This window comes from Hordeum vulgare, chromosome 1H, assembly GCF_904849725.1.
Source record: "Hordeum vulgare subsp. vulgare chromosome 1H, MorexV3_pseudomolecules_assembly, whole genome shotgun sequence".
In the NCBI taxonomy this organism is placed as follows: domain Eukaryota; kingdom Viridiplantae; phylum Streptophyta; class Magnoliopsida; order Poales; family Poaceae; genus Hordeum; species Hordeum vulgare.
The window spans coordinates 439,930,849-440,219,206 of NC_058518.1; the positions used below are offsets into that span (position 1 = coordinate 439,930,849).

The 288,358-nt window shown below is 44.1% G+C and overlaps 1 protein-coding gene across 1 annotated transcript; it reads right to left on the bottom strand.

The window, feature by feature from the left end:
* Nucleotides 1–105,279: 105,279 nt before the first annotated feature.
* On the bottom strand, nt 105,280–107,406 carry LOC123400173. Its single transcript, XM_045094593.1, has 8 exons — nt 107,074–107,406; nt 106,898–106,939; nt 106,756–106,802; nt 106,613–106,669; nt 106,459–106,491; nt 106,265–106,360; nt 105,606–105,727; nt 105,280–105,498 (listed from the first exon to the last, which is right to left on the bottom strand). Exons 1-6 carry the CDS (start codon nt 107,404–107,406, stop codon nt 106,306–106,308), a joined length of 567 nt encoding a protein of 188 aa, XP_044950528.1. The 3' UTR covers nt 105,280–105,498; nt 105,606–105,727; nt 106,265–106,305.
* Between the last annotated feature and the right edge of the window lie 180,952 nt (nt 107,407–288,358).

Consider the following 288,358-nt stretch of genomic DNA (forward strand, 5'->3'; position numbering starts at 1 on the left):
CCAATGGAGTCAAATATTTGCTACCTCGGTGTGTTGGACCTCTACGGAAGCGTATAATATCCACCAAGGCCATAACCTTCATGTGTGGCAGTCAACCCAACAGTGCATTCTTGATAGGTTTCTTCATGTCCAGTGGGTCGTGGTACGTAGGTGAGGATATTGAAGCATAAGGGTCTCGTACTCTTAATTTGGGCGTAACTAGGACAAGAAATGCAGTATGTAAGAAATCTTGTGCATTGAACACGACATTTGGTGAGAGTATCCAAATCACACCGGATCATGTGTGTTCTCTACCTAGTGTACTGTTATTTATATCTTCCATTTTATGCCTAGTTTATTTTGTATAGACGCCGCTGCATGAGAATAGAAAACATATCGAAGCACACTCCTCAACTTCAATTGAGTATTTAAGTCCATGTGTTAACGTGTCTCACCGATTCATTTGCTTGCATTCAGATCGATAAGTGCAATAATCTCCTCAGCATCTTGTGTATGATTGCATCAATTGTTGTAGTGTCGGTGGCTACATATAATGCTCCTATGGAATGAAAAAATCGTAGGCTAAGAGAAGATGAACAATGTAAAAAGGTGAACCAAAATGCTGAGAGAAAAAGTAGTGCAAAGTATAGGCATAGGTGTGAGTGGAGTCGGTAAAATTTTGGTCAAGCATGCCAAATGGCCCATTTGAGTACTAGATGGCATAGGCAGAATCGAGCCTTTGGTACTACGTATGATTCTAATTCGACCCCCGCAAAACACGTTCTCACATGAGCTCAAGTTTACCTATATTCTCAAGAAATTTGGTCTCTCTTGATGTCAACCCTGTCGGGAAACGTTGCATGAAAAAAAAATCCTATGCTCATCAATATCAATGTACGAGATGCACATCTATGAGAGGAGTGATTGTATCTACATACCCTTGTAGATCTCTCAGCGAAAGCGTTAAGAAATGTGGCTGATGTAGTTGAACGTCTTCGCAATCCTATCACGATCCGTCCCGCAAACTCCCGATCAAGTGTCAAACGTACGACACCTTCGCGTTCAGCACACGTACAACCCGATGACGTACCCGCCTCCTTGATCCAACAAGCAAGTGAAAACTGGTAGATGAGTTCCCCGACAGCGTGATGGCGTGATGGTGGAGCTATCCCGACACGGCTTCGCCAAGCACTATTGAAACAACCTAAAGGAGAAACCGATCTAGAGGGAGAGGGAGAGGCTGTGTCGTGGCTTGTGGTGCTGCAACCCTCCCTCCCTCCCCTCACATATATATAGGAAGAGAGTAGGGGCCGGTCGGCCTAGGGTTCCCCCCTAGGGGGACGGCGGCCCTAGAGGGTGACTTGCCACCCAAGGCATGGGTGGCCGGCCCCTTGTGGGCTTAGCCCTCCACCTCCTACCGCATGGGCCTAGGCAGGAGGGGCAGCCAACCCACCAGAGGCTAGTGCGCCCACTCTCACAGCCCATGGGATCCTCTGGGGCAGGTGCACCCTCCCGGTGGAGCCCTGAAACACTTCGGACACTCTCGTCCCAAAACGGTATGTTCTAGAACATTTTCGGACCTCGAATACCAACTTCCCATATATCATACCTTTGGACCATTCCGGAGCTCCTCTGATGTCCAGGATCTCATCCGGGACTCCGAACAATTTTCGGTTACCATCACACTTAACTCATTAATACCAAATCGTCACCGAACCTTAAGTGTGCAGACCTTGCGGGTTCGAGAACAATGCAGACATGACCGAGACACTCTTCGGTCAATAACCTATATCGCAACCTTGATGCCCATAGTGGCTCCTACATATTCTACGAAGATCATTATCAGTCGAACCACGATGCCAAGGATTCAATCAATACCGTATACAGTTTCCTTCGTTCATCGCTATGTTACTTGCCCGGGATTCGCTCGTCGGTATCTCCATACCTAGTTCAATTTTGTTACCGGCAAATCTCTTTACTTGTTCCGTAATACAAGATCCCGTGGTTAACTCTTTAGTCAGATTGCTTGCAAGCTCATTGTGATGTTGTATTACCAAGTGGGCCCAGAGATACCTCTCCGTCATACGAAGTAACAAATCCCAGTCTTGATCCATGCCAACTCAACAGACACCCTCGGAGACACCCGTAGAACATCTTTATAGTCACTCAGTTACGTTGCGACGTTTGATACACACAAGGTACACCTCCCGTACAGTGAGTTGCATGATCTCATGGTCATAGGAACAGATACTTGATATGCGGAAAACAATAGCAATAAACTGACACGATCACGTGCTACGTTCATAGTTTGGGTCTTGTCCATCACATCATTCTCCTAATGATGTGATCCCGTTATCAAATGACAACTCTTGTCTATGGCCAGGAAACCTTAACCATCTTTGATCAACGAGCTAGCCCATTAGAGGCTCACTAGGGACATAGTATTGTCTATGTATCCACACATGTATTTGAGTTTTCAGTAAATACAATTCTAGCATGGATACAGACGATTTTCATGAACAAAGAAATATAATAATCACCAATTTATTATTGCCTCTAGGGCATATTTTCAACAAATCCATCTCATTCCTATCTAATGAAATTCCTAAATCTCATTGTCTTGAAGTCTTTTTTTTTACCATGGTAACATATAAATCATTCAAATGGGGTACTCCCTCGTTAGACATGGATTTTTAGGTCTTTAATTTGACAAGTCGAACATCTGTTATATATCAAAAACGTCATATCTTTACATTCATCATTGAATGAAGTTTCTACACATCTATTTTTTTTATCGCATATTACACATGCTTCGCTAATCAAGATGAAGAACAAAACCCATATCCGGTATTCCGGTGTGTATTCTCATTAGGACAGGGTATGTGTTATTTTTGGGGCTGCAGCGTAAAAGCCCATAAGATTAATTAATCAACTGATAATTTGCTAAATTACCCATTTACCCTGGCCCACAAATCGTAGCAATATTGCGTAGGATTATAATATGTTGCCGTTGTGCTAAAGCAGATGGATGAGTAGCATGCAGGGACGGACATGTTACACTTGTAGAAAGATTTTACAGACAAGTGTTACGGACATGGAGATGGGCTCGTGCAGTTGGGTAACATCAACAGAACCTTCAAAATACACCAGTCCATAGCACCCGTCCGTAGGAATTCGGACGTAGACGTAACACTGTTGCGGTTCTTAACCCCCAATGATTGTGTTGATGAATTCAGCGCTGATTACGTTTAACCCATGTACAGTCCAATCCTATTTCAAACAAAGCACAAAATCCGCCCCTAAAAAAAAACAGAATCAAGGAAAGAAAAATGTCAGCCCATCGCTGAAGTTGGACTACGCACGGACGTGGTCACGCACATATCACTAACCTCATGGACTAAAAAAACATATTGCTAACCTCTTCTGTGATCTAAACTGGCGCCCTGTTGATCCCAATTAGCTGACCGGATCTCTCCCTCTTGCCACCAGCGAGAAAGGCAGAAGAGAACGGGACGCCATGAGCCCATGACAGGCAGCCAGGGCGCCGATCCATGGACAAGTTTGGCCTTGCCGGTAGACTGAACGTGCGGATGATCGGGAACAACACCAGGAGAAAAGGTAGTTTATTTTCACATTACTCCAGGAGTAGATTGGTTTGTGCCTATAAATTTAAAAGAAGCATATTTATACAGACTATCTCTATCATTAAAGAGAAATCTGCCGTCGTGATGGTTCAACCCCTTCTTTGCACGTACGATGGTTCGACCTCCCTCTCCCCTAGAACGATTACTCTATCGAAGAGAAAAAAAAGGCCAAGACCAACACCCCCGTCTTCTCCCAAACACCTCGCTTCCTCACCCTCGTGACCCCACCCACGATCTCTCCTCTCCTCTCCCAACCCACCCGATCGCAGGGGCCAGCGAAGCAGTTCCTCGTCCGCCCCGTAGCCCACCGCCCCTCCATTCTCGTTCCCCTTCATCCTCATATCCTCTCGCGCTTCCCACATGGTGCTCATGGTCGCCGCCTCTAACCACGGCCATTATTACACGTCCAAATCTTTGGCCCCATCTCCTGCGTCCCCCTCCAACGACGGCTCCTCCTTTGCTCCAAGAATGGTGCCCCGTCGTTCGTGTCAGCTCCTCCTCATCTCAGCAGTCAGCACCCATACACCCCGTCGCCGTAGAAGGAGAAGGTCCGTTTGGCCGTGGCGGCCCCGGAGGCGCGCACCGCTACGTTGCCAGTACAACTCCTCTGGTGATGCGATCGTATGGTGCTGGGCAGGTGCTCCAATTGCCTACTCCTCCTTCACGTGAATTTACCCACAAGTGTCATTCGTTTACCACACGTTCACATAATTACTGTTGCTTTGCAGATTTCTTGTTTCTTGTTGCATGGAGCTAAGGAACTCACGACATGGCGGTGGGAGGGGGAAGTCCTCGCCGAGATCCAAGTTGCTTCACCACCTCAAATTCCACTGAGCAGCGGGAACGTCGTCGGCGGCGGCTTAAAGCCCTAGGTTATACACCAGCCATATTCGATCCCTGATCTGCTCATAACATGTCTTGATGGGAAGTAGAGACAAAGACAGTGAGGTGACGACTGGCATAGGATTGGTGGGAATGCAAGCCGTGCGTTGAACAATCATGAATTACAGTGCATGTTTATCTGATGGCATTGATAACAATGGTGCCAATCCAATGTTTATCTAGGCATGTTCGTTTGGTCTATGAATGTCCCCTTGTCAAGTAAATGTATGCTTATATTATTCCCACTTATATTAATTTCATTAGCATCCAACTTAGCACGTTTCTATGTCTTTTTGACAAAGCCTTCTTCTAATTGTGTAGCTGATGATGGAGTAAAAGTATCAGGTTGTAAGTTGTAACCTTATGCAGCTATGCGTCTTGTTGTGGATCTTCTTGAATAAAACTATCAATTTGCTGAATTACCGCTTACTCATTTTGGTAACGTTATGCACTGAGTTTTTAGTTCATAGACCAATATTCTGTTTCTGCAAGAAATCGAAGATATTCTAGTAGAACATTTATACATCTCATTGGAATATCCCATAAATTCTGGACTGCCATTTTTTAATTCATGGAGATGCATGTGATTAATTTGTTTCATCTGTTCCAAGGTATATGTCTTCTGAAAAAATTGTCTGCAGTCTGTGTTTTCTCAAACGGAGCGTAATAAATGCCCAAATGTTATTATTTTTTCTTTATATAACGAAATTAAAGATGGTAACACTTCGGATTGCAAATAGGCAGTGACCAGACAATTATTTCTTGCTTGCTTTTGTAATGTAAATTTAGGGAAATGTTTTGCAACTAATCTTGATATCTTACCTATCAGTTAGCTAATCCGAGGCTAACATTGTACTTTCAGGATACGTAAATTAGACTGTCATTTGATTTCATACATGTTGAGAAATGAAAACTTTTGCCTTGCTTTAAACTAGCTGTAATATTTCTGGGGCACGCAAGATTTGCTTCGGTGAACCCATGGGAATGCTGATGGTATGATGTTGGTTCCTTTATTCTTTGATACTGTAATCTAGAACTTTGTTTCCTTGCATAAGTGTTAGAGCATGTCTAGTAGAGCCCTCAAATCCTCAAATAAACAGAAATAATCGTTTTTTTACGGGTTGGGCGGAAAAAAAACGCGTAGACTAGAACCCCTAAACCCTTAAAAAAATTATGGATTGGATCTCGGATTGCCCTCCCAATCTGTAAAAGTAAGGATTGGAGAGGGAACCCCAGCTCCAACCCGCAGTCGACAGTTCGTTGCGCGGGAGGGAAAGTTCCTGCCGCCCGCCCCGCCCTCGCAGCTCCCGTCGCCGCCGCCGGAGCCATGGAGCCGCCGCCGGCCACCTTCAACGCCCCGGCCGCCCTGCCCGCGTCCTCCCTCCCTTCGCCCGTCGCCCCGCCCCCGCAGCTCCGGCCGCCGGCCTCGTCCGTCACCCCGGCCGCCCCACCCGCGTCGGCCGTCGTCCGGGCTGCCCCGGCCGTCGGCGTGAAGAGGCAGCGTGCTGGCCAGCACATCGTCCTCCCCAGCCCGCCCTGGCCGTCGCCCCGGTCGTCGCCTCTGTCGCCCCGGTCGCAGCGGCGCCGAAGGTGAGGAAGAAGCCCTCACTTGGGTTGAAGGGGGCAGCGGCGCCGAAGGTGAAGAAGACAACCTCCAGGAAGAAGCCGACGCCCGCCCGAGCCGCCCCGGCCGCCCCATCTCCCGCACCTCCGCCCGTCGTGCACGAGGTGCTCGACGGAATGCCTGCCCCGTCAACGTCGTTCATGGGGCTTCTTGAAGAAGCGGAGGTGGACATGGGGGTCCTCCTCTCGAACCCTTTGGGTTTGGTGATGATTTGCAGGAAGAGGATGAGGAGGAGGTGACCGAGATAGAGCGAGGAGGCATTCGCCGCCGTTGGAAAACCCACCATGCGGTTGACAAACTATAGCGAGGCCGAAGATATTCTCTTGGTTCGTGCTTGGGCACATGTGGGGTTGGATGCAAGCACCGGTACCGATCAAACCGGTAAACGCTATTGGCAACGCATAGAGGACGTCTATTGCAAGATCAAGCCGAAGACCGGTGGATACACCCCTCGTAGTTACCGGTCGCTTCAAGGCCGGTGGGAGTTGATGAAGCCCCATTGTGCTCGTTGGAGTGAGGCAATGGACCAAGTGAAGGATGCACCGCCTAGTGGAACCGTGGAGAGTGACTATGTGAGTACATATATGTTTTTCACATTGATTTTGTATGCTATTGTTATGTGAGTACATATATGTTTACTATGCTATTGGTGGGTTTGTAGGAGGCAATTTGCCGACTTGAGGTACAAGGAGATGGCCGCTTTGAAGGGCAAAGCATTCCCATTTAAACATGTTTGGAAAATTCTTCAAACTTATGACAAGTGGAAGTTGAGGGATCAAGAGACCGCACCCAAGAAGTCGGCAATGCTTAGGATGGATGATAGTGAAGAGGAGGGAAGGAATGAGCACAAGCCCGCTGGAAACAAGAAAGATAAGCTAAGGAAGAAGATGGAAGGAGATGCGTCAAGCATAAAGGTGAAGATAGAACATATGATGAAGTCAAAGGAGGCATTGACAATGAAGACATTGAAGACAAAGCTTCTTATCAACGAGAAGAAGAAAGAGGTGAAGCTTGCACAAGTTGAAGCAAGGCGTGAAGATGCCATGTGCAAGGCCGACTTGGAGGAGAGGATGATCAAGGTCAAAGAAGCAAAGGCATGGAAAAAACTCATGGTGAAAGAGAAGGAGCACATGATGATGTCCAAGAAGGACATGGATGAAGACCAATTGATGTGGTGGAAGGAGTACAAGGAGGACATCGCGGAGAGGAAGAGGATATTTCGTGATGCGTCCTCTACTCTTCGAGGTGACACTCTGATGAGTGGTGGTGGCGATTGCGGTGTGGAAGACTCCACCACTGGCGACAATGGAGGTGCTTGATGGACGTGGAAGTGGTTTAGGAAATGGCGCCAAGTGCAACTTTTTGGTGATGGTGCCGATGAGAGGGGGAAAATGATGATTGTGTGATGTAAAAACTATTAAACCATGCATCAATGATCTTTATTTCTGTGTTTGTTTGAAGGTTTATTGTGTTTTGCTAGTGAAAATTGTGATATGACAAATGACAGTTTTAAGGGTTGGGGTTGGGGCAAAGACTAGAACCTTCAAACCCAACCCTTATAACGGAATATTCTGTTATAAGGGTTGGGTTTGAGGGTTCTAGTCTTTGCCTCTGTTTTTTAACCCTTAAAAGTGTCAAAAATGACCAATTCTCAACCCTTAAAACTGATTTTAGATTTAAGGGTTTGAGGGCACTACTAGACATGCTCTTATGCATGTAACAAGTCTTGAGTTAGTCGCCCAGTTCTTATAGTGGGACTAATTCATGAATATGAATAAGACAACTTTTGAGTTACTAAAAGAAATCTGTTTAGGATAGCTCCTACTTCATATTTTTTGTACCATCTAAATCTTGACGGGTCATAACGAGAAACAAGCCTATAAAAATCTTGGACGTTAAGAAGCTAATGTCTCCTTTTTTCCATCTATTTTTCTCCCTTGCACAAATATCACAATGGGTCTGTAATTTTCCTATGTAATCTTCTATTGAACTGCATGACTCATACAACAATTTTGGAGGACTTTATCAGGTTAAATTGTTAAATATGTTGAATGGTTGATATAACATTACCACAGATTTTTTCACCTACGAGAAGTGTGTTGGCAGAAGTGGGTGTGGAAGTTGGTGTTGCATGTATTCTTTTATGGCCTTTGTTGCATGTCCTTCTAAATTATTCATATTTATGAGAGGGGTTTAAAGTGCCAGTATTCAGAAGCAACTAAAACTACGATTTTAATCCAATTAAAAAATGGAGAATGTGGCAATTCTCACGAGAAAGAAAATTTAGACCATAACAAAGCAAAGTGACAATGCACTGGCTATGAAGCGGAATGTGAAAATATATTGCATTCAGAGTGTGTGTTATTTTCTCTTCTGTTGCAACGCACGAGCTCTTTTGCTAGCTATGCAGCCAAATTGTCGGCAAGGCAACCATTCCCTCCGTCGAAGTTTGGTGTGCCACTGGTTGGCAGGGTGACCACGACCACAATTCAAATGTACCTTAGATCTTCCAATATTCAGTACAGCATGTGACTATTTATCTAGCTTATGATTTTGATGTTTCTAGTTCTTCCCCCACCCCCTATCACTATTTTCTGGCTCCGTCCTAGCATGGTTGCTCCTTCCATAATTGCCAAACACGTATGCTTTATGCATCACTCCCTAATTACTCCATTAATTCTCTATTCTTAAATAGCTATAATTCACTAGCTAATTTTTCTCTTCATGCAACAATGCAACATCATCAAGTCATGCATGGAGTCATAAGTTACTTTTTTCGTTAATTTCTTCATGCAAAACATATCACCTCATGCATTATTTTATCCAGAGAATTAAGGAATGTAAGAAAGTTTTATGTTTGTTTTTGCATTAATTTTGGTTTTGTAACATTTATCCACATATATTTTAACATGGTTCCTGCCGCAACGCGTGAGGCATCGTCTAGTTCCATTAATAACTATGAAATAATTGAGTACAATAAGGACATGGAGTATATGAGCTCGAGCTCATATACTCCTGGATGAACAGTAAAAATAAAAAAAATAGTTAAAAAGCTCGAAAAAATCTGAAATTTTGGGACATGAAACATTGATGTTTTTTCTGCATGCGTGCAAAATTTCATGGTGGAATCACATTTGTGGAGGAGTGGGCAAAAAAAAATCAATGCTAAGAATTAGTGTTTTTTGAAGCATTTTGGAGCATCAAATTTGTTTTTTTTGTCTACACCTCTAGAAATGTGATTCCGTTATGAATTTTTGCATGCATGTAGGAAAAAGATCAATGTTTCTCACCACAAAAGTTTAGAATTTTTTGAAATGTTTTATTATTTTTTCGAATTTTACTGTTCATCCGAAAGCATATGAGCTCGAGCTGAGAATAGCACTTTGCGTACAATAAATCATATTTACTTTTAATTCAAACTCTCATATTCTTAATCCAAGTGTTCATGTCTATAAAATAAAAAAAACCTCGTTTAAATTTATTGCAACCAATTCTCTTAGCAAGCAACGCGTGAAGTATCATCTACTTCATTTCATATTTATGGATCAGTAGGAAGCATCGACACTGCATTACGATCAGACCCTGGGATATCTTTGCACGGATCATGCACTTCACGTGTGTCCCCATTTCCATTGATGTCGAAGATTCGCAGCAGGTTGTCGTCACACAGCCCCATCCAATAGATGCAGTTGGGTTTCAGCCCGGAGACGGTTTCGGTGCACCACCCACCGAAATACTGAGGGCAGATGAGTAAGGCTCGGTCGCCAATGTTTCTGACCTTGCGCCACCTCTTTCGGGCAAGGTCCATCTTGTACACGCCGCAGCCGCGAACGCATGAGGCGTCACCGACGTTGTAATGCAAGAAGGCGGAGACCAGATAGAGCTTGGCGCCAAGCTGGACGAACAACAGTGCCATCGTGTTGGTCCTCGGGGGACGCTCGATGGCGGGGACCGGCACGGAACTGAAGACTGGTCCAGGGAGAAGTCCAGCACACCGAGCTCGTCATGCGACTTGAAGAAGTGGAATTTCCCTCCGAACACTCAAGACTGGTCCAGGGAGAACATGCATGTCTCCGTGGCTGTTCTTTCTTAACGGTTATTACTTCCGTCGAAAAACTCACGGCGACATTTTTATAAGAAAGCCTCCGTAATTTTTGTTATTCAACCCACGCTTCATCATTTATCTACAACGCAAAAGAAAAAAAACGATTCGCTGCAAAAATTATACTCGTACGCATCGCCTCCTCCCGTCGACCCTGGGCCACCCTGGCCTGTGTCCAGGCCGCCGCGACACCGCTCGCCGTCGCGGCCGACGTCAACCGCCACCGCTGCCGATCTCAACCCACCCTCCTCCGCGGTCGTACCTTTCCCCGCTCACTGCCCCCGTTGCGGCGCTCGAGCGCATCGCGTCGACCCTGGTCCACCCTGGCTTGTGCCCAGGCCGCTGCCACACGACTCGCCGCCGCGGCCAAACTCAACCACCACTGTTGTCGATCTCAACCCACCCGCCTCCGTGGCCGTACCTCTGCCCGCTTGCTGCCCCCGTTTCGGCGCTCGAGCACAGCTTCTGGATCAAATCAACGCGACAGCTACAGTGACTGGGGATGATGCGTCTGCTCGATGGAGAACAACGGCGACCCGGCGGAGCGAAGTACTTGCAGGTGGAGGCAGGCCTCCATGGCTCACACGGGGAACTCCGAGGTTATGGCGCGGCAACGACGACTCCTTATGACCAGATAGAGGCGTCTAACCCTTTCTCCCCTCATCGTATCCCCTTCTCCGGCAGGAACTCATCATCTGGAAGATCCCCTCCCCATGCCTCCAACCGTGTGCCAAGCACCGGCAATAAATTTTGTTTTGTGAGAATTTGTTTGCTGATGAATGAATGTATTGAATGTAAGATTGTATTGTTGTAGAGACAGAGAATGAAACACCACCTTCAGTTTGTCATCTGATCCCACATTCTCTACCCCATGAGTGACATAAGATAACAGTCCATTGATCAATTCACGTAGCCTCTTTGTTTTGTTTTGTTTGTCCCGCTCAATTTCTCATAATGGTGGAATTAACAATGGACGGATTGATTTAATCAAAAAAATAGGATATAACTGACTACATTAGTTAGTTAACTTATTATTTTAATAAATCAAAATAATTATAAAAAGATTAAAAGCGTGTTTTTTCTTCCGTTGCAAGACACATGCCCTTTTGCTAGTAATTACAAAGGCCAGAACATGCATGTCTAACGAGATTAACTAGTTAACTTAAGAGTCACGTCTGGTTCTGGCGAAAGCGTTTGTCTCAAGTTTGTCAACCCCACAACACGTACAAGATATTTTCCAAAGCACAGTCCACATCGAGTAGCAGGAAACAACAAAAGATCTGTACGTTTTTTTCTCTCTATTTTGCAGGGAAAAAATCTGCACGTTGACTACTAGTATAAGATTGCTAAAGTAGTGCAGAAACTCAGCAAGTCAACGGGGCCAATTAACGAAAGCTAGGCCGTGGTGCTCCCGGAGATCCCCACAGCTCCTTGATCCTGACTGCCACTTACGGAAAGAGATTTGACCTGATCATCCACGATCTTCCTTTTAGCCCAAGCTCTGGTTGCATGAATGTGGAAGTGGCTTGACCTCCTCGTGAGATAGTTTTTTTTATAAAAGGAGGATTCCCTTCAGCCTCTACATCAATATGATGCATGCAATCACTTTATTAAAAAAATAATTAAGTCCGCGGTTTCGAACAAGTTCTAAATAAGCAGCAAAATAATTTAAAATAAATCAAAAGATGCCAAAGCCGGCTAACATAGGCCTAGATGTCTAATCATCTATCCTATTACTAACCGTCATCAAAACCGGTTATATATATATTCCGAGTTACCATCTCTCACAGGATAGACCCAGTAACCAGAGGATCTCTAGTTTCCGCCGGAGTGAGTAACAATCATGTACGGATCAACGTCGATGCCCTCTAAAGTACCTGCAAAAAATTTGTATGTGTTTGTTTGTTAAAAGTCATGTCATTCCTAAAGTTTCATATAGTCGAAAGCAATGCACAAACTCCTATATGAATATCTCTAGCAAAAATTATGTCCACTCCATTTAGCCACGTCCCAAACAATGTTTCAATGCTATCCGGATGTATGATATTAAAGGCTATACGAATTGTTTGCCATAAAAAAATTGCTAGCGGACATTGGAGAAAAAGATGTTTGATAGTTTCGTCATGATCACAAAAGCTACATCGTTTACTTTCCTCCCAACTGTGTTGTGCCGACATATCCTTAGTGAGAATCACCTCTTTGTGAACAAACCACATGAAGACTTTGATTCGTAAAGGTAATTTGACCTTTCAGATATGAATCAACCTGGAGATTAGTGTTGTCTCCATAAGGTTCAAATACATCAATTTCTTTGTAAAGATGCCATTAGTTGTTAGCTTCCAATGAAGCCTAGCAGATTCGTCCGATAACTGGACATTCATGAGTCTTCTGACTAAGTGTAACCAAGCCTTCCGTCAATGATCTATTAAAGCTCGTCGGAATTGAATATTTAGAGGATTAGACTGTAATATTGTGGTGACGTACGCCTCCTTACGTTGGACAATATTATAGAGATATGGATATTGTATGGCTAGAGGCGTCTCCCCCAACCACGTATCCTCCCAGAATCTCGTGGACTCTTCATTTCCAATGATAAATTTAGCTCTATAGAAAAAGGCCGCTTTCATTTTCATCAAGCCTTTTCGGAATGAGGAATCATTGGGTCTGACAGTGACTTGGGTCAAGGTTTTAGATTGTAAGTATTTATTACACAAAATTTGTACACACATACACTCTGTCTTTAGAGATAGTCTGAACAATCATTTACTAAGGAGACACTTGTTCTTTACCTCTAAATTGTCAATCCCCAGACCTCCCTGGTCCTTGGTCTACATATAATATCCCACCTAGTAAGTCCGTATTTCCTCTTAACTTCATCACTCTACCAGTAAAAGAGGGATCGATAAAAGTCCAACCTTTTGTGTACCCCTACCGGTACCTCAAAGAAGGACAGAAGGAACATAAGCATACTCGTAAGGTCCGAGTTAATCAATATTTGTCGGCCTCCGTAAGACAAACGCTTACCCCTCGAGAAGCTTAGATTTTTCTCAAAACAATCCTCAATACACTTCCACTCTTTGTTTGATAGCTTACGGTGGCGAATTGGCATTCCTAGATAGCTGAACGGTAGGCTTCACAATTCACATCCGATCAGTTGTTTATATATATCTTGTTCATCTTTAGCTCTCCCGAAACAAAACAATTCACTCTTGTGAAAATTAATTTTCAAGCCCGAGAATTGTTCGAATAAGCAAAGTATAAGTTTCATGTTTCTGGCTTTTGCAGTATCGTGTTCCATAAACAAGATAGTGTCATCAGTGTACTGTAGTATGTACACACCACCATCCACTAGATGTAGTACTAGTCCACCTACCCGGCCTTCCTCTTTAGCCCTTCCTATTATAAGTGCCAACATGTCCGCAACTACAATGAATAGGATGGGGGACATTGGGTCTCCCTGCCGGGGACCTTTGTGCGTTTGAAGGTAATGACCAATATCATCATTAACTTTAATTCCATTGCTTCCTTTTTTACAAAGGATTCAACATGTTCCCTCCATATATCGTCAAATCCCTTCATATGTATAGCTTGTTGTAGGAATGGCCATTTAACCTTATCATAATCTTTCTGAAAATCCACCTTGAAGATAACCCCATTTAGTTTCTTCCAGTGAATTTCATGCAATGTTTCATGAAGGACAACCACACCCTCTAGTATGTTTCTGCCGGTATGAACACCATGTGACTAAGCTGCACCACAACATGTGCAATCTGCGTCAATCTATTCGTCCCAACCTTTGTAAATATTTTAAAGCTCACATTAAGCAGGCAAATAGGCCGGAATTGTTGAATGCGCACCACCCCCTCCTTCTTTGGCAATAACGTAATTGTCTCAAAGTTTAGGTGGAAAAGCTGCAAGTGGCCATTAAACAAGTCTTGAAACATCAGAAGTAAGTCACCTTTAATAATGTGCCAACATCTCTTATAATACTCAGCCGGAAACCCATCCAGACCTGGTGCCTTATTGTTCTTCGTTTGTGATATGGACTCAAACACCTCTTTCTCCATAAAAGGTGCGGTTAATATCCCATTCTCGTCTGTTCCGAGCTGAGGAATATCACCGACCATCTGCTCATCCATCGACACAAAATTGTCACCAGGAGCCCTGAATAGTTGATTATAATATCCACAGATATACAACTTCAGGTTTCCGTGCCCTACAATTGTACCTTCATCTTCCTCAAGTTGGAATATTTTTTCTTTCTGTGTTTTCCATTCACAATCAAATGGAAATACTGCATCGTGTCATCACCTTGAACTACATATCGTACTTTCACTCTAAGAGCCCATTTCAACTCCTCTTCTTTGTGCAGTTGTTTGGGATTTTGTTCTGCCTCCGCTCTAGGTGCCCTCTCATTGTCATCTAACAACACATATTCAGCTTTTATGTCTAGCTCATTTATAAGATTGGGAATTCTTTCTTTCTCCTTCTTATATCTACCACTCTCATGTTTTGCCCAGTCCTGTAGGAACTGCCTGCGGTGTCTAATTTTATTTTGCCATCTATCGACATTCGATCTCCCCCCCTGTGGCCCTAGCCCATTCTATAGCTATAAGGTCCACGAAGCCTTCTCTCTCAAACCATGCTAACTCGAAAGAGAGAGTGTTCTTGTTACCCGCATGTGTTGCTTCCCCCGAGTCAATAAGCAATGTGACTATGATCAGAAATCGCTCTTGGCATTGCTCGCACTCCCATGAGAGGGAATTTAAGCTCCCAATCCACACTAGTAAGAATCTGATCCAACTTCTCAAAGGTTGGATTGGACAAAGCGTTCACCCAAGTAAATTTGCTACCTAATAGCTCAATCTCTCACAGATCTAGGCTTTTGATTATTGTATTAAATATGAATGACCATCTTTCATCAAAGTTGTCATTATTTTTTTCATCTCTTCGCCGCCGCTTGCCCCCCACAAATCCGGACGAGGTCAGCCAAGAAGTCCATCTTTAGCTACGGTTGGGCGGCACCGTACACTACCACAAGCACCAATTGGAACCCATCCTCCTTCGAGCGCACCCTAAATTTTACGGCGAAGCCCCTGAACAGTACGTTTTGGACTTCGAGCGTCTCGGACCTTCCTGTTGGCGGTAGACAGTGCCAATCAAAATCAATACCACGAGAGAGAGTACTAAGAAATTGTGACGTAAAATTATCTCTACCGATTTTCATTAGTGCAATAAAATCAAGTTTGTGTTCAAGTCTTGCTTCCGCTAGAAATCTTCTTTTAGCCAAGTTTGCTAGACATGTGCTATTCCAAAAGGTACATTTCATCTTTCATCATAAACTTTTTTTGCTGTGCTTACGGCTGCCTATCATGTGTGCCTCCTACTCCATGCCAAACATATGCACTAGTTTTATTTTTACGCTCATCAAACTGAGTTTAAACCAAGTTACTTCATAAAAACTGAGATATCATCTACGGTATTGTTATTTGTGACTAATAAATGCATAGGATTCCAAATGTCCTATATTTATTTTGATTTCACATAAAATAGGCTAAATATTAACTAAATCAAGCCAATACATGGAAACACTACAGGAATCAGGCATTTTGCCGTCAGGACGCTACATACGGTATAAAAGAACTACAGACGGTAATTTTTTTGCCGTTAGCCCATGACGGCAAAGAATGTCGCCATCCACCATGCCGGCAAAGAGGTATTTTGTCGTCATTCTTTGTTCAGGCAGATGGCAAAGATTTTGCCATCAGTGAATATGTTTTGCCATCAGCTCGGCCCTACAAACGACAAAAAAGGTAACGAAGGAACGACCGACCAAATGAACGGTGTTAGCTACTTTTGCTGTCAGCTCGGTTATCCTACAGACGGAAAACTGTGTTCTTTGCCATCATCGAGGCTGAAGTACAGACGGCAAAATGTGTTCTTTACCGTCATCCAGGCTAAAGTACAGACGATAAAGATTGTTTTCTTTTATTTTTCTAAAAACAGTGACACCGCAGAGGATATCCTTAGTCAAACAAGACATGTTCAGCATAAGGAGGTTTTGGATTCGCTACCTTTCATTCATCGTAGGTGAAATTACACATAAGTTACACACTTGTCCTGAACATTTACATAATGGACCCTAAAAAATAAAACTAAAAAGCAATCAAGTCCTTTTCCACCGCATCAACATGGGCTTCGCCGCCGACTGTCCTTCTTGCCAGGGACAAACCACATGGAATCCGTGTCGCCTCCTTGCTCTACTCCTGGGTCGACGGAGGAAGGGGTCGGCCGCGTGGGGCTCGACGGAGGACGGGCCAACCGCGCCAAGGTCGACGAAGGAAGGGGTCGGCCGCGCCAAGGTCGACGAAGGAAGGGGCCGGCTGCATCGAGGTCGATGGAGGAAGGAGCCGGCCACACGAGGGTTGGCGGAGGAAGCGGCCGGCTGCGCCTGGGACAACGGAGGCGTCGACGCAGAGGGCCTCCCGATGCGCATATGCAATGATGTTGTACCCGACCGGCTGCAGCAAAGGTGGCCGGCGACGTCTAGTAGCACGGTCAGACGCAAGCGCCGCCGTCGGACGTCGCGGGGCAGAGGCGGGGGGAGGCGGGCTTCGGTGGGCGCGAGCGGAGGTGGGTGCGCGCGGCGACGTCTGGTGGAGTCGGTGGATGGGATGCGAGAGAGAAGAGGGCTAGGCAGAGGATAAGGTCCGGTGGAGTGGGTGGTGGGCCAGACGTGTGGAGTGGATCGTGGGTGTGAAGGGCCGCCACATCAGCGATCTGTGGGATCGATCCGCGTGGTATGGTTTCTCTTTGCCGTATGCCTGTAAATATCGCAAACGGCAAAGACATGTTTTGCCATCTGCCGCTTTTTTATAGACGGCAAAGTATGTTTTTGGCGTCTACCACTTTTTTATAGAAGGCAAAGTATGTCTTTCTCGTCTGCAATTTTTTTGGTAGACGGCAAAGTATGTTTTTGCCGTCTGCAATTCTTTTGGTAGACAGCAAAGTATGTTTTTGCCATCTGCCACTTTTTTACACACGGCAAAGTATGTCTTTGCCCACAGTTGTGTTTTCCATCAACCAATGATGGCAAATTATGTCTTTGCCGTCTTGCCCGAGTAAAAGCTGACGGCAAATAGTAGTGTTGACGGCAAATTTCCTGTTTCTTTGTAGTGAAAGAAATAAAGAGGAGATAGAGGAGATCAAGTGGGAGGTGCACCTAAAGGAACAGAGCACAATACTACATTACATACTATCGCGCGCTCGTATGGGAGGTCATATGGCCTACTGAAAACGTATGTTGATCCAACCAAACACACTCTATAAAGGGCCCACGCCAGAGGAGCTATAGAACATCACCGAGATATCTATCTTCATCACCCACAACAACCCTACGCACTGCCATTTCCCATCTCCATCTCTATAGTCACTACCATCTCCATCACCATAGCACTCATCCAACTATCCATCCTTTTTTATCATGCAAACATCCGTCAACTATTGTAAGACATATTATCAATCAACCAATCTTCAAGATGTGTTCTTTAATGGTTTCTCCTTATGATCGAGTCTTCAAGTGTAAGTAGTTCGGTAAGGCCAGGGGTTGACGCATGGCCCTACAACCCAATGTATTTGTTGGACGGATCGATAAAAATACTTTGGATTAACGTCCGGTATCTCTAACATAAAATTGCTTCGTAGTTGTCTCTTGTCTTGTCAGTGTTGTTTGTCCCTGGAGGTACCTAGGATCATGGAGAGCGGTCCATAGAGAGGCTAAGGGAATGGAGACCGCTAAGTGTTATTCTGAACACCAGTTATATAAAGGTTTGGTATGGTAACAAGAGGTATGGTCATTACACGTCCAATGCCTTTATCTAATTTTATCTTCATTACCGAGGCAACCCCGCGCGATGGATAGGGACCTTTGGCAAAAGCCTCTTGATGGAGGGCGCACTCCGGTCAAGATGTAATTTGCACACATACGTACCCACTTTGACATGTCGCAACCACATCTCGATCGATGACTTGCATAAATTAATATCAGAATGATCATGTTCACAAATATATCGTTGTAAGACTATGTCCTCATACCCATGCCTATTTTTATTATATATTTTTTAGTTTCAACTTGATTCATATCTGCTCAAAAGATGGAATTAATACTTTTGCAAAAGGTTGGTAGAAACCTTGACTTTATGTATGCCTTCCTCTGATTGGTTTGAGAACACAGGGTCACCTCTCGAGGAAAATGCGAGAATCCTTTATACTCCTTAACCGGATCAATATAAAGAGAGTAATCACACACACAAGTTGTTTCTCACAATACCAGAGAGAAAGAGAGTGTGTGTGTGTGTGTGAGAGAGAGAGGGAGGGAGGGAGGGAGAGAGAGAGAGAAGAGAGAGAGAAGAAAGGGTTAATCGTACTCAACATGCCCGTGTGGCATTTCTTTTTATGCTAGATAGTGAACCACCCTTGTTACGAGTTCATTTCATCCCAAAGGATCACTAGAAAAAACACCCTAAGTGGTAGTCATCGGTCAAAGAAAATGATGTGGTAGTATTTCAAAAGCCTAACCCCAATTGTGATGGTTTTTGGCTATTTACTCAGGAAGTAAGCGAGCCACCACTTCTCGGTTACTCTAACATTTGTTTAATTTTGGTATTTCTCTAGTAATGCAAATTGTTTCCCTTGAAAAATACACAGTCCATGCTTGTTTTTGTAGTTATGCTGAGTAGACTTTTGTTTTACTTTCGAGAGAAAAATAAACTGATTTGTATATTCAAACATGTATCGTGATAGATCCATTTATAGCTTAACCAAAGTTGACATATAACACAAAATGTCTTCTTTCTTGCCAATTCTTCCACGGAAACATAGTATCCGGTCATACAGTATCCACCATAGATAGATGGGAAGAATTTTTTCATACTAACAAGAATTTCACAAGAACCATTTACATTAGTGGCATGTCAACGATCTTGTCGAGTACCATAACTATACCATAACAAAGCAAGAATCTTCGTGTGTTATCCAATATTAAGAGAGATGGGCACACTTGGACTACTGCCGGAGAAAATCATAGTAATTCTTTCATTCTGAGAGAATCCCCCATATATATGTAGCCTATGAGAGGTATCAACATGTGCCTTTCAATGATACAATATAGATGAAGTATATTTGATCTGTTAAAAAACCAAGACAAAAAGAATACATAAGAAGAGTGGGAGCGAAAGGCCTTGCGAGTACCTTTTCCTCCTATGTAAGCACCAAACAACCGTTGAGCAAAGACGCGACGCAAAATGAGGGTGCAACCTAAGGGCTTGTTTGGATGATAACCCAAGGGTGCCCTACCAATTTATTTGCTTTGACCCATAAACTTTGCTCGTGTTGGCAGCTTCCAAATTTTCATATATCGACCAATATTTTGGACATCCCTATAGTGGGTGACTCCCGTGCCGGAAAAATCATTCGGCAATAATATGGCGCGCCCTTGTTTTTACAGGGCGAGTACAAGCTCAATTCAAACAACCCCTAAATAACAACTTGTATGATTTGGAGATTCATGCCCATTCGACTCAAAGACTACTAATTCCACGATGATGGTAGAGATGCCATCACTCGAAGGCTTTGGTGTTGAGAAACATTTATTTTTCTTCCATCATTGAATACGCTGATATGAGGATGCCACGTTAAAAAGGAAGAAAACTACAACCAAAACTACATCACTAGACATGCGGACCCAGAGTCTCTCGGCAATAGCTCGTTATAGATCAGAGCGACAAGAAATCTATCGTCACCACATAAGACTTTGTGTGACACAGTATACTTTGATTGGATCATTACTTAATTATAGGATTACATGCATCACATTGATGCAGAGGCCGAAAGTATTCCTCCTTTTTGGAAAAAAATCTATCGTCTAAAGCAAACTCGGCTCAAAGAACTCCAAAACAACCTTGTGGTGGGTCGTGTGTTTTGCTATACATTTCATTTGAGAACAAATCTATATATCCGAACAAGAAAACATTTATATTTCTCAAAAAAAAAACATTTATATGTTTGTTACTTTTGCGACAAACTAACATGCAATGCGGGTGTGCACGGTTTCGAGCCTTGGGCTCAGCTGGTTCTTAGGATGCTTCTTCAATAAAAAATATGCCGCCAAAGGCTGGTGGTTGGTCTTCCTTTTCTTAACATGTAAGAATAGGAAATAATTTCCTATAGCTAAAAACATTGAACAATGTTCATATGTTCAGAGGAACATCTAAGCATATCTGCGTGCTAGAGAGATCCATGCGATACGAACAGCGGCGACGGGCCGGCCGCTCGTACCAGATTTCTCCTGCCTTCCGTCAGCGTTGTTGCGGATCTATCTCGTATTTTATGATGTTAGGATCTTGGATACGTGGTGGACCCGGGTCTTTATAGATGAAAGGGCTTCGTTTTCTAACTTTTTTAAATTTTGTTAGGATTTGTGTGCTATTCACACATGCAAGGCGGAGACATCCCCTATAGATGGAATAAGGTACTCTCCTCCTAGCCCCCATTCGATAGTGTTCCTAGCATCGTTGAAGGATGTGTGGAGGTTTGTCTCCGGCAGATCTCATGGAATTCGTTCGGCGGTTGTCTTCGATGAATCCATGTGGATCCGGTCTTCGTTCTTGTGTGTTCATGTCTATAGTTTTGAATAGTTTCAATCTACTCTTCTCTTCATCGGCGATGGTTGCTGTTCTGGTTGCTGATCCAATGGGGCTTTAGCACGACGACTTCTTTACTGTCAACTACAACAAGGCTTGCCCGGCTTTGATGACGAAGGGCCGATGACAGCGGCGCGCCTTCGGCTCGATTCAGTGCTTGTAGTCGTTGCTAGGTGGGCTATGGACCAAGATGTATTTTTTACTTCTGGTCTTCTTTGTACTATCTTGACAGTTGATGAATAGATTGAAAGTTTTCCTTACAGAAAAAAATATCTGCGTGCTAAAAAAACAAGTACACATCTTTCCTAGGGCAAAAGCCAAATTTATTCATCAAAAGTCAGACTGAATACGTACACATCTCGAGCAGAGCAGCCACCGGTCATCAGTAAGACACTGAGTGCTCGTGTTGGGGATACAGGGAAGGGAGCTCCTACATGCCTCTGTCTACGAACAATGTTGAATTCGTGATTTTTTTAAACGAACACTTTTTGAATTTGTGGATATTTCTATGAAAACTTGAACAATTTTGGAAAGTGTGAGCTGATTTTTATTTTTGAAAAAAACAAGAACATATTTTAAAAAACTAAATATTTTTTAAAAATCAAGAATATTTTTTCAAATTCATGAAATTATCAAATTGTGAACATTTTTTGAATTTTGAACAAATTTTGAAACCGTAAACAATTTTTTGAATTCTGAACAAATTTTGAAGACATGAACAAATTTCAAACTCGTAAAGAAAATTATAAAATTGTGAACATTTTTCGAATAAGCGAACAAATTTTGAAACAATGAACATTTTTTTTCATTTTTCTTATGAAAATGAACAAATGTTGAATTTCCCAATCATTTTTTGAAAATATGAACATTTTTTAAAATGGAGAAAAACTTGAAAGTGCAAACAAATTTTTAAAGCACGAACATTTTTTTAATCTTGAGAACAAATTTTGAAAGCAAAAACAATTTTGAAAAAATCGTGACCAAGTTTCGAAGTGCGTTTGATTAAGCACGAAATTTTTTTGAATCTTGAGAACAAAATTTTCAAACGGAGAATAATTTTGATAAACCCCAAACAAATTTCGAAGCGTGAACAGTTTTGAACATCTTTTAAAACTGAGAACAAATTTGAAAACACACACAAAATTTTTGAATCTTGATAACAAATTTTGAAATCGAGAACAATGTTGGAAAATAGTGAACAAATTTGGAAGCACGGACAATGTTTTAAACATTTATAAAAATCAATTTTGAAGAACAAGGTTAGAAAATCCAAAAGTTTTTTTAAAATCCCGAGCATTTTTTGAAAATCCAAAAATATTTTTGGAAATACGGAAACAAATATTAGAAAAAACATTTGTCGATTTAGAATATTTTTTTAAAATATTGAACATTTTTCGAAATTCTAGAATGTTTTTCGAAAAACCAGAACACTTTTCCATAAGCTAGAACAATTTTTGAAACTCCAGAACATTTCTTTAAAAGGCAAAAATATTTTTCATATATGAAAAACATTTTTTGAAAATACAAAACATTTTTTGAAAATCTAGAACATTTTTTAAAAATCAAAAACGTTTTTTGAAAATCCAGTCTATTTTTTGAAAAATGTTCAGGATTTTCAATTTTTGTATTTTCCGAAAATGTTCTAGGTTTTGCAAAAATAAAATGGAAAAACATTTGAAAATCGTTCTCTATTTGGAAGTTTGTTCTCGATTTAAAAATGAATAATTTTTTTTGACAAATTTTGCTGGCTTCCTAATGTGTTCATGAATTTCCAAAACTGTTATCTGTTTCAAAATTTGTTTGCACTTTCAAATTTGTTCTTCATTTTTAAAATTTCCAAATTTGTGTGGGGGTTTTCAAAACATTTCCCCTCTTAAAATTTTTGTTCTCAAGAGTCAAAAAATGTTCGTGCTTCCAAATTTGTTCAGGATTTTTCGAAAAAATGGGTTTAAAAATTCTTTTTCAAGATTCAAAAAACTTTCGTGCTTACAAAAATTGTTCATTCTTCGAAATTTTCTCAAGATTTTTGAAGGTTGTAAAAAGTTATTCGCGCTTTGAAAATTGTTCTCTCTTTTAAATAATGTTCATGTTTTCAAAAAATGATTGGGAAATTCAACATTTGTTCGTTCTCACAAAAAACTAAAAAATGTTCGCGGTTTCATAACTTGTTTGCAGATTCGAAAAAATTCCACAATTTATAGTTTTTTTTTGCGTATTTGAAATGTATTCAAGTTTTAAAATTTTGTTCACAATTCAAAAAATGTTTGCGGTTTCAAAATTTGGTCACAATTCCAAAATGTTGACAATTTTATAATTTTGTTCACGGATTTGAAAAGAATATTCTGGATTTTGAAAAGTGTTTTGTTTTTAAAAAATGTTCATATTTTATGAAAAAATCAGTTGACACTTTCAAAAAGTGTTCAAGTTTTCATAAAAAATGTTCACAAATTCAAAAAATTGTTCACTTTTTAAAATTTGTTCACGAATTCAACATTGCTTGCAATTTTCAAGAAATATTTTCCAAACTCCACGGAAATGTGTGTTCTTATAGCGTTTTGAACTAACATGGTCAATAGGTTTTGTGTGGCGGAGTGGCGAGTGACTCGTGGTTTAATCATGAAGTCGCAAGTTCGATATGACAACAAAATCATATCCTTGACAACTAATTGATGAATAAGTCCACTCTTGTCATTTGGATATATTATGTTCTTCCTTGCATGACTAGCCAATATAGGTGAAAAGTGAATCAAAACGAGAAGATAGCTCCCAACTCAAGACGATCTTTATCAACATTGAGCATTCACAACAAGGTCACCTACATGCCACGTCATCAACATCATTCGAAGGTATGTACTCATATCCTTGATAAAGCTCTACACCAAGTCATGAGGTAAAGCAACTCAAGTGATATGAAGACATTAAAATGCTTAATAAAAAAATATCAACCACATTTTGCGCTTAACGATGAGTATGACCTATGATCAAGCACTCTTGCTTGACTCCTCAAGTCGATATAGTCTAATATAGGTGACCTAGACACTGCCCAACATTTAGATGAAGATTCATGTATGGTTCATATTTTAGATGCATGCTTTCTTTGAACCATTCAATTCTCAACTATATATATACATGTATATATTTCAAAAAAACTATTTTATATTTTCCTTTTCAAAACTTTATGTATACTTCCTTGTTCAAAGCTTTTGGATATTTTCTTTCTATTTACGTTAAGCAGTTGATATTTCATTGCAACTCGGTCTTTCCGATATGGGCAAATCGGTCCTACCGATTTTCCAAGAGCCTAAAATTTCATTCTCGGTTCTACCGAACCATATTGCCTTGGAGACTCTGAATATTATTATTGCCTATGATCTTTGGGATTCTCTTTGTATTTCTGGATTAAGACCAAAGGTGGATGTTTTCTTGTGATCCCACATTGATGCCATAATTATCAAGGGGGAGGAAACTGTCCTTGGATTAGGAAAATTATCCATGATTTGAAAAGTCGTAATCAGTTTTACAAATATTCGTGAATTTAAAATTATCTCGTTTATGAATCTTTAAAATTAAAAAGGACGAAGAAAATACACATAGAAGTTTTACAAATTAGGAAAGAAAAATGCAAAGAGAAAAACACAATCCGCGTCTTCCAAAGGCCAATTTAAAACACATACATGAAAGGCGTAAACAGTCGGCCCATGTGGCGAGCTGGGTGGCGCATTTCCCATGTATTCCCCATGTTACACGTGGAATATGATTGACCGTCTTCATCACAAGTTGAAAGTGGAAAGACAATAAAGTGTGACCTAATAGCAGACCGCCGCACTCGTCTATACATACCCAAACACCAAAGTACATATGAAAGCACATATGCTTCCTTGGTGGTTTTGATAATTCATGACAAGATACATTATCTCTTTGACTAACACTTTTACCCAGTATATTTAAGGTATAGTCCACAGAGATGCATGTACTAAGGATTGTGTGGAAAAGCCCCAAGATAGAAAAGAAATAGGATTGTCCAAGCTTCAAGCTACAAGACTCTACATTTTATATTTGTGAGAAATCACATTTGAGTCCATAAGGAAGACAATACTATTAAAAGGGGGTGATGTATCTATGATGAATTGATTGATCAAGTGCTTAGAGATAGCCACCAAAAATACTCAGTCATTCTCCCACAATATTCTTTATCAAAAGCCTCAACATCAAAATCAGTGCCACCAATATTTTCCACTTAGCCCTACCAAATTTTCCAGTGACAAAATCTATGCCAAACCCTAGAATCACGGAACCACCAACTTTCATTTCGGTGCCACCGAAACTAGTGACCAACTTTGTGGTCTGTCGATTTCAAGAATCTGAATTTTTGAGTTTTTAAATCGGTCCCACCGAGATTTGGAAACTTCCCTAGGTCACCATATTTGTACCACCGAGATTCCTATATCGGTCCCATCGAGAATTCAATAATTGTGACATTTTGTGCAAATCGGTACCACCGAGATTCATTTCGGTTACACCGATTTCGGCAATAATGTTGTAACAGTTGGATTTTGGGAGATGCCTATATATACCCATCCACCACCTCTCATTCACGGAGGAAGCACTCAGAACACACACACTTGCCATATCCATTTTTCTCACAGAGAGCCACCTACTCATGTGTTGAGATCAAGATATCCCAATCCATCAATTTGAAACTTGATCTCTAGCATCCCCAAGTTGTTTTCCACCAAATCATCTCTTCCATCCATGCCAAATCAGTGAGAGATTTATTAAGTGTTGAGGAGACTATATTTTTGAAGCACAAGAGCAAGGAGTTCATCGTTCTACTGCATCTATTACCTTTTGAAGGGTGGTGCCTACTAGATTGGTTAGATGTTTCTTGGGAGCCTCCTACTTCGTGTTGTGGAGTTGAACCAATAAGTTTGTACATGCAAGGAGATCGTCTACTTCATGAAGATCTACCCCAAGTTAGGCTAGTGCTTCGTTGATGTAAGCCATGGTGGAATAGACACGACCGCTTCTTCGTGGATCCCTTATGCGTGGAGGCCTCCGTGGACTCACGCAGCCGTTACCCTTCGTGGGTTGAAGTCTCCACTAGCGTGGACGTATGATAACACCACCTATCGGAACCATGCCAAAAATCACCGTGTCCATCTTTGCGTTTGATCTCCCTAAACTCTACTCCTTACTTACACGTGCAATGTATTTAGTTTTCGCTGCCATATATGTTGGGTAGCATGTGTAGGGTGCACTAGACTTGTTAGAATTACTATTATCGGCCAACAATTAAAATTGGGAAAAGGCTAGGTTTTAATTTATGCAAGTGGTCTATTCAGCTCCCTCTAGACATCCCTTCTAGTGATCCCACAATTGGTATTAGAGGTATGGTCTCCATAGCGTTGGTTTTATTACCATTGGAGGAAGATGGATGTGTGTAGTTTGGGGAATCTTAGTTGTAGAGTGCCTCTTCTCAATGGGGGGTATTATAGACAATGGAAAGATGAAATACTTGATATATTTGATGAATTCCATTTGAGAAAATATGTTAAATGTCCCTATGTGCCTCCCGTTGATCCCTTATATCCTTCTTATGATGATGAAGTTAATATGCTTGGTAATTTAAAAGTGTTAATCTCATCATTAGAGCTTTGACAAGAAATGTGCTTAATAAAATGAAGAACTTTGAATGTGTTCATACTTTGTGGAATGATTTGGAGAAAAGATATCCCGACTACTTCTTGAAAAATCTAGATATCATTTTCCAAAAATCTATTGCCTTTAACAAAATGAAGACAAATGATCCCAATTTTGATAAATACCTATTTGAGCTTCGTGACCTCATGCGTGCTAAAGGAGATGTCATTACCATTAATAACATCATTGTCGAAGCCATGGACATGCATAAACATGAACATTGTCATAGTCAAAATTTAACAAATCTCTTGATTCTTGTGATGAGGATATTCCATCTAGCAATGACAATATGGAGCATGGCTACTACAATGAAAATGAAGATCTTGACATCGAGTATGCGAAGACCATGAGGTGCCTAAGTCTTATGGAAAACCTTAGAGACTACATGGTCGGAGGAAATGAGTGGATACGTGACAGTGGTTGCACTAATCACATGACCGGAGATAGAGACATGTCTCATGAGATCACACCAAACCATGAACCACAAAGGTATGTGACCTTTGGAGACAACTCCAAGGGTAAGGTACTTGGTCTCGGTAAAGTGGTCATATCTCATGATAGTTCCATTCAAAATGTCATGCTTATTGAATCCCTTGGCTACAATCTTCTTTCTGTGTCTAGACGAGCAGACTTTGATTTCAATGTGCTATTTATGAAAGTTGATTGCCAATTGTTTTGTAGCGGCAATCATAACATGGTATTTACTGATTTTCGTAGAGGTGATCAAAACCCCGTACATGTCTTATTGCAAAATCTTCTAAAGGTTGGTTATGGCATAAAAGTCTAGGACATGTTGGTATACGTAATCTTGACATGCTTATCAAAGGTGATCATATTCTTGGTGTTAAATATGTTATATTTGACAAAGATAGACTTTGTAGTGCTTGTCAAGGAGGAAAGCAAGTCGGTGGAATTCATCCCGTGAAGAACATCATGACTAACAGAAGGCCACTCAAGCTGCTTCACATGGATATCTTTGGTCCCAACGCTTACAAGAGCGTCAATAGAAATTCCTTTGGTCTAGTTATTGTTGATGAGTTTTATAGATTTACGTGGGTATTCTTTCTCGATGACAAGTCGCGGGTACAAAAGATCTTTAAGAACTTCGCTCGGAAAGCTCAAAATTAGTTTGAAGTGAAGACCTAGAAAGTTCAGAGCGACAACGGATCGGAGTTCAAGAACACAAATGCAGATACTTTTCTTGATGAAGAGGATATCTCACATGAGTTCTCAACGACCTACACACCTCAAAGAAATGGAGTTGTGGAGAGGAAGAACAGGTCTCTCATAGAGATGACTAGAATGATGCTTGATGAATACAAGATGCCGTGAGACTTTTGGGCTGAAGCCATGGAAACATCTTGTCATGCCACAAACCGACTCTACTTACAGAAGCTTCTTGGTAAAACGGCATATGAGCTACTCACCGATAGCAAACCCCAAGTTGGATATTTTTGGGTATTCAACTCTAAGTGCTACATTATTGATAAGCATCGTCATTCTATATTTGCTCCTAAATCTCATGAAGGTTTTCTACTTGGTTACTGATCAAATTCTCACACTTACCATGTCTACAACAACTTCACTCAAAAAGTTGAAGAGACGGTAGATGTGAAGTTTGATAAATTTAATGGTTCGCAAGTAGAAAAATTGCCAAATGATGTAGGAGATAAGCAACCTTTGGAAGCCATCCAAGATATTCCTATCGGCAGGATTCATCCCATGGAGGTGAAGGAAAATACTTCATCAACACAAGTGGAAGCTCCTACTTTGCGTCAAGGCAAACCACAAAATGACATGGAGGCATCCACAAGTGGTACACGACATGAGGAAGAGGAGGAAGAAGTACATCGTGATGATACACCTCAACCTTCTTAACCACCACCTCAAGGGGATGACACCTTCAACAACAATAAATAAGGTGATGATGAGGAAGCTCCACTAGCCAACAAGAAAAAGCTATCACGAGTTCGAGCACACGTGGACAAGAACCATCCGCTGACTCAAATCTTTGATGACATACAAACCGGGAGAATCACTCGCTCTAAAACTCGTTTAGCTAACTTTTGTGAGCATTACTCATTTATATCTAGCATTGAGCCTATGAAGATAGAAGAAGCACTCCAACCCGGATTTGGTGAATTCCATGCACGAAGAGCTACACAACTTCGAGAGGAATGAAGTTTGGACACTCGTGGAAAAGCCGAAGGACGAGCACAAAATCATTGGTACAAAATGTGTGTTTCAGAACAAGTAAGATGAAGATGGTCAAGTTGTACTAAACAAGGCACGTCTCATAGCTCAAGGTATGGACTACAGTGTGGCCCCCATTGCCATGCTTGAAGCCATTTGGGTTCTTCTCGGTTATGCCAATCACCATGATATTACTCTTTACATAATGGATATCAAAAATGATTTTCTATACAGTGAAATTGAGGAGTGAGTTTATGTCAAACAACGTGCTGGCTTTGTGAACCCTAAGAAACCTAATCATGTTTACAAACTTCGTAAATATTTACATGGTCTTAAACAAGCCCCTCGAGCTTGGTACAAATGCCTAACGAAGTTTCTCATTGTAAAGGGTTTTGAGATTGGTAAAATTGACGCAAACTTATTCACTAAAATAGTTAATGGGGAACTATTTGTAAGCCAAATATATGTGGATCATATTATTTTTGGTTCTACTATCCCACATTTTAGTGAGAAGTTTGGAAGGTTGGTGTCCGAGAAGTATGAGATGTCTATGATGTGTGAGCTGAAATTCTTCCTCGGCTTGCAAAACAAAAAAAGGAGAGAAGGTACGTTTATCTCTCAAACCAAGTACACCAAGGACTTAATCAAGAAGTTCAACATGCAAGAGTGCAAAGGTATGAAAATTCCTATGCCTACTAGTGGACATGTTGATCTAACCAAGGAGGACAAACCGGTTGATCGAAAGGTTTATCCATCAATGATCGGTTCATTGCTATATCCATGTGTCTTCCGTCTCGATATCATGTTGAGTGTTTGCATGTGTGCCTGAAATCAAGCAAAACCTAAGGAGTGTCATCTAAAAGATGTGAAAAGAACTATGAGATACTTGATACATACACCAAACTTTAGCATATGGTATCCCAAGGGAGATAAGGTTGAAAGAAAATCCACCTCGGATACGTGTCAATTTCTTGGGAGATCTCTTGTGTCTTGGTCATCCAAGAAACAATACTTGGTATCTTTATGTACCTTTGAAGTGGAATACATTGCCGCCGGATCATGTTGTGCTTAATTACTATGGATGACGAAAAATCTTAAGGATTATGAAATTCATGTGAAACATGTTCCATTGTTGTATGACAATGAAAGTGATATTAAAATTGCCCATAATCCGCTGCAAAATTCTCGAACTAACCATATTCAAGCGCGACATCATTTCATTCGTGATCATGTTGGAAAAGGAGATATTAATCTCAAGCATGTTCGTATCAACAAACAATTGGTTGATATCTTTACCAAGCCACTTGACGAGAAAGTGTTTTTTCATTTAAGGAGTGAGTTGAACATCATTGATGTTTCAAACTTGAGCTAGACTCACTCGTATGCATGCAAGGACAAGAGCTTATTTGACTATTCCATGATGCTATTGATATGTGTCGGTGATGCGAGGTCGACACCTATGAGAATCAATGTGAAACCCTTGTGATCGTAGGGCGGGGAGAGGTGATGTGAAGAGCAGAACTAACAATCAGCACCCCACAAGCCTTTTTACCCAGGTTCGGGCCGCTTACGCGTAAAACCCTATGTCCTGCTTGTCTGGTTGTATTAAGCATTTTGTTGTTGATAGTTATAGTGACTGTTGATAACCGTCTTAGGGGACAATGTCCAAAGATTCTAACCCCAGTGAAATGAGCTAAGGGCCTCCTTTTATAGGCAAAGGGTTCATCTACAGTGCTCGGTGGTAGGTTCACGAAGAGTTAGAGTGAACCTAGGGCGGTGCTTATCCATCTACCGCTGTCAGGTGCATTTAATGCACGTCTTGTCCTTGTCAGCGATGTGTTGGTAAAGACACGTATCCAGGTGTTTCGACACCTAGACATTGCGCTGGCTCATGAGAAATGCGCTGACACTTGGGGCGGTGGCACTGTGGCAAGGTCGGTTGCCCTCCAGTGACCAGGCCTATCATCCCGGCAAGGAGCTTGCCAGGGCCTTGAGTCCTCGTCCTTGCCAAGCTTCAGTCTTCGTCCCGGCAAGGGAGCTTGCCAAGGTCTTGTACTGGGCGAGTTCATCACGCCCACCAAATGGGCGCGGCCTTGGTCATCTTCCCGGCAAGGCAGGCTTGCCGAGGCCTTGATAATCTTGGTGGTTCCATATTGACTGGGTCCTGCCATGCCCTGCCGTCAGGGTTTCTTTGCGCCCGTGCATAAGTCTAGGGCACTAGCGACCCCAGTCTTTAGTGCACCGACAGGAGCCCCCGGTCCTGGGCCACACACGCATGCAAAGCGTTGTTGGTCCAGGCCCAAAGAGGTGAACGAGCTTTCGTGGCTGGATCCGCCGGCGGTTGCTTTTTCCCACGTTGCGCATTGAACGCGTGGAGTGGGGAGTCGTGCGCGCAGTGGCCTAGGCGACCACGAGCGTGGGGAACCGTTGGTTGAGTAGGCAAAGGGTCGGCCCGCGTCTCCATAAGAGGGGGAAACACGAGCTCTCCCAGCCCACTGTTCTCGGTCCTTTTCCAATCTCAAACGCCGCCGTCGTTCACCCTGGGCGTTTGGGTACTCGAACCCGAACCGAACCGAATTACCCAAATTGTCGGGTAATTCGGGTATCGGGTAAGGGTTCGGTTCTCATTTCATGACTATTCGGTTTTCGGGTTAGGGTTCGGGTTCTAGTGTGGAAAACCCAAAATACCCATACTACCCAAATTATTCATACTGTCCAAAATTTTCATGTTATTACAACACTAACTTGTTACCCATACTAACTAAAATACTCATATTACCAAAAATACTCATACTATCCGAGTTATTCATATCAAAAGTTGATGTATGCTTAGAACATTTTAGGTATTTTGGGTACCCGAATTATCCGAACCGAAATTTTGGGTAATTTGGGTTCCAGTATTTTTTTGACAGAAATAATTCTGGTTCCCATTTTCGAATACCCGAATTACCCATAAACCGAACTACCCGAACTGAAATAACCAAAATACCCGAATGCCAAAGGCTGAGCCGCCGTCGCCTCCCTTGGCTAGAGCCCCCCCACGTCCCCTTCCTCCCCGAGGTTCCGCTCAGGCGGCAGCGTCCATCCTCCGCCGTCACCATGCTGCTGAAGGCTTCCATAGGAAAGGCCGCCGCCACGGAAAAGGAGTTGGCGAGGCTATGGAAGAAGCACGCCTACTTCCCCAAGGGTTTGGATATGGCCACTCTGAAGAGCCTCTACCAGATCATGTGGGCTGTCGAGACGAAGGCGCATCCGGCCACCCACGTGCTCCCCGGGACGGGAAGGGGGGGGGGTGGCCGGACCAGTTCCCCTTGTTCGCCGACTACTTCTTTTACGGGTTTGCCCGCCATTCTGTGAGTTCTTCGTCAACCTCATGCACACCTACGGCTTCCGCCTCCTCGACTTCACGCCGAACGCGGTGACGTGCTTGTCCATCTCTGCGCACCTCTGCGAGAACTTTATCGGGATCACTCCCAACACAGCTCTCTTCCGCTACTACTTCACTCCTCGCATCCAGGGCGGGGAGGCCCTTTCGGGCTCCATTGCCTGGGTCCCAAGGCCTGGGTGCAAGGAGGCGTACCCGAATGGTACCCTCTGCGAGAAGTGGGATGAGTGGCGGGGGAAATGGTGCTGGATTCGTCAGGAGGGGTTCCTGCCCTGCTGTGAGCGCAGGACTGCCAAGATTGGGTCCCAGGGAGAGGGCTGGAGCGATCTGTCCCATGACGATGATAAGATGACCATCGCCACCACCAGGATCTTGCGTCTGAGGGCCGCGGTGTTGACAATGAACATGGTGGCCGCCTATTTCATCCGCACGCGCATCGCCCCCTTCAGTACAGGGGAGGGAGGCCGTCTTCGGCCTTTGAGAATGTAGCGGATGTCATGCGGCTGCGATCGGGGGTGGACAACAATCTGACGGCCATGGAACATGTGTAATTCTGTCAGAAGTTGTTCAGTTCTGAGGTGAGGACCCGACTGCCGCGGGGGGTCTTTCCGTTGTGCAACAGCTCGGCCCTGAGCAGTCTCACGGCGATGCTACCGGACTGTGATGCTCACGGCATGGTTGCAACCTGACTAGAGCCTGAAGTGGAGGTAGTCTCATCTTTCTTCGACGGATTGTCAGAGGTCTCCATTCGATAGGAAATCGGCCTCATCCATGAGACCACCGCCGAAGAAGAAGCGTACATCACCCGCCGGTTGGAGGAGCATACCCTCGCCCTCGAGGCGGGGGATGTGGGCTTCCACGGCGGGGAAACGACTCGTGAAGATACGCCGCTGCAAGCGGAGTTTGCCGAGGGGTTCGGCATCTCGGCTGTCGGTGGATCAGGTGGCCCCGCCGTCGGGGGGCCCAGCGACCGGCTGTCAGGGGTCGCCTAGAGGAACGGGCGCCTGTCGCCGGGGCGCGGGAGGAGGAGGAGGAGATGGAGGAGCGCTTAGTTCGCCAGAAACCCAAGCGAGTGCTCCGCCGCGTCGGCTCCAATATCCCGGTCTGCCAAGGCCCGCCTACCGTACTCGCCAAGCGTCCGAGGGCAGCGCCCCCCTCGACGAGCGCCGGGGCGGAGGTGGATTATGATATCTCGACTCTGATTTCGAAGGAGGAGGAGGAGGAGGAGGAGGAGTAAGAGTCTGATCTCCTGTCCCACCATCCTTACTTGCTTGGTGCTTTTACTGATTTGACGCCGTCGTCCACTCGCAATGACACCCACACACTGGCCCAAAGGTTGGCGAAGAGGGCCAGGGTGTCAGCCACCGGCGAGCCATCGGCGAGAGAGGACACATCGGCTGATGGGATGCCCCCCGGTAAGCCCGAGGCGGCCAGCCGATGGAGATCCCTTGGTGGATGCTGACGCGTCGGCCGGTGATGGGTTCCCGACAAGCGCTATGGAGCCAACCAGCGACAACCCCTTGGCGAACGTTCCGGAGGCATCGCCGGCGGTTCCGACCACTCCCGCGGCCAGCCCCTGGCGAAGCCCCCAACGTGCATCGCTTGAGCCTGCGGAGTTCAAGGACAAGTCCCCGGCAACGGACGTTGCCGGGGAGGGGACAAATACCATCCATCAACAGGAGGAAGGTGAGCGCCTGTTGATACGTCTCCAAAGTATCTATAATTTTTGATGGTTTCATGCTATTATCTTGTCAAACTTTGGATGTTTTGTATGCCTTTTATATCTTTTTTGGGACTAACTTATTAACTCAGTGCCAAGTGCCAGTTCCTATTTTTCCGTGTTTTTGACCCTTTTCACAGGAGGATTTTAAACGGAGTCCAAACGGAACGAAACTTCCAAAAATATTTTTTCCGAAAGAGAAGAAGATCGGGGACCTGGGAACCAGGGCAGGGGCCCACCAGGGACCCCACAAGCCCCTAGCCGCGGCCAGGGGGGCCCGCTCCTCCCAGGCTTGTGGGCCCCCTGGGCCACCTCTGCCCAATGTCTTTCGCCTATATATTCCCAAAAATTTCAGAAAAAATCAGGAGATCATCGAAAGTACTTTTCCACCGCCGCAAGCTTCTGTGTCCGCAAGATCCCATCTGGGACATGTTCTGGTGCCCTGCCAGAGGGGGATTCGGATACAGAGGGCTTCTTAGTCAACACCATGACCTCTCCAATGATACGTGAGTAGTTCACCATAGACCTACGGGTCCATAGCTAGTCGCTAGATGGCTTCTTCTCTCTCTTGGATCTTCAATACAAAGTTCTCCATGATCTTCATGGAGATCTATCCGATGTAATCGTCTTTTGCGGTGTGTTTGTCGAGATCCGATGAATTCTGGATTTATGATTAGATTATCTATGAATCTTATTTGAGTTTCTTCTGCTCTCTTATATGCATGATTTCATATCCTTGTAATTCTCTTCGAGTTGTGGGTTTTGTTTGGCCAGCTTGATCTATGATTCTTGCAATGGGAGAAGTGCTTGGTTTTGGGTTCATATCATGCGGTGACCTCACCCAGTGACATAAGGGGTAGCGAGGCACGCATCGTGTTGTTGCCATCAAGGGTAAAAAGATGGGGTTTTCATCATTGGTTTGAGTTTATCCCTCTACATCATGTCATCTTGCTTAAGGTGTTACTCTGTTCGTCATGAACTCAATACACTAGATGCATGCTGGATAGCGGTTGATGTGTGGAGTAATAGAAGTAGATGCAGAAAGTGTCGATCTACTTGTCTCGGACGTGATGCCTATATGTATGATCATTGCCTTAGATATCGTCATGACTTTGCGCGGTTCTATCAATTGCTCGACAATAATTTGTTCACCCACCGTAATATTTGCTATTTTGAGAGAAGCTTCTAGTGAACACTATGGCCCCCGGGTCTACTGCACACCATCTTTTCAGCCTTACCCTTTTACTTCGTTGCACTTTCCGCCTTCAGATCTCACTTTGGAATCAATCCTGAAGGGATTGACAACCTCTTTACAGCGTTGGGTGCAAGCTCGTCTGTGTTTGCGCAGGTACTCTGGACTTGACGAGATTCTCCTACTGGATTGATACCTTGGTTCTCAAATTGAGGGAAATACTTATTGCTCCTGTGCTGCATCACCCTTTCCTCTTCAAGGGAAAAACCAACGCAAGCAAGTCTCCGTCAACGTGTCAATTTATGGCGCTGTTGTATGAGAAGTAGCCAGGAGAATTTCTGGCGCCGTTGCCGGGGAGGAGCAAGTCAAGAACTCATCCAAGTAAGTGTCGGAAACTCATCTCTTGCATTTACTTTTTTTCCTCTCGTTTTCCTCTCCCCCACTTCTGGAAAACAAAAATTTACAAAAAGATTTGCCCTTTTCTTCGTTTGCCTTTTTCGTTTGCCCTTTTCTTTCGCTTGCTTTCTGTTTGCTTGTGTGCTATGTGCCTTCAATATGCTTGCATCTTCGCTTGCTGAAAATCTAGTGATATGGATCCTCACCCACTTGCTAATCTCTTTAAGAGATCCACTTATGTGGAACCAATTGCTAGTGAGTTGAGTGCACTTGACTTTCTCTATGGAGTTTTGCTTGAGATGCGTGAATCTGAAAATCGTGATGAAGAAATTTATGAAATGTTTCACGAGGGCTCCTTGAATGAAAAGAATGATTGCAATGATTTCATTATAAATTCTATTAATGACAATCATGCTAAAAATATGGAAAACCCTAAGCTTGGGGATGCTAGTTTTGCTATGTCCACTACTTGTTGCAATGATCGTGATTGGGGTGATAATTTTTCATATGATCTTGAAAATTTGTTTAAGTCTCATGATGAATTTGATATTTGCAATAATATTGAAAGTGGGTTTGGAGAAGTCATGACTTTAGTTGATGATAATCCCAGTATTTTTGAAGAGCGTCAACTTTGCATGCATGTGGATCATGAAAATAATATCCTTTGTGATAGCTATATTGTTGAATTTGATTATGATCCCACATGTAATAGTTATGAGAGAGGAAAATATTGTGGTAGAAACTTTCATGTTACCAAATTACCTCTCGGTATGTTGAGATTGCTATTGTCCCTTTCTTCTTCCTTGCATATGGCAACTATTGGTTGTCTTGACAATTTGTTTTCCTATAAAATGCCTATGCACAGGAAGCATGTTAGACTTAGATGTGATTTTCATATGCTTTATGATGCTCTCTTTGTGCTTCAATTCTTGTCTTTTGTGTGAGCATCATTGATTTATCAATGCCTAGCTAAGGGCGTTAAACAATAGCGCCTGTTGGGAGGCAACCCAATGAATTTATCTTTGCATTTTGCTTTCTGTTTTTTTTGTCCACACCATCATAATTCTGTTATGATTGTGTCTTTTGTGTTTCTTTTTGTGTTTGATCCAAGCAAAACCTTTATGACTAGTCTTGGTGATGGTTGTTTGATCCTGCTGGAAAAAGACAGAAACTTTTAGCTCACGAGATTATTTTTCGTTTTTATTCATAAAGATCTTTTGAGTTGACTCTTTTTGCTGCTGGTTGATATGCCTTTTTCCTAGGCTCTCGTAAGTTTTCATAATTTTTGAGGTAACATAAGTATACGAAGTATACATATTGCTACAGACTGGTCTGTTTTTGACAGATTCTGTTTTTGTTGAGTTGGTTGCTTGTTTCGATGAAACTATGGATAGTATCGGGGGGTACTAGCCATGGAAAAGTGAGAATACAGTAGCCTAACACCAATATAAATAGAAATCAAGATTGCTACAGTACCTAAAGAGGTGCTAGTTTGTTTTCTTGTGCTAATGATATCACGAGTTTCTGCTTAAGTTTTGTGTTGTGAAGTTTTCAGGTTTTGGGTCATGTTCTCATGGACAAAGGGATAAAGACTGGAAAGAGCTCAACCTTGGGGATGCCCAAGGAATCCCAAGCCAAATTCAAGGACACCAAAAAGCCTAAGCTTGGGGATGCCCCGGGAAGGCATCCCCTCTTTCGTCTTCAATCCATCGATCACATTACTTGGAGCTATATTTTTATTCACCACATGATATGTGTTTTATTTGGAGCGTCTTGTATCATAGGAGTATTTTCTTTTTGTTGTGTCACAATCATCCTTGCTGCACACCTTTTTGAGATAGAGACATGCACTCATCGTGATTTTGCTAGACTGCTTATCATGCTTCACTTATATCTTTTGAGCTAGATAATTTTGCTCTATGTGCTTCACTTAGATCTTTTAGAGCACGGCGGTGCGTGACTTGGTAGTTGGCTTATGCTATGAAAGTAGGCCCAAAGGTGATAGGTACCCAAAGAGGATACAAAGAACTTCCATCTTCATGTGCATTGAGTAGAAAGATAAGTCTTGATTCCTCTCAATTAGTTTTGAGACATGGATTTGGTAATGTTAAGAGTTATATTAGTACGGTGTTGTGAATCTAGAAATACTTGTGTCGAAGATAGTGATTCCCGTAGCATGCACGTATGGTGAACCGCTATCTTAGGAAGTCGGAGCATAATTGATCTATTGATTGTCATCCTTTGTGTTGAGGTCGGGATCGCACGATGGTTAACACCTACCAACCCTTCCCCTAGGAGTATGCGTTTAGCACTTTGTTTCGATTACTAATAAAAACTTTCGCAACAAGTATGTGAGTTCTCCATGACTAATGTGAGTCCATGGTATAGATGCACTTTCAGTTTCCACCATTGCTAGCCTCTCTAGTGCCGCGCAACTTTCGTCGGTACCCAAACCCACTATATGCCTTCCTCAAAACAGCCAGCATACCTACCTACTATGGCATTTTCATAGCCATTCCGAGATATATTGCCATGCAACTCCCACCGTTCTGTCTCATGACTTGTGCCGTCACTCTCATATTGCCTTTGCATGATCGTAAGATAGCTAGCGAGATGTTTCAACGTCATACGCCAAGCTAGATCGTTGCACATCCCGGTACACTACCGAAGGCATTTCCTATAGAGTCATCATCGTTCCAAGCTTTGAGGTGTGAGTAAATAAAAGTGTGATGATCATCATTATTGGAGCATTGTCCCATGTGAGGAAATAAAAAAAGAGGCCAAAGAGCCCAAATAAAAAAAAGAGAAAAAAAGAGGCCCAAGTGCCCAAATAAAAATAAAATAAAAAAGAGAGAAGGGACAATGCTACTATCCTTTTCCCACACTTGTGCTTCATAATAGCACCATGTTCTTCATGATTGAGAGCCTCTCGTTTTTCACCACCATATACTAGTGGGAATCTTTATTATATAACTTGGCTTGTATATTCCAATGATGTGCTTCCTCAAATTGCCCTAGGTCTTCGTGAGCAAGCAAGTTGGATGCACACCCACTAGTTCTCCTTTTGAGATTTCACATACTTATAGCTCTAGTGCATCCTTTGTATGGCAATCCCTACTCATTCACATTGATATCTATTAATGGGAATCTCCATATCCCTTTGATACGCCGAGTCAATGTGACCATCTCCTCCTTTTTTGTCTCACAACTACCACCACACTCTATTCCACCTATAGTGCTATATCCATGGCTCACGCTCATGTATTGCATGATAGTTATAAAAAGTTTGAGAAAGTAAGAGTGCGAAGAGAATTACTTGGCCAATACCGGGGTTGTGCATGATTTACATTAGTTGTGTCACGATGATGGAGCATAGCCAGACTATATGATTTTGTAGGGATAACTTTCCTTGGCCTTGTTATTTTGAAAGTTCATGATTACCTTGCTCTTTTGCTTGAAGTATTATTGTTTTCATGTCAATAACAAGCTATTGTTTTGAATCTTACGGATCTGAACATTCATTTCACACGAAAGAAGTTACAAAGGACAACTATGCTAGGTAGCATTCCACATAAAAAATTCAGTCTTTATCACTTCCCTACTCGAGGATGAGCAGGAGTTAAGCTTGGGGATGCTTGATACGTCTCCAACATATCTATAATGTTTGATGGTTTCATGCTATTATCTTGTCAAACTTTGGATGTTTTGTATGCCTTTTATATCTTTTTTGGGACTAACTTATTAACTCAGTGCCAAGTGCCAGTTCCTGTTTTTTCCGTGTTTTGACCCTTTTCAGAGGAGGTTTTTAAACGGAGTCCAAACGGAACGAAACTTCCAAAAATATTTTTTCCAAAAGAGAAGAAGATCGGGGAACCTGAGAACCAGTGCAGGGGGCCACCAGGGACCCCACAAGCCCCCAGCCACGGCCAGGGGGTCCCGCGCCTCCCAGGCTTGTGGGCTCCCTGGGCCACCTCTGCCCTAGGTCTTTCGCCTATAAATTGCCAAAAATTCAAGAAAAAATCAGGAGATCATCGAAAGTACTTTTCCGCCGCCGCAAGCTTCTGTGTCCGCAAGATCCCATCTGGGGCACGTTCTGGTGCCCTGCCGAAGGGGGATTCGGGTACGGAGGGCTTCTTCATCAACACCATAACCTCTCCGATGATGCGTGAGTAGTTCACCATAGACCTACGGGTCCATAGCTAGTAGCTAGATGGCTTCTTCTCTCTCTTAGATCTTAAATACAAAGTTCTCCATGATCTTCATGGAGATCTATCCGATGTAATCTTCTTTTGCGGTGTGTTTGTCGAGATCCGATGAATTCTGGATTTATGATCAGATTATCTATGAATCTTATTTGAGTTTCTTCTGATCTCTTATATGCATGATTTCATATCCTTGTAATTCTCTTCGAGTTGTGGGTTTTGTTTGGCCAGCTTGATCTATGATTCTTGCAATGGGAGAAGTGCTTGGTTTTGGGTTCATACCGTGCGGTGACCTCACCCAGTGACAGAAGGGGTAGCGAGGCACGCATCGTGTTGTTGCCATCAAGGGTAAAAAGATGGGGTTTTCATCATTGGTTTGAGTTTATCCCTCTACATCATGTCATCTTGCTTAAGGCGTTACTCTGTTCGTCATGAACTCAGTACACTAGATGCATGCTGGATATCGGTCGATGTGTGGAGTAATAGTAGTAGATGCAGAAAGTATCGGTCTACTTGTCTCGGACGTGATGCCTATATGTATGATCATTGCCTTATATATCGTCATGACTTTTCGCGGTTCTATCAATTGCTCGACACTAATTTGTTCAGCCACCGTAATAATTGCTATTTTGAGAGAAGCCTCTAGTGAACACTATGGCCCCCGGGTCTACTCCACACCATATTTTCATCCTTACTCTTTTACTTCGTTGCACTTTCCGCCTTCAGATCTCACTTTGCAATCAATCTTGAAGGGATTGACAACCCCTTTACAGCGTTGGGTGCAAGCTCGTTTGTGTTTGTGCAGGTACTCTGGACTTGACGAGATTCCCCTACTGGATTGATGCCTTGGTTCTCAAACTGAGGAAAATACTTATTGCTCCTGTGCTGCATCATCCTTTCCTCTTCAAGGGAAAAACCAACGCAAGCAAGTCTCCATCAACGTGTCAATTTGTGGCATTGTTGTTTGAGAAGTAGCACTTGTCCAGGAGCATCCGCAAGTTGGGCCTTGATTTCTCTTCTTGATTAATTCTTCTGATCTCGATTATTCCTCTTCTCTTCCTGTCCCACAGATCCTTCTCCCGCGGAGGAGATGGACGTTGACGCCGTGGTTACGGAGACTGCCCGTGAAGCGGCAGCTGAAGCCTCCGACGTCGTAGCGTGCGAGGCCGCCCATGAGGAGCGGGAGCAGGATATCCAGGAGCCTGTAGAGGGGTCCGTCGAGGGCCCGGAGGCGCGTCCTGACGACTCTTCGCTTGCTGGGGGCGAGGAGACTGCCAGGGGCGAAGAATCCCAGCCCGCCGGGGAGAGGCAGGTGAAAGTGCGTTATATCGACTAGAGGGGGGTGAATAGGAGATTTTTAGAATTTCATCACTGAGGAAATTCCTTTTGAGGAAATTCCTCACTGATGACTAACTTACAGTGGAAACAGTAAAGGATCAGACATGCAAACGTTCACAACAACAGTATTCCAGAGTGAAGAATGTGAAAACAGATTGCACAGTAAGCAGGCACGCAGAATACAGATGAAGATTAACTATCGTGAAGAATTTGGGGTTGAGGAAATTTAGAGAAAGTCTTCAGCAAATTCTTCAAACAGTCACAGTGAAAGTCATCAACACATAATACAAGAAAAGTAAAGAGTTGAGGATAGAACCCGTTTCTCAGTGAAGACTGTTGTTGATGACCCAGTTCCAACTGCTGTGACAGTTGTACATCTGGTTTGGAGCGGCTTGGTATTGAAACTAAAGGACACCTAGTCCCGGGACACACAGTCCCTACCGTATTCTCCTTGAGCTAAGGACACACAGTCCTCGCCCAGCACTCGTGGTAAGTCTTCAGGGCAGACTTCCAAACCCTCACAAACTTGGTCACCCGCGATCCACAATTGACTGCTGGATTGCTCTAGACCATGACGCCTAACCGTCTGGAGGATGCACAGTCCTCAAAGGTAAAAGGCTTCAGTCCCACACAGGAACAACTTCTTCAGTGATGCTCAATCACTAGGTTTGGTTTGTGGTTTCGGTGGGTGGTGTATTTCCTCACTGATGATTTACTCTCGAAGGCTCTGAGGAATTTGGGTTGCTCTTATGACATGTGTCAGTTTCTAACGGAGCAGCTAACCAGCTAGTGGTTGTGGGGGGTGGCTATTTATAGCCTGGGAGCATCCCGACATGATTTGACACTAATGCCCTTAAATAATATGACCGTTGGAGTGGATAAGACCAATGACTTGGCGTGGTTACCGAAACGGTCAGAACCCTCAACTGTGAGAGTCCTCATGTCACTCATATTCCTCACTTGAGGCTTTTGATAGGATTAGGATTGGGTTGAGCATCATGAGGAAATCCATTCCATAGTGTTACTTTGACCCCCTTTAACAGTACGGTGTTCCTATTACTCAAATGTGAAGAAAGTAAAACAGAAAGTGTAAATCTTCATGCTTCAAATTCTTCAGAATGATTTTCTTCGGGAACCACCGGACTTCTCAATATCAGTATCTTCATGAGGAATATCAATTTCATCGCAGATTCCTTGCGATTCATTTCTTCAGCTTCAGACCAATTTCTTCAACTAAAGACATATATTTGTAGGGGTCGATATTCTTCAAATATCTCAAACTCCTCAATGACTTATAGATCCTATGTATACTCACAAACACATTAGATACTTAACCTATAAGTCTTCAAACCACCAAAATCACTAAGGGGCACTAGACGCACTTACAATCTCCCCCTTTTTGGTGGTTGATGACAATTAGGTTAAGTCTTCAACAGGGAATAAAAATATGAAGTGTAAATACTCATTTGAGGAATTTGAAAACAAGATTCAGAGAGACTCCCCCTGAAGATGTGCATATCTTGAGGATTTTTCTTTTCACAGCAAATGCACATTGATGATTTGTATCATGGAGATCTCCCCCTGAGTCTTGTAAGTCATGCATACATATAACATATCATATGAAGAAAATGAAGATGCATGATGGCAAATGGTATCCGACGAATTCCAGCATGCGTACATTAAAACTTGAGGAATAAGCATGCGAAGAAAAACGTTCAAAAGCGTCAGAGTACCATCGGGCTTAAGTTACAACTCATTACATAAAAACTTCAGAAGAGCCAAGAGTTTGTAACTTAAATATAGTTTATAAACCCCAAAAATATCCCGCTTGAAGACTAACTCTCGAGTTTCTCCCCTTTGTCATCAAGTGACAAAAAGGAACAAACTGAGGACTAACGCCCGTGAAGACTTCATTTCTTGGCGGTCGAGGAAGAGCTGTGATGCTTCTTGGGAGTAGTCTTCTTCCTGGGGCCGGTTGCAGTATCGAGTTGTTCTTCATCAGATTCAGCAGTGCAGAATGAAGAAAAGGAGCTGTCTTCAAGGTCTGGCACTGGAATAAGCTTCTGGCTCTTTGAACTAGCCATCAAGGGGCCTGCTGCCTTCTTCAATCACAGATTTTCCTTTTCCTTCAATGGGCTCGAAAGTCTTCTTGTTGACCCGGATAGGAGGCATATAACCCATGTGGTTTTGGAAATCAGCGTTGAAGTTGATGCCTGTCCTTGTCCTGATGAATCTCATGATCCACGGGGCATATATCTTGTGATCAAAGGGGCACATGGCATTGTCGGCCAAAGTCCTCAATAAGAAATCATGGATATTAATAGGAATACCGTGAATGATGTTGAAGAGGATATTCTTCATGAGGCCTAAAACATCTTCTTCATCGTCATGGCCTTTGATTGGCGCGAGCACACTGCAGAGGATTCTGTAGACAGATCGGGGTGTGTACTTGAGCTCGTGGACGAGGAAGGTTGTTCTTGAAGATTTGCTTGCAGCCAAAGGCTTCATGAGGACTTCCATCATTCCATTTGGCAGCTCACGCTCACCATAAAGCTTCACTGCCCCATCTGAGGGAATTGGTAGGGGCAATTCTCTGAGGAGTTCAGAAGCAGGAGCCTTGTAGTGAGTGTTTTGGGTCATCCAATCAAACACCCAAGTGTTGATATCTTCAGGGTTGCCAGATATATGAAGAGTGGCATAGAACTAAAGAATAAGCTCGCTGTTCCAGTCTGATATATCCGAGCACATTGGGAGCAAACCTGCATCGTGGAGTACACTGAGGACTGGCTCTAGGTAAGGTATTGCTTCAAGCTCAACATGAGGAATATGCCTGTGCTGGAAAATCTTGTTGCGTCCATAGAGCACAGAGGCATAGTAGTTCATCTCGGTCCTTGTTCAAAATTCAGATGCCTCATTTGAGGCTTGTCAAAAGGGTTCTCTTCGATGAAGTACATGCGTTCCTCAAAGATATTTTCTTTCTGAAACTTTGGACACTTGGAGAATGGCTGACGCTGAACTGGCTGAAGATTTTGCTGAGGAATAGGGGAGGAGACAACCATAGCAGTCTCTGGGTTAAGCACAATGAATGCATTGTCTTGGGCGGGTGCATTTTCTTCAGAATTTTCCTCAAGGTGAGGAATTTCATCAGCTGGTACTTCATGCTGAGGAGATGGTGCTTTCTCGGACTAAGCTTCAGGCTGAGGAATTTCGGCTTCTTTCTCAGTTGGAGGAGTCTGATAAGCCTGTTCCTCATCTTGGGGATTTTTCTCAGAGTTTTGGATTTCTTCAGCTTGAGGATTTTCAGCTTGTTTTTCCTCAGCTGGTTCTATGGCAGAAGCAGTTTCATCAGCTGGTGTAGTTGATGCTTGAGCAGTTTCTGTCTGAGGAATATGAGGTTTAGGACTGTCGTCAATCTGTATTTCCTCATCAGTGTGTTCCTCAGGAGCGACATCCTTCATTTCCTCATCTGCCTTCGTAGCTGGGTCATCAATGACGAACATCTCATAGGAAGGGGCGACATTGAGAGGCACCGGGTCCAAAGGAGCAGTTTCTTCAATTTCTTTGAGGCGCTTTGCCTCTGTTTCATCTACTGCTGAGGAGGCTTTTCTCTTCTTGGCTTCCTTTTCATCAGCCCTTGTTTTCTTCACGTCTCATGCAGACGGAATTATCTTCTTCACCTTTGAAGCTTTTGGTGAAGGTGTTCTCTCTTCAGTTTCTTCAGCTGGTATTGAGGAACCAGCTGGAACAAAGTCATCAGCCTGCTTTGATGAAGCAGCTGGATCAGTAGCAGTCTCATCAGTGGCAGCAAGTTCATCAGTTGGAGTTTCCATGATGAGTTCTTCAATGGCCGGTTCATCAACACGGCGCTCTTGGTGTACTTCCTCAGCTTGAGGAGTTTCCTCCTCCTCAGGAGATTCATCTGCTGGCTCCTCAACCAAGGGCTGAGGGGTTGGTGCTGGGGGTGCAGTTCTCTTGTTGTAGTCATCAACAGCACTAGTGGCCAGCTTGATAAAATTTCTCTTGAGGCTTTTGCGATCTGACAGCTTGGTGTACTTGTCAGTCAATTTCTGCAGCTCTGCCTGTCTAGTTACCAGTGCATCAGGAGTCAGTTTGAGAAGATTCTGCCTGAGGAATTTCTCCTTTTTTATCTTTGCAACCTTTGCCTGCCTGGCCTGCTATTCTTTCCACTTGGCTTCATTTATGAAGGTGGACACCATGTGGCTGATGCCAGGAGGAAGCTTCAAATCATCAATAGGAGTGTTTGGATCCTCATACCAGATATTGATGTAGTCAAGGAGGACCTTGGGGTCCATGGCCAGAGGAATAACACTGCCTGATGCTTGTGCTACCCTTTCTTGCTTGTTTCTGATGATGGCTTGCAGGGTTTCATCATCATATTCATCACTTCCCTCTGATGCAGGTGGGACTGCAATGATTTTGTTGGGGCTCGGCAGAGGTGCACGTTCAGCAGTTGTCAAAGTCTTCGCAGGAGGTGTTGAAGACTTTGCCTCCGAGCTAGTTGCAGCTGGGAGTGAGGAGCTGGAGCTGGCGGTCGTAGGCTTCACGTCATGCTTCGGTACTGGTTTCTCTTGAGGTTTTGGGGTTGGAGCTGAGGATTTTGATACTGAGGAGATTGGTGCTGAGGGCTTTGGCGCTGATGGTTTTGGTGTTGAAGGTTTTGGTGAGGGTTTTGGTGCTGAGGGTTTTGCGACAAAAGCCTGAGCAGACTTCTCTTGAGGCTTTGGAGCCTTTGGCTTTGATGGTGCAGACTGCATTTGAGGAATTTCTGAGCCTGAGGTTTCTGCAGCTGAGGAATGAGCAGCACCGGAGGCAGGAGCTGAGGATTCATTGAATTTCCTCACTGCAGCTTCTGCTTGCCTCTTGAGCTTGGCCAGATGCTTTTCCTTTTCATCTGGATAGTCATCAATGGTCTTGAGGCTTGATGGATGTGCTACTTGATGATCCTCAAGTGGGGCCCTTCTGCCAGGAGGCTTCAAAGCGAATTTCTTCGCATATTTGGGAGTCACAATCATGTACTCCTTCCATTCCTTCGCCCATCGGCGTTCAATCTTCTGCAGCCGTATCTTTCTCTTGGCCATTGTCTCATGTTCATCAGGCGTGCAATAGTCCAAGTAAATGTCCTCGGGGATATCAGCAGCTGTGTTTTGCTCAAGTTTCTTTCCTCCCTTCTGTTTTCTGTCTTCCTCCATTTTCCTCAGTTGAGGATTTTGCTGATGATTTTGAACTCTTGAGGATTCTGATGAGCCTTGAAGAGTTTCTTCCAGAAACGCTGCAAATGAGTTAATGTGATGAGAACCGAGAGATTCATCAGCTGACATGTGTGTACGTGTGAACAGAGTATAGTTGCGAGGAATTTGGAGAGGTCATATGCGTTCTCAGATTTGAAGAAAATGAAAAAGTTTGACAGTTTGAGGAATATAACCAGTGGTTGAGGAATTTGCCTAAGCATACTGTTCTTGGGTTCAGAGTTGTACAGATCCGAAAATTCGCACAATTGAGGAATCTCGTGATAATCTTAGATGCTTAGCATAGTTCATCAATGATTGTGGTGATATGTAGTGTTTGAGGAATTAAGTGTGCATCGTATCTTGAGGAGAAACATATTTCACATAGAGGAAGTAAAATTTTAGATCTAACTTGCTGTAAAAATGGGATATATTTACCCTGGAAGGTGCGCACGAAGAACACAGAAAGTTGTGTGTGGAGAGGCTCTTCGTTCGAGTGTCCAATGCACCCTAACTTGGCGACAGAGGACGTCTACGGTGGCGGCGGACGAAGATGATCCGACTCCGGCGTGGTTCTCGCGACGAAGAAGTCGAGGCAGTGAAGCTCTTTCTCACCGGCGACGAGACTACCAGCGGTGGCGCTAGGGTTCGGTGGAGTGTGTTGTGGCAGGAGAGCGATGAGGCGAAGAAGAGGATGCCGAGGGGGGATAAGGACATATTTATAGCCCAAAAGTTACTGTTTGGCGCGAAAATGTCGGACCAAATAGCCCCTGCCTCTACGTCTCTGCAGGACACGTGTAGCTCCCGTACGATGCGGTGGAGATAGTGGAGATCGTGGTTATCCGATCGTGGGAAGTGGGGGTTCAGTTACTGTGTCTTTACATAAACAATTTTTGAAGATTTGAGGATTTTTGTTACAAAATCATCAGCTGACAAGGACGCAGTGAGGATTTTGAACAAAGTTTCAAATAGAACGCATATGAAGAATTGAATAGACTGGATAAGTATAGCATAGAGGGAAAGTAGGGTCCGATCACATTCACTTAGCAGAAACATCAACTTGAAGAAATAGCCATAAGTGAATGTTGTTGAGGACTAGAAATCACAGTCTACCTAGTCAAATGAAAGTCATCAAGTGTTTTTGAAGATTTTGTAATATATCATCACAATGAAGAACAACTGTTTTGAAGAAAAAGGCATTGTGAGGAAATTGATCATTTGAAGAAAATCAACTTGAGGAATTTCGTATTGGGTGGTGGCGTTACCCACCATATAAGAATGTTGATTACAGACGCCGCGTACAATTGTCGTAGGGCCCTGAGAATCAATTTCTTCGTTAATTTCTTTACATTCAGAGTGACATTCTTCATCAGTTGAAGAAAATCGATTCATCATGTGTTGCACATCTAAGTCATCAACTTTGCATAATTGTTAGGATGTGTGCATGTTTTTACAAAACATTTGAAGATTCTAAGATATTTAGCTCACACCGCAACTTGCAAAACCTTTTCTCATCCAAGGGCTTAGTGAAGATATCTGCCAGTTGATCATCAGTCTTCACATGGTCGATGAGGATATTGCCCTTGAGGACATGGTCCCGAAGAAAATGATGACGAATCTGGATGTGCTTGGTCTTCGAGTGTTGTACTGGGTTGTATGCAATCTTGATATCACTCTCATTGTCACAGTAGAGAGGTACATTCTTCATGTTTATGTCGTAGTCCTTGAGGGTTTGCTTCATCCATAGCAATTGAGCACAGCAAGAACCAGCAGCAATGTACTCGGCTTCGGCAGTGGAGAGTGATACGCAGTTCTGCTTCTTTGAGGACCAACAAACTAGTGATCTTCCGAGGAAATGACATGTGCCAGAAGTTGACTTGCGATCCACACGGTCACCAGGATAGTCTGAATCAGAATATCCTACCAGATGAAGATTGGAGCCCTTGGGATACCATAATCCTAGTGTTGGTGTGTGAGCTAAGTATCGAAGAATATGTTTCACAGCCTTATGGTGTGATTCCTTCGGTTTTGCTTGAAAACATGCACACATGCAAACACTAAGCATTATATCTGGCCTAGATGCACATAGATACAATAAGGAGCCAATCATAGAACGGTATACCTGCTGATCGAAATCTTTACCATTTTCATCAGTGCCGAGGTGGCCGTTGGTAGGCATTGGAGTCTTGGCACCTTTGCATTCGTGCATGTCGAATTTCCTCAGAACATCCTTGAGGTATTTCTCCTGTGATATGAAGATTCCATTGCTTTGTTGATGAATTTGAAGACCTAAGAAGAATTTCAGCTCCCCCATCATGGACATCTGATATTCTTCACTCATCATGTAGGCAAATTCATCACTGTATCTTTTGTCAGTACAGCCAAATATGATATCATCGACATATATTTGACATACAAACAACTCATTATCATAGGATTTTGTGAAAAGAGTTGGATCGAGTGAACCAGGTTTGAAGCCTTTCTTCATGAGGAATTCCTTCAATGTATCATACCATGCCCGAGGGGCTTGCTTGAGGCCATACAGAGCCTTTTTGAGTCTGAAGACTTTGTCTGGATTCTTTGGATCCTCAAAAACTGGAGGCTGAGGAACATATACTACTTCCTCAAGCTTACCATTGAGGAATGCACTTTTCACATCCATTTGATATAAGGTGATGTTATGATGATTAGCATAAGCAAGTAATATTCGAATAGCTTCAAGTCTAGCAACAGGTGCAAAAGTTTCATCGAAATCTATTCCTTCAACCTGGGTGTAGCCTTGGGCTACAAGTCGTGCCTTGTTCCTCACCACTTGACCGTCCTCATCTTGCTTGTTTCGGAAAATCCACTTGGTGCTGATGATGTTGTGCTTGCGAGGATCTGGTCGTTTTACGAGCTCCCATACGTCATTCATCTTGAATTGAAGAAGTTCGTCTTGCATAGCTTGGATCCACTCCGGTTCCAGAAAAGCCTCATCAACTTTTGAGGGTTCTGTGATGGATACAAAGGAAAAGTGCCCACAAAAGTTAACTAAGTGTGAAGCTTTTGAGCGAGTGAGAGGACCTGACACGTTGATGTCGCCGAGGATTTTGTCAAGTTCTACTTCGTTTGCAATCCTTGGATGAGCTGGTTGAGGATTTTGTTTGGGCTGAGGAAGTGGTGCTGATGCAATTTCCTCAGGAGCATCTTCTTGGTTTTTATGAGAGATGGGGATCGTTTCTTCATCAATTTCCTCAGATGGGACAATGTCTTCAGTAGGCTTGAGCTTTATTGCTTCCTCAGGAGATAGCTTATCTGGATCAGAAGGCAATTGCTCTCTTTGCGAGCCATTAGTTTCATCGAACCGCACATCTACAGTCTCAACAACTTTGTTGTGATAGTTGTTGAAGACTCTGTAAGTGTGCGAGTCCTTTCCATAACCGAGCATAAAACCTTCATGTACCTTAGGTGCAAATTTTGAGCTATGGTGAGGATCTCTAATCCAGCATTTTGCACCGAAGACTTTGAAATAACTAACATTGGGTTTCTTGTCAGTGAGGAGTTCATATTAGGTTTTCTTGAGGAATTTGTGAAGATATACCCTGTTGATGATATGGCATGCAGTGTTGATTGCTTCAGGCCAAAAGCGTCGAGGAGTCTAATATTCTTCAAGCATGGTTCTTGCCATTTCAACCAGAGTCCTGTTCTTCCTTTCGACGACACCATTCTGCTGAGGAGTATAAGGAGCACACAATTCGTGAGTAATACCAAGTTCATCAAGATAATCATCAAGACCAGTGTTTTTGAACTCGGTTCCATTATCACTCCTGATATGTTTGATCTTGATGCCAAAGTTCGTCGAGGCCCTTGAAGAAAATCGTTTGAAGATTTCCTGCACTTCAGTTTTATACACTATGATATGCACCCAAGTGTATCTGGAATAATCATCAACTATGACGAAGCCATATAGAGATGCTGCATTGGTTAGTGTGGCATAGTGAGTAGGTCCAAATAAATCCATATGAAGCAATTCGAATGGACGTGTAGTGGTCATGATGGTTTTGGAGGGATGCTTGGATCTGGTCATTTTCCGAGATTCACAAGCACCGCAGAGATGATCCTTGAGGAATTTGACTGGTTCGATGCCGATGACATGCTTCTTCTTCGCGAGCGTGTGCAAATTCCTCATGCCTGCATGACCTAGTCTTCGGTGCCACAGCCATCCTTCTGAGGTTTTTTCTAGCAAGCAAGTGGCTGGTTGAGGACCTGTAGAGAAATCAACAATGTACAAATCCCCTCTTCTTACACCTTCGAAGACTTTGGATCTGTCAGATTCCATGAGGACTACACATCTATATATACCAAAGATTACAATCATATCAAGATCACAAAGCATCGAGACTGACATAAGGTTAAAACCAAGGGATTCAACAAGCCTCACTTTGTCCATATGCCTATCCTTGGAAATAGCCACTTTGCCAAGTCCCAATACCTTGCTTTTACCTTTGTCAGCATATGTGATTTGCTTCAGAGGTGATGGAGTTAGTGGCATATTCATCAGTAAGCTTTTATCACCAGTCATGTGATGTGTGCAGCCACTATCAAGAACCCACTCAGTATTCTTGGGTTTGTCATCCTGCAGATGAATTAGTACTGCTTACCATCTCATATGCTTCAGATTTGAAGAATATGATACTAATTTCATCAGATCAGTAATTTCATCATAACAGAAATGTAAGGACGAGTGAAATATCTCTATTTTATCAATCATTAGCTTGCGTCCTATCAAGCATTTCCTCAGGTCTCCAGCAAATTCTTCAGATGATGATTTTCATGTGGAGACCTGTCCTGCAGAAGTGATTAGTTTGATTTCTTCACCAGCCACATCTGAAGGGATGGCAAAGCGTTCATCATCCTACGAGCACCATATGAGAGAGGTGGCATTGAAGCCAATGCACTTCTCTTAGTAGTAGGGGGATTAAAGTACTCATATGAATATGCAAAGAACTGGTTTGAGGATTCATGAACATAATGATTTGAGGAGTAACGTTCATATTCATATTCCTTGTAATTTCCCTGCATGTTAGACGCATAAGCACGGGTACGAGCATAGTTTTGACCAGTTGAGGATTTTGATCCTCTTGAAGACTTTGGTCCTCTTGAGGAACTTGATCTGGGGTTCAGATTCTTCAGTTGTGGTGTCATGAGGACATTCACCTGAAGATTTTCAAGACAGCTTTTGGGAACCCAGATTTTCCTCAAAGGAGGACCATTTCTGCAGTTAGTTCCAACATATCGAGCAAATACTTCACCAGATTGATTTTTGAACAGTTATAGTTGGAATCAAATGACTCATCCGAGGAATATGATAATTCACATGCAAAGCCAGTTAGATTAGATGGACCAAAAGGAGGCCCAGTAGCAGCAACCCATGAGGTTTTGGGATACTGCTCAGGTTTCCAATAAGATCCATCAGCATTTAATTTCCTCTCAAAGGCAATTCCTTCTTTCCTCGGGTTCCTGTTCAAGATCTGCTTTTTGAGCACATCACAAAGGGTTTGATGTCCCTTGAGGCTTTTGTACATGCATGCCACGTACAATTCCTTCAATCCTGCATATTCATCAGTAACATTTGTGTTTTCCTCAAGTGAGGAAATAGACACAAGAGGTGCAGTTGAAGAATTTGTAGCAATGATAGCATTTGATGATTCTGGTGAGGAATTAGCAGTTTCGCGTTCAATGCATTTAAGACATGGAGGAATAAATTCAACTTGACTAGCGCTGATCTGTTGAGCTAGTAATGAATCATTTTCCATACGAAGATCATCATGAGACATCCTCAGCTTCTCAAGATCAAGTTTCCTTTGAAGAAATTCATAGGAAAGCTTCTCATGATCAGTGAGGAGTGTATCATAACGATCCTGAAGATTATCAAATCTAGACTGAAGACTTTTCATGTCATCAGTGAGGATTTGGGTAAGGTTCATTTCATCATTCAACAGATCATCACTCTTGTCTAGCAGTTTCTGAAGCTTTTCCAGAGCAGTTTGTTGTTTAGTGGCAATGATAGCAAGTTTACTGTAACTGGGTTTCTTATAATCATTAGGTTCACAGTCACTTGAATCAGAGGAGGATCCATTATTTGATACCTTTGAACCTTTTGCCATGAAGCAATAGGTTGGAGCGATGTCATCAGCATAGTCATCAGTATGGATGATGCAATCATTTTCTTCAAGATTGAAGATTGACTTGCTGACGAAAGTGGTTGCTAGTGCAAGACTAGCCTGTCCGGATTCTGAGTCTTCATCAGAACCCTCTTCTTCATCACATTCCTCTGATTCTGCCTCGCAGTCCGTTTCCTTGCCAATAAGTGCCCGGGCCTTTCTGAAACTGATCTTCTTGTGCGATGAGGGCTTTGAAGATGAGGATTTTGAAGATTTCTTCTTCTTCTTCGAGTCATCAGAACTGTCATCCTTGTATTTCTTCTTCTTTGATTCCTTTCCCCAACGGGGACAATCAACAATGTAATGACCTGATTTCTTGCACTTGTGACAGGTTCGTTTCTTGTAGTCCTTAGATGAAGATTCTGATTTCCTCATGTCTCTTCTTGAAGATTTACCGAACTGACCACGTCGTGTAAATCTCTAGAATTTCCTCATGAGCATTGCAAGCTCCTGTCCAAATTCTTCAGGGTCACAAATGTTGTCATCTGTGTCTTCGTCTTCAGATGAGGAAATTGCTCTAGCCTTCAGTGCACGTGGTCTGGAATAGCTTGGTCCATACAGATCTCTCTTTTCTTCTAGTTGGAATTCATGAGTATTCAACCTTTCTAGTATATTAGCTGGATCAAGCATCTTGTAATCTGGTCTTTCTTGAATCATCAGAACTAAAGTATCAAATGAAGAATCCAAAGATCTCAGCAGTTTCTTCACAACTTCGTGATCAGTGATGTCTCGAGCTCCCAGTGCTTGCAGTTCATTTGATATGTCAGTGAGGCGATCAAAGGTGTCTTGGCAGCTTTCATTGCCATGTCTCTTGAAGCGATTGAAGAGATTGCGAAGAATATCAACACGAGAGTCACGCTGGGTTGATACTCCTTCATTTACCATGCACAGTCTCTCCCAGATCAGTGTTGCAGAGCCCAAAGCACTTACTCATCCAAACTGGCCTGGGCTCAGATGGCCACAGATGATGTTCTTCGCTTGAGAATCGAGTTGCTTGAATTTCTTCACATCAGCCGCACTGACACTGGCAGAGATGATGGGGACACCATTTTCCACAATATACCACAGATCATTATCAATAGCTTGTAGATTCATTTGCATTTTGTTCTTCCAGAAGGGAAAGTTCTTTCCTTCGTAGCTAGGACATGTTGCAGTCACCTTAAACATGCCTGCAGTCGACATAACTAAAACTCCAGGTGGTTAAACCAAAATCACACAGAACAAGGGAGTACCTTGCTCTGATACCAATTGAAATTGCGTTATACCCGTGAAGCGGCAACTGAAGCCTCCGACGTCGTAGCGTGCGAGGCCGCCCATGAGGAGCGGGAGCAGGATATCTAGGAGCCTGTAGAGGGGTCTGTCGAGGGCCCGGAGGCGCGTCCTGATGACTCTTCGCTTGCTGGGGGCGAGGACACTGCCAGGGGCGAAGAATCCCAGCCCGCCGGGGAGAGGCGGGTGAAAGTGCGTTATATCGACTAGAGGGGGTGAATAGGAGATTTTTAGAATTTCATCACTGAGGAAATTCCTTTTGAGGAAATTCCTCACTGATGACTAACTTACAGCGGAAACAGTAAAGGATCAGACATGCCAACGTTCACAACAACAGTATTTCAGAGTGAAGAATGTGAAAACAGATTGCACAGTAAGCAGGCACGCAGAATACAGATGAAGATTAACTATCGTGAAGAATTTGAGGTTGAGGAAATTCAGAGAAAGTCTTCAGCAAATTCTTCAAACAGTCACAGTGAAAGTCATCAACACACAATACAAGAAAAGTAAAGAGTTGAGGATAGAACCCGTTTCTCAGTGAAGACTATTGTTGATGACCCAGTTCCAACTGTTGTGACAGTTGTACATCTGGTTTGGAGCGGCTTGGTATTGAAACCAAAGGACACCCAGTCCCGGGACACACACTCCCTACCGTATTCTCCTTGAGCTAAGGACACACAGTCCTCGCCCAACACTCGTGGTAAGTCTTCAGGGCAGACTTCCAAACCCTCACAAACTTGGTCACCCCGCGATCCACAATTGACTGCTAGATTGCTCTAGACCATGACGCCTAACTGTCTGGAGGATGCACAGTCCTCAAAGGTAAAAGGCTTCAGTCCCACACAGGAACAACTTCTTCAGTGATGCTCAATCACTAGGTTTGGTTTGTGGTTTCGGTGGGTGGTGTATTTCCTCACTGATGATTTACTCTCGAAAGCTCTGAGGAATTTGGGTTGCTCTTATGACATGTGTCAATTTCTAACGGAGCAGCCAACCAGCTAGTGGTTGTGGGGGGTGGCTATTTATAGCCTGGGAGCATCCCGACATGATTTGACACTAATGCCCTTAAATAATATGACCGTTGGAGTGGATAAGACCAATGACTTGGTGTGGTTATCGAAACGGTCGGAACCCTCAACTGTGAGAGTCCTCATGTCACTCATATTCCTCACTTGAGGCTTTTGATAGGATTAGGCTTGGGTTGAGCATCATGAGGAAATCCATTCCATAGTGTTACTTTGACCCCCTTTAACAGTACGGTGTTCCTATTACTCAAATGCGAAGAAAGTAAAACAGAAAGTGTAAATCTTCATGCTTCAAATTCTTCAGAATGATTTTCTTCGGGAACCACCGGACTTCTCAATATCAGTATCTTCATGAGGAATATCAATTTCATCGCAGATTCCTTGCGATTCATTTCTTCAGCTTCAGACCAATTTCTTCAACTGAAGACATATATTTTTAGGGGTCGATATTCTTCAAATATCTCAAACTCCTCAATGACTTATAGATCTTGTGTATACTCACAAACACATTAGATACTTAACCTATAAGTCTTCAAACCACCAAAATCACTAAGGGGCACTAGATGCACTTACAGCAGGCCGCGGTCGGCTTCCCATGCCCGAGGATATCCCAGGCAGCGCGTACCTCCGCGTCGGCGAGGAGACGTTCGTCGTCCCACCGGGGGCGGAGCGATCGAGGATCTTGGTGGAGGGGGAGAGCGTCGATGCGGATCTTTCCGCCGGTGTTGGTCCTGATGCCTCGGCGGGGTTGGAAGCCGGCGGTGGAAAGCTCAGCGAGGAGCAGCTCTTCCTGTCCATGAGGGACCACGTCGGCCAGCTCCAAGCCTTGTACAACACCAGGAGGGAGAAATTGGACTCTCGGGAGGCGGTCATCAAGGCGGAGGATGAGGCGTTTGAGAAGCGTTTCGAGCAAACGCGGGCTCACTTCGACGAGGCTTACAAGGCGCTGCAGAACGAGCGCGAGAAGCTGAAGGCCGAGGACCAAGCGCTCAACCTTCGGTCAGATGATGTCCAGAAGGAGGGGGAAGAGTCTCGCCGTCGAATCTCAGCCGAGGAAGCCCGCCTCACCAACATCCGGATCGGCCTAGAAGAACATGAGAAGGATATTGCCGCTCGTGAGCGCACGCTCACCGAGTGGCTCCGCACCAAGGACGAGGAGATCAAAAAACTGGTGGCGCAGGGTACTCAGGAGCTGGTAGACCGGTTCAAGAGCGACCTCGATGCTCAGGCTTCGGAACATGTTGTCAAGCTCTAGGAGGCCATCGACCGAGCGTCTGCCGCCAAAGTAGCCAAGGATGGGCTCACCGGGATTGTGAAAGATCTCGAGGAAGATCTCGATGGCCTCCGTGATGAGGTATCGGCGCTCTCTTCTGCGAGGGAGAAAGCCCTTGCCAGTTTGAGGGATGCTCAGGTTGCTGCGGCTAACAACGCCGCCCAGCTTTGTAGCGCCAACGCCTCCCTGGTCTCCCTGCAAAAAAATTGGCCCCTATGGAGGAGGCACTTAAGGAGGGCGCGGCCCTGGAGGATGATTTCACTTGGAGGCTCCAAGTTGCGGTGGAACAGCTCAACGCCGCCTCCACCGATCATAACGGGTACGTGGAGACCGTCAAGTTGTGGACGGAGCGCCTTGTTAACGTTGTGTCCGCTATTGCCGATCAGCTGGCTGCTGCGGCAACATACAACAGCGCCAAAAATTGACACATTGATGGAGAGTGGGCTTGCGTTCTTGAAGAGGAAAGGGTGGTGCAGCACAGGAGCAGTAAGTATTTCCCTCAGTTTGAGAACCAAGGTATAATTCCAGTAGGATAATCTCGTCAAGTCCAGAGTACCCGCGCAAACACAAAAGAGCTTGCTCCCAACGCTATAAAGGGGTTGTCAATCCCTTCAAGATTGATTGAAAAGTGAATGTGAAGGCGGAAAGTGCAACGAAGTAAAAGAGTAAGGCTGAAAATATGGTGTGAAGTAGACCCGGGGGCCATAGTGTTCACTAGAGGCTTCTCTCAAAATTGCAAATATTACGGTGGGTGAACAAATTACTGTCGAGCAATTGATAGAACCGCGCAAAGTCATGACGATATCTAAGGCAATGATCATACATATAGGCATCACGTCCGAGACAAGTAGACCGATACTTTCTGCATCTACTACTATTACTCCACACATTGACCGCTATCCAGCATGCATCTAGTGTATTGAGTTCATGAAGAACAGAGTAACGCCTTAAGCAAGATGACATGATGTAGAGGGATAAACTCAAACCAATGATGAAAACCCCATCTTTTTACCCTTGATGGCAACAACATGATGCGTGCCTCGCTACCCCTTCTGTCATTGGGTGAGGTCACTGCATGGTATGAACCCAAAACCAAGCACTTCTCCCATTGCAAGAATCATAGATCAAGTTGGCCAAACAAAACCCACAACTCGAAGAGAATTACAAGGATATGAAATCATGCATATAAGAGATCAGAAGAAACTCAAATAAGATTCATAGATAATCTGATCATAAATCCACAATTCATCGGATCTCGACAAACACACCGCAAAAGAAGATTACATCGGATAGATCTCAATGAAGATCATGGAGAACTTTGTATTGAAGATCCAAGAGAGAGAAGAAGCCATCTAGCTACTAGCTATGGACCCGTAGGTCTATGGTGAACTACTCACGCATCATCGGAGAGGTCATGGTGTTGATGAAGAAGCCCTCCATATCCGAATCCCCCCTCTGACAGGGCACCAGAACGGGCTCCAGATTGGTTTTTGGTGGCTACAGAGGTTTGCGGCGGTGGCACTCCCGATCTAGGTTTCTTTCTGGGGGTATCTGAATTTATAGGAATTTATGGCGGTGGAATTACGTCGGTTGGGCCCATGAGGAGGTCACAAGCCTGGTAGGTGCGGCCTAGGGGGGTCGCACCTCACGGGCTTGTGACTCCCTCGTGGCTCTTCTGGCCTTCTTCCAAACCTTTGGGGGTCTCTTTTGGTCCAAAAAAATCATCGTAAAGTTTTATTCCATTTGGACTCCGTTTAAAATCTTCCTGTGAAAAGGGTCAAAACACGGAAAAAACAGGAACTGGCACTTGGCACTGAGTTAATAAGTTAGTCCCAAAAAATATATAAAATACATACAAAACATCCAAAGTTTGACAAGATAATAGCATGAAACCATCAAAAATTATAGATACGTTGGAGACGTATCACTGGCCACCATGGATCTCCAAGGCCCTGGCTATTCTCCTTCTCCAAGGGTTCCTCCGAGCATCAATTTGGCCTTGTTCTTCGAGAGTCTGACCGATGCCCTGAAGCGTCTCCAGACCGGCGAGGCGACACGGCTGGCGAGCAAGGCCCGACGGCTGTGCCGGAACATCCTCCTCAAGGTGCTCACCAAGCTGGCATACAGGAACCCCGATCTCAATCTCTCCATGGTACACCTGCCGAAGAACGTGGACCCCAAGCCTTTTGAGGAGAAGGTCATGTCTATCGTCGATGGGGTAGACAATGTTAAGAGAGTGCAAGGTTCACGTCGGGACTAGCCCCCGTGCCCCTTGTTACTACAATCTGTGCTTTAAACATAATTATTGTTATTTGTAGTATACTCAGTGCTTTTCTTGAGAAAGCAGGGTTTCTCTTCCTCCACAACCCCTTTCTCTCTCTTTTTTATCGTGGTCCGCCTTTGTGCATTTGCCAAGGAATCGTTGGCGCGATCGGCCTTGTCGCGAGCACCTTGGGGGGGCAATACCTTGCCGGAGTCGTCACTACCGAAAGAGTGTTTAGCTCCCTTCCGGTCTTTGCCATGGGTCGTCGAGCACGCTTTTTACTAAAGGGTGTGCCGGACAAGCCGCCTCGGTTGTTGAGCACGCTTGGAGATGACGTCTGGAAGGCTTATGATAGTGATCCCCAGCGCACAGGTTTTTCCACGTGAGAGAATCGAGGATGCTTAGAGAGGAGAGGGATGTACTTACCCAATGACTTACTCAAAGTGTTTGTAACTTATCTGCCAGCTGCGTTTACTATTTTTCGGCCTCGAGTGGATTATCTTGGCTCTTGCTACTGCTGTGGACGTCCCCACTATCTCCCCCCCAGCAAACTTGTGCGCGGGGTTGTACCTGTCTTTCAAGAGAAAGAAGAAAGGGAAAATATCTGTTGGGGCTATGGTCCCCTCGTTAGTTTATGCGTTTCACAAAATCATAGATGCATCCATGTTTTCTATCATGAGAATCTATATGATGATGCAGAACGCTATGCTTTATTTGACTGCGCTCAGGGTCTTCCCCTGGCTTTGTACAAAGGATCACATGCAACTTCAGCAAGACTTGTACAAAAGGTGGTCGCCGGTCAGCCCAACAACCTCTCCCTACGGGTTGAACTAGCAAAGATGATCAATGTTCCAGGAGTTGCTCACCGGTAAGCCATCTTCGGTCTCCAGGCGGACAGCGCCGGGCCTGGTGACTCACACTACCGGATATGGGCCTTCCCACTTTGGCGTCAACTTGTTTGTATTCTTGGCCGACTGAACGTGCCGAAGAACAAGGTCGCCTTCCTCAAGACTTCTTGCTCGTACCTTGCGGATATGATAGCGGCGCAAGGCTTGCTGATAGCGAGAGGCTCGCACAGCCGCCTGAATCCGGCTCTCCTCGAGGAGCACTATGTCGTCTGGACGCAATTACTCTTTCTCAAGCTCATCATAAGAGAGCACCCGAGGTGACCCATAAATGAGTTCCGTGGGAAGAACTGCTTCTGCCCCGTAGACCAGGGAGAAGGGTGTCTGGCCGTGGCTCAATTTGGTGTCGTACTGATCGACCAAAGAACCACCGACAGTTCATCAATCCAGTGCTTTCCAAAAGTCCTGGTCTTGAGCCCGCGCAGTACCTCGACATTTGCTCTTTCGGCTTGATCGTTGCTCCTTGGGTGAGCGATGGAAGCAAAGCACATTTTGCTGCCGAGGTCCTGGGTGTATTGCATGAAGGTGTGGCTCGTGAACTGGGTGTCGTTGTCGGTGATGACCCTCTTTGGGACGCCAAAGCGACATACTATCCCCTTGAAGAAGTTGACGGCTGATTGCGCTATCACCTTTCTCACTGGCTCCACTTCTGGCCACTTTGTGAACTTGCCGATTGCGACGTACAAGTACTCAAAGCCCCTGGCGGCGCGGGGGAAGGGCTCGAGAATATCAAGCCCCAGACCGAGAATGGCCATGAGAGAGGGATCGTTTCGAGAGCTTGTGCTGGTTGATGAAGCTTTCTTGAATGGAACTGGCACGCTTCACACTTGGTTACTAGTGCAGTTGCATCCTGGAGGGCTGTGGTCTAGAAGAATCCTTACCGGCAAGGGCCCCCGACCCTATGTGGGATCCACATATTCCTTCGTGTATTTCGGCCAATAGCTCCACTCCTTCCTCCTGGGGAATGCACTTCAGCTTCACGTCGTTCAGTCGTCTTCTGTAGAGGGTATCATCGACGAATTCGTACATGCTTGATTGGCGAGCTATTTTTTCTGCTTCTTCGGGTTTTTCGGGTAATTCCCCAGTCTGGAGGTATAGGACTATGTTTTGCGCCCATGCCGGAGCATGGGGCTCGACGGCAAGGACTAATGGCATGTCTTCTGCCGGGGTGGGACCCTCCCCGGCAGGTTTTGCTTCTGGTCCAGCAACTTCTTTCGCGGTGAGGTTCTTGCTGGGGCTCCTTGGTAGGTCGGCCGGGAAGTACTTGCCGGATTTAAGCTTCTTCCGTTTGTCTGGCTTGGTTGACGGTGCCATGGAGGGTTGAGTCAGTCGTAGCACGAAAGTTCCCGGTTCCACAGGAAGTTTAAGTGATGCACGCTTTGACAGGTCATGTGCGATGGTGTTCTCGGTACGGGGTACATGCTCCATTTGTAGACCGTCAAAGCGTTCCTCCAACTTTCTCACCTCCTGCACGTATGCTTCCATCAACGGGCTCTGATAGTCTTTGTTGACTTGCCGTATGACCAGCTGGGAGTCACCTCTAATGATGAGGTTCCGAATTCCATCTTTTGCGATCGTGAGTCCGACAAGCAGCCCTCATATTCTACGGTGTTGTTGGTTGACTTCTCCTCGGGGAAATACATCTGTATCACATACTTGAGATGCTCTCCGGTAGGCGCGACTAGCAGCACGCCAGCCCCAGCGCCCTGGAGGGAGAACGCTCCATCGAAGTACATGACCCATTCTTGATCTGATTCCCTGCCTGGGAGGGTTGATTCTGGTATTTCTTCGTCCAATGTCGGGGTCCATTCTGCAATGAACTCAGCCAAGGCCCTGCTCTGTATGGTCGAGGTGCTCTCTAACTTGAGGCCGAAGCTGGACAACTCCAATGCCCACTCCAGTATCGTGCCAGTTGCATCGGGGTTTCGCAGAACCCTTTGCAGCGGGAAGCGAGTGACGACGGTAATCTCATGTTCTTAGAAGTAGTGGTGCAACTTTAATGAGGCCATGAGGAGGCCAAAAAGGAACTTCTGCACTCCGGAATATCTCGTTTTGGCCCCTTGTAGGAGGGAGCTGGCGAAATAGACTAGGTGTTGCACCAATTTCTTATTTTGCACAGGCCCGCCGGTTGTCGAGGATTTCTCTTGGTCGCCCCCCGATTCCGTAGGGGCCCTTGTTCGCCGTCGTCTGCATCCCATTGAGCGGCGTCGCCTTTGCCGGGGCTCCATCGTCCTCCTCCCTCTGCGCCACCAAGGCAGCACTGACCACCGGTTTGGTTGCTGCTAGATACAAGAGCAGTGGCTCTTGGGGTCTAGGGGCTACCAACACGGGTGCGGAGGAGAGGTACTTCTTCAAATCTTGTAGTGCCACTTCTGCCTCGGGAGTCCATTTCATCGGCCCCGCCTTCTTCAGGATTTTGGAGAAGGGCAGGCGCGCTCAGCAGACTTGGAGATGAACCGGCTGAGGGCAGCTATGCAGCCGGCTAGGCGTCGCACATCCTTGATGCGCTTCAGTGCCTCAATCTGTTCGATGGCCTTGATCTTGCCGGGATTGGCTTCGATCCCATGCTGGGACACGAAGAACCCGAGAAGCTTGCCTGACGGAACACCGAAGACTCATTTCTCGGGGTTGAGCTTGAGGTTGATTTTGCACAGGTTGGTAAACGTTTCTTCCAGGTCTTGCACAAGGGTCGACTTGTCCTTGGTTTTGATCACTATGTTGTCCATATAGGCTTCCACATTTCTAAGGAGTTGGGGTTCAAAACTAATTTGTATCACCCTTGCGAAAGTCGAACCAGCGTTCTTTAACCCGAAAGGCATCCGCACAAAGTAGTACGTGTCACATGGGGTGATGAACGTGGTCTTTTCTTCGTCTTCCTCGGCCATGTAGATCTGGTGATAACCGGAGTAGGCGTCGAGGAAGGACAACAGGTCACAACTAGCAGTGGAGTCAACTATCTGGTCGATGCGCGACAAGGGGAAGGGATCCTTGGGGCAGGCCTTATTGACGTCGGTGAAGTCAATAGAAAGCCGCCACTTCCCGTTCGCCTTGCGCACAATGATACGCCCATTTTGCATCATGCCTTCATGTTGATATTTATTGCTTTGTGGGCTGTTATTACACTTCATGGTACAATACTTATGCCTTTTCTCTCTTATTTTATAAGGTTTACATGAAGAGGGAGAATGCCGACAACTGGAATTTTGGTCTGAAAAAGGAGGAGGTTTGAGATACCTATTATCCGCAACTCCAAAAGCCGTGAAAATCAACGAGGAATTATTTTGGAATTTATAAAAAAACTGGACGAAAGAAGTACCAGAGGGGAGCCACCATGAGGCCACAAGCCTGCTAGGCGTGGCCCACCCCCTTGGCCGCGCCTAGGTGGCTTGTGGGTCCCCTGGTGCCCCTCTGGCTCCCATCTTTTGCTATAAGGAGGGTTTCGTTCCAGAAAAAATCAAGAGGAGGCTTTCGGGAGGATTCGCCGCCGCCACGAGGCGGAACTTGAGAAGAACCAATCTAGAGCTCGAGCAGGGTCGTCCTGCCGGGGAAACTTCCCTCCCGAAGGGGGAAATCGTCGCCATCGTCATCACCAACACTCCTCTCATCGGAGGGTACTCATCACCATCAACATCTTCATCAGCACCATCTCATCTCCAAACCCTAGTTCATCTCTTGTAACCAATCTCCGTATCGCGACTCCGATTGGTACTTGTAAGGTTGCTAGTAGTGTTAATTACCCTTTGTAGTTGATGCTAGTTGGATTACTCGGTGAAAGATTATATGTTCAGACCCTTGATGCTATTCATTACCTCTCTGGTCATGAACATAATTATGCTTTTTGAGTAGTCACTTTTGTTCCTGAGGACATGGGATAAGTCTTGCTATAAGTAGTCATGTGAATTTGGTATTCGTTCGATATTTTGATGCGTTGTATGTTGTTTTTCCTCTAGTGGTGTTATGTGAACGTCGACTACATAACACTTCACCATTATTTGGGCCTAGAGGAAGGCATTGGGAAGTAATAAGTATATGATGGGTTGCTAGAGTGACAGAAGCTTAAACCCTAGTTTATGCGTTGCTTTGTAAGGGGATGATTTGGATCCACTAGTTTAATGCTATGGTTAGGCTTTGTCTTAATTCTTCTTTCGTAGTTGCGGATGCTTGCGAGAGGGGTTAATCATAAGTGGGATGTTTTTCCAAGTAAGGGCAGCACCCAAGCACCGGTCCACCCACATATCAAACTATCAAAGTAGCGAACGTGAATCATATGAACATGATGAAAACTATCTTGACAGAAATTCCCATGTGTCCTCGGGAGTGCTTTACCTCCTATAAGAGTTTGTCCAGGCTTGTCCCTTGCTACAAAAGGGATTGGGCCATCTTGCTTCACCTTTGTTACTATTGTTACTTGCTACTTGCTACGAATCATCTTACCGGACAACTATCTGTTACCGATAATTTTAGTGCTTGCAGTGAATACCTTGCTAAAAACCACTTGTCAGTTCCTTTTGTTCCTTGTTGGGTTCGACACTCTTACTTATCGAAAGGACTATGATAGATCCCCTACACTTGTGGGTCATCAAGACTCTTTTCTGGCGCCGTTTCCGGTGAGTGAAGTGCCTTTGGTAAGGAAACATTTATATAGTGTGCTGAAATTTATTGTCACTTGTCACTATGGAAACTAATCCTTTGAGGAGCTTGTTCGGGGTATCTTCACCTTGAACGGAAGCACAAGGAGTTTCTCCTCAACCTGCTGCACCTACTGAAAATATTTGTTATGAATTTCCTCCGAGTATGCTAGAGAAACTGTTGGCTAATCCTTTTACAGGAGATGGAACATCACATCCCGACTTGCATCTAATCTATGTAGATGAAGTTTGTGGTTTATTTAAGCTTGCAGGTTTGCCCGAGGATGAGGTCAAGAAGAAGGTCTTTCCCTTATCTTTGCGGGATAAAGCATTGACATGGTATAGGCTATGTGATGATACTGGGTCATGGAACTACAACCGATTGAAATTGGAATTTCATCAAAAGTTTTATCCTATGCATTTGGTACATCGTGATCGGAATTATATCTATAACTTTTGGCCTTGTGATAAATAAAGTATCGCTCAAGCTTGGGGGAGGCTTAAGTCAATTTTATATTCATGCCCCAACCATGAGCTCTTGATAGAAATTATTATTCAGAACTTCTATGCTCGGCTTTCTCATGATAATCGCACCATGCTTGACACTTCTTTTACCGGTTCTTTTATGAAGAGAGATCTTGACTTCTAATGTAATTTATTGGAAAGAATTAAACGCAACTCTGAAGATAAGGTGTTTGATGAAGGTAAGGAGTCAGGTATGAATCTTAAGTTCGATTGCGTTAAATCCTTTGTTGAAACAAATATTTTTTGTGATTTTAGCGCTAAACATGGACTTGACTCTGAGATAGTAGCTTCATTGTGTGAATCATTTTCTGCTCATATTAATCTCCCTAAAGAGAAGTGCTTTAAATATCATCCTCCCTTAGAAGTCAATGTAGATAAACCCAATCGGTTGAAGACAAAGTCATGGCTTATAATGATCCTATTGTTCCTAGTGCTTACATTGAGAAACCACCTTTCCCTGTTAGAATAAAGGATCATTCTAAAGCTTCAACTGTGATACGTAGGGGCTACATTAGAACACCTACACCCCCTGAGCAAATTAGAGTTGAACCTAGCATTGCTATTACCAAAGATCTCATGTCCGACAATGTTGATGGCCATGATATTCACTTCTCTGAAGATGTTGCTAGAATTGCTAAACCTCTTTCTAGAGACAAACATAGGTATGTTGTGGGCACGCCTGTTGTTTCTGTTAAGATAGGAGATCATTATTATCATGGTTTATGTGACGTGGGTGCTAGTGTTAGTGCAATACCTCAATCTTTATGTGATGAAATTAAAGACGAGATTGCACCTGTCGAGATGGAACCTATTGATGTCACTATTCAACTCGCCAATAGAGATACTATCTGCCCTTTGGGAATTGTTAGAGATGTTGAAGTCTTGTGTGGTAAAACTATGTATCCTGCTGATTTTCCCGTTCTTTCTACCACACAAGATAGCTTTTGTCACATCATATTTGGCAGACCTTTTCCCAATACTGTAAATGCTCATATTGACTGTGAGAAGCAAACTGTCACTGTTGGTTTTGAAGGTGTGTCACATGAGTTCAATTTCTCCAAGTTCGGTAGACAACCTCATGAAAAAGAGTTGTCTAGTAAGGATGAAATTATTGCTCTAGCTTCTATTGCTGTGCCTCCTACGGATCCTTTAGAGCAATACTTGCTTGAGCATGAAAATGATATGCATATGGATGAAAGGAATGAGATAGATAGAGTTATCGTTGAACAACATCCTATCCTTAGGAATAATTTGCCTATTGAATTGCTTGGAGATCCACCCCCACCAAAGGGTGATCTTGTGTTCGAGCTTAAACAGCTACCGGATACTCTTAAGTACGCCTATCTTGATGAAAAAGAGATATATCCTATTATTATTAGTGCTAGCCTCTCAAAGCATGAAGAAAAGAAGTTATTAAAAACTCCGAGGAAGCACCGTGCTGCTATTGGATATACTCTTGATGATCTTAAGGGCATTAGTCCCACTCTATGCTAGCACAAAATTAATACCGATCTGATTCCAAACCAGTTGTCGATCATCAGCAGAGATTAAATCCTAAGATGAAACCGGTAGTAAGAAAAGAAATACTAAAGCTCCTGGAAGCAGGTATTATCTATCCTGTTGCTCATAGTGATTGGGTAAGTCCGGTGCATTGCGTCCCTAAGAAGGGAGGTATTACCGTTGTCCCTAATGATAAAGATGAATTGATCCCACAGAGGATTATTACTGGCTATTGGATGGTGATTGATTTTAGGAAATTGAATAAAGACACCAGGAAAGATCGTTACCCCTTGCCTTTTATTGACCAAATGCTAGAAAGATTGTCCAAACACACACACTTCTGCTTTCTAGATGGTTATTCTAGTTTCTCCCAAATACCTGTTGCACAATCTGATCAGGAGAAAACCACTTTTACCTGCCCTTTCGGTACCTTTGCTTATAGACGTATGACTTTTGGCTTATGTAATGCACCTGCTACCTTTCAAAGATGTATGATGGCTATATTCTCTGACTTTTGTGAAAAGATTGTTGAGGTTTTCATGGATGACTTCTCTGTTTACTGATCTTCTTTTGATGATTGCCTCAGCAAACTTGATCGAGTTTTGCAGAGATGTAAAGACACCAACCTTGTCTTGGATTGGGAGAAGTGCCACTTTATGGTTAATGAAGGCATCATCTTAGGACATAAAATTTCTGAAAGAGGTATTGAAGTCGATAAGGCTAAGGTTGATGCGATCGAGAAAATGCCATGCCCTACAGATATCAAAGGTATAAGAAGTTTCCTTGGTCATGCTGGTTTGTATAGAAGGTTCATTAAGGACTTTTCTAAGATTTCTAGGCATCTTACCAATCTCTTGCAAAAGGATATTCCTTTTGTTTTTGACGATGATTGTGAGGAAGCCTTCGAAATACTTAAGAAGGCCTTGATAACTGCACCTATTGTTCAACCACCTGATTGGAACTTACCTTTTGAAATTATGTGCAATGCTAGTGATTATGTTGTGGATGCTGTCCTAGGACAAAGAGTTGATAAGAAGTTGAATGTTATTCACTATGCTAGCAAGACTCTAGACAGTGCCCAAAGAAACTATGCTACTACGGAGAAGGAATTTTTAGCAGTCGTGTTTGCATGTGAAAAGTTCAAATCTTACATTGTTGATTCCAAGGTTACTATTCACACTGATCATGCTGCTATTAAGTACCTCATGGAAAAGAAAGATGCTAAACCTAGACTTATCAGATGGGTTCTCTTGCTACAAGAATTTGATTTGCATGTTGTTGATAGGAAGGGTGTTGAGAACCCCGTAGCAGATAACTTGTCTGGGTTGGAGAATGTTCTTGATGACCCACAACCTATTGATGATAGCTTTCCTGATGAGCAATTGAATGTCATCAATGCTTCACGTAGTACACCGTGGTATGCTAATTATGCAAATTATATCGTTGCCAAATATATACCACCTAGTTTGACATACCAGCAAAAGAAGTAATTCTTCTTTGATTTGAGACATTACTTTTGGGATGATCCTCGGCTTTATAAGGAAGGAGTAGATGGAGTTATTAGACATTGTGTACCTGAGCATGAACAAGAACAGATGCTACAGAAGTGTCACTCCGAGGCTTATGGAGGACACCATGCGGGAGATAGAACTGCAGACAAGGTATTGCAATCAGGTTTCTATTGGCCCACTCTCTTCAAGGATGCCCGTAAGTTTGTCTTGTCTTGTGATGAATGTCAAAGAATAGGTAATATCAGTAAACGTCAGGAAATGCCTATGAATTATTCACTTGTCATTGAACCATTTGATGTTTGGGGTTTTGATTATATGGGACATTTTCCAAAGTCCAATGGGTATACTCATATCCTAGTTGCTGTTGATTACGTTACTAAGTGGGTAGAAGCTATCCCAACTAGTAGTGCTGATCACAACACCTCTATTAGGATGCTTAAAGAAGTTATTTTCCCTAGATTTGGAGTCCCTAGATATCTAATGAGTGATGGTGGTTCACATTTTATTCATGGTGCTTTCCGTAAGATGCTTGCTAAGTACGATGTCAATCATAGAATTGCATCTCCCTATCATCCTCAGTCCAGTGGTCAAGTAGAGCTAAGTAATAGAGAGATTAAGCTAATTCTGCAAAAGACTGTTAATAGGTCTAGAAATAATTGGTCTGAGAAGCTTGATGATGCACTGTGGGCTTATAGAACTGCTTATAAGAATCCCATGGGCATGTCTCCGTACTAAATGGTTTACGGCAAAGCATGTCATTTACCTCTTGAGCTAGAGCATAAGGCTTATTGGGCAATCAAAGAGCTCAACTTTGATTTCAAACTTGCTGGTGAGAAGAGGTTATTTGATATTAGCTCACTTGATGAATGGAGAGCTCAGGCATATGAAAATGCCAAGTTGTTCAAAGAAAAATTTAAGAGGTGGCATGATAAAAGGATACAAAAACGTGAGTTCAATGTAGGTGATTATGTGTTGCTATATAATTATTTTTTAAGATTTTTTGCAGGCAAGCTTCTCTCTAAATGGGAAGGTCCTTACATTGTTGAGGAAGTATATCGTTCCGGTGCCATCAAGATCAACAACACGGAAGGTAATTTTCCGAGAGTGGTAAATGGGCAAAGAATCAAGCATTATATCTCAGGTACTCCCATAAATGTTGAAAGCAATATTATCAATACCATAACTCCGGAGGAGTACCTAAGGATATTTCCAATTGAAGACAAACATGTTTCCAACATCGAGAGATAATTTACGGATCTACCGGTGGTTCTATCGGGGAAAATAATACTTGCCGAAAATTAGGTGCTAAGAACACAAAAACACTGCGAAAACAGTGTGTGTATCTATAGAGCAATGAAGGAAGAACAAAACTTGCTGGGGAGCGCGATGGGACTACCATAGTTTATTGCTACAAGGAAGGATCTAAAATACCATACTTAGACGGGCTGATGGTAAGAGGACCTAGCATTCATGGAGTTTCGGTGCTACCCTAAGAGATATGAGGGTTCAAGATCTAGCCCTAATGGAGAAAGGGAACTTACCCGAAGAGGGAAGGCGACGACGAAAGAAGGTCGCGGAAGTTTTGTGCCGAAGACCGCGCCCCCGACCAGTCTGAGAAACAGTTGGTCCGCGACAGAGGTTCGGCAATGGCGAGGTGGTCGAGACGCGAGCTCGAGGAAGACGACGCAACCGAAGAGATGGAATGGAGGTAGGTGGGGATGCCCCCACTCCCCTGTGGCTATTTAAAGGCCTAGGGTAGGGTTGAAATGGTAGGCGCGGGAATCGAGGCGACAAATTGAAAACCGAAACTAATGGCGCCTAGATTTTTGGGATAATAGGATAAAGACGAAAAGATCCGTTGGAAGTGATGTCATCAAAATCCCGGGAATAATGGAGAAGTGATGTCACCAATAAATGACTTGGCGACTCAAGCAATTTGTAAAAGTTGGCGGCTCGTCACTTATTGAAGAAAAGACGGAGATCATATGAGTCACCGAAGACAAGCGTAAAGGTTTATTGGCGTGAATGAATTCAAGTCAATGTGTTGCCTAATGTTGGGGATATTGCCTGCGGTATGACCCGCCCTATTGGGCCGGGTCAGGAAAGCGGCGAATCATACATACATGGTCAGTGTATGCCTTGGCCGAGGGCCTGAGGTGCGCTGGGAGATCTTCGATAAAGGGCCGCCAGGGCCCGTGAGCTAGATGGTGGTTCAAGATTAAGAAAGAAGATAAGTTGCCAAGGAGGTTTCCTGACTTGGGATACACGACGACTTAGAGATATGGAATGCCATGGTTTGTAACGTGGCTAGGACTTTGTAACCCCTAGGGCCTCGACCTGTATATAAAGGCGAGTCTCTAAGGCAGATAGGCTAAGTTAGAATCCATCGAGAGCTAGGTCAGGCGAGTTATGCCCTCCTTGTAATCAAATCCACCATCAATATACACAAAGCAGGACGTAGGCTTTTACCACCACGGGAGGGGTCGAACCTGGGTAAATCTGAGTCTCGCTTCCGCTCACCCTCTTTGAGTCGCCACCAAGGTGCGATGGCTCCATCACTAAGTCATTTCACGAGGACATCTGCCGTGACAAAACCACGACAGTGTGCGTCCCTTTTTTGGTGACCGAAGGTTGTTCGGAGTCCATATGAGATCCCAGATGTCACGAGGAGCTCCAGAATTGTCCGGGGGTAAAGATTTATATATGGGAAGACATATTTTGGCTACCAGAAAAGTTTTAGGTTTTTCCGGTATTGTACCAGGTTGCTTCTAGAAGGTTTCGGAAACTTCCGGAGGAGTCCAAAAGTCCACCAAGGGTTCTACCACATCCCAAGGGTTTGCATGGGCTTAGGGAAGAAATTGTGGCCTTATTGGGCCAAGCGCACAAGTCCCTCAAGGCCCATGAAGTTGGGAAAGGTGGAAAGTCCACCTTTGTATGGAAATGAAGGAAGGGGACTAGGATTCCACCTCCTCCCCCCTTGGCTGAGCCCTAGAGTTTGGAGGGGTTGTTCTCCACGCCCCTCCACCTATATATAGAGGGGAGGGACGCCCCAAGAGGACATACGAAGCCCTTGGCACCCTCTCTCTCCCTAGATCGTTTTCTCCTCCGTTCGCGGTTTTGGTAACGCTAGGCATAGCCCTGCCGGGACAGCAACACCACCACCAGTGTCATGCCGTCGCGCTGCCGGAGAACTCATCAACCTCTGTGTCCTTGCTTGTTGGATCAAGGAGGTGGAGAACATCATTGAGCTATACGTGTGCTCAACGCAGAGGTGTCGTTCGTTTTGCATTAGATTAGGACGGATCGTGATGGGATCGCGGGACTGATTGCGATTTGGATCATGAAGACGTTCGACTACATCAACCGCATTCTATACACTTCCTCTTAGCGATCTACAAGGGTATGTAGATGCACTCCCCCTCTCGTAGATCTTAGTCTCCATAGATTGATCTTGGTCTGAGTAGTATTTTTTCTGTTTCCCATGCGACGTTCCCCAACATTTATAACGTTGCTAGTTGTAGGTACACATTCTTCCATGCGATAACATGGATATCTTTGGGATATCGTAATATTATTGCTATTTATTTTAATGCACCTATACATTTGGTAGAAGGTGGAAGGCTTGGCCTTTTCCTCGGTGTTTTGTTCCACCTTCGCCACCGTAGTTTTCATTTGCCGGTGTTATGGTCCATAATGAACGCTCCTAACATGCTTGGGGTTGTTATGGGGACCCCATTGATTTTCGTTTTGGGATAAATCTCTTCCGGCGAGGCCCAACAATGGAACTATAATTTCCCAACATAATAATATTGAACACCTTTATTAACGCATAGGGAGTTAGCGCTACCCGCTGATTAATTCAATCTAATGCAGGGGCAAGTGCTGATGGTGTTTGTCCCAAATGGACAGACTACGAATGTGGCGCCCCGCCTGATTACCACTGTAGCCAGATGGTCGCCGCGCATACCATCCTAGGAAATCACTCTGGAATGCACGTTTACAACAAGTATCATGAACACATGCATTTCTATTAATGGATATAATAGTCTTACATGGTATATTACAAGGGTGGTGGCAGCAGAAAAGCTCTATCTAAGGCAGCACAGTCTCGGTGCGGCTCCAATCCACACGGATGTGACTCTGTTACGCTCCTAGCCCGCGAATGCTCCAGTTCCTCGCTGACGGACGACGGATCCTTATATGAACCTGACCATGTTAAAAGACGCTAAGAACTTTTGAATGTACCCGCAAGCAAACCAAACTAACATATACACTAAGCAAAGCAATCCATGTCATTCAAGCATCATTTGTTATTAGAGCAATGATATTCATTATGACATAGCATACTTATCTAGCAATATTATTTGTCAAGGTAAAACAGGATTACCCAACAAGATAACTTCTAAAGTAAATACGATAAAGTAAAGCATACCCAACAAGATAACTTCTAAAGTAAATACGATAAAGTAAAGCATATTAAGTAAATGATTTATACTCCAAATATTCTTATGGTCTAGTCTGAATCCGATCCAAATCCAACCCAACTCATGTGGTCATCCGACCACTCATCTCATAGCCATCCCATGGCTAACATATCATATTCCTGACATCATCGGATGTCTGCACAAGACGAGTTCTTCCATCATTATTATCACTAATACGGTTGAACACCTACTGAGGACTGGTAGGGCTGTCCAATACCGTGGACTCGGCTACTCGAATAGGTTTGACACTCTACACAGGTTGCACACTTTACCCACACTATGGAGCACTCACCTCGTGATCTCATTCGGGTGGACCAGTGTTGCTCCAACGAAACCTGTCTGACACGTGACTCTTTCATCGTACCACCGGCATTCATCCTCCCCCGGAGTCCTCCCCTGGGTGGCCCTGTGTCCTCATGACACATGCCACCGTCGTGGCCAAACTAAATTGTCCCAAACAGGGACACCATCACAATACTCAACTGGCTCACAGGGTAATCACCGCCTACCGGGCCAAGGTAGCACACGTGCATAACCCTCCCTCTTTGGAGGTACCGGTGAAAGAGCACGCAATCAGACCAAGTCAAGGTCGTCCCATATCGGCAAATGTGGTTGCACTGATGAGCCCGGACAGGTGACTCTAGATCAACCGACTAGATTCAGTTTTAGCAACATATTTATCAAGCATGGTTGTTCATCAACAATAACTTAACATGATGATAACTATGTATGAAACAACAATGGTAGAAACACCACAACCTATCTCCATATCACCGTGAGTCATTAATATGACGGGATGTAAATGGCAAGTTATTACTTTACATGTTCTAGCTGTAAATTAGATCCTCGGAACCCTTGTATAAAACCGGCAAATAAATCGGTAGCCACTAGAACGGTCTTTACAACACAGATTTGGGACATTACCAGAATAACTCAACCCCGGCTCAAGACGGCTGGAAAGCAGCTCAGAGCAGGAGACGGTGTTGACATTACCGAGATAAGAAGAATGTAGCAGTTCCCTAAGACGGCCGAGGAACAGATCAAAGCATAAGTTCACTTCCACGGAAAGAAATTCAATAGCTGCCCGCAACGGCCGAAAAGCAGCTCAGAACATGGACCAGCTGCTGACAAGAGAAATATAAAGTCGGCATCCACCCCGGACGGCCGAAAGCAGCTCAGACTCAGGCGTGGTGCCTTCATTGAAGAAAGTGCGAGCAAGGGTTCGTCAGCATGTCATACAACTCACTACTATGCATAAAAACATAAGCATTTTAATTTGAGTATGCAAGAACATCACACAGAAAAGCTTGAGGGCATATATTAGATGGTCGGCTTGCCTAGGGTTGAACAATACTCCCGGAAGAGGTGCCGAGAGTCCATGGAACGAGATGCCGGAACGGTTCTCTCTCGGAGAGGGCTGCTACTTCTCAAACAACAGCGCCAGAAATTGACACGTTGACGAAGACTTGCTTGCGTTGTTTTTTCGCTTGAAGAGGAAAGGGTGATGTACCACAGGAGCAGTAAGTATTTCCCTCATATTGAGAACCAAGGTATCAATCCAGTAGGAGAATCTCGTCAAGTCGAGAGTACCTGCTCAAACACAAAAGAGCTTGCACCCAACGCTATAAAGGGGTTGTCAATCCCTTCAAGATTGATTGCAGAGTGAGATCTGAAGGCGAAAAGTGCAACAAAGTAAAAGAGTAATGCTGAAAATATGGTGTGAAGTAGACCCGGGGGCCATAGTGTTCACTAGAGGCTTCTCTCAAAATAGCAAATATTACGGTGGGTGAACAAATTACTGTCGAGCAATTGACAGAACCGCGCAAAGTCATGACGATATCTAAGGCAATGATCATACATATAGGCATCACGTCCGACGATACTTTCTACATCTACTACTATTACTCCACACATCGATCGCTATCCAGCATGCATCTAGTGTATTGAGATCATGACGAACAGAGTAACGCCTTAAGCAAGATGACATCATGTAGAGGGATAAACTCAAACCAATGATGAAAACCCCATATTTTTACCCTTGATGGCAACAACACAATGTAGGCATCACGTCCGAGACAAGTAGATCGACACTTTCTGCATCTACTACTATTACTCCACACATCGACCGCTATCCAGCATGCATCTAGTGTATTGAGTTCATGACGAACAGAGTAACACCTTAAGCAAGATGACATTATGTAGAGGGATAAACTCAAACCAATGATGAAAACCCCATCTTTTTACCCTTGATGGCAACAACACGATGCGTGCCTCGCTACCCCTTCTGTCACTGGGTGAGGTCACCGCATGATATGAACCCAAAACCAAGCACTTCTCCCATTGCAAGAATCATAGATCAAGCTGGCCAAACAAAACCCACAACTCGAAGAGAATTACAAGGATATGAAATCATGCATATAAGAGATCAGAAGAAATTCAAATAAGATTCATAGTTAATCTGATCATAAATCCACAATTCATCGGATCTCGACAAACACACCGCAAAAGAAGATTACATCGGATAGATCTCCATGAAGATCATGGAGAACTTTGTATTGAGGAGAGAGAAGAAGCCATCTATCTACTAGCTATGGACCCGTAGGTCTATGGTGAACTACTCACGCATCATCGGAGAGGTCATGGTGTTGATGAAGAAGCCCTCCGTATCCGAATCCCCCTCCGACAGGGCACCAGAACGTGCCCCAGATGGGATCTTGCGGAGACAGAAGCTTGCGGCGGCGGAAAAGTACTTTCGATGATCTCCTGATTTTTTCTGGAATTTTTGGGAATATATAGGCGAAAGACCTAGGGCAGAGGAGGCCCAGGGAGCCCACAAGCCTGGGAGGCCCGGGCCCCCTGGCCATGGCTAGGGGGCTTGTGAGGTCCCTGGTGGCCCCCTGCCTTGGTTCTCAAGTCCCCTGATCGTCTTCTGTTTCGGAAAAAATCTTTTTGGAAGTTTCGTTCCATTTGGACCCCGTTTAAAATCCTCCTCTGAAAAGGGTCAAAAACAAGGAAAAAACAGGAACTGGCACTTGGCACTAAGTTAATAAGTTAGTCCCAAAAAAGATATAAAAGGCATACAAAACATCCAAAGTTTGACAAGATAATAGCATGAAACCATAAAAAATTATAGATACGTTGGTGACGTATCAAGCATCCCCAAGCTTAACTCCTGCTCGTCGTCGAGCAGGGAAGTGATAAAGACTAAATTTGTTGATGTGGAATGCTACCTAGAATAGTTGTCCTTTGTGACTTCTTTCTTGTGACATGAATGTTCAGATCCATAAGATTCAAAATAATAGTTTGCTATTGACATGAAAACAATAATACTTCAAGCAAACTAGCAAGGTAATCATGAACTTTCAAAATAACAAGGCCAAAGAAAGTTATCCCTACAAAATCATATAGTCTGGCTATGCTCCATCATCCTCACACAACTAATTTAAATCATGCACAACCCCGGTATTGGCCAAGTAATTGTTTTTGCACTCGTACTTTCTCAAACTTTTTATAACTATCACGCAATACATGAGCGTGAGCCATGGATATAGCACTATAGGTGGAATAGAGTGTGGTGGTGGTTGTGAGACAAAAAGGGAGGATGGTCACATTGACTCGTCGTATCAAAGGGCTATGGAGATGCCCATTAATAGATATCAATGTAAATGAGGAGGGGTTGCCATATAAAGGATGCACTAGAGCTATAAGTATGTGAAAGCTCAAAAGGTGAACTAGTGGGTGTGCATCCAACTTGCTTGCTCACGAAGACCTAGGGAAACTTGAGGAAGCCCATCATTGGAATATACAAGCCAAGTTATATAATAAAGATTCCCACTAGAATATGGTGGTGACGAAACGAGAGGCTCTCAATCATGAAGAACATGGTGCTATTATGAAGCACAAGTGTGGAAGAAGATAGTAGCATTGTCCCTTCTCTCTTTTTCTCTTTTTTTATTTGGGCTCTTGGGCATCTTTTTGATGGGGAACTTCGCATGGGAAACAAAAAATTTCCTACGCGCACGAAGACCTATCATGGTGATGTTCATCTATGAGAGGGGATTTCCGATCTATGTACCCTTGTAGATCGCACAACAAAAGCGTTAGTGAACGCGGTTGATGTAGTGGAACGTCCTCACGTCCCTCGATCCGCCCCGCGAACCGTCCCATGAACCGTCCCGCGATCCGTCCCACGATCTAGTGCCGAACGGACGGCACCTCCGCGTTCAGCACACGTACAGCTCGACGATGATCTCGGCCTTCTTGATCCAGCAAGAGAGACGGAGAGGTAGATGAGTTCTCCGGCAGCGTGACGGCGCTCCGGAGGTTGGTGATGATCTTATCTCGGCAGGGCTTCGCCCGAGCTCCGCAGAAACGTGATCTAGAGGTAAAACCGTGGAGGTATGTTGTCGGGCTGCCTTGGAAAAGTTGTCACAAATCAGCCCTAATTGCTCCATATATATAGGAGGATGGAGGGGAGGCTTGCCTTGAGGCTCAAGGAGCCCCAAGGGCTGCGCCACCAAGGGAGGAGGAGTCCTCCTCCAATCCTAGTCCAACTAGGATTGGAAAGTGGAGTCCTTCTCTCCTTTCCCACCTCCTTTTTTTTCTTTCTCTTTGATTTTCTATCCTTGGCGCATAGGGCCCTCTTTGGCTGTCCCACCAGCCCACCAAGGGCTGGTGCGCCACCCCCAAGGCCTATGGGCTTCCCCGGGGTGGGTTGCCCCCCCCCCCCGGTGAACACCCGGAACCCATTCGTCATTCTCGGTAACTCCGAAAACCTTCCGGTAATCAAATGAGGTCATCCTATATATCAATCTTCGTTTCCGGACCATTCCGGAAACCCTCGTGACGTCCGTGATCTCATCCGCGACTCCGAACAACATTCGGTAACCAACCATATAACTCAAATACGCATAAAACAACGTCGAACCTTAAGTGTGCAGACCCTGCGGGTTCGAGAACTATGTAGACATGACCCGAGTGACTCCTCGGTCAATACCCAATAGCGGGACCTGGATGCCCATATTGGATCCCACATATTCTACGAAGATCTTATCGTTTGAACCTCAGTGCCAAGGATTCATATAATCCCGTATGTCATTCCCTTTGTCCTTCAGTATGTTACTTGCCCGAGATTCGATCGTCAGTATCCGCATACCTATTTCAATCTCGTTTACCGGAAAGTCTCTTTACTCGTTCCGTAATACAAGATCCCGCAACTTACACTAAGTCACATTTCTTGCAAGGCTTGTGTGTGATGTTGTATTACCGAGTGGGCCCGGAGATACCTCTCCGTCACACGGAGTGACAAATCCCAGTCTCGATCCATACTAACTCAACGAACACCTTCGGAGGTACCTGTAGAGCATCTTTATAGTCACCCAGTTACGTTGCAACGTTTGATACACACAAAGCATTCCTCTGGTGTCAGTGAGTTATATGATCTCATGGTCATAGGAACAAATACTTGACACGCAGAAAACAGTAGCAACAACATGACACGATCAACATGCTACGTCTATTAGTTTGGGTCTAGTCCATCACGTGATTCTTCTAATGACGTGATCCAGTTATCAAGCAACAACACCTTGTACATAATCAGAAGACCCTCACTATCTTTGATCAACTGGCTAGCCAACTAGAGGCTTGCTAGGGAAAGTGTTTTGTCTATGTATCCACACATGTATATAAGTCTTCATTCAATACAATTATAGCATGGATAATAAACGATTATCTTGATACAGGAATTATAATAATAACTATATTTATTATTGCCTCTAGGGCATAATTCCAACAGTCTCCCACTTGCACTAGAGTCAATAATCTAGCCCTCACATCATCATGCGAATTACATTGTAATAAATCTAACACCCATACAGTTCTGGTGTTGATCATGCTTTGCCCGTGGAAGAGGTTTAGTCAGCGGGTCTGCCACATTCAGATCCGTGTGCACTTTGCATATATTTACGTCCTCCCCTTCGACATAGTCGTGGATGAGGTTGAAGCGTCGTTTGATGTTGATGGGGAACTTCGCATGGGAAACAAAAAAATTCCTACGCGCACGAAGACCTATCATGGTGATGTTCATCTGTGAGAGGGGATTTCCGATCTACGTACCCTTGTAGATCGCACATCAAAAGCGTTAGTGAACGCGATTGATGTAGTGGAACGTCCTCACGTCCCTCGATCCGCCCCGCGAACCGTCCCACGAACCGTCCCGCGATCCGTCCCACGATCTAGTGCCGAACGGACGGCACCTCCGCGTTCAGCACACGTATAGCTCGACGATGATCTCGGCCTTCTTGATCCAGCAAGAGAGACGGAGAGGTAGATGAGTTCTCCGGCAGCGTGACGGCGCTTCGGAGGTTGGTGATGATCTTATCTCGGCAAGGCTCCGCCCGAGCTCCGCAGAAACGCGATCTAGAGGTAAAACCGTGGAGGTATGTGGTCGGGCTGCCTTGGAAAAGTTGTCACAAATCAGCCCTAATTACTCCGTATATATAGGAGGAGGGAGGGGAGGCTTGCCTTGAGGCTCAAGGAGCCCCAAGGGCTGCACCACCAAGGGAGGAGGAGTCCTCCTCCAATCCTAGTCCAACTAGGATTGGAAAGTGGAGTCCTTCTCTCCTTTCCCACCTCCTTTTTTTTTCTTTCTCTTTGATTTTCTATCCTTGGCGCATAGGGCCCTCTTGGGCTGTCCCACCAGCCCACCAAGGGCTAGTGCACCACCCACAAGGCATATGGGCTTCCCCGGGGTGGGTTGCCCCCCCCCCCCCCGGTGAACACCCGGAACCCATTCGTCATTCCCGGTACATTCTCGGTAACTCCGAAAACCTTCCGGTAATCAAATGAGGTCATCCTATATATAAATCTTCGTTTCCGGACCATTCCGGAAACCCTCGTGACGTCCGTGATCTCATCCGGGACTCCGAACAACATTCGGTAACCAACCATATAACTCAAATACGCATAAAACAACGTCGAACCTTAAGTGTGCAGACCCTGCGGGTTCGAGAACTATGTAGACATGACCCGAGTGACTCCTCGGTCAATACCCAATAGCAGGACCTGGATGCCCATATTGGATCCCACATATTCTACAAATATCTTATCGTTTGAACCTCAGTGCCAAGGATTCATATAATCCCGTATGTCATTCCCTTTGTCCTTCGGTATGTTACTTGCCCGAGATTCGATCGTCAGTATCCGCATACCTATTTCAATCTCGTTTACCGGCAAGTCTCTTTACTCATTCCATAATACAAGATCTTGCAACTTACACTAAGTCACATTGCTTGCAAGGCTTGTGTGTGATGTTGTATTACCGAGTGGGCCCGGAGATACCTCTCCGTCACACGGAGTGACAAATCCCAGTCTCGATCCATACTAACTCAACGAACACCTTCGGAGATACCTGTAGAGCATCTTTATAGTCACCCAGTTACGTTGCGACATTTGATACACACAAAGCATTCCTCCGGTGTCAGTGAGTTATATGATCTCATGGTCATAGGAACAAATACTTGACACGCAGAAAACAGTAGCAACAAAATGACACGATCAACATGCTACGTCTATTAGTTTGGGTCTAGTCCATCACGTGATTCTTCTAATGACGTGATCCAGTTATCAAGCAACAATACCTTGTACATAATCAGAAGACCCTGACTATCTTTGATCAACTGTCTAGCTAACTAGAGGCTTGCTAGGGACAGTGTTTTGTCTATGTATCCACACATGTATATAAGTCTTCATTCAATACAATCATAGCATGGATAATAAACGATTATCTTGATACAGGAATTATAATAATAACTATATTTATTATTGCCTCTAAGGCATAATTCCAACAGCCTCCCACTTGCACTAGAGTCAATAATCTAGCCCTCACGTCATCATGCGAATTACATTGTAATAAATCTAACACCCATACAGTTCTGGTGTTAATCATGCTTTGCCCGTGGAAGAGGTTTAGTCAGCTGGTCTGCCACATTCAGATCCGTGTGCACTTTGCATATATTTACGTCCTCCCCTTCGACGTAGTCGCGGATGAGGTTGAAGCGTCGTTTGATGTGTCTGGTCTTCTTGTGAAACCGTGGTTCCTTTGCTAAGGCAATGGCGCCCGCGTTGTCACAGAACAAGGTTATTGGATTCAGTGTGCTTGGCACCACTCCGAGATCCGTCATGAACTGCTTCATCCAGACACCCTCCTTAGCCGCCTCCAGGGCAGCCATGTACTCCGCTTCACATGTAGAATCTGCTACGACGCTTTGCTTGGAGCTGCACCAGCTTACCGCACCCCCATTGAGAATAAATACGTATCCGGTTTGCGACTTAGAGTCGTCCGGATCTGTGTCAAAGCTTGCATCGACGTAACCCTTTACGGCGAGCTCTTCGTCACCTCCATACACGAGAAACATCTCCTTAGTCCTTTTCAGGTACTTCAGGATATTCTTGACCGCCGTCTAGTGATCCACTCCTGGATTACTCTGGAACCTGCCTGCCATACTTATGGCCAGGCTGACGTAAGGTCTAGTGCACAGCATTGCATACATGATAGATCCTATGGCTGAAGCATAGGGGATGGTGCTCATATGCTCTCTATCTTTATCAGTTGCTGGGCACTGAGTCTTACTCAATCTCGTACCTTGTAAAACTGGCAAGAACCCTTTCTTGGACTGTTCCATTTTGAACCTTTTCAAAACTTTATCAAGGTATGTGCTTTGTGAAAGTCCTATCAGGCGTTTCGATCTATCCCTGTAGATCTTAATGCCTAGAATGTAAGCAGCTTCTCCTAGGTCCTTCATAGAGAAACTTTTATTCAAGTAATCCTTTATGCTCTCCAAAAACTCTACATTGTTTCCAATCAACAATATGTCATCTACATATAATATTAGAAACGCCACAGAGCTCCCACTCACTTTCTTGTAAATACAAGATTCTCTGACCACTTGTATAAACCCAAATGCTTTGATCACCTCATCAAAACGTTTCTTCCAACTCCTAGATGCTTGCACCAGTCCATAAATGGATCGCTGGAGCTTGCACACCTTGTTAGCATTCTTAGGATCGACAAAACCTTCGGGTTGCATCATATACAACTCTTCCTTAAGGAAACCGTTAAGGAACGCCATTTTGACATCCATCTGCCAGATTTCATAATCAAAAAATGCAGCTATTGCTAACATGATTCTGACGGACTTAAGCATCGCTACGGGTGAGAATGTCTCATCGTAGTCAACTCCTTGAACTTGTGAAAAACCTTTTGCCACAAGTCGAGCTTTATAACCGGTCACATTGCCGTCAGCGTCCGTCTTCTTCTTAAAGATCCATTTGTTCTGAATAGCCTTGCGGACCTCAGGTAGTACTTCCAAAGTCCACACTTTGTTTTCATACATGGATCCTATCTCGGACTTCATGGCCTCCAGCCATTTGTTGGAATCTGGGCCCACCATTGCTTCTTCATAATTTGCAGGTTCATTGTTGTCTAACAACATGATTGACAAAACGGGATTACCGTACCACTCTGGAGCAGCACGTGGTCTCGTCGACCTGCGTGGTTCGATAGGAACTTGGACCGGAGTTTCATGATCATCATCATTAACTTCCTCCTCAACCGGCGTCGCAACGACAGGGGTCTCCCCTTGCCCTGCGCCACCATCCAGAGGGATGAGAGGTTCGACAACCTCATCAAGTTCTATCTTCCTCCCACTCAATTCTCTCAAGAGAAACTCCTTCTCGAGAAAAGCTCCATTTTTAGCAACAAACACTTTGCCCTCGGATTTGAGATAGAAGGTGTACCCAACTGTCTCTTTTGGGTAACCTATGAAGATGCACTTTTCCGCTTTGAGTTCCAGCTTTCAGGCTGAAGCTTTTTGACATAAGCATCACATCCCCAAACTTTAAGAAACGACAACTTTGGCCTTTTGCCATAGCACAGTTCGTATGGTGCCGTCTCAACGGATTTTGATGGTGCCCTATTTAAAGTGAATGCAGCTGTGTCTAATGCATAACCCCAAAACGATAACGGCAAATCGGTAAGAGACATCATAGATCACACCATCTCTAATAAAGTACGATTACGACGTTCGGACACACCATTACGCTGTGGTGTTCCAGGCGGTGTCAACTGTGAAACAATTCCACATTGTCTTAAGTGAGCACCAAACTCGAAACTCAGATATTCACCCCCGCGATCAGACCATAGGAACTTGATCTTCTTGGTACGATGATTTTCAACTTCACTCTGAAATTGCTTGAACTTTTCAAATGTTTCAGACTTGTGCTTCATTAAGTAGACATAACCATATCTACTCAAATCGGCAGTGAAGGTGAGAAAATAACGATATCCGCCGCGTGCCTCCACGCTCACCGGACCGCACACATCGGTATGTATGATTTCCAATAAGTCACTGGCACGCTCCATTGTTCCGGAGAACGGAGTTTTAGTCATCTTGCCCATGAGGCATGGTTCGCACGTGTCAAGTGAATCAAAGTCAAGTGACTCCAAAAGTCCATCGGTATGGAGTTTCTTCATGCGTTTTACACCAATATGACCTAAGCGGCAGTGCCACAAGAACATGGCGCTATCATTGTTAACTCTAACTCTTTTGGTCTCAATGTTATGTATATGTGTATCACTATCAAGATTCAATATAAACAATCCTCTCACATTGGGTGCATGACCATAAAAGATGTTACTCATAGAAATAGAACAACCATTATTCTCTGACTTAAAAGAGTAACCGTCTCGCAATAAACAAGATCCAGATATAATGTTCATGCTCAACGCACGCACTAAATAACAATTATTCAAGTTCATATCTAATCCCGATGGTAAATGAAGTGAAACTGTGCCGGCGGCGATTGCATCAACCTTGGAACCATTTCCTACGTGCATCATCACTTCATCTTTCGCCAGCCTTCGCCTATTCCGCAGTTCCTGTTTCGAGTTGCAAATATGAGCAACAGAACCGGTATCGAATACCCAGGCACTACTACGAGAGCCGGTTAAGTACACATCAATAACATGTATATCAAATATACCTGATTTTTCTTTGGTCGCCTTCTTATCAGCCAGATACTTGGGGCAGTTGCGCTTCGAGTGAACCATACCCTTGCAATAGTAGCACTCTGTTTCAGGCTTAGGTCCAGCTTTGGGTTTCTTCGTCGGATTGGCAACAGGCTTGCCGCTCTTCTTTGAATTGCCCTTCTTGCCTTTGCCGTTTCTCTTGAAACTAGTGGTCTTATTCACCATCAACACTTGATGCTCTTTACGGAGTTCAGACTCTGCGACTTTCAGCATCGAAAACAACTCGCCGGGTGACTTGTTCATCCCTTGCATGTTGTAGTTCAACACAAAGCCCTTATAGCTTGGCGGCAGTGATTGAAGAATTCTGTCAGTGATAGCCTCTTGCGGGAGTTCAATCCCCAGCTCAGTTAGACGGTTTGAGTACCCAGACATTTTGAGCACATGTTCACTGACACACGAATTCTCCACCATCTTGCAAGCATAGAATTTATCGGAGGTCTCATACCTCTCGATCCGGGCGTTCTTCTGAAAGATAAACTTCAACTCCTAGAACATCTCATATGCTCCATGATGCTCAAAGCGACGTTGAAGTCCCGGTTCTAAGCCATACAAGACTGCACATTGAACTACTGAGTAGTCCTCCTTACGTGTTAACCAAGCGTTCTTAGCATCCTGGTCAGCCGTAGCGGGTGGTTCATCTCCTAGCGCAGCATTAAGGACATAATCCTTCTTCCCAGCTTGTAGGATCAACTTAAGATTACGAGCCCAGTCTACAAAGTTGCTTCCATCATCTTTCAACTTAGCTTTCTCTAGGAACGTATTAAAATTCAGGGTGACTATCGCGTGAGCCATGATCTACAACACAAATATATTCAAAGTGGACTTAGACTATGTTCAAGATAATTAGACTTTAACTTAATCAAATTACTTGCTAAACTCCCACTCAAAAAGTACATCTCTCTAGTCATTTGAGTGGTTCATGACCCACTTACACTAGCTCAAGTCCGATCATCACGTGAGTTGAGTATAGTTTCAGTGGTAAGCATCCCTATGCTAATCATATCAACTATATGATTCATGATCGACCTTTCGGTCTCATGTGTTCTGAGGCCATGTCTGCACATGCTAGGCTCGTCAAGCTTAACCCGAGTGTTCCGCGTGTGCAACTGTTTTGCACCCGTTGTATGTGAACGTTGAGTCTATCACACCCGATCATCACGTGGTGTCTCGAAACGACGAACTGTAGCAGCAGTGCACGGTCGGGGAGAACACAATTTCGTCTTGAAATTTTAGTGAGAGATCACCTCATAATGCTACCGTCGTTCTAAGCAAAATAAGGTGCATAAAAGGATTAACATCACATGCAATTCATAAGTGACATGATATGGCCATCATCACGTGCTCCTTGATCTCCATCACCAAAGCACCGGCACGATCTTCTTGTCACCGGCGCCACACCATGATCTCCATCAATGTGTCACCATCGGGGTTGTCGTGCTACTCATGCTATTACTACTAAAGCTACATCCTAGCAAAATAGTAAACGCATCTGCAAGCACAAACATTAGTTTAAAGACAACCCTATGGCTCCTGCCGGTTGTCGTACCATCGACGTGCAAGTCGATATTATCTATTACAACATGATCATCTCATACATCCAATATATCACATCACATCGTTGGCCATATCACATCACAAGCATACCCTGCAAAAACAAGTTAGGCGTTCTCTAATTTTGTTGTTGCATGTTTTACGTGGTGACCATGGGTATCTAGTAGGATCGCATCTTACTTACGCAAACACCACAACGGAGATATATGAATTTCTATTTAACCTTATACAAGGACCACCTCGGTCAAATCCGATTCAACTAAAGTTGGAGAAACCGACACTTGCCAGTCATCTTTGAGCAAGGGGGTTACTCGTAGCGATGAAACCAGTCTCTCGTAAGCGTACGAGTAATGTCGGTCCAAGCCGCTTCAATCCAACAATACCGCGGAATCAAGAAAAGACTAAGGAGGGCAGCAAAACGCACATCACCGCCCACAAAAAATTTTGTCTTCCACTCGAGAAGACATCTACGCATGAACCTAGCTCATGATGCCACTGATGGGGAACTTCGCATGGGAAACAAAAATTTTCCTACGCGCATGAAGACCTATCATGGTGATGTTCATCTACGAGAGAGGATTTCCGATCTACGTACCCTTGTAGATCGCACAGCAGAAGCGTTAGTGAACGCAGTTGATGTAGTGGAACGTCCTCACGTCCCTCGATCTGCCCCGCGAACCGTCCCACGAACCGTCCCGCGATCCGTCCCACGATCTAGTGCCGAACGGACGGCACCTCCGCGTTCAGCACACGTACAGCTCGACGATGATCTCGGCCTTCTTGATCCAGCAAGAGAGATGGATAGGTAGATGAGTTCTCCGGCAGCGTGACGGCGCTCCGGAGGTTGGTGATGATCTTATCTTGGCAGGGCTCCACCCGAGCTCCGCAGAAACGCGATCTAGAGGTAAAACCGTGGAGGTATGTGGTCGGGCTGCCTTGGAAAAGTTGTCACAAATCAGCCCTAATTACTCCGTATATATAGGAGGAGGGAGGGGAGGCTTGCCTTGAGGCTCAAGGAGCCCCAAGGGCTGCACCACCAAGGGAGTAGGAGTCCTCCTCCAATCCTAGTCCAACTAGGATTGGAAAGTGGAGTCCTTCTCTCCTTTCCCACCTCCTTTTTTTTCTTTCTCTTTGATTTTCTATCCTTGGCGCATAGGGCCCTCTTGGGCTGTCCCACCAGCCCACCAAGGGCTTGTGCGCCACCCCCAAGGCCTATGGGCTTCCCCGGGGTGGGTTGCCGCCCCCCCCCCCCGGTGAACACCCGGAACCCATTCGTCATTCCCGGTAACTCCGAAAACCTTCCGGTAATCAAATGAGGTCATCCTATATATCAATCTTCGTTTCCGGACCATTTCGGAAATCCTCGTGACGTCCGTGATCTCATCCTGGACTCCGAACAACATTCGGTAACCAACCATATAACTCAAATACGCATAAAACAACGTCGAACCTTAAGTGTGCAGACCCTGCGGGTTCGAGAACTATGTAGACATGACCCGAGTGACTCCTCAGTCAATACCCAATAGCAGGACCTGGATGCCCATATTGGATCCCACATATTCTACAAATATCTTATCGTTTGAACCTCAGTGCCAAGGATTCATATAATCCCGTATGTCATTCCCTTTGTCCTTCGGTATGTTACTTGCCCGAGATTCGATCGTTAGTATCCGCATACCTATTTCAATCTCGTTTACCGGCAAGTCTCTTTACTCGTTCCATAATACAAGATCCCGCAACTTACACTAAGTCACATTGCTTGCAAGGCTTGTGTGTGATGTTGTATTACCGAGTGGGCCCCGAGATACCTCTCCGTCACACGGAGTGACAAATCCCAGTCTCGATCCATACTAACTCAACGAACACCTTCGGAGATACCTGTAGAGCATCTTTATAGTCACCCAGTTACGTTGCGACGTTTGATACACACAAAGCATTCCTCCGGTGTCAGTGAGTTATATGATCTCATGGTCATAGGAACAAATACTTGACACGCAGAAAACAGTAGCAACAAAATGACACGATCAACATGCTACGTCTATTAGTTTGGGTCTAGTCCATCACGTGATTCTTCTAATGACGTGATCGAGTTATCAAGCAACAACACCTTGTACATAATCAGAAGACCCTCACTATCTTTGATCAACTGGCTAGCCAACTAGAGGCTTGCTAGGGACAGTGTTTTGTCTATGTATCCACACATGTATATAAGTCTTCATTCAATACAATTATAGCATGGATAATAAACGATTATCTTGATACATGAATTATAATAATAACTATATTTATTATTGCCTCTAGGGCATAATTCCAACACTTTTTTCTCTTTTTTTTAATTGGGATCTTTGGCCTCTTTTTTTTATTTCCTCACATGGGACAATGCTCTAATAATGATGATCATCACACTTTTATTTACTCACAGCTCAAAGCTCAGAATGATGATGACTCTATAGAAAATGCCTCCGGCAGTGTACCGGGATGTGCAGCGATCTAGCTTGGTATATGACTCGCTAGCTATCTTACGATCATGCAATGGCAATATGAGAGTGGCGGGAAAAGTCATGAGACGGAACGATGGGAGTTACATGGCAATATATCTCGGAATGGCTATGAAAATGCCATAGTAGGTAGGTATGGTGGCTGTTTTGAGGAAGGCATATGGTGGGTTTGTGTACCGGCGAAAAATGCGCGGCACTAGAGAGGCTAGCAATGGTGGAAGGTGAAAGTGCATCTATACCATGGACTCACATTATTCATGAAGAACTCACATACTTGTTGCGAAAGTTTTTATTAGTAATCAAACAAAGTGCTAAACGCATAATCCTAGGGGAAGGGTTGGTAGGTGTTAACCATCGCGCGATCCCGACCTCAACACAAAGGATGACAATCAATAGATAAATTATGATCCGACTTCCTAACATACCGGTTCACCATACGTGCATGCTACGGGAATCACTAACTTCAACACAAGTATTTCTAGATACACAACACCCTACTAACATAACTCTTAATATTACCAAATCCACGTCTCAAAACTAATTGAGAGGAATCAAAACTTCTCTTTCTACTCAATGCACATGATGATGGAGGTTTTTGTATCCTCTTTGGGTACCTATCACCTTTGGGACTACTTTCATAGCACAATCCAACTACCAAGTCACGCACCGCCGTGCTCTAAAAGATCTAAGTGAAGCACATAGAGCAAAATTATCTAGCTCAAAAGATATAAGTGAAGCACGATGACCATTCTAGCAAAATCACGATGAGTGCATGTCTCTCTCAAAAGGTGTGCACAAAGGATGATTGTGACACAACAAAAAGAAAAGACTCCTACGATACAAGCCGCTCCAAGCAAAACACATATCATGTGGTGTATAAAAATATAGCTCCAAGTAATGTTACCGATGGATTGAAGACGAAAGAGGGGATGCCTTCCCGGGCATCCCCAAACTTAGGCTTTTTGGTGTCCTTGAATTTGGCTTGGGATGCCTTGGGCATCCCCAAGATTGAGCTATTTCCACTCTTTATCGCTTTGTCCATGAGAACATCACCGAAAACTTGAAAACTTCATAACACAAAACTTAAACAGAAACTCGTGATAACATTAGCACAAGAAAACAAACTACCACCTCTTTAGGTACTGTAGCAATCTTGATTTCTATTTAAATTGGTGTTAGATTACTGTATTCTCACTTTTCTATGGCTAGTACCCCCCCGATACTATCCATAGTTTCATCAAAACAAGCAACCAACTCAACAAAAACAGAATCTATCAAAAATAGACCAGTCTGTAGCAATCTGTATACTTCGTATACTTATGTTATCTCAAAAATTCTGACAAATTATGACTGGTGTGAAAAAGGCATATAAACCATCAGCAAAACGAATCAACTCAAAATATCTTTCTGAATAAAAATGAAAAATAATCTCGTGAGCGAAAAGTTTCTGTCTTTTTCCAGCAGGATCAAACAACCATCACCAAGACTAGTCATAAAGGTTTTGCTTGGCTCAAACACAAAAATAAATAGAAAAGACACAATCATAACAGAACTATGATGGTGTGGACGCAACAAAACACAAATAAAAATATAAATTCATTGGGTTGCCTCCCAACAAGCGCTATTGTTTAACGCCCTTGGCTAGGCATTGATAATTCAATGATGCTCACACAAAAGACAAGAATTGAAGCACAACGAGAGCATCATAAAGCATGTGAAAATGACATCTAAGTCTAACATACTTCCTATGCATAGTCATTTTATAGGAAAACAGATTGTCAAGACAACCAATCGTTACCAAATGTAAGGAAGAAGAAAGAGGCAATATCAATCTCAACATAACGAGAGGTGATTTAGTAACATGAAAGTTTCTACCACAATATTTTCCTCTCTACTAATAATTACATGTGGGATCATATTCAAATTCAACAATATAGCTATCCCATAGGATATTATTTTCATGATCCACATGCATGCAAAGTTGACGCTCTTCAAAAATAGTGGGATTATCATCAACTAAAGTCATGACTTCTCCAAACCCACTTTCAATAATATTGCAAATATCATATTCATCATGAGGTTTAAACAAATTTTCAAGGTCATAAGAAAAATCATTATCCCATTCATGATAATTGCAACAAGTAGAGGACATAGCAAAACTAGCATCCCCAAGCTTAGGGTTTTGCATATTTTTAGCATGATTGACACTAATAGGATTTATAGTGAAACCATTGCAATCATGATTTTCATTCAAGGAGCCCTTGTGAATCACTTCATAAATTTCCTCATCACGATTTTCAGATTCACGCATCTCAAGCAAAACCCCATAGAGAAAGTCAAGTGCACTCAACTTGCTAGCAATTGGATTAACATAATTGGATCTCTTAAAGAGATTAGCAAGTGGATGAGGACCCATATGATTGATTTTCAGCAAGCGAAGATGCAAGCATATTGAAGGCACATGGCAACACAAGCAAACAGAAAGCAAGCGAAATAAAGGGCGAATGAAAAAAGGCAAATATTTTTGTAAATTTTTGTTTTTCAAAAGTCGGGGAGAGGAAAACGCGAGACAAAAAGGTAAATGCAAGAGTGAGTTTGCGACACTTACTTGGATGAGTTCTTGACTTGATCCTCCCCGGCAACGGCGCCCAAAATCCTTCTACTACTTCCCAAACAACAGCGCCAGAAATTGACACATTGACGGAGACTTGCTTGCGTTGGTTTTTTCCTTGAAGAGGAAAGGGTGATGCGGCACAGGAGCAGTAATTATTTCCCTCAGTTTGAGAACCAAGGTATTAATCCACTAGGACAATCACGTCAAGTCCAGAGTACCTGCGCAAGCAAAAAAGAGCTTGCACTCAACGCTATAAAGGGGTTATCAATCCCTTCAAGATTGATTGCAAAGTGAGATGTGAAGGCGGAAAGTGCAACAAAGTAAAAGAGTAAGGCTGAAAATATGGTGTGAAGTAGACCCGGGGGCCATAGTGTTCACTAGAGGCTTCTCTCACAATAGCAAATATTACGGTGGGTGAACAAATTACTGTCGAGCAATTGATAGAACCGCGCAAAGTCATGATGATATCTAAGGCAATGATCATACATATAGGCATCACGTCCGAGACAAGTAGACCGATACTTTTTGCATCTACTACTATTACCCCACACATCGACCGCTATCCAGCATGCATCTAGTGTATTGAGTTCATGACGAACAGAGTAACGCCTTAAGCAAGATGACATGATGTAGAGAGATAAACTCAAACCAATGATGAAAACCCCATCTTTTTACCCTTGATGACAACAATACGATGTGTGCCTCGCTACCCCTTCTGTCACTGGGTGAGGTAACCGCACGGTATGAACCCAAAACCAAGCACTTCTCCCATTGCAAGAATCATAGATCAAGTTGGCCAAACAAAACCCACAACTCGAGGAGAATTACAAAGATATGAAATCATGCATATAAGAGATCAGAAGAAACTCAAATAAGATTCATAGATAATCTGATCATAAATCCACAATTCATCGTATCTCAACAAACACACCGCAAAAGAAGATTATATCGGATAGATCTCCATGAAGATCATGGAGAACTTTGTATTGAAGATCGAAGAGAGAGAAGAACCCATCTAGCTACTAGCTATGGACCCGTAGGTCTATGGTGAACTACTCACGCATCATCGGAGAGGTCATGGTGTTGATGAAGAAGCCATCCGTATCTGAATCCCCCCTCCGACAGGGCACCAGAACGTTCCCCAGATGGGATCTTGCGGAGACAGAAGCTTGCGGCGGTTGAAAAGTACTGTCGATGATCTCCTGATTTTTTCTTGAATTTTTGCAAATATATAGGTGAAATACGTAGGGCAGAGGAGGCTCAGGGAGCCCACAAGCATGGGAGGCGCGGGCCTCCCTGGCTGCGGCTAGGGGGCTTGTGGGGTCCCTGGTGGCCCCCTGCCTTGGTTCTCAAGTCCCTCGATCGTCTTCTGTTTCGGAAAAAAACTTTTTGGAAGTTTCGTTCCGTTTGGACTCCGTTTAAAATCCTCGTCTCAAAAGGGTCAAAAACACGGAAAAAATGGGAACTGGCACTTGGCACTGAGTTAATAAGTTAGTACCAAAAAATATATAAAAGGCATACATAACATCCAAAGTTTGACAAGATAACAGCATGAAACAATCAAAAATTATAGATACGTTGGAGACGTATCAAGGGCTGGTAGAAGGGCAAGGGCAATAGTGTCATTTTCAGATTGTGAACACATAATGAAAATGATACCAACATGAAGGGCTCGACGAGACGGAAGACGTGGACTTTGAAATCACATCAATCGGAAACCCGAGCAGAAAGATATCAGCGTTCGAAGAAGAAGAACCAATCTGCAACTAAAATAATTGCCATTGGGTCCCTGAGAGCACAGCCGTTGGCGCCTTTTGAGAAATACGTTTCCCAGAGTGGGAAACGCACCGGGCGCCTGGCGCCTCCACTTATCCAGCTGGACCGGCCCTTAGTCATTGACAGGCGGGTCCCACCCCTTCCTCTCTCTCCTCCCGTTCTTTTTCTTCTTTCCTTCAACACGAGCAAGGGAGGCGAGCAGGGGTGCGGACGGCGTCGGGCTCCGGCGACTCGGGTGGACTCCGGCCAGGGCAAGGCCATGGACAGGTGCGCCAGCGAGCACCACGTCCATTGGGGAGTCACACGGGCAGCAGGGGGCGATGGTGGCGTGACTACGTGCGGCGGCACAGGCTCGGCTTCGGCACAACTCCGGTGACCTAGGGGTCCTCTGGAACAACCGAATGGGTGGGAGGACTCACCAGGGGACGACGCGTTCGGGGAAATGCTCGGACGGAGCCAGGGACGGCCGGACTTAGGGATTGGAGGCGGAGGTCGGCGGCCATGGCGGTGAAGAGAGCTTGGGTGCTCGGGGAAAGCGGGGGATCGGCTGCTTGGGAGGAGGGTGCGCTCGTGGCGCCTTAAATAGCCGAGGGAAGAAGCTGCTCGATGTTGGCCGAAGCTCCGAAATCTCACCGTTGCGGTGGAGGGATCTCGGCAGCGAATCCATGGTGACGGAGGAGGCTGAGAGCAAGGGGCAAGGGGGAGAGAGCTCCAGAGGGTGCTGCACGCGCTGGGAAGCTCTCCGATGCTCCCGGACAAGCCATGACGTGCCAGGGAGGGCTCCCGAAGGCTCTAGTGCAAAGGGCGCGGTTTTGGCACGCTCTGCCCATGGTCACCACGGACAAATCGCGCTTTGGCCCGCGTCTGATTGTCACACCTTGTCCAACAGTTCCTTCATTGCTCCAATAGATAAGAACAGCGGTTGGAATCGGCCAGGTGGCTCTGGGGAAGAATAAACCTACCAAAACAGTTTCTGGTAGCAAACTGTTTGTAGTGGTTTCTAGATAAATGAATAGATGAATGGAGTTGAATCTTTTTCATAAAAGAATTGGGTAGCATGGAGTATATGGCTGAAAAAGTTGAAGTCATTTAGACCCTATTTGCATACACTTCCTTCACAAACCAAAAATTGGTCCAGAAACTAGAATTTGAAGCTGGGCTCAAATGGCTAGATGGATTTGGCTTAAATTTGGTGGAGGATGATGATTTGAGCATAGGAGGTACTCTAAAAGTTTCAGCTCGTTTGAAAATGCCAAAATGGTACTTCCTTCACACAGAGCTTCGAAAGGGACAGAAACTTAGGAAAATTGCTGGGTAGAGATTGAAATAGGGATTGAGCTGATTTTTGGTATTCATTAGTGATTTAGCAATGTAAACCACCATGAAAAGTTTCAGCTCAAGGAGATCAAGGAATAGAGCACTTCGTTTGCAAATTGCCCAACTGGACACGATTTGCAAATTGAAGTTGTGTTCAAATTTTGAACTATGGGGCTTGGGATCCCGATGGAAATGGAGAAGATATGGATAGGAGAAGCTCCACAAATTATTTGGGATTTTTACTGGCTACCAAAATGGTAGTTTCTTTAGAAAGTGCCCAAAATGCAATATTGCCATTAAATAGGAAAAGGCAATTTTCCCCCATCTAATAATGGCCAATATTTCATGGGAGCTCAATATGATCACAAAGAATATCTCCACAAGTTTTCATGAACTTTGGAGATGGATAGATATTTTCGTGGATTTAATTCCTTCAACTAACAGAAAAAGGGATTAATTATAAATCAAAAATATTGCAAATGACTTGGCAATATTTTTGCATATCCAGGATTTAAAGATAAGGGATGATCACTGGGAAAAGGTTTGGGAGGAAATAGGGCAAAGAAAATTGGGGCTCCTTTGAAACTCGAAGGATTAGGGTTTCCTTTCCGGCAATTCGGAAGGTGGGGTTTTGACGGCAAAACCCTGGGAAAGATCTTGGGTGGCAAGGTTGGACTGGAGAGAATCTCTGGTTGGACAGGGAAGGCAAGGCTAGATGACCATCTTCATATACCCAGGAGTGAAAGAAATCCGATAACACCGAGAAAAAAGACGGGAGTCAAATCCCGCAAATGAAAAAAAACAGGGAGCGAAAACCAGGGTGTTACAAACCTACCCCCCTTAAGAAAATCTCACCCTCGAGATTTCCAGGCTTACTTCTCGGGGAAGGGGGACTTACCTGTGTGCGACTTGGATCCATCAGTTGTCCTGTCTTCGTTGGTTCTGTGACCTTTTAACTGCCTCTTCGGAGGGACCAAGTGTTGTATCTGCACATAGCTTTCTTGAATCCTTCTCTTTCCCGTCAGGTGTACTCTTTATTCCGATAGTAGTGTTGCAAGGTGGGGTAGCGGGTACTACCAACACACATCTTAGTTCCAGGGCCTGGAAGTATCTGCTTCAAGATTTATTGTAATGCTTCATACCCTCACTGTCATGGGTAATACATCCTTTCCTGGTACCAGGCTCACGTGCTCGTATGTCCTCGAGTGAATGGGAGTGGCTTTCTTTTACCATGTCAGAATGCTCAATCCGGTTGTGGGTTCCGTTGTTATGTTTCCTTCCGGCTTATGCATCCTGATTTTGCCCTTGGGTGATCCATAACTCAAGGAATCAACATGACCGAGCTATCCTCAAGTGAAGTGTCAGGCATGATCACAGAATAATCATAGACAGTAATCTCGTATTGATGTCATGATGTCTCTGAACTGTTGGTGTTGGCGTGCTTTGAGACATTCTATCTGAATGCCTTGTTTCAAACTCTACCGCTCGTAGAGATGGCTCTGTTCATATATATAGCCTATGTAGTCCTTGTTGTGACCACTGAGCTGAACCTAGTATCGCTATCATTTGGTGTACCTTTCAGGGCATAACCTCTTATCTGGGTTGATGGCCCATATTACTAATGAGTGCGGTAAGATTATTCGTAGCCATAGGTAGGGCATTGCTGTGGCCGCATATGCAAGAGCATGTCAAGAGTTGGTAATACCTCTATGTCTGTGAAGTTGTATCTTGTTGACTCTCACGGAGGTTGTTTGTCCATAACTTCTTTGGTTCTCGAAGGTTACTTTGATGGACTTTTCATGTCCTACAACCACTATCCCTCTATTGTTTCCCTATTTGTTGGCTTGTTCTCACAACTTACTCTTGCCTATCTCGTAGGGGTTGTTGTGCTCATATTCTTCCTCTCAACATAGGGTCGATGTTTCTCTCACACAGTCATTCCCGTGTACGAGTGGCTCGCGTGTACTGATCCACTGGACTGCATAACATATGCAGGTGTAAGATAAATCATTTCATAACCACTTAGTTCCGAGGCAAATATGTGTATCGACTAGTTCTTGCTTCTGACAAGCTTGTTGACGGCCTGTTGAAGAAGAATAAATTCCTTATGCTCGAAGCTTTTTCTAGGGTAGCATGCTGAAGGAGGCTGGGTATCATACCTCGAAAGCTTTCCTTCATGTGCCTTACTGTTGAAGGCCGGGTTCCTTATGTCGGAAATTTTCCGCGGTAGCACGCTATGGAAGATGGGAATGCCGTCTCCCAGAAGGGTCTCTCACCGAGTGGTGTACCGAGGAGATTTGGCAGTAAGCTCTTCTTGGTAGCTTGTGGGGGAAGGGTAGGTTACTTATTCCAAAAACCTTTTGTTGTGATGTACCGTCAGATGTAGGGCTAGTTCTGGCTTCCTTTTGAAGTATCCGAAATTTTACCCATAGCAGAGCCACAACTTGATATAGGCCATACCTTGGCTGAAGATATTCCATTGGTCACGCACATCGCTTGTCATTCTGCTGGTCTGGTTATTGTTGTTGTAAAGATTGCATGACTGACGCAGACCTCATGTCGTTAATCAATTCAAAATACTCCTTGCATTCAACCTAGGTGTTGCCGATAGTAGTTGACAGATGATTCCATTTGGTTCAGCTCAGCTTCCAAGCACGTGAAGTTCTCGTAGACTCTGGCAACCGCAAATTTATCCATATTCCTTGCAATCCTTGTTCCCCGTGTCCAGAAAACTTTGTATTTGTACTGGTGAGCTTCAAAATATGCTTTGAAATTTGTATCGGAGTTTTGTTGCTGCTTTTGGATCATTCACATTCTTGAAATATGTCCTCGGTGAAGAATAAATGATTCTTGGATCCATTGAAAGAAAACTTAGGGTTTACCCTACTGACTGAAATAATCCTTGTATCGCGGACTAAATAATTTGTCCTTACTGGTGTTCCTTCTTGGTAGCTCATCTGCCTGTTCCTTAGGCGTGATTTGTTCTGAAGCAAACTCTCTCAGGTATATTCTGGCTTTGTCTGTTGCACACGATTCTGCTTCTAACCCATTCTTCATTCTTGACAGATCCGGTGGTAATGTGCTGAATATCAGGCGGTTGGCATGGCTTGACTTTTGTTGAAAAGGGGATTATTGGGTATTATCCGAGTTGTATGCTGATCTTCTTAGACAACTCTTGCAGATGGATCCAGTCGAAGCGGAAAAAAACGAAACCGACGAAAGAAACGAGAACCGCGAAAAACCAAAAAGCAAATAAAGGTCAAGTGTTCGGACCTTACACACATGGCCAAGGATCCACTAGTGTAGCTAATATAGTGCACTCGATGCATCTCTAAGGATTTATAAGTGAAACCATACAATGCTCCTGGTAGCACTAGTCTCAAGCTTCTACTACTTCCCTAGAGAGCATCACACTCAACGCAGGACCATAGCCAAAGTGGCTTAGTCAACGATTCTAGGGTTATCGGGGAAAGATGGAATTTATAAGAGTTTCCCCAAAGGAAACTAGAGTAAGGAGAGAAACGCCATGGCTAGCAAGCAGGGGTAAGGGTATCTGGTTCTCCTAGGGGTTTTAGGGCTCACGGGTCGTTGTCGGGTGCGAGTGTTTCACACCGGAGGCAAGGGCCACGAGATTTGGGGTCTGATGGAGCCGAAAACCTATGGGGTTGCCTTATGATCAATAGTAGCCGTGACAGGTGGTAAAGATGGCTGAAATCCATTTGGGCCTTCTACTGAACACGAGACAGTGGAGTCTCGCTAGGGTAACCTATAGTCAGCCTGGATGCTCTGATACCATTCGATGTGGCACCCTGCGTGATTACCACTGTAGCCAGACGGTCGCCGCGCATACCAGCCGAGGAAATCACTCTGGCATGCACGTTTACAACAAGTATCATTAACACAGGCATTTCTATTAATGGATATAATATTCTTACATGGTATATTACAAGGGTGGTGGCAGCGGAAAAGCTCAATCTAAGGCAACACGGTCTTGGTGCGGCTCCAATCCACACGGATCTGACTCGGTTACGCTCCTAGCCCGCAAACGCTCCAGTTCCTCGTTGACGTACGACGGATCCTTATATGAACCTGGCCATGTTAAAAGCCGCTGAGTACTTTTGAATGTACTCGCAAGCAAACCAAACTAACATATACACTAAGCAAAGCAATCCATGGCATTCAAGCATGCATTTGTTATTAGAGCAATATTAATCATTATGACATAGCATACTTATCTAGCAATATTATTTATCAAGGTATAACAGGATTATCCAACAAGATAACTTCTAAAATAAATACGATAAAGTAAAGCATATTAAGTAAATGATTTATACTCCGAATATTCTTATGGTCCTGTGTGAATCCGATGCAAATCCAACCCAACTCATGTGGTCATCCGACCACTCATCTCATAGCCATCCCAAGGCTAACATATCATATTCCTGACATCATCAGATGTCTGCACAAGACGAGTTCTTCCATCATTATTATCACTGATACGGTTGACCACCTATTGAGGTCTGGTCGGGCTGTCCAATACCGTGGACTTGGCTATTCGAATAGGTTTGACACTCTGCAGAGGTTGCACACTTTACCCACACCATGGAGCACTCACCTTGTGATCCCATTCGGGTGGACCAGTGTTGCTCCAACGAAACCTGTCTGACCCATGACTCTTTCATCGTACCACCGGCATTCATCCTCCCCCAGAGTCCTGCCGTGTGTGGCCCTGTGTCCTCATGACACCTGCCACCGTCGTGGCAAAACTAAAATGTCCCAAACAAGGACGCCAGCACAATACTCAACTGGCTCACAGGGTTATCACCACCTACCGGGCCAAGGTAGCACGCGTGCATAACCCTCCCTCTTTGGAGGTACTGATGAAAGAGCACACAATCAAACCAAATCAAGGCCGTCCCATATCGGCAAATGTGGTTGCATTGATGAGCCCGGACAGGTGACTCTAGATCAACCGACTAGATTTGGTTTTAGCAACATATTTATCAAGCATGGTTGTTCATCAAGAGTAACTTAACATGATGATAACTATGTATGAAACAGCAATGGTAGAAACACCACAACCTATCTCCTTATCACCATGAGTCATTAATACGACGGGGTGTAAATGGCAAGTTATTACTTTACAAGTTCTAGGTGTAAATTAGACCCTCGGAACCCTTGTATAACACTGGCAAAAAAATCGGTAGCCACCAGAACGGTCTTTACAAGAATAACTCAACCCTGGCTCAAGACGGCTGGAAAACAGCTCAGAGCAGGAGACGGTGTTGACAAGAAGAATGTAGGAGTTCCCTAAGACGACCGAGGAACAGCTCAGAGCATAGGGTCACTGCCACAGAAAGAAATTCAATAGCTGCCCGTGACGGCCGAAAGCATCTCAGAATATGGTCCAGCTGCTGACAAGAGAAATATAAAGTCGGCATCCACCCCGGAGGGCCCAAAGCAGCTCAGACTTAGGCGTGGTGCCTCATTGAAGAAAGTGCGAGCAAGGGTTCGTCAGCATCTCATACAGCTCACTACTATGCATACAGACATAAGCATTTTAGTTTGAGTATGCAAGAATTTCACAGAGCAAAGTTTGAGGGCATATATTAGATGGTCGGCTTGCGTGGGGTTGAAGAATACTCCCGGAAGAAGTGCGGAGAGTCCGCGGAACGAGATGCCGGAACGGTTCTCTCTTGGAGAGGGCTGATACAAGGGCAAGGGCAACAGGCTCATTTTCAGAATGTGAACACATAATTAAAATGATACCAACATGAAGGGCTCGACGAGACGAAGATGTGGGCTTTGGAATCACCTCAATCGGAGACCGGAGCAAAAAGATATAAACGTTCGAAGAAGAAGGACCAATCTGCAATTAAAATAATTGCCATCGGGTCCGTTGGCGCCTTCTGAGATATATGTTTCCCAGAGGGGGAAACGCACCGGGCGCCTAGCGCCTCCACTTATCCAGCTGGACCGGCCCTTAGTCGTTGACACGCGGGTTCCACCCCATCCTCTCTCTCCTCCCGTTCTCTTTCTTCTTTCCCTCGACACGAGCAGGGGAGGCGAGCAGAGGTGCGGTCGGCGTCGGGCTCCGGCGACTCGGGCGGACTCCGGCAAGGGCGAGGCCATGGACGGGTGCGCTGGCGAGCGCCGCGTCCGTTGGGGAGTCACACGGGCAGCAGGGGGCCTGTGGGCTCGGCGACGTGCAGCGGCACAGGCTCGCCTTCGACGCAACTCCGTCGACCTAGGGGTCCTCTGGAGCGGCCGAATGGGTTGGCAGACTCACCAGGGGATGGCGCGTCCGCGGAAATGCTCGGACGGAGCCAGGGACAGCCGGACTTGGGGATTGGAGGCGGAGGCCGGCGGCCATGGCGGCGAAGAGAGCTTGGGGCGCTCGGATAAAGCGGTGGATGGGGTGCTTGAGAGGAGGGTGCTCTCGGGGCGCCTTAAATAGCCGAGGGACGAAGCTGCTCGATGCTGGCCGAAGCTCCGAAAGCTCACCGTCGCCATCGCGGGATCTTGGTGGTGAATCCATGGCGGAAGAGGAGGCTGAGAGCAAGGGAACAAGGGGGAGAGAGAGCTCTAGAGGGTGCTGCACGTGCTGGGAAGCTCTCCGACGCTCCCGGACAAGCCATGTCGTGCCAGGGAGGGCTCCCGAAGGCTCTAGTGCACAGGGCGCGGTTTTGGCACGCTCTGCCATGGTCACCATGGACAAATCGCGCTCTGGCCCGCGTCTGATTTTCACACCTTGTCCAACAGGCCCTTCACTCCTCCAACAGATAAGAATGGCGGTTGGAACCGTCCAGATGGCTCTGGGGAAGAAGAAACCTCCCAAAACAGTTTCTCACAGAAAACTGTTTGTAGTGGTTTCTGGAGAAATGAATAGATGAATGGAGTTGAATCTTTGTCATAAAAGAATTGGTAGCATGGAGTATATGCCTGAAAAATTTGAGGTCATTTAGACCCTATTTGCATACACTTCCTTCACAAACCAAAAATTGGCCCAGAAACTAGAATTTGAAGTTGGGCTCAAATGGCTAGATGGATTTGGCTTAAATTTTGTGGAGGATAATGATTTGAGCATAGGAAGGTAGTGTAAAAATTTCAGCTCATTTGAAAATGCCAAAATGATACTTCCTTCACAAAGCTTCCAAAGGGGCGGAAACTTAGGAAAATTGCTGAAGAGAGATTGATATAAGTATTGAGCTGATTTTTGGTATTCATTAGTGATTTAGCAATGTAAACCACCATGAAAATTTTAAGCTCAAGGAGATCAAGGAATAGATCACTTCCTTTGCAAAATGCCCAACTGGACAGGATTTGCAAATTGATGTTGTTCTCAAATTTTGAACTATGGGGCTTGGGATCCTGCTGGAAATGGAGAAGATATGGATAGGAGAAGCTCCACAAATTATTTGGGATTTTTCCTCGCTACCAAAATGGTAGTTCCTTTAGAAAGTGCCGAATATACAATATTGGCATTAAATAGGAAAATACAATTTTCCCCCATCTAATAATGGCCAATATTTCATGGGAGCTCAATAAGATCACAAATAATATCTCCACAAGTTTTCATGAACTTTGGAGATGGATAGATATTTTCCTGGATTTAATTCCTTCAAGTGATAGAAAAAGGGATTAATTATAAATCAAAAATATTGCAAATGACTTGGCAATATTTTTGCATATACAGGTTTTAAAGATAAGGGATGATCACTGGAAAAAGGTTTGGGAGGAAATAGGGCAAAGGAAATTGGGGTTCCTTTGAAACTGGAAGGATTAGGGTTTCCCTTCCGGCAATTCAGAAGGTAGGGTTTTGACGGCAAAACCCTGAGAAAGATCTTGGTTGGCAAGGTTGGACTGGAGAGAATCTTTGGTTGGATAGGGAAGGCAAGGCTAGATGACCATCTTCATATACCCAAGAGTGAAAGAAATCCGATAACACCGAGAAAAAAGACGGTAGTCAAATCCCGCAAATGAAAAAAACAGGGAGCGAAAATTAGGGTGTTACAACGAAGCCACCCCGGGGAAACTCATGGTTTGGTTTTACTCGTAGGCTTTCCTATCTAGTAGTACCCTCAGAGCAAGATACACGGCTCCTATCAGGATCTGGCCTGCCGGGCGGTCATGTTGGTTTTGTTTTACCCTTCTGGAACGTCTTGAGCACCACGATTCCGTGGATACTTTGAGCTATCTCGAGGTTGAGGTTTTCCACCGCAGCTTGCGGTTAGTTTGTGATGGATGAGTTAGAGCATCCATGTAGGGTTAAATCTTTCTGAGAATCGTGCCCGCTGTTATGTGGAAACTTGAAAATTGTTTAACACCCGGTTATAACAAAACTTGAAGTAAACTCAAAAAAAAATACACCAACCGTGTGCATAACCGTAACATCTCTTTTTGTGCGGTTTGAACCCAGAAGAGAACACGATGGTGTTATGTTTGACTCGTAAGTAGGTGTTCATGATCACTTCTCAATCATTATTAGTTCACGTCTGTTTATGTGTAGATCACTCTTCTTATTCTTGTACTCATAAGTTAGCCAGATATCAAATAGTTAGTGCTTGTTGCAGCCTAACCAGTTAAGCATACCTCACTCATTAAGCTTTGCTAATCTTGGTACCCTTGGAAATGAGATTATTGAGTCCCCATAGCTCACACATTACTACAACAACAGTTGCAGGTACATGTAATTTGATGCTTTGACATGAGAGCAATGCTTGTTTGATTTGGAGTTCTTTTTCTTCTTCTTCGGTGATCATAGGATGGGTTACAGGACGATAGCCCGGGATTAGCATGGATGGATGTCGCTTTTGTCATTTGATTTCGTCTGTAGTCAGACCCTTCTTTTATGTATGATGATTGCTATGTATGATTGTATTTGAGATGATCATGATTTATCTTGTAACGAGCGTAAGCCAATCCAATATATTCATCTCCTCTTTACATGTACTTGTAACAATATTCATTCTTGCGAAACGAAAAAATGTGCTTCTATCCTATCAAGGCCCTCAAGCCAGGATGGGGATAATATCACATCTTGGACATTACAAGTTGGTATCTCTTTATTTTTTTTATTCACATCTTTCTATTTCTTACTATGCCATGGTTTCTCTTCTTTTTCTTTATTCCCTTTTTGTTTTTTGTCTAATTTTCTTTTTATTCGCTTATTATGTATTATACAAAAACTTCATCACATATTGAAACAATGATCATTGAATATTGAAGAAAATTTCCACCGTATATTAACAAAATGTTCAACGTGTCTTAAAAGAATGTTCATTCTGCATTTTAAATTATTTGGCATGTATCAAAAAATGTTCGCGCGTATTTCTAAATATTCAGTGTATATAAAAAAATTCAATATACATTTAGAAATTGTTCATTCTGCATTTTAAAATTATTTAGCATGTATCAGAAAATGTACAATGCGTATTTATAAACATTCAGTGTATATCACAAAAATATTCAATATGCATTTAGAAATTGTTCAGCATACATTTTAAATAGGTTCAATGTGTATTTATAAACTGTTCAGTGTATATAAAACATTGTTCAAGGTTTTCCATTTTTTTATTTCTTAAGTTTTTGTTCCCTTATTAAGATTTTGTTTGAATTTTGAATTTCTTTCTCTTTGTCAAACACTATTCGCATTTTTATAGATTTTTGTTTACAATTGTCCTAAGAAAGTAGACAATTTTGGAAAAAGCTACCGTAGCTAGTACTCCCTCGTCCGGAAAAAGATGTCCAATGCTTAGTTCATTTTTAATTTTACAAATACACCCTTTTGGTTTTAAATCTCGTGCTAATCCCCCCTCCTCTACTTCTTCTTCCTTCGGCCGTGGCTGGACCAAGCGGCCATTTTTGCCACCGTCGGCAGTCGCCGTAGATGCAGCGGGTGACCGTCGCCCACCTGCGTCGCTGCCCACGTGCGCCGCCCTCAGGCTGTCCTCCCACCTACCATTGCTCTGCTGCAACGGATCTGTCCTTCCAAGCCCGACGTTGTGCTCGCCTTCCACGCCGGCCTCGGCCTCTCCGGCGCTGACGTCGCCGCCCTCGTCGCGAAGGACCCGCAGTTCCTCTACGCCGGCGTGGAGAGCAACCTGCGCCCCGCCGCTGTCGGGCTCATCGGCCTAGGCCTCTCGCGTTCTGAGCTCGCGCGCCTCGTCTCCATCTGCCCTGCCGCACGGAGGCGAGCTACGGCCGGCTCCTCGCGCCCGCGGCAACGCCAGTCGCCGTTCCTCCTCTGCGTCGCCCTGCCAGGTTCCTCCTCCTTGTCTTGTTGGTGATGGATCCATGGCGCTCTGTATTTAGCTGTTCCTGCTCTGTCGCCTTGTAACTGCAATGCTGCTACCATTTCTGTCGGTGATGGATCCATGGTTGTGTGTAACTAGTGTTGGTTATGGAGCTTGTAAGTTTGGAGGGTAATCTAATGATCACACAGTTTCATTATCTCGAGAGAAAGTAACAGTGCTTATTTCCATGATCCCGTTTGTGATGCATTGTCCTTTGGATCTATTGTGCAAGCTCGTGTTTTCTCTGTAAATCGCTGCGGAAGACGGTGGTCTGAACTTGTCGAGATGTTTCTGACGAGCATCATGTTTCAGTTAAATGACGAAAGTGTTGATATCTCCAGACACAACTCAGCGAGTTCTTGCTATGATCATGTTTGTTACTTTGTCTTGGTTCGATTTGTTAAACAAAGATCACGTTTTCTCTTGTCTGTAAGTGTCTGCAGACAACAGCTCTGAACCGACAGAGATGTTTCTCAGTTGGACTATGAACTCTGAACAGCTAACTGAATTGCTGCTTGTGATGAGAATCCGGCCGTTGTGTTACATTAATCCAGAGAGGTGGGGAGAGGCAACTGCGTGTACTATCGTACCCATGATTCTAAAGGATGGATCACATTTGAGTTAGGAAAGTGGTTACGGGGTGACATCTCTATATGGAGTAGACAAATGATAGAACCTATGTGGTCGTGCCCAGTATTTTCAGTTAGTGTATTTTCAATTAGTCATACTATTGATTTGAACTTGATGGCTGAAGAGGAGGAAGGAGCTCGAGATGGTCATGCTATTAATTTGAACTTGATGGCTGAAGAGGAGGAAGGAGCTCGAGAGGGTCATGCTATGGATACGAACTTGATGGTTGAAGAGGAGGAACAAGCTCGAGAGGAAGAAGCAGATGCACAAGGTAATGCAAAAAAGAAGGAGCTATCACACAATGAGAGGTTTGGTATTTACTTTGCTCTACGAGTAATCGAGCTCAGAGATGGGGAGGTTCATCTATATGACAAGGTGCTCGTCGCACCGCTAATGAATGTATGCGTACGAACAGTTTCAAGAATATGGAATCTAGTGAAAGAACAACTTGACTTAGGCCAAGAAGTGAATGTTTCAAGCAAGAAGAAGGGGAATGTTGGTAGAAAGAGAAAAGAGCTAGACTTGGCTAGAACAGCTATGGTCCCACTGAACAGAAGAAGGACAATCAAATCTCTTGCAAGGTGTTTGGGTGTTCCTCGCTCGACGCTACATGATAGGTTTCAGTTAAAAGAGCTGAAACGCATCACTAACACTGTCAAGCCCTTCCTCAAGCCAGCCAACAAGATAGCAAGACTGAAATTTTGCATATCCATGATGGATGAGCACTCGATATCAACCCCCTATCCTAGCTTCAAATCAATGAATAATATGGTTCATATAGACGAGAAATGGTATGACATGACCAGGGTTAAGAACACTTACTATGTACTGCTCGGAGAACCTGAACCTGAGCGCACCGTGTCAAACACTAACAGTATTGGGAAGGTCATGTTCTTGACCGTCGTGGCAAAGCCCCGATACAATGATGAAGGACAGATGACATTTAATGGAAAGATCGGGACTTGGGCGTTTGCTGTTGAGACAGAGGCACAACGAAACAGTCAAAACTGAGATAGAGGAACGATTGAGGTGAAACCAGTGAAGTTAACCAGACATGTATGCAGAGAGTACCTGATCAATAAAGTAATCCCGGCAATCCAAGACAAGTGGCCCGATGACGACGAGGGCACCACAATATTCATTCAACAGGACAATGCAAAGCCTCATGTTCTTCCTAACGATGAAGGTTTTCAAGAAGCAGTGGAACAAACAGATTTGGACATTCGATTGTTACAACAACCTCCAAACAGCCCTGAGTTCAATGTTTCAGACCTGTGCTTCCACCGCTCTCTCCAATCCCTAACCGAGTGCAGAGCGCCTATGAATATCCGGGAACTGATACAGGGTGTAGAGGAGGATTTTTATGAATTTATTTGGATTTATTTGAATTATTTGGATTTTTATGAATTTATTTGGATTTATTTGAATTATTTTGGATTTTTATGAATTTATTTGGATTTATTTGAATTATTTGGATTTTTATGAATTTATTTGGATTTATTTGGATTTTTATGAATTTATTTGGATTTATTTGAATTATTTAGATTTTTATGAATTTATTTGAATTATTTTAATTAATTTGACAATAAAATCTTATGACAAGATATAAAGACAAAACTCGAGTTGAGAGAAATAATATCTTCATTAATGGTCATTACAAGATGTAGAAGGTCATTACTTCTTCATACTCTTCTTCTTATTCTTCTTCTTCTTCATATTCTTCTTCTTCTTCTTCTTCTTCACATTCTTCATATTCTTCTTCTTCTTCATATTCTTCATGTTCTTCTTCTTCCCATGCCAACTTACCCTCTCTCGGTGATAACATCTGTCAAACTTTACTCACTGGTAACCATACATAACAAACATCAAGGACCAGATGTAGGAAATGAAGTATCCATGATAAAACTTGGTAGGGAAATTCAGGCTAAAAAAACAGAGCAGCGTCGAACCTTCTAGAGCATAAGTGTTGCTTTTGGATAACATGGCATCAAACTTATCGATTGCAGCCAAATACACCCGATCAGCATCAACTGCCGCTTCCTGCGATGGCACACACACCAGCCCCGGGTTCCTGATAATCATAAAGGAAACGATGTTGTCTGAATTTATTTCTGAATAATTGGAAACAATTCAGTTTGGTACAAGAACAAGGATTAGAAAGAAGAAAGAAGAAAGAAGCAAGTGCATCCAGAATCATTTCAAATTTGTGATGGAAAGATTGTGATGTTCTCTAATATAACAGCCTTAAGTTATTACAAGGAATCCACTAAAGAAATTGTGTCCAACTGCTGATTTCAGCTAATTACTAAGAGACCTGGAGTAATTTTTTTAGCAAATTCTGGCTTAAGCTACTCCAGGTTTTGGAGCAATAGTTACTCTGGCATGTATGTAAAAGGTGGAATTGTCACGCAGGTGAAGGAACCAAAGGTGTTATGCTTCAAGGCGCTAAGAGATGCCATGACAGATCCTGGAGTTTTTCTTTTGAGTGACTTCTCAAAGTTTTGTGCATAACCAAATCTTTCACTACAGTTATGCTTTCATAGTTTCATTTGCAAGACATCTCCACTACATGGAACAGAGCACAAGGCAGAGTCTACTTAGCTCTAACCTGGAGCTTGGCAGGATCCGAACTCGAACCATCAATCACATCTATGATACCGCTGGTACGGAATTGCTCCCACGAATCGGTGAAATACCAGCATATCTGCAAGAAATTGAAGATCACGCATTCCTCTGCCGGAGCTCGGCGCTTGTGATGCATAAAATGGTGATACGCAATTGTGTCAGTTCTTCACATCCTACCTCACCGAGGGGCCATTCCTTGATCTCACCAACCTGTCCGTTCGTGATTCGCACACCGTAACCAGCAAAGGAATCAGTGAGCAGCAAGAAGCAATGCGTATGTATTACATAACTAACAAGGTTAGAAAGCATGGGGAAATAGCAGCAGCGAGACCTTGTTGCTCCGCGCATTCGTATTAATTTGAATCTTGTCGCAGTGTTCTTGGAACCCCTGGCAAGGCCAAAATTTCAGATCAGAACCGGTAAAGAACTGAAGGGGAAAGGCAGGGTACTGCTAGGCCAGGACAGGCGGCGCACCTGAACACGACGGTGCGATTCAACCCCATCCTCTTGGATGCGAATTCCTGAAAAATCTTGCGTTAATGGGAGTGTCTTGTAGCAGCAGGGGAAAGTTAACCATAACAGATGATGATTGAATTTACGACTAGCCCCTCCATACACGCCCGAGCTGCAGAGCCGCGTAACCGTCGCCTCGCCGGATCTGAGAGGGAGAGAGGATGGGTGAGGAACAGAGGATGGGAGTGTCTTGGATCTGAGAGGGAGAGAGGATGGGTGAGGAACAGAGGATGGGGGTGAGGAAGAGCTGATTGAATTTGAAAAAGTGCAGGGACTTACCGGAGCCTCGCCGGAGCCGGAGGATGCTCGGGGCAGCGCCGTCGCCGGAGTCGGCAAATCGCGAGCTTGAAGAAAAGGGGACTCCTTCCATCTTGAGCTCCTGGTGAGGAAGAAGAGAAGAAGCGAGACGAGCGGGAGAAGGCGGCCGGCGGTCGGATAGGCGATGGAGACGGCGGCGAGACGGGGCGACGGAGCAAGCGGCCGGTGCCCTCGTCGGTGTGCGTGGCGAGGCGACGGAGCAAGCGGCTCGCGCGTGGCGAGGCGACCGAGCAGGAGCGGAGGGGTCGCGACGTTTGTCGGAGGAAGGGGGAGGGGGTTTTCGTAAAACTTCATCGGGGACAGCTTTTTTTCGGACGGAGGGAGTACATCAATATTTTCGCATGCCACCGTAGCCAGATCGAGTGGCTACCTGTAGCGAGAGGTCGGGCGGTTCAACTCTGCGCGCGCGCCCTTTTTTGGTTTTAGTTATACTAGTAAAAGTACCCGTGCGTTGCAACGGAAGACAAAATATTACGCCCTAGCCAACTTAGTATGGTTTAATACCTTGATGTATGAGCATCCTCTATTTATCTTTATTTTAACATGATGGCTCATCATGTTGACCCTTCTTTATTTTTTTCACCCTCTTTAATGGTGTCCGGCGTGTCAATGTAATCACAATGCATTTGACGTGGTAAATCTCAAGGTTATGAGCCTACCACTGCACGTCACACTTTTTATTGTGTAGCATAATGGAATGTTTAAAACTTTAACAACTAATCTCGTTGATCATAAACTACTCCCAATCCCTAGACATATAAACACTTCTCAAACTAATTAAAACCTAAACCTAAAAGACTTAACCGCTTAAATTCTAGAGCTATTTAGATCAATCCTATGAAGAACTACTAAAATAGACCATGCGATAGTATGAAAATAATAATCATTATTAACACAATTTCAAACAATATGAAAATCAAGTGCTCCGTTTACGCCTTCCTACAGGCAAAAACGAAAGTATAATCTCAGATGTGTACATCAAGATCTCAATGTGTGGTCTTGAGTCTTGACCACATCACTGAAAATCTGACTCTGGCTTGAAGTTTCTGAACTTGCCTTTCTGAGATCCTCCTCGGTCCGTCCTGTGAATAGCATCTCGAGCAGCTTTGATGTCATCAAGCCGTCCTCCGTAGTCCCTATCGATGATTGCAAACAAGAAATGTAATGAGGACTGCAATTTTATACTGGCATAGCAGTTAGCACAAGCACAACTCTGTCGGCGAATGTGATGATGGGGCGGGCATTATATTGACCTGCCATGTCTTGACGGCTCGTTCGGTGCCGGTTGAGAAGTTGTAGAACTCCGTGTCCTCTTTGCCCGAGTAGAAACCGAGCTTTTTCCAACGCTTCCTGCATGATGTACATAACCTTTGGATTTACATACCACTGAATATAATCTTTTGTGCATAGATTTTCTTTGGAAGTACATAAAATGCTAACGACTTGATTAGTAGGTTGTGGATCACAAATATAAATAGCTATCAATATCTCATAAATGCATTAATTCACAGCCACATTGTTGACAGTGTGGAGCATCAGCAGATTGCAGAAGTTGCAACGGGTAGCTAGAAAGAAACAGAGCATGTATGTACAGTCTCGAGCCGTTGTCATGTTCCGCCCAACAAGAGGTCATGCATGGCGAATCCTAGCCAAAACGAGAGGTGCGCGACCGCGGCTACGCTGACCTGCATCGCCCGCACTTCCTCCCCTTCGCTCCCTACACTCAGCGCCCGCTTCTTGCCGCTGCCGGCCCGGGCCTTCGGTTTCGCCTTCGCCTTGGCCTTCTCCTCGACCACCACCACCTAGTTCCTCACCTCGACCTCCTCCACCGGCGCCGGCGCGGGCGGCGGAGGTGGCGCCATGCTCGCCGCGGGCGCGGGCGGAGACGGAGGCGGAGCAACGCGCGTAGCCACCGGTGCGGGGGTAGGCGGAGGCGGAGCAACGCGCTTAGCCGCCTGTGCGGGAGGAGGCACGGGCGCAGCGGGCGGGAGCGGAGGCGCACACGTAGCGCCGTGATCTCAGCGAGGAGCGCCTCCCACTCGGCACCGACTTTTCATATCCGAAAAACGAACCCTTTTTTTTTACTTACGAGTGGCATTGGTGGGTAATTTTAGCCAACTTTAAAGGCAATTTAAATGACGGCGACCATAAATCCTATTTGCTTTATTATTAGGGAAAGATTTTACACTGAAAGTTGCCAATGGGCTGGCCTGTTTGGGCGCCCTTCATGGGAAGCTCTACTATTTAACGCATGGGTGCGTCCAATAAGAGCTCTCGTTGTGGATGCCTACTGTAGCGAGTAGCGATCAAGGGAACCGGATTACTCTAGCGCCCGGTGCACTATAGAACGGGATCACTGTTGCAACTGGCCTGCTAGAACACACAATTTAAAATTTTGAGTAAGATTTTTTACCAAACACGAATAATATTTTGAAAATCTATCACATTTTTGTACAAAGTGGGCATTTTTTAAAACCGAAGAATAGTTAAAAATTGGGAATCTTTTTTAAAACAACAATAAATTTTGGGTTTGTGAACAAAAGTAGAAAACCAGGAATATTTTCTGAAATTTGGAACAAAATTTGAAACCATGCAAATTTTTAATGTTCCAATTTTTTTCGAAATTGTTAGAAATTTTGAAAAAAGGAACATGTTTTCAAATTCTGATCATTTTTTAAACGCAAATATTTTTGAAATGCGGGCATTTTTTGAATTACAAAAAAAACTAGTCAGAAATCTCCCCAAAAGTTTCAAAACCAAGATCGAACCTTCCCGAAACGAGGATCGATAACAACATAATAGGCTGGCCCAGTTGCTCGCTAAATCTCTCGGCAGGATGACATTCTGCCACACGGACCAAATAAGGTTTGGCAGGTCATTGCATGGTCGTCCTAGTGTGCATTTTGAGGTCTACTAGATGTTGACTTCCGGAGAAAATGCACGTAAGATTCTCCTCTAGTCATCTTGTATGTGCACTCGTCAACCCTTCTAGTCAAGCTTTTTTAGCGTCGTCGGAGGGTGTGTGTGGAGGTTTGTCTTCTCTGGATATGGCGGGATCCGGTGTCTGTTTGTCTTCGGTGGATCCACATGGTACTGTTCTTTGTTCGTCTAGCTTCTTGTGTCTATAGGTTTGGATCATTCTAATCTACGCTTCTCTTCATTATCGGTCTTTACTGGTGTGGCACGTTGGTCTATAGAGCTTTAGCACGATGAATTTTCGACTTTCTACTAGAACAAGGTTTGCCCGAATATGGTGATGGAGGGCTATGCCGGCGATGCCCCTTCGGTTACCTCCAGTGCTTGTAGTCGTCGTTAAGTGATCAGGCTGAATGTAATTTTTAGTTTTAGTGTTCTTTGTACTACTTTGATAGTTGATGAATAGATATAAAGTTTTTCCGGCAAAAAGAAAGCTCAAGGCTTTTGACAGTGTAGTATGTGATTCCATTCTTAGTATGCCGATGCATATAGTGTTTTTGTTGCATCCCTGAGTTCGGTTATATCATGTGGGCACGTGTTTGGTGCATAGTTTGGAGAATTATAACTTCATAAGATACATGAAAAATATATAGAACCAGTGCACACACATTTCTTTATTTGCTGCAAATACATTTAGATTTTCAACTAGAAATAGAAGACCCTATATATATATATATCTTGCCTTACCTACTAATAAAGCAAATAGTGCTTCTTTCGTACGTCATCCAAATTGCCCTTAAATTTGACTAAAATTACCCAACAATGCCACCTATAAGTCATAAAAAACGTTTTAAACAGGAAAATCTGCGAACTGGGCCGGCCCATATAGGCACCTCCTATATTACGCTCTAGGCGTTGGAAAAAGATGCAGTACACTTGTTTGGGCCGGCCCATGCATGGGCGCCTGTTTTTTTACTTTAATTTTTTTATTTTTATTTTCAGTTCCATTTTGTTTTTGTACTTTAAATAATTTAGAACTTCAAACAACTTTTCTCAATTTTAAGAAACTGTGAATTTCGAAATAAAATTTTCAAAGAAACATTTGTTTTTGAGAATTCAAAAACGACTCAGGAGTTTTGAAAAATGGTTGCATATAAAAAAATGTTTAAACTTTGAGAAATGTCCATAAAATAAAAAAGTCAACGATTTTAAACAAAAGTCCGTGTAAAAATCTTAAAACAGTTTGTGCCTCTGTTTTTAGTCTCATTTTTTATTTTCATTTTTCTGTTCCATTTTTTAGTTTAAGTAACTTAGAACTTTGAAAAACTTTTGCAATTTATGAAACTGGTAATTTTGAAATAAAGTTTGAAGAAAACATAAAATGTTTGTGAATTCAAAAAATGCTCAGGATTTTTGTAAAAATATTCGCATATTCAGAAAAATGTTCATAATTTTGAGAACAATGTTTGTGAAAACAATAAAAGTCCATGATTTTGAAAAAAGTTTGTGTGTTATTTTTTGGGTGCAATTGAAAAAATGTTCATGCATTTCAAGAAATGTCCTAAAATTTTAAAGACATAATATGATCAGCATCATTGGAGATTATAGTTGTTTTTCTTCCGTTGCAACTCACGGGTCCTTATATATATATATATATATATATATATATATATATATATATATATATATATGAACATTTTTATGTTTAAAATCCCTGTGATTTTCGCACATTTTTTCTCTAGAGTTTTCTTTTGTTTCATTTATTTCAGGTGATAAGATCAAACTCTAATGGAAAATTTTAAACATAATCTGGATATAGTAAAAAAATATGTAAGTTTTTCTTCTATTATTTCACACTTTCACAGGGATTTTAAAAAAGTATTCCATGTTCCTTTTATGTAAAAAATCTATGTTGTGGACGATTAACGGTTTTACTCAGTTTTTTAAACTCTACTACGACAATGTACATGCATTGCTAAAGATAGAAGGTGAAAAATGCATCAAGCACGTTACTCAGCACTAAAGTTTCTCTCCCGCATCCCACCTTTTCATCCATCACTATGATTCCCGAGCAGGCTAAGACTACCCATAATGGGAGTAACATAAAGGATATGCCACATAAGCAAGAAATATGATGTGACAACTAGTTAATGAAAAAAGAAAAAAATTGAGTAACTTAGCTAGTTAGAGCATGGTTAATAGTATTATCAACTGCTGGCTATAAGCAGTCTTATAGCCCGTCTTATAACTAGCTTGTACAATAGTTAGCTATAAAAAGTACTATTTTTATCATATATGGCACACCTTTTATTCTCACAAAGCACATAGGAGCACGTGCTAGAGCTGGCTCTTCACGAAGAGCCCGCTTCCCTTCTCTCTCCTCTTCTCTCTCATCCAACTCAGCAAAAATATAGTATTTCAATCCTTACAGCCTGTTGACTGTACCTTATTGTACTTGCTCTAACTTATATTGTGAGTATCATAACGCATACCAAGACAGGATGAGTCTATAAGCTAATAAATGAAGGGCTCAATGTTACTACTTCTATGTTACCATCCATTATGAAGGTAGTAACTTAGACTAGTAACACATGCATGTTACTGCTCTATGTTACTCCCCACTGTAAGTAGTTTAAGTAAATGGGAAGACCAAATTGAAGCACCTGACGAACAGAAGCGAATTATATGATGCAAGAGTTACCTATATTTTATTTTTATTATTAAAAACATTATAATTAGGTTGATGAACGAGAATGACGTTTTGGCTCCCGGGAGCCATGGAGGCCGAAATATTTAAAAAATTCAAAATTCAAAAATTTTAGTTGCAAAAAATCTGAAAAAATATACAACTAAACAAGGATGTGATTCGTGTGCGTGTAAAATTTCAGATCGAAATACTTTGAAACGCGATCTGTAAAAAAAGACAAATTCATGGTCTGAAATGATGAATAGTAACATGTGTTAAAAGGTTTCAGATTTGTTTTTTTTTGCACAGCCCTCATTTCAACGTATTTTGTTCTGAAAATTTACACACTTGTGTATTATACCTTCATCTATCTATGTATTGTTTTACAGAATTTTTTGAAATATTAAAATACAAATTTTCACTGAATTTGAAGTTTAAATTTAAAGGCCTCCAGTGAGCTCGGGAGCTAAAAGCAATATTCGTCGATGAACCCCCTAACTTTATTTTGTAATATCATAAATGATGTAACTACTTTTATATCAATAAAGAGAGCCCTCACAGGCTTCCGTTGAAAAAAGTGCAACACTGCGCACATCCCACTCCAATGCATATCACACCATCGTATAATGGAAATTGACCTTAATCAACCTAACAAACAGGTGTAGGATGAAAATAGATCTTAATAAGCCTTGAACCAGACATATGTCTCGATGGTATTATAGACTTTATCTCGCCATTGAAGGAAGCATATGGCATGAAAAAATGATGAAAAAGGCATTGCAGTAAATGAATATTAACTAGGAGAAAGGAGATGCAGAGAATAATTTTATTTTAAACACAAATATTTAAATATGTCATGACAAAAATGGCATACGCAATTGTTCCTCATCTCGAAGTATAAGAATAATATTCTTCCAATGTGCATCAATCAGGATATGGAATAGTTTTTTGTCAACAAACTTGGGCTTATTTTCAGTAACCCTCAATACTTCTTAATAAAACACTTCGTCTAGTTTGTACTTCACAGTATCTTAAGTTTGATTTCTTTTCATCTGCCCAACAAAAACATGCACTGATAATTATCTGTCCATTCCATTAATGACACCAACTAAATGTATGATAAATGTGCATACTCCTATTTTTAAAGAATCGCAGCACATACCTATTTTGCTCTACATGGTAACATACAAACAACATTGTGTATAATTAGAACAACATAAGATTTTCAGAAGTGATCATTTTAGATCAATTAAGAATAAAAATTAAGCATTTAACGGTTACCCTAACAATCAACAAACACTACATAAGACATATATAACACGTGAAGTGCAAACTAACAACTTATGTGGTAGCAGCATGCTTTTTTATGTTGGTCGCCTTGGACTATGACTCCAGTGACAACCTCTATAATAGACTAGTGACTTGCAAACCAAATCAAACTCGTTAAAATGAGGTGTCACATGGTGTCAAACTTCTAATACAAAGTTGTACTTACACTAATTAAAATTTGCCTTCTTGACCACATCAGTTCACAAACAACATACAAAGCTTTACTCGTGATGCCCGACCGCAGACGACAAGTGGTGGCCAAAGAGGCATGGTGGTAGTGGCCCAGGTTTCATTTCCTCACCATGTTCGGTGGTGCGGTCCAGATAAAATGAGAGAAATGGGAATCATGATTAAGAAAATTTAGTCACACACAATTTATCGTGTTATGAAATAATTATAGAATGTGATTGATTCCTTTTCATGAATTTATTGCGTTAGCAAGTATTTTTGCAAAATAAGAGACGCGTTAGCTATTGTGAATTTATTTCGCTACCAAAGAAAGGCTGAACAAAAAAACTGATGTGGGAACATGGAAGGACCGGGAACAGATTGACAAAGCGTTCTGTCGGTAGGAAAAGAACAATCCTTATTTTTAAGTAGTAGAGAAAAAACAACCGAGGAAGGCGTACCACCGAATGAAGCTAAGTAATGGAACTAAATCTGGCAGATCATGGGTAGGGGGTATCCTACTAAGGGTCCTAACATGATGGTAAGAGGGGAACAATTTTTTACCTAGGTTCGGGGTCTCCTAAGAGATCAAACCCTACATCATGATTGTGTTTTATTGCTTTTGTGTGTACTACGAACTAAAATTGATCTACCATGATATCATTGTATTTCTTGAACGTGCCATACCCCTCGGTTTATATAGGTACCAGGGTCTCTAGGGTAACATCCTAGTTGGCTACGTACAAGGAGAACATGTTATAGATGATTACAAATGTCTTGGAGTATGCAACAAGTCTTCGGGAGCCTTCCTTTCATATGACATGGACCGTTTCAATGTGGCCCGTGGGTGAACTAACATGGGGGTCCTCGCCCTGGCCCATCTCGCAGGGAGACAATGTGGTGAGTGACCGCCAGTCTCAGACATCGTTAGTAGTCCCTGAACATGTCTTCAAGTCTGGACTCTCCTTGGTTTCTTTGAGTTGTTCTTCTTCTTCGGTCGGAAGTCTAGAAAACTAGTACTGGGAATCCTTCCCTTTTATATAAGCTCTTGAATGTTGGTTTTCATTTGAGGAGCTTCAAGCCCAGCTTGGCTTTTGGACAAGCGTATCATCATCTTGTTTCTCATCGTAGGTATGAAATCTTCACACACAGTTGTTCCTTAGCTCCAAAGGGTTACCGCGCTTGGCTGGTGATGATGGTATGGCCCGACTCAGACAACGTAGATCGGTCCCTACTATCATCCCACGTGATAGCAGGGCAACACCGTCCTCAAGGTTAGGCTGGTTATAATGGGTAGTATCATATACTAGTATCATGCATATGATACTAGTGTATGATACCACATCCGTAATGCATAGTATCATATGTTAGTATTATAGGGTAGTTCATTTATTGACATGCAAGACAAATAGTAGCACATCATTTAATATGATACTCAACCCTCTCTTTCTTCATTTAATTGTATGCCACCTCATCGAAATTGCCTAGTTGGCATGCATGATACTACCTATGATACTCCCATTACGGGCAGCCTTAGCATAGCATGCATACAAGGGTGAGGGCCCCACCATTGTCATCTCCTGTTAGAAAAATGATTTTGCACCTCAATATATATGGTAAGTTAATCGTCCATCCTCTCGATTCCCATGCATGATCAATGCACAACGCATGGGAACATAGGTGAGTTATTACACCTGACATGGTAATCCCGTCGTCGCTTCATGATTAACCCTGCCTATAAAAAGCAAGAGAAGAGGAAAAAGCACAGCTTACACACTCATTCCTCCAAATATTGCATTTTCATCATCGAGATCCTGCGCCCAAAACCTCTTCACGCTCGTGAGCCAATGCACATGCCCCATTTGAGATCTCACCCAACCGACCATGTCCAGATAGGGAAAGCATAGCTAGGCGTCAAAGCCCTCAAACATCGACAATAAACCAATGGTCGAGCCCCCGGTACACTAATCTAGAAAAGCACAGCTATAGAATGGAAAAAGTGGACTTACTAGCATAGACAACCAACGTCACCAATATGGCGCCAGTGTTAGAATTTAGTAGTGGCATTGGAGACGACTCCAATAGTATTTTGAATACCTATGGCATTGGTCGTTGGATAGAGTTGCACACCGACACTGTCATAATTAGCTTATAAATATGCATAGCAGTGGAAACTTCATAAGTAAAACATTTTGGCAATTAACAAAAGCTACCAACTTCACAAACTAAACGTTTTCTAAATTCACAAAAGTTACCAATTCACAAAAGAAATTACCAACTTCGATCACAATGTATATCGATTTGCCCCTCCCACTACCTATTTTCTAAGGACTAATTTAATCTCAAAGAGCATATTCCTATGCATCTGCCCCTCCATGATGTAATGGGATTTCTCCATCTTCAATTGAGTCCTCTCAGACTTCGTGACTTGTATGTCATTCTTGTAATTACTTATCTGGAGGTTTAGCGACTCGATCTGGCGTTCAAGATTGTAAATCTTATCATAGACAGTAGCATTGTCATCGATAATCTTATCCCTCTACTTCTTCACGGAAGCTTTCAACTCCTCCAAGACCTTGATGACACTATTATGTGACGCGATCAACTCGTGATTGAGCACGTTCACGTCACATGTCTGCTGCTCAACTGGCGCTCGAGAAGGCGGACCTCGTACATATGCCTGGCAAGGGTTTCAAAACATCAACAATTAATTAATGGTAGATATATTGATGTTTACAATCCTCATGCATGTTTTTTGTAACCGTAATTACCCGGATGGTGCTCACTTCACATTTATCTTTGGCAAACCCCGACAAGTGATCAGAGGATCCTTCCGAGATTCTAGATTTGGCCATGGTGTAGCATCAAACAAAAAACCATGTGATTAAATAGAAACACTTTCAAGCTCTATCATCAACTATGTAATGTTTTAGAGTGTGTCATCAACTATTTATTTGAATGTTTCACATACTTTGGTTTAATTAACAATATCTATTAAAACCTATTAACTACGTGCGAAAAAGAACTAAGTTTCTATAAAAAGAACTATGTTTCTATAAAAAGTAAGGGTTCATTTCCCAACACTGGCCTTGATATACAACATCAAGTCCTTGTTCTTTAATAAGTACATTTTTAGCTTCTGCCTCTTTTACTATGAGGTTTCCGAATGAGAAACTAATTATGAGTGTGTTGGCTAAATAAAAGGAGGAGGCATATAAATTGTGTAGATACCTAGCTATTTTTTTCTGTACCACTTTGAAAGCTTGATTCATATATATAGAGGTGGGGATATGTTAATTCAATCTCACTGATTTGTGTGGGATGTTGCTTTAGAAATCATGAAAACATAAAGAAAAACACTAATCAACCATATGCACACATATGCTATCAAACTATCAAGAAGCACACCTTAGAACAAAAAATCTACCATTATACAGTTATGAATGAAGAACTGAACTAACAAAACTAAAAAATCTAATCTGGACAAACATTTGCTTAGAAAAAGGTCTGTTGACAACAGACTATTCCTGACTTGTTGTATCAATGGCGCGAGTAAAATGTCTTGCAGCAGGTAATAGCAAAGTAGCAAGTAACAACAGTAGTGACAGCAGTAGCAAGGAACAACAGTAGCAGCAGAGTAACAACAGTAGCAACAGAGTAACAACAGCAGCAGTAACAACAACATCAGTAACAGCAGTAGCGGCAAAGTAACGTAGCAAGGACCAGAAGTAAAAGACTCGTAGGCATTGGATCGGTGATGGATGAGTATGACGAATGTGATTCATCATGTAACAGCTATAACACAGAGAGATAAGTAACTAGCTCCCGTTCGTCAATCTAATGTAGGCATGTATTCCGTATGTAGTCATACATGCTTAGGGAAAAGAACTTGCATGACATCTATTGTCCATCCCTCCCGTGGCAGCGGGGTCCTAATGAAAACTACGGGATATTAAGGTTCTCCTTTTAATAAAGAACCGGACCAACGCATTAACACTTGGTGAATACATGAACTCCTCATACTATGGTCATCTCCGGGAGTGGTTCCAGCTATTGTCACTCCGGGGTTGCCGGGTCATAACACATAGTTGATGACTACAACTTGCAAGATAGGATCTAAAACACACATATATTGGTGACAACATAATAGGTTCAAATCTGAAATCATGGCACTCGGGCCCTAGTGACAAGCATTAAGCATGGCAAAGTAGTAGCAACATCAATCTCAGAACATAGTGGATACTAGGGATCAATCCCCGTCAAAACCAACTCGATTACATGATAGATCTCATCCAACTCATCACCGTCCATCAGGCCTACGATGAGATTACTCACGAACGGTGAAGAGCATCATGGAATTGGCGATGGAGGAAGCTTGATGATGACGATGACGATGATTTCCCCTCTCCGGAGCCCAAAACGGACTCCAGATCTGCCCTCCAGATGAAGAACAGGAGGTGGCGGCGGCTCCGTATCGTTAAACGCGATGAATCCTTCTCTCTGATTTTTTCCGGGCAAAACGGAATATATAGAGCTGAGTTTGGAGGCGATCGAGTCTCGTGGGCCCCACAAGCCCTCACGGCGCGGCCAGGGGGGTGGCCTCGGCCCCTGGGCTTGTGGCCCACTGGCTCACCTCCTCCGGTGGATCTTTGCGCAGGTATTTTTCATTAATTCCAGAAAAATTCTCCGTGAATTTTCAGGTCATTCCGAGAACTTTTATTTCTGCACAAAAACAACACCATGGCAATTCTGCTGAAAACAGCGTTAGTCCGGGTTAGTTCCATTCAAATCATACAAATTAGAGTCCAAAACAAGGGAAAAGAGTTTGGAAAAGTAGATACGACGGAGATGTATCAACTCCCCCAAGCTTAAAGCCTTGCTTGTCGTCAAGCAATTCAGTTGACAAACTGAAAGAGACAAAAGAAAAACTTTGATGGACTCTGTTTGATCTTGTTGTTGCAACTATGTCTAACTCATAACCAGAATTTCAGCAAGATCACAAGCAAACCACATAAGCAAATGACATCTAGGTCTCACGGTAAACTCATATCAATGGCATAATCAACTAGAGAGCAAATAATAATAAGTCTCAAACGTCAACACTTCAATCAAAACAATCATGAAGCAACACGAATAGATGGTATCTCGCTAGCTCTTTCTGAGACCGCAAAACATAAATGCAGAGCACCTTCAAAGACCAAGGGCTGACTAAACATTGTAACTCATGGCAAAGAAGATCCAGTCACAGTCATACTCAACACAGTTAAAAGCAAAGCATAAAAACGATAGAGGTGCTCTCTAATTGGTGCTTTTATAAGAGGAGGATGACTCAACAGGATCATAAACAGACAGGCCCTTCGCAGAGGGAAGCATTGATTTGCAGAGGTGCTACAGCTCAAGCTTTGAAAACAGAGATAATAATTTTGGATGGCATGCTTTCATTGTCAACACAATGACTAAGAGTTCTCAACATGTTCCATGCTACACATGCTATAGGCAGTTCCCAAACAGAAAAGTAAAGTTTTGACTCCCCCACCACCAATCAATCACACTCCATGGCTAGCCGAATCCTCGGGTACCGTCCATACCAAAATCAATCCTGGGGGAGTTTTCTTTGCAATTATGTTTTCGATTTGAGCATGGAACTGGGAATTCCAATTACCGGCCCCTTTCTCGTGAATGATAGTGAATAAACACATATCGAGGATAACACGCCTAGCATGGAAGATACCAATAGCCCCCTGTGTTGGAAATATGCCCTAGAGGCAATAATAAATTAGTTATTATTATATTTCTTAGTTCATGATAATCGTTTATTATCCATGCTATAATTGTATTGATTGGAAACACAATACTTGTGTGGATACATAGACAAAACACTGTCCCTAGTAAGCCTCTAGTTGACTAGCTCGTTGATCAAAGATGGTCAAGGTTTCCTGGCCATAGGCAAGTGTTGTCACTTGATAACGGGATCACATCATTAGGATAATCATGTGATGGACTAGACCCAAACTAATAGACGTAGCATGTTGATCGTGTCATTTTGTTGCTACTGTTTTCTGCGTGTCAAGTATTTGTTCCTATGACCATGAGATCATATAACTCACGGACACCGGAGGAATGCTTTGTGTGTATCAAACGTCGCAACGTAACTGGGTGACTATAAAGATGCTCTACAGGTATCTCCGAAGGTGTTCGTTGAGTTAGTATAGATCGAGACTGGGATTTGTCACTCCGTGTTACGGAGAGGTATCTCGGGGCCCACTCGGTAATACAACATCACACACAAGCCTTGCAAGCAATGTAACTTAATGTAAGTTGCGGGATCTTGTATTACGGAACGAGTAAAGAGACTTGCCGGTAAACGAGATTGAAATAGGTATGCGGATACTAACGATCGAATCTCGGGCAAGTAACATACCGAAGGACAAAGGGAATGACATACGGGATTATATGAATCCTTGGCACTGAGGTTCAAACGATAAGATCTTCGTAGAATATGTAGGATCCAATATGGGCATCCAGGTCCCGCTATTGGATATTGACCGAGGAGTCTCTCGGGTCATGTCTACATAGTTCTCGAACCCGCAGGGTCTGCACACTTAAGGTTCGACGTTGTTTTATGCGTATTTGAGTTATATGGTTGGTTACCGAATGTTGTTCGGAGTCCCGGATGAGATCACGGACGTCACGAGGGTTTCCGGAATGGTCCGGAAACGAAGATTGATATATAGGATGACCTCATTTGGTTACCGCAAGGTTTTCGTGCATTACCGGAAAAGTTTCGGGCTCATCGGTAGTGTACCGGGAGTGCCGGGAGCGGTGCCGGGGACCATCGGGAGGGGTGTCACGCCCCAAGGGGTCTCATGGGCTATGGGAAGAGATAAACCAGCCCCTAGTGGGCTGGAATAAGTTCCCACTAAGGCCCATAAGGTTTGAGAAGGAAAAAACACAAGGTGGAAAGAGTTTCCAAGTGGGAAGGTGGAATCCTACTCCAAGTAGGATTGGAGTAGGACTCCTCCACCTCCAATTTCGGCAAAACCTTTAGGTTTTGAGGCTGCCTCCTCCCCTCCCTCCCACCTATATATACGGAGGTTTTAGGGCTGATTTGAGACGACTTTTCCACGGCAGCCCGACCACATACCTCCACGGTTTTTCCTCTAGATCGCGTTTCTGCGGAGCTCGGGCGGAGCCCTGCTGAGACAAGGTCATCACCAACCTCCGGAGCGCCGTCACGCTGCCGGAGAACTCTTCTACCTCTCCGTCTCTCTTTCTGGATCAAGAAGGCCGAGATCATCGTCGAGCTGTACGTGTGCTGAACGCGGAGGTGCCGTCCGTTCGGTACTAGATCGTGCGACTGATCACGGGATTGTTCGCGGGGCGGATCGAGGGACGTGAGGACGTTCCACTACATCAACCGCGTTCTCTAACGCTTCTGCTGTACGGTCTACGAGGGTACGTAGATCACTCATCCCCTCTCGTAGATGGACATCACCATGATAGGTCTTCGTGCGCGTAGGAAATTTTTTGTTTCCCATGCGACGTTCCCCAACAGTGGCATCATGAGCTAGGTTCATGCGTAGATGTCTTCTCGAGTAGAACACAAAAGTTTTTGTGGGCGGTGATGTGCGTTTTGCTTCCCTCCTTAGTTTTTTCTTGATTCCGCGGTATTGTTGGATTGAAGCGGCTTGGACCGACATTACTCGTACGCTTACGAGAGACTGGTTTCATCGCTACGAGTAACCCCGTTGCTCAAAGATGACTGGCAAGTGTCGGTTTCTCCAACTTTAGTTGAATCGGATTTGACCGAGGAGGTCCTTGGATGAGGTTAAATAGCAACTCATATATCTCCGTTGTGGTGTTTGTGTAAGTAAGATGCGATCCTACTAGATACCCATGGTCACCACGTAAAACATGCAACAACAAAATTAGAGGACGTCTAACTTGTTTTTGCAGGGTATGCTTGTGATGTGATATGGCCAACGATGTGATGTGATATATTGGATGTATGAGATGATCATGTTGTAATAGATAATATCGACTTGCACGTCGATGGTACGGCAACCGGCAGGAGCCATAGGGTTGTATTTATAACTAACGTTTGTGCTTGCAGATGCGTTTACTATTTTGCTAGGACGTAGCTTTAGTAGTAATAGCATGAGTAGCACGACAACCCCGATGGCGACACGTTGATGGAGATCATGATGATGGAGATCATGGTGTGACGCCGGTGACAAGAAGATCGTGCCGGTGCTTTGGTGATGGAGATCAAGAAGCACGTGATGATGGCCATATCATGTCACTTATAAATTGCATGTGATGTTAATCCTTTTATGCACCTTATTTTGCTTAGAACGATGGTAGCATTATGAGGTGATCTCTCACTAAAATTTCAAGAAGAAATTGTGTTCTCCCCGACTGTGCACCGTTGCTACAATTCGTCGTTTCGAGACACCACGTGATGATCGGGTGTGATAGACTCAACGTTCACATACAATGGGTGCAAAACAGTTGCGCACGCGGAACACTCGGGTTAAGCTTGACGAGCCTAGCATGTGCAGACATGGCCTCGGAACACATGAGACCGAAAGGTCGAGCATGAATCGTATAGTTGATATGATTAGCATAGAGATGCTTACCACTGAAATTATTCTCGACTCACGTGATGATCGGACTTGAGATAGTGGATTTGGATCATGTACCACTCAAATGACTAGAGAGATGTACTTTTTGAGTGGGAGTTCTTAAGTAATATGATTAATTGAACTAATTGTCATGAACATAGTCTAATGGTCTTTGCGAATTACGATGTAGCTTGCGCTATAGCTCTACTGTTTTATATGTTCCTAGAGAAAATTTAGTTGAAAGTTGATAGTAGCATACTTTGCAGACTGAGTCTGTAAAACCGAGGATTGTCCTTGTTGCTGCACAGAAGGCTTATGTCTTTAATGCACCACTCGGTGTGCTGCACCTCGAGCGTCGTCTGTGGATGCTGTGAACATCCGACATACACGTTTCTGATGACTACACGATAGTTCAGTACAAAAATACTTAATGGCTTAGAAGCAAGGCGCCGAAAACGTTGTAAAACGTCACGGAACATAAGTGATGTTCTAAAGAGATGAAATTGTGATTTCATGCTTGTGCCCTTGTTAAGAGGTACGAGACCTCCGACAAGATTCTTTGTCCACAAAGCACAGGAGAAAAGGCTCAATCGTTGAGCATGTGCTCAGATTGTCTGAGTACGACAATCGCTTGAATCAAGTGGGAGTTAATCTTCCAGATGAGATAGTGATAGTTCTCCAAAGTCACTGCCACCAAGCTGTGAGAGCTTCGTGATGAACTATAACATATCAAGGATACATACAATGATCCTTGAGCGATTCGCGATGTTTGACACTGCGAAAGTAGAAATCAAGAAGGAGCATCAATAGTTGATGGTTTGTAAAACCACTAAGTTTCAAGAAAGGCAAGGGCTAGAAGGGATACTTCGTGAAACGGCAAAACAGTTGCTGCACTAATGAAGAGACCCAAGATTAAACCCAAACCCGAGACTAAGTGCTTCTGTAATGAGGGGAACAATCACTGAGGCGGAGCAACTCAAGATACTTGGTAGATAAGAAGGCTGGCAAAAGTCGAAAGAAGTGTATTTGATATACATGATGTTGATGTGTACTTTACTAGTACTCCTAGTAGCACGAGGGTATTGGATACCGGTTCGGTTGCTAAGTGATTAGTGACGCGAAATGAAAGCTACGGCATAAACTGAGACTAGCTAAAGGCGAGGTGACGATACGTGTTGGAAGTGTTTCCAAGATTGATATGATCAAACGTCGCACGCTCCCTCTACCATCAGGATTGGTGTTAAACCTAAATAATTGTTATTTGGTGCTTGCGTTAAGCATGAACATGATTGGATCGTGTTTATTGCAATACGATTATTCATTTAAAGAGAATAATGGTTACTCTATTTTCTTGAATATTCACCTTCAATGGTTTATTGAATCTCGATCATAGTGTTACACATGTTCATAATATTGGTGCCAAAAGATACGAGTTAATGATGATAGTACCACTTACTTGTGGCACTGCCGCTTGAGTCATGTTAGTATAAATTGCATGAAGAGGCTCCATGCTGATGGATCTTTGTACTCACCTGATTTTGAATCACTAGTGACATGCAAATCATACCACATGAGCAAGGCCTAGTTTTCATTGAGATGAAACAAGATAGTAACTTGTTGGAAGTGATACATTTTGATGTATGCAGTCCAATGGGTGCTGAGGCACGCAGTGGATATCATTATGTTCTTACTTCAATGACGATTTAAGTAGATGCAAGAGTATTTACTTAATGAATCACAAGTCTGAAATATTGAAAAGTTCAATTCTGTTTCAGAGTGAAGTTCGTCGTAACAAAAGGATAAACTGTCTACGATATGATCATAGAAATGAATATCTGAGTTACGAGTTTTGGTACGCAGTTAAGACAATGTGGAAATTGTTTCGCAGTTCATGCCACCTGGAACATCATAGTGTGATGATGTGTCTGAACGTCATAGCCACGCACTATTTGGTATGGTGCATACTATGATGTCTCTTATCGAATTACCACTATCGTTTATGGGTTATGCATTAGAGACAACCGCACTCACTTTAAATAGGGCACCGCGTATTTCCATTGAGATGACACAGTATAGAATGAGGTTTAGAGAAATCTAAACTGTCGTTTCTTGAAAGTTTGGGGCTTCGACACTTATGTGAAAAAGTTTCAGTCTGATAAGCTCGAACCCAAAGCGGATAAATGCATCTTCATAGGATATCCAAAACAGTTGGGTACATCTCCTATCTCAAATCCAAAAGCAAAGTGTTTGTTTCTAGAAACGGATCCTTTCTCGAGGAAAGGTTTCTCTCGAAAGAATTGAGTGGGAGAGTGGTAGAACTTGATGAGGTTATTGAACCATCACTTCAACCAGTGTGTAGCAGGGCGCAGGAAGTTGTTCCTGTGGCGCCTACACCAATTGAAGTGGAAGCTGATGATGGTGATCATCGAGCATCAGATCAAGTTACTACAAGCCTCGTAGGTTGACAAGGTCGCGTACTACTACAGAGTGGTACGATAACCCTGTCTTGGAAGTCATGTTGTTGAGCAACAGTGAACCTACGAGTTATGGAGAAAGCGATGGTGGGCCCAGATTCCGACAAATGGCTGGAAGCCATGAAATCCGAGAGAGGATCCATGTATGAAAACAAAGTGTAGACTTTGGTAGAACTACTTGATGGTCATAGGACTATTGAGTAAAAATGGATCTTTAAAGGAAGACAGACGATGATGGTGATAAGTCACTATTAAGAAAAGCTCGACTTGTCGCAAAGATGTTTTCGACAAGATCAAACAAGTTGACTATGATGAGACTTTCTCACTCGTAGCGATGCTAAAGGTCTGTTAGAATTATGTTAGTTGTTGATGCATTATTTATGAAATATTGCATGTAGGATGTCAAAACATTGTTTTCTCAACGGTTTCCTTGAGCAAACATTGTATGTGATACAACCAGAAGGTTTTGTCGATCCTAAAGATACTAGCAAGTATGCAAGCTCCAGTGATCCTTCAATGGACTGGTGCAAGCATCTCAGAGTTGGAATATACACTTTGATGAGATGATCAAAGATTTTGGGTTTGTACAAGGTTTATGAGAAACTTGTATTTCCAAAGAAGTGAGTGGGAGCACTATAGAACTTCTGATAAGTATATGTGGTTGACATATTGTGGATCAGAAGTAATGTAGAATTTCTGTAAAGCATACAAGGTTGTTTGAAAGGAGTTTTCAAAGGAATACCTAGATTGAGCTACTTGAACGTTGAGCATCAAAGATCTATGGAGATAGATCGAAAGCGCTTAATGGAAGTTTCAACAAAATGCATGCCTTGACAAGTTTTGAAGGAGTTCAAAATAGATCAGCATAGAAGGAGTTCTTGGTTGCGTTGTAAGGTGTGAATTTGAGTAAGACTCAAAACCCGACCCCGGCAGAATAAAGAGAATAGACGAAGGTCGTCTTCTATGCCTTAGCCGTAGAATCTAAAGTATGCCATGTTGTGTACCGCACCTGATGTGTGCCTTGACTCAAAGTATGTTGAGAGGTACAGAGAGTGATCCATGATTGAATCACTAGCAGCGGTCAAAATTTATCCTTAGTAACTAATGGACTAAGGAATTTTTCTCGATTATGGAGGTGGTTAAAGAGTTCGTCATAAAAGGTTACGTCGATGCAAACTTTGACACTAATCCGATTAACTATGAGTAGTGAAACGGATTCATATAGTAGAGTAGATATTTGGAGCATTTCCGAATAGCACGTAGTAGCAGCATCTATAAGATGACATAAAGATTTGTAAAGAACGCACGGATCTGAAAGTTTCAGAACCGTTGACTAAAACCTCTCTCACGAGCAAGACGTGACCAGACCCCAGAACTATATGGGTGTTGGATTCGTTGGAATCACATGGTGATGTGAACTAGATTATTGACTCTAGTGCAAGTGGGAGACTGTTGGAAATATGCCCTAGAGGCAATAATAAATTAGTTATTATTATATTTCTTAGTTCATGATAATCGTTTATTATCCATGCTATAATTGTATTGATTGGAAACACAATACTTGTGTGGATACATAGACAAAACACTGTCCCTAGTAAGCCTCTAGTTGACTAGCTCGTTGATCAAAGATGGTCAAGGTTTCCTGGCCATAGGCAAGTGTTGTCACTTGATAACGGGATCACATCATTAGGAGAATCATGTGATGGACTAGGCCCAAACTAATAGACGTAGCATGTTGATCGTGTCATTTTGTTGCTACTGTTTTCTGCGTGTCAAGTATTTGTTCCTATGACCATGAGATCATATAACTCACGGACACCGGAGGAATGCTTTGTGTGTATCAAACGTCGCAACGTAACTGGGTGACTATAAAGATGCTCTACAGGTATCTCCGAAGGTGTTCGTTGAGTTAGTATAGATCGAGACTGGGATTTGTCACTCCGTGTTACGGAGAGGTATCTCGGGGCCCACTCGGTAATACAACATCACACACAAGCCTTGCAAGCAATGTAACTTAATGTAAGTTGCGGGATCTTGTATTACGGAACGAGTAAAGAGACTTGCCGGTAAACGAGATTGAAATAGGTATGCGGATACTAACGATCGAATCTCGGGCAAGTAACATACCGAAGGACAAAGGGAATGACATACGGGATTATATGAATCCTTGGCACTGAGGTTCAAACGATAAGATCTTCGTAGAATATGTAGGATCCAATATGGGCATCCAGGTCCCGCTATTGGATATTGACCGAGGAGTCTCTCGGGTCATGTCTACATAGTTCTCGAACCCGCAGGGTCTGCACACTTAAGGTTCGACGTTGTTTTATGCGTATTTGAGTTATATGGTTGGTTACCGAATGTTGTTCAGAGTCCCGGATGAGATCACGGACGTCACGAGGGTTTCCGGAATGGTCCGGAAACGAAGATTGATATATAGGATGACCTCATTTGGTTACCGCAAGGTTTTCGTGCATTACCGGAAAAGTTTCGGGCTCATCGGTAGTGTACCGGGAGTGCCGGGAGCGGTGCCGGGGACCATCGGGAGGGGTGTCACGCCCCAAGTGGTCTCATGGGCTATGGGAAGAGATAAACCAGCCCCTAGTGGGCTGGAATAAGTTCCCACTAAGGCCCATAAGGTTTGAGAAGGAAAAAACACAAGGTGGAAAGAGTTTCCAAGTGGGAAGGTGGAATCCTACTCCAAGTAGGATTGGAGTAGGACTCCTCCACCTCCAATTTCGGCAAAACCTTTAGGTTTTGAGGCTGCCTCCTCCCCTCCCTCCCACCTATATATACGGAGGTTTTAGGGCTGATTTGAGACGACTTTTCCACGGCAGCCCGACCACATACCTCCACGGTTTTTCCTCTAGATCGCGTTTCTGCGGAGCTCGGGCGGAGCCCTGCTGAGACAAGGTCATCACCAACCTCCGGAGCGCCGTCACGCTGCCGGAGAACTCTTCTACCTCTCCGTCTCTCTTGCTGGATCAAGAAGGCCGAGATCATCGTCGAGCTGTACGTGTGCTGAACGCGGAGGTGCCGTCCGTTCGGTACTAGATCGTGCGACTGATCACGGGATTGTTCGCGGGGCGGATCGAGGGACGTGAGGACGTTCCACTACATCAACCGCGTTCTCTAACGCTTCTGCTGTACGGTCTACGAGGGTACGTAGATCACTCATCCCCTCTCGTAGATGGACATCACCATGATAGGTCTTCGTGCGCGTAGGAAATTTTTTGTTTCCCATGCGACGTTCCCCAACACCCTGTCACCACATGAGCAGTTCGGGCATGCAAGATAGATTATTTCTTGAAGACTTAGAGAGTGGCACATGCAAATTTACTTGGAACGACAGGTAGATATCGCATATAGGTAGGTATGGTGGACTAACATGGAACAACTTTGGGGTTTATGGAAGTAGATGCACAAGCAGTATTCCCTCTTAGTACAAGTGAAGGCTAGCAAAAGACTGGGAAGCGACCAACTAGAGAGCGACAACACTCATCAAAATGCATTGAGATTAACTAACATTGAATGCAAGCATGAGTAGGACATAAATCACCATGAACATGAATATCATAGAGGCTATGTTGATTTTGTTTCAACTGCACGCGTGAACATGCGCCAAGTCAAGCCACTTGAATCATTCAAAGGAGGATACCATCCTATCATACTACAACACAGTCATCTCAACATTCATGTGGGCATCCAAGACAAACCATTATAAGCTCCTAGCTAAGTAAGCATGGCATAAGAAACTATGATCTCTAAGTTGTCATTGCAAACATGTTTCTCTCACAACAAAGCTGAACTAGGAACAATGAGCTAGTCATATTTACAAAAACAAAATAGATTGAGTTCATACCAGGTTTTCCAGGCTCAGTCACTTCATCATATATCGTCATTATTGCCTTTCACTTGCACGACCGAACGATGTGAACAATAATGAGCGTGCTCGTGCATGGGACTATGCTGGAATCTGCAGGCAAACACAAAGGAGAAGACAAATTAATATGGCTCTTTGACAGCTAAACAAGTATGCATGCGAGAGCCACTAAACATTGTAACCAATATCTTCTACCTTGACCCAAAGAAAAAGAAAACTATTTACACGGGAAAGCTCCCAACAAGCAAAAGAAGAACAAGAAAATATTTTTGGGTTTTCTCAAACTAGACAGACACACTAAACGAAAACGAGAAAAAGAAAATAAACTAGAATGGATGATACAGTGGCAAAGTGTGAACACCGGCTAACAAAGTGAAAGCATAAGCAAGAATGTAAAGTCGGTGAGAACACGTACTCCCCCAAGCTTAGGATTTTAGCCTAAGTTGGTCTACTCCCAAGGATGGTCCTGGCGAAACCCAAAATCATAATGGGGGTTATACGGGAGCGCTGCAACCACTACCTGAATAGCTGCCTCACGGAGACGAGCAGCCTTTGCCTCCCTCTCATACTCCTCTGCTTCTCCTCTGGTTATGTAATATCTCCGTTTTACCTGAAAGTCAAAGAAGGCAGGAGCAGGAAGGGTAATATGGAAAACACGCTGCCGGTTAAATATCAAACGGTATAGGATGGATTCGTCATCCCTCTGAAGGAACTGGTAGCGTGTCAAAGCGACGCGGTCAAGGAAAGTTGTATGAAGCGGGGGATCTCCTTCGCGGATGGGTACTCCAAGAAAATTTGCTATGCGAGTGGCATAGATCCCACCAAAGAAATCCCCTTCATTAGCATTCTTACTCAGCCTCCTTGCTATAATAGCTCCCATGTTGAAACTTTTATCACCCGTTACTACGCTCTTAAGGATACTAAGGTCGGATGCACAGAGGTGATAATGCTCAATCTTGCCATTAATGCATCTGCCTATGAAGAGGGCAAAGTAATGCAAGGCAGGAAAATGAATGCTCTCCATGGTAGCTTGCGTAATGTCTCTACTTTCTCCAACCGTAATACCAGAGCAAAAATCTCTAACCGAAGATTTAGGAGGATCATTGAGGCTACCCCAAATAGGTATTTTGCAAATTCTATTAAAATCCTCTAAATCCATGGTATATGATTTATCATAGAGATCAAACAGTACCGATGTGTCACGGCCAACTGAAAATTTGAATCTACGAACAAAAGAGGCAGTGAGAGCAACATACTGTTCACATTTATCAGATATGAATTCTTCGAGTCTGACGTTGCGAACAACTGCATCAAACTCATCTTTGAGGCCTGCCTCAATCATAAATTCATCTGAAGGCCATTCACATGGTTGTACCTGCGCTTCCCTTGGTTGGTAAGGATAGGGCTCCTGAATCGCAAGACGGGGGCCTCTCTTGCTTGAGGAACTACCATGAAAGATTCTCCTGAACATCTTCCTTTTCAGAAATTTTCAGTGACCCAAAAGAAAAGTGAACAAGGCTCAACTAAACTAGTAGCAACTACTCCCACAAGTGCCTATAGGCCATATTACGCATCAAAACTACTTGGGACCAGTGATACGTCTCAAACGTATCTATAATTTTTGATGGTTGCATGTTGTTATCTTGTCAACTTTGGATGTTTTATGTACCTTTTATATCTTTTTTGCGACTAACTTATTAATTCAGTGCCAAGTGCCAGTTCCTGTTTTTTGTGTGTTTTTGACTCTTTTCAGATCTGATTTTGGAACGGAGTCCAAACGGAATAAAATCCCCAAAATAATTTTTTCCAGAACAGAAGAAAATCGGGGGACTTGAGGGCCAAGGCAGAAGAGCCACAGGGGGCCCACAAGCCCTGTAGCCGCCACCAGGGGGGCCGGCGGCTACCAAGCCTGTGGCCCTCCTGGAGCTCCCCTGCCCTAGCTCTTTGGCCTATAAATTCCCTAAAATCCCAGAAAAAATCAGGGCATCCACGAAAACACTTTTCTGCCGCCGCAAGCTTCCGTTTCCGCGAGATCTCATCTGGAGGCCCTTCCCGGTGCCCTGCCGGAGGGGACTTTGGAGTTGGAGGGCTTCTACATCAACATCATCGTCTCTCCAATGACTCGTGAGTAGTCCACTTCAGACCTACGGGTCCGTAGTTAGTAGCTAGATGGCTTCTTCTCTCTCTTGGATCTTCAATACAAAGTTCTCCATGATCTTCATGGAGATCTATCCGATGTAATCCTCTTTGGCGGTGTGTTTGTCGAGATCCGATGAATTATGGATTTGTGATCAGATTATCTATGAATTATATTTGAGTCTTTGCTTATTTCTTATATGCATGATTTGATATCCTTGTAAGTCTCTCCGAGTCTTGGGTTTTGTTTGGCCAACTAGATCTATGATTCTTGCAATGGGAGAAGTGCTTGGTTTTGGGTTCATACCGTGTGGTGACCTTTCCGAGTGACAGAAGGGGCAGCAAGGCACGCATCGTGTTGTTGCCATCAAGGGTAACAAGATGGGCTTTCATCATAGATTTGAGATTGTCCATCTACATCATGTCATCTTGCTTAAGGCGTTACTCTGTTCTTTTGAACTTAATACACTAGATGCATGCTGGATAGCGGTCGACGTGTGGAGTAATAGTAGTAGATGCAGAAAGTATCGGTCTACTTGTTTTGGACGTGATGCCTATAGATATAATCATTGCCATAGATAACGTCACGACTTTGCGCGGTTCTATCAATTGCTCGATAGTAATTCGATCACCCATCGTCTACTTGCTTTCATGAGAGAAGCCACTAGTGAACACTACGCCCCCCGTGTCTATTCACAACTATCGTCTCCACTTTCACTGTTACTTTGCTTTCTTTACTCTTTGCTTTCAGTTCTCACTTTGGAAACAATCTATAAGGTATTGACAACCCCTTCGTAGCGTTGGGTGCAAGCTCTTTGTGTTTGTGCAGGTACTTGTGACTTGACGCGATCCTCCCACTGGATCGATACCTTGGTTCTCAAACTGAGGGAAATACTTACCGCCGCTGTGCTACATCAACCTTTCCTCTTCAAGGGAACACCAACGCAAGGCTCCAAGGCCGCGGGGAAATCCTTTGCATATTTGCCAAGGAGGTCCCTATAGGCGTAGCCCGTATCAGAAGGATTCCTGGCGCCGTTGCTAGGGAAGGTCTGTTGACGCAGTAGGAGAAGGATTTCTGGCGCCGTTGACGGGGAGGATCAAGTCAGGAATAGTCTCCCGTCAACGTGCCAATTTCTGGCGCCGTTGCCGGGGAGGATAGATCAAGTCAAGATCTATCCAAGTAGGTGTTACAAACTCATCTCTTGCATTTACCTTTTTTTTTGCCACTTGCCTCTCGTTTTCCTCTCCCCCACTTCACATTTGCCGTTTTCATTTGCCTTTCTCCCTTGCTGTTTTCATTTGCCTTTTTGCCTTTCTCCTTTGCCGTTTTATTTTGCCTTTTGTCGTTTTCCTTTGGGAGTTTTCTTGCTTGCTTGTGTTCTTTTTGGTTTGTTGAAGCCATCATGGCTGAAAACACCAAACTTTGCGACTTCTCGAGTACTAATAATAATGATTTTATCAGTACTCCGATTGCTCCCGCCACTAGTGCGGAATCATATGCAATCAACGCTGCCTTGCTGAATCTTGTTATGAAAGAGCAATTCTCTGGCCTTCCTAGTGAAGATGCCGCATCCCATCTCAATACCTTCATTGAACTTTGCGATATGCAAAAGAAAAGAGATGTGGATAATGATGTTGTTAACTTGAAGCTTTTTTCCTTTCTCGTTGCGAGATCGCGCAAAAACTTGGTTTTCTTCCTTGCCTAAAAATAGTATCGTTTCTTGGGATAAGTGCAAAGATGCTTACATATCCAAGTATTTTCGGCCGGCTAAGATTATCTCTCTCCGTAACGATATCATGAATTTCAAGCAACTTGATCATGAACACGTTGCACAATCTTGGGAGAGGATGAAGTTAATGATTATAAATTGTCCCGCTCATGGCTTGAGTTTGTGGATGATTATACAAATCTTTTACGCTGGTTTGAATTTTGCTTCTCGCAATATCTTGGACTCCGCCTCAGGTGGAACGTTCATGGAAATCACGTTAGGAGACACTACAAAACTCCTGGACAATATCATGAGCAACTACTCTCAGTGGCACACTGAAAGGTCACCTGCTAGCAAAAAGGTACACGCTATAGAAGAAATTAATTCGCTTAGTGCTAAGATGGATGAGTTGATGAATTTGGTTGCTAGTAGAAATTCTCCTTTAGATCCTAATGACATGCAACTATCTTCCTTGATTGAGAGTAGCAACGCTAGTTTGGACGTTAATTTTGTTGGTCGGAACAATTTTGGCAACAACAATGGTTTTAGAGGAAACTATGTTCCTAGGCCTTTTCCTAGTAACTCCTCTAACAATTATGGCAATTCCTACAACAATACTTATGGAAATCACAACAAATTACCCTCTAATTTAGAGAGTAATATCAAAGAGTTCATCAACTCTCAAAAGATTTTCAATGCGTCCATAGAGGAAAAACTACTCAAAATAGACGATTTGGATAAGAGCGTTGATAGGATGTCTTGTGATATTGATGCTTTGAAAGTTAGATGTGCTCCTCCCAAGTTCAACTTGGATGAAACTTTAAAAGCTATGCATGTCTCCATGAATGAGAGCAAAGAAAGAACCGCCCAAATTCGCGCTAGGCATGAATGGTTTAAAAGGGTGCGTTCTAGTGATGCAAATCACGAAGAACTTAAAGTGCTTGGTGTGATTCATCTTGAATCTTTGTTTTTGCGTGTCAAACCTATTGATGAAGGGGCTGGATATGAATCCACTTTGATTGAAAAAAGCCCCAATGATTCGGAGTCCACCTATCTTGATGATAAAGGTGTGGAGAGTGGAGTAGAAGAAATCAAAATATTGGGGAGTAATGAAACTCCCACTTTGGATTTAAAGGAATTCAATTATGATAATTGCTCCTTGTTTGAATGCATTTCTTTGATGCAATCCATTGCAAACTCTCCACATGCTTATAGCCAAAGCAAAGCCTTTACCGCTCATATCGTAGATGCTATGATGAAATCTCTTGAAGAGAAGCTCGAATTAGAAGTCTCTATACCTAGAAAACTTCATGATGAGCGGGAACCTACTATCAAAATCAAAATCAAAAACTATGAATGCAATGCTTTGTCTGATTTGAGTGCTAGTGTTTCCGCGATTCCAAAGTCTTTATGTGATATTCTTGGTTTTCATGAGATTGAAGAGTGTTCTCTTAATTTGCATCTTGCGGATTCTACTGTCAAGAAACCCATGGGAAGGATCGATGATGTTCCTATTGTTGCAAATAAGAACTATGTACCCGTGGATTTCATTGTACTTGACATAGATTGCAATCCTTCATGTCCCATTATTCTTGGTAGACCTTTCCTAAGGACTATTGGTGCTATCATCGATATGAAGGAAGGGAATATTAGATTTCAATTTCCTCTAAAGAATGGCATGGAGCATTTTCCTAGAAAGAAAATAAGATTGCCTTATGAATCTATGATGAGGGCTACTTATGGTTTGAGCACCAAAGATGACTATACGTGATTCCATCACCTTTTGCCTAGCTAAGGGCGTTAAAAAATAGCGCTTGTTGGGAGGCAACCCAACGAATCTATCCTTTTTCTTTCTGTTTTGTGTTTTCCACACTTTCATAATTCTGTTATGATTGTGTATTTTTGTGTTTCTTTTGCGTTTGTGCCAAGTAAAACCGTTATGATTAGTCTTGGGGATGATCGTTTGGTCATGCTGGAAAAGACAGAAACTTTCTTCTCACGAAACGAATTTTCATTTTTTGTAAGATCTTTTGAGTTGATTCTTTTTTCTGCTGACTGCTACGCAAATTCTTTAGACTGTCGTAATTTTTCAGATTTTTGAAGTACCAGAAGTATACGAAGTATACAGATTGCTACAGACTGGTCTGCTGTTAATAGATTCTGTTTTTGTTGAGTTGGTTGCTTATTTTGATGAAACTATGGATAGTATCGGGGGGTATTAGCCATGGAAGATTGAAAATACAGTAACCCAACATCAACATAAGTAGAATTTAAGTTTGCTACAGTACTTAAGGAAGTGGTGGTTTGCTTTCTTATGCTAATGTTATCATGAGTTTCTGTTTAAGTTTCGTGTTGTGAAATTTTCAAGTTTTGGGTGAAGTTCCTATGGACAAAGAGATAAAGAGTGGCAAGAGCTCAAGCTTGGGGATGCCGAAGGCACCCCAAGTTGATTCAAGGATGCCGTAAAAGCCTAAGCTTGGGGATGCCCCGGGAAGGCACCCCCTCTTTCGTCTTCAATCCATCGGTAACGTTACTTGGGGCTATATTTTTATTCACCACATGTTATGTGTTTTGCTTGGAGTGTCTTGTATCGAAGGAGTCTTTTATTTTTATTGTGTCACAATCTTCCTTGATGCACACCTAGAAAGAGAGACATGCACTCACCGTGATTTTGTCGAGCTTCACTTATATCCTTTGGTTAGAAAATTCAGCTCACATGTGCTTCACTTATATCTTTTGAGCTAGTTGATTTTGCTCTATGTGCTTCACTTATATCTTTTAGAGAACGGAAGCGCGTGGCTTGGTAGTTGATCTATGCTATGATAGTAGTCTCAAAAGGGGTAGTTATCCAAAGGGATATGAAAACTTCCACCTTCATGTGCATTGAGTAGTTGGAGAAGTTTGATTCATCTCAATTAGTTTTGAGTTGTGGTTGTGGTAATATTGAAGTTATACTAGTAAGGTGTTGTGGATCTAGAAATACTTGTGTTGAAGTTAGTGATTCCCGTAGCATGCACGTATGGTGAACCGCTATGTGATGAAGTCTGAGCATGATTAGTCTATTGATTGTCATCCTTTGTGTGGCGGTCGGGATCGCGTGATGGTTTATACCTACCAACCCTTCCCCTAGGAGTATGCGTTGAATGCTTTGTTTCGATTACTACTAAAACTTTTGCAACAAGTATATGAGTTCTTCATGATTACTGTTGAGTCCATGGTTTAGATGCACTTTCACCTTCCACCATCACTATCTTCTTTAGTGTCGTGCAACTTTCGCCGGTGCACAAAACCCACCATTAGCCTCCCTCAAAACAGCCACCATACCTACCCACTATGGCTTTTTCAAAGCCATTCCGAGATATATTGCCATGCAACTACCACCATGACATGTGCCACCACTTCTACATTGCCATTGCATGATCATAATATAGCTAGCATGATGTTTCCATTGATGTCTATGCCATGCTAGATCATTGTCACGGTACACTATCGAAGGCATTCCATATAGAGTCATCATTGCTCTAAGTTTTGAGTTGTAAGTGTGATGATCATCATTGATGGAACATTGTCCCATGTGAGGAAATAAAAGAGGCCAGCTAAGCCCATAAAAAAAGAGGCCAAAGATGCCCACCAAAAAAATAATAATAAAAAAAGAGGCCAAAGAGCCCACGAAAAAAATGAGAGAAAAGGAGAGAAGGGACAATGCTACTATCCTTCCACACTTGTGCTTATTAAGCACCATGATCTTCATGATTGAGAGTCTCTCGTTTTGTCACCACCATATAGCTAGTGGGAAATTTTCATTATATAACTTGGCTTGTATATTCCAATGACAGGCTTCCTCAAAATTGCCTTAGGTCTTCGTGAGCAAGCAAGTTGGATGCACACCCACTAGTTTTCTTTAAGAGCTTTCACATACTCTTAGCTCTAGTGCATCATTTGTATGGCAATCCCTACTCATTCACATTGATATCTATTGATGAGCATCTCCATAGCTCATTGATATGCCTAGTTAATGTGACCATCTTCTCCTTGTTTGTCTTGCAACCTCCACCACACTCCACTCCACTTATAGTGCTAAAACCATGGCTCACGCTCATGTATTGCGTGAGAGTTGAAAAAGTTTGAGAAAGTAAAGGTGTGAAAACAATTACTTGGCCAATACTGAGGTTGTGCATGATTTAAATTCGTTGTGCAAGGATGATAGAGCATAGCCAGACTATATGATTTTGTAGGGATAACTTTCTTTTGGCCTTGTTATTTTGAAAGTTCATGATTACCTTGCTAGTTTGCTTGAAGTATTATTGTATCCACGTCAATAGCAAACTATTGTTTTGAATCTAATGGATCTGAACATTCACGTCACATAAGAGGAGTTACAAAGGACATCTATGCTAGGTAGCATCAAAGCATCCAAAATTCATTCTTTATCACTTCCCTACTTGAGGACGAGAGGAGTTAAGCTTGGGGATGCTTGATACGTCTCAAACGTATCTATAATTTTTGATGGTTTCATGTTGTTATCTTGTCAACTTTGGATGTTTTATGTACCTTTTAAATCTTTTTTGGGACTAACTTATTAATTCAGTGCCAAGTGCCAGTTCCTGTTTTTTCTGTGTTTTTGACTCTTTTCAGATCTGATTTTGGAACGGAGTTCAAACGGAATAAAATCCCCGAAATAATTTTTTCCAGAACAGAAGAAGATCGGGGGACTTGAGGGCCAAGGCAGGAGAGCCACATGGGGCCCACAAGCCCTTTAGCCGCCACCAAGGGGGGGCCGGCGGCTACCAAGCTTGTGGCCCCCCCTGGAGCTCCCCTGCCCTAGCTCTTTGGCCTATAAATTCCCTAAAATCCCAGAAAAAATGAGGGCATCCATGAAAACACTTTTCCGCCGCCGCAAGCTTCCGTTTCCGCAAGATCTCATCTCGAGAACCTTCCCGGTGCCCTGCCGGAGGGGACTTTGGAGTTGGAGGGCTTCTACATCAACATCGCCTCTCCAATGACTCGTGAGTAGTCCACTAAAGACCTACGGGTCCATAGTTAGTAGCTAGATGTCTTCTTCTCACTCTTGGATCTTCAATACAAAGTTCTCCATGATCTTCATGGAGATCTATCTGATGTAATCCTCTTTGGCGGTGTGTTTGTCGAGATCCGATGAATTGTGGATTTGTGATCAGATTATCTATGAATTATATTTGAGTCTTTACTGATTTCTTATATGCATGATTTGATATCCTTGTAAGTCTCTCCGAGTCTTGGGTTTTGTTTGGCCAACTAGATCTATGATTCTTGCAATGGGAGAAGTGCTTGGTTTTGGATTCATACTGTGTGGTGACCTTTCCCAGTGATAGAAGGGGCAGCAAGGCACGCATCATGTTGTTGCCATCAAGCGTAACAAGATGGGCTTTCATCATAGATTTGAGATTGTCCATCTACATCATGTCATCTTGCTTAAGGCGTTACTCTGTTCTTTTGAACTTAATACACTAGATGCATGCTGGATAGCGGTCGACGTGTGGAGTAATAGTAGTAGATGCAAAAAGTATCGGTCTACTTGTTTTGGACGTGATGCCTATAGATATAATCATTGCCATAGATAACATCATGACTTTGCGCGGTTCTATCAATTGCTCGACAGTAATTCGTTCACCCACCGTCTACTTGCTTTCATGAGAGAAGCCACTAGTGAACACTACGGCCCCCGGGTCTATTCACAACTATCGTCTCCATGTTCACTTTTACTTTGCTTTGTTTACTCTTTGCTTTCAGTTCTCACTTTGCAAACAATCTATAAGGGATTGACAACCCCTTCATAGCGTTGGGTGCAAGCTCTTTGTGTTTGTGCAGGTACTTGTGACTTGACGCGATCCTCCCACTGGATCGATACCTTGGTTCTCAAACTGAGGGAAATACTTACCACCGCTGTGCTACATCACCCTTTCCTCTTCAAGGGAACACCAACGCAAGGCTCCAAGGCCGTGGGGAAATCCTTTGCATATTTGCCAAGGAAGTCCCTATAGGCGTAGCCCGTAGCAGAAGGATTCCTGGTGCCGTTGCCAGGGAAGGTCTGTTGACGCAGTAGCAACCAGCTAAAATCAGCATGCAAAGCTCAAGAACATGGTCACCAAGGCAGCAAAAATACGTGGAGTATAAGGTACTAGAGCAAAAACTAATTGGACCAATGGAGGAGTCACTTAACAAGGAGTAGTTTCCCCAAAACAGTTCGGAGAATGGTGATTTGAGAAAAGAGATCGAAAATCCCAGCAAGAGGAGCAAGAACACGGGTTTGAGCTGCAAAACGATTTTTTCTGGAGGTAGGAGAAGCAGATAAGAGCAAGAGTGAGTGGAGGTGGTGCCAGTGGGCCCCACAAGCCTGGGTGGCGCGGCCAGGGGGGTGTCCGCGCCGTCAGGGCTTGTGGCCCACTGGTGCAGCCCCGAGACTAGCTCTTCGTCTCAGAATTTTTCAAAAATTCCAGAAAAAATCATACATGATTTTCAGGACGTTTGGAGAACTTTTATTTTCGGGGTACTTTTCTACCGGACCCTAAAACAGAAAACAGGGAAGACTAAAATAAATCTATCATTTTTTGTCTAAGCAACCAAAGGTGAAAGCTTGGAACAGAGGTTTGTGACTCCTCGATTCATCCATCTCATGGTTATCGAAAGAAATCCGTCAATGAGGTTGATCAAGCCTCCTCGACAAAACTTTCCGAATCGCAAAAGAGAACGGAGAATTTTTGAATAGTCACTAGGTCACCTCAATGGGGATGTGTATTTCCCCAACAAGCAAATCATACTTCATCTTGACACGAGGAATAGGGCATTCAAAGCTCCCAATAAGAATCGATGAAGTTTTTTCGATAGCATTGATGCAATGTACTCGATATTGTTTCTTCGGAAAGTGCACCGTATGCTCATTACCGTTGACATGGAAAGTGACATTGCCTTTGTTGCAATCTATAACAACCCCTGTAGTGCTTAAAAAGGGTCTTCCGAGGATGACCGCCATGGCATCATCCTCAGGAATATCCAAGATAACAAAGTCTGTTAAGATGGTGACGTTGGCAACCACAATAGGCACATCCTTGCAAATGCCGATAGGGAAAGCAGTTGATTTGTCGGCCATTTGCAGAGAGATTTCGGTGGGTGTCAACTTATCCAGTTCAAGTCTACGATAAAGAGAGAGAGGCATAACACTAACACCGTCTCCAAGGTCGCATAAAGCAGTTCTCACGTAGTTACCTTTAATGGAGCAAGGTATAGTGGGCACACCGGGATCACCTAGTTTCTTAGGAGTTCCACCCTTGAAGGTATAATTAGCAATCATGGTGGAAATATCAACCTCAGGTATCCTCTTCTTATTAGTCACAATATATTTCATGTACTTAGCATACAGAGACATTGAACATATCCATCAAATGCATTTGCAGAAAGAGAGGTGTGATCATTTCAACAAAGCACTCAAAATCCTCATCATCCTTTTTCTTGGATGGTTTGGGAGGAAAGGGCATAGGTTTTTGAACCCATGGCTCCCTTTCTTTACCATGCTTCCTAGCAGTGAAGTCATTCTTATCGTATCTTCTATTCTTAGGTTGTGGGTTATCAAGATCAACAGGTTCGATCTCCACATCCTTATCATTGCTAGGTTGAGCATCTTCATGAACATCACTATTGATATTATCATTAGGCTCATGTTCATCACCAGATTGTGTTTCATCATCAGAGACAGAGGCATCGTTTCGACTCTCAGGTGTAGCAGCAACAGGGTTGCTAGCGTGCACATCCCTATCATCTTTCTTCTTATTTCTAGGATGACTAAGTGCATCAGTGCTAACTCCTTGAGAATCTTGTTCAATTATCTTAGGATGACCCTCAGGATATAAAGGTTCCTGGGTCATTCTACCGCCTGTAGTAACAACTCTGACAGAATTGTCATTCAACTCGTTGAGCAAGTCATTCTGAGCTTTAAGTACTTGTTCTACTTGAGTAGTGACCATATAGGCATGTTTACTCAGAAGCTTAAGATCATTGACATTTCTGTCCACACAAGCACTTAAATGACTAAGCATACGAGCATTCTGTTCCAATTGTCTGCTAACATAATCATTGAAACTCTGTTGTTTGGCAACAAAGTTATCAAATTCATCCAGGCATAGGCTAGCAAGTTTATCAAAAGGAATATCACTCTCATCAAACCTACGCAGAGAATTTACTTCTACTACCTGTATCGGGTTATCGAGACCATGGATCTCTTCGATAGGTGGTAGATTTTTGACATGTTCAAATTTAATGCCTTTCTCTCACATAGATTTCTTAGCTTCTTGCATATCTTCAGGACTAAGGAATAGAATACCTCTTTTCTTCGGAGTTGGCTTAGGAGGTGGTTCGGGAATAGTCCAAGCATTCTCATTGCACAAGATGTTGTTCAATATGATCTCAGCTTGTTCTACAGTTCGTTCCCTAAAAACACAACCGTCGCAACTATCTAGGTGGTCTTTGGAAGCATCGGCAAGTCCATTATAGAAGATATCAAGTATTTCATTCTTCTCAAGAGGGTGATCAGGCAAAGCATTCAGTAGCTGGATGAGCCTCCCCCAAGGTTGTGGGAGACTCTCTTCTTCAGCTTGAGAAAAGTTGTATATTTCCTGCAAGGCAGCTTGCTTCTTATGGGCAGGGAAATATTTTCAGAGAAGCTGTAGACCATATCCTGAAGGCTACGCACACAACCAGGAGCAAGAGAGGTGAACCAAGTCTTAGCATCATCCTTTAACGAGAAAGGAAACAACTTGAGGATATAGTAGTGGCGGATCTTTTCCTCACTAGTGAATAGGGTGGCTATACCGTGCAGTTTGGTAAGATGGGCTACAACCGTTTCAGACTCATAACCGTGAAAAGGATCAGATTCGACCAGAGTGATTAACTCAGGGTCGACAGAGAATTCATAATCCTTATCGGTCACAAAGATAGGCGAAGTAGCAAACTTCGGGTCGTATTTCATCCTAGCGTTTAGAGATTTTTCTTTCCACTTGCGTAGTAATTTCTCAACATCATAGCTATCCTTACACGCAAGAAAGTCCTCACCTATCTCTCCCTCCATAACGTAGCGTTCAGGCATAACAGGCAATTCATGCATAGTAGCAGGTTCTACTTCAATAGTATCAGCAGTTTCAGAAGTATCATCACGTCTAGTAGCAACTCTAGCAATTTGTGCATCAAGGAATACACCTAGTGGCAAAGCAGTATCAGGCATAGCATCATCAAGCAAAGCATTAGTAGCATCATAAGGCAAAACAGTATCAGGCATAGCATCATCAGGCATAGTATCAAGCATAGCATCATCATAAGCATCATGGGCAGCAGAAGTAGCATTATCAAGCACATGCGACATATCAAGATTTCTAGTAGGAGGTGATGTCGCAAACTTACTCATAACTGAGGGTGAATCAAGTGCAGAGCTAAATGGCAGTTCCTTACCTGTCCTCGTAGTTGAGGGCAATATTTCAGTTCTTGGATCTTTCGGATTCCTCATAGCGACCAGCAGACGAAAATCCCAAGTGACTCAGAGAATATAGTTGGGCTTCCCCGGCAACGGCGCCAGAAAATAGTCTTGACAACCCACAAGTCTAGGGGATTGCAACAGTTTTCGAGGGTAGAGTATTCAACACAAATTTATTGATTCGACTCAAGGGGAAGCGAAAGAATATTCTCAAGCATTAGCAGCTGAGTTGTCAATTCAGCCACACCTGAAAGATTAGTGTGTGCAAGCAAAGTATCAGTAGCAAAGTGGTATGATACCAACGGTGCCAGAAAAAAGTCTGTTGACGGCAGACTATTCCTGACTTGTTGTATCAATGGCGCCAATAAAATGTCTTGCAGCAGGTAACAACAAAGTAGCAAGTAACAGCAGTAGTGACAGCAGTAGCAAGGAACAACAGTAGCAGCAGAGTAACAGCAGTAGCAACAGAGTAACAACAGCAACAGTAACAACAGTAGCGGCAAAGTAACATAGCAAGGACCAGTACTAAAAGACTCGTAGGCATTGGATCGGTGATGGATGAGTATGCCGGATGTGATTCATCATGTAACAGCTATAACACAGAGAGATAAGTACCTAGCTCCCGTTCGTCAATCTAATGTAGGCATGTATTCCGTATGTAGTCATACGTGCTTAGGGAAAAGAACTTGCATGACATCTATTGTCCATCCCTCCCGTGGCAGCGGGGTCCTAATGGAAACTACGGGATATTAAGGTTCTCCTTTTAATAAAGAACCGGACCAACGCATTAACACTTGGTGAATAAATGAACTCCTCATACTATGGTCATCTCCGGGAGTGGTTCTGGCTATTGTCACTCCGGGGTTGCCGGGTCATAACACATAGTAGGTGACTACAACTTGCAAGATAGGATCTAAAACACACATATATTGGCGACAACATAATAGGTTCAGATCTGAAATCATGGCACTAGGGCCCTAGTGAAAAGCATTAAGCATGGCAAAGTAGTAGCAACATCAATCTCAGAACATAGTGGATACTAGGGATCAATCCCTGTCAAAACTAACTCGATTACATGATAGATCTCATCCAACTCATCACCGTGCAGCAAGCCTACGACGAGATTACTCACGAACGGTGAAGAGCATCATGGAATTGGCGATGGAGGAAGGTTGATGATGACGATGACGATGATTTCCCCTCTCCGGAGCCCAAAACGGACTCCAGATCTGCCCTTGAGATGAAGAACAGGATGTGGCGGCGCCTCCATATCGTAAAACGCGATGAATCCTTCTCTCTGATTTTTTTCCGGGCGAAACGGAATATATAGAGCTGAGTTTGGAGGCGGTGGAGTCTCGTGGGCCCCACAAGCCCTCACGGAGCAACTAGGGGGGTGGCCGCGGCCCCTGGGCTTGTGGCCCACTGGCTCACCTCCTCCGGTGGATCTTTGCGCAGGTATTTTTCATTAATTCCAGAAAAATTCTCCGTGCATTTTCAGGTCATTCCGAGAACTTTTATTTCTGCACAAAAACAACACCATGGCAATTCTGCTGAAAACAGCGTTAGTCCGGGTTAGTTCCATTCAAATCATGCAAATTAGAGTCCAAAACAAGGGCAAAAGAGTTCGAAAAAGTAGATACGACGGAGACACATCATGTACCTAGTATGCCTCTACTGGACAATCTCGTTGATCGAAGATGCTAAGTTTTCCCAGACATAGAAATGAGTTGTCATTTGATAACATGATCACATCATTAGGAGAATGATGTGATGGACAAGACCCAAACCGTAAGCATAACCTTTAATCGTATCAAGTTTATCGCTTTCTGCATGTTAATATATGTGTTCCTATGACCATGAGATCATGCAACTCACTAACACTGGAGGAATGCCTTGTGTGTATCAAATGTCACAACGTAAATGGGTGACTATAATGATGCTTTGCAGGTATCTCCGAGGGTGTTTGTGGAGTTGGCATGGATCAAGACTGGGATTTGTCACTCCGTATGACGAAGAGGTATCTCTAGGCCCACTCAGTAATACAACATCACACTAAGCTTGCAAGCAATGTGGCTAAGGAGTTAGTAACGGGATCTTGTATTACGGAACGAGTAAAGAGACTTACCAGTAACGAGATTGAACTAGATATGGAGATACCGACGATCGAATCTCGGGCAAGTAACATACCGATGGACAAATGGAACGACATACGGGATTAGCTGAATCCTTGACATCGTTGGTTCATCCGATATAGATATTCATAGACTATGTAACCAATATGGGCATCCAGATCCTGCTATTGGTTATTGACAGTAAGGTGTCTCGGCCATGTGTGCATAGTTCTCGAACCCGCAGGGTCTGCGCACTTAACGTTCGATGACAATATGGATATAGTTGAGTTATTGTGTTGGTGAGTGAAGGCTGTTCGGAGTCCTAGTTGAGATCCCGAACATTACGAGGAGCTTAGAAATGGTCCACAAGTAAAGATTGATACATAGGAAGTTGTTATTCGAGTACTGGAAAAGTTTTAGAAGGTTATCGGTTTTGTGACGAAGGTTCTCGAAGAGTTACGAGGGTCCACCAGAGGGTTTACCTATCCTAGAGGGCCCCATGGGATGTGAGAGGTGGCGTACCAGCCCCTAGTGGGCTGGACGCCCCTCCCACCTAAGGCCTATGCGGCTGAGGAGGTGGTCTGGCCTAGAGTGGTCCAACGCCCGACCTAACTTGGCGACCAAGCCACCTGGTGGCCGCTGCCCCACCCTAGGGGAAACCCTAGGGAACCGGCCATCTCCTCCCTCCCTCCTATATATACTAGAGAACAGGAAGGGTAGCCACACTAGAAACAACCACAACACTGCCCCCTCTGTCTCTCGTAGTTCTTCTCCACCGTCATGATCGCGACACCGCTTGGCCAAGCCCTACCGATATCGCACCACCGCCACCGCCACCCTGCCGTCGTGCTGCTGGAGAACTCAGCTACTACTTCACCCATGCTCGCTAGATCGATATATTGAAGGCGTCATCTAGATGCACGTGTGCTAAATGCGGAGGTGTCGTCCGTTCTGCACTTCATCATGACGTTCATGATAGGATCGTGGACGGATCATGATTGGATCGCGAAGACGTTCGACTACTTCAACCGCATTTATGAACGCTTCCGCTTAGCAATCTACAAGGCTATGTAGATGTTGTTAGGGAACATAGTAATAATTAAAAATTATCCTACGTGTTACCAAGATCAATCTAGGAGATGCTAGCAACGAGAGAGAGGGAGAGCATCTTTATACCGTTGAATATCACTAAGCGGAAGTGTTACTATGAATGTGGTTGATGGAGTCATACTCGCGGCGATCCAATCCAAGCACTGAATGAACAGCGCTTCCGCGTTCAACATATGTACAGCCCGGGGACATCTCCTCCTTCTTGATCCTGAAAGGGTGAAGGAGAAGTTGAGGGAGAGATCCGGCAGCACGACGGTGTGGTGGCGGTGGAGCTTGTGGTTCTCAGGCACGGCTTCGCCAAGCGTCGTGGAGGAGGAGAAGAGGAGGGGTAGGGATGCACCAAAGAGAAGGGTTCAGTTGTCCGCACAGGCCTCCCAAACCTCCTCTATTTATAGGAGGAAGGGGAGAGGGGGCTGGCCACCCTAGGAAAACCTAGGAGGGGCAGCGGCGGCCTAGGTGGTGGCTTGCCTCCCAAGTTGGAGGGAGGCAACCCCATGCCATAGGGTTTCAACCCTAGGCACGTTGGGACCATTTGGTTGCTTGCACCAGCCCACCAGGGAGCTGGTTCCCTCCCACTTTCGGCCCATGTGACCCTCCGGGAGAGGTGGCTCCTCTCAGTGGACCCCCGGTACCCTTTCGGTGGTCCCGGTACAATACCGATAAACTCCGAAACCTTTCTGGTGACCGAAACTGGACTTCCCATATATAAATCTTCACCTCCGGACTATTTCGGAACTCCTCGTGACATCTGGGGTCTCATCCGGGACTCCGAACAACTTTCGGTAACCACATATACAATTCCCATTACAACTCTAGCGTCACCAAACCTTAAGTGTGTAGACCCTACGAGTTCGGGAACCATGCAGACATGACCGAGACACCTCTCCGGCAAGAACCAATAGTGGGATCTGGATACCCGTATTGGCTCCCACATTTTCCATGATGATTTCATCGGATAAACCACGATGTTGAGGATTCACTCAATCCCGTATACAATTCCCTTTGTCTATCGGTATGATACTTGCCCGAGATTCAATCGTCGGTATCCCTATACCTTGTTCAATCTCGTTATCGGCAAGTCTCTATACTCGTTCTGTAACACATGATACCGTGGCTAACACCTTAGTCACATTGAGCTCATTACGATGATGTATTACCGAGTGGGCCTAGAGATACCTCTCTGTCACACGGAGTGACAAATCCCAGTCTCGATTCGTACCAACCCAACATACACTTTTGGAGATACCTGTAGCGCACCTGTATAGTCACCCAGTTACGTTGTGATGTTTGATACACCCAAAGAACTCCTACGGTATCCGTGATTTGCACAATCTCATGGTCTAAGGAAAAGATACTTGTCATTGGAAAATCTCTAGCACACGAACTACACGATCTTGTGCTATGCTTAGGATTGTGTCTTGACCATCACATTATTCTTCTAATGATGTGATCCCGTCATCAACGACATCCAATGTCCATGGTCAGGAAACCACGAACATCTATTGATCAACAATCTAGTCAACTAGAGGCTCATTAGGGACATGGTATGGTCTATTTATTCACACGTGTATTACGGTTTTCGGTTAATACAATTATATCATGAACAATGGACAATTATCATGAGCAAGGAAATATAATAATAACCATTTTATTATTGCCTCTAGGGCATATTTCCAATAGTCTCCCACTAGCACGAGAGTCAATAATCTAGTTACATTGTGATGAATCGAACACCCATAGAGTACTGGTGCTGATCATGTTTGACTCGTGGAAGAGGTTTAGTCAACGGATCTGCGACATTCAGATCCGTATGTACTTTACAAATATTTATATCTCCATCCTGAATGTATCCACGGATAGAGTAGAAGTGGCGCTTGATGTGCTTGGTCTTCTTGTGAAACGTGGGTTCCTTGGCAATGGCAATAGCTCCAGTGTTGTCACAGAAGATAGTCGTTGGGCCCGAAGCATTGGGAATCACTCCTAGGTCGGTGATTAACTCCTTCATCCAGACTCCTTCTTGTTGTGCTTCACATGTAGATGTCACCACGACGCTTTTTCTTGCAACTGCACCAGTTGACTGCCCCATCATTCAAAATATACACGTATCTAGTTTGTGACTTGCAGTCATCCAAATGTGTGTCGAAGCTAGCATGAACGTAACCCTTTATGACGAGCTCTTCAGCTCCCCCATAAACGAGAAACATATCTTTAGTCCTTTGAAGTTACTTAAGGATATTCTTGACCGCTGTCCAGTGATCCACTCTGGGATCACTTTGGTACCTCCCTACCAAACTTATGGCAAGGTTTACATCAGGTCTGGTACACAGCATGGCATACGTAATAGAGCCTATGGATGAAGCATAGTGGACGATACTCGTCTTTTCTCTATCTTCTGTCATGGTCGGGCATTGAGCTGTGCTCAATCTCACACCTTGCAATACAGGTAAGAACCCCTTCTTGGACTTATCAATATTAAAATTCTTCATTATCTTGTCAAGGTATGTACGTTGTGAAAGACCAATGAGGCGTCTCGATCTATCTCTATAGATCTTGATGCCTAATATGTGAGCAGCTTCTCCAAGGTCCTTCATTGAAAAACACTTATTCAAGTAGGCCTTTATGTTTTCCAAAAGTTATATATCATTTCCCATCAACAATATGCCATCCACATATATGTGAGAAATGCTACAGAGCTCCCACTCACTTTCTTATAAATACAGTCTTCTCCATAAGTCTGTACAAACCCAAACGCTTTGATCACCTCATCAAAGCGAATGTTCCAACTGTGAGATGCTTGCACCAGCCCGTAGATGGAGTGCTGGAGCTTGCATACCTTGTGAGCATTTTTAGGATTGACAAAACCTTCTAGCTGCATCATATATAATTCTTCCTTAAGAAAACCGTTAAGGAATGCCGTTTTGACACCCATTTGCGAGATCTCATAATCATGAAATGCGGCAATTGCTAACATGATTCGGACGGACTTCAGCATCGCTATGGGTGAGAAAGTCTAATTGTAGTCAACTCCTTGAACTTGTCGATAACCCTTAGCGACAAGTTTAGCCTTATAGACGGTCACATTACCATGTGTGTAAGTCTTCTTCTTAAAGATCAAATTATTTTCTATTGCTCGCCGATCATCGGGCAAGTCCAACAAAGTCCATACTTTGTTCTCATACATGAATCCTATCTCGGATTTTATGGCATCAAGCAATTTGTTCGAATCCGGGCCCGCCATCGTTTCTTCATAGTTCGAAGGTTCACCGTTGTCTAACAACATGATTTCTAGGACAGGGTTGCCGTACCACTCTGGTGCGGAACACGTCCTTGTGGACCTATGAAGTTCAGTAGTAACTTCATCCGAAGTTTCATGATCATCATCATTAACTTCCTCTCTAGTCGGTGCAGGCACCCCAGAAACATTTTTCTACGCTGCGCTACTCTCTGATTCGAGAGGGGGTACAATTACCTCATCAAGTTCTACTTTCCTCCCACTCACTTCTTTCAAGAGAAACTCTTTCTCTAGAATGGATCCATTCTTGGCAAAAAAGATCTTCCGTTCGGATTTGAGATAGAAGGTATACCCGATAGTTTCCTTAGGGTATCCTATGAAGACGCACTTTTCTGATTTGGGTTCGAGCTTTTCAGGTTGAAGTTTCTTGGCATAAGCGTCGCATCCCCAAACTTTCAGAAACAACATCTTAGGTTTCTTCCCAAACCATAATTCATACGGTGTCATCTCAACGGATTTGGACGGTGCCCTATTTAAAGTGAATGCGGCAGTCTCCAATGCATATCCCCAAAATAATAGTGGTAAATCAGTAAGAGACATCGTAGATCACACCATATCCAATAGAGTGCGATTACGACATTCAGACACACCGTTACGCTGAGGTGTGCCAGGCGGCGTGAGTTGTGAAACAATTGCACATTTCCTTAAGTGCGTGCCAAAGTCGTGACTCAAATATTCTCCTCCACGATCAGATCATAAGAATTTATTTTATTGTCATGTTGATTCTCTACCTCACTCTGAAATTACTTGAACCTTTCTAAGATCTCAGACTTGTGTTTCATTAAGTAGACATACCCATATCTGATTAAGTCATAAGTGAGGTTGAGAACATAACGATTGCCACAGCAAGCCTCAACGCTCATTGGACCGCATACATCGGTATGTATTATTTCCAACAAGTTGGTTCCTCACTCCATTGTTCTGGACAACGGAGTCTTAGTATTCTTGCCCATGAGGCATGGTTCGCACGTGTCAAATGATTCAAAATCAAGAGACTCCAAAAGTCGATCTGTATGGAGTTTCTTCATGCGTTTGACACTAATATGACCAAGGCAACATTGCCACAAGTATGTGGGACTATCATTATCAACCTTACATATTTTGGTACTCACACTATGAATATGTGTAACATCACATTCGAGATACATTAAGACTAAACCATTGACCAGCAGGGCATGACCATAAAACATATCTCTCGTATAAATAGAACAACCATTATTCTCATATTTAAATGAGTAACCATCTCGCATCAAACAAGATCCTGATACAATGTTCATGCTCAAAGTTGGTACTAAATAACAATTATTGAGGTTTAAAACTAATTCTGAAGGTAGATGTAGAGGTAGCGTGCCGACAACGATCACATCGACCTTGGAACCATTCCCGACGCGCATCGTCACCTCGTCCTTTGCCAGTCTCCGCTTATTCCGCAGCTCCTGTTTTGAGTTACAAATGTGAGCAACTGCACCGGTATCAAATACCCAGGAGCTAATATGAGCGTTGGTAAGGTACACATCAATAACATGTATATCATATATACCTTTGATGTTGCCGGCCTTCTTATCCACTAAGTACTTGGGGCAGTTCCGCTTCCAGTGACTGTTTCCATTGCAATAATAGCACTCAGTCTCAGGCTTGGGTCCATTCTTGGTATTCTTTCTGGCAACTTATTTATTGGGCGCAACAACTACTTTTGCCGTCCTTCTTGAAGTTCTTCTTACCCTTGCCTTTCTTGAAACTAGTGGTCTTATTTGCCATCAACACTTGATGTTCCTTTTTGATTTCCACCTCCGCTGATTTTAGCATTGAATACAATTCAGGAATAGACTTCTCCATCCCTTGCATGTTGTAGTTCATCACAAAGCTCTTGTAGCTAGGTGGAAGCGACTGGAGGATTCTGTCAATAAATGAGTCATCCGGAATATTAACTCCCAGCTGAGACAAGTGGTTGTGCAACCCACACATTTTGAGTATGTGCTCGCTGACAAAAACCATTTTCCTCCATCTTACAACTGAAGAAATTGCCGGAGACTTCATATTTCTCGACCCGGGCATGAGCTTGGAAAACCAGTTTCAACTCTTGGAACATCTCATATGCTCCATGTTGCTCAAAATGCTTTTGGAGCCCCGGTTCTAAACTGTAAATTATGGCGCACTGAACCAGGGAGTGATCATCACTACGCGACTGTTAGGCGTTCATAACGTCTTGAGCCGCTCGGAAAACGGGTGTGTCACCTAGCGGTGCATCAAGGACATATATTTTGTTGGAAGCTATGAGGATGATCCTCAAGTTACGAACCCAGTCTGTATAGTTGTTTCCATCATCTTTTAGCTTGGTTTTCTCTAGGAACGCGTTGAAGTTCAGGGGGACATTGGCGTGGGCCATTGGATCTACAATATAGATTGTAAAGACAATTTTAGACTAAGTTCATAATAATTAAGTTCATCTAATAAAATTATTCAATGAACTTCCACTCCGATAGACATCCCTTTAGTCATCTAAGTGATACATGATCCACATCAACTAGGACATGTCTGATCATCACGTGAGACGGACTAGTCATCAATGGTGAACATCTCCATATTGATCGTATCCACTATACGACTCATGTTCGACCTTTCGGTCTCTCGTGTTCCGAGGCCATGTCTGTACATGCTAGGCTCGTCAAGTCAACCTGAGTGTTTCGTGTGTGTAAATCTGGCTTACACCCGTTGTATTCGAACGTTAGAATCTATCACACCCGATCATCACGTGGTGCTCCGAAACAACGATCCTTCATAATGGTGCACACTTAGGGGGAACCCATTTCTTGAAATTTCAGTGAGGGATCATCTTATTCACTACCGTCGTTCTAAGCAAATAAGATGTAAAAACATGATAAACATCACATGCAAATCAGAAAGTGACATGATATGGCCAATATCATCTTGCGCCTTTGATCTCCATCTTCGGGGCACAGCATGATCAACATTGTCACCGGCACGACACCATGATCTCCATCGTCATGATCTCCATCATCGTGTCTTCATGAAGTTGTCTCGCCAACTATTACTTATTCTACTATGGCTAACGGCTAGCAATAAAGTAAAGTAATCATATGGCGCTTTTGATTGACACGTAGGTCATACAATAAATTAATACAACTCATATGGCTCGTGCCGGTTGTCATACTCATTGACATGCAAGTTGTGAATCCTATTACAAGAACATAATCAGTCTCATACATCACATATATTTCATCACATCCTTTTGGCCATATCACATCACATAGTATACCCTGCAAAAACAAGTTAGACATCCTCTAATTGTTGTTGCAAGTTTTACGTGGCTGTTATGGGTTTGTAGCAAGAACTTTTCTTACCTATGTCACAACCACAACGGTGATATGCCAATTGCTATTTACCCTTCATATATAAGCGTCGTGGAGGAGGAGAAGAGGAGGAGTAGAGCTGTGCCAAGGGGAAGGGTTCAGGTTTCTGCGCAGCCCTCCCAAGCCTCCTCTATTTATAGGAGGAAGGGGAGAGGGGGCTGGCACCCTAGGAAACCCTAGGAGGGGGTAGATTGCCTCCCAAATTTGAGGGGGGCAGCCCCATGCCCTAGGGTCTCAACCCTAGGCTCCTTGGGCCCCTTTCGTTGCTTGCACCAGCCCATCGGGGAGCTAGTTCCCTCCCACTTTCGGCCCATGTGGACCCTCCAGGACAGGTGGCACCTCCCGGTGGACCCCCGGTACCCTTCCGGTGGTCCTCGTACAATACCGATAAACCCTGAAACCTTTCCGGTGACCGAAACTGGACTTCCCATATATAAATCTTCACCTACGGACTATTTCGGAACTCCTCGTGACATCCGGGATCTCATCCGGGACTCCGAACAACTTTCGGTAACCACATATACAATTCCCATTACAACTCTAGCGTCACCGAACCTTAAGTGTGTAGACCCTACAGGTTCGGGAACCATGCAGACATGACCGAGATACCTCTCCGACGAATAACCAATAGCGGGATCTGGATACCCATAATGGCTTTCATATGTTCCACGATGATCTAATCGGATGAACCACAATGTCAAGGATTCACTGAATCCCGTATACAATTCCCTTTGTCTATCAATATGATACTTGCTCGAGATTCGATCGTTGGCATCCCTACCTTGTTCAATCTCGTTACCGACTAGTATATTTACTCGTTCCGTAACACATGATCCCATGGCTAACTCCTTAGTCACACTGAGCTCATTATGATGATGAATTATCGAGTGGGCCCAGAGATACCTCTCCGTCACACGGAGTGACAAATCCTAGTCTTGATTCGTACCAACCCAACATATACTTTTGTAGATACGTGTAGTGCACCCTTATAGTCACCCTGTTACGTTGTGGCGTTTGATACACCGAAAGCATTCCTACAATATCTGGGAGTTGCACAATCTCATGGTCTAAGGAATAGATACTTGACATTAGAAAAGCTCTAGCAGACGAACTACACGATCTTGTGCTATGCTTAGGATTCGTTCTTGTCCATCACATTATTCTCCTAATGATGTGATCCCATTATCAACGACATCCAATGTCAATGGTTAGGAAACCACGACCATCTATTGATCAACGAGCTAGTCAACTAGAGGCTCACTAGGGACATGGTGTGGTCTATTTGTTCACACATGTATTACGGTTTCCGGTTAATACAATTATAGCATGAACAATAGACAATTATCATGAACAAGAAAATATAATAATACCATTTCATTATTTCCTCTAGGCCTTATTTCCAACAGATGGACTCCCCCTCTCGTAGCTGTTGATCTCCATAGATTGATCTTGGTGAGCATAGGAATTTTTTTGTTTCCCATGCGATGTTCCCCAACATTGGCATCATTAGCTAGGTCTATGCGTAGATAACATGCACGAGTAAAACACAAAGTATTTGTGGTTGTTGATGTTCAGTTGCTTACTTCCTTAGTTTTATATTGATTCGGCGACATTGTGGGATGAAGCGACCCAGACCAACCTTACTCGTCCACGTACGAGAGACCGGTTGCATCAAATGACATGCAACTTGTTGCATAAAGATGGCTCGCGGGTGTCTGTCTCTCCTACTTGAGTTGAGTCAGAGGCAGTCCTTGTAGAAGGTTACTTAGCAATTTGAATATCACCATTGTGGCTTTGTGTAGGTAAGAATGGTTCTTGCTACTTACCCATAGCAGCCACGTAAAACATGCAACAACAAAGTAGATGATGTCTAACTTGTTTTTGCAGGGTATGTTTTGATATGAAATGGCCAAGTACATGATGAGATATATGTGATATATGAGATGATCATGTTTGATATTGATTATCGAGACTTTCATGTTGATGAGTACAACAGCCGATACGAGACATATGGTTATCTTTAATTATTTGTGTCGTTTTTTTTGCTTTACTTGATCGCTATGAGTTAGCAATAGTGGTAGAAGCATAGTTGGTGTGAAAACCCCAATGGCGACACAATGATGGAGATCATGGTGTCATGCTGGTGACGATGGAGTTAATGGTGTCATGCCGATGACGATGGAGATCATGTCGGTGCTTTCAAGATGGAGATCAAAAGCACAAGATGATGGCCATATCATGTCACAATTTTTATTTGCATGTGATGTTAATCCTTTTATGCATCTTATTCTATTGAGGACGATGGTAGCATTATAAGATGATCCTGCACAATTTTTTTTAACATAAATTGTGTTCTCCCCAAGTGTGCACCATTGCGAAGGTTCGTCGTTTCGAAGCACCATGTGATGATCGGGTGTGATAGACTCTACGTTCTCATACAATAGGTGTAAGCTAGGTTTGCACATGCAGAACACTTGGGTTAAACTTGATGAGCCTAGCATATACACACATGGCCACGGGACTAAGGAGACCAAAAGGTCAAACATGAATCATATCGTAGATATGATCAACATGGAGATGTTCACCATTGAAACCACCTCATCTCACGTGATGATCAGACTTGGGTTGGTGTATTTGGATCATGTTACACTCAAACGACTTGATGTATGTTAATTTGAGTGGGAGTTCTTAAGTAACATGATTAATTGCACCCATTATCATGAACATAGTCTAAGTTGTCTTTGCAAATTATGGTGTAGATCATTGGCGTGCGCCTTAGCTCCCTTGAATTTTAGTGCATTCCTAGAGAAAGCCAAGCTAAAATATGTTAGAAGTAACTATGCAGACCGGGTCCGTAATATGAGGATTATCCTTAGGGCTTCGCAAATGCTTATGTCCTTGATGTAGCGCTTGAGGCAGCACCCCCCTTGCCGTGTCCGCAGATGTTGTGAACATGTGGCAGGCTCGTGCTAATGACTACTCGATAGTTCAGTGTGCCATGTTGTATGGCTTCGCCTCGGGACTTCAAAGGCGTTTTGAATGCCATGGAGCATATGAGATGTTCCAAGAGTTGAAGTTAGTTTTTGAAGATAATGCTCGAGTCGAGAGGTATGAGACCTCCGATAAATTCATTGCGTGCAAATGGAGAAGAATAGTTCTGTTAGTGAACACATACTCAAAATGTCTGAGTACTACTACCGTTTGAGTCAGTTGGGAGTTGAGCTTCCACCTGAGACGGTCACTCACAGAGTTACTTAGTCACTACCACCTAGCTATAAAAGCTTCGTGATGAACTATAATATGAAAGGGATGAACAAGTCACTCTTCGGCCTGTTCATGATGCTGAAAGTCATAGAAGTAGAAGTCAAAATGGAGCATCAAGTATTGATGGTGAACGAAACCACTAGTTTCAAGAAAGGCAAGGGAAAAAAGAAGGGAAACATCAAAAGAACGGACAATAAGTTTCCGCTCCCGTGAAGAAACCCAAGGCTCGCCTCAAGCCTAGGACTAAGTGCTTCTATTGCAAGGGAAGTGTAGACTGGAAGCAGAATTGCCCCAAGTATGTGGCCAATAAGAAGGCTGGCAACATCCACAAAGGTATATTTGATATACATGTTATTGATGTGTACCTTACTAGATCCGCTAGTAGTGCCTGGGTATTTCATGCCTGTTCGGTTGCTCATATTTGTAACTCAAAACAGGAACTACGGAATAAGAGTAGGCTGGCTAAGAACGAAGTGACTATGCGCGTGGGAAATGGTTCCAGGGTTGATGTGATCGCCGTCGGCACGCTCGCTCTTTGATTGCCATCGAGATTAGTTATGAACCAAAATAATTGTTATTTGGTGCCTGCATTGAGGTTGAACTTTATATCTAGATCCTCTTTAATGCGAGACGGTTACTTATTTACATCAGATAATAATGGTTGTTCTATTTATATGAGTAGTATCTTTTATGGTCATTCACCCAATGTGAATGGTTTGTTCTTGTTGAATATTGATAGTGATGATACATATATTTATAACATTGATGCCAAAACATGTAGAGTTAATAATGATAGTACCACTTTCTTGTGGCACTACCGCTTTGGTCATATTGGTGTAAAACACATGAAGAAGCTCCATGTTGATGGACTTTTGGAGTCACTTGATTCTGAATCACTTGACACCTGTAGACCATGCCTCATGGGAAAGATGACTAAAACCCCGTTTTCTTGTACAATGGAATGGGCAAGTGACTTGCTCGAGATCATACATACGGATGTGTGCGGTCCAATGAGTGTTGAGGTGCGTGGTGGATACCGTTATTTTCTCACCTTCACGGATGATTTGAGTAGATATGGATATATTTAATTGATGAAACACAAATCTGAAACGTTTGAAAAGTTCAAGCAATTTCAGAGTGAAGTGGAGAATCATCATAGCAAGAAGATCAAGTTCTTGCGATCTGAACGAGGAGGAGAATATCTGATTATGAGTTTTGCATGCACTTAAGACAATGTGGAATTTTTTCACACCTTACGCCACCTAGAACACCACATCATAATGGTGTGGCCGAACATCATAATCGTAGCTTATTAGATATGGTGTATTCTATGATGTCTCTTACAAATTTGCCACTATAACTTTGGGGTTATGCATCAGAGACAACCACATTCACTTTAAATAGGTCACCATCTAAGTCCATTGAGACGACACCTTCTGAATTATGGTTTGGCAAGAAACCTAAGCTTCCATTTATTAAAGTTTGGGGCTACGACACTTCTATCAAAAGGCTTCAGTCTAATATGCTCGAACCCAAAGCGGATAAGTGTGTCTTCATAGGATACCCAAAGGAAACAGTTGGTACACCTTCTATCTCATACCCGAGGGCAAAGTATTTGTTGCTAAGAACAAGTCCTTTCTTGATAAACGGTTTCTCTTGAAATAATTGTGTGGGAGGGTGGTGGAACTTGATGAAGTTACTGAATCATCACTTCAACTACAGAGTAGGAGGGGGTAGGAAAATGTTCCTATGACGCCTACACTAGTTGAAGAGGAAGCTAGTGATGGTGATCATGAAGCTTCAGATCAAGTTACTACCGAACCTCGTAGGCCGACAAGGACGCGTATTGCTCCTGAGTGGTACGGTAATCCTCTCTTAGAGGTCATATTGCTGGACAACAATGAACCTATGAGCTATGGAGAAGCAATGTGGGCCCGAATTCCAAGAAATGGCTAGAGGCCATGAAATTCGAGATAGGATCCATGTATGAAACCAAAGTATGGACTTTGGAAGTATTACCTGAAGGTCGAAAGGCTATTCTGAACAAATGGATCTTGTGGCAAAAGGGTTTTCACAAGTTCAAGGAGTTGACTATGATGAGACTTTCTCACCTGCAGCGATGCTTAAGTTCGTCAGGATCATGTTAGCAATAGCTGCATTTTTCGATTATGAAATCTCGGAGATAAATGTCAAAACAACGTTCCTTAATGGTTTCCTTAAGGAAGAGTTGTATATGATTTGACTGGAAGGTCTTGTCGATCCAGAGAATGCTGACAAAGTATGCAAGATCCAGCGATCCATTTATGGGTGCAAGCATCTAAGAGTTGGAATCTTCACTTTGATGAGGTGATCAAAGCGTTTTTATTTATACAAGTTTATGGAGAATCTTGTATTTACAAGAAAGTGAGTGGGAGTTGTATAGCGTTTCTAATATTATATGTGGATGGCATATTGCTGGTAGGAAACAATATGGAACTTTTGTAAAGCGTGAAGATATATTTGAACACGAGTTTTTCAATGAAGGACCTCAGATTAGCTACTTATATATTAGGCATCAAGATCTATAGAGATAGATCGAGACGCTTAATTGGACTTTCACAAAGATCATACCTTGATAAGGTTTTGAAGAAGTTCAAAATGGATCAGTCTAAGAAGAGGCTCTTGCTTGTCCTACAAGGTGTGGAGTTGAATAAGACTAAATCCTAGTGACTATAGAGGATAGAGAGAATATGAGTGCCATACCCTATGCTTCAGCCATATGCTCTATTATGTATGCGGTGTTGTGCACAAGACGAGATGTCAGCCTTGCCATAAGTATGGATGGAAGGTTTCAAGATGATCCAGGAGTGGAGCACTGGATAGCAGTGAAGAATATCCTTAAGTACCTGAAAAAGACTAGGGAGATGTTACTCATTTATGGAGGTGATCAAGAGCTCGTCGTAAAGGGTTACGTTGATGCTAGATTTGACACAGATCCAGATAACTCTGAGTTTCAAACCGAATACGTATTTGCTCTAAACTTTTATATGTTTTGCTACAGTTTTATGTCATTTTGGGTGGTACGTCCCAAACGTATCTACAATTTCTACACTTTTATATGTTTTGCTAGTTAGCTGGTGCATGATACGTCCCAAACGTATCTATAATTTCTGCTTGTTCCATAATCTTTTGGGTGACACTGTTATATGTTTTGCTACATTTTTATATCATTTTACACATATTTGGACTAACCTATTAACTCAGTGCACCCACTGCCAGTTTTTGTTTGCTGATGTCTATTTTGCAGGGGATTTTAACCAATTTTCCAAAGCACGAAAAATTCCAGGAAAAATATATAAAAAATCAGCGAAACAGAAGCTTCCAGATCACCGAAGATGGGCCCCACCTCCTCCGATGTCCTTCTTTGGTCTATATTTAGTCCTCCAAGAGGAAACCCGTCCACAACTTCCAGAAACGCGAGTTTCTCCATCGTTCCACCGCCGCAGTGCTTCCGAGATCGGGGCGTCAGGAGACCTCTTCCCGGCACCCTGCCGGAGGGAGGATTGACCTCCGGGAGCTTCTCCACCTCCATGGACGCTTCCCGGACGTGCCGTGAGTAATCCTCCTTGGAGCGTCGGTCCATGACCAGTCGATATGTGATGTCTTCTCTCCAATCTTGTGCTTCAATGGTTAGTCCTTGTGAGCTGCCCTGCATAATCAAGGCATCTATGTAATTCTCTTGCTATTGCTATGCTCGGTTTGTTCGGATCCGCTGGATTACGAGATTATGTTCAGTTTGCTACGGGTTATATATTTGATAATCCTTTTATATTATGTTCATTAGTGATTCTTGCATTTTCTCCGTTGCTATTTATTGCTTTGGCCGAGTAGTAGATTGTAACTCCAAGAGGGAGGTTTATGCATGATTGTGGGTTCATGCCCCTCGATGTATAGCTTGAGTGATAGAAACATTAAACTAGGGGATGTGTTGTTGCCACCAGGGAGAAAACAACGGTGCTTGTGACCATGGTTGCAAGGATTGTTTACCTTACGCGTTGTTCGTTAATGCAGTTGTCCGTTGCTTTGAGTTTACACTTTGGGTGGGGCTCGCAACTTAATACCAACGAGATGTTCTGGATAGATATCTCAAGATGGATGATTAGTAAGTAGATATTGATGAATAAACGGTCTACTTGTCTTGGCATACTGCCCATTACTATCGAACCTCTAACTATCAAGTAGCATAATTAGCATTGCGGTGCATTCATAATTCTGTCAATTGCCCAACTGTGATTTGTTTTACCCAAGCATAGTTGTTTATCGTATTTTGGGAGAGTGACGTCACTAGTGAACATCATGTGACTCCAGCCCATATCACCATCATTGTTTACACCTCCATCATTTACCGTTTTCATTTACTTTTCCATTGCAATCACTGTCACTTTTCCCGCTTGTGTTTTGATCCTTTGCAAACTACAAGGCCGGAGAGATTGACAACCTCTTTGTACTCGTTTGGAGCAATGTTATTTGTTGTGTGTGTAGGTGCACGTCTTCTGCTAGCGCCAGGGTGGGAGACACCTACTTGTTGAGCCTAGGAGTCCTCGTGGTTCGATAAACCGTACAGTTCCCGTGTGAGGGAAAACTTGCTGCTGACTACATATCAACCTTCCACTTGGGGTAACCAACGAGGTGCGAGAAGTATATACATCATCTCGTCATCAGTGCAGTTCCAAGCAAAGCGTGGTAGTTGATTCTACATGTGAAGTGGAGTACGTAGATGCTTCGGAAGTAGCAATGGAAGGTGTCTAGATGAAGCAGTTCATGATGGATCTTGGAGTTGTGCCCAGTGAACTAGATCAAATAACCCTGTTTTGTGACAACACTTGTGCAATTACTCTAGACAAGGAACCAAGGTTCCAAAAAAGGACCAGACACAAAAAGCGTCATTTCTATTCCACTCGCGATTATATCAAGGAGGTTGACATAAAAATTTGCAAAGTAGATACGGATCTCAATGTTGCAGATCCATTGACTAAATTTCTTCCACAAGCAAAACATGATCAACACTAGAACTCTATTGATGTTAGATTCATTACCATGTAATACTAGATTATTGACTCTAGTGCAAGTGGGAGACTGTTAAAAATATGACCGAGAGGAAATACTAAAGTAGTTATTATCATATTTCCTTGTTCATGAAAATCTTTTATTATCCATGCTATAATTGTATTGATTGGAAACTCACATGCATGTGTGGGTACATAGACAACAAAGTGTCCCTAGTTTGCCTCTACTAGACTAGCTCATTGATCAAAGATGGCTAAGGTTTCCTAGCCATAGATATGAGTTGTCATTTGATAATGGGATCACATCGTTATGAGAATGCTTTGATGGACAAGACCCAAACCGTAAGCATAGCCTTTGATCATATCAATTTTACTACTATTTCTTTCTGCATGTTAATATATCTCTTCCTATGACCATGAGATAATGCAACTCACTAACACTAGAGGAATGCCTTGTGTGTATCAAATGTCACAACATAAATCGGTGACTATAAAGATGCTCTATCGGTATCTACGAGGGTGTTTGTGGAGTTGGCATGGATAAAGACTCGGATTTGTCACTCTGTATGACAGAGAGGTATCTCTGGGCCCACTCGATAATAGAACATCACAGTAAGCTTGCAAGCAATGTAACTAAGGAGTTAGTCACATGATCTTGCATTACGGAATGAGTAAATAGACTTGCCGGTAACGAGATTGAACCATGCATGGAGATACCAATGATCGAATCTCGGGCAAGTAACATACCGATGGACAAAGGGAACGACGTACGAAATTAAGTAAATAATTGACATCGTTGGTTCAACCAATATGGGCAACCAGGTCCCGCTATTGGTTATTGACCGTAGAGGTGTCTTGGTCATGTGTGCATAGTTATCGAACCCGCACGGCGTGCACACTTAACATTCAGTGACGATATGGATATGGACAATGTCAGTGAATGAGTTGGTGTGTTGGTGACCAAAGGTTGTTTGGCATCCCGGATGAGTTCCCGGACATGATGAGGAGCTTCGAAATGGTCCGGAGATAAAAATTGGTGTATATATATAGGGAGTTGGTATTCGAGTTCTGGAAACATTCCGGAAGGTTACCGATTTTGTGATGGAGGTTTCGGAAGAGTTTCATTGGTCCAACGGGAGGGTCCACCTATCCTGGAGGGACCCATGGGCTGTGAGAGGTGGCGCACCAGCCCCTGATGGTCTGGCCACCCTCCCACCTAAGGCCCATGCGGGTGAGGAGGTGGGCTAGCCCAAAGTGGGTCGGCGCCCCACCTAACTTGGCGGCCAAGCCACCTGGTGGCCGCTGCCCGACCCTAGGGGAAACCCTAAGGCGTCGGCCTCCTCCTCCCTCCGTCGTAGCCATTTCAAGATATATTGCCATGCAATTTCCTCCATCACATCATATGACTTGTACTTCCATTGTATTATTTCTTTGGATGATCATATAAGTTGACATATATTTGTGGCAAATCCATCGTTCATCATTTTAATACATGTTATGCTTGATCATTGCACATCCTGGTACACTGTGAGGGGCATTCATACAGAGTCATACTACAGTATTTTCATGATGAGTTGTAAGTAAATAAAAGTGTGATGATCTTCATCATTAGGGCACTGTCCCAGTGAGCAAATGATGATGGAGACAATGATTCCCCCACAAGTTGGGATGATACCCCGTACGAAAAATAAAATAAAAAGAAAAAAAGAAGAAAAAAAGGGGAAAGAAAGAAAAAAATAAGAAAAGAGAGAAAAGAGAGAAGGGACAATGCTACTACCTCTTGTTCCACACTTGTGCCTCAAAGTGGCACCATGTCCTTCATATACACAATCTCTTGTTTTGTCACTTACATATGCTAGTGGGAATTTTCCATTATAGAACTTGGCTTGTATATTACGATGATGGGCTTCTTCAAATGTCCGAGGTCATCACGAGCAAGCAAGTTGGATTCACACCCACTTAGCTTTAGTTGAGCTTTCATACACTTATAGCTCTAGTGCATCCATTGCATGGCAATCCCTACTCCTTACATTGATATCTATTGATGGGCATCTCAATAGCCCGTTGATACGCCTAGTTGATATGAGGCTTTCTTCTCCACTTTTACCCATTCGAAACCTACCACCATATTCTATTCCACATTTATGCAACATCCATGGTTCACACTCATATATTGAGTGAGTAATAAAAAGTTGAAGCGTGTTAAAGAGTACGATTCAATTGCCTTACTTCACATCGCGGTCCTTAAAATTTGTATTTATGTGGTGAAGACGGATCCATGCTATGCTTATATGATAAAATGAATAGGGGTGAATATTCATTAAGGATTGTCTATTTTGAAACTTGATGATTATGTTGCTTATGTTTATGAATGTTACTATGTTGATGTTTATTAATTCATTGTTCCTCAATTGATCAAACCTGCAATAGATTACATGTTGGATAGCATGTCACATCAAAACTCTTGTTTTTATCATTTACCTACTCGAGGACGAGCAGGAATTAAGCTTGGGGATGCTGATACGTCTCCAACGTATCTATAACTTTTTATTCTTCCATGTTATAATATTATTATTCTAGGATACTTTTAGGTTTTTTACATACCAATTAAAATTACTTTGGAGCACTAACCTATTAACCCAGGGCCTAGTGCGAGTTGCTGTTTTCTACATGTTTTTGGCTTTTCAGGTTTACACTACCAAACGGAGTCCAATTGCCATGAATTTTTTATGATTTTTTTAGACCTAAAGAAGACCTTGAAGCTTCGGGAGGAGACCAGACGTTGCACGTGGAAAGGAGCACACAATAGGGTGTACCAAGGGGGGTGGTCACGCCCTGATGTGGGCTTCCCCCTCGTGTGGCCCCAAAAGTCCCTCTCTAGGCTATATATTCTAAAATATCCCAAAACCATATGAGAGCCACCAGAAACACTTTTTTCGCCGGCGCAAGTCTCAATTCCACTGCGTGCCCATCTAGAGCCCTGTTTCGGTGCCCTACCGGACGGGGGTATCAATCACGGGGGGCTCTACATCAACCTTATTGCTCCCATGGTAATGTGTGAGTAGTTTAGCACATACCTACGGGTCCGTAGTTAGTACCTAAATGGCTCTATCTTTCTCTCTCTCTCTCTCTCTCTCTCTCTCTCTCTCTCTTGAGCTTCAATACAATGATCATCACATCTTCGTTTTGATCTATCTGATGTAATTATTTTATGAAGTGCATTTTTTGGGATCCGATGAAATATGGGTTTATCTTCAGATTATTCTTGATAAAGATTTGAGTCTCCTCTGAATTCTATTATGATTCTTATTTGCATGATTACTATAACATCGTAAATCTCTCCGATCTATTGAAATATTTTGGCCAACTAGATTGATATTTCTTCAGTGAAAGGGTTGCATTGTAGTGGGTTCAATCTCGCGGAGTTCTATCGCCGAGTGAAAGAAAGGGACAAGGAAACATGTTTGTATTGTTTCCACGAAGGATAAAACGATTGGGTTAATTCATATTTGTTGAGTTCTCTTTATCTACATCATGTAATTGTTCTCCAAGCATTGCTCTGTTTTACTTACTACTCTAGATGCATGGTGTATAGAGGTCGATTGGTGGAGTAAAAGTAATAGGTGCAGGTAGGAGCCGACCTATTTTCTTGTGGACATGATGCCTATATATACATGATCGTTGTCGTGAATATAACATGACTATGCACTTTTCTATCAATTGCCTAACAATAATTTGTTTACCCACTGTATGCGTACTACACGGGAGATGCCATTAGGGAAAATTACGCCCCCGGGTCTTTACAAGTTTACAAACGCAACAATTACCTTGCTTCCTTTCTTTACTTTGAAATTATGAACTATCATCTACACACTTTACTTGCTTGCATATAACGAGTCCAATGGGATTGACAACCATCTTGCCCACATTGGGTGCATGTGTTTGCTTCTATTTTTGCACTCGCTGAAGATGGGGGTTGCTTGTTACTCCTATTATTTCAATAAACCTCGGCTTTGTACCGAGGGAAATACTTATATATATTGTGTGGCATCACCTGTTCCTCTCCATGAAAACCCAACGCACATCACAAGTATCAGCATCATGTCCAAAAACAAGTAGACCAACGACTGCGTGCATCTACTACTATTACTCCACTCATCGACCGCTATCCAGCCTGCATCCTGTTGGTGCACTAGACATAGTGTACCTAGTGTCGGTGACTTATGCACAGGCATTAAGAGGATAACCCTTTGAAGGCAACCAACAACCCAAGCAAGTGTCCGGAACGAGATGCCGGCAAGACCAATACAATAGCCTAGGACGGGCCCAAGACGCACCAAGAACCCCCGACACCTGTCGGGGACCAAGGCAGAGGCACCCTCAAGAAGACCCGACAAGTCACCTCCCTGGCAATCGCGAGCCAATCTGCCACCGCCCCACCTCATTGCCACACCAGTCGCTTATCAATGAGGTGTCGAGCTCCGAGATGGCTAAGTGGCTCTCGCTGAGCACGTGGCAAAATGCCGAAAGGTAGACTACGACGACTTTCTGCATCTACTACTATTACTCCACACATCGACCGCTACCCAGCATGCATCTAGTGTATTGAGTTCATGACGAACAGAGTAACGCCTTAAGCAAGATGACATGATGTAGAGGGATAAACTCAAACCAATGATGAAAACCCCATCTTTTTACCCTTGATGGCAACAACACGATGCGTGCCTCGCTACCCCTTCTGTCACTGGGTGAGGTCACCGCACGGTATGATCCCAAAATCAAGCACTTCTCCCATTGCAAGAATCATAGATCTAGTTGGACAAACAAAACCCACAACTCGAAGAGAATTACAAGGATACGAAATCATCCATATAAGAGATCAGAGGAGACTCAAACAATATTCATAGATAATCTGATCATAAATCCAAAATTCATCGGATCTTGACAAACACACCGCAAAAGAAAGTTACATCAGATAGATCTCCATGAAGATTATGGAGAACTTTGTATTGAAGATCCAAGAGAGAGAAGAAGCAATCTAGCTACTAGCTATGGACTCGAATGTCTGTGGTGAACTACTCACACATCATCGAAGAGGCAATGGTGTTGATGAAGATGCCCTCCGTGTCTGAATCCCCCCTCCGGCAGGGCACCAGAACGTGCCCCAGATGGGATCTTGCGGAGACAGAAGCTTGCGGCGGCGGAAAACTATTTTCGTGGCTCTCTCTCGTAGTTTTGGATTTGTGGAGAATTTATAGGCGGAAGAAGTAGGGCAGAGGAGCCACGTGGGATCCACAAGCCTGCTAGGCCCGCCCCCCTAGGTCGGGGCTAGGGGGCTTGTGACCTCCCCCGAGGTCCTTACCCTTGGTTCTCAAGTTCCCTGCGTATCTTCTGTTATGGAAAAAATTACTCCGCATGTTTTATTCCGTTTGGACTCCATTTAATATTCTCTTGTGAAAAAGGTCAAAAACACGGAAAAAACAGAAACTGGCACTTGGCACTGAGTTAATAGGTTAGTCCCAAAATATATATAAAATAGCATTTTCATGCATACAAAACATCTACAGTTGACAAGATAATAGCATGGAACCATAAAAAATTATAGATACGTTGGAGACGTATCAAGCATCCCCAAGCTTAACTCTTGCTCGCCCTCGAGTAGGGAAGTGATAAAGACTAAATTTTTGATGTGGAATTCTACCTAACATATTTGTCCTTTGTAACTTCTTTCTTGTGGCAAGAATGTTCAGATCCGTAAGATTCAAAACAATAGTTTGCTATTGACATGAAAACAATAATACTTCAAGCAAACTAGCAAAGTGATCATGAACTTTTGAAATAACAAGTCCAAAGAAAGTTATCCCTACAAAATCATATAGTCTGGCTATGCTCCATCATCCCCACGCAACGAATTAAAATCATGCACAACCCCAGTATTGGCCAAGTAATTGTTTTCACACTCTTACTTTCTCAAACTTTTTCAACTCTGACGCAATACATGAGCGTGAGCCATGGATATAGCACTATAGGTGGAATAGAGTGTGGTGGAGGTTGTGAGGCAAAAAGGAGCAGATGGTCACATTGACTTGTTGTATTAATGGGCTATGGAGATGCCCATCAATAGATATCAATGTGAATGATTAGGGATTACCATGCAATGGATGCACTTAGAGCTATAAGCGTGTGAAAGTTCAAAAGGAGAACTAGTGGGTGTGCACCCAACTTGCTTGCTCACGAAGACCTAGGGCAATTTTGAGGAAGCCCATCATTGGAATATACAAGCCAAGTTATATAATGAAAATTCCCACTAGTATATGGAAGTGTCAAACCAAGAGACTCTCTATCATGAAGAACATGGTGCTATTTTGAAGCACAAGTGTGGAAAAAGATAGTAGCATTGTCCCTTCTCTCTTTTTCTCTCTTTTTTTTTGTTTGGGCTCTTTGGCCTCTTTTCATATTTTTTTGGTGGGCATCTTTGGCCTCTTTTTTTTTATTTCCTCACATGGGACAATGGTCTAATAATGATGATCATCACACTTTTATTTACTCACAACTCAATACTTAGAACAACGATGACTCTATAGGAAATTCCTCCGGTAGTGTACCGGGATGTGCAACGATCTAGCTTAGCGTATGACATTGAAACATCTCGCTAGCTATCTTACAATCATGCAAAGGCAATATGAAAGTGACGGCACAAGTCATGAGATGGAACGATGGGAGTTGCATGGCAATATATCTCGGAATGGCTATGAAAATGCCATAATAGGTAGGTATGTGGCTGTTTTGAGGAAGGTATATGGTGGGTTTGTGCGCCGGCAAAAGTTGCGCGGCACTAGAGAGGCTAGCAACGGTGGAAGGTGAAAGTGCATCTATGCCATGGACTCACATTAGTCATGAAGAACTCATATACTTATTGCGAAAGTTCTATTAGTAATCGAAATAAAGTGCTAAACGCATACTCCTAGGGGAAGGGTTGGTAGGTGTTAACCATTGCGCGATCCCGACCGCCACAGAATGGATGACAATCAATAAATCAATTATGCTCCGACTTCCTAACATAGCGGTTCACCATACGTGCATGCTACGGGAATCACTAACTTCAACACAAGTATTTCTAGATTCACAACACCCTACTAACATAACTCTAATATCACCAAATCCATGTCTCCAAACTTAATTGTTAGGAATAAAACTTCTCTTACTAATCAATGCACTTGAATAAGGAAGTTTTTATTATATCCTCTTTGGATGCCTATCATCTTTAGGACTACTATCATAGTACACGCCAATTACCAAGTTACTGAGAGAGAGCACTCTCAAAAAGATATAAGTGAAGATCGAGAGTTTTTATTTTTTCAAAATATGACACCGCCGTGCTCTAAAAATATCTAAGTGAAGAACTAGAGCAAAGTTATCTAGCTCAAAGATATAAGTGACGCACATGCGAGCTAAATTGCCTAACTCAAAAGATATAAGCGAAGCTCATTGAGTGTTCTAGCAAATCCACGATGAGTGCATGTCCCTCGCAAAAAGGTGTGCGGCCAGGATGATTGTGACACTACAAAAAAGAAAAGACTCCTATAATACATGACGCTCCAAGCAAAACACATATCATGTGGTGGATAAAAATATAGCTCTAAGTAACATTACCGATGGATTAAAGACGAAAGAGGGGATGCCTTCCCGGGGCATCCCTAATCTTAGGCTGTTTGGTGTCCTTGAATTTGGCTTGGGATACCTTGGGCATCCTCAAGCTTAAGCTCTTTCCACTCTTTATCCTATTGTCCATGAGAACATCACCCAAAACTTGAAAACTTCACAACACAAAACTTAAACAGAAACTCGTGATATCATTAGCATAAGAAAACAAACTACCAACTCATTAGGTACTGTAGTAAACTTGCTTTCTATTTATATTGATGTTATATTACTTTATTCTAACTTTTCCATGGCTAGTACCCCCCGATACTATCCATAGTTTCATCAAAATAAGCAATCAACACAACAAAAACAGAATCTGTTAAAAACAGACCAGTCTGTAGCAATCTGTATACTTCGTATACTTATGATATCCCAAAAATTCTGAAAACTTATGACAATTAGTGAAATTTTCATATCAACAAGAAGCAAAAATAATTAACTCAAAAGCTCTTTCTGGATAAGAATTAAAAATACTTTCATGAGCACAAAGTTTCTGTCTTTTCCAGCATGATCAAACAACCATCACCAAAACTAATCATAAAGGTTCTACTTGGCACAAACACAAAAAGAAACACAAAAAAACACAATCATAACTATTGGGGATATTATCTGTTGATAACCCACCCTAGTTGGGCCGGGTCACCAAATCTGGCGATTCATCTAAAATATGGTTCAGGCCTTGGCCTGGTAGGACCGAAGGTTGTATGGCGGTTTACAACTTCCGGAAGGAGTCCATGACAGAGAAGGCTTCCAAGCTTTGGAAAGGTGGCGACTTAGAGATCGTAAGACTCACAGTTTGTATAAAGGAAAGGACCCTTGTAAACCCTAGGGACTCGACCTGTATATAAAGGAGAGTCCCAGGGAAGAAGAGGACAGGTTAGAAATCATCGAGTGCTAGGTCTGGCGAGTTACGCCCTCCTTGTAATCGAAACTCCATCAATACAACACAAAGCAGGACATAGGCTTTTACCTCCTCACGAGGGGCCGAACCTGGGTAAATCGCCGTCTCACTCCCGTTCAACCCCTTTGAGTAGCCACCAAGGTGCGATGGCTCCAATACTAAGTCCTTTCACGAGGACATCTGCCGTGACAAAACCACGACAGTTGTAGCCCACCGTGGGGCCTGCGCACGGTGGAGTTGAGTTCTCAAAGGGAGCCCTACCAGGGTTTGGGAGCTACGCGACGGGGCTCATGACTCGGAGCCGCCGTGGGAAGTACTACGTCAACAACCTGTTATGGGGGCCCGAGGTGGATTCGATTGAATCTGGTTACAGGGTCCCCTTCGGCAAGATCAGCATTTTCATCGGCATGATTGGATCGTCCATGCCTGAGCCGGACATCTCCTCCGACATTGTCGAGCCGGCCAGGTACGTCCGCCCGGTCGTGACGCCAAATCTAACTCGCCCGGTATTTGTTGGATTCACGCAGGGTTCTGAGGAACCAGAATACTCAGCGACCCAGGAAACCACGCCGGTCAACACTGACGATGAATCGTCCATGGGCGATTCGGATTCAATCCAGTCCCTACATGGGGACTGTCTTGGGGGCTTGTCGCTGACCATGGACCCCGAAGTTCTGGACCGAACTCGCCGTCATATCGCCTTTTACATGGCTGGGGCGACTCAACCCTCGCCAAACCTGGCAGGCGGAGATGGAACTGGTGATACGTCTAGAAGCCCGGCCGCTGTCTTCGTGGAATTAGCAGCGGAAATTACAAGGCTCATGGCGACCCCCGTCACACCGGAAAACTAGGAGGCAGTAAACACGGAATTGACGAAACTAAGAGAAGAAGTGGCAAAGGCTCAGCGGGATGCCAAGGTGGAGTCCGCCAGGATCGAGACCCAGCAAGCTCAAATTACCGCTGAGATAGCTCGCCTAAATACTGACAACTGGCGGCTCGAGAGGCACCAGCGCACATCTGACGCCGTCCATCAGCGGAGGCACCAAGGTCGCCTGCCCCCTGATCTCAACCCGACCCGCCTGTTCGACACTCCGCGAACTCCCGGGACAGAAGCCGCCCCGGGGGGAGGGCCGGGCCAGCCGCCTAACCCGCCGGTCCAACCACTTGTGGATCGCGTTCCCCGATTCCGGACACCTCAAGGTCACTTTTCCTACCCGGTGGACAACGTCCTTGCTGCAACTTGCCATTTGGAATCCCTTCCGATTCACGGAAACACTCCTGCCGAGATAGAGGCAAGGAACGCCATTGAGATGTTGAAGACGGCGGTGGTTCAAAACGCCCAGTTCTCACATAGCCTAGATAGGCTGCATTCCACTCCCCAGGCAAGCCGCACCAGGAGTCGGCCAGAGGACCAGCCCGCTGTAAACAGCGGACCGCGGCTCGTCCCCCAGGACAACATGCCTGATCATCAAGACCCGCCAGGCCGGGATCATCCGGACATCCAAGTCGCCCCAGCCCCTCTTGTCAGGAGCGGCGGACGAGTGGGGGTGCCTTGCTTGGCCCCCGCCCTTCGCAATGAGCGAATGCCCAAGGATTTTAAAGGGCCAAGAAAGGTGCCTAACTACACTCCGGACCTTGAGCCGGCGTCATGGGTCGAGAGTTATGAAATCGCCATGGATATGCTCGATGTAAATGAAGCAGTTTGCGCCAAATACTTCACAATGATGCTCGAAGGGACAGTTGGTTAAAAAACTTACCTCCCAACTCCATCTAGACCTGGGCTGAATTGAAAGAGCGCTTCATCAAAAACTTCCGAGGAACCTGCAAACGTCCAATGACAATTGTCGATCTGCAGCACTGTGTTCAGCGCCCCGATGAGTCGGCCCACCACTGGTCACGGCGGGTCGCGGAAATCATTCACTCGCCACACGGTATTACGGCGGCTCAGGCTATGCTGATCCTCGAGCAGAATTGCCACTACGAACCTCTGGTGCAGAAGTTGGGGCGACTCAAACGAAAGGTCCAAGACATCGGGGAGCTAATGGATACCCTCACTAGGTACGCTGAGGCAAACGACACCAAAGATCCCGGTGAGGATGGTAAATCTAACTCGACAAGGAAGGGCGGGTCATCCAAAAATCATACCCGGTTTCAGGGACGCACCCGCCACAATGAGGGAGCGAATAGCAAGAGAAGGTAGGAGGAAGAATCTTCGGACTTAGTCGCCAATACCAACACCAACAATGGCAACCAACGCCAGAAGAAAAGCAGGGGATACAGTGGTAAAAAGCCGTGCAACTATAATGAGTTACTCAAGGGCCCCTGCCCGCACCACGCCATGGCAGACGGACCGGCGACTCATTCCTGGGAGGAAAGTTAGGTGATGCGGGAGTTTCGGGCGGAGGCGATCAAAAAGGGGTAAAGCGGTGACCCGGACCAACGGCAGGAACAGTTCGGCGCGCCCAATCAACGTCAGAACCCCTTCGGCGGTTTCCTCGAACCGGGGGTTCAGGGTGGCTCGCAGCCAAACAACGGCCAATATCTGGTGCATCACCAGCGACGGTATAACCCGCCCGAAGCGTTTCAACAACCACCCCCGCAGGGGGCTTCGCAGGGGCAGGATGATAATGGCGGCTTCCGCAACAATCCCAAGCAGTTAAGCAATGGTCAGTACCACGTTTTCACCACCAATGCTTGCAGGCGCGATAAAAAGGTGAGTCATCGAGCGTACAGTGTTTCTGAGTCGGCAGTCCCTAGATACCTCCACTGGTCCGAGCAGACCATATCATGGAGTAGGGAGGACCACCCGCCAAGAGTTGACAATCCCGGCGACTTAGCGTTGGTCATGGCTCCCCAAGTTGGGGGGTATACCTTGTCGAAAGTACTGATGGATGGTGGCAGCAGCATCAACATTTTGCATTTTGACACTTTCCAAAGGATGAACCTGTTGGAAAAAGATTTGATGCCTTCAACTGCGGTATTCCACGGAATCGTCCCAAGAAAATCGGCGTACCCCATAGGCCGAGTCAGGCTCACAGTTGCATTTGGAACAGCATCTAACTACAGGAGTGAGTCGCTGATGTTTGAGGTGGTCAAATTGGAAAGCCCCTACCATGCGCTGTTTGGGTGGCCGGCTTACGCCCGGTTCATGGCTCGCCCATGCTATGTTTACCTTAAACTCAAGATGCCTGGTCCTAAAGGACCCATCACGGTTGATGGTGATAGAAGGATTGCAAGAGAATGTGAAGAAGGGGACGCGGCTTACGCGGAAGTCGCCTGCGCTGCGGAGGAGCTCAAATATCATCAGGCCAATGTTGATCCGGCAGATATGTCGCCCTTAAAAAAGCCAACGACAGATGCTGAGCCGCCCCTGAAATTCAAACCAACGGATGACACTAAAACGGTTGATTTCGTTCCTGGCGACTCAACCAAGCAGTTCACCATTGGGACGGGTCTGGATCCCAAATAGGAAAGCGTGCTCATCTAATTCATCCGTGAGAACCGGGACATCTTCGCATGGAAACCTTCTGACATGGCTGGTGTGCCGAGAGATTCGCTGAGCACCATCTTAATGTTGACCCAAAGGCAAAACCTATCCAGCAGTATCTTCGTAGGTTTAACGAGGAACGACGCAAGGCAATCGGGGAAGAGGTTGCCCGTCTCTTGGCCACCGGATTCATCATAGAGGTTTTCCACCCCAAATGGTTCGCTTACCCGGTCTTGGTTCTCAAGAAGAATGGTACCTTCCGTATGTGCATTGATTCCACGGACCTCAACAAAGCTTGTCCAAAAGATCCTTTCGGTCTTCCCCGCATCGACCAGATTATTGACTCGGTGGCGGGATGAGAATGTTTGTGCTTCTTGGACGCTTACTCTGGATATCACCAAATCAGGATGGTCGTGGAGGATCAAGAGAAAACAGCTTTTATAACCCCCTTTGGGGCTTTTTGCTATGTGTCCATGCCATTTGGACTCAAGAGTGCAGGGCGACTTATCAGCACTGCATCCAAAATTGCCTCCGTGGCCAAATCGGACGCAACGTCCACGCCTATGTCGATGACATTGTGATTAAAACCCGCCAGGGGGAGACGCTATTGGAAGATCTCAAGGAAACTTTTGATAATCTGCGGGTATATTGGATGAAGCTAAATCCCACCAAGTGTGTTTTTGGTGTTCCTGCAGGAAAATTGTTGGGCTTCCTGGTGTCTGAGCGCGGCATCGAAGCTAACCCGGACAAAATCGAAACGGTTACTTCCCTTGGGAAGCCGACAAATGTTAACCAAGTCCAACGGATGGCGGGTCGCATTGCGGCCTTAAGTCGCTTCATAAGCCGCTTGGGAGAAGGCGATTCCCCTTTATCAATTGCTAAAGAAATCTGACCATTTTGTTTGGACAGATGAAGCTGATGAAGCTTTCAAAGCCTTGAAACGGCAACTGGTCAACCCGCCGGTCTTGGCCGCCCCGACTGAGAAAGAGCCCATGCTTTTATATATTGCGGCGAACTCCAAAGCAGTAAGTGTGGCAGTGGTCGTTGAAAGGAAGGAGGAAGGAAAGGAACACCCTGTGCAGCGCCCGGTGTATTTTATCAGCGAAGTGCTAACTCTTTCCAAGCAACGATACCCACATTGGCAGAAATTAGTGTATGGGGTGTTTATGGCGAGTCGGAAGCTTAAACATTATTTCCAAGAACATCCCATCACGGTGGTTAGTTCCGCCCCCCTCGGGGACATCATCCAGAATCGGGAGGCAACGGGGCGGATTGCCAAGTGGGCAATTGAACTTGGGCCGCATCACGTATGATACACCCCTCGCACGGCCATCAAATCTCAAGCCTTGGTTGATTTCGCCAATGATTGGACCGAGTTACAGGCCCCGAAAGACAGGCCTGATCTTACATACTGGACTATTTATTTTGACGGATCCAGACAATTGGAAGGCTCGAGGGCTGGCGTGGTACTGGTATCTCCTCAAGGAGACAAATTCTGTTATGTCCTCCGACTCATGTTTCCGTGCACCAACAATGCTGCAGAATACGAAGCTTTACTTCATGGCTTGCGACTCGCCAAGGAGATGAACCTTACGCCGGTCAGATGTTTTGGCGACTCTGATCTGGTGGCTCAGCAAGTTTCAGGCACTTGGGACTCTCGAGACCCCGTGATGGCGGCTTACTGGAGGGCTGTGTCCGATGTGGTGGGTCATTTCCATGGCTATCAGGTTGATCACATTGACCGGCGCCTTAACGAGGCGGCTGATGTCCTTTCGCGTCTCGGTTCCCAGCGAAAACCTGTTCCCCCCAATGTTTTTCTCGATACTTTGCATAATCCCTCCGTGAGTTTTCCATCAGAGGAGGAGTTGGCAATACCAGATCCTGAGTCCCAGTTCGTGGCGGCTCTCAATGTTACGCCGGATTGGGTTCTTCCTTATCTGGCCTATCTCGCCCGAGGCGAGTTACCTACTGATGAAGTTTTGGCCCGCCAAATTGTTCGGTGAAGCAAATCCATGGTGATCATCAACGGCGAATTATATAAGCGAAGTACCTCCGGGGTTTTTCAACGATGTGTTTCCTCCGAAGAAGGGTGCATAATTCTAAATGACATTCATTCCGGAGATTGTGGGCATCACCTCGGGTCACGTTCTTTGGTTTCAAAGGCGTTCCGTCATGGTTTCTTTTGGTTGACGGCTCATGCAGATGCAGAGAAGATAGTTCGTCGATGCGATTGATAACAGCGTTATGGGCGACAGGCTCATGTGCCGGCTCAAGAACTAAGGATGATTCCCATCACTTGGCCTTTCGCGGTCTGAGGGTTAGACATGGTTGGCCCCTTTAAGATGTCATCCGACAAGAAAACCCATTTGCTGGTGGCGGTTGATAAATTCACCAAGTGGGTTGAGGCAGAGCCTGTTGGAGCTTGCGATGCGGAGACGGCGGTCAAATTCTTGAAAAAGTTGATCTTCCGGTTTGGATATCCGCACAGTATCATTACTGACAATAGCACTAATCTGTCTCAAGGGGCGATGCAAGAGTTTTGCCGTCGAGAGCATATCCGGCTTGATGTTTCTGCGGTTGCTCACCCACAATCTAATGGACAGGCGGAGCGGGCGAACCAGGAAGTTTTACGGGGAATCAAGCCCTGACTCATGGTTCCCTTGGAAAGAACCCCGGGGTGTTGGGTTGAGGAGTTGCCTTCGGTGCTATGGAGCATTCGGACCACCCCGAACCGGTCCACGGGTTTTACCCCTTTCTTTCTGGTCTATGGAGCAGAAGCTGTTCTTCCCACTGACATAAGGCATGACTCGCCTAGAGTCGCCGCTTATGTGGAACAGGACAACGAACTGGCGCGTCAAGACTCTTTGGACGCCTTAGAGGAGGCGCGTGATTTGGCTGCAGCCCGATCGGCCATTTATCAGCAGGACTTACGGCGTTATCACAGCCGCCGGGTCAAGAGCCGAACCTTTCAGGAAGGCGACTTAGTGCTTCGGCTGATACAAGATCGCACTGGCATGCATAAGTTATCACCACCATGGGAAGGACCGTTCGTCGTCAGCAAAAATCTTCACAACGGGTCTTACTATCCGGTGGATCTCTGGCCTAACAGGCCAACCACGGAGGCCGAGTCGTCTCGCCCCTGGAATATTGCCCACTTGCGGCCTTATTACACTTGAGCTCTTAAGCTCTACATTTGTAAGTTTTTCATTTCTTATGAAGCAATAAAGTTAAACGCCTCCCGACTTGGGGGCTTCCTCTCACTGAGATCAGTTTTATTACCCATTTGGCTTGCGAAAAATTACTGCATTACAAATGGTTATACTGGACTGTGTGTTGGCCAAATCGCCATATGGACCCATGAACTCTTGGCAAGTTATTCCGCTAATGGACCCTGAACTTGCTTTGGTTAAAACATGTCTGGTACGGGCAAGCGCCTCACATGGAAAATAGAGAAACCATTGGTTCATTGAACCCGCTTCGCTGAAGCTTGACTTGTGCCTGATCCGCCGGTCTAAATACTTGGGCTTTTGATACAAAAGTCTCCCTTGGGTGGCGCTTGAGCTTGTTTGACTCACCCTATCCTGTCGCGACCTTATGAGCCGACGAAATTATTATCTTGGGTGGCGCTTGAGCTTGTTTGACTCGCCCTATCCTGTCGCGACCTTATGAGCCGACGAAATTATTATTTTGGGTGGCGCTTGAGCTTGTTTAACTCGCCCTATCCTGTCGCGACCTTATGAGCCGACGAAGTTGCTATTTTTTACCTCCCTGGCACTGCCACAAGGTTTTTCAGACTTTTTTTCTGACTCACCTCAAAATATCTTGGGGCGATTGCTATTTGTTATCACCTATTACTCACTGAGGTGGCTTGATATATGTTTTCAAGCTTAGAACAGGTTGATGATCAAAATCACTCTAGCCATGGCGGATTAAGCATCATAGAAACGCCTCAATGGCGGGTCAATTATTATGATAAAAAGCCTCAAACGGCGGATCAAGCATTTCAAAAATGCCTTAAGGGCGACATAAGGGTTTTTTAAGGTGTCACAGAAGCAGTTTTGATTCCTAAAGAGACCTATTACATGGCTCTCATGTCCAAATCGATGAAATGTTATTCTGCTGATGCCCTTGGGTCAGCCTGCTGCGAGCTTTGGCCGACTTCAATTTGCAAGTCGCCCAGTACCCAGTTACACTTGGATAATGCGGTGAACTCATCATCATAGGTCAGGACTGATGAGAGATCCGCGTCCAAGTCAAAAGGATTCTTGGGTCGACGCGGAGTTAAGCTGGTCGTCACAAAGGTTGGCGGGTTAACCCTCTTGTTCTTGTTGTCATAGGCGGCTTGGTATTTTGATAAGTCCAGGCTTGCAGCAAGCTGAGTCGCCGCCAAACGGGAGTCCTTGACAACACGCTGGTAGTCCTCTTCAGAGAATTCTGACCCATCATCCTTGAGTTGAGGAAAGCCCGCCGCTACTTCTTTTGGGTTTATCTCTGGAGCATATGCTAAGCACCGACTCAGGGTAGTTAGTGCTCCTTTCCGGGCGGCTGACCGAGTTAACTCGCCAATTTGGGGAGGAAGAGTGGATAAGCAGCCAAGCATCTTCTTTATTGATGTTATAGGTTCCTTGGCGCCCATCACTGCTTTCACAGTCAGCACACTCCCGGTATATAGCTGCTCCGTCAACGTGTAAATCGCCTTTAGCATCAGGACGCAATCATCCTGAAGGTTGGCGGCTCTCGGACCTGTTTAAGAGATAATGATTGTCAGCGATTTATATAAAGCTATTTGTTTACAAAGGTCAAGATTTGGTTTTTACCGAAGACGGTTTCGCCATGTTTGAGATATGTCGCTTTAAGCCGGATAGCTCCTCTTGTACAGTATCCAACTTGGCTTCAGCTCTTTCTGCTCGCTTAGTTAAAGCATCTTGATCAGCTTGAGCCCTTTTTAAGTCGGCTTTTAGCTTCTCCATCTCAGATAAGATCAGTTGATACTTCTCTTCTGATTTGGCCCGGGCATCCTGCTGATCAGATAAGTTTTTCTTCAAGTCGCCAAGTGCTGATTCAATTTGGATAAGTGATTCGTGTTGAAGCATATAGTTAAGAGGCAAGTCTCAGAATTATTGCAAGCAACATCCCTGACACTTGGGGGCTAATATATAATTTTTTAGACAAAATTATACAGTATCAAGACCCAGCTCATCTTTTTACTGATGACCCGACCCTTGGGGGTTACAGTCGAAAGTTTTTCAAATCATCAAGACCCGGCTCATCTTTTTACTGATGACCCGGCCCTTGGGGGTTACAGGTCGAAAGTTTTTCAAATCATCAAGACCCGGCTCATCTTTTTACTAATGACCCGGCCATTGGGGGTTACAGGTCAAAAGTTTTTCAAATTAGCAAGACCCGGCTCATCTTTTTACTGATGACCCGACCCTTGGGGGTTAATGAGGATAATATAGTGTACAACAAAATGTACCTCATGTTTGTTCTTCAGCATCCGAAGCAGGCTGTTCTCCATCTCATAACTCGCCTCCAGGCGACTTGCAAAGCCAGAGCAAAGTTCTTTGAATTCCAGATTTTCATATTGGGAGAGCTTAGCCTTGGAAAGTTCATGCTCAAGAATAGGTTGAGCTGATGATGATACATGCTTCGATAAAACCGCTGTGGCCGGTTTAGAGAAGCGAGTACCAGTGATAATCACAGCGTCCGGGTCTTCTGCTGTTGTCAATGGACTTGGCGGGTTAGGTACATCCATGTTTTCCTTGGGAGAGCTGGGGAGTTCCACTTGATCTTCAGGTTTGTCTTGGTCCAGGTTATCCTGGATTGGCGCCGACTTTCGGATAGGCTCCGAAGTGGTAATGGGAGTTGACCCGCCAGTTTTTCTTGTCTTCACCTGTGCCCTAAAAGGAGAAGGGGGTGCGCTTAAAGGACTGAAAATTTATCACCATCAGACTAAAAGTAAAAATTATCAAAGGTTTACCCAGGGACACGGATCATCGGTGGAAGTGCCGACATTACTGAGTCACCAGATGTAGGAGGAGAACTCTGCAAAAGTTATACTTTGAAGATATGAGCGAGTTACAAATGCGATCCAAAAAGACCCGAAGAAGTGTTATTAAAAGATACCTCATTTGGCCTTTTCTTGTTTCTTGGTGGTAAACCGGACACCAGATCGCCAGAATGACTTCGAGTTTTCCGATTTGAGGTATGTTGTGCTTTCTTCAGAAGAAAATTGGGATCCAAACAAGCATTTGGGTATGAGAAGGGAACTTCCCCACAAATTCGCCTGCCCGGCTTAGGTGGAGGAGGAGATGAGTCGGAGGAAACAGAAATTACCTCTACGGAATCCTCCTGGCTTTCATTGTCTTCATTCTACGCAAGAGATGCAGAGGTGTAAATACAAAGTTACCAGTAATGGATGGCGAGTTAAAAGAGGATAGGTTTTTTACCTCCGAAGGTGCGTCGCCGACTTGGGATTCATCGGCCTCAGATGGTTCGGTAACAACAGCTTTGCCCTTGCCTTTGGATTTCTTCTTTGGAGGCGGCCTAGCTTGCTTCATGGCTGACTTTTTTGGCCTCTTGGACCAAAATTTATCACCTTTCTGAAATGGCATATTTTATAAGAGGTCATAGTTCGAATAAGACGTAAGGAGTAAAAGACAAAAGGCGGGTTAAAGTTATTTACCTTTGGTGCCGGGTTAATCTTGTAGAAAGGTTTAAGACCTATTTGGCCGCATTTTCCCGTGGGCTCGCCGGTCAGCTTCTTGATGATGGTTACAATGTCATTTTCCGTCAGAGCCATGTGGAAGTAGCACTGAGGATGATCTAGGGTGCCGTCGAGTTCACACATTAACCCGTCCCGGTGACTTAAAGGGAGGATACGCCATTCGACCCAGCAACAGATCAAGTCAACTCCAGTAAGGCCGTTGTTTGTCAAAGATCTTAACTCGGACAATACTGGGATAAAGTCTGACTCCTCCTCTTCGGTGAGCTTGTCTGGGAGTTTGAAATTTGTCGGAAGGCGATCTTCCCTATAACCCAGAAGTTTGTTCTCGCCCTCAGGCAAAGTCTCTTGGCAATAGAACCAAGACTCACCCCAGCCTTTGGGGTGGCTTGGCATGGCGAGTGATGGAAATGGGCTATCCCTACGACGCTGAACATTGACATCACCAAGCTCCAGTCTGGGGCCATTGTGAAATTCTGTTTGGCGATTTAAGTGGAAGAAGTACCAGAATAAGGGAACTGAGGGCTCCATCCGCAAGTAAGCCTCACAAAACACTTGGAACTGGCATAGATTGCTTATCGAGTTGGGCCCTAGATCTTGGAGGAGGACATTCATAAAAGCCATGGCGTCTCTGAGGAATTTCGATCCAGGCGGCTTAAAGCCCGCTCGAGGTGTTCAACAAAAACGACTATTTCCCCTTCCTTGGGATTGGGGATTTCTTCTCCTAACCCGGTGCGCCAACCGATAATCTCCTAAGGGTCCAAATTTCCCGTTTTCACATAATCATCTAGTATAGCATCATTAACCTTGGTGGGGAGCCAGTCGCTTTTGAAAACGGCGCCCATGCTACAAAGAGATAAAATTACGGGTGAATTGACACGCGAAACATCTACTGAAAAAGGTGAAACAATTTCATTTGACTCGCCAAATAATTTGCCCAATGGCCGAGGAATTTTTTTGATCCGCCAACGAAGGTCCGGGTCAGGTTGCCAGGGCGACTTATGAAACTTTTCCTACTTAAGGAAGAGGTGTTTCAAAGCATCAGTGGTATTTGTCAAAATAAGTGAAGTATGAGACTACAAAGAGTTTTCACTTGACAAGCGATAGATTATGGATCTACCGGGCAGACGGAGATGAACGCGGAAAATGACTAGATACAGTAACCTGCGACTAAAGTGGGACAATATTGTTGATTTGGTGAAGCCCTGCTCTAAGTATGCAAGTAGGCGCCGAGCAAATAAAGGTATGAAAGACATCGATTTTCTCGTTATCATCGCAGCCAACTAATCGGGAACAAGTAAAGCTATTCGGGAAGCACCAAGAACGCGGCAGTGATGAACTTCGAAAAGGAACTTGGATCTGCTCTTGAATGACAGAAACCTAACCTGGTGGATTCGGCTGGAGATGGTCGACGGCGATGAAGGTCTCGGACGGGCGCGAAAACCTCGGGCGACAACGAAGTGTTCGACAGCGACGAGGTGCTGGACGACGGCGAGACGATCGACGGCGGCGAACTGCTCGGCCACGGCGAAGTGCTTGACGACGATGAAGTCCTCGGGCGGCACCGAAGCTTTCGGATGGCGACGAGATCCTCGGGTGGCGGCGGTGCTCTCGGAAGACGATGAGGGTTTTTGCTGTGATAGTGGGGAAGAGAAGGGCGACAAGACTGGTAGGTGGAATGCACCTAGTCCCTTCCTCCCGCCTATTTATCAGGGCAGGCGCTAAGATCGAGGCGCCACGAGCGGGAACCACCAAAAGATGAAGATTCGCCATGATGGCGCCCCGAAAATTTTGGGATGATGATACCGAAGGATCCGTTGGGGATTACGTCATTATCTTTTCCGGGATTCAAGGGATAAGGAGGTACCAATAAGAAATGGTTTGGCGCCTCAAGTTTTTCCGCAACAGATGGCGGGTTAAGTTCATGGCGTATAAAAGGGGTGAAGATGAATCACCCTTAATTGAGTAAGGATATTGGCGTGAAGGAAATTCAAGTCAATCTGGGGCCTAATGTTGGGGATATTATCTGTTGATAACCCGCCCTAGTTGGGCCGGGTCACCAAATCTGGCGATTCATCTAAAATATGGTTCGGGCCTTGGCCTGGTAGGACCGAAGGTTGTATGGCGGTTTACAACTTCCGGAAGGAGTCCATGACAGAGAAGGCTTCCAAGCTTTGGAAAGGTGGCGACTTAGAGATCGTAAGAGTCACGGTTTGTATAAAGGAAAGGACCCTTGTAAACCCTAGGGACTCGACCTGTATATAAAGGCGAGTCCCAAGGAAGAAGAGGACAGGTTAGAAATCATCGAGTGCTAGGTCTGGCGAGTTGCGCCCTCCTTGTAATCGAAATCCATCAATACAACACAAAGCAGGACTTAGGCTTTTACCTCCTCACGGGGGGCCGAACCTGGGTAAATTGCCGTCTCACTCCAGTTCAACCCCTTTGAGTCGCCACCAAGGTGCGATGGCTCCAATACTAAGTCCTTTCACGAGGACATCTGCCGTGACAAAACCACGACAATAACATAATTATGATGGTGTGGACACAACAAAACAGAAAGCAAAAAGCAAAGATAAATTCATTGGGTTGCCTCCCAACAAGCGCTATTGTTTGACGCCCTTAGCTAGGCATAAGGCGATAGAATCAAGTATCATCGTCTTTGGTGCTCAAACCATAAGTAGGATGAACACTCAACATTTTAAGATCTTCATCTCTCTTACTAGATGGTTCACCACTTATTTTAGGAACAAAAACAAACTTGGTGGCCTTATTGTGGGCAAAATTTGGAGTGTTCTGAATAGCGGCAAAAGCGGAACCCAAGTTGTTTATAACATCCTCTAGTTTGCCAATTCTAGTGGAATCATGACCTAGTTTTTCGTTAACTATGGGTTCCCTCTCCTTTACATTTTTCAAAGTCATTCCCACCTTGGATCCATACTGAGTGATTTGATTGTGGATCTTTTTATCCAAATTTTCAATGAGTTCAATCGTAGCAACTTTATTTTCAATGATATCCAGCCTACGCATCACATGTTCCAAAGTTAAGGTAGTTCCATTAACCATGAGTGGGGGTGAGCCTACCAAATTTATTAAAGCATCATAAGAATCAATGGTATGGCTACCCAATAAATTTCCGCCTACGATGGTGTCAAGAACATACCTATTCCAAGGGGAAATACCCACATAAAAGCTGTGAAGTAGGACGGTAGTAGATTGCTTACGAGTACATCTATTCTGAGCATTGCAAATTCTATACCAAGCATCCTTTAAGTTTTCTCCCTCATTTTGTTTGAAATTAAGAACTTCGCTCTCGGGAGTAACATTCAAAGCGATAGTACTAGCCATAAGGACAGGTAGACTATCCCACACAAGAAAACAGAAGGCAAGCAAAAGAAAGGGCGAATGAAAAAGGCAAATATTTTTGTAATTTTTGTTTTTTCAGAACTGGGGGAGAGGAAAACGAGAGGCAAAAGGCAAAAAAAAGTAAATGCAAGAGATGTGTTTGCGGAAGTTACTTGGATATGCTTCACTTAGAATAGTCCCCGGCAACGACGCTAAAAATTGGCACGTTGAAGGGAGACTATTCTTGACTTGATACTCCCCGGCAACGGCGCCAGAAATTCTTCTTGCTACCTCTTGAGCTTGCGTTGGTTTTTCCCTTGAAGAGGAAAGGGTGATGCAGCACAGTACCAGTAAGTATTTCCCTCAGTTTGAGAACCATGGTATCAATCCAGTAGGAGTATCAAGACAAGTCACCAATGTACCTGCGCAAAAACAAACAAACTTGCACCCAACGCTATAAAGGGGTTGTCAATCCCTCCACGATTATTTGCAAGGTGAGATCTGAAGGTGGAAAGTGCAACAAAGTAAAAGTGTAGAGCTGAAAATATGATGTGAAGTTGACCCGGGGGCCATAGTGTTCACTAGAGGATTCTCTCAAGATAGCAAGTATTACAGTGGGTGAACGAATTATTGTCGAGCAATTGATAGAATCGCGCAAAGTCATGATGATATCTAAGTCAATGATCATACATATAGGCATCACGTCCGAGACAAGTAGACCGATACTTTCTGCATCTACTACTACTACTCCACAAATCAACACTATCCAGCATGCATCTAGTGTATTAAGTTTATAACAAATGGAGTAACGCCTTAAGCAAGATGACATGATGTAGAGAGATAAATTCATGCAATATGATATAAACCCCATCTTTTTACCCTTGATGGAAACAACACGATGCGTGCCTTGCTACCCCTTCTGTCACTAGGTGAGGACACCGCGCGGTATGAACCCAAAACCAAGCACTTATCCCATTGCAAGAATTATAAATCAAGTTGGCCAAACGAAACACACAACTCAAAGAGAATTACAAGGATACGAAATCATGCATATAAGAGATCAGAGGAGACTCAAATAATATTCATAGATAATCTGATCATAAATCCGCAATTCATCGGATCTCGATAAACACACTGCAAAAGAAAATTACATCGGATAGATCTCCATGAAGATTATGGAGAACTTTGTATTTAAGATCCAAGAAAGAGAAGAAGCATCTAGCTACTAGCTATGGACCCGAAGGTCTGTGGTGAACTACTCACGCATCATCGGAGAGGCAATGGTGTTGATGAAGAAGCCGTCCGTGTCCGAATCCCCCTCCGGCAGGGCACGAGAACGTGCGCCAGATGGGATCTTGCGGAGACAGAAGCTTGCGGCGGCGAAAAAGTATTTTCGTGGCTCTCTTTGGCAGTTTTGGATTTTTGGAGAATTTATAGGCGGAAGAAGTAGGGAAAAGGAGCCACGGGGGCCCACAAGCCTGCTAGCCCCCCCTAGGCCGGGGCTAGGGGGCTTGTGACCTCCCCCGAGGTCCTTTGCCTTGGTTCTCAAGTTCCGTGCGTATCTTCTGTTATGGAAAAAATCATTCCGCAGGTTTTATTCCGTTGGGACTCCGTTTAATATTCTCCTCTGAAAATGGTCAAAAACACGGAAAAAACAGAAACTGGCACTTGGCACTGAGTTAATAGGTTAGTCCCAAAAAAATATAAAATAGCATATTCATGCATACAGAACATCCATAGTTGACAAGATAATAGCATGGAACCTTAAAAAATTATAGATACGTTGGAGACGTATCAGTGAACATCATGGGACTCTGGTCCATATTTGCACCATTGTTTACATCTCCACCATTTACTGCTTTTATTTCCTTTTCCATTGCAATCACCATCGCTACTCCCGCTTGTGTTTGGTCCTTTGCAAACGACAAGGCCAGAGAGATTGACAACCTCCCTCAACTCGTTGGGAGCAAAGTTATTTGTTGTGTGTGCAGGTCCACGTCTCCTTCTAGCGCCAGAGCAACAAACACCTATTTGTTGATCCTTGGAGTCCTCCTGGTTCGATAAACCTTACAGTCCCCATGTAAGGAAAATCTACTGATGACTACATCTCAACCTTCCACTTGGAGTAACCAACGAGGGGTGAGGAGTATAGTTCCATCAACTCGTCATCAAGAAAATTTCTGGCGCCGTTGCCGGGGACTCCAGTCTTCAAGATAGGGGAGTTGCACACTATCTTTTACCTTTGATTTTTAGTCTTGTTAGTTTGCTTTCTACTTTTTTCTTTAGAGTCTTATACCAAAAACCACAAAAAAAATAGTTGCTTTGTTCTTGCTTGTTGTTGCTGCTATGGGTTCCACTGAGAACACCAAGTTGTGAGACTTCACTAGTCACAACAACAATGCCATTATTTGCACTCCAATTGTTGCTCTCGCTACTAAGGCGACTGCCTATGAGATTAAACCTGCTTTACTGAACCTTGTATTGAAAGATCAATTCTCTGGTGCTGCAGATGCTGCTGCTTTGCACTTGAATAATTTTGTTGAGCTTTGTGATATGAAAAAGTACAAAGAAGTAGATGGTGATATTGTTAAACTTAAGCTTTTTTCCTTTCTCCTTAAGAGGAGGAGCTAAAGTGTGGCTTGAATCTTTGCCTAGTAATAGCATAGATTCTTGGGATAAGTGCTAGGATGCTTTTATTGGGAAGTACTACCCGCCTACTAAGATTATCTAGTTGAGAAGTAACATTATGAATTGTAGGCAGGTGGGTAATGAACACGTTTCCCAAGCTTGGGAACGTATGAAATCTCTTGTTAAGAATTGCCCTACACATGGTTTGACTACTTGGATGGTTATCCAGACTTTCCATGCAGGATTGAACTTTACCTCGCGGAATCTGTTGGACTCGGCCACGGGAGGAACCTTTATGTCAACTACACTTGGTGCTACCACGAAGCTATTGGACAAGATGGTGAAAAATTATTCTCAATGGCACACCGAGAGAGCTCCAACAGGTAGGAAGGTAAACTCTGTTGAGGAGATCTCCTCCCTTAATGATAAGGTTGACATGATCATGTCTTTACTTACTAAGCCAACTCCTATTGATCCTCATGATGTTTCTTTAAATTCTTTGGTTGCTCAAGAAAGATAGCAAGTTCATGTTAATTTTATCTCTAGGAACAACTGTAATAATAATGGTTATAGGAGTAATTTTGGTAGCAATCCTAGACCATTCCCATCCAACAACTATGGGGACAACAACACCTATAGTTACACTCCTAATGATAGAAGAATGCCTAGTTATGAAAAACTTTTAGAGATATAGAAGGCTACAAAGAATTATATGCACACCCAATATGAACAAAACAAGGCCTTCTCTAGACAATTAGGTGAGCATTCTTCTATTTTGCAAAGCATTGGAAGACAACTCGAGAACCTGAATAGTGAGATTTCTAATCTCCAGACTAGACTCACCACCCCGGAGACCCAAGTTTCCAATATGTCTCACACATAGGCCACTTTGATAAATCAAATGGCGGCCAAACCCGAAGTGGTTGTATCTCAAGAAGATGAAGATAGGATTAAGATCCTTCCTACACACACTACCCTTGCTACTATACAAGTTGTTGAGGATCTCAAAACTTTTAGCACCCATCACATCCCTAGTCCTAATGGACCTATTAATGGTGATGCTAATACCTCAACTTTAGGACAAGAAGGTCCTTTGAACTTAGAGACTACCAAAAGAATGAGATTAGATGACATCACCACCACTTTAACTAATTGTAGTAATCTTGATTTTGATAACTGTAGTCTTTTTGAAGTTATCACTTTTTTGCAAAGAATGGCTAAAGACCCCCACACTAGTACACTCAATATTGCCTTCACCGAGCATATTGCCAATGCTCTTATCAAAGCTAGGGAGGAGAACCTATAACTAGAGACTTCTATTCCTAGAAAATTAGAAGATGGTTGGGATCCTATGGTCAAGATTAAATTAAATAATTTATCTTTCTTTGATTTATGTGATGTTGGAGCTAGTGCCTCCGTTATGCCCAAAAGAATGTATAATATGCTTGATTTGAAACCTTTTGATCAATGTTCTTTTGGTGTTAGTCTTGTTGATTCTTCCATAAAGAAACCTTTAGGGAGGATTCATGTTGTTCTTATTGTTGTCAATGATAATTATGTTCCTGTTGATTTTCTTGTTATGGAAATTGAGTGTGATCCCTCATGTCCAATTATTCTGGGACGTCCTTTTCTCTGCACCGTTGGTGCTATCATTGACATGGAAGAAGGGACCATTAGATTCCAACTTACCATTGGAAAGGGAATGGAACACTTCCCTCAATAGAAGATTAAGTTACCTTATGAGTCCGTTAGTCGGGAAAGTTATTCTTTTGGAGTTGATAATACTTGATCTTTTTGCGTCATGCCTAGCTCAAAGGCATAAAAGAAAGCGTTTGTTGGGAGGCAACCCAATTTGTTTTTACTTTAAGTTTTAGGGGTCTTGATGCTTGTTACTACTATAGCAACATCATTGTATCTTTATTTTCAAGCTTTGTGCCACGTTTTAGCCTTTGATTGCAAGAAAGTTCAAAAGTTGTGACATGTTGTCCAGAAACAGATTATGTCTGCTTGTCAACAAAATTACCGGTCATATTTTTGATCTGATTTTTTTGGAAGTATGCTCCATATAATTGAATTTCTGGCTTCTGTTGTGATGTTTTTGATTTGAGTTGCAGAAGTGCCACGAAAAAATTATTTACTACGTGCTGGTCTGTTTTTCCCAGATTCTGCCCTTTTTTGCAATTTCATTGTTTTGCAAATCTTGAGCTTGTTTTTTCTTTGCAAAAACCTTTTGGAAATCTTGATAAACAGTAGCTCTTCCTGAAAATCTTTATTTCTAGCGGAGAAAAATATATTTTATTATGGGGAATAACCACTCAAATCAGCTTATGATGAGTTTCATATGAAGGGAGTTTTCAAGTATGCGATGGAAGATGATGAAAGAACATCCATGAGTGTCAAGTGCTCAAGCTTGGGGATGCCTCCATGCACCCCCAAGAAATATTCAAGGAGACTCAAGCGTCTAAGCTTGGGGATGCCCCCGTGCATCTGATAACCCACAAGTGTAGGGGATCGCAACAGTCTTCGCGGGTAAGTTAACCCAATTTATTGATTCGACACAAAGGGAGCCAAAGAATATTTATAAGCTTTAATAGTTGAGTTGTCAATTCAACCGCAACTTAAAGATACTTTCTTGTCAACAAAATATTAATAACAACAGTGATATGGAAGTGATGGCGGCAACAAAAATAAAAGTGGCAAAGCAACAAAAGTTAAACTGTGAAAGTAAAGTAACTTGTGACTAGCAGGATTAAAACATTGTAGGCTAAGCAGATGGTTGGTTGGTCATGGATGAGAGATATCATGTATTTAACTTGGGGCAAGGAACATAGAAAAGTAATGATCATCTAGGGATATATCAAACGTTAGGCATGTATCCTGAGGTAGTCGTGCGTCCTTGCAATAAGAACTTGCACACCATATTTTGTCCCACCATCCCGCTATCAACGGGGCCAAAAGGAACTTCTGGAGATTAAGGTGCTCCTATAAAAAGCACCGGAACAAAGCATTAACAATCAATGGATACCTGGAATCCTCAAACTATAGCCTATCCCCTTTGGTGTCCCAAGCTGTCACCATTGGGATCGCCGGTTCCGGACTATAATAGGTGCATACTACTCACAGATAGGATCTACAAGACAAATATATTCATGAAAACATAACGAATTCAAATCTGAAATCATGGCACTCGGGCCTAAAGTGACAAGCATTAAGAGTAACAAGTAGTAGCAAAGATGATAAACACCGTAGTAGATGATAGGCAACATGCCCCCAACAATCCGACGAACTATTACATAATCTAACTCATCCAATCTCTCCCATCCCCTTCACCCACCGCATGGAATTACTCACACATGATGGGAGAATCCATGGAAGGAGGATGGAGTGGTGACGGTGGTGATGATGGCGATGATTTCCACTCTTCAGAGGCCAAAACAGCCTCCAGATTAGCTCTGCCGAAGAAGAACCTAGGGTGGCGGCGGCTCCGCGTCAAGAACTTGCAAAACGACTTCTGTTCTGGAATTTCCTCGTCACGGGTAAAAATAGGAGCCAGAGTAGGGCACCACCGGGGGTGGGCCCCGTCGAGGTGGCCTCCCGGCGCGGCCACGGGGCAGGCCGCGCCAGCAGGTCGCCTGGGGGGCCCTGTGGCTCCCCTCTGGCCCATCTTCTGGCCCATGGTTCCTCCCGATGCGTGGATTTTCTCTATTTTTATGGGATTTTTTGGGGCGTCTTAATATTCATTTTCCTGCACGTAAGAAAACCATACAGGCAGCTCCGCTGAAAACAACGTCAGTCCAGGTTAGTTTCATTCAAATCATGCAAGAATGAGGCCAAAACAATAGCAAAAGTGTTTGGAAAAGTTGATATGTTTGAGACGTATCAGCATCCCCTTCTCCATCAACAATCATAAGTTCGTCCTTCTGCATGCTATATTTTCATCACTTCATATGTTATGTGCTATGCTTGGAGCGTCCTGCTCTTTACTTTTTTTAGTTTGTTTTAGATTTGCTTGCTGTTCATAACAAGTTGGACCCTAGCCTTATTTGTTTGGGAGAGAAACACGCACCACTCCACCCTAGAACACAACATAGGTTTTCATGCTTATCTTTTTGTGTCTTCTTTATATTTTCATTGATGTTGTCATCCTTAGCTCTTAGTTTTCATGCTTTATCTTTTTAAGAGCTTTTATTTAGATTTCTTTTGGAACTCTCTTGAGTTATCATGCTCATCTTGTTTAGAGAGTTGGCTTGTTGCACTGAGTTGTGTGTCTTGCATGAGTAGGTAATTGAGGATGCTATTTAAGTATAGTAGTAACTTGCAATAGTTTTGAAGTATTGATTTGAGTAATGTTTGGACTTTTGGTGTCAAGATCTTGAGCCTATTAGTCATAGGTGTTGTATTTTGGGCAATCCGTGTGTATTTTCAAAACTAAAAAAATAGTTGAGAACTCTAGCTACTAGTTGGATCGCTAACCTCTCGAGGGGTTGGAATATATAAAGTACCCTCAAGTTATCATGGATCGAGGATGCGCAAGGATAACCAAACCCCCAAACACTCCTCCTTGGGGTACTTGTCTCTTTGTGAATCACCTTACTGGATAGAGAGTTATCGATAATAAGTGCATGAGTTCTTCGGACTTATGCGAGTATTCGATTGTTGGCACTTTCACCATCCATATTTTGCTAGCCTCTTCGGTACCGTGCATTGCCCTTTCTCATCTTGAGAGTTGGTGCATACTTCGCCGGTGCATCCAAACCCTTGGCATGATACGCTCTGTCATCATAAGCCTCATTATATCCTTCCTCAAAACAGCCACCATACCTACCTATTAAGGCATTTACATAGCCTTTCCGAGATCCATTGCCATGCAACATCCACCATCTCATGACTTGATCTTCATGTCATAAATGCTTTTGCTTGATCGAGGAGCCGTATGCTAGTAGGGCTTTGCCCTTATTATTGCTACATGACGCGCTAGTATCATTGCATATCCTGCTACACTCGCAGAGGTATACATTTGCATACATCATGATAGTTTCATTTATCTTTATGTTGAGGACTTCTTATAAAGTGTGAATATCTTATTTTTATTTCTTGTAAAATATAGAGTGTTGCCCTTAAGTGAGGAAAAGATCCCAAAGAGGACAAATTAAAAGATCCCAAAGAGGACACATGAAAAGATCCTAAAGAGGACAAATGAGAGATAAATAGAAAATCCAAAGAGGCCATAAAAATAAAAATAAAAAGGAAAGAAAAAATAAAAAAGAGAGAGAAGGGGGCAACACTACTATTCCTTTTGAAAGATCCACACTCGTACTCCATTGTTATATTTGTACTCCATAGAGATTATCATTGATTCATAACTATGTGGGGACCCTTACACAATAGAACTTGGCTTGTATATTCCAATGATGACCCTCCTCAAATGAGATCTAGGTCTTCATGAGAAAGCAAGTTGGATGCACTCCCACTAGTTACATTGAAGAGCTTACGTTAGCTCATATGTGCATCCGTTTCATGGCAATCCCTACTCCTCACATCATATCTATCATTTGGCTTTCTCTCACCTATGATTGTCCTCATTGATGTGAGCCTTTCACACCTTTTTTGTCTTCCTTCCCCATCATTATTATCTTTGCCATCCTAATTGACAATATATCTTGCCCGCGCTCATCCATTGCATGAGTGCTCAAAATCGACAGGGAGAGGATCATTTTGACTTGTGCCTGACTAGTGGTCTCGGGATGAGTCAAAATAAGATTCCGAAGGAGACCAAGTGTGAAGTTTTAGTAGACTTAGTTCTCAGTTAAACTATATAGTATTTTTATGCTCTAAACCCATCTCCCACTTCTTGCACGCAAACACCATTTGGAGACATTCGAGTCACGGACAGCGAGAGCTCTTGCACCTTTATGTTCTTACTTTGTTAATTTCAATACTAGATATAGACTCTTGCTTGTTATTTTCTTGACTTGAATTACATATCTTACTTGCTTTACTTTGAAGTTCTTATATGTGTGTTAGCATGTCACGACAGAAATTATCTTTGTTATCATTTACCTACTCGAGGACGAGCAGGAATTAAGCTTGGGGATGTTGATATGTCCAAAACGTATCTATAATTTATGTTTGTTCCATGCTCTTTTGGGTGACATTGTTATGTGTTTTGCTACACTTTCATACCCTTTTACACATATTTGAACTAACCTACTAACTCAGTGCACCTAGTGCCAGTTTCTGTCTGCTGATGTCTTTTAATTGCAGGAACTTTACCCCAATTTTCAGAGCCCAAAAAATCCAAGAAAAATATATAAAAATCAGCGTGACGGAACCTTCAAGAAACACCAAGGTGGGCCAAAGGGGAGCCAGGCCTCGCCCAGGCGGCCACCTGGCGCGGGCCCCCTCCTGGTCACGCCACCAGGTCACCTGGGTGGCGGGTCCACCCCCTGGTGCCCTCCTTTGGCCAATATTTACTTCCCAAAGCGAAAACCCTAATATATCCCGCATCGCAAATTTCACCATCGTTCCGCCGCCGTAGCGCTTCCGAGATTGGGAGCGCCAGGAGACTTCTCCCCGGCACCCTACCGGAGGGAGGATTGACCTCTGGGAGATTCTCCTCCACGATGGGCGCTTCCCGGACGTGCCGTGAGTAGTCCTCCTTGGACCATGGGTCCATGACTAGTAGCTATGCGATGTCTTCTCTCTAATCTTGTGCTTCAATGCTTAGCCCTTGTGAGCTGCCCGACATGATCAAGGCATCTATGTAATTTACCTGCTGTTCTATGCTGAGTTTGTTGGGATCCAGTGGATTATGAGATTATGTTCAGATTGTGATGAGTTATATTTTTGGTTCTCCTTTTATATTTTGTTCTTGGGTAATTCATGCATGTTCTCCGTTGCTTTATATTCCTTTGGCCAAGTAGTAGATTGTAACTCCAAGAGGGAGTGTTATGCATGATTGTGGGTTCATGCCCCCTGATGTCTAGCTTGAGTGACAGAAACATGAGACTAGGGCATGTGATGTTGCCACCAGGGAGAAAACAACGGTGCTTGTAACCACGGATGCAAGGATTGTTTAACTTACGCAAAGTTTGTTAATGCAGTTGTCCGTTGCTTTGAGTTTACACTTTGGGTGGGGCTCGCAACTTAATACCAGCGAGATGTTCTAGATAGATATCTCAAGGGTCGTGCTATGATTTGTGACCCGACATGTCTTTAACTCACCTTGCCTCCTAAATAAGTAAACTCCTGGCGACTCTCCACCTCATGGACCATCAGTCGTTGTCTTCATATCTTGGGCCGCCTGTCGGCTTACTGTGTAAGCCGCCTTGTAACTATGTTCCAAGAATGCCAAGGCCCATCTTGAGTGTAGACTTTAAGCCACCACGATATGACCCAGCCTAGTAGGGAAGGTCATACCTTGGGGTTATATCCCCAACATTAGGCCCCAGATTGATTTGAATCCATTCACATCAATATCTTCTACCTTGATCTTGGCAGCTTATCTTAATTTCGTACCTTTGTCTTCTCCCAGTTATAAAGTGCTAGCTTATTATACTGTGAGGATTTTTGTAATAGCTTGCTTTGCTCATCAGTGACATCACTCGCCGAAAATCTAGGGGTTTGGTGATGTCATCATAACAGCCTTTATGTATATCCGTTTGGCCCAAAAGTCGAGGTGTACCTACCTCCGAAATTTACTGCGCCTCCTTGATTCCCGCGCTGGCCGGTCACACTTCTAGTTTTTGCCCTTTAAATATTTGCAATGGTCCCCTTCATTTTTGTTGCCTTCGTGCTTCTTCTTCTTGCTTGAGAAAACTCTGTTCATTGCGTCGCCATCGCCGTTCTTCCGTTGTCGGTCGGATGCTGTCACGACCGCTACGCCCCCCAACTTTGTCAGGGTGCAGTGAATCGCCTCCGCTGCTGCCAGCAACCACCAGGTAAGTTCCTGTTCCACCTGACACATCTGTATTAGTTCATCACAGTTCATAGGAGTTCATCGGAGTTCCTCGTGTGTTTCATCACCATTGTTAGGATATGCATGTTCCGGTGAACTTCTCTCGAAGAAATACAGCAGCGGAAATAGTTGTTCCATCTTGCACATAGTATTCTTTAAATCCCTTTTGAAATCCGTAGATTAGATCACCATTATTTCTATCCCTTGCTATTAACTAGTAAATAACTTACTTTTCGACCCATTTGTAGATCCATAATTGTAAACGATTCGATAGAAACTCATTTGTACCTCACTTAGCATGAAACCCAGAAATCTTTGACTATTGTAAGTCGCCTTTATGTTCTGCCGGCACATCAGTATGATAGTAACTCGCGAGCTTCGTAAATTTCTTCCCTTTAGACAATGACCCATACAGGGACGGCTGGCATGCTATAGTTTACCATGTCACTTTAAACTAGAGCCACCAGAAAACCTTTGTCTGATTATATCACTTATCAAATAATCCGCCTTTCCTTTAATAACCTGCCAAATATGCTTCTATAGCTCTCTTCTCTTGAATAAGCCACCATGACAGAACATGTCTCATGCAATTGGGCACCTTCACAAATTACTAAAGCTATGCTCCAAGATTATGGGTAATTTGGGGTTGTGCCACCTAAAGAAAAGATTGCTTGGCGAGCCGCCTTTGGAGAAAAATGACCACAACACGACGAAGGAGAAAGAGTGATTTTTACAAATCATCTTGAACGGGGTTTTTCTCCTCCCGGGTCAAAATTCTTCCGAGACATCTTGCATTTTTTTTAATCTTCACCCTCAAGAACTAGATCCCAATCCATAACCAACATGTGCTAGTTCCAATTGTTTTTTGGGGTATATATGGAAATGGAGCATACTATCCTTTTGTTCACATAGTTCTTTTATCTCAACCGCCAAACAGAATGTGCTGATGGGCCCAACTAAGAACTTCGCGGGGTTACAATTCAAAGGCGAAGGGACTGTGGTTCCTACCGCTATCCTTCCTAGTCATCCTAAAGGATGGGCCAAGACTTGGTTCTATTGTAAGAACACAGCCCCTGCTGATGAGAATCCTCTGGCGGGTTTCACAGTAGAACGCCTTCCTATAAACTTTGATTTGCATGGTTCACCTTCTGTAGAAGAACATGCTCAAATCGCCTTCGTGTGGCCAAAACTCAGAGCTTTGACGGCGAACGGGTTAACTGGGGTTGATCGGACGCGATGCTGGTTCACTTGGCGGATCTTGCCCCTGAGTCAGCGTGGCGCCTTAATGTGTGAGTATGATGGCGATTTGAACAATGCCCAACGCTACAACAACATCACCGTCCAGCCAAGTGATGTAAACAAGATTGTGAAGAAGTTGTTGGGTGAAAACAAGAAGTTTGCAATAAAACTAGTCCGAGGCCCTTCTATACTTAGAACCCGGGTCCTGAGGTAATAATCCTTGACATCTTTCACCTTGCTTATGAGATTCTTCATCTTTCAACCTTTCTAGTTTTTGTCAATACCTCTGCAGGAGAACTCTTCATTTTGGAAAAGGAAGCAGCAGAAAGTTCCCGCAAAGAAACCTAAAGTAGGCGCGAGCAAGAAAAGGGCAAGGCAGGTGTAGAAGAATCGTCAATTATGGACGAGTCACGGGCCGTTGATGAGCAATCTGAGGTAGAAACTTTCACCCCTTTTTAGCTGTCTTTTAATTAAATTTGCTAACATCCCTTCAGTCTGAGGATGATGAAGTAGCGAGCCAGGATGAAGATACTGAGGTAACTTCTTTTTCTTTCGACTCAGAGCTCTCGTTTCCAAGGCCACCAAGGCGGGTCATTACAAAACTACGTTTATCTCACCCGGAAGTTTATTTGGATGCCGATTTCCTTTTGAAGGAAACTCTATATGCGTCAAGGCGCCAGACCTGAAGCATCTCGGGTGACCTTGTAAAAGGTTTTCCTGAGAAGTCGACCGCCCGAAAACAGCCAAGCATGGTGCTTTATAATGCAACCCTTTCTTTTCCCAACAGTTGGCCTTATCTAACAACCTATTAATCCTTCTGTTTCAACATATCAGGATTCACCACCTTCATCGGGCGACTCAACCGCTACAAAACTGACACCTTTTGTTATTAATCCAGGGTAACTATTTCCTTTGCATCCAATGCTGCTTATTAACTTTTTATCCTTGCGTGTGTCTTAAAATGATGTATTTGCTAATAGGGCCCAAGCCAAGAAAAGGAAAGTAGGCGGGTCATCTGCCAATCCTAGTGCCTTTGAGCAAGAGAATCAAAAACTTGCTGCTCCTGAAACTCATGTTGAGCCCTCTCAAGCTCATCAAGGCACCCATGATGACACACTTCAACATGCTGACCCGGAGAGTACCAATGAAATGGCCATGGGAACTAACCCGGTGGTCAATCCTAACTCGCCCAGTCCTCTGAAAACAATTGAAGACATTGCTTCTCATGACGAGGAGGTCGTCATTACTCGGACGGGTTACACAACTCCTACTTCCACCGTGCTGGCCAAGCATACCAACAAATATGAGACGCCTTTGCTTGAGAAACAAAAGGTTAAACTTGAACTTTCCAATTTTGAAAAGCTTAGTTTTCAAGAATTGCATTCTGGATACTTAATCCACCTCTCCACAAGTCGGGACATTGAAGCCAACCCGGTTGGCATGATGAAGAAAAGATATGACGTATGTCCTTACGTAGCCCCCAAGGGTCGGCTTATCTTCTTGAAGATGAGTCGGGTCTTTGATGATATGAAATTTTTTATGAATCATAGTATAGCCCCCATGGGCCGGGTCATTATGAAAATAATGAGCCGATACTTATTATGCTTATATGTAAGAGCTCCATTTGTAGCCCCCAAGGGCCGGGTCATTATGAAAATAATGAACCGGTACTTATTATGTTTATATGTACAAATTCCACCTATAGCCCCCAAGGGAAGGGTATTTCCTGAAATAGCCGGGTCTTTGAATTTGTGGATAAATGGTGTCTATCCTTCTTGTAAAGTTAGAGATCGTAGGCCCCAAGGGCCGAGTCATCTTCTTGAAGATGAGTCACGTCTTCTTGTATTATGTGCTTGTAAAAATTGACATGCATTAGCCCCCAAGTGTCAAGTATATTGCTTGCAGTCTGCTTGAGACTTGTAAAAAACTTCTTTACAGCCCCCAAGTGTCATTATGCACCTTGTTGGTGCCTTAGGTTTCACTAATGTCCACCTGGTAATTTTGTTATGCGGGAAGCTTTAAATGTGGCTGAGTCAAGTTTGACCAATTTGAAGAAAAATCTGGTACTCCAGCAAGATGCCCGAACTAAAGTTGACAAAAAACTACGAGTCTACTTGGAAGAGCTGGAAAAAACTAAGGCCGATTTCAAGGCATACAAGGAATCTTCCGTGGGCGACAGAGTCGCCCTGATTAACTATGTAGAGGACGCTGAAGGTCGGTTGAAGCCTGTTACCGAAGAGTTGACTGGTCTAAAACGACACATCACTCAAATGACCGAAGCTGTCTTTGGTAAGTATTGTTTGATGAGCTTGTGATAACATTTAAAAAGAAACACCTTGTTTAAGAAGACTCGTCGGGCGACTTACATGTTTGAACTATTTGCACGTCGCCGGACTCACAATCTCCAAGACAACAACTTAATGAAGATGAAAGCTCTTTACACCTTAACTAAGCAGTTGTATGCTGGAGACTGTTTACCATCAAGGGTTGTTATGGGGGATAAACACCCGACCAAGTTCATCAAAGACATGTTGGGGCACTGATACGTCTCAAACGTATCTATAATTTTTTATGGTTTCACGCTGTTATCTTGTCATCTTTGGATGTTTTATGTACCTTTTATATCTTTTTTGGGACTAACTTATTAATTCAGTGCCAAGTGTCAGTTCCTATTTTTTCTGTGTTTTTGGCTCTTTTCAGATCTGATTTTGGAATGGAGTCCAAACGGAATAAAATCCCCAAAATGATTTTTTTTCCGAACGGAAGAAGATCAGGGGGCCTGTGGGCGAAGCCAGGAGGGCTGCAGGGAGTCCACAAGCCCCCACTCTGCCACCAGGGGTGAGGCGGCGGTGGCAGGGCTTGTGGCCACCCTGGTGCCCCCCTGACCTAGATCTTGCGCCTATATATTCCCTAAAAATCAGAAAAAAAATCAAGGGAGCCTCGAAAATACTTTTCCGCCGCCGCAAGCTTCCGTTTCCGCGAGATCTCATCTGGAGACCCTTCCCGGCACCCTGCCGGAGGGAACTTTGGAGTTGGAGGGCTTCTTCATCATCATCATCGCCCCTCCAATGACTCGTGAGTAGTTCACTTCAGACCTATGGGTCCGTAGTTAGTAGCTAGATGGCTTCTTCTCTCTCTTGGACCTTCAATACAAAGTTCTCCATGATCTTCATGGAGATCTATCCGATGTAATATTCTTTGGTGGTGTGTTTGTCGAGATCCGATGAATTGTGGATTTGTGATCAGATTATCTATGATATATATTTGAGTCTTTGCTGATTTTTTATATGCATGATTTGATATCCTTGTAAGTCTCTTCGAGTCTTGGGTTTTGTTTGGCCAACTAGATCTATGATTCTTGCAATGGGACAAGTTCTTGGTTTTGGGTTCTTACCATGTGGTGACCTTTCTAAGTGACAGTAGGGGCAGCAAGGCACACATTGAGTGGTTGCCATCAAGGGTAACAAGGTGGGCTCTGTCGTTGATATGAGATTGTCCATCTACATCATGTCATTTTGCTTAAGGCGTTACTCTGTTGTTTTGGACCTAATACACTAGATGCATGATGGATAGCGGTCGACGTGTGGAGTAATAGTAGTAGATGCAGAAAGTATCGGTCTACTTGTTTTCGACGTGATGCCTATAGATATATTCATTGCCATAGATGATGTCACGACTTTGCGCGGTTCTATCAATTGCTCGACAGTAATTTGTTCACCCACCGTCTACTTGCTTTCATGAGAGAAGCCACTAGTAAACACTACGGCCCCCGGGTCTATTCACATCTATCGTTTACACCTCCGCTTTTACTTTGCTTTATTACTTTGTTGCGTTCAGATCTCACTTTGCGAACAATCTATAAGGGATTGACAACCCCTTCATAGCGTTGGGAGCAGGTTCTTTGTGTTTGTGCAGGCACTTGTGATACTCCTTCACTGGATCGATACCTTGGTTCTCAAACTGAGGGAAATACTTACCACCGCTGCGCTATATCACCCGTTCCGCTTCGAGGGAACACCAACGCAAGGCTCCAAGGCCACGTGGAAATCCTTTTCATATTTGCCTAGGAAGTCCCTAAAGGCGTAGCCATTGCAGAAGGATTCATGGTGCCGTTGCTGGGGAGAATCAAGACAAGAACAATCTCCCGTCAGCACGTGTTTCTGGCGCCGTTGGAAGGTCTTTTGTTGCAGTAGCAGAAGTATTTATGGCGCCGTTGCCGGGGAAGGAGAGATCTATCCAAGTAGGTCTCACAAACTCATCTCCTGCATTTACATTTTTGCCAGTCGCCTCTCATTTTCCTCTCCCCCACTTCACATTTGCCGTTTTCATTTGCCTTTCTCCTTTGTCGTTTTCTTTTGCCTTTGCCGTTTTCCTTTGCCGGTTTTCTTGCTTGCTTGTGTGCTTGTTTGTTTGTTGAAGTCATCATGGCTGAAAACACCAAACTTTGCGACTTCTCGAGCACTACTAATAATGATTTTATTAGTACTCCGATTGCTCCTGCCACTAGTGCGGAATCATATGAAATCAACGCAGCTTTGCTGAATCTTGTTATGAAAGAGCAATTCTTTGGCCTTCCTAGTGAAGATGTCGCCTCCCATCTCAATACCTTCATTGAGCTTTGTGATATGCAAAAGAAAAGAGAAGTGGACATTGACGTGATTAAGTTGAAACTTTTTCCTTTCTCGTTGCGAGATCGCGCAAAAACTTGGTTTTCTTCTTTGCCTAAAAATAGTATCGATTCTTGGGATAAGTGCAAAGATGCTTACATATCCAAATATTTTCCGACGGCTAAGATCGTCTCCTTACGTAACGATATCATGAATTTCAAGCATCTTGATCATGAACACGTTGCACAATCTTGGTATACTTGATCAACCTCATTGACGGATTTCTTTTGATGTCCATGAGATGGATGAATCTAGGAGTCACAAACCTCCTGTTCCGAACTTTTATTTTATGTTGCTTAGAAGAAAAATGATAGATTTAGCTTTATTTTCCTGTTTTCTGCTTTTTGCGTCCCTTAGAAAAGTGTCCCGGAAATAAAAGTTCTCCAAATGCCCTGAAATTCAAGTATGATTTTTTCTGGAATTTTTTAAAAATTCTGCGATAGAGAGCTAGTGAGGGGGATGTACCAGTGGGCCACAAGCACAGGAGGCACGGCCACCCCCCGGGCCGCGCCTGGCAGGCTTGTGGGCCCCACGTGGCCCCCCTCCACTTATTACAGCTCCCATCTCCTTCTCCTACCTCCAGAAAAAACCATTCCACAGCTCAAACCCGTGTTCTTGCTCTTCTTGCTGTGTTTTTCGATCTCCTTGTGCAAAGCCCCATTTACCAAACTGTTTTGGGGGAATTGTTCCTTGGTATGTGACTCCTCCATTGGTCCAATTAGTTTTTGCTCTAGTGCTTTATCCGTTGCATATTTTTGCTGCCTTGGTGACCTTGTTCTTGAGCTTTGCAAGCTAATTTTAGTTGGTCCCACGTAATTTTGATGCATGATATGGCCTCTAGGCACTTGAAGGAGTAGTTGATATGAGTTTTGTTGAGCCTTGTTCACTTTTCTCTTGAGTCACTAAAAAATTCAGAATTTTTTAGAGAAAGAGAAAGGAAAATATGAGGAGGTTCCTAAGAGGCTCTTCAAGCCGTGACCCCAAGGAAGATGAAAATGAGAAGAAGAAACCCAAGTATCCGGTCCCCCGAGTTGCAGAAGTTCGAGCGTGCGAGTGGCCAAGCGATGTGTTCTTACGTGCCGCCGGTCTTTATGAGGATTTTTATTACTTCATGGAGAACGCATGACTTACCGCATTTGTTGAAGATAAGTGTCCACAATACCTCCTCCTCGCTAATATTTCCATGCAAAGCTTTAATTTCTATCCAAGGAAGAACCCTCCTATGGTTGAGTTCAAGTTATATGATATCCCCCAGCGCATGTCACTTCAGAATTTTTGCAATGTTTGCAAATTACCTTATATTGGGGATATTCATGAACCTCATCCATGGGATTTGGAGGCTTTCATTGATACTATTGCTGTAGGAGAGGAGAGAGGAGTTCTTGCGCTAGAGTTGCTAGTGTACATTTTCCCGTGCTTCGGTATCTCTTATTATTTGTGGGAAAATTTTTGATTGGCCGTGGGAAAGCTAGGGCTCTTAGCTCCCCAGATTTTGCGGTTTTGCGTGAAGCTCTTTATAATGATAAAACTTATAGCTTGGGCGCTATAGTGGCTCAACAGTTGAACACGAACCGTACTAAAGGCGCTGTTTATGGAGGTATCTATGCTACCTGTCTTGCCAAACATTTTGAGATACCTATTAGACCGTACGAGGAAGAAGAGATGCTTCTTCCTGAGAGATATGTAGATTATGATAGCATGGTTCACCATGACTCTCTTGATAATGATATAAATAAGAGGATGATTTATAACCTGGTATTTAGCTAGGGTACTCGTGAGACTATTACCTTGCCTACTCCGTCTTTGTTCAATCTTCATCTAGGCAGGTACATTATTATGCCCTCGGACATCTACGCATATTGGGGCATAGCGCCACCGCAGGCGCCCATGCCCGAGCTACCAGTCGAGTACCAAACGTCAGTTTATCAGTGGAAGCCAGAGGAGCTCACCCAGCAGTGGCACCCTCAGTCCACTCCGGAGTACCCCGGAGACGGTTATTTCCCTCCATGGGAGTAGACCAACTTAGGCCAAAAGCCTAAGCTTGGGGGAGTACGTGTTTCTCACCGACTTTATATTCATAATCACACTTTCACATTGATAGTCGGTGTTCACACCTTGCCACTGTATCATCCATGCTAGTTTATTTCTTTTTCTCGCTTTCTTCTCGTGTGTTTGTTTAGTTTGAGAAAAACAAAAAAAAATAGTTGTAAGTTTACTTTCCAGCTTGCTTAGTGGTGTTTAAAAAAGAAAACCCAAAAAGACTTCCCGTTCTTCTTTTGCTTGTTGGGAGCTTTCCCGTGTAAATAGTTTTCTTTTTCTTTGGGTCAAGGTAGAAGACCATGGTTAAAATGTTTAGTGGCTCTCACATGCATATCTGTTTATCCCTCAAAGAGACATATTACTTTGTCTTCTCCTCTGTGTTTGCTTCCAGATTCCAGCATTAGTCCAATGCACGAACACTCTCATTATGATTCACATCATTCAGTCCTGCAAGTGAAAGGCAATAATGACGATATATGATGAAGTGACTGAGCCTGGAAAACTGGTATGAACTCGATCTATTTTTTTTTGTAAATTTGACTAGCTCATCGTTCCTAATTCAGCTTTGTTATGAGAGAAAGATGCTTGCAATGACAACTTAGAGGTCATAGTTTCTGATGCCATGCTTAATTAGCTAGGAGCTTATAATTGTTTGTCTTGGATTCCAACATGAATTTCAAGATGATTATGATGTAGTATGATAGGATGGTATCCTCCTTTGAATGATTCAAGTGGCTTGACTTGGCACATGTTCACGCATGTAGTTGAAACAAAATAAACATAGCCTCTATGATATTCATGTTCATGGTGATTTATGTCCTACTCATGCTTGCACTCAATGTTGGTTAATTTCAATGCATATTGATGACTGTTGTTGCTCTCTAGTTGGTCGCTTCCCAGTCTTTTGCTAGCCTTCACTTGTACTAAGCGGGAATACTGCTTGTGCATCCACTTCCATAAACCCAAAGTTGTTCCATATGAGTCCACCATACCTACCTATATGCGGTATCTACCTGTCGTTCCAAATAAATCTGCATGTGCCACTCTCTAAATCTTCAAGTAATAATCTGTTTTGTATGCCCGAACAGCTCATGTGGTGATAAGGGGCGATCAGTATCTTCCATGCTAGGCGTGTTATCCTCGATACGTGTTTATGCACTATCACTCACGAGAAAGGGGCCGGTAATTGGAATGCCTAGTTCCATGCTCAAATCGAAAAGATAATTGCAAACAAAACTCCCCCTCGATTGTTGTTGGTATGGACGGCACCCGAGGATTCAGCTAGTTGTGGAGTGTGATTGATCGGTGGTGGGGGAGTCAAAACTTTACTTTTCTATTTGGGAACCGCCTATAGTATGTGTAGCATGGAAGATGGTGAAAACTCTTGGTCATCGCGTTGACAATGAAAGCATTCCACCCATAATTATTTATCTCTGTTTTAAAAGCTTGAGCTCTGGCACCTCTGTAAATCAATGCTTCCCTCTGCGAAGGGCTTGTCTATTTATGTTTCTGTTGAGTCATCCTCTTCTTTCAAAAAGCACCAATTAGAGAGCACCTCCGTCATTTTTATGCTTTGCTATAAATTGATATTGAGTATGACTATGACTGGATCTTCTTTGCCATGAATTACAATGTTCAGTCAGCCCTTGGTCTTTGAAGGTGCTCTACATTTATGTTTTGCGGTCTCAGAAAGAGCTAGCGAGATACCATCTCTTCATATTGCTTCATGTTTGTTTTGATTGAAGTGTTGACGTTTGGAACTTATTATTATTGCTCGCTAGTTGATTTTTTCCATTGATATGAGTTTACCATGAGACCTAAACGTCATTGCTTATGTGGTTAGCTTATGAACTTGCTGAAAATCCGAATATGAGTTAGACATAATTACAACAACAAGATCAAACAGAGTTCGTAAAAGTTTTTCTTTTGTCTCTTTTAGTTTGTCAACTGAATTGCTTGAGAGCAAGCCAGGCTTTAAGCTTGGGGGAGTTGATACGTCTCCATCGTATCTACTTTTCCAAACTCTTTTGCCCTTGTTTTGGACTCTAATTTGCATGATTTGAATGGAACTAGCCCGGACTGACGTTGCTTTCAGCAGAATTGCCATGGTGTTGTTTTTGCGCAGAAATAAAAAATCTCAGAATGACCTGGAAATTTACGAGGATTTTTTGTGGAATATATAAAAATATTGGCGCAAGAATTACCTGGAGGGACGGAACCTGGAGCCCACAAGCCCAGGAGGCGTGCCACCCCCTCGTCGCGCCTAGCAGGCTTGTGGGGCCCTCATGGCTCCGCCGCCTCCCATGCCAGCTCTATTTGTTCTCTCTCGCGTGGAAATAAATCAGAGAGAAGAGTTCATCGCGTTTTACAATACGGAGTCACCGCCACCACCTGTTCTTCCTCTAGAGGGCAGATTTGGAGTCCGTTCTGGGCTCCGGAGAGGGGGAATCGACGTCGTCGTCATCACCAACCATCCTTCATCGCCAATTCCATGATGCTCTTCATCGTTCGTGAGTAATCTCATCGTAGGCTTGCTGGACGGTGATGGGTTGGATGAGATCTATCATGTAATTGAGTTAGTTTTGATGGGGATTGATCCCTAGTATCCACTATGTTCTGAGATTGATGTTGCTACTACTTTGGTATGCTTAATGCTTGTCACTAGGGCCCGAGTGCCATGATTTCAGATCTGAACCTATTATGTTTTCATCAATATATGTGTGTTCTTGATCCTATCTTGCAAGTTGTAGTCACCTACTATGTGTTATGACCCGGCAACCCCAGAGTGACAATAGTTGGTACCACTCCCGGAGATGACCATAGTATGAGGAGTTCATGCATTCACTAAGTGCTAATGCTTTTTCCGGTTCTCTATTAAAAGGAGACCTTAATATCCCTTAGTTTCCATTAGGACCCTGCTGCCACGGGAGGGATGGACAATAGATGTCATGCAAGTGCTTTTCCATAAGCACGTATGACTATATACGGAATACATGCCGACATTACATTGAAGAACTGGAGCTAGTTACATATCTCCCCATGTTATAGTTGTTACATGATGAATGTCATCCAGCATAATTATCCATCACCGATCCAATGCCTACAAGTTTTTCCTACTGGTCCTTGCTACGTTACTTTGCCGCTACTGCTCTCACTGCTGCTACGGTTACCGCTACTGCTGTCACTACTGCTACTGTTACCGCTGCTACTGTTGCTATCACACTACTCTGCTACTGAAACTTTGCTGCAGATACTAAGTCTTTCAGGTGTGGTTGAATAGACAACTCAACTGCTAATACTCGAGAATATTCTTTTGCTTCCCCTTGTGTCGAATCAACAAATTTGGGTTGAATACTCTACCCTCGAAAACTGTTAGGATCCCCTATACTTGTGGGTTATCAATAAGCTAATAGTTGGGTTATGTGGATGACTCTTGATAAATTTTGGTCCAAAACGTTGGGCTCCATGTAGCCTTGTAATATGCTAAATTTGAAAATTGATTGCATGTATCATGCCTTCGTGCATGTTTAAGCTTTTGTATCCCATCTTAAGTTGTCAAGGGATTCTTGTATGAATCAAGTGACGCTCCTTCTTTTATTACTTTCCTTGGGAAACCGTACATCTTGTGGCTTGCACTTCTCTCAATGAGCTATGACTTGAGCCAAGACGGACGTGTTAATGTAGGCCTCCCTTCTGAAATCTTTCCACACTTATTTGTAAAATGACTGAACTCGCCATCATAGGACTAAAGCTGCAAAACTTGCCATCATAGGACTAGAGTTGCATAAGTCGGACGCCCTGTATGACCCGATAATAAACATTGGATCTGTTAGGGATATTACCTGCGGTATGACCCACCCTATTGGGTCAGGTTAGGTAAACAACGATTCAACATTCTTGATCAAGATAGGCCCTGGCACATGGTTTGACATTAGTCAGAAGAACTTCAACGAAGAGCCGGTTAGGGCCCATGAGCCTAGATGGTGGTTCAAGATTAACAGAGAAGATAAGTCGCTAAGGAGGTTTCCTAGCTTGGAAGACATGACGGCTTAGAGATCTGGAAGGCCACGATTTGTAATGTGGTCGGGACTTTGTAAACCCTAGGGCCTCGACCTGTATATAAAGACGAGTCTCTAGGGCAGATAGGTTAAGTTAGAATCCATCGAGAGCTAGGTCAGGCGAGTTACGCCCTCCTTGTAATCGAATCCACCATCAATATACACAAAGCAGGACGTAGGCTTTTACCTCCATAGGAGGGGCCGAAACTGGGTAAACTTGAGTCTCGCTTCCGCTCACCCCCTTTGAGTCGCCACCAAGGTGCGATGGCTCCATCACTAAGTCCTTTCACGAGGACATCTGTTGTGACAAAACCACGACAGTTGACGCCCACCGTGGGGCTTACGCACGGTGGATTTGAGTTCTCAAAAGGGAGCCCTTCCAGGATTTGGAAGCTACGCGGTCGGCATCATGACTAAGAGCCGCCGTGGAAGGACTAAATCGACAATTCTCAGTGGGGGCCTGAGGCCGATTCAATTGAATCTGGATAGAGGGTCCCGTTCGGCAAGATTCACGTCTTCATTGGCAAGTTTGGGGCTCCCATACCTGAGACGGACACCTTCACCGACATCGTCGAGCTGGCCCGGTACGCCCATCCTCCAAAGCATCAGGTCAGGAAATGCCATGCTTTCATTGGTTTTACGCAAGGAATCGACCTGCAAGACGAGCCGGTGATCCAGGAGAACACCCCTGTCAACTCGGACGACGAGTCATCCATGGGCGATATAGATTCAATCTATCCTCTCCACGAAGGACAGCACGGGGGATTGCCCGAGGCAACAATTTCTGAGGATGTTGAAGGACCCCATCGTCAAGTCGCCATTTACATGGCGGGAGCGGCGGCCCCTCAGCCAAACGCGGCTGGTAACAACGAAGCCAGTGGATTAGGGAAGACCCGACTCAAGCTATGCGGATTTGGTAGCAGGGTGGCCAAACTCACGGCGATTACTGTGACGGCGGAGAATCAGGAACAAGTCAACGCCGAGTTAGCAAAACTAAGGGACGAGATGGCCAAAAACCAGCGCGACATTGAAGGTGAAGCCGCCAGGATGGCAACCCAACAGGCCCAGATCATTGCAGAGACAGAGTGGCTAGGTGTTGAGGGATGGCGGCTCGAACGACAACACCGGGCTAAGTGTTGAGGGATACATCGCTGTCGTCTGCCGACGAATCTGAACCCAACTCGACTCTTCGATAGCCCACATATGCCTGGGATGGAGCTCAACCGGCCATGGCAAGTCTCCCAGCGCGTGGACCCGGCTTAGCAGCCGCCAACCCACACGCACCTCAGCCAGCGCCGGCTCAAGCACTGCGTTTTCAGACGCCGCGAGGTCACTTTTCAAACCCCGTCAACAACATGCTGGTGGCAACCCGCAACCTTGAATCTCTCCCGATCCACGGAAACTCTCTGGCTGAGGTAGAGGCAAGGAACGCCATTGAGATGTTAAAAACGGCGGTGGTCCAACATGCACAGTATTCGTATAGCCGCGAGCGGCTACACTCCACACCCCAGGGAAGTCACACCAGGAGTCGTCATGATGACCCGCCTGCGGTGACCAGCAGTGAACGACGACGTTCTTCGTAGATAAACCCACATGAAATACCAGACACACGGGCTCAAGACCTCGTGGATGCAGCACGAGCCGCCCGCGTGATGGAGACGGCGTCCGCGGCGGGTGAAGGTTATCCGTCTTATGAGTTGCCTTCCCCCACGCAGGTCAAGTCGGGTGGCAGGAACATTGGGATACCTTGTCTATCACCCGCCCTCCGCAACGAGCGTATGCCGAAGGATTTCAAAGGCCCACGCAAAGTTCCCAACTACACGCCGGATCTAGAGCCAGGGGCATGGATTAAAAGCTACGAGCTTGCAATGGATATGCTTGATGTGAATGAGGCAGTGTGTGCCAAGTATTTTACAATGATGCTTGAAGGAACGACACGCACTTGGCTGAAGAACCTGCCGCCCAGCTCCATCAACACCTGGGCCGAGTTGAAGGAACGTTTCGTTAAAAACTTCGGAGGGACTTGCAAGCGCTCGATGACTATCGTCGACTTGCAGCACTTTGTCCAACACCCGGATGAGTCAGCCCATCACTGGACACGGCGGGTTGCAGAGGTGATCCACTCATCGGATGGCATATCGGCGGCTCAGGCCGTGCTGATCTTGGAGAAAAACTGTCACTACGAGCCTTTGGTGTTGAAGTTTGGGCAACTCAAGCACAAGGTGCAAGACATTGGGGATTGATGGACACTCTGACTAGGTATGCCGAGTCAGACGATACCAAAGATATCGGGGAGGATGATGACAAAATCAGCACCGCCAGGAGGGGCGAGTCATCCAATGGACACCCTCAGTTCCAAGGGCCAGGCAACTACAACCCCGCAGGACAAGGGAAGAAAAGGCAGCAAGAAGGCGCCACTGACTTCGTTGCCACTACTAACACTGGGAACGGGAACCAGCGTTAGAAGAAAAGGGGCTTCAGTGGGAAGAAGCCACGCAACTATCACGAGATGCTCAAGGGCCCCTGCCCACAACATACCACTTCAGAAGCTCCCTCCACCCATTCTTGGGAAGACTATTATGTGATGCAGGAGTTTCGTGCCGAAGCACTCAAAAACGGGCAAGGAGGCAATCATGGCGGACACCCGGATCAGTTCGGTCCGGGCGGCTCACACAGAAACCCGTTTGGTGGTTTTCCTAACCTAGGCCCACAGGGTGGGTCGCAGGCTAATGCTGGGCAGTATCAGGTCCAGAATAGTCAACAATATAATGCGCAGGATGTTTTTCAGCAGCAACTTCAACAAGGCGGCTCCGAGTGGAAGAATGACAGCAGCGGTTTTCAGAACAATCCTAAACAGTTCAACGATGGCCAGTATCATGTGTTCACCACCAGTACTTGGAAAAGGGTCCAAACAGTAAGGCACAGAACCTTCAGCGTTATTGAGCCGACGCTCCCCAGGTACCTTAACTGGTCTGAGCTGCCCATTGTTTGGAGTAGGGAGGATCACCCGCCACGGGTTGACAACCCTGGCGACTTAGCTTTGGTCGTGGCGCCACAGGTAGGGGGTTATACCCTTTCCAAGGTCCTCATGGACGGAGGCAGCAGCATCAACATCTTATATTATGATACTTTTCGATAGATGAATTTCTCGGAAGGGGATTTGATGCCATCCTCCACAGTCTTCCACGGCATTGTCCCGGCTAAGTTGGCATATCCTGTTGGGCGGATCAAGCTTAATGTGGCCTTTGGTACATATTCTAACTACAGGAGTGAATCCCTCATGTTTGAGGTGGTCAAGATCAAGAGTTCTTACCATGGGCTTTTCGGTCGGCAGGCTTACGCCCGTTTTATGGCCCGCCATGTTATGTCTATCTCAAGATCAAGATGCCAGGCCCTAAATAAACTATCATGATCTGTGGGGACCGGAAGATAGCTTATGAATGTGAAGAAGGAGACGCAGCTTATGCTGAGTCGGCTTGTGCAGCTGAGGAACTCAAGTTTCATCAGGCCAATGTTGACCCGGCGGATATGACACCGCTCAAAAAACCCACGATTGATTCGGAGCCGCCCCTCAAGTACAAGTTGGTGGATTTCACGCCAGGTGACTCCTCCAAGCAATTCACCATTGGGACGGGTCTGTATCCCAAATAGGAAAGCGCGCTCATCGAATTCATCTGTGGGAATCGGGACATCTTTGCATGGAAACCTTTTGACATGCCGGGTGTACCGAGAGAATTCGCTGAGCACCACCTTAATATTGATCCTAAGATGAAGTCGGTTCGGCAGAATCTTTGCCGGTTTAACGAAGAGAGGCGAAAAAGGATTAGGGAGGAAGTCGCCCGGCTTTTGGCCGCCGGATTCATTGTCGAGGTTTTTCATCCCGAGTGGTTGGCCAATCCAGTTCTGGTACTCAAGAAGCATGGTACCTTTCGTATGTGCATTGACTACAACGACCTCAACAGGGCTTGCCCGAAGGATCCTTTCGCCCTCCCTCGTATTGATCAAATTGTTGATTCTACGATGGGTTGCGAGCGGCTGTGTTTCTTGGATGCTTACTTAGGATACCACCAGATCAAAATGACTTTGGAGGATCAGGAGAAGACGTCGTTCATAACTCCCTTTGGATCCTTTTGCTATGTGTCTATGCCGTTCAGGCTCAAGAGCGCGGGGGCGACTTATCAACGTTGTATCCAGAATTGCCTGCACTGTCAAATTCGGCGCAATGTTCATGCCTATGTTGATGACATAGTGGTGAAACCCAGAAGAAAGAGTCACTCTTGGAGGATGATACATCCATTTTGCATCATGCTTTCATGTTGATATTTATCGCTTTATGGGCTGTTATTACACTTCACGGTACAATACTGATGCCTTTTCTCTCTTATTTTGCAAGGTTTACATGAAGAGGGAGAATGCCGGCAGCTAGAATTCTGGCCTGAAAAAGGAGCAAGTTTGAGATGCCTATTCTGCGCAACTCCAAAAGCCGTAAAAATCAACGTGGTTTTTTTTGGGATTTATAAAAAATAATGGGCCGAAGAAGTGCCAGAGGGGCGCCAGTAAGTGGCCACAAGCCTGCTAGGCGCGGCCACCCCCCTAGCCGCGCCTAGGGGGCTTGTGAGCTCCCTGTTGGCCCACTGGCCCCCCTCTTTTGCTATAAGAAGGGTTTCGGTCTGGAAAAAATCAGGAGGAGGCTTATCGGAGGATTCGCCGCCGCCACGAGGCGAAACTTGAGCACAACCAATCTAGAGCTCCGGCAGGATGATCCTGCCGGAGAAACTTCCCTCCCGGAGGGGGAAATCATCGCCATCGTCATCACCAACAATCCTCTCATCGGAGGGGACTCATCACTATCAACATCTTCATCAGCACCATCTCATCTCCAAACCCTAGTTCATCACTTGTAACCAATCTCTGTCTCGCGACTCCGATTGGTACTTGTAAGGTTACTAGTAGTGTTAATTACTCCTTGTAGTTGATGCTAGTTGGATTACTTGGTGGAAGAGTTTATGTTCAGATCTTTGATGATATTCATTACCTCTCTGGTCATGAATATGATTATGCTTTGTGAGTAGTTACTTTTGTTCCTCGGGACATGGGATAAGTCATGCTATAAGTAGTCATGTGAATTTGGTATTCGTTCGATATTTTGATCTGTTGTATGTTGTTTTTCATCTAGTGGTGTTATGTGAACGTCAACTACATAACACTTCACCATTATTTGGGCCTATATGAAGGCATTGGGAAGTAGTAAGTAGATGATGGGTTGCTAGAGTGACAGAAGCTTAAACCCTAGTTTATGCATTGCTTTGTAAGGGGCTGATTTGGATCCACTAGTTTAATGCTATGGTTAGACTTTGTCTTAATTCTTCTTTCGTAGTTGCGGATGCTTGGAGAGGGGTTAATCATAAGTTGGATGCTTGTCCAAGTAAGGTAAGTACGCAAGTGCCGGTCCACCCACATATCAAACTATCAAAGTAACGAACGTGAATCATATGAACATGATGAAAACTAGCATGACAGAAATTCCCGTTTGTCCTCGGGAGCGTTTTACCTCCTATAAGACTTTGTCCAGGCTTGTCCCTTGCTACAAAAGGGATTCGGCCACTTTCCTTCACTGTTGTTACTTTTGTTACTTGCTACTTTCTACGAATGATCTCACCACACAACTACTTGTTACCGATAATTTCAGTGCTTGCAGATATTACCTTGCGGAAAACCACTTGTCAGATCGTTCTGCTCCTCGTTGGGTTCGACACTCTTACTTGTCGAAAGGACTACGATAGATCCCCTATACTTGTGGGTCATCAAGACTCTTTTCTGGCGCCGTTGCCGGGGAGTGAAGCGCCTTTGGTAGGTGGAACTTGGTAAGGAAATATTCATATAGTGTGCTGAAATTTATTGTCACTTGTCACTATGGAAACTAATCCTTTGAGGGGCTTGTTCGGGGTATCTTCACCTCGAACGGAAGCACAAAGAGTTGGTCCTCAACCTTCTGCACCTACTGAAAATACTTTCTATGAATTTCCTTCGGGTATGCTTGAGAAACTGCTGGCTAATCCTTTTACAGGAGATGGAACATCACATCCATACTTGCATCTAATCTATGTAGATGAAGTTTGTGGTTTATTTAATCTTGCAGGTTTCCCGGGGATGAGGTCAAGAAGAACGTCTTTCCCTTATCTTTGAGGGATAAGGCGTTAACATGGTATAGACTATGTGATGATACTGGATCATGGAACTACAATCGGTTGAAATTTGAATTTCATCAAAAAATTTATCCTATGCATTTAGTACATCGTGATCGGAATTATATTTATAATTTTTGGCCTCGTGACAGAGAAAGCATCGCTTTATCTTGGGGGAGGCTTAAATAAATGTTATATTCATGCCCCAACCATGAGCTTTCGAGAGAAATTATCATTCAGAAATTCTATGCTCGGCTTTCTCATGATGATCGCATCATGCTTAACACTTCTTGTACCGGTTCTTTTATGAAGAGAGATATTACCTTCAGATGGAATTTATTGGAAAGAATTAAACGCAACTCTGAAGATTGGGAGCTTGATGAAGGTAATGAGTCAGGTATGAATTTCAAGTTTGATTGCATTAAATCCATTATTGAAACAAATACTTTTTGTGATTTTAGCGCTAAGTATGGACTTGACTCTGAGATAGTAGCTTCATTGTGTGAATCATTTGCTGCTCATATTGATCTCCCCAAAGAGAAATGGTTAAATATCATCCCCCCTTAGAAGTCAATGTAGTTAAACCCAATCCAGATGAAGAGAAAGTCATTGCCTATAATGCTCATATTGTTCCCAGTGCTTACATTGAGAAACCACCTTTCCCTGTTAGGATAAAGGATCATTCTAAGGCTTCAACTGTGATACGTAGGGGCTACATTAGAACACCTACACCCCCTGAGAAAATTAGAGTTGAACCTAGCATTGCTATTATCAAAGATCTCCTGTACGACAATGTTGATGGCCATGATATTCACTTCTGTGAAGATGATGCTAGAATTGCTAAACCACACGCTAGAGACAAACATAGGCATGTTGTTGGCACGCCTGTTGTTTCTGTTAAGATAGGAGATCATTGTTATCATGGTTTATGTGACGTGGGTGCTAGTGTTAGTGCAATACCTCAATCCTTATATGATGAAATTAAAGACGAGATTGCACCTGTCGAGATAGAACCCATTGATGTCACTATTCATCTTGCCAATAGAGATACTATCTGCCGTGTGTGAATTGTTAGGGATGTTGAAGTCTTGTGTGGTAAAACGAAGTATCCTGCTGATTTCCTCGTTCTTGCTACCAGACAAGATAGCTTTTGTCCCATCATATTTGGCACACCTTTTCTCAATACTGTCAATGCTCATATTGACTGTGAGAAGCAAACTGTCACTGTTGGCTTTGAAGGTGTGTCACATGAGTTCAATTTCTCCAAGTTTGGTAGACAACCTCATGAAAAAGAGTTTCCTAGTAAGGATGAAACTATTGCCCTAGCTTCTATTGCCGTGCCTCCTAATGATCCTTTAGAGCAATACTTGCTTGAGCATGAAAATGATATGCATATGGATGAAAGGAATGAGATAGATAGAGTTGTCTTAGAGCATCTCTAGTAGAACCCTCAAACCCCCAAACCCTTAAAAATAACCGCTTTTTTACAGTTTTCGTCCGAAAAACGGCGTAGACTAGAACCCTTAAACCCTTAAACCCGTAAATATTTTTAGAGTCCGACCCTCAAACGCCATCACAGCCTGTAGAAGTGAGGGTTGGGGGGAGTTTCACCCCAACCTGCAATCCATTTCCTCGCGAGCGCGGGAGGAAGTTTCAGCTTCCTTCCCTCCCTCCGGAGCACTGCCGCCGCTCCGCTCCGCCGCCCCGCCCTCGATTCTCCGCCGCCGCCCCGCCCCGGCCGCCCTCTGCCGCCGCCGCCCCGCCCTCCGCCGCCTGCGCCCCCTGCATCGCGCGGCCGTCCCTCCGCCGCCACGCCCCGCCCCGGCCGCCCTCTGCCGCCGCCGCCCCGCCCTCCGCAGCGCCCCGCCCCGGCCCGCCCCGCCCTCCGCCACGCCCCGCCCCGGCCGGCCCTCCACCCCGGCCGGCCCTCCGCTCCGCCTCCGCCTCCACGCCGGCCCTCCGCCTCTGCCTCCGCCCCGGCCGGCCCTCCGCTCCGCCTCCGCCTTCAAGCACATCGTGAGATTGAGGATGCAACCACTCATGGTCGTCTCCGGGATGATCTAATAGAGCACCACTGGCAGTTGGATGGGCGGCGTATTGGCCCATGATGTATCGTTGTTTTACTTTTCTATGTCCTATTTGATTCGAACAATTGTTGTTATTTTCTCAAACATTGTTGTAATGATTTGAATGATTATAGTTTTATTCGGTGTTGTAATAATAACTAGAATGATTATTGTTTTATGTCAAATGTGATTGAATTTGTGATATGTCATATGATGAAATGGGGTGAAATGTGTGATATATGAAATGACAGTTTTAAGGTTTGGGGTTGGGGCAAAGAGTAGAACCCTCAAAGCCAACCCTTATAACGGAATATTCCGTTATAAGGGTTGGGTTTGAGGGTTCTAGTCTTTGCCCCTGTTTTTCAGCCCTTAAAAGTGTCAAAAATGGGCAATTCTCAACCCTTAAAACTGATTTTACATTTAAGGGTTTGAGGGTTCTACTAGAGATGCTCTTAGAACAATATCCTATCCTTAAGAATAATTTGCCTGTTCAGCTGCTTGGGGATCCACCCCCACCAAAGGGTCATCCTGTGTTCGAGCTTAAACGGTTGCCAGATACTCTTAAGTATGCTTATCTTGATGAAAAAGAGATATATCATGTTATAATTAGTGCTAGCCTCTCAGAGCATGAAGAAAAGAAGTTACTAAAAACTCTGAGGAAGCACCGTGCTGCTATTGGATATACTCTTGATGATCTTAAGGGCATTAGTCCCACTCTATGCCAGCACAAGATTTAAACTGATCCTGATTCCAAGCCAGTTGCTGATCATAAACGGAGATTAAATCCTAAGATGAAAGAGGTAGTAAGAAAAGAAATACTAAAGCTCCTAGAAGCGGGTATTGTCTATCCTGTTGCTCATAGTGATTGGGTGAGTCCGTTGCATTGCGTCCCTAAGAAGGGCGGTATTACCGTTGTCCCTAATGATAAGGATGAATTGATCCCACACAGGATTATTACTGGCTATAGGATGGTGATCGATTTTAGGAAATTGAATAAAGCCACTAGGAAAGATCATTACCCTTTGCCTTTTATCGACCAAATGCTAGAAAGACTGTCTAAACACACACACACTTCTGCTTTCTAGACGGTTATTCTGGTTTCTCCCAAATACCTGTTGCACAATCTGATCAGGAGAAAACCACTTTCACCTGCCCTTTCGGTACCCTTGCTTATAGACGTATGCCTTTTGGCTTATGTAATGCACCTGCCACCTTTCAAAGATGTATGATGGCTATATTCTCTAACTTTTGTGAAAAGATTGTTGAGGTTTTCATGGATGACTTCTCCGTCGACAGGTCTTCTTTTGATGATTGCCTCAGCAACCTTGATCGGATCTTGCAGATATGTAAAGACACCAATCTTGTCTTGAGTTGGGAGAAGTGCCACTTTATGGTTAATGAAGGCATCATCTTAGGACATAAAATTTCTAAAGAGGTATTGAAGTCGATAAGGCTAAGGTTGATGCAATCGAGAAAATGCCATACCCCACAGATATCAAAGGTATAAGAAGTTTCCTTGGTCATGCTGGTTTCTATAGAAGGTTCATTAAAGACTTCTCTAAGATTTCTAGGCCGCTTACCAATCTCTTGCAAAAGGATATTCCTTTTTTTTTGACGATCATGGCGAGGAAGCCTTCGAAACACTTAAGAAGGCTTTGATAACTGCACATATTGTTCAACCACCTGATTGGAACTTACCTTTTGAAATCATGTGTGATGCTAGTGATTATGATGTTGGTGTTGTCCTAGGGAAAAGAGTTGATAAGAAGTTTAATGTTATTCACTACGCTAGTAAAACTCTAGACAATACCCAAAGAAAGTATGCTACTATGGAAAAGGAATTTTTAGCAGTCGTGTTCGCATGTGAAAAGTCCAGGTCTTACATAGTTGATTCCAAAGTCACTATTCACACTGATCATGCTGCTATTAAGTACCTAATGGAGAAGACATACGCTAAACCTAGACTTATCAGATGGGTTCTCTTGCTACAAGAATTTGATTTGCATGTTGTTGACAGGAAGGGTGATGATAACCCCGTAGAAGATAACTTGTCTAGGTTGGAGAATGTTCTTGATGATCCACAACCTATTGATGATAGCTTTCCTGATGAGCAATTGAATGTCATCAATGCTTCACGTAGTGCACCATGGTATGCTGATTATGCAAACTATATCGTTGCCAAATATATACCACCTAGTTTCACATACCAGCAAAAGAAGAAATTCTTCTTTGATTTGAGACATTACTTCTGGGATGATCCTCACCTTTATAAGGAAGGAGTAGATGGTGTTATTAGACATTGTGTACCTTAACATGAACAGGGAAAGATCCTACAGAAGTGTCACTCCGAGGCCTACGGAGGACACCATGCGGGAGATAGAACTGGACACAAGGTATTGCAATCAGGTTTCTATTGGCCCACTCTCTTCAAGGATACCCGTAAGTTTGTCTTGTCTTGTGACGAATGTCAAATAATAGGTAATATCAGTAAACGTTAGGAAATGCCTATGAATTATTCACTTGTCATTGAACCATTTGATGTTTGGGGCTTTGATTATATGGGACCTTTTCCAAAATCCAACGGGTATACTCATATCCTAGTTGTTGTTGATTACGTCACTAAGTGGGTAGAAGCTATCCCCACTAGTAGTGCTGATCACAACACCTCTATCAGGATGCTTAAAGAAGTTATATTCCCTAGATTTGGAGTCCCTAGATATCTAATGACCGACGGTGGTTCACATTTCATTCATGGTGCTTTCCGTAAAACGCTTGCTAAGTATGATGTCAACCATAGAATTGCGTCTCCCTATCACTCTCAGTCAAGTGGTCAAGTAGAGCTAAGCAATAGAGAGGTTAAACTAATTTCGTAAAAGACTGTCAATAGGTCTAGAAAGAATTGGTCTAAGAAGCTCGATGATGCAGTGTGGGCTTATAGATTTGCCTATAAGAATCCCATGGGCATGTCTCCGTACAAAATGGTGTATGGTAAAGCATGTCATTTACCTCTTGAGCTAGAGCATAAAGCTTATTGGGCAATCAAAGAGCTCAACTTTGATTTCAAACTTGCTGGTAAGAAGAGGTTATTTGATGTTAGCTCGCTTGATGAATGGAGAGATCAGGCATATGAAAATGCCAAGTTGTTCAAAGAAAAGGTTAAGAGGTGGCATGATAAAAGGATACAAAAGGGTGAGTTCAATGTAGGTGATTATGTCTTGCTATATAATTCTCGTTTAAGATTTTTTGCACGCAAGCTTCTCTCTAAATGGGAAGGTCCCTATATTGTTGAGGAAGTATGTTGTTCCGGTGCTATCAAGATCAACAACACGGAAGGTAATTGTCCGAGAGTGGTGAATGGGCACAGAATCAAGCATTATATCTCAGGTACTCCCATAAATGTTGAAAGCAATATTATCAATACCATAACTCCGGAGGAATACCTAAGGGATATTTATCAGCCTATTTCAGACTACGAAAATGAAGAGGTATGTGATTCAGTAAGAAAACAGACTCCATAACTTTTCCAGTAGGAATTTTTCTCCGTTTTGGAATATTTAGAAAAATAGAAAAATTTGAAGTTGTCCGGAAAGCGCACGAGGAGGCGACAAGCCTGCCAGGCACGGGCCACCCCCTGGCCGTGCCTGGGGGGCTTGTGGCCACCTCGTGTGCTTCCGGGACTCCGTTTTCTTGCGGAGTACTCCTTCTGGTCAGAAAAACATCATTATATATGCTCCTGAAAGGTTTGACCCTCGTATCACGCAAATTTCCTCTGTTTTCGTTTCGAGCATGTTTTCTGCCGCAGATTTAGGGCAAGATGTCTTCTCAGGATTCAGAGGGGGAGAGCTATGTGATCGATTACCTTGCTAACCCCAAGGGGACTTGGATCCTTATGGCTGGACCACTGATGATGAAGAAGATTATGATCCCAAGGGGAAGGAAGAAACAAGTTTAGATGAGGAGGTGGCTCCTCTACCTCAACTTGGACACACTCATGTGGAGTTCAAGAAGTCGAGCCTCCCTGACTCAAGGAGGAAGCCTAAGACTTTGTTTATCCCTTCTCGTTTCTTTCAGGAGAGTAAGCAGGAATTATGCCAAAGGGTGTTGAGGCTTGAAGAGGAAAATGATGATCTGAGGGAGCAGAATTTTATGCTCTAGTGGAAATTAAACAAGTTCAAGACCTCTGCAACAACTCCACCACCATCACCTCCAAAGGAAGACAACTGAGCATGGGTATGGGCAATCCCCTTGGCTTGTGCCAAGCATGGGGGACTTGCCCCGGTATTGTATCACCATCACATCTTTTGCCTTTACCTTTGTTTTAGTTCGTTCCTTTTCGGTTTTATCTTTATCTAGTAGGATAAAGGTCTTAGTGTTTTGGGCTTGAGTTTTGCTTTGTGTCACCCCCGATGTATTCGAGCTCGTGAGCCATATAATAAAGAGTGCCTTAGTTAAGGGCCTTGCTTCTTGCCATGATCAAGAGAATGATAAAAGAACAAAAGCATGAAAGATCATGTAATGATCTTATGGGAAGTGATGGCTTCACATATAAAAAGAATGATGATTGAAACTTGTTGAGGGTAGACAAACGTAGACCTTGGTCATTGTTGCAGTTAATAGGAAGTGATAAAGAAGGAGAGGTTCACATATAAATATATCATCTTTAACACCATCTATGATTGTGAACACTCACTAAACTATTACATGCTTAGAAGTAGATGTTGGACAAGGAAGACAATATAATGAATTGTGTTTGCTTGGTTCCGAACAATGTTATATGACTAGAGATCCCTTAGCATGTGACGATTGCTTCCACCTCATATTAGCCAAAACTCCCGCACCAAGTAGAGATACTACTTGTGCATCCATAAACCTTCAACCCAGTTTTTCCATGAGAGTCCACCATACCTACCTATGGATTGAATAAGATCCCTCAAGTAAGTTGTTATCGGTGCAAGCAATAAAAATTGCTCCCAAATATGTATGATCTATTAGTGTGTGGAAAATAAGCTTTGTACGAACCTATGATGAGGAAGACAAAAAGCTACAGACCGCATAATAAAGTTCTTTATCACACGAGGCAATATAAAGTGACGTTCCTTCGCACGATGAGGACACGCGTCCAAACCTCAAAAGTGCATGACAACCTCTGCTTCCCTCTGCGAAGGGCCTATCTTGTACCTTTACTTTTTTCCCTTGAAAGAGTCATGGTGATCTTCACCAATTCCTTATTTCGCCTTTATCTTGTCTAACGTCATGTGCTTGGGAAAGATCTATATTCATATGTCAACTTGGAGGTAAGTATTCATGAATTATTATTGTTGACATTACCCTTGAGGTAAGCAGTTGGGAGGTGAAACTATAAGCCCCTATCATTCTCTATGTCCAGCTGAAACTTTGATCTCATGAGTATCACGTGAGTTGTAGCAATTGTAGAGAACGAAAAGATGATTGAGTATGTGGATTTGCTTTACAAGCTCTTATTTGACTCTTTCTGATGTTGTGATAAATTGCAATTGCTTCGATGACTAAAGGCTATCGGTTGTTAATTCTCGGTAAGGTTCTTGATCCATGCTTTACTTTGTGAAGGAATTGTCACTTTAGCATAAGAGTTGATATGATGGTATTGTTGTTCTGAATATGATCATGATGCCTGCATGTTCGTATCTTGTTTTGTCGACACCTCTGTCTCTAAACAGGTGGGCATATGTATTGATCTCTGCTTTCGCCTGAGGACAAGCCAGATCTAAGCTTGGGGGAGTTGATACGTCCATTTTGCATCATGCTTTCATGTTGATATTTATCGCTTTATGGGCTTTTCTTACACTTCACGGTACAATACTTATGCCTTTTCTCTCTTATTTTGCAAGGTTTACATGAAGAGGGAGAATGCCGGCAGCTGGAATTCTGGCCTGAAAAAGGAGCAAGATTGAGATGCCTATTCTGCGCAACTCCAAAATCCGTGAAAATCAACGTGGATTTTTTTGGGATTTATAAAAAATACTCGGCCGAAGAAGAGCCAGAGGAGCGCCAGCAGGTGGCCACAAGCCTGCTAGGTGCGGCCACCCCCCTGGCCGCGCCTAGGGGGCTTGTGAGCTCCCTTCTAGCCCACTGGCCCCCCTCTTTTGCTACAAGAAGGGTTTCGGTCTGGAAAAATCAGGAGGAGGCTTTTCGGAGGATTCGCCGCCGCCATGAGGCGGAACTTGAGCAGAACCAATCTAGTGCTCCGGCAGGACGATCCTGACGGAGAAACTTCCCTCCCAGAGGGGGAAATCGTGGCCATCGTCATCACCAACACTCCTCTTATCGGAGGGGACTCATCACCATCAACATTTTCATTAGCACCATCTCATCTCCAAACCCTAGTTCATCACTTGTAACCAATCTCCATCTCACGACTCCGATTGGTACTTGTAAGGTTGCTAGTAGTGTTAATTACTCCTTGTAGTTGATGCTAGTTGGATTACTTGGTGGAAGAGTTTATGTTCAGATCTTTGATGCTACTCATTACCTCTCTGGTCATGAATATGATTATGCTTTGTGAGTAGTTAGTTTTGTTCCTAAGAACATGGGATAAGTCATGCTATAAGTAGTCATGTGAATTTGGTATTGGTTCGATATTTTGATGTGTTGTATGTTGTTTTTCCTCTAGTGGTGTTATGTGAACATCGACTACATAACACTTCACCATTATTTGGGCCTAGAGGAAGTCATTGGGAAGTAGTAAGTAGATGATGGGTTGCTAGAGTGACAGAAGCTTAAACCCTAGTTTATGCGTTGCTTCGTAAGGGGCTGATTTGGATCCACTAGTTTAATGCTATGGTTAGACTTTGTCTTAATTCTTCTTTCGTAGTTGTGGATGCCTGCGAGAGGGGTTAATCATAAGTGGGATGCTTGTCCAAGTAAGGGCAGTACCCAAGCGCCGGTCCACCCACATATCAAACTATCAAAGTAACGAACGCGAATCATATGAACATGATGAAAACTAGCATGACAGAAATTCCCGTGTGTCCTCGGGAGCGTTTTACCTCCTATAAGACTTCGTCCAGGCTTGTCCCTTGCTACAAAAGGGATTTGGCCACTTTGCTGCACTGTTGTTACTTTTTTTACTTGCTACGAATGATCTCACCACACAACTACTTGTTACCGATAATTTCAGTGCTTGCAGTTATTACCTTGTTGAAAACCACTTGTCAGATCGTTCTGCTCCTCGTTGGGTTCGACACTCTTACTTATCTAAAGGACTACGATAGATCCCCTATACTTGTGGGTCATCAGAGGACCTTAAGGAGACTTTTGATAACTTGCGCGTATATCAGATGAGGCTTAACCCGACCAAGTGTGTTTTCTGTGTTCCTGCAGGAACGTTATTGGGCTTCTTGGTGTCGGAATGAGGCATTGAGGCTAACCCGACCAAAATCAAGGCGATTACTTCACTTAGTAAGCCGGCCAATATCAACCAAGTTCAGCGCATGGCGGGTCATATTGCGGCTCTAAGCCGTTTCATAAGTCGCCTTGGGGACAAGGCCATCCCTCTTTATCAGTTGCTCAAGAAAACTGACCGTTTTGTCTGGACAGATGAAGCCAATGAAGCTTTCGAGGCCTTGAAGAAACAACTGGCTGAGCTGCCTGTTTTAGCTGCCCCTGTACATTGCCGCCAACTCTAAGGCAGTAAGTGTAGCAGTGGTCGTCGAGCGCAGGGAATAAGGAAAGGAATATCCGGTCCAAAGGCCGGTATACTTTGTCAGCGGAGTCTTGACACTCTCCAAACAGCATTATACGCACTGGCAGAAGTTGGTTTTTGGGATCTTCATGGCGAGTCGGAAATTAAAGCATTATTTTCAGGAGCATCCGATCACGGTGGTCAGCTCCGCGCCGCTCGACGACATTATACAAAACCGTGAAGCAACTGGGCGAATTGCTAAGTGGGCCATTGAGCTTGGTCCACATCATGTGAAATATACGCCCCGCACTGCCATCAAGTCTCAGGCCTTAGTGGATTTTATTAACGATTGGACCGAGCTGCAAATTCCAGAAGACAGACCTGACCACACGTATTGGACTATCCATTTTGACGGGTCTAGGAAGCTAGAAGGCTCGGAGGCTGGCGTGGTATTAACCTCACCTTTGGGCAACATGTTTTGCTATGTCCTCCGGCTCATGTTCCCATGTACTAACAATGCGGCGGAATACGAAGCTTTGCTCCATGGGCTAAGAATCACCAAATAGATGAATCTCAGTCGAGTTGAATGCTTGGGCGACTCAGATCTGGTGGCACAGCATGTCTCTGGCACGTGGGGTTCCAGAGATCCTTTGATGGCGGCTTACAGGCGTGCCGTGTCAGACGTGGCGGGTCACTTTCATGGTTATCAGGTTGATCATATTGATCGTCGACTCAACAAGGCAGCTGATGCTCTTTCACAACTCGGGTCACACTGTAAGCCGGTTCCCCCTAACATCTTTTTGGATATTTTGCATAACCCGTCGGTGAAATTGCCTTCAGAGGAGGATATAGCGGTTCCTGACCTCGAGTCTCAACTTATGGCGGCTCTCCGTGCCACTCCGGATTGGGCGATCCCTTACATGGCATATCTGGCGCAAGGCGAGTTACCTGCTGGTGAGTTGCTAGCCCGCCAAATTATCCGGCGATGCAAATCCATGGTTATACATAAAGGCGAGTTGCACAAGCGAAGCACTCCTGGAATCTATCAAAGGTGTGTCTCGTCTGAAGAAGGGTGTGCGATTCTTAACGAGATTCATGTAGGTGATTGTGGTCATCACGCCGGGCCGCACTCTTTGGTATCCAAAGCCTTTAGGCATGGATTTTACTGGTTGACAGCCCATGCAGATGCTGAGGACATAGTACGCAGATGTGACGGATACCAAAAATTTGGGCGTCAGATGCATGTGCCGGCTCAGGAACTGCGAATGATCCCAATTACATGGCCTTTTGCGGTCTGGGGTTGGACATGGTTGGCCCCTTCAATATGTCATCTAACAAAAAGACTCACCTATTGGTGGTGGTTGACAAGTTTACCAAGTGGGTTGAAGCAGAGCTGGTCAGTAGTTGCGATGCGGACACGACCGTCAAATTCCTCAAGAAGTTGATTTTTCGCTTCGGGTATCCTCATAGTATTATTACTGATAATGGTACTAATCTATCCAAAGGTGCCATGCAAGAATTTTGCGAGAAAGAGCACATCCGGCTTGATGTCTCTGCAGTTGCACACCCCCAATCTAATGGACAGACGGAGAGGATGGATCAAGAAATTTTGCGGGGGATCAAGCCCCGACTTATGGTGCCTCTGGAATGTACTCCGGGATGTTGGGTTGAAGAGCTACCTTCGGTTTTATGGAGAATCGGGACCACCCCTAATTGATCTACTGGTTACACGCCCTATTTCTTGGTCTATGGAGTTGAGGCGGTGTTACCAAGTGACATCAGGAACGACTCGCCACGAGTCACCGCTTATGTAGAGAAAGACAATGAGATTGCGCGTCAAGATTCGTTGGATGCCTTGGAGGAGGAAGGCGACTTGGCAGCATCACGATCGGCGATTTACCAACAAGACTTGCGACGCTATCATGGCCGCCGAGTCAAAAGGCGAGTCTTATAGGAGGGCGACTTAGTGCTCCGGTTGATTCAGGATCATACTGGTATGCATAAGTTATCCCCTCCGTGGGAAGGACCTTTTGTCGTCAGCAAGAGTCTTCATAATGGGTCCTACTATGTGGTGGATCTTCGCCCAGATAGGCCAACAACAGAGGTTGAAACAACCCGGCCTTGGAACATTGCCCACCTACAGCCTTAGTATACCTAGAGCCATTGGCTCCTTATTTGTGTACAGAATTTAGTCATTGTAATCTCTTTCTATATATATAAAGCAATAAAGTCGGCGCCCACGAACTTCGGGGTCTCTACCATTTCAGCTTCTTGAGAGCATGAGTCTTTATTATTTCATAAGTCGTCCAAGCATGGATGCTATGAGTATCAAAGACCATAAGTCGCCACGCTGTGCTTATTTCAAAACTGGATGTTGGTACGCCAAAGAGGACCAAAGTTGCCACGTTGCACGGTTCAAACATAGGCACCCTATATGGTTTTGAGAATTAAGTAGGCTTACTTGGGGGCTACTAGCTCCCAAGTCATTTTGCAGTAAAAGCGTAAACGCTTCTGTAATCCTATGTCTGGCTTTTCCCTAATCATAGGTCACTTGGGGGCTTCTGCTCATTGAGTTCAGCCTAAATACCCTCTTCGCTAGCAAAAAAATAAAGCATTACAATGGTTATACTGGACTGTGTGTTTGGCGACTCGCCCTATGGTCCCATGTACTCTTGGCGAGTCAATCCACTTTTTGGACCCTGAACTTGCTTAGTTTAAAACATGAAGGGTGCTAGCGGGAGCCGGCATATAGAAAATAGATAAACCATGGGTTCACTGAACCTGCTTCACTGAAGCTTAAATCGCGCCTGATCAGCCCGTGTAAACAACTTAGGCTGTTGCAAAAGCCTTCCTGGGGTAGCACTAGAGTCTTGCAAACTCGTCCTACCCTGTCGTGACTCATTGAGCCGGCAACCTCTTTGACTAAAAAGTATCTTTGTAGCATAGCCAAGAGTTTTATAAAAGAACTCCATTCTAAACCGTCGTGACTCATTGAGCCGGCTCTTCCTTTCTTCTCTGACAAACAGGGGAATTGATTATCTGTCAGACATGGCAAAAGCACCTGGTAAGGCGATTCATGGTAATAAAAGGGTGAGACTTTAAAATTCAGCAAAAGGTACAGTTGTATCATAATATTGTTTCAATCTCTAGCCTATTCCATGGCTCGGAAGGCCATATCACGTGACATAACCCGACTTTGGATGTTTAAACTAAATTCCGTGGGTGATCTTCAAGTAACTCTTGACTTAAGCCGCCTCCGGATTATCCTGCCTTGAGCTATCACCATCTTGGATCTTTAAGTCGCCCAATTTCCAATTGCAATTGGTCAAGGCATCGAACTCATCCTCGTTAGTCAAGATGGTGACAGATCGGCATCAGAGTCGAAATGATGCTTACGGCGCTGCGAAGTCTGAACGGTGATTTCATATGAAGGAGGAGTAACCTGTTTGTTGTGCTCATCATAAGCCATCTGGTATTTTGCTAAGTCCAAGCCGACTGCCACTTGAGTCACTGCGAAGCGAGATTCTTTCACACAATGATGGTAATCCTCTTCGGTAAACTCTGACCCGTCGTCTTTAAGCTCTCGAAATCCCCTAGTTATTTCCTCCGGCTTAAGCTCCAGAGCATAGGCCAAGCACCGCCTCAAGGCAGTCAGTGCTCCTTTACGGGCGGCTGACCTCTTCAGCTCTTCTATCTGGGGTGGCAGCGTGGACAAGCGTCCCAGCATATACTTGATCGATTTTATGGGCTCTTTGTCGCCCATGACGGCCTTCATAGTCATCACGCCACCAGTATACAGCTGCTCTGTCAAAGTATAGATTGCTTTCAACTTCAAAATACAATCATTCTGAAGAGTGGTAGCTCGAGGACCTGCAGTAAAGAGGCACGATCATAAGTCGCCAGCAGATCTTACTAACGTGACTTTAGAAGGAAATAGTAGATACTTACCGAACATAGCATGGGCCATCTTTGAGATGTGATGTTTTAATCCGGACAGCTCTTGCACGACGGCTTTCAACTTCTCTTCGGCCTGTTCCGCCCTTTTCAGCAAGGCGGCTTGCTCGGTGTTGGCCTTGTTCTCAAGCTCTTTCTGCTCTGCCTTCATTTTTTCCATATCAGTCAATGCAAGGCAAAGCCTCTCTTCATATTTAGCTCGAGCGTCCTGCTGCTCAGCCAGACTTTGTTTCAAGCCGGCCAGAGTTGAGTCAGGCCGAGTCAATGGTTCCTACAAAAATATCAAGGAAAGAAAGTTTCATGCACATTGCAAGCAACACCCATGACACTTGGGGGCTAATGTACGATTCATTTTTTCTAAGGTAATACCTTCAAGCAAGACCCGGCTCATCTTTAAAAAGATGACCCGGCCCTTGGGGGCTACAGGTTGAAGCTTTTCTTCAAGTACAAACTAAAGACCCAGCTCATCTTTAAAAAGATGACCCGGCCCTTGAGAGCTACAGGTTGAAGCATTTCTTCAAGTATAATCTAAAGACCCGGCTCATCTTTAAAAAAGATGACCCGGCCCTTGGGGCTACAGGTTGAAGCTTTTCTTCAAGTACAAACTAAAGACCCAGCTCATCTTTATAAAGATGACTCGGTCCTTGGGGGCTACAGGTTGAAGCTTTTCTTCAAGTATAAGCTAAAGACCCGTGTCATCTTTAAAAAGATGACCGGCCCTTGGGGGCTACAGGTTGAAGCTTTTCTTCAAGTAAAAACTAAAGACCCGGCTCATCTTTAAAAAGATGACCCGACCCTTGGGGGCTACACGTTGAAAGATTACACAAAGCACGATTCGTCATGAATGACTCACCCCTTTGGAGGGCTAATGGGAGGACATGTCAAGAAGGTTAAAAGGTATCATACCTCATGTTTTCTTCGCATCATGTTAACCAAGCTCGTTTCCATTTCATGGATCGTCTCCAGGCGGCTCACAAAACTAGAGTATAGTTCATCAAACTCCAATTTCTCATAATTGGGAAGCTTTAGTTTGCTGATGTGTTTTCTGCAAAGACTTGGGCGTCTTTGGGTGCATGCTTTGTTAAAACCGCAGTTGCGGGCTTAGAATAACTAATACCAGTGACGACGACCGGATCCGGGTTAGGTATCATGTCTTCATCCGCCTTATGAGAACTGGGCGGGTTGAGGTCTTCAGTTAACTCCTTTTGAGGACTTGGAAGCTCGTCCCGTATGTCTGGGAAATCATCAAAGGCATCGACATGAGTCTCAGCTGGCTCGTCTTGACCTTCTGGGATGGAGGTACTCATTCCATATATTTCAGCCGCCTTGGGAGCAGAAGATGACTCGCCGGTTTTCCTCTTCTTTGCTTGAGCCCTACGGAACGATGGTACATATGTTAAAATAGAAACATTGACACCTGAAGGAACATGTTAATGAAGGAACTTACCCCTGAAGACAGATTAATGGGGGGAAGAGTTGAGGGAGCTGAGTCGCCAGATGAAGGAGGTGAAACCTGTTGGGTGTAGGATTGAAAGATTGAGTAAATCGCGAGAATAGTTTGCACTAGAAGAAATGATGTCTTATAAAAATGTACCTCGTTTTGTCGTTTGCAACCAGTTGTTTTCTCGGGCAAGCCGGACAAAAGGTCCCCAGAGTGGTTTCGAGTATGACGCTTGGGCGTAAAACTTGTCATCTTCAAAAGGAAATTGGGATCCAGATAAGCATCCGTGTGAGAAAGGGGAACTTTCCTACAGATTTGCCTTGCCGGCTTGGAAGGAGAAGAGTTTGAGTCGAAAGAAATGGAAATTACCTCGACATCTTCATCTTGGCTTTCAAAGTCATCACCCTACAAATATAGGCAGCAAAGCATGAGTACAAGTCAGACTAAAACAATAAAGACAAAGAGCATTTACCTCTGATTGTTCTTCGGCAACCCGAGACTCGCCCACAATGGATGACTCCTTTGTAATGGCCTTGCCCTTGGTTTTCTTTTTGTTTGGGGCGGGTTTGGGCGCTTTCTTGACGACGGTTTTGGGCCTTCGGTTCAAGATGGCCGAACCTCTCTAATTGACATAATTAAAACCTAGATCAGAGACAAGCGTGAGTATATCAAAAAGCTAAAAGGGCGAGTTGGGATGTTTTACCTCTGGAGCCGGGTTAGAAACGCATTAAGGTTTTAACCCGTTTTGGAGCAGTTCTCCATAGGCTCGCCACTTAGCTTCTTCACGATTTCAACAATATCTTCTTCTTCAAGCCTCATGTTGTAGAAGCATTGAGGGTAGTTTAAGTCGCCAATGAATTCACACATTAAGCCGTTCTGGTGGCTCAAAGGCATAATTCTCCACTCCACCCAACAGTGGATCAGATCGATCCCGGTGAGACCATTGATGGTAAGGGCCCTGAGCTTTGCGAAGACAGGGACAAATGAAGCTTCTTCTTCTTTGGTTAGTTTTTCAGGCAACTTGAAATCCATGGGCAGATGTTCCTCCCTGAAACCTGGTAAGGGGTTCTCATTGGGTGGAGAAGTGTCGTGGCAGTAAAACCAAGTTTTTGCCCAACCCTTGGGATGACTGGGCAATGCAACAGCTGGGAACCCGCATTCTCGTCATCGCTGGATGTTGACTCCCCCAAGCTCTAGGCAGGGCCCGATGGCAAACTCTGTTTGGCGGTTCAGATAAAAGAACTTCCTGAACAAAAGTAAAGTAGGCTCTATCTGCACGCAAGCCTCGCAGAACACCTGGAACTGGCAAAGGTTGTTCATGGAGTTTGGCCCTAAGTCTTGGGGATGGAGGTTGAAGAAATGCAAGGCGTCCATGAAAAACTTTGAGTCGGGCGGTGTGAAGCCTTGCTCGAGCTGATCAGCAAAAACGACTACTTCCCCTTCGACGGGTTGTGGACGTTGCTCTCCTAGGGCGGTTCGCCAGACAATCATTTCTTTAGGTGCAAGATTGCCCACTTTCACAAAGTTCGCAAGGTAGGCGTCATCAACTTTTGATGGCAACCAGTTGCACTTAGAGATAGAACCCGTAATTACAAGCTTAAAAGGAGGGGGGCGGGGATCTGCATAGGAAGGATTGGAGGATCGTCAGGAGCTACGAAATGGTACCTCGCCGGCCAGCAGATAAGAGCATATCTAAAGGGGAATTGTGACTCACCACAGCATTGAGGGCGGGTTGCGATTGTAAAAAAAATTATTAAGATATTTCTAATCGAGGATAAACATGTTTCTAATGCCAAGACAAAGTTCACGGATCTACGGGTGATTCTATTAATGAAAATAAACTTGTTGAAATAAGAGCACTAAGAACACACTGACACTGTGGAGCACTGTGGTGGTCCTGTGGAACAATGGGGGAACAACAGATTTACCAAGGATTGTTGACGGGACTACTGCAATTCATTGCTAAAAAGAAGGATCTAAAGACCGTACCTATACGGGTCGACGGCGCAATGAGCCAATGCTCATGTATTTCCGATGTTGCCCTAAGAACTGGGGAGGTTTGAGATTTAGATCTACTGGAGGAGAAGGAGTTACTTGTTGAGGGAAGGCGACGACGGAAGCAGGCCGCGGAGGTTTGCGTAGCCCAAGAAGCACTCGGTCCGAAGCAGAGGTTCAGTGGTGGCACGGTGTTCGTGAGCGAGCTCGAGGAATAAGACGCAGTGGAGGCGATGGAATAAAGGTAGGTGGGGATGCCCCTCTCTCACCTACGGCTATTTAAAGACCTAGGGCAGAAATCGAAATGGCAGACCAGGGCCCATGAGCCTAGATGGCGGTTCAAGATTAACAGAGAAGATAAGTCACCGAGGAGGCTTCCTAGCTTGGAAGACATGGCGGCTTAGAGATATGGTAGGCCACGATTTGTAATGTGGCCGGGACTTTGTAAACCCTAGGTCCTCGACCTGTATATAAAGTCGAGTCTCTAGGGCAGATAGGTTAAGTTAGAATCCATCGAGAGCTAGGTCAAGCGAGTTACGCCCTCCTTGTAATCGAATCCACCATCAATATACACAAAGCAGGACGTAGGGTTTTACCTCCTTAGGAGGGGCCGAACCTGGGTAAACCTGAGTCTCGCTTCTGCTCACCCCCTTTGAGTCGCCACCAAGGTGCGACGGCTCCATCAGTAAGTCCTTTCACGAGGACATTTGCCGTGACAAAACCACGACATGATCATCCGTGAAAAAGTTAACGAAATACCATATGGTGGCAATGTATCACCTTGAATAAGATGGCTCCGTGGGGAGACTGGCTTGCAAGGCTCGAGTCTTACGCCTAATTTGGCGGGCGTAATAACCCATAAGAATAGGAGGTATGGTAAGCTGGCTCAATGAGACTTGGCGAGGAGACTGGCTGATCAGGCTCAAGTCTTGCTTGAGTGAAGCGGGTACGTTAACCCATTGTTTATCTTTTTTCCGTAGGCCGGCTCTCAAGCGGCATGGCTCGATGTTTTAACCTTGTCAAGTTCAGGGTCAACGATGGATTGACTTGGCAAGAGTACACGGGGTCATTTAATTGGAGTCGCACAAGCATACAGTCAGGTCTAACCATCGTTATGGCGTTAATATTTCGCCATAACCATTTAATTGGAGTCGCACAAGCATACAGTCAAGTCTAACCAAGAGGGTGAGAAAGCTAAACTCAGTGAGTTGGAAGCCCCCAAGTGACCCATGACCAGGGAAAAGCTCACCCTAGGATTACATGAGACAATGCTTCTACTGCAAAACATCTGGGGTTCATATAAAGCCAGCTTGATTCCACTAATCACAATTGGCGCCTATGTTTGAACCATGCATCATGGCAACTGGTCCTCATTGGCCCTATGGCACCCACGTTTGAACGATTGCATCCTGGCAGCTTGTCCTCTTGGGCGACTTCGGTTGATAATAAAGACTCATGCTCATTGTATAGGCTGAAACGACAGAGAACCCGAGTTTCGGGGGTGCCGGCTTGCTCCGGCAACAGACAACAGCACGAGAGATTGGCACGTTGACGGAGGCTGGGCTTGCGTTGGTTTTTCCCTTGAAGAGGAAAGGGTGGTGCAGCACAGGAGCAGTAAGTATTTCCCTCAGTTTGAGAACCAAGGTATCAATCTAGTAGAAGAATCTCGTCAAGTCCAGAGTACCTGCGCAAACGCAAAAGAGCTTGCACCCAACGCTATAAAGGGGTTGTCAATCCCTTCAACATTGATTGCAAAGTGATATCTGAAGGCGGAAAGTGCAACGAAGTAAAAGAGTAAGGCTGAAAATATGGTGTGAAGTAGACCCGGGGGCAATAGTGTTCACTAGAGGCTTCTCTCAAAATAGCAAATATTACAGTGGGTGAACAAATTATTGTCGAGCAATTGATAGAACCGCGCAAAGTCATGACGATATCTAAGGCAATGATCATACATATAGGCATCACGTCCGAGACAAGTAGACCGATACTTTCTACATCTACTACTATTACTCGACACATCGACCGCTATCCAGAATGCATCTAGTGTATTGAGTTCATGACCAACAGAGTAACGCCTTAAGCAAGATGACATGATTTAGAGGGATAAACTCAAACCAATGATGAAAACCCCATCTTTTTACCCTTGATGGCAACAACACGATGCATGCCTCGCTACCCCTTGTGTCACTGGGTGAGGTCACCGCACGGTATGAACCCAAAACCAAGCACTTCTCCCATTGCAAGAATCATAGATCAAGCCGGCCAAACAAAACCCACAACTCGAAGAGAATTACAAGGATATGAAATCATGCATATAAGAGATCAGAAGAAACTGAAAATAAGATTCATAGATAATCTGATCATAAATCCACAATTCATCGGATCTCGACAAACACACCGCAAAAGAAGATTACATCAGATAGATCTCCATGAAGATCATGGAGAACTTTGTATTGAAGATCCAAGAGAGAGAAGAATCCATCTAGCTACTAGCTATGGACCCGTAGGTCTATGGTGAACTACTCACGCATCATCGGAGAGGTCATGGTGTTGATGAAGAAGTTCTCTGTATCTGAATCCCCCCTCTGGCAGGGCACCAGAACGTGCCCTAGATGGGATCTTGCGGAGACAGAAGCTTGCGGCGGCGGAAAAGTACTTTCGATGATCTCTTGTTTTTTCTGGAATTTCTGGGAATATATAGGCGAAAGACCTAGGGCAGAGGTGGCCCAGGGAGCCCACAAGCATGGGAGGTGCGTGCCCCCCTGGCCACGGCTAGGGGGCTTGTGGGGTCCCTGGTGCCCCCCTGACTTGGTTCTCAAGTCCCTCGATCTTCTTTTGTTTTGAAAAAAACTTTTTGGAAGTTTTGTTCCGTTTGGATTCCGTTTAAAATCCTCCTCTAAAAATGGTCAAAAACACGGAAAAAACATGAACTGGCACTTGGCACTGAGTTAATAAGTTAGTCCCAAAAACGATATAAAAGGCATACCAAACATCCAAAGTTTGACAAGATAATAGCATGAAACCATCAAAAATTATAGATACATTGCAGACGTATCAAGCATCCCCAAGCTTAACTCGTGCTCGTCCTCGAGTAGGGAAGTGATAAAGAGTGAATTTTTGATGTGGAATGCTACCTAGCATAGTTGTCCTTTGTAACTTCTTTCATGTGACATGAATGTTCAGATCCGTAATATTCAAAACAATAGTTTGCTATTGACATGAAAACAATAATACTTCAAGCAAACTAGCAAGGTAATCATGAACTTTCGAAATAACAAGGCCAAAGAAAGTTATCCCTACAAAATCATATAGTCTGGCTATGCTCCATCATCCTCACACAACTAATTTAAATCATGCACAACCCCGGTATTGGCCAAGTAATTGTTTTCGCACTCTTACTTTCTCAAACTTTTTATAACTATCACGCAATACATGAGCGTGAGCCATGGATATAGCACTATAAGTGGAATAGAGTGTGGTGGTGGTTGTGAGACAAAAAGGAGGAGATGGTCACATTGACTCGGTGTATCAAAGGGCTAGAGATGCCCATTAATAGATATCAATGTGAATGGGTAGGGATTGCCATACAAAGGATGCACTAGAGCTATAAGTATGTGAAAGCTCAAAAGGATAACTAGTGGGTGTGCATCCAACTTGCTTGCTCACGAAGACCTAGGGAAATTTGAGGAAGCCCATCATTGGAATATACAAGCCAAGTTATATAGTAAAGATTCCCACTAGTATATGGTGGTGATGAAACGAGAGGCTCTCAATCATGAAGAACATGGTGCTATTATGAAGCACAAGTGTGGAAAAAGATAGTAGCATTGTCCCTTCTCTCTTTTTCTCTCTTTTTTTTATTTGGGATCTTGGGCCACCTCTTTTTTTTACTTGGGCTCTTTGGCCTCTTTTTATTTATTTATTTCCTCACATGGGACAATGCTCTAATAATGATGATCATCACACTTTTATTTACTCACAGCTCAAAGCTTAGAACGATGATGACTCTATAGGAAATGCCTCCGGCAGTGTACAGGGATGTGCAACGATCTAGCTTGGCGTATGACATTGAAACATCTCGCTAGCTATCTTACGATCATGCAAAGGCAATATGAGAGTGACGGCACAAGTCATGAGACGGAACGGTGGGAGTTGCATGGCAATATATCTCAGAATGGCTATGAAAATGCCATAGTAGGTAGGTATGGTGGCTCTTTTCAGGAAGGCATATGCTGGGTTTGTGTACCGGTGAAAATTGCGCGACACTAGAGAGGCTAGGAATGGTCGAAGGTGAAAGTGCATCTATACCACGGACTCACATTATTCATGAAGAACTCACATACTTGTTGCGAAAGTTTTTATTAGTAATCGAAACAAAGTGCTAACCGCATACTCCTAGGGGAAGGGTTGGTAGGTGTTAACCATCGCGTGATCCCGACCACAACACAAAGGATGACAATCAATAGATCAATTATGCTCCGACTTCCTAACATAGCGGTTCACCATACGTGCATGCTACAGGAATCACCAACTTCAACACAAGTATTTCTAGATTCACAACACCCTACTAACATAACTCTTAATATTACCAAATCCATGTCTCATAACTAATTGAGAGGAATCAAGACTTCTCTTTCTACTCAATGCACATGAAGATGGAGGTTTTTGTATCCTCTTTGGGTACCTATCACCTTTGGGACTACTTTCATAGCACAAGCCAACTACCAAGTCACGCACCGCCGTTCTCTAAAAGATCTAAGTGAAGCACATAGAGCAAAATTATCTAGCTCAAAAGATATAAGTGAAGCACGATGAGCATTCTAGCAAAATCACGATGAGTGCATGTCTCTCTCAAAAGGTGTGCAGCAAGGATGATTGTGACACAAAAAAAATAAAAGACTCCTACGATACAAGACGCTCCAAGCAAAACACATATCATGTGGTGAATAAAAATATAGCTCCAAGTAATGTTACCGATGGATTGAAGACGAAAGAGAGGATGCCTTCCCGGGGCATACCCAAGCTTAGGCTTTTTGGTGTCCTTGAATTTGGCTTGGGATGCCTTGGGCATCACCAAGCTTGAGCTCTTTCCACTCCTTCTCTCTTTGTCCATGAGAACATCACCCAAAACTTGAAAACTTCACAACACAAAACTTAAACAGAAACTCGTGATAACATTAGCACAAGAAAACAAACTACCACCTCTTTAGGTACTGTAGCAATCTTGATTTCTATTTATATTGGTGTTATATCACTGTATTCTCACTTTTCCATGGATAGTACCCCCCCCGATACTATCCGTAGTTTCATCAAAACAAGCAACCAACTCAACGAAAACAGAATCTGTCAAAAATAGACCAGTCTGTAGCAATCTGTATACTTCGTATACTTCTGGTACCTCAAAAATTCTGAAAAATTACGACTGCCTTGGAAAAAGGCATATCAACCAGAAGCAATAAGAATCAACTCAAAAGCTCTTTCTGAATAAAAATGAAAAATAATCTCGTGGGCAAAAAGTTTCTGTCTTTTTCCAGCAGGATCAAACAACCATCACCAAGACTAGTCATAAAGGTTTTGCTTGGCTCAAACAGAAAAAGAAACACAAAAGACACTATCATAACAGAATTATGATGGCGTGGACGCAACAAAACAGAAACAAAAATATAAATTCATTGGGTTGCCTCCCAACAAGCGTTATTGTTTAACGCCCTTAGCTAGGCATTGATAAATCAATGATGCTCACACAAAAGACAAGAATTGAAGCACAACGAGAGCATCATAAAGCATGTGAAAATAACATCTAAGTCTAATATGCTTCCTATGCATAGGCATTTTATAGGAAAAAAGATTGTCAAGACAACAAATAGTTGCCATATGCAAGGAAGAAGAAAGAGACAATAGCAATCTCCACATAACGAGAGGTAATTTGGTAACATGAAAGTTTCTACCACAATATTTTCCTCTCTCCTAGCAATTACATGCGGGATCATAATCAAATTCAACAAAATAACTATCACAAAGGATATTCTTTTCATGATCCACATGCATGCAAACTTGACGCTCTTCAAAAATAGTGGGATTATCATCAACTAAAGTCATGACTTCTCCAAACCCACTTTCAATATTATTGCAAATATCATTGCAACAAGTAGTGGACATAGCAAAACTAGCATCCCCAAGCTTAGGGTTTTGAATATTTTTAGCATGATTGTCATTAATATAATTTATAATGAAATCATTGCAATCATGCTTATCATTCAAGGAGCCCTCGTGAATCATTTCATAAATTTCTTCATCACGATTTTCAGATTCACGCATCTCAAGCAAAACTACATAGAGAAAGTCAAGTGCACTCAACTCACTAGCAATTGGTTCCACATAAGTGGATCTCTTAAAGAGATTAGCATGTGGGTGAGGATCCATACCACTAGATTTTCAGCAAGCGAAGATGCAAGCATATTGAAGGCACATAGCACACAAGCAAAGGAAAGGCAAACGAAAAAGACAAACGAAAAAGGCAAATATTTTTGTAGTTTTTTGTTTTTTCAGAAGTGGGGGAGAGGAAAACGAGAGGCAAAAAAGTAAATGCAAGAGATGAGTTTGCGGCACTTACTTGGATGAGTTCTTGACTTGATCCTCCCCTGCAACGGCGCCAGAAATTCTTCTGTTGCGGCAACAGACAACAGCGCCAGAGATTGGCACGTTGACGGAGGCTGGGCTTGCGTTGATTTTTCCCTTGAAGAGGAAAGGGTGGTGCAGTACAGGAGCAGTAAGTATTTCCCTCAGTTTGAGAACCAAGGTATCAATCCAGTAGGAGAATCTCGTCAAGTCCAGAGTACCTGCGCAAATGCAAAAGAGCTTGCACCCAACGCTATAAAGGGGTTGTCAATCCCTTCAAGATTGATTGCAAAGTGAGATCTGAAGGTGGAAAGTGCAACGAAGTAAAAGAGTAACGCTGAAAATATGGTGTGAAGTAGACCTGGGGGCCATAGTGTTCACTAGAGGCTTCTCTCAAAATAGCAAATATTATGGTGGGTGAACAAATTACTGTCGAGCAATTGATAGAACCGCGCAAAGTCATGACGATATCTAAGGCAATGATCATACATATAGGCATCACGTCTGAGACAAGTAGACCAATACTTTCTGCATCTACTACTATTACTCCACACATCGACCGCCATCCAACATGCATCTAGTGTATTGAGTTCATGACGAACAGAGTAATGCCTTAAGAAAGATGACATGATGTAGAGGGATAAACTCAAACCAATGATGAAAACCCCATCTTTTTACCCTTGATGGAAACAACACGATGCGTGCCTCGCTAGCCCTTCTGTCACTAGGTGAGTTCACCGCATGGTATGAACCCAACACCAAGCACTTCCCCCATTGCAAGAATCATAGATCAAGCTGGCCAAACAAAACCCACAACTCGAAAAGAATTACAAGGATATGAAATCATACATATAAGAGATCAGAAGAAACTCAAATATGATTCATAGATAATCTGATCATAAATCCACAATTCATCGAATCTCGACAAACACACCGCAAAAGAAGATTACATCGGATAGAGCTCCATGAAGATCATGGAGAACTTTGTATTGAAGATCCAAGAGAGAGAAGAAGCCATCTAGCTACTAGCTATGGACCCGTAGGTTTATGGTGAACTACTCACGCATCATCGGAGAGGTCATGGTGTTGATGAAGAAGTCCTCCGTATTCGAATCCCCCCTCCGGCAGGGCACCAGAACGTGCCCCAGATGGGATCTTGCGGGGACAGAAGCTTGCAGCGGCGAAAAAGTACTTTCGAGGATCTCTTGATTTTTTATGGAATTTTTGGGAATATATAGGCGAAAGACCTAGGGCAGAGTTGGCCCAGGGAGTCCACAAGCCTGGGAGGCAAGGGCCACCCTGGCCGTGGCTAGGGGGCTTGTGGGGTCCCTGGTGGCCCCTGACTTGGTTCTCAAGTCCCCCGATCTTCTTTTGTTTGGGAAAAAATCTTTTTGGAAGTTTCGTTCCGTTTGGACTCCGTTTAAAATCCTCCTCTGAAAAGGGTAAAAAAAATGGAAAAAACAGGAACTGGCACTTGGCACTGAGTTAATAAGTTAGTCCCAAAAAAGATATAAAAGGCATAGAAAACATCCAAAGTTTGACAAGATAATAGCATGAAACCATCAAAAATTATAGATACGCTCGAGACGTATCACGTCTTTATTGTATTTCACCATAAAAAAGGCATGTACAAAAGTTGGGGAAGGTACATAAGTGAGGAGCCAATGGCTATAAGTATAATAAGGGTGAAGGTGAGCGATGTTCCACGGTCGGGTTGTCTCCTCTTCAGAGGTGTATTTATCTGGTTGAAGGTCTATCAGGTAATAAGAGCCATTGTTGAGGATTTTGCTGACAACAAAAGGACCCTCCCAAGGTGGTGAAAGTTTGTGCATGCCTGTATGATCTTGAATCAATCGAAGCACTATGTCGCCCTCTTGAAAAGTTTGGCTCTTAACTATACAAATATGATAGCAACGTAGGTCTAGCTGATATATAGCTGATCTCACCGCTGCCAAGTCACGCTCTTCCTCCAAGGTATCCAGGGAATCTTGACGTGCTTCTTCGTTGTCTAGTTCAACATAAGCGAAAAATCTAGGAGAGTCATGTCGTATATCACTTGGTAGAACAGCCGTATCTCCATAAACCAGAAAAAAAGAGTGTAACCAGTGGATCTGTTTGGAGTTGTCGTGATACTCTAAAGTACTATGGGGAGTTCCTCGACCCAACAGCCTGGAGTACACTGCAGCGAAACCATGAGCCGGGGCTTAATCCCTCTCAAAATTTCTAGATTAGCTCTTTCGGCCTGCCCATCAGACCATGGGTGCGCTACTTCTGACATGTCAAGCCGGATATGCTCGTGCTGACAAAACTGTTTCATGGATCCCTTGGACAAATTGGAACCATTGTCACTGATAATGCTCTGAGGATAGCCAAAATGGAAAATCGGCTTTTTCTAAAATTTGACTACTGTCTCTGCTTCACAATTGCACACAGGTTCTCCCTCAACCCACTTGGTAAACTTGGCAACCTCTACTAGTAGGTGAGTCTTCTTGTCAGAGGACATCTTGAATGGACCAACGATATCAAGCCCCCACGCTGCAAATAGCCAAGTGATAGGGATCATGTGCAATTCTTGAGCCGACACATGGGCTTGTCGAACAAACTTTTGAATCCATTGCACTTGCGCCCTATATCCACTGCATGTGCATGAGTCGTTAACTAGTAAAATCCATGAAAGAAAGCCTTTGCCACCAAAGATCGTGAGTCAGCATGGTGCCCACAGTCGCCAGCATGGATCTCATTGAGAATTTCTCGTCCTTCCTCGAGAGAAACACAATGTTGAAAATGCCGCTAATACTTCTCTTGCGCAACCCACCCTTATGAATAGTCCTAGACTTGCACCATCGTATTATCTCACGAGCAATGACTTCCTCAGTTGGGAGCTCTCCTCGAGCGAGTTAAGGCAAGTATGGTACTATCCAATCAGGAATTGCCCGGAGAGCCGCCACCAACTGCGATTCCGGGCCAGGGATGGCTATATCCTCCTCAGACGATAATTTCATGGAGGGGTTGTGGAGGACAGACAAGAACACGTTGAGAGGGACCGGCTCGCGTTGAGATCCGAGTTGTGACAATACGTCTGATGCCTCATTATGTCGGCGATCAATGTGGTCGACCTGATAGCCATGGAAGTGACCCGCCACCTCAGTTACGGCACGTTGATAAGCCGCCATCAGGGGGTCCTTCGAGTCCCAGGTCCCAAAAACCTATTGAGCCACCAAATCTGAGCCGCCCAAGCATCTGACCCGGCTAAGGTTCATCTCCTTAGCTATACTGATCTCATGTAAGAGATCGTCGTATTCAACTACATTGTTAGTAAACGGGAACATGAGACGTAAGACATAACATAATTTGTCACCCCATGGAGAGGATAACACTACACCAGCCCCGGAGCCTTCCAATTGCGTGGAGCCATCAAAATGTATAGTCTAGTACGTGTTATCTGGCCTATCTTCTGGGATTTCAAGCTCGGTCCAATCGTTGATGAAAGCCACCAGTGCTTGGGACTTGATGGTTGTACGAGGCGTGTATTTCACATGGTGGGGACCAAGCTCATTTACCCATTCAGCAATTCAACCGGTGGCCTCATGGTTCTGTATGATGTCTGCAAGCGGCGGTGAACTGATCAGAGTGATTGGATGCTCCTGAAAGTAGCACTTCAGCTTCCGTCTTGCCATAAAAATTCCAAAGAGCAGCTTTTGCCAACGTGGGTATCATTGTTTGGACAAGGTCAACACTTCGCTAATGAAATAAACTGGACGCTGAACCAGATACTCTTTTCATGCTTCCTTGCGTTCAACAACAACTGCAACACTCACTGCTTTAGAATTAGTAGCAATGTAGAGGAGCATGGGCTCTTTGTCGGTCGGGCAGCTAAAACGGGCGGCTCGGCCAGCTGCTTCTTGAGGGCTTCAAAGGCTTCATCAGTTGTGTCAGTCCAAATGAAATTATCCATCTTATTGAGGAATGTTTAAAGAGGGGTTGCCTTTTCACCGAGGCGGCTTATGAACTGGCTTAACACCGCGATGCGACCCACCATGCACCGGACCTGGTTGATATTGGATGGCTTATCTAGCGAAGTTATCGCCTTGATTTTATCCGGACTAGCTTGAATGCCTCGTTCGGACACCAGGAAACCCAGTAACTTGCTTGGAGGAACACCAAAAAGAAACTTGGCCGAGTTAAGCTTCATCTGGTAAACTCGAAGATTCTCAAACGTCTCCTTGAGATCCTCCAAGAGTGTTTCCTTCTTCTGAGACTTCACCACGATATTGTAAACATAGGTGTGTATGTTGCGCCCAATCTGACTGTGCAAGCAATTTTAGATACAGCGTTGATAAGTCGCCCCGCGCTCTTAAGTCCAAAAGGCGTAGAGACATAGCAGAAAGCGCCAAAAGGGGTTATGAAAGTTGTCTTCTCCTCATCCTCCTTGGCCATCTTGATCTGGTGGTAATCTGAGCAAGTGTCCAGGAAACACAAGCTCTCACAACCCGCCGTAGAGTCAATAATCTGATCGATACGGGGAAGAGCAAAGGCATCCTTTGGACATGCTTTGTTGAGATCGGTGTAATCTGTACACATACGAAAGGTGTCATTCTTATTCAAAACAAGCACCGGGTTAGCCAGCCACTCAGGATGAAAAACTTCAATGATAAGCCCGGCAGCTAGGAGCCGGGCGACTTCTTCCCCAATGGCTTTGCGCCTCTCCTTGTTAAATCGATGGAGGTATTGTCGCACCGGTTTCATCTTTGGATCCACATTAAGGTGGTGCTCAGCGAATTCTCTCGGCACTCCAGGCATGTTAGAAGGTTTCCATAAGAAGATGTCCCAATTCTAACGGATGAATTCGGTGAGCGGGCTTTCCTATTTGGGATCCAAGCCTATCCCAATAGTGAACTGCTTAGAAGAGTCGCCTATGGTGAAATCGACTTGTTTGGTATCGTTAGTTGACTGGAAGTTGAGAGGTGGCTCAGACTCAGTGGTGGGTTTCTTGAGGGGGCTCATGTCAGCCGGGTCAACATTGGCTGCATAGAACTTCAACTCCTCAGCTGCTCATGCCGACTCTTCATAAGTCACATCCCCTTCCTCGCACTCATGGGCTTTCTTTCGGCTTCCATTGACAGTAATGGTGCCACGGAGACCCGACATTGTGAGTTTAAGGTAAACATAGCAGGGTCAAGCCTTAAAGCGAGCGTAAGCCGGCCATCCAAAAAGGGCATGATAAGGACTCTTGATCTTGACCACCTCAAACATAAAGGCTCCACATCTATAGTTAAATTCATCACCAAAAGTGATGCTTAACTTGATTCGTCCAACCGGGTATGCTGATTTCCCTTGAACGATGCCATGAAAGACCGTTGTCAATGGCAACAGGTTGTCCTCAGAAAGGTTTATCAGCCGAAAGGTGTCATAGTACAAGATATTGATGATGCTTACCCCATCCATGAGAAACTTTGTGAGGGCGTATCTCTCAACCTGAGGTGCCACCACCAAAGCTAGACGACTAGGGTTATCGACCCGAGAAGGATGATCATCCCTACTCCAAGTGATTGGATGTTCGGACCAACTGAGATATCTCGGAACCGTCGATTCAACCACATTGATGGCTTTTTGTTTAAGTTTGATGTCTCTCCTGCAAGTGTTGGTGGTGAAGACGTGGTACTGACCACTATTAAACTGCTTAGGGTTGCTCTGAAACCCGCCTTGACCATTATGTTGTCGATTATTCTCACTAGAGTGTTGTCCATTGCCATTGCTCGAGCGACCTTGACCTTGGAAACCAGATCATGGGAACCCGCTGGATGAGCCCCCATGTGACCCGCCAGAACCATGCTGGCCCGGATGTCCACCACCATTGCCTCCTTGATGCTCCCTAGAGGCCTGGAGACAAAAATTCCTGCATAACATAGCAATTTTCCCACGAATGAGTAGACGGGGTATCTGGGGTAATATGCTTGGGCGAAGGTGCCTTGAGCATCTCTTTGTAATTGCGTGGTTTTCTCCTAATTTAAGCCCCTCTGGAACGAGTGTTCTGACACTGGTTTCTGAAACCAGTATTGGTGTTAGCTACGAAGTCTAACCCACCATCATGTTGCCTCTGCTTTCCTTGACCTCCCGGGTTCCCATTGTGTCCAGGGTTTTGATAATGACCCTTGGCTCTGTCGCCTTTCTTGTTTTTGCTGGCTTTGTCCTCATCTAAGCTGGCATCCTTCGTGCCATATGACTCAGTGTACCTAGTGAGAGTGTCCATTAACTCACCCATGTACTGCACCTTTCGCTTCAAACGGCCAAGCTTCAGGACCAGCGTTTGAAAGTGGCAATTCTTCTCCAAAATCAGGACGGCCCGAGCAGCTGTGATGCCATCTGATGAATGAATGATTTCAACAACCTAGCGTGTCCAATGGTGCACCGACTCGTCAAAGCATTGAACGCAATGCTACAGATCTACAATCGTCATTGGTCGTTTACAAGTTCCCTTGAAGTTTCTAATAAATCGTTCCTTCAACTCTGACCAAGTGTTGATGGAATTGGGCAGCAGGTTTTTCAACCATGTTCGAGGTGGCCCTTCCAGCATCATCATTAGGTACTTGGCACACACTGCATCGCTGGCATCAAGCATGTCCATGGCAAGCTCGTAACTCTCGATCCAACCGCTCGCTAAGATCTGTTGTATAGTTGGGCACTTTGCAAGGGCCCTTGAAGTCCTTGGGCATGCTTTCATTGCGGATAGCCAGAGATAAGCACGGGACCCCCACACTCCTACCGCTTGACCCGCCACGCATGGGCATTGGCTGGGGGTGGGCCAGAGCGACCTGACCCGCCAATGCTGTTGCTGCCTCTGCTTCTACTTGATGGGCGGCTCGGGCTGCGTCCACAAGTGCTTGGGTATTTGATAGCGGAGGCTAGGTTGGGTCAACCTGAGGTTGCTGTCGACGGCCGCTGCTGGAGACTTTTGGAGACTCCTCATGGCGGCTCGTGCTGCGGCTCGTTTACGGCATGGAGTCCACCCGATCACGACTATAAGAAAATTGTGCGTGTTGTACCACTGCGGTTTTCAACATGTCGATGGAATTCCTAGCCTCAACCTCGACCGGGGTGTTTCCATGGATGGGGAGAGACTCTGGGTTACATGTTGCAGCTAGCATATTATCAACAGGGTTGGAGAATTGGCCGTGCGGCATCCGGAACTGATGAGTCAGTGACCGCGTTGGTGGAAGCTGAGCCGGCTTAATCTGTTGATCTGTGTGACAAGGGGGGTCCCGTTCAGGATCCGGCATGTGTAGGCTGGTGAATAAGCGAGACGGCTCAAGATCTACCGTCAGCAGAGTCCGATGTCTCCTCTCGTGTACCGTGTCAGAGGCGTTCCGGCGACGCTCCAACTGCCAAGACTCGACCTTTAAGCGCTCTGACTCATTATTGATTTGAGCCTACAGTTCTGCCATTCGGGTTCTCTCAACATCAATCTCTTGCTGCACCTTATCCATCTCCTCACGAAGCATTATCAGTTTCGCATTGAGCTCCTCCTGATTTTCCGCAGTGACTGGGGTTGCCATGAGTTTTGCTATCTCCCCCATTAGATCCATCATGGCCTGAGCCGACGTCTTGCTTGACCCGCTCGCTCCATTTGCACCGGTTGTCCCTGGTAGGTCTTAAGCCGCCGCGGCTCCCGCCTTGTGGATGATGACCTGGCGGAGCAGTTCTCGTGATTCCTTGGAGATTTCTGTCTTATGGAAGCCCCCAAGTCTCTCATCGTAGATGGGTCAGTTCGATCCCGTGTCTCCCATGGATGACTAGCCATCAGAGTTAACAAGGGTATCCTCGCCAGCCGCCGGCTCATCCGGGAGGCCGATCACTTGTGTGAAGCCGAAGAATATGTGACGCTGAACGGCTTGATGCTAGCTGCGTCGAGCTTTCCGAGCCGGATCGAGGATGTCGGTGCGGAAGTCTGGCTCGGGTACTGACGCTCCGACTTTGCCTATGAAGACGTGGATCTTGCCAAAGGCGACCCGGTATCGAGACTCAATTGAATCGGCCTCGGGACCCCAGCTCGAGTTGTCGACGCAGCGCCTTCCATGGAGGCTCTTGGTCATTAGACCAACCACGTAGCTCCCGAACCGTGGAAGGGCTCCCTTTGAGAAGTCAACTCCATCCTGCGAGGGCCCCATGGTGGGCGCCAATTGTCGTGGTTTTGTCACAACATATGTCCTCGTGAAAGAACTTAGTGGTGAGGCCATCGCAACTATGTGACGACTTAAAGGGATTGATCGGGAACAATGGACGAGTTTACCCAGGTTCGGCCCCTCCCATGGAGGTAAAAGCCTACATCCTACTTTGTATATATTGATGAGGATATCGATTACAAGGGAGCGGATTTGCTTGACCAATCTATCGATAGATTTTAACTTAACCCTATTGACCTTAAGGGCTCGTATTTATATACAGGTCGAGACCCAGGGTTCACAAGAGTCGGGACCTGCTATGATTCGTGACCTGATATGTCTCAACTCGCCTTGCCTCCTAAGCAAGGAAACTCCTGGCGACTATCCACCTCATGGACTATAAGTCGCCGTCTTCATGTCTTGGGCCGCCTGCCGGCTTTCTCTGTAAGCCGCCTTGTAACTTTGTTCCAAGAGTGCCAAGGCCCATCCTGACTTTAGACTTTAAGCCGCCATGATATGACCTGACCCAGTAGGGTGGGTTATACCTCGGGGTTATATCGCCAACACCACCCTTAAAGACAAATAGGAAAGCGCTCTCATTGCCTTTCTACGGGAGAATGTCGATGTGTTTGCCTAGCAACCTTCTGACATCCGCGGTGTTCCGAGAGAGGTAATTGAGCACCACCTTGTTGTCTGCCCTCACGCCAGACCCGTCAAGCAGAAAGTTAGGAAACAGGCCTTGGAGAGACAAACGTTTATCATCGAAGAAATCAAGAAGCTAGAAGCAACTGGTTTAGTTCGAGGAGTACTGCATCCAATGTGGTTAGCCAAACCGGTAGTGGTGCGCAAGGCAAATGGGAAATGGAGGCTTTGCATTGATTTCACTGATTTAAACAAAGCATGCCCGAAGGACCAATTTCCCTTGCCGCGCATTGATCAGATAGTTGATGCTACTTTGAAATGTGATCGCCTTTCCTTCCTCGATGCATACTCCAGATACCATCAGATATTCATGGCCAAAGAAGACGAGGAGAAGACCGCGTTCATAAATCCATGTGACACGTACTCCTTTGTACGCATGCCCTTCGGGTTAAAAATCGCTGGTTCTACCTTTTCGAGGGCCGTACAGATTGGATTTGGACCCGAGTTGCACAGAAATGTGGCAGCTTACATGGATAACATACTGGTCAAAACCACATATAAAGCTACCCTTGTACAACACCAGGAAGATACCTTTGCAAACCTGCACAAGATCAACCTAAAGCTCAACCCTGAGAAATGTGTGTTTGGTGTTTCGTCTGGCAAGCTACTTGGATTCTTTGTGTCTCAGCGAGGAATAGAAGCCAATCCTGACAAGATCAAAGCTATCGAGCAGATACAAGAACCCAATATAGTCAAGGACGTTAGACGTGTGACCGTATGCGTTACCGCGTTGAGAAGATTCATCTCCGAATCCGCTAAACACACCATGCCGTTCTTCAAAATACTAAAAAAGGCTGGCCCGATGAAGTGGACCCCGGAAGCAGACGCATCACTTGGAGATTTGAAAACATATCTTTCTTCCGCTCACACCTTGGTCACTCCGAAGCCACAAGAGTCTCTGCTTCTATACTTGGCGGCAATGAATCAAGTGGTTAGCACAGCCCTGTTGGCACAACGGTAAGTAGATGAACATGCAGCCGCCGAAGCAGATGCTGCCGAGGATGAAGTCAAGGTATCCACGACAATGCCCAATACAGACTCAGAAGAACCCCAGCAGGCTAGCACACGGTATACCAAGGAAATGGAGAAGAAGAAAGTGGTACAGTGGCAGGTGTACTTTGGTAGCTCCTTGTTATAGGGGGCTAGGTCAAGGTACTCTGGAGTGTAAAATCTAATTGTCAGCCTCATCATGGCCTCGAGGAAGCTGCACCACTACTTCCAAGCCCATGAGATCATAGTTGTCACCCGTTTTCCACTGCAACGTATCCTGAGGAACCCAGAAGCCACTGGTAGGATAGTCGAGTGGGCGCTAGAGCTATCAAGTTTTGGGTTGAAGTATGAAAGAACTTCCACAATTCAAAGCAGAGCGCTAGCGAAATTCATCGTTGAATGGAGACCCACACCAGACGAAGAAGTCCAAGAAACAATTCTCCCGAGTAGGCAAGCACCCAAGGAATGGGTCGTGTATTTTGACTGTACTTTCTCACTCCAAGGTGCGGGGGCAGGTGTGCTCCTCATCGCCCCCACCGTAGAGCATCTCAAATACGTGGTCCAAATGCACTTTCCCTGGGAGGAAACTACCAACAACACCGTCGAATATGAAGGACTCCTTGGAGGACTCAAAATCGCGGTAGAGTTGGGAATCAAGAAGCTGATCATCAGAGGAGACTCTCACCTCGTTGTGAAGCATATCAACAAAGATTATCCGAGTATGTTGATGGAGGCTTACACAGAGGAAGCGAGGAAGTTGGAGAAACGCTTTGATGGATTGCAGGCAGAACATGTGCCACGTGCACACAATGGCGTTGCCGATCACCTGTCAATGTGTGCCGCACAGAAACTTCATATGGAACCAGGAATTTCTGTCCGTCACCTCACTCAACCATGTGTATCACCTTCAACGATGACCAGGAAGAAAACAAAGCTGAACTCCGACAAACATTTCCCGGGAAAGCTTACTGAAGCCCCCGGTAGAGAAGTTCCCATAGGCGGTTCTGTTTCACCTGGTGAGCCTCTCCCTCCCACAGAACCTCAGGTTCTCGCGGTCGACGTAAGCGCTCCCACAAACGAGGATATGCCTCTAGTTCTTGTTGTCGAGTCACATGCTTCAGCTTGGGCACAACATATTGTCTGATTCCTTCAAATGGGAGAACTTCCCGAAGAGCAAGAAGAGGCCGAAAAAGTAGCACGTCGGTCTAGTATGTACCGGTTTGTTGACGACACTTTGTACAGAAGGAGACCCAATGGCGTGAAATTAAGGTGCATGTGCTGAGAGGAAGGACTAAAGCTGTTGGTAGATATTCACAGAGGCGTATGTGGGTCACATATAGGATTAAGGGCCCTTGTCGAAAAAGCTTTTCGCCAGGGTTTCTATTGGCCCACAGCCCTTCAAGATGCAAGTGAGCTGGTCACCAAGTGTGAAGCATGTCAGTTCCATTCCAAGAATATTCATTAGCCAGCGCAAGCTGTCCACATGATCCCTTTATCTTGGCCATTCTCGGGTTGGGGGCTTAATATTCTGGGGCCCTTTCCCCACGCTGTCGGGGGTTTCGAATTCTCGTACGTAGCAATCAACATGTTCACGAAATGGCGTGAGATGGAACAAGTGAGAAAGGTGACCGTGTAGTCAGCTATCAAATTCGTGAAAGGACTAGTTTGCCGCTTTGGAGTACCCAACATTGTAATCACTGATAACGGCACCCAGTTCACGAGCTCCACATTTATACACTACATCCGAACCCGTGTAAACAAATTAGACTTTGCTAAATTGGTGGGCAAGAAGGAAGAAGCACTTTTCAAGTTGGACAATGCACAATTGGCTCTTAATGAACTAAAAGCAGAGCTGGAGAAGAAGAATTTGACGGATCATGTATGCATCCACCAACATTAATCGGCTGCTTAGGGAAAATTATATATTTTTCTAATATTGTTCTCAATATACTTTGTGCTTATGAAAGTGAAGTGGACCTTCGATATGAAAATGCGATAAACATTTGTTTAATGTGAAATGTTAATTTGGTTAGTACTAGGGCTATTACTACTAAACTAATAACCCCGTTAAATGGGTCACGATAGTTTCCACAAACGTTCCAACATAAAAAAAATATATGTGTTGGATAGCCTTATGTCACATAGTTTTTTCAACGAATCGTGTGTGATATATTTCAATAACGCAAACGCATAATTGAGGCAAAGCTTCTGCGATGGCTCTCCTTATCACATAATAATTTATACAGAAAATTGTATGTGATGCATTATAATAAAGCAAACGTCTGTTTGAAACTTATCTCACACGGCTTGTGTGATACAATTGTTCGTGATAGCTCTACAGATCGCACACGAGCATATTCGCTAAGCGTGCGACCGGATGATGTATCGCCGATGATTTATCAAGGTCATGTGACATGAACCCCCTTATAACCCACGTTAGTAAAGCGATAGTTGGACATTCTATCACTGGCAGGGGGTAAAAAAAGTTTGCATGTGACATTTCTGCACCAGTGTTTATTGGTGAATTAATTACCAAGGAGGATGGATTTTAACTCACAAGCCAACCTATACTAACTAATCAAGATTAATAAATCAAAATGATATCGAACTATACGGGCTAAGGATATCTATTTCCTTAGCCTTGATAGACTTTGAGTCTGCTTCGGTTTCGTCTCAATGTGGAGGCCATGCCATCGTGCATAAGTTGCTCAACATCACGTTCTACCGATCATGTACAAGATCGATGCCGACAATCTTGTCGAGAGCCTTAGATTGATCTGGGAGCATGAGTGCAATGATTTTAGCCCTTGTTGGCTGCTATTTACTTCGCCATCTCTCTTGATAATTATAAGAATATTGACAAGGCATGAAGTAGAGTTGTTACTCACCTCGAGGTCCGCTAGGAAGCTAGTTGCCATATTCACTTTGTCGTTTTGAGATTTTTTAGAAGGATCATTGTGTCGCCCCACCTCCATGTTTTCCATTGTGTATATCCTTGTATATGCCATATGTGAATTATGTGTGTGGACAATCTATCTCTCAAATAACTTCAGACACGCTTTAGGATGTCTTGGGTTGGTGGTTGGGGACGAGCCTCGTGGCAGTGACTCACTGGCAAACCCACAACCGCGAGGGCAACCTCCTTCTAGCTATGGATCTCAGAAACCATGACAACGGAGATATCGATGAAGAGCAAGGAGGTGTCGGTTGATGCAAGCGGAATGGCGATCAACGTAGTACGCACCTAGCGTCGATAATGAGTGGAAGGAGGTGTGGGTGATAGAGGCAGCCGACAGTGCATAACCTTAGATTTCATGTTTTATTTAGTTGTGTGTGGTCTCTCGTTGTCTGTAATTTTGTTAGAAAAAAAACTACTGTCATCTATGTGAAAGAAACTAGCTGAATGCCAAAGAAATTTTGGCTTTTTCTAAGCACTGAATATATTGTTCTTATGTGTCCGGGACTCAAAACGCCACCATGCCCATTTCGTACAAAATAGTTAAAAAATAATACTTTTTTGTTCAAAGAATATAATTAACAGAGATCAACATCAGTTTTAATAACAAAATATATCATGTATCATCAAGACATATTGTTGACTTCATAACTGAAGGTTACAGATGCTCATAGTAGACTAATCTATTGAATATAAAGAAAGCAGTATATTTTTTACACCGTAATTGACACGATTGCTCAGGGGGAACTAAATAAACCAAATAGAAAGCACTTGGTTTTCCTATCTGAAATTCACGTCTAATTATTAAAAAAAATGCATGTCGCACTAAACCAGCTGTGTAATCACGCATAACTTAAAAGGTTGTGATTGCAATTTATATTTCCGATTCAAGCAATCTTCATTTGGATATTGGATCGCAATTGCGATGATTGCTTGTATACCCCTTTATTTCTAACATAATAGTGGCATAATACTATTTATATTTATTTTATCTCTCATGTTGGCTGCTGCTTCACCTTGCTGCATCACGCATGCTCTTCCCATAAAGGTTATCACAGTACGCAGATAAAATTCTGCATTGTTAATTACCACTGTTCGGGGGTGCATGAACCCCCAGCAGGAAAATCGTGCGGCAGAATGATTGGCCTCATCTCAAGTCATTTTCCTTCGGCTATTCAACATTGACAGTCTCTGCGAGGAATGTTTATTCCTGCCGGCCCGCGCTGATGGGCGACATCTCAAGGCCCAGCGACCTGTATCTTTGGATCTATAGCCTACAACGGTACAATCTTGGACAGAGTACAAGGGGGGCGCTTGCCCATTGCAGGGTGAAACAGATGTAGAGCCCAGTGCAGGGTTGCCAAAATGGCTGCACCAATAATGTAGTACCTGCAGATTTTTGTGCAAACTTGAGCATCACAATTCTATCTTCTCTCTAGGTGTTAGACCAGCAATGGCGGACAGTGAAATAACTCGTGAATGAATGGAGTACTGCACTAGTAGTGTATTGTATATTGTGCATATATATTTCTTGTAGAAGAACGCTCCTTCTTTCATGTATAATTAAGGACGTGGCTATCCCTTTATCCTTATACGTGCATATACATTCGATCAATATATCATGAGTTACATCTATTCTCTACATGGTATCAGCCTCTGTTCCATCCTCTCTCTTTAAACCCTAACTGCCGTGCCTCCGTTGCTATCTAGCCGTCGTTGCCGCTGCCGCAAAACCTTACTTGCCCACGCTGCCTTTGCTATCTAGCCGCCGCCGCTGCCGCTAAACCCTACTTGCCCGCATCGCCGTTATTCTATAGACGTCGTCGCCGCTAGTCCTCCACCGATGTGTCGCCGTTGCTGCTCACAGCCGTCGCAGCCTCCCCACCCGCAACCCACGCCACCATCGCGCCCCCTACAAACGCGCCTTCCTCCGTCCAAAACCATAGACAAGTCGGTCGCTCTACCCCGCTGCCGCCATGTCCTACTCCTCCCTCTCCCACGACAATCCCTTTGGATCGTCCTTCTCCGGCTCCGCTGGTTCCTCCATCCCCGACCTGGCCTACATCTGTGACGTGCCAATCGAGCATCGTGTCCCGATCACACTCTCTCATACGAAGGCCAGCTTCTATGTGTGGAAGACGTACTTCAATCTCCTTTCCCGTGAGCACAATATCCGGGATCACATCGACGACACCGCCAACCTTCTCACCATGAGCCGGGACGACGATTGTATGGTGATCGACGCCACCATCATCTGGTAGCTCTTCCTCACAGTGTCGAAGGTCATCTTCGACACCGTCATTCGCGACGGTGATGATGCCTCCATGGTGTGGAACACGATTGTCGACCTCTTTCGCCGACAACAAGCTCCAGCACATCGTGTTCTTGCAGCAAGAGTTTTTTTACTGTCACCAAAATGACTTCTTTGTTGATGCCTACTGCATGCGCCTCAAGACCCTCTGTGACGTTCTGAACGACGTCGGCTTCAAGGTTGAGGATGAGCTCCACCTCACTGCCACCCTCAGCGAGGATCTTGGTAACATCGCCTCAAACCTCACCCTCATGACTAATCCTACCTACGAGCAGGCGGTGGCGTATCTTTTTCTCGAGTAGTTGTGGTTGAAGAATTCACGTGCCCCTGCCGTCCACACCACCTTCGTCGTCGGGTACTCGCGCGGTGGTCCGAATCCATCCCCGGCCATGCCCGGCGGCCCCCACGGCGCCTCATTCCCGATGCCTGGGCCTCCGGCGCCTCGTGCCGGTGGTTACGGGGCCCCTTACCAGTAGCTGCCTCCGGCGCCTGTCGAACCTCCCACTCAGCATCAGCCATAGCAGAGGCAACTCCGACGTGGCCGTGGGAGCGGTGAGCAGAGCCCCAACTCCGGTGCTCAAGGGCACCCGCAGCGCGTCGGCCAGCAGCACCTGACACCGTCATGGAGTGACGACCATAACCCTTGGACCATGGTTGTGCACGCCTACACCATGCCCGTCTCGTGTGCCCCTGCTCCCAGCCTCCTCAGATCGGGGCCGTTGGGCCATCATAGCTTCTTCTATGCACCACAGTCGGGCCCGATGGCGCCTCCGCTGCCACACTACCACGTTGTCCCATTCCCTTGTTACCCGACCCGGCCCTTCTCGTCGCGCTTCAGTCCCCGCCATAGCCTGGTTCCTACGCCGGCGGTGGGAAGTGGTTCATGGACACCGGTGCATCTTTCGCATATGGCTGCTTACCCAGGTAACCTCTCCTCTGTGTCCCCTGCTCGCATCTCTTCTCGTATAACCGTCGGTAATGGTGTCGGCCTCCCTATTACTCATGTCGGTTCCACTAGTTTTCCTTCCACTTCTAGGCCATTATCTTTCAACGATGGTCTTGTGTCTCCTGGACTTATTAAGAATCGAGTTTGTGTTTGTAAACTTTTTCATGATAATTTTGTAACTAAGGAATTTGACGAAGTTGGTTTTTCTATTAAGGACGCCCTCACCCTGATGGTTCTTCACCAATGTGACAACCCCGGTGCCATGTACCCCGTACATCCACCATCGTCATCACATGTTGGACCTCTCGCTCTTTCCACCGGCATCGATCTTTGGCATGGCCTCCTTGGTCATCCTAGCTCCACCGCACTTCGTCAAATAATGAAGGATTTTCCTTTTTCAGGTATTAAAATGGATGCTCACTCTTGTCAACCGTGTCGTCTAAGAAAACATGTTAAACTCTGTTTTAGTTCTTCATCCATGGCTGCATCGTTTCTTTTTTAGTTGATTCGTAGTGATGTTTGGACCTCTCCCGTTCCTAGTAACACTCGCTTTGTGTACTATCTCGCTATCTTGGATGACTACTCTCACTTTGTGTGGACTTTTTTGTTACGTAAGAAATCCAATTTTTCCGCCACCCTCACTTCCTTTTACTCTTACGTCTCCAAACAATGTGGTCGCCCTATTCGTGCTCTCCAAACTGACAATGGGAAAGAGTTCGACAACATCACCATTCACACTATTCTCTCCACTCATGGCACTATCTTCCGTCTCATGTGTCCTTACACCTCGCAGTGGAACGACAGGGTTAAGCGCATCCTTCGCACACTCAACGATTGTGTCTGCACCCTTCTTTTCCATGCCTACATGCCACCCTGTTTCTGGCCAGATGCCCTCACCACTGACACCCTCCTTGTTAACCTTCGCCCTTGTCGCACCCGATGGAACTTTGCTCCTCACCACCTTCTTTTCGGCTCTCCTCCCTCCTTCAACGATCTTAGGATTTTGGGTTTTCATTGTTACCCTAGCATCACTGCCACCCACCCCCCCCCCTAAACTTGTCCCTCGCTCTATCCCTTGTGTCTTCCTTGTTTACTCGGCTAACACTAAGGACTGCAGATGCTATGATCCGGTTTCCCACCATGTCATCACATCCCAACATGTTTATTTCGACGAAACATGCTTTCCTTTTCACTAGGAACATGTGTTGGCTCCCTTGTGTTTATTTCGACGAAAAATGGCCACTCTTGTCTGACTCCTCCCGCCATGGTGTTGGACTGGGGTCTAGTACGCCCTCGGTCCCCCTCACCTCAATACCGATGTTGTCGGATGTGTCTTCATCGACCCTGGTTCTGTCGGCTTGCAGATCGGCCTCGATGGTCTTGACAGTCCCGTTAGTCTTGCCGGCATCTTCCCTGTCCGCCTCGCCGGCCTTGTGAGGGACACCGACCATCTCGCCGTCTGGAGTGGTGGTAGCCTCAAGAGAGGCCATTATGGCCATACAACCCGTCTACCCTATCACCCCGCGCACGTACGGGTGTCCGACGACCGAGCCTCCGGTACTCCATGGATGAGTACGCCTATGTTGCTTCTACAACACCTCCATGGCCATTGTCGACCTCCCCTCTTGCATCTCTTCACGAGCCTTTGTGATTTGCCGCGATGCAGGGGAGTTTGATGCCCTGCAACACAATCACACATGGCAGCTTGTCCCACGTCCCCACAACGCCAACATCATCACCAGGAAGTGGGTCTTCAAGCATAAGCTTCGTCCTGATGGTACCCTTGATCGCTACAAAGCACGTTGGATAGTTCGTGGCTTCCAGGAGCGTGCCGGTGTCGACTTCACGAATACTTTTGCTCCTTTGTTAAACACAAGACGATTCGTACCGTTCTTCATCTTGCGGTATCCCTCACCTTGTCGGTGCACCAGATGGACATGTGCAACGCGTTTCTTGACGGTCACCTTGAGGAGTAGGTGTATTGCGAGCAGCCCACGGATTCGTCGACGACACTTACCAGGAGCATGTTTGCTTGCTTTCACGCTCGTTGTACGGGCTCAAGCAGGCTCCTCGTGCCTGGTACCAACGCATCACAATATTTTTTCATCAACTCGGCTTCCGCTTTACTCGCTCCGATGCTTTGTTTTTCGTCTATCGCCAGGGCGATGCTACCGCTTACTTTCTGCTCCATGTCGATATATCGTGAGTTACACCTATTTTCTGCGCGCGCGCGCACTCACACACACACACACATTTATATATATATATAATGTAGCCGGAAGCGGATTAGGAGCACTCAGGTGCTCCACCCCCACATATTCAAAAATAATTTAATAATTCAAAAATAGATAAAGAATCCCGAAACATTTTTGAAATCAAATATGACCAAGTATTATACTTGTATAAAAAAATTGGACAAGGAATGATTCCCATTGACTTTAGGGAAAAATAAACAAATTTATGATGACAATATAGCATGAATAGTACTTGTATCTAGCATTTTTTGGGAAATCTTTGACCCTGGATACTTTGATTCCATCAGAAGTCCTGGGATTTTTTGAACTTTTTTTACTTAATTATTTTTAAATATAGGGGGTGGCACCCGAGTGCTCCTATGTATTTGATTTTTTTTAACACAGGGCTCCTACGTATTTTCGTAACGCAGTATACCTACTTTTTCCTTGGCGCTTTGCTACTTTTTCCTTGGCGGTTTGCTAGGATTTGAGAGAGTTGAAACTTCCTTGGTGCGGTATGCAGTGCATTCACATATGCGAAGCATGCGCTATAATCCTAGGGCAAGCTGACAATGCGGGCACTGTAGAGCGGTACTGGGCTTTGCGATCGTGCGAATGTCGGGCTCATGAACCCCCACTTCGTGACGGACCGTGACATGGACGCGGCCGGGCGTGCAGATTTCGAGCTGTTGCATGTCGTTAGGTAGCAAATGCGGACCGATAGGGATGGCGATCGATCGGACGGCTCCCTGTCCGGCAGGCGTCGCGGTCGCACGAGCGTCTCGTTCGTTCGTTCGTTCGTACGTCCTATCCCGGTGCTGCATCGGTGGGCGCCGGGGTGGCTGTACGTAGCGTACGTACGCGCGCATGCAGGGCCGGCTTCGGTGCGTGTGTGGTTCCTCCACGATCCATCTTGGTTAATTAGCAGTACTCTGGAAGACTGCAACAGACCTGGCGTACCGTATGGTGGAGTGCGCCGGAACGCCATTGCTGGGCACGCTGCAGTGCAGTGCAGGCTTCAGTTCACTGCGCGACGTAGTAGATGGGAGTGGTGAGCGATGGGAGTGATGCGGAGAGCGTGTGGACTGCACGGTACGTGTCACTGCCACCGCGTGGACTGTGCACCGTAGGCCCAACGAGACGACGGTGCGAGCAATAACTGCTGCGTGCCACGGCTAGGAGCAAAATGAGGAGGGAACGAGGCCTAATTCCCGGGCACTGTGGAGTGCAGGCGGAGTGACGGATGAGTCGGGCGACAAGGCGCAAGGGACACGCGCCAACTAGCACGGCACATCCCCCTACCACCCGTGCACCGGCGCTGGGGATACGGGGGAGGCCACCCCCACATGTCCCCCGCACGCACGTGTGCATGCATGCCTTGCAGCTGGCTCCCCCGGCATGCCCCAGCTGCTAGCTAGCTGCATGCGTCCCATCAGATCGATCAGTCCATATCCACATTCGCTCAACAAATATATTGGTCCAGCGATCGTGCGTCCAACTCGCCGCTGCTCACCGTTTGTAAAATACAGTATAGACTCTGCACGACCCGCGCAGCTCCGCTATTTAACCTCGTTGACAACTCATGCTACGCGATCCATCCAACTGCGAGACATGTTAAGTTTTTAAAACATGTGTCTTGTTTTTTTTCGCCGAGGAGGACGATAGTCGACATGTGAAGTTCTGCGGCAGGTGATAATAATCGTGTCGGTTTCTTGGTGCAATGGTGCGACGCTTGATTCACTGCATGGTACATGCACCTTGGTCCTTAGCGACCATGTACTGCTAGCTTGGCTAGCTAGGCAGGAGTAGGACGCGGAGCACGGCGAGCAATGCTACGTACCAAAGGCGTGAGGGGGCCGGGGTAGCTAGGAGGGATAATGCAAACTTTTTGAGGCGAAATCAGAAAAGATACGGCCGGTTGGCTAAAACAGCAGCAGAAGGAACAAACACTGGTCACGTCGCTCATCACCTATACACACCTACAGCTCGTCCTCCTCCCCTGCCCTGAGCTCAGCTCCCCGGAGAAGGAGAGAAAAGCCCCGGGCCTTTTCATGGTTCGCTGCACCTCTCTCCATAGCACCTAGCTGGCTGGCTGGACATCGATCTTCTGGATAAGTCTCTGTCCTCTCCTACTCGGCTAGCTCCTCTCTACTCTCTAGTCATGCCCGGACCCTGGACCAAAAGCTAGCCAGACCACGTACTGGCCGTGTTGAAAAACTTGCACACTCCTGCTGCTGCTGCGCCCTGCAGTGGGCTGGACTTGACTTGGGTGGAGCGAGAGCGAGAGGACTGACTCGTCGTCGCTGTACTCGCATCTGCATGATCAGCCTAGCTCAGGGGAATCTAATTGTACCTCCTTTTGCTTTCCACGCAGAACGGAGGCCGCTCACTCGCGAGCGTGCGATGCTACGACTCGACAGCCAATCACGGGCGACACTTGCCCACTTTTGCATGCACGATGCCATTCCACTCTGCCTCCGTGCTGCGTTACTCCTTGTGCTTCACATGCCCTTCCCATCCATATGAAGCACCGATACTTCAATAATCGCTGTACCCCGATATGTATACTGGAAGTATCCTATTTTTTTATTTAAAATAAAGAGAAAATAAATGCCCGCGCACGAGCCTAACCAGCTCGCTGACTGGCTTCCCCACCCCCTGGAGTGATCGGTTTTTTCTCCGCCACTACGGCCCGTTGCTTGCAACAACAAGATCATGGTTGTCCCTGCTCTCTGTAGGTTTGGACATTTTCCTGCTGGGAGACATACACCAGGCTAGGATATTTTTCTCAAAAAAAAATGCTAGGATATGTCGGGTGATGATTCTTCAGTATTTTTGGAGGATACGGTAGCTCTTCTGTATAGAATTTTTTTTCTTCATCTCTCCATCTTTTATTTACATATCATTTTATTTACTATTTACATACACTCGCCGTATCATCGTATTCTGTATCATCGTATCGGTGTCGCGGTATCGCCGTATCGGTGTTCCATAGCCACGGTTCCCATTCTCAACAGCCAACCAACCGAAACCAATGCAGGTACGCGTGCCGCCCCGGCAGGGGCTTTAAATCCATATTCACCTCACCTGCATGCATTTTCTTCCGGAAAAGAGGGGACACACGACAAACATCAAGAAAAGGCGACGGAAAGGCGAGCTCCTTGCACGACAACGTACTACACCAAAGGACCAACGGCGACACGACTACACGAGCGAATACTTTCACTCGAGGTGATCGATGGGTGCGTTTCCAGGAAAGGGGGGAGGCATGAAACGAGCAAAGGAGATGGGATGTGTAAAGAAACGTGTTACAACTTCAATATGAGCAACCACCACTGTACATACGATTCCAGCATGTACTAAAAGCATGGAAAGCGTCGATCGCACAACCGGTGCAAACGACGACCTAACTAGCTAGCTGGTGCGAGAAATGAAAGCTTTGGTCGGTCGACATGCTCGTGGGTCTGCTTGTACGATTAAAAATACTTACATGGCACGTCTGCGCAACTTGCAGGAGTCGAGCTTTATATATTGCACCGGCCGGGGTACCAGCAACAATTAGTGCAGGATCGAAGTCTCTGGATGAGAGGGAGAGGGCCATGCCGCTAGCATTACCATTTATCATAATCCAGATCGGACAACACCGATCCATGACCATGTATCGACAAAGACAAAGGAAGAAAAACGGAGACAAGACACACCAGCGAAAAGTAACCGAGTTTTCGGATCAAGATTATTGCACGTCATCCCTTCACTACCCTTGGCTAGGCTTCCTTCAATGCAAAGGTGCTAAGGCTGATCATAGTGTAAGTAACTTAGGTGGTAGGAGTATCATATACTTGAGACTAACAAACATGCTGATGTGGCAGATAATTAAATAAGAAAGAGAGGGTTAGAGTAACATAGGTAGATACCATAACATGTTAAATGTTATGCTACTATGTGTCATGCATGTCAATAAATGAGGTCATATATGATACTAGCTTATAATACTATGCTTATGAAGGTAGTATCATACAATAGTATCATATGCATGATACTACTATATGATACCCCCACTATGACCAGCCTAAGTGAGGTGCTAAGAGCATTAAATATGTTAAGCAACCATAATCTTCAATGCATTTGTGCTTAGTTTGTTGTAGCTAAGGTTGTCTCATTTAATTGTTTAGCAACTAAAGTCTTGCATGCCTAGGCTAGTTTCCTTTATTTTTAATGTTTTGCATAGGTTTCCGTGACTAGCATCGTTTTCTCCTAAAGGACACCAAACTCCTCTCTCTCTCTTCTTAATTAGATTGCCACATAGGATTTTTTACCTTGTTGACGTGCTTAGCACCTATTCAAAGTGTAGCATTGTGAGCGGCCTTAAAGGGGAGCACTAGCGATCAGACTACAGATAGTTGCATTCCCATCAGACTAGTGCTACATGTGGGATTGAAGTCTCTTGGAACGTCAAATTAGAGACGTGGCCATGTGGGTCTAGGTAGGCTGCATGTACTAATTATGATTTGTTTCCGTCCATTACTCTTAGAAAAACACATCCATAGCATTAAATGCCTTCTTAATGCTTCCTCATTGATTTCAAATCTGCACCAATGAAAACGTTGCTTCCTAATTCTCACAAATTGGTTGCATGTGATGCATGCTTTTGGTAAGTTTGACAGGAAACACACCAACATTCCAGTTAGCAAATTTGCTTCCGTAACACCTTGGATTGTTTCAACTTGGTGTGATTTGTATCCAACATGAAAATTCATTCTGCATCATCTAAGCACAATGCAGACGCCTTGCTTCCAACATTACAATTCATGCTTCCACTAAACAATTTTTACCATTGTTATGGACTCTAATAAATGGGACTTTGCTTCCAAAGTATTTGGAATCCGCATCCAAAGAAATGAGCATTTGCTTCCATAGAATTTGGAAGCTGAATCCAAAGAAATCAAAATTTACTTTCATACAACAAAAATAGCACCTTTCTCCTAGAGGTATATAATTTGCGTCTAAATCATTATGATACTATTTTCATAGACTAGTGAATAGCTTCCATACAAAAAAAAATCCATTGCAAAGAAGAGGAAATACATTTATTTCAAGTAACACGGGAATGTTTCCATACTGATGAACACATGTCTACAAGATTTGCTTTTGTGGTGGTTAGGAAGCACCACACCATCTAGCAGCATGCCACGAATTGCAAGAAAAAGTGTGAAGACCTTGTCCCTTGCACCGTCGCGAACTCGCCATGTGGATATACGTGATGCTTCTTCCTAGTTTATTATGTGCTTCCTGCAAACAGAGTACATAACCATGCGTCGGAGTTAGCAATATCCGATGAACAAATCCAAGAGAGATGGAGAAGAACTCTACAACTACAATGCTTCAAACAATTGTATAGAAATCCCTGTGTGGTGATGGTTCGCTCTTGCTTGTGAGAACCACATGCCTATAACCTAGAGGAGGTCCAGGGTGTGGTGATGGTTCGTTCTTGCTGGCAAGGAACATGGTGGAGATGAAAGCCACGAACGCTTAAATCTAGTGTGGCACGCACGTGAGGTCGCACCCAGGGGACGACATTAAGGACTGCAGGGGATTAGATCTTACTTTTAGCGACTTGGGTTAAGAACTTGGCATCGACGAGAACAAGCGATGATTCTGACCGGCGATGTAGGAAAGGACCTGGGGTGGTACACTCGAAGGCAAGGTGGGTTGCGTTGGTAGTAGCCAGGCAGGTGAGAAGAACGAGGATTGAGGAGAGATGAAACATGTGCGTGATTAGGGGAGGGGGTTAAGGTGTGATTTCCTGTCCATGGGATTAAGCAAATATCAACGGCACACAAGTAGTGTGGTGAATGCTTTGTACCAAACTATAGACATGAAGTGTTTCCCTTGGTTAAAGGCACTTGGACAAAAGTTACTTTCGGGGTCGGTTATGCGCCGAGTGTATGACATTCTTTTCAGGGAAAAATAATTCTGTCATTTGGTTTGATTATTCCCGATTTGTAGAACTTATGCGGGAAGGTTAAGAAAAAATAGATCAGGCTTGTCGTAATGGAAGTATCATAGCTAGTATCATGTATGTTAACTAGATATTTTTTATAAGATGATTTAAAATTAAATGAAAAACGAGGAGATTGAATATCATATCATTAGACAGTATCATAATAAGTAATATGTTAATATGTGTCATGCATGACAATAAATAAAATACTATATTATACTAACCTATGATATTATATATTAGAGAGGTAGCACTAGTGAAAAAGAGACCTTTTGTCCGGACCTTTAGTCCCGGTCCGGTTTCGGCCCAGGACTAATGTGAGCATTAGTCTCGGTTTCAACGGCTAGGAGCGGACGGGGCCACGACCATGTTTAGTCCCTGTTGGAATGGGACCTTTAGTGCCGGTTGGTATCACAAATCGGGACTATATATAGACCTTTAGTCCCGGTTGGTGATACTAACCGGTACTAAAGTCTTCCCTATATAAAGCTCTGCTTCTTCTAGCCCGAGTCCAAGCTTTCTCTCCTCTCCATTTTCTTCCCCAAGCTCGAGTCGATCGTTCATTTTTGTCAAGATTTGTCTGTTGGAAATATGCCCTAGAGGCAATAATAAATTAGTTATTATTATATTTCTTAGTTCATGATAATCGTTTATTATCCATGCTATAATTGTATTGATTGGAAACACAATACTTGTGTGGATACATAGACAAAACACTGTCCCTAGTAAGCCTCTAGTTGACTAGCTCGTTGATCAAAGATGGTCAAGGTTTCCTGGCCATAGGCAAGTGTTGTCACTTGATAACGGGATCACATCATTAGGAGAATCATGTGATGGACTAGACCCAAACTAATAGACGTAGCATGTTGATCGTGTCATTTTGTTGCTACTGTTTTCTGCGTGTCAAGTATTTATTCCTATGACCATGAGATCATATAATTCACTAACACCGGAGGAATGCTTTGTGTGTATCAAACGTCGCAACGTAACTGGGTGACTATAAAGATGCTCTACAGGTATCTCCGAAGGTGTTAGTTGAGTTAGTATGGATCAAGACTCGGATTTGTCACTCCGTGTGACGGAGAGGTATCTCGGGGCCCACTCGGTAATACAACATCACACACAAGCCTTGCAAGCAATGTGACTTAGCGTAAGTTGCGGGATCTTGTATTACGTAACGAGTAAAGAGACTTGCCGGTAAACGAGATTGAAATAGGTATGCGGATACTGACGATCGAATCTTGGGCAAGTAACATACCGAAGGACAAAGGGAATGACATACGGGATTATATGAATCCTTGGCACTGAGGTTCAAACGATAAGATCTTCGTAGAATGTGTAGGATCCAATATGGGCATCCAGGTCCCTCTATTGGATATTGACCGAGGAGTCTCTCGGGTCATGTCTACATAGTTCTCGAACCCGCAGGGTCTGCACACTTAAGGTTCGACGTTGTTTTATGCGTATTTGAGTTATATGGTTGGTTACCGAATGTTGTTCGGAGTCCCGGATGAGATCCAGGACGTGACGAGGAGCTCCGGAATGGTCCGTAGGTAAAGATTGATATATAGGAAGTCCTGTTTTGGTCACCGGAAAAGTTTCGGGCTCATCGGTAGTGTACCGGGAGTGCCGGGAGGGGTGCCGGGGACCATCGGGAGGGGTGTCACGCCCCAAGGGGTCTCATGGGCTATGGGAAGAGATAAACCAGCCCCTAGTGGGCTGGAATAAGTTTCCACTAAGGCCCATAAGGTTTGAGAAGGAAAAAACACAAGGTGGAAAGAGTTTCCAAGTGGGAAGGTGGAATCCTACTCCAAGTAGGATTGGAGTAGGACTCCTCCACCTCCAATTTCGGCCAACCCTTGAGGGTTTGAGGCTGCCTCTTCCCTCCCCCTCCCTCCTATATATACTGAGGTATTAGGGCTGATTTGAGACAACTTTTGCCACGGCAGTCCGACCACATACCTCCACGGTTTTTCCTCTAGATCGCGTTTCTACGGAGCTCGGGCGGAGCCCTGCTGAGATTAGATCACCACCAACCTCCGGAGCGCCGTCACGCTGCCGGAGAACTCATCTACCTCTCCGTCTCTCTTGCTGGATCAAGAAGGCCGAGATCATCGTCGAGCTGTACGTGTGCTGAACGCGGAGGTGCCGTCCGTTCGGCACTAGATCGTGGGACGGATCGCGGGACGGTTCGCGGGATTGTTCGCGGGGCGGATCGACGGACGTGAGGACGTTCCACTACATCAACCGCGTTCACTAACGCTTCTGCTGTACGGTCTACAAGGGTACGTAGATCACACATCCCCTCTCGTAGATGGACATCACCATGATAGGTCTTCGTGCGCGTAGGAAATTTTTTGTTTCCCATGCGACGTTCCCCAACAGTGGCATCATGAGCTAGGTTCATGCGTAGATGTCTTCTCGAGTAGAACACAAAAGTTTTTGTGGGCGGTGATGTGCGTTTTGCTGCCCTCCTTAGTCTTTTCTTGATTCCGCGGTATTGTTGGATCGAAGCGGCTCGGACCGACATTACTCGTACGCTTACGAGAGACTGGTTTCATCGCGACGAGTAACTCCATTGCTCAAAGATGACTGGCGGGTGTCAGTTTCTCCAACTTTAGTTGAATCGGATTTGACCAAGGAGGTCCTTGGATGAGGTTAAATAGCAACTCATATATCTCCGTTGTGGTGTTTGCGTAAGTAAGATGCGATCCTACTAGATACCCATGGTCACCACGTAAAACATGCAACAACAAAATTAGAGGACGTCTAACTTGTTTTTGCAGGGTATGCTTGTGATGTGATATGGCCCAACGATGTGATGTGATATATTGGATGTATGAGATGATCATGTTGTAATAGAAAATATCGACTTGCACGTCGATGGTACGGCAACCGGCAGGAGCCATAGGGTTGTCTTTATAACTAACGTTTGTGCTTGCAGATGCGTTTACTATTTTGCTAGGATGTAGCTTTAGTAGTAATAGCATGAGTAGCATGACAACCCCGATGGCGACACGTTGATGGAGATCATGATGATGGAGATGATGGTGTGATGCCGGTGACAAGAAGATCGTGCCGGTGCTTTGGTGATGGAGATCAAGAAGCACAAGATGATGGCCATATCATGTCACTTATGAATTGCATGTGATGTTAATCCTTTTATGCACCTTATTTTGCTTAGAACGACGGTAGCATTATGAGGTGATCTCTCACTAAAATTTCAAGACAAAATTGTGTTCTCCCCGACTGTGCACCGTTGCTACAGTTCGTCGTTTCGAGACACCACGTGATGATCGGGTGTGATAGACTCAACGTTCACATACAATGGGTGCAAAACAGTTGCGCACGCGGAACACTCGGGTTGAGCTTGACGAGCCTAGCATGTGCAGACATGGCCTCGGAACACATGAGACCGAAAGGTCGAGCATGAATCGTATAGTTGATATGATTAGCATAGAGATGCTTACCACTGAAACTATTCTCGACTCACGTGATGATCGGACTTGAGATAGTGGATTTGGATCATGTACCACTCAAATGACTAGAGAGATGTACTTTTTGAGTGGGAGTTCTTAAGTAATATGATTAATTGAACTAATTGTCATGAACATAGTCTAATGGTCTTTGCGAATTACGATGTAGCTTGCGCTATAGCTCTACTGTTTTTATATGTTCCTAGAGAAAATTTAGTTGAAAGTTGATAGTAGCAAACTTTGAAGAGGATTGTCCTCATTGCTGCGCAGAAGGCTTATGTCCGTAATGCACCACTCGGTGTGCTGCACCTCGAGCTTCGTCTGCGGATGCTGTGAACATCCCACATACACGTTTCTGATGACTACACGATAGTTCAGTGCAAAATACTTAATGGCTTAGAAGCAAGGCACCGAAGACGTTTTGAAACGTCACGGAACATAAGTGATGTTCTAAAGAGATGAAATTGTGATTTCATGCTCGTGCCCTTGTTGAGATGTACGAGACCTCTGACAAGATTCTTTGTCCACAAAGTAAAGGAGAAAAGCTCAATCATTGAGAGTGTGCTCAGATTGTCTGAGTACGACAATCACTTGAATCAAGTGGGAGTTAATCTTTCAGATGAGATAGTGATGGTTCTCCAAAGTCACTGCCACCAAGCTGTGAGAGCTTCGTGATGAACTATAACATATCAAGGATAGATACAATGATCCTTGAGCGATTCACGATGTTTGACACTGCGAAAGTAGAAATCAAGAAGGAGCATCAATAGTTGATGGTTTGTAAAACCACTAAGTTTCAAGAAAGGCAAGGGCTAGAAGGGATACTTCGTGAAACGGCAAAACAGTTGCTGCACTAATGAAGAGACCCAAGATTAAACTCAAACCCGAGACTAAGTGCTTCTGTAATGAGGGGAACAGTCACTAAGGCGGAGCAACTCTAGATACTTGGTAGATAAGAAGGCTGGCAAAAGTCGAAAGAAGTATATTTGATATACATGATGTTGATGTGTACTTTACTAGTACTCCTAGTAGCATGAGGGTATTGGATACCGGTTCGGTTGCTAAGTGATTAGTAACATGAAATGAAAGCTACGGCATAAACGGAGACTGGCTAAAGACGAGGTGACGATACGTGTTGGAAGTGTTTCCAAGGTTGATATGATCAAACGTCGCACGCTCCCTCTACCATCGGGATTGGTGTTAAACCTAAATAATTGTTATTTGGTGCTTGCGTTAAGCATGAACATGATTGGATCGTGTTTATTGCAATACGATTATTCATTTAAAGAGAATAATGGTTACTCTATTTTCTAGAATAATCACCTTCAATGGTTTATCGAATCTCGAGCGTAGTGTTACACATGTTCATGATATTGGTGCCAAAAGATACGAGGTAATGATGATAGTACCACTTACTTGTGGCACTGCCGCTTGAGTCATGTTGGTATAAAATGCATGAAGAGGCTCCATGCTGATGGATCTTTATACTCACTTGATTTTGAATCACTAGTGACATGCAAATCATACCACATGAGCAAGGCCTTGTTTTCATTGAGATGAAATAAGATAGTAACTTGTTGGAAGTGATGCATTTTGATGTATGCAGTCCAATCGGTGCTGAGGCACGCAGTGGATATCATTATGTTCTCACTTCAATGACGATTTGAGTAGATACTAGAGTATTTGCTTAATGAATCACAAGTATGAAATATTGAAAAGTTCAATTCTGTTTCGGAGTGAAGTTCGTCGTAACAAGAGGTTAAACTGTCTACGATATGATCATAGAAATGAATATCTGAGTTACGAGTTTTGGTATGCAGTTAAGACAATGTGGAAATTGTTTTGCAGTTCATGCCACCTAGAACATCATAGTGTGATGATGTGTCTGAACGTCATAGCCACACACTATTTGGTATGGTGCATGCTATGATGTCTCTTATCGAATTACCAATATTGTTTATGGGTTAAGCATTAGAGACAACCGCATTCACTTTAAATAGGGCACTACGTATTTCCGTTGAGATGACACAGTATAGACTGAGGTTTAGAGAAATCCAAACTGTCGTTTCTTGAAAGTTTGGGGTTTCGACACTTATGTGAAAAAGTTTCAGTCTGATAAGCTCGAACCCAAAGCAGATAAATGCATCTTCATAGGATATCCAAAACAGTTGGGTACATCTCCTATCTCAGATCCGAAAGCAAAGTGTTTGTTTCTAGAAACGGATCCTTTCTCGAGGAAAGGTTTCTCTCGAAAGAATTGAGTGGGAGGGTGGTAGAACTTGATGAGGTTATTGAACCATCACTTCGACCAGTGTGGAGCAGGGCGCAGGAAGTTGTTCCTGTGGCGCCTACACCAATTGAAGTGAAAGCTGATGATGGTGATCATCGAGCATCGGATCAAGTTACTACAAGCCTCGTAGGTTGACAAAGGTCGCGTACTACTACAGAGTGGTACGGTAACCCTGTCTTGGAGGTCATGTTGTTGAGCAACAGTGAACCTACGAGTTATGGAGAAAGCAATGGTGGGCCCAGATTCCGACAAATGGCTGGAAGCCATGAAATCCGAGAGAGGATCCATGTATGAAAACAAAGTGTAGACTTTGGAAGAACTACTTGATGGTCATAGGACTATTGAGTAGGGATGGATCTTTAAAAGGAAGACAGACGATGATAGTGATACGTCACTATTAAGAAAAGCTCGACTTGTCGCAAAGATGTTTCCGACAAGATCAAACAGTTGACTATGATGAGACTTTCTCACTCGTAGCGATGCTGAAAGTCTGTTAGAATTATGTTAGTAGTTGCTGCATTATTTATGAAATATTGCATGTAGGATGTCGAAACATTGTTTCCTCGACGGTTTCCTTGAGCAAACATTGTATGAGATACAACCATGAGGTTTTGTCGATCCTAAAGATACTAGCAAGTATGCAAGCTCCAGTGATCCTTCAATGGACTGGTGCAAGCATCTCGGAGTTGGAATATACACTTTGATGAGATGATCAAAGATTTTGGGCTTGTACAAAGTTTATGAGAAACTTGTATTTCCAAAGAAGTGAGTGGGAGCACTATAGAATTTCTGATAAGTATATGTGGGTGACATATTGTGGATCAAAAGTAATGTAGAATTTCTGTAAAGCATACAAGGTTGTTTGAAAGGAGTTTTCAAAGGAATACCTGGATTGCGCTACTTGAACGTTGAGCATCAAAGATCTATGGAGATAGATCGAAAGCGCTTAATGGAAGTTTCAACAAGATGCATGCCTTGACAAGTTTTTGAAGGAGTTCAAAATAGATCAGCAAAGAAGGAGTTCTTGGTTGCGCTGTGAGGTGTGAATTTGAGTAAGACTCAAAACCCGACCCCGGCAGAATAAAGAGAATAGACGAAGGTCGTCTTCTATGCCTTAGCCGTAGACTCTAAAGTATGCCATGCTGAGTACCGCACCTGATGTGTGCCTTGCAGCAAGTCTGTTGAGAGGTACAGAGAGTGATCCATGATTGAATCCCTAGCAGCGGTCAAAATTTATCCTTAGTAACTGATGGAGTAGGGAATTTTTCTCGATTATGGAGGTGGTTAAAGATTTCGTCGTAAAGGGTTACGTCGATGCAAGCTTTGACACTAATCCGAATAACTATGAGTAGTGAAACGGATTCGTATAGTAGAGTAGATATTTGGAGCATTTCCGAATAGCACGTAGTAGCAGCATCTATAAGATGACATAAAGATTTGTAAAGAACGCACGGATCTGAAAGTTTCAGAACTGTTGACTAAAACCTCTCTCACGAGCAAGACGTGATCAGACCCCATAACTATATGGGTGTTGGATTCGTTGGAATCACATGGTGATGTGAACTAGATTATTGACTCTAGTGCAAGTGGGAGACTGTTGGAAATATGCCCTAGAGGCAATAATAAATTAGTTATTATTATATTTCTTAGTTCATGATAATCGTTTATTATCCATGCTATAATTGTATTGATTGGAAACACAATACTTGTGTGGATACATAGACAAAACACTGTCCCTAGTAAGCCTCTAGTTGACTAGCTCGTTGATCAAAGATGGTCAAGGTTTCCTGGCCATAGGCAAGTGTTGTCACTTGATAACGGGATCACATCATTAGGAGAATCATGTGATGGACTATACCCAAACTAATAGACGTAGCATGTTGATCGTGTCATTTTGTTGCTACTGTTTTCTGCGTGTCAAGTATTTATTCCTATGACCATGAGATCATATAATTCACTAACACCGGAGGAATGCTTTGTGTGTATCAAACGTCGCAACGTAACTGGGTGACTATAGAGATGCTCTACAGGTATCTCCAAAGGTGTTAGTTGAGTTAGTATGGATCAAGACTGGGATTTGTCACTCCGTGTGACGGAGAGGTATCTCGGGGCCCACTCGGTAATACAACATCACACACAAGCCTTGCAAGCAATGTGACTTAGCGTAAGTTGCGGGATCTTGTATTACGTAACGAGTAAAGAGACTTGCCAGTAAACGAGATTGAAATAGGTATGCGGATACTGACGATCGAATCTCGGGCAAGTAACATACCGAAGGACAAAGGGAATGACATACGGGATTATATGAATCCTTGGCACTGAGGTTCAAACGATAAGATCTTCGTAGAATGTGTAGGATCCAATATGGGCATCCAGGTCCCTCTATTGGATATTGACCGAGGAGTCTCTCGGGTCATGTCTACATAGTTCTCGAACCCGCAGGGTCTGCACACTTAAGGTTCGACGTTGTTTTATGCGTATTTGAGTTATATGGTTGGTTACCGAATGTTGTTCGGAGTCCCGGATGAGATCCAGGACATGACGAGGAGCTCCGGAATGGTCCGTAGGTAAAGATTGATATATAGGAAGTCCTGTTTTGGTCACCGGAAAAGTTTCGGGCTCATCGGTAGTGTACCGGGAGTGCCGGGAGGGGTGCCGGGGACCATCGGGAGGGGTGTCACGCCCCAAGTGGTCTCATGGGCTATGGGAAGAGATAAACCAGCCCCTAGTGGGCCGGAATAAGTTTCCACTAAGGCCCATAAGGTTTGAGAAGGAAAAAACACAAGGTGGAAAGAGTTTCCAAGTGGGAAGGTGGAATCCTACTCCAAGTAGGATTGGAGTAGGACTCCTCCACCTCCAATTTCGGCCAACCCTTGAGGGTTTGAGGCTGCCTCTTCCCTCCCCCTCCCTCCTATATATACTGAGGTATTAGGGCTGATTTGAGACAACTTTTTCCACGGCAGTCCGACCACATACCTCCACGGTTTTTCCTCTAGATCGCGTTTCTACGGAGCTCGGGCGGAGCCCTGCTGAGATTAGATCACCACCAACCTCCGGAGCGCCGTCACGCTGCCGGAGAACTCATCTACCTCTCCGTCTCTCTTGCTGGATCAAGAAGGCCGAGATCATCGTCGAGCTGTACGTGTGCTGAACGCGGAGGTGCCGTCCGTTCGGCACTAGATCGTGGGACGGATCGCGGGACGGTTCGCGGGATTGTTCGCGGGGCGGATCGAGGGACGTGAGGACGTTCCACTACATCAACTGCGTTCACTAACGCTTCTGCTGTACGGTCTACAAGGGTACGTAGATCACAAATCCCCTATCGTAGATGGACATCACCATGATAGGTCTTCGTGCGCGTAGGAAAGTTTTTGTTTCCCATGCGACGTTCCCCAACATTGTCAACGTTGAAGGTACCCCATATATCCAAGTGTTCTAAAAGGTTACCAACTTCATTTTTCATCTCTCATTGCTAGTTTAACTTGTTTCATGCTCTATATAAGTGGGTTTGTGGGTTTTAGTTTAGGAGTAATTATGTAAGAGTTTTATTTGATTTATATGCAATTTGAGCTCAAACTAACTTCTTAGTTTGCATATGTGTAGGTGTGGTTTACTTAGTGCGTTCCCGTCCCCGTCCTCAACGTCGTCGATCGCCCGCGCCGTCCCGTTGCCAGCACCATCTTGGTGAGCCTCTTGTTCTTATCTTTTTTGTAAAAAAGAATCTAATTTGTATGATTTAGATAGTTACTTATATAATTTTCATACTTGTATGAATTTTTGTTATATATACATAGTGCCATGATTTTGATATCCGTCCCCGTCGGCCCTCATCCGGGTTATGACTTGGATGTGGTATATTATCTTTTATAAATATTTGTTGCATTTCGTATTTATGACAATTATGCCCATCAAGTTGATATAGATATTTTTATCTAGGAGGTATGTGAACCGGAAATTGCAACCGACCCTCTTGTCGAGAAGTGAAATTTAGTTGAAAAAGAAAATGATTATTTAAAATAAAATTTGAACAGAATTGAAGAAAGAGAAGATGAAATTGGAGTTGTATGTTGCCGATGTCGTCGATGATCACAAGATCAAGATGGATGTGATGCGCTTGAAGATTTGAAAGATTAGAAAATATGCCATTAATAAAGAGGCTTGTTATCATTATGCTATTGGATCAATTATTACCTTAGTTGCGATTTTGATCGCATTTATTGTTGCATTTAAATGCTTTAGATAGTTGTATGTTGTTTTATGAGAAGTATATATGTATGAACTTTATGTATATATTTTTGCAGTAGTTAAATTTGGTCACTGCACTACTTTGGTTTTGATGTAATGAACGTGTATTAATTTGGTCACTTCGATGTTGTGTAATGAAGATGGGCCGGCAACGGATGTACGATGACTCACAGTGTCCCGAGTTCATTAATGTCCTGCATAATTTTATACATGTGGCTGAGGCAAACAAGCGGAATGGTTTTGTGCGTTGTCCATGTTGTGTCTATAAGAATGACAAGGATTACTCTAACTCAAAATTCCTCCAGATCCAACTGCTTCAGTACAGTTTCATGTCCGTCTATAATTGTTGGACCAAGCACGGATAAGGAGGGGTTATGATGGAAGAAAATGAAGAAGAAGAAGATAATGACAACTATCCTATGTTCCCTAAATACGGTGATACTTCAGCGGGGGAAGTTGAAGATTAGGAGGCACGAGATGAGCCCGCTGATGATCTTGGTCGGGCCATTGTTGATGCACAGAGAAACTGTGAAAGTGAAAAGGAGAGGTTGAAATTGGAGCACATGTTAGAGGGTCACAAAAAGTTGTTGTACCCAAACTGCCAAGATGACAAGAAAAAGCTGGGTACCACACTGGAATTGTTGCAATTGAAGGGATAGAATAGTCTATGTGACATTCGATTTGAAAAATTGCTAAAAATGATAAAGAAGATACTTCCAAAGGATAATGAATTGCCCATCACTACGTACGAAGCAAAGAAGGTTTTCTACACGGGAGGACCAACAACGTATGAACGAAAAAGACGGCATGTATCGAAAGCAGTATCAAGGTTGTGCGTGCTACGCTCTTACCAAAGAAAAGAAGGAAATGGTTTTTGAATGCTTGAGCAGTATGAAGGTCCCATTTGGCTTCTCGTCAAATAAAAAGGGAATTATAAATATGACACACAAAAAATTCCAAAACCTAAAGTCTCATGACTGCCACCTGATTATGACACAATTACTTTCGGTTGCATTGAGGACACTTATATCGGAAAACATTTGACTACCCATTGTGAAGCTATGTGCATTCCTCAATGTAATTTCTCAGAAGGTAATGGATCGTGATATCCTACCAAGGTTACATAATGATTTGGTCCAATGTGTTGTCAGTTTTGAGTTGGTGTTCCCACCATCCTTCTTCAATATTATGATGCACGTCCTAGTTCAGCTAGTCGAAGAGATTACCATTTTGGGTCCTTTATTTCTAAAAAATATGTTCCCCTTTGAGAGGTTCATGGGAGCCTTAAAGAAATATGTTCATAACCATGCTAGGCTAAAAGGAAGCATCTCCAAGGGCTATGGAATAGAGGAGGTTATTGAATTTTGTGTTGACTTTGTTACTGATCTTAAGCCGATCGGTGTTCCCGAATTGCGGCATGAGGGGAGACTGAGTTTGAAAAGCACGTAGGAAATAAAGCAATAATATGTATGGACATGCATTCTTTCACTCAAGCACATTACACAGTTCTACGAAATTCCACCTTGGTGCCTTCGTATATCGAGGAACACATGGATATTGTACGCTCCAAGAACCCGGAGCAGTCTGACTCCTCGATTAAACCTACACAAATGGCGAGTTTTGGCGGTTGGTTGCAAACACATCTCATGAATAACACCATTGTTGATGATGAGCTATACGTGTTGGCCAAGTAACCATCTTCGACTACATTGACTTACCAAGGGTACGAGATAAATGAGAATATATTTTACACGATCGCCCAAGATAATAGAGCACCAACCAAAACAGTGGTGTCTGCTTTGATGCAACATACACCAATGGGAAAAAGGACACATATTTTGGTTGCATAGAGGAGATATGGGAACTTGAATATGGAAGTTATTTTAAGATCCCTTTGTTTCGGTGCAAATGGGTCAATCTAACAAGAGGCATGGTAGAGGTAGACCCGTAGTATGAAATGAAAACAGTGGATCTCAACAATCTTGGGAACACACACGAACCATTCATCCTAGCCCATGATGTGGCTCAGGTTTTCTATGTGAAGGACATGTCTACCAAATCGAGAAACAGAAAAGATAAGGAAGCGAATACATCACACGATGACCCAAAGCGCCACATAGTTCTTTTAGGAAAAAGAAACATCATGGGAGTGGAGGACAAGACAAACATGTGAGAAGATTATAATAAGTTTGATGAAATTCCTCCCTTCAAAGTGAACACTGACCCCAAGCATCCTATTAAACGATGAAGATTATCCATGGTTACGATGCAATCATAAGCAAGGGATATCCGCGAAGAAAAAGTCTTATACCCCAAGATCCCACTCTGGGATGTACCGGCTTCACCGTCATCACTTCCTCTCTATTGAGTTTTCGGACTTATAGATGTAAAGTTGCTCTTGCTGTCTAGGCATGGTAAGGGAATCTTTGTAAGAGTTAGGGCATACATGTGTTTTCGATGTTCCTAGGTGTTACCCTAACACAAGCAAGCAAAAAAGTTTCACTTTTCTACCCCATTCTGATGCCGGAATCTTTGTAAGAGCTACGGCATTTTGTCATTTGAAACATTTAATTAATAAGTGCAAAATTAATTATGCAACTTACTATCAAAATTATACTATATTGTTATGCATTTGGTTTATTTATAAAAAAATTATGAATTTTACAATGGATCAAGGGCCTCTGAGGAGTGGGACAAAGCTGCTCTTGCTGTCTAGGCATGGTAAGGAGGGGTTTCACCCACCAATAATTAAGATATGGCCAATTAAATTTTACTAGATATGCAAGGTAACTAGGATGAGCTCTCGTAAAATTTTGAGATCAAGGGTAATCGTAAAAGGGGTTAAAACAGGGTTTTTACCAAATCACCAAAATGTGTTTGTTGGTGTTTTGTGCAAGTTAAAGGGTTCTTCTTGCCTTGAGATTTAACAAGATCAAAGGGTAGATGGAAATGAGGTTTATCACCCATTTTGGGATTACATGATGAAAGTTGCGAGTGTAAACTTTATAAACCCTAGAAATGGCTATAAATAGATTTTCCTAGATCTGGTTATGCAAATCTATTCCCCCTAATGCACCACTTTGTGCGGTGGTATTATTTGAGGATTAGAGCATGCCTAACAAGTTTGGAACCAATTGAGGAAACTTGAGAATGCAAAATTTCTCAATTCTAGAAATCAACACAAATGGGTTTGGGGGGATTTGGACAAGTGGATATGTTCTCCTTGATGCACCATTTGGTGTCGATGCATTATTAGGGTATTATAACGTGTCCACAATGTTTGAGAATAATTGGAGAAACTTGGCAATGTAAACTTGTCCATGTTTGAAACTGGACACAGATGGTTTTGGAATATTTTGGTGAATCAAATTAATTTGGATTGAGATGAAACTTAGCAAGGTCACCATATATATCATGTGTTACTTGCTAGAACTTTCCTGGAATATTTGAGAATATTTCTTATAGAAATATTTCAAATACTTGAAATGAACAAAAAGGGTTTTGGAGGGATTTGTCCAATATTTTGAAACATACTAATAAAACACCTATCTGAAATATCCTCAAATTCCCAAATTGAACATGGTGATAAAATACACTAATATTAAACAACAGAAAAAAAACGAATCATTAAAAAATATTTCTTACACTAAAGTTATTCAAAAACTAGTGATTCACACAAATTTCAAAGAATGAAAATTTAAAATATTCAAATTTGAAAACCACTCGCACTAACAGAAAGTTTACAATTTTTGTGATCTAACGAAAAAAAGAATCACTCAAAAACTCTAAATATTCTACAAGTTATTCAAAATATATTAAAAAATTGTTCTCTTTAGAAAAACAAAAAAGAAAAAGAACCATTTAGTCCCGGTTGGTATCACCCACGACTAAAGGTCCACTTTTGCACGGAATTTGGGCCGCCTAAAAGGTGGACCTTTAGTTCCGGTTGGACATACCAACCAGGACAAAACGTCTTCGCCTATATAAGCACATGTTCGCCCGCTCGCAGTTACCACCCGGGAGAACACAGCGACGCCAACAGTCTGCCCGACCCGCTCGTCACCGTCACCCGTCGTGCCTGCTCGCACCGTCGCTTCTCATCGTCCCTATTCGTTGCCATCACCGTCCCAACTCGTCTCCGTCGCCGCTCACCATCCCCGACCCCCTGTCCCTCCGCGCGCTCGTGAGCTCGCCATCCCCGACCCCCTCTCCTCTCCGTGCCTCCGGATGCCACCTCGCCATTTTCTTCGCCGATTGAGGGGACTCTCCATGGATTGATACCCCTCTCGAGCATATTCCAATCGTCCTGCCACATTGTGTTTTTTTCGTTTAAAAAATAAAAACACCTAGGTGATTATCCTAACTATCATAATTGTACAAGCAAGATTATAAGAATAATTAAGCATTTATTTTCATATTAAGTACAAATTTTAGGGTGAATTTTTTCCTTACAGACTTATAGTGCAATGTATCGATAAAAATGACTATATAACTTCTATTACATGAGGTGTCCCGGACGATCGCCAGAGAGGAGTCCCCAACGACTGCCGGTGAGGAGTCCTCGATGATCGTCGGTGAGGATAGAGTCCCCGACGATTGCCGATGAGGAATCTCCTACGATCGTCGGTGAAGATTACCCGACGATCATCTGTGAGGACTTCTCGACGATCGCGAGAGGAGTCCCCGACGATAGACGGTGAGGAGTCACCGACAACCCTCACAATGCGCCATGTCCGAGATGATGCGTGACATAGGAATTTTTTATCATAGGATTTTTTTTCTCACATCATTTATTAAATATGAGTAGAATAATAAAATGAAAATTCTCGCATAGGAATTTGTTTTCATGGGTATTATTCTCGAGACGACGCTCGACCTGCATCCTCATCGTTGACTCGGCGACGACAACCACTTTGAGAGGCGCCATGTGTGGGACTGGGCTCTGCTGGGCTGGCACTGGAAGGTGCTACCTTCCAGGGCGCACAACTCGGTGATGAATCGGGGTCTCGTCATCGACCCAAAGCTTCTTTGGTGGTGGTCGCATGGGCCACTATCAATGTAGAGGGAGCTGGCCCCCGAAGAGGTGGAACATCGCCGTGTCACGGAGGAGGACGTGAACGTTCATTGCTACATGGTTATGTTGGACGTGAGGTTCTCCAATACCTGGCAGTTTCTTCGGGGATCTCACCCGAGCTATGATCCCGTGATGGTACCTGATGACCCACAAGTATAGGGGATCAATCGTAGTCCTTTCGATAAGTAAGAGTGTCAAACCCAACGAGGAGCAGAAGGCTCTGATAACACTACAAGAAATATGTCAACTAACGACCTTTTGTTAGTGACGCTGGAAGGAATGGTCATAAATCTATGACCATTTGACATCATTTGGTCGTAAGCTGTCTGGAGGGGTCCTAGCCCCAAAAACCAACGAACATTTTCATCAGAAAGGTCATCACTTGCTTACTGGAAAAGGTCATAAAGCGGACAACACCTGGCACTGCCTTATTTCTAGGTGATAATGACCAATATGAATGGTCGTTACTAAATAGTTCGAATGCACTAGGCTGGTTACGCAGCCACCTCAGCAGCCTCGCTTACTTGTCACTGAGGTAGGACGCATTTGACAGGCAGGTGAGGGGCGAAAAAACATGCGCGAGCCTCGCTTAATTCCCGTGGGACTCGAACCCACGACCGAGCGCTTCCGCTAAGTGTTTGCTACCGCTGGGCAAGAGAGGGACTATTGCTCAGGTATCGGTATTTGGTGGTATATTATATTAAATTGCGGGTCTCTTGTATCATTGACAAGTGGGACGGCCAACACTTGGCCAATTTCCGACAAGCAAATCTAGATCTCGGGGGTGGCGGCGACCGACGGGGACGGGGCGACGGCGATCGACGGGGGCGGTGACCAGCGGTGGTGGTGCTGACGCCACAACCACCTCACCCACCAGCAGTGGTGGTGGTGCTGACGCCACGGCCACCTCGGCCACGCCTCGGCCATGACGACCTCGCCCGGCCAATGGTGGTGCCGCTCGCCTCAGCCACCTCGCCCACTGGTAGTGGTGGTGGTGCCGCTCGCCTCGGACATCGACCTCTCCCACACATGGGGGACTCGCCGCCGCCGAGCATGAGGGACTCACTGCCGAGCATGGGGGACTCGCTGCCGCCGCCGGACAGAAGCTGGATTAGAAAAGGAGTTAGAAGGTTTTCGAAAGAACATATGAAAGGAGTTGATGAATTCATGCAATTTGTGCAGACAAATTTTTCCAAGGAAGCTGTCATTGTTTGCCCATGCTGTAATGGCCTCAACCGTTCGAGAAAATCTCAAGGAGTAGTGGAAGATCATCTTCTTCTTAATGGGATGGCCAGCACATACGATAGATGGATATATCATGGAGAACCTTTAGCCGGACAACCTCAACATATTGAAGCTGATACACATGCCCCTCATATGATGGGTGGTGGTGATGTTGGCATTAATTTTATGGAAAATATTTTGCGAGAGAATGCTGGTTTGGATGAAGAGGATTGGCATGAAGATGATAGGATTCCTGACCTATTGAAGGATCTGTACGATGCTGAAGATCGTGCTGATGGGCAGAAGTCGATGTTTGCTGAGGTGTTGGAGGAGGCTAAGCGCGCAGCTCATGAAGGGGGTAAATTTTCAAGATTTACCTTCACTGTGAAGTTACTCCACATCAAGTCTTTCTAACGGATTAGCAATGCTGCATTCAACGCAATACTCCGCCTTTTGACCTTGCAATTCCCTGATAGCTGTGTTCCCAGGTCTTATGATGAAGCATTGAGCATAATCCGCAGGCTGGGGCTAGGTTATGTTTCAATACATGTGTGCCCAAATAACTGTGTCTTGTTTCGGAAGGATTTTGCGAAGCATGACAACTGTCCAAAATGCAATGCCTCAAGGTGGAAAGATGCTGATGGGAATAAGTCAATACCAGAGAAGGTACCGAGGCACTTTCCGTTGATACCAAGGCTGCAACGGATGTTTATCTCGAAGAAATCATCGTTGGAGGTACAATGGCACAAGCTTTAGCGGCAACCTGTGGACAATGAGTTGAGCCATCCAGCGGACGGAGAGGCATGGAAAGAATTTGACAGTGAACATAGAGATTTTTCTGCAGATTCAAGGAATATAAAACTCGGCATTGCCACAGATGGCTTTAATCCGTTTGGGAACATGAACACGTCTTATAGCATGTGGCCCGTTTTTGTGGTGCCGTACAACCTGCCACCATGGGCATGCATGGATCAGTACAACTTCATGATGTCACTGCTTATCCCGGGTCCAGAGTCTCCAGGAAAGGATTTTGATGTCTTTATGGAGCCCCTCGTAGAAGAACTGCTCCAGCTCTGGACTGGTGTACGTACATACGATGCCTCTAGTCCGGATAAAAAGTTCAATCTACGTGCTGCAGTCATATGGTCCATCCATGATTTCCTGGCACTGCACACTCTGTCTGGGAGGATCACAGCGGGTTATCAGGCATGTTGCCATTGTGACAAAGACCCTTGCTCAAAGAGAATAAGGAGCAAGATCTTCTATATTGGGCACCGCCGCTTTCTTCCCCGAAACCATCGCTGGAGAAGAAGCAAAGATTTTAATGGTGAGAATGAAACCCGTGACAAGCCAGCTAAATTCACTAAGGAAGACCTGGAGCAGCAACTTGAGAAGGTGAAGGATGTGAGACCAGGAAAGCTTGCAAAGAAAAGAAAGTGTGCGGAAGGTCAATGTTGGGACCGGAGGTCTTGTTTGTGGGACCTGCCATACTGGGCTGATCTGAAATTAAGGCATAATCTCGATGTAATGCACATTGAGAAAAACATATGTGAGAATCTGCTAGGGACGTTTCTGAACAATGAAGGGAAGACAAAGGACACAGTTAGTTCTAGGCTTGATTTGGAGGACATGGGCATAAGAGAAAATTTGCATCTACAACATGATGAAGCTGAAGATACATTTGAAATGCCACGAGCATGGTATACAATGAGTAAAGAACAAAAGCTAGCATTCTGTGAATTCATAAGAGCGGTGAGATTTCCAGATGGTTATGCTTCTAACCTAGCAAAGTGTGTTACTTCTGATGGATTCAAGCTTTCAGTACTGAAAACCCATGATTGGCACATCCTCCTCCAAAGGATTTTACCAGTTTGCCTCCGTGGAATCATGGACAATTATATATATGAAGCGGTTGCTGAGCTGGGAAATTTCTTTAGGGAACTGTCCTGCAAAACACTCAAGTTAACTGTTCTGGAAAGACTTGAAAAAGAAATCCCAAATATTCTTTGCAAGCTTGAGAAGATTTTCCCTCCAACTTTCTTCACCGTGATGGTCCATTTGGCGGTGCACTTACCAAAAGAGGCAATGCTTAGAGGCCCTGTGCAATACGGTTGGATGTACCCAATCGAAAGAAGGCTGCTTACTTGTAAGCGTTATGTGCGAAACACGGCAAGACCTGAAGGTTCGATTGTTGAAGCATATGTCGTTGATGAGTGCTTGACTTTTTGCTCTAGATACTTTGGCGATGTGGAAACAAGATGGAACCGGCCGGGCAGAAATAGAGAGCGGTCTGATTTGCATATTGGTGATGTCTCGGTTTTCAACCATGGTGTGAACTTTCTTGGAGCCTCGCGATACTTGGAGGCTGGTCATGAGTATGACAAGATGGGTTGGTATGTGCTCAACAATTGTGCCGAGGTTATACCATATATCGAGTACGTTATATCTTGTGCACTCGTTAGTTATTTACTTTTGCTTGGGTTGTTGGCACCAGCCTAATATTTTAATTCACATGTTTTGTTGGCATTGCAGGAAATGCAAGGAAGAGTTAAATCAGGAAGAAAGCCAGATCAATGTTGATACAAGGGTTTCCAAGGGATTTGCTAAATGGTTTAAGAATCATGTTGGAAAGTTGTATGAGGATAAGAAAGTCAGTACTGATCTATTTGCTTTGGCATGCTTACCGGATAAGCGAGTGCGAGTGTATTCAGCATGCATTGCTGATGGTGTCCGGTACCACACCATTGATCGCGAGGAAAAAAGGAAGACACAAAATAGTGGAATTGTCACTGAGGGGTCACATGATCGTGAGAACATTGACTTCTATGGTCAGCTGAGAAGCATCATAGAGTTGCAGTACAACTCTAGTAGAGGCATCCATCGCTCGGTTGTCTTATTTCGCTGTGACTTGTTTGATCTTGGTAACAAGAAGAAGAGACGCTCTTGTGTCAAGTATGATGGCCACTTCAAAAGCATCAACACTTCAAGGTGCTGGTATAAGAGTGATCCCTTTATTCTAACAGCACAAGCAACAATGGTGTTTTACCCGCCACACACTCTTTTGCACGTAAAATGGCTAGTTGTGCAAAACTTTGAGCACACACACTTGTGGAGTGTGACTGAAACTGAAACTGAAGTGGAAAAGGGCCCCGGTGGTAGTGGCCTAACATATCAGGATGATGACTATACGGAAGTTCCGGTGCAAGCTGGTGATGACTCTATGGAAGTTCCGGTGCAAAGCAGAGTGTGTAGGGACCGGGAACGTGTGCTCATTGATGCTGCAACAGTTGAAGGCATCAAGAAAAGAAGAAAGGTGATAGCGTATGGACATGAGAGCGAGGATGAGGAAAACATGACTGATCATACTATGCTGCAATATTGTAGTGACGATGAGGAAAATAGAAGTGGGCATAGAGTTCGTGGTTTTCGTATCGACGACGATGAGTAGCGAATAGACAGGAAGGTAAATATTCTCTCCATGGTGATCTAAAACTATTACTGCATGTTCCTTGTTTTGATTGATGATCAACCTTCTCTATAGTTTTAGTTGTTGTGATCCTGATGTAGTTTTTGTACTACAATTCTCTCCAGGTAGCAAAATGCATGAGACTGATGGTTTTAGTGATGGAGAGGCAGGTGGTGAAGATCATGATGGCTAGAGAGGCAAAATGATGTAGTTTTGGTGATCATGATGGCTGGAGAGGCAAAATGTTGAATTCAGAAATGGCTGGAGAGGCAAAATAATGTAGTTTTGGTGCCATTTTCTTAGTTTTGGTGAGAACTGTTGGTTGTGATGTGATCCTGATTCAAACTGTTGTGTCATAATGCCAAATATTGCAAACTGTTGGTTGTGATGTTCCTGAAGTTTTTTTGAACTGAATTGAAATGTTATTTTCCGAGCTATTTTCAGAAGTACATCACAGAGCTGTTGTTATCTACATCAGAGAACTGAATTGAGATGTTGCATGTTGCTGTTGTTTTCAGAACTGTTGCTATTCCTGAAGTTTTCAGAACTGAATTGAGATGTTGTTTTCAGAGCTATTTTCAGAACTACATCAAGGAGTTGTTGCTATCTACATCAGAGAACTGAATTGAGATGTTGCATGTTGCAGTTGTTTTTAGAACTGGGAAACCTTTGCATTATGTCATCATATGTGATAAAGTTACCATGTAAAATAATAAAGTTGTAATACGACAATTATTTTTAAAAAGTGTTCACACAAATGAGCTATCATGTGTGAAGATTCATGGCTTTCAAGCCACATGATCAATCTCATGGCCATATTCATGGCATAGTTTGTTGAAATGGTCTCATATTTTGCATAATGGTGCATGTTGGAATGACAAACAATGTTGATTAAGGAAGTTTTCATCTTCCTTGTATGAAAAAAATCATTTTTCATTTTTAAGTGCCCAAAATGAGTTTTTTTGTGACGGACCTACCATATATTTGTTTCAAAATTGGTCCAAATCATTTTTCTAACATACTAGGCCATATTTAATGTACAATTGACAAAATGGTTGGGTGTCAAAAGCTTTTATGCATCTCTCGTGAAAAAGACAAATCTATGTCGAATTACCTCGAAGCGGGTCAAATTTGTACTGCGGCTGCCTTATAGTTTGCTCTTTATTTTTTCCAAAAAACATTTCTAGGTACACAAGTATCTACTTAATCATAGAAACACCAAAAGGTTTCCAAGATTCAACCACTAGGTAGGAACGGTCATGCCCGCCGTTTCAACCGCATTTTGAAACGACCATGGAAAATTCAAAACAAAATCAAAAAATGGGAAACCTTTGCATTATGTCATCATATGTGATAAAGTTACATGCAAAATAACAAACTTGTAATACGACAATTATTTTTCAAAAGTGTTCATACAAATGAGCTATCATGTGTGAAGATTCATGGCTTTCAAGCTACATGATCAATCTCATGGGCATATTCATGGCATAGTTTGTTGAAATGGTCTCATATTTTGCATAATGGTGCATGTTGGAATGTCAAACAATGTTGATTAAGGAAGTTTTCATCTTCCTTGTATGAAAAATTCATTTTTCATTTTTCAAGTGCCCGAAATGAGTTTTTTTGTGACAGACCTACCATATATTTGTTTCAAAATTGGTCCAAATCATTTTTCTAACATACTAGGCCATATTTAATGTACAATTGACAAAATGGTTGGGTGTCAAAAGCTTTTATCCATCTCTCGTGAAAAAGACAAATCTATGTCGAATCAGCTGGAAGCGGGTCAAATTTGAACTGCGGCTGCCTTATAGTTTGCTCTTTATTTTTTCCAAAAATCATTTCTAGGTACACAAGTATCTACTTAATCATAGAAACACCAAAAGGTTTCCAAGATTCAACCACTAGGTAGGAACGGTCATGCCCGTCGTTTCGACCGCATTTTGAAACGGCCATGGAAAATTCAAAAAACAAAAAATGGGAAACCTTTGCATTATGTCATCATATGTGATAAAGTTACCATGTAAAATAATAAACTTGTAATACGACAATTATTTTTAAAAAGTGTTCACACAAATGAGCTATCATGTGTGAAGATTCATGGCTTTCAAGCCACATGATCAATCGCATGGCCATATTCATGGCATAGTTTGTTGAAATGGTCTCATATTTTGCATAATGGTGCATGTTGGAATGACAAACAATGTTGATTAAGGAAGTTTTCATCTTCCTTGTATGAAAAATTCATTTTTCATTTTTCAAGTGCGCGAAATGAGTTTTTTTGTGAAGGACCTACCATATATTTGTTTCAAAATTGGTCCAAATCATTTTTCTAACATACTAGGCCATACTTAATGTATAATTGACAAAATGGTTGGGTGTCAAAAGCTTTTATCCATCTCTCGTGAAAAAGACAAATCTATGTCGAATCAATTGGAAGCACGTCAAATTTGAACTCCGGCTGCCTTATAGTTTTCTCTTTATTTTTTCCAAAAATCATTTCTAAGTACACAAGTATCTATTTAATCATAGAAACACCAAAAGGTTCCAAGATTCAACCACTAGGTAGGAACGGCAATGCCCGCCGTTTCGACCGCATTTTGAAATGGCCATGAAAAATTCAAAAAAATCAAAAAAATGGGAAACCTCGTGTCGCATCATCACATGTGACCTGCCAGCTAGAAAAGATATATAAATTTGAGTACCGATGTCTTCTTGAACTATTCGGTATGATTTTAACCATTATTTCTACAATGTTTATAAAAAAGAAAAAGAAAAAGTCTGCCTCCAAACCCTAAAAAACTAGTGAAAAATTTCCCTCCCACCCCACCAAATTTCCCCTCTCACCCCACAAAAATTTCCCTCCACTTCCTCTCCCACTACCACGTGGGACCCACCACTCCCTCTCCCACTCCCCAGTACCCACTCCCCACTCCCCACTCCCCACTCCGACGCCCATCCCCTGCTACGCGCCGCCGCGCCGCCCCTCCCGTGCTCCGCGCCGCCCCTCTCCCCTCTCCCCGACGACAACTACATCGACGGCTACATCTACATCGACGACGACTACATCGACGACGTCGACGGCTACATCTACATCGACGACAACGGCTACATCTACATCGACGTCGACGGCTACGACTACATCGACGACGACAGTACCTCTCCCCTCGACCCATCTCCCGTTAATAGATCCCCTCATGTGTTCTTCTAGTAGATCTTCTAGGGTTTGATAGATCCCCCTCATGTGTTCTTCTAGGGTTCATGGGGCTGGATCAATGGGGATGGTTCGGTACATTCATGGGGTTAGGGTTAGGGTTCATGGGGTAAATATGTCCGCTGACGTGGTTCATAGGGTTAGGGTTCATGTTGCTTGACTAGTATGGCTTGCTTGCTAGCATACATGGTTAATTAGAGTTTCCATGCATTGCTACACTTGTATGTGCATGCTAGTCCAAGTGCTTCAATTTAGTTGCTTGCTTCAACTGTCAGTTTAGTACTGATGCATTAACTGTATGTGCATTGCTACACGTGTATGTGCATGCTGGTCCAAGTGTTTTACATGTATTAGTACTGATGCATTAACTACATCACTATATTGTTGATCCAACAAGTTTGCTTCACATGTATTACATGTATGTGCATGCTCGTCTAAAGCTTTCCTTTATTGATATAAGTGCATCATTTTACTTTATCCCTGTTGTATCTGATTGTTGTTTATTCTATTTTGCAAGCACCACCTCAAGATCATCAATGTCAAGGATGACAAGGTCAAATCCGAGGCCAACCAGTGGTATGCAAGTTGCTCCTTGTGGTTATACTGTTAGATTTATAAATATCTTGGAGGCTGGTGATGTAAAATACTGTGAGATTTTATTATGCAAATGTATTGCTGTAATCTGAATTAGTTGTCTTAGCTGTGCGTGTGTGCTGTTACTCTTCCTTAGCTGAATAAGTAGGATTAAATGATAATAAAATATCATAAGTTATGTTTGGCTATCTGTCCATGCATTCCAACAATTAACCTAATAATTATGTTTCTTCGCCTTGCAAAGATGAGCCTCCTCTCACGGAGTACGAGAAGGTTAGGGCTAGAAATATGATGAGGAACAATCGATATTCCAGTCCCTTGGCATTGATGCAATAGCGTCAGTGATTAGGAAAACAAATGATGTACAACAAGGTACAACTAATGGGGTTCAAGAAGGTAGTGGAGTAATCAGTGATGACCCTGAGTACAATCCTAAGGAGGATGAAGTTGTAGTGCACAAGACTGTTAAGGTGCAAACTCTGTCTTGCTTGGAGGGTTCGGGTTCTTGTATGCTCTTTGCTTCCTTGTGCTCACATATTTATCTTTCGATCTAATTTTTTCTGTGCTATTTATACAAGGCACTGAAGGAATCTAGAACAAAGAGGCCTGGTGTTAAGAAGACAGCCAGCAAGAATAGGAAGAGCTCAGAAGCATCTGCTGTAATGCCTCCAGGAAGGGTGATGGCCCCACCTCCAGGACAAACAAAGAGGACCCTGGAACCTGATGAACCTGATAGAGTCACAAGGCAGAAAGCAACTATGGCGGCTGCGATGGACCATCAGGAAAGTCCGCTGGGCATGGACTTTGAGAGCTCGGTGGAAATGCGTGATGAGTTTTCGCCGATGGACGAAGAAACCACTCTCTGCATGGATGAAAGCGGCACTGTGTGCGTACCCCTCGGGCATGGTGCACCTTCTGTTGACAGGATGATGTTGTCAGTGAAGAAGAACATCAGCTTGTGCTTCAACCAGGCAAGTTCACCTTCTCTTTTACTAGTGCATTTTGCAAATGGAAGTGATCATGTATGCTTACCTGTTTAGCAGAACCATTCCTGCATTTGTCGATTTGTCTTCTAATTTACGAGTTCAATTTCATTTTCAGATGCAATGACTAACAAGCATAGACTTAGAAAGGGCAAAGGGCTAGAGAGAATCACCAAGGCGCTTGGCACAAAGGTGCCTATCCAAATTGCCCAAGGGATGAAGCGTCCAGAGAAGCCTCTACAGGCAGCAAAGTTTGCTTCTGAGTGTGGACTCGTTGCAAGAAGCCATCTGCCGGTTCTTCCTCACTTCAAGGAATATAAAAATAATGCTACTCTAGTGGAGGACTACATTGGGAAAGTTGGTGTAAGCTACTTGTTTTATAGTTAATGTGCTACTCTATTTTATGTTATGTAGTTAATGATCACTAATGTTGTTCCTTCCTTGTTTGCTATCTTGGTAGGCAAATTTTGAGATAAACACAGACTCGGAGACCATCAAGTACGCGTGCAAAGATGTTTTGCAGAAAAGTTCAAAGAATCAACTCTATAATATCGAGAAGAAGTATTTTGATACCGTAGCAGCAAAGAAAGTGAGCACCAAGTCTCCGATGCCAGATCTGACGGACGGTGAATGGCAAGCTCTGGTGTAGATGTGGTCTACCCCAAGACACAAGGTATGCATATGCTCTGTTTGCTGATTTATGTTCTGCACATCAGGATGGGAATGGGCCATGGTCCACTTCTTCCTCATCCATGTTTCTGATCAGGGTAGGACCAATAGAGAGCATCAACTTTCAAAATCAACACCATATGTAATACACTAACTCTTATATAGTACTAGTTGTTCATGTACTTGTGCTAGTGCAGGATAACGGAAATATTTCCAAATCAAATATGCTCAGACTTGTATTGTCCTACTATACTACTGCCTATTCCACTTTCTTTCAACTTGGCAAATAACATTATGCGTTTTTGTGGGAAACCTGTGTGTCGAACAAGATTAATCGAGAAAAGGTCGTGTACCAACAGAGAACTGGTTCCAGGCACTATGAGTACCTTTTTCTAAAGACCTTACCGTTTGATCCTCGTTGAATATCATTTCTTATTCTTGCTGAATAACATTTCAATTTTTGTTGAAAAACATTTCATAAATAAGAACGTAAGGGTGAGGAGCTGTCTGCGATTGGCTTCTTGAAGGCTACCCACAACAGCAAGAATCACGGGTTTTCAGAGCCAGTCAAGATTGCTATAGTAAGTCACTCCATGCTTTTGTCCAGCTAGTTCAAACTTTTGTCTATAGACCTCAGCCCTATTTGATTCACAGCCAGCAAGAACACACACTATGTTCCATGATTTGATGTTGTTTGCTAGAGCCTAAGATAGGTTTGGTATCTCAACAAAGCTATCGGAATTTGTTGTACAGTTCTCAACAAAGATATCAGAATTTGCTGTAGCTATTTGTTGCATTTTTATGATATGATGAAAATTGATCTGAATGTTAGTTCTCAACAAAGAAGCCATATTATATAGAACCACCATATTGTTCCGATTGCATGTCTCTAGATCACATAAGTGTGTACACTTGCTGTAGCCAGATTCAAATAATGCTTTAAGTTTAGTAGTTATCATCTACTTCTGTTTGAGTTTGAGTAAAATATCTACATATAGATTTGGTGTGCTGGTTTGATTACTTCAAATAATCCATTTCTTGGTCTGGTTTGGTGGCATTCTTGTTTGGTTTCTCTTGGAGAATGTGAAATAGGTCTGCCACTAATGTCTATCATTTTCCTCCATATGCTAGCTTGAGATGGAAAAAATGAAGGACGCGCCGATACCAGAAGGTGAAGAACCAAAGTCTGATGCTGAGGTTGTTGAAGAAGTGCTCAAGACCAAAGTCAACCAAAGAATATTCCTAAGGAATGTTGGGCTCAAGTCATCTAGTAACAACTCTGGCAAAGGAACTGCTGTTGTAGTTGCTCATGTTCGTGATCTTCAGCAGACGCTGGAGAGGTCGGAGCTTCAAGCTGAAGTGATGCAAGAAGAAATGGCAGCAATCAAGCTAAAGGCTGAAGAATATGAAGCTGCATGAGACAAGGAACTTGAGCTGCTGCGCAAGAAGTCTCAGGAACAGGAAGAGAAGTTAGCCCACTTGATGGCTCTCTTCGGCGCTAAAGCATTGTAGAAGTTGAACCTGTCGTAGAACCTGTCCTAGAAACAGTGAAGTGGGCTAACTTCTCAAGAACCTGATGACGTTAGCCCACTTGATTGGTCATTCTGGTGATGAAACAATGTCTTGCTCTATTTTGTGAAGCTGTGCACGTGTGAAGTTGTCAATTATTTAAGTTTTGTTTGGACCATTTTGTTTGGGCACTAAAGTTAGTTTGGACAGCAAAAAGGCCGAGGCCCAAACAAGAAATAGACTAAGAAGGCTTGGGCCTAAAAAAGAGTAGGCAAAGACCCAAAAGAAAAGTGGACTAATAAAAAACCTGATCAGTAAAAGATTCTATCCCAGAAAATAAAAGGCCAAATTATTGGGCCCGGTCCATGTAGACGATCGGAATGGACCGGGCTGAATCTTATTTACGACCTTTTCATTTGGTCATAATTCTGCCACGTCAGGCTGCCACGATGGATCTGACGTGGTGCGGGTAGATTGCTAGTGACCAAATCATTTGGTCATTAAACCAACGACTTTCTGTTTGGTCATAAAATCCTACGACCAATCCAGAAAAATGGTCGTTATAGTTCACTAAAGACCCTCAGCTTTATACCTTATGTTTTTGGTCATAAAAAGGTCACAAATGGAAATCAATGACCATGCAGTGACCAATATTGAAGGTCGTTAGTTGACATATTTCTTGTAGTGTAAACGGTTTTCAGCAAGGTAATAACTGCAAGCACTGAAAGTAGCGGTAACAAGTGATGGTGTAGTGAGGTGAAATGTAGCAGGTGAAATGTAACAAGTAACAAGTAGTATCAAGGGTGCAACAAAGTGGCCCAATCCCTTTTGTAGCAAGGGACAAGCCTGAACAAAGTCTTATAGGAGGAAAAACGCTCCCGAGGACACACGGGAATTTCTGTCATGCTAGTTTCATCATGTTCATATGATTCGCGTTCGTTACTTTGATAGTTTGATATATGGGTGGACCGGCGCTTGGGTGTTGCCCTTACTTGGACAAGCATCCCACTTATGATTAACCCCTCTCGCAAGCGTCCGCAACTACGAAAGAAGAATTAAGACAACGTCTAACCATAGCATTAAACTAGTGGATCCAAATCAGCCCCTTCCGAAGCAACGCATAGACTGGGGTTTAAGCTTCTGTCACTCTAGCAACCCATCATCTACTTACTACTCCCCAATGCCTTCCTCGAGGCCCAAATATGGTGAAGTGTTATGTAGTCGACGTTCACATAACACCACTAGAGGAAAATACAACATACAACATATCAAAATACCGAACGAATACCAAATTCACATGACTATTATTACCATGACTTATCCCATGTCCTCGGGAACAAAAGTAACTACTCACAAAGCATAATCATAATCATGATCAGAGGTGTAATGAGTAGCATCAAGGATCTAAACATAAACTCTTCCACCAAGTAATCCAACTAGCATCAACTACAAAGAGTAATCAACACTACTAGCAACCTTACAAGTACCAATCGGAATCGCGAGACGGAGATAGGTTACAACACATGAACTAGGGTTTGGAGAAGAGATGGTTCCGATGAAGATGTTGATGGTGACGAGTCCCCTCCGATGATAGGAGTGTTGGTGATGACGATGGCGACGATTCCCCCCTCCCGGAGGGAAGTTTCCCCGGCAGGATCATCCTGCTGGAGCTCTAGATTGGTTCTGGTCAAGTTCCGCCTCGTGGCGGCGGAGAATCCATGAAAAAGCTCCACCACGATTTTTTTCCAGACGAAACCCTTCATATAGCAGAAGAGGGGGGCCAGTGGGCCACCAAGGCGCCCACAAGCCCTATAGCCGCGGCCAGGGGGGCAGGCGGTGGCTACCAGGCTTGTGGGCCCCTGGCAGCTCCCCTCTGGCACTTCTTTCGCCCAGTATTTTTTATATTTTCCCAAAACATTCCAC

What these genes read in the sequence shown, in the direction of transcription:
- LOC123400173 (XM_045094593.1), bottom strand. Translation starts at nt 107,406, where the DNA reads ATGAAGTTTTACGAAAACCCCCTCCCCCTTCCTCCGACAAACGTCGCG. An exon ending in CCGGCTCCGGCGAGGCTCCG is followed by an intron (nt 106,940 to 107,073) that starts GTAAGTCCCTGC and finishes TCTCCCTCTCAG; the next exon opens with ATCCGGCGAGGCGACGGTTA. An exon ending in CGGCTCTGCAGCTCGGGCGT is followed by an intron (nt 106,803 to 106,897) that starts GTATGGAGGGGC and finishes AAGATTTTTCAG; the next exon opens with GAATTCGCATCCAAGAGGAT.